This window comes from Lithobates pipiens, unplaced genomic scaffold, assembly GCF_037356315.1.
Source record: "Lithobates pipiens isolate NorthernLeopardFrog02 unplaced genomic scaffold, aLitPip1_a1.2 Scaffold_1, whole genome shotgun sequence".
NCBI lineage: Eukaryota > Metazoa > Chordata > Amphibia > Anura > Ranidae > Lithobates > Lithobates pipiens.
The window spans coordinates 115,254,382-115,531,257 of record NW_027507685.1 but is presented as its reverse complement, the minus strand read 5'-3'; the positions used below and the strand labels follow the sequence as shown (position 1 = coordinate 115,531,257).

At 46.7% G+C, this 276,876-nt stretch overlaps 1 protein-coding gene across 4 annotated transcripts; it reads right to left on the bottom strand.

The window, feature by feature from the left end:
• Window positions 1-68,176: 68,176 nt before the first annotated feature.
• On the bottom strand, window positions 68,177-244,385 carry NLGN3 (neuroligin 3). 4 transcript variants are annotated; one of them, XM_077474368.1, is made up of 8 exons: window positions 244,253-244,385; window positions 157,541-158,157; window positions 134,432-134,491; window positions 82,781-82,840; window positions 81,012-81,161; window positions 79,873-80,058; window positions 76,343-77,132; window positions 68,177-72,190 (listed from the first exon to the last, which is right to left on the bottom strand). In XM_077474368.1, exons 2-8 carry the CDS (start codon window positions 157,977-157,979, stop codon window positions 71,347-71,349), a joined length of 2,529 nt encoding a protein of 842 aa, XP_077330494.1. In that variant the 5' UTR covers window positions 157,980-158,157; window positions 244,253-244,385; the 3' UTR covers window positions 68,177-71,346. The 4 variants fall into 4 exon arrangements, with proteins under 4 accessions (XP_077330494.1, XP_077330495.1, XP_077330496.1 ...); XM_077474369.1 differs by lacking the exon at window positions 244,253-244,385 and adding an exon at window positions 173,601-173,713; XM_077474370.1 differs by lacking the exon at window positions 134,432-134,491.
• Between the last annotated feature and the right edge of the window lie 32,491 nt (window positions 244,386-276,876).

Sequence of the window (276,876 nt, the reverse complement as noted above, 5' to 3'; positions counted from 1 at the left end):
TTTAAAAAGGACCGCAACTCCGCTGCAGGGCTCAGCCGCAAGAGACCAAAAGGAGGGACCGCATTTCCACTCCCTTTTTGCTAGATGGACATCGGCCAAAGTATTGAGCCAGGTCTCTTGCAAAAATAAAATCTCAGCATCAAACTCGCTGAGCAAAAATAAGGCAATAGCACAAGCTCTTGCAGATTTAATGCTGGCGACATTAATGGTCGCCACCTTTATCGGAGTGGGAACTGCCATCAGGATGATTAGGGTAGTCGTTTCTTAACCTTTACCACACTCTCATCACCAGAAACAGCTCTCTTCAAACTATGTGACTCCCCCTCATCCATGGATGATAAAGAGAAGGATATATCAGATATATCATCACCTGACAAAACTGAAAAAGTATTACCAAGAGGAACCCCTCCTGGGCCCGACTCTGAGGAAGAAATAGCCACTTTATTTGTCTTCCTCTTCTTCTTTTTCTTCCTCCTAAACTTCTCCCACCCCTCATCATCCGAATCCCCCTCAACAGAGGGTGAGACATGGGATATGGACACCCTTCCATCAGCCCCACCCCCATCCAGCACCCCCACATTCCCCTGACCACGTTTGCGCTGCTGAGGGACAGGGACTGGAGGCTGAGTGGGAAGATCCGCTAAACCTGCCCCCCATCAGCTTCTGCTAGTCTGGAGGATCTACGTACAGCAGGACCAGGGACCACCAAAGGAGGGACAGACTTAGGGACCACATTACTAGAGGAAACAGAATCTGAAACAGATGTAAGAGACACAGGAGGGACAGACTCAGGGACCACATTACTAGGGGAAACAGAATCCAAAACAACAGATATAACAGACACAGGGGGGACAACAACAGTTTCAGCTGCCTCATCCTTCTTATCTAGCCTCTGCAGCTCAGCCTCCAATCCTGGCAAGTTATGTAATGCCTCCGGGCACTGACTATAAGGATGACCGAGCTTTTGGCACAAATTGCACCGAATTTTGGTACAATCTTTAGCCAAATGGTCCAGATCCTGGCAAAGTGAACACTTCTTACGGGTACAGCTAGATGCAAAATTTCCTTTTTTACCACATTTATTACAGACTTTAGGCTGACCCTGGTAGAATATTGTCAGCCGATCTCTCCCCAGAAAGGCTGAACAGGGCAGATGTTGAACTACATTTCCCAGCATCCCCAATTTTAGTGACACTGCCCAGGCCCCTGTCCATATCTCATGTTCATCCAGGACCTTCCGCAGTGGAGTGCCAGGACAGAACTTTCTGCAGAGGATAGTGCAGGCCGCACTGACACATCCATGGCTTCCACTGCACACGGTGCAGTATGCTGACCCCCTCCCCCACCAGCATCAATCAGCTCTGCTGGAACACAGAGAAGCTCAGGTGAGGCAATCTCATTGCAGGTGTCAGCCATACTGTGTGAAACTGCAGCAAACTTGGTAGAGGCACTACAGGTCTCAGCAAATGCAGGTGTGGTAACATCCCTGTTCAGGGGGTTTGGTGCAGGTCCATCTTCATTCCCTGGTTGATTTTTCTGCTCATCCTCAGGGACCTCTGATGGAACATCAGAAATGGGAAACTTGTCTCCTCTCAGGGGTGACTCCATCCGCTGGATGAAGGTCAAGGTGCCATGCTCACTCTCAACCCCCTGGCTGGTTGCCGCTGGTGATTCCAATGCCTTACATGGGGGGAGAGGAGCAGAGGCAGATGGGCGCGGGTCATCCATTATCTGAGGCTGATCCATGGAACCTGCTGAGGACTGGCTGACAAATCTCCTTTCATTGTCAAATCTTTCTTTAAATACTCCACTTTTTTCTTTCAACTTCTCCAACAATAAAGTTTGCTGCTTTACCTTTTCCTCCAAATCCTGTAACTCAGGCTTAATGGCTGTGCGATTTTTACTCCAGGCCTGGAAGTATTTGGCTTTGAAGTTTTTATGCTCAGCTTTCAAAACTTTAAGCTTCTCCTCCGCTCTCCCAATTGCCTTAAAGCGATTGGCAACCTTCTGGCTGAAAACACTGGCATCCACACCAGGGCCCAGACTTACAGGCAGATCCTCCACCTCCTCCTCACTGGGCCCAGTGTCATCAGGGGGATCCCTCCCAGGGCCTCCCCCAGGATCAGGCATTATTCCTGGGCCAATCTAGCAGGCAAGGTCCAGGCTTGAAAAAAGGGTGGTTTTCACAGAGAGCTCTTTGGGTGTGTGCTCCTCCTCCTTCCCACTGACCACCAATGTAAGGAACATTCTTTTTTTTTTTTTTTTGCAAATATGGTTTTATTGATTTTATCAGTATATACAACAGAAAGAAAACAGTCTGGCTTCCATAACAGATAGGTAAAAGAAAATGGCGACACCCGGTGCGCAGTACAGGTGGAAAACAAAATCCAGCATATAGTAAACATTAACCACTTCCCGACCAGCGCACGACGATGTACGTCGACAGAATGGCACGGGCAGGCATATTGGCGTACATGTACATCCAATATTCGTTGCCGCCGTGCCATCGGGAGCGCGCCGCCGGCGGCGCGCTCCCGTGCTGGTCGGGACCCCGTGAGTCTGGTCGCGGGACCCGCGGACTCGATCGCCGCGGTCATCCCCGCGATCGTCTCACGGAGCGGCCGAATGGAGGAAATGCTGTATAAACAACATTTTTCCATTCTGCCTAGCAACTAGTGACGCTGATCTCTGCTCCATGTGATTGGAGCAGAGATCAGTGTACACTAAATGAAAGCCCAACCCCCCCACAGTTAGTAACACACCCCTAGGAACACTTAAACTCTACACTGCCACCCACTGGTTAACCCTTTCACTGCCAGTGTCATTTACACAGGAATCACTGCATTTATATAGCAGTGATTACTGTATAAATGACAATGGTCCCAAAAATGTGTCAAAAATGTCCGATGGGTCCCCCACAATGTCGCAGTCACAATAAAAATCGCAGATCGCCGCCATTACTAGTAAAAAAAAAAATAATAAAAAATTATTAATAAAAATGCTATAAAACTATCCCTATTTTGTAAACGCTATAACTTTTGCGCAAACCAATCAATAATCGCTTATTGCGATTTTTTTTACCAAAAATATGTAGAAGAATACATATCGGCCTAAACTGAGGGAAAAAAATGTTTTTTTATATATTTTTGGGGGATATTTATTATTACAAAAAGTAAAAAATAATGCGTTTTTTTCAAAATTATCGCTCTATTTTTGTTTATAGCGCAAAAAATAAAAACCGCAGGGGTGATCAAATACCACCAAAAGAAAGCTCTATTTGTGGGAAAAAAAGGACGTTAATTTTGTTTGGGAGCCACGTCGCACGACCGCGCAATTGTCAGTTAAATCGACGCAGTGCCGAATCGCAAAAAGTGGTCTGGTCTTTGACCAGCAAATTGGTCCGGTCTGAAAGTGGTTAATGAGTGCCTGTGAGTTCAGGGTAATTCACATATGCATAGTAAAAGTAGCTGCTGTGGCAATCATCATCTGTACACATAAAAGCTACCCCAGCCGTATATCACCACTGTGTAGCATCAAATGGGTAATCAGGAATCACCAGAGAACAAAGAGAAGAGATAGTCAGAAAAGAGAGAAGGAAAAGTAATAGGTAGAGAGAGGGATTGGGGGAAGGGGGAGGGGGGAGGGGGGTGGGCGGCAGGTAGATATGCCGTTAGCAGTATGTCATAGGCTCTCTTAGGGTTATTAGTAAAACCACCGGATATTATACACTATCAGGTATGCAGGTGTCAAATAAGGATCTCCCCTCGGCAGAGTATTTAAATATGTTCCAACGGGTCCAGGTCTGAAGATATGTCTCATGTCTGTCTGCTGCTGTCAGAATCAAATCTTCCATTTTATTTATTTCTTCAACTTTTCTCAACCACAATGCCATCGTAGGTGGGTTTTGCTGTTTCCACAAGAGGGGAATGTAGGCCTTGGCTGAGTTCACTAGGTGTCACAGCATAGATTTTTTATAGGTTTTGATAGACATGGTAGAGATATGTAGCAGGGTCATCAGGGATCACGAACTCCGTGAAATCCTGAGATATAGTGCGTACAGAGTTTCAAAATGTTAAGAGCTTGGGGCAGGCCCAAAAAAATATGTAGAATTGTCCCCTTATCCGTGCCACATCGCCAGCACCTATCTGAGGCCTCCAGGAACATAGCACGGAGTCTGCTGGGGGTTAAGTACCATCTCATCAAAACCTTGTAGTTAGTTTCCTGTGTTTTTGTACAAATGGAAGACTTGAGCGACAGGTGGATCATCTTTTGTGTCTGTTCTGCATCAAAGTCACGGTGGAGATCTTCACCCCATTTCTTTATGGATGTCAGTTCAGGGAGGACTGAGGGGGTATTTAGAAGGGTATATGCCTCAGAGAGGGTCCGAGTCATTGGCTCCCTACCCGAGCAATAGTCCTTAAATGTAGTGAGGGGTCTGCAGTATTGATGTGGCCCATGTAAGGAGTGGAGGAAGTGATGCAGTTGTGCTGCCGGCCAGAAAGACATGCGGAAGGGACCTTCTGAGTCTGTCAGTTCTGTAATGGATGGCTATCTTTGTCCTACGGCAAAATTGGATGCGGTGACAATATCAGACTCCTGTAGGGTCTGGAAGTTTATGGGCGTCATGCCCGGGGGGAATTTAGGGTTGCCTAGAATTGGTGTTAGGGGTGAGGTCGTGGATGTCTGATGTACATTCAGCACTGCCTGCCTACATTTTCTCAGTGAGTTCCCTATTAAAGGGTGTGATTTTAAGGATTGCGGCAAATCTTCCCAGCACCATAGTGCCCTATTTAAAGGGATAGGGGATTGTTCCTGCTCCATCTGCACCCACAGTTTTAGATTACTATGGCGCTGCCAGTTGAAAGAACACCGTCGGTATGTTGACTGGCAGCGCCTGGAATAAATAGAGATATTTCGTAAGGCTGCACATCTTTAACAAGTTGCACCTCCCAAACCAGGAGTGCAAGTTCGTTTGCCATTTGCTCAATAAAATCTTAGTTTCCGTAAGTAAAGGGGGGAAATTTCATTCGTATATGTGGGATAGATCAGGTGATAGTTTTGTGCCCAAATAGGTTAACGCTGTTGATGTCCACTTAAAGTGGAAGTTTGCTTGGAGCGTTTGTATTGTGTTAGATGGGATGGCTATACCCATTGCTTCCGACTTCAGGAAGTTAACCTTCAAGTTAGATAGGAGTCCAAAGAGCTCAAATTGTTTAAGTAGATTAGGGAGAGATATCGCCGGATTTAACAGAGAGAAGAGGAGGTCATCCGCGTATGCGGAGATCTTATGTTGTGTCTTCCCGACCTGTATACCCTGTATATCCTGGTTAAGTCTAATAGTCGCCAGGAAGGGCTCTAGGGAGAGAGCAAATAACAGGGGGGATAAGGGGCAGCCCTGTCTTGTGCCATTTCTAATTGGGAAGGGGTCAGAGAGCACTCCATTTGCCTTCACCCTCGCAGTTGGGTTCGAGTATATGTTAGTTACTCTGTTGATCATCACCTCCCCTAGGCCTATATGCCTAAGGACGGAGATCATAAATTCCCAATTTACCCTGTCGAACGCCTTTTCTGCGTCAGTGTTCAAGAACACGCAGGGGATGTCTCCGGCTTGTACTACGTGGAGCAGGTTCAGGACTTTAGATGTGCTGTCCCTGGCTTCCCTCGTGGGAATAAATCCCACTTGGTCCAGGTGGACCACATTCTGGATATGTCGGGCTAGACAGGGAGCCAAGATCTTCGTGTAGATTTTCAGGTCTGTGTTTAACAGCGATATCGGCCTGTAGCTGCCACAGGCAGTCGGGTCCTTTCCTTCCTTATGTATCACCGTTATATGGGCTGCAAGGGTCTCGCTAGCCAGAGGTGTCCCTGCATCTATGGCATGGAATAATTTAAGCAAACGGGGGCCTTTGAGTGGGAATAGCGTCTTGTAATACTGAAGAGTAAGCCCGTCTGGGCCTGGTGCTTTCCCCGGTTTCATGGCACTCAATGCTGTCTGTATTTCCAGCAGAGTGATCGGGGTTTCTAGCTCAGCACAGTGGTCTGGGTAGAGTGAGTTCATGCATGAATCGTTGATGTAAGTTGTCATGTCAGCCGGTGAGGCAGGGGAGTTCGGTAAATTGTACAGTCGCGCATAGAAATCTCTAAATTCATGTGCGATCTGTATGGGTAGAGTCGAGGTTTGTCCGTCACTGTTAATCACCTTGGGGATGTAGGAGGAAAGTCTGTTTCCTAACTTGTTTCGCCAATAGCTTCCCACATTTATTCCCCGACTCGTAACTCACTCTGCGGCAGAATTGCAGTGCCGCTTTAGCTTTATACGTAAGCAGGTCCCTGACCTGTCGTCTTACTGTCGTCAACTCTAATTCGGAGTTACGAGAGGGGGCATGCTTATGTGTGGATTCCAGAGACGCCAGTTTTTGTAATAGTTTGGTAAGCTGTCTTTGTCTTTCCCTTTTTATCCGGGCTCCGTGTTTGATGAGGATTCATCTAATTCAAGGCTTATGCGCCTCCCAGATCGCAGTCTCCCCCGTCATTAGTTTGGAAATACAGCTCCAGTTCCCTGGACACGTCTGCAAAGAATTCAGGGTTCTGCAGCAGGCTTTCGTTAAGGTGCCAGAAACGATGTCTGGGCGTCGTATGATCAGAGATGGCATAGTGCCAGGGCCGGATTAACATAGGGGCTATTGGAGCTGCAGCTCCAGGCCTCTTTCTCAAGATAGGCCCATTTTCCCCAAAAATAAATAAAAATAAAAAAAAGTTTGACTTCGAGGATTGTAGCTCGGCAATCAGGAGTAACGGAGACCCCACATTGGGGGGTAGGTAGCTAAAGACCCACTCCAGCACTGGTTAAAATATGGGGCAGCTATCATCTATGGTTCCGGAGATACAGGGCTCCTTGCGCAGCCTGTCAGAAGCTACGTACAGAGCGGCCAGTTTAAATACAAGCTGGAACACTCTGCAGCAGACTGAGAGGATGAACTCACAGTGCTTATAATAAGGATTTGTATATTACTTATGATAATTAACCCCTTGCCACCCAGGCCCATTTTGAGACTTATCTCCTACATGTAAAAATCTTTTTTTTAATGCTAGAAAATTACTCAGAACCCTCAAGCAATATATATTGTTTTAGCAGACACCCTATGGAATACAATTTTGGTCTTTGCAACTTTTTATGTTACACGATATTTGCGCAGCAATTTTTCAAACTTTTTTTGGAAAGAAACTGTTTCATTCGTAAAAAAAAACATTAAAGTTAGCATGATTTTTTGTTGTGTGCTAAGCGATGCTTTACATTTTTTTACAGGTTACATGTTTAGAGTTACAGAGGAGTTCTAGTGCTAGAATTAGTGCCCTCGCTCTAACGATCGTGGCGTATGTAACCTGTGTGTATCTGCCTCTGACACTAACCAGTGCCTACCCAGGGACTGACTAGTATCTCTCCCCAGCCTGTCCCCACACACCCTCTGACCTGCTGAACTGTGAATGGGGCAATCACTCCCGCAGTGTTATTGTGTTCTGCCAGTGAATACAATGATTAGTGTTGCTAACTATAGATGGCAGCACTGATTGTTTTGGGGAAAACCTGACAGGCTGGTTGTACTCAAGTCGGTTAATAGGTTGACTTGTGTAAAACCAGCTAGCCCATACATAGATCGACTATGGCTGGTCTCTGCTTAATTGATGTAATTTCAACCCATGTATGGCCCGTTTAACCACTACATGGCCCCTCATAAACCTTTAAAATTTTCCTTCCCAGATTACTTCATCCTCCTCTCCTATACATAGTGCCCACTGTCATACTCTCCACGCTTCTCTCCTGTGCATACTGCTCACTGTCATACCCTCCACACTTCTCTCCTTTACATAGTGCCCACTGTCATACTCTCCACACTTCTCTCCTATACATAGTGCCCACTGTCATACTCTCCACACTTCTCTCCTATACATAACGCCCACTGTCATATCCTACACACTCCTCTCCTGCACATAGTGCCCACTGTCGTACCCTCCACACTCCTCTCCTATACATAGTGCCCACCGTCATACCCTCCACACTCCTCTCCTGTACATACCACTCGCTGTCATACCCTCCACACTCCTCTCCTATAAATAGTGCCCACTGTCATACCTCCAACACTTCTCTCCTATACATAGTGCCCACTGTCATACCCTCCACACTCCTCTCCTGTACATACTACTCACTGTCATACCCTCCATACTCCTCTCCTATACATAGTGCCCACTGTCATACCCTCCTTACTTCTCTCCTATACATAGTGCCCACTGTCATACCCTCCACACTTCTCTCCTATACATAGTGCCCACTGTCATACCCTCCACACTCCTCTCCTGTACGTACTACTCACTGTCATACCCTCCATACTCCTCTCCTATACATAGTGCTCACCGTCATACCCTCCCTCCACACTCCTCTCCTGTAATTACTGCTTACTGTCCTACTCTCCACACTTCTCTCCTGTACATAGTGCCCACTGTCATACCCTCCACACTCCTGTACATATTGCTCACTGTCATACCCTCCACACTCTTCTCTTATACATAGTGCCCACTGTCATACCCTCTACACTCCTCTGCTGTACATACTGCCCACTGTCATACCCTTCACACTCCTCTCCTGTACATAGTGCCTTCTGCCATACCCTCTGCACTCCTCTCATGTACATAGCGCCCACTGTTAGACATTCCACATTCCTCTCCCTCACCTGCACATACTTCCTGCTTTTATACCATCCATACTCCTCCCCTATGCCTCTTACCCACAAAAACTGTTCTTTAAAATTATACTGAATGTCTTCAATGTTACCAGCTCTAGAATGGGCACTTTTGTTAGTTCAACTAAAGGAAATCTCACAGTCCTCATATTTGTTCTGCCCCGTTATTAGTACTCATTTAATTTTGTAATTACTATTGTGATGTATAGAGGAACATAGGGGATGTCAGCTACTCTAAATATAGCACTTGTAAAAAAAGCGTCCCTGAAAATATTTTTGAAATGTTGACAACTATGCACTTAGGCACTCCCCAAGGGCCACAGGGTCAGTAGGGGGCCCCATGAGAGGCTCCTGTGATATTAAAGCGGTAGTAACCTTTTATAACATTACTACTTTTTAGAGGCCCTGGGGTAGGTTATGCCATAATGTACAAGTATGCACAGCATATTAGCACATTAGGGTACACTTACATTTTCAGACTGAGCCCTCCGGTGCTGTGCTGTGACCGGGCCCGGGCACTTCCATCTTCACCCGGTCTTCCTTCTGGGTTCTGTGCCTTCAGTCTCTTTCCTTGGCCAGGCTGCGTTGATGTCATTCCCACACATGCTCATGTGCATCCTCTTTCTCTCATCCCCCCCTTTCTCTCTCATCCTCCCTCCCTTACCCTTCTCAACTCTTTCATCTCCTTTCTCTCTCTCTCTCTCTCATCCTCCCTCTCTCTCTCTTTAATTTAATTTGTTATAACAAAATATAGTTTGCATTTTTATTTATTTATTGTTTATAAAAGGCCCCACCAAAATCCTTAGCACCAGGCCCATGATGTTCTTAATCTGGCCCTGCATAGTGCAGGAAGATGGGCACGTGGTCAGACCAAGTGATATTGCCAATTGACGTCTCTCGGACATTATGCAGTTGACCATGTGGTATCAGAAAGAAGTCAATTCTTGAGTAGATCTTATGGGAGGTAGAATAGAACGTATAGTGTTGGAGCCTCCAAACGTCAATCAACTGAGCCTTGTGGAAAGTTTTAGCTATACGTTGTAGCTGACCCGGGGGAATAGATGATCTGCCTGTCGAGGTATCGCTTGGTGGAATCGGGGGGACGTTAAAGTCCCCCCCCCAAAATCAGGTAGCCCTGGGAGAAGTTTTGAAGCTTACCTAACACCCGTTCCAGGAATATTGCCTGGTTCTCGTTGGGGGCGTAAACGGTTGCTAGCGTCAACTGGATGTCGCCTACCTGACCTTTAAGGAACACAAAGGGTGTCCTGCGTTTGCCAGGGGATTGTGTTAGAGATTAGGATGGATGTTCCTCTAGATTTCGCTGTCGGATTGGTGGAATGGAAAGCTACAAGGAAGTGTTTGTTCTGCAAGTAGTGTAGTTTGTCGCTTCTAAAGTGGCTCTCCTGGATGAAGGCGATATCTGTGGAGGTTTTTCTAAGGTCTTGTAGTAGCATCTGTCGTTTTTCAAGCGTATTAAGCCCCTTGACACTCAAAGAGAACACTCTGAGATTGTCAAGCATCATTATGTTGGGGGGGGGGGGGGGTAGAGGGGGAGGGGTGGGGAAGGGCGGTTTAGGGCACGGGGAGTAGGTGAGATAAAAGGACAGTAGATGATAGAGAGGAGAGAGAGAAGAGAGAAACAGAAGAAGAAAAGATTAGGAAATGACAAGTAAGTCAAGTAAGTATAAAGTGTGTAATACAAACAGAAATACTAGTTCACGGTCAAAGGACCGTGATCCATGAAATTACACGGTATGCGCATATAATACGCCGGAGGGGTGAACCACCCCTCAGGCGAATATGCGGGCCTAGGTGGGGGAAGATGGAAGGACACCTCCCGATAGGTGAGCCCCCGGCCACCCCCCCCCCAACCGCTCAAAATAGAATAGAACTGTCAATAGACGAAGAATTTTAACCACAAGAAGAACATAGCTTGTAAATTTTAACATCAGCTAGAAGTACATTACCAACTAAAAATTAAATCCATACATCCCCATGTTGTAACCACACACACGTCCCTTCCCCTCACTCCCTTCCCAGGACCATCTGGTGGCGGGAGAGAGTGTCCATACCGAGCTCTAAATAGGGAGCTCCATCGCTGCACATTGCAACTCCGCTAATTGTTCTCCACCTCCACTAAATAAGACCCCCAGTCCGTAAAAAGGTGATAGGTGGGCTCAAGTCCAGGAATCCATAGGGAGCGGCCTTACCGCTCCTGTCAGCTAAAGGGGAGTCAGGTATAGGCATTTACCCTGAAGAGTGGAGGACTTCGGAGCTAGGCATCCCCAGGGCCCCTAGAAACAGGTCCCCCCACTCCTGCCAGGTGGTAGGGTAAATGTGTTCAGGGCCCCCTTCATGGCTCAGCAGTGCGTGGTTACATCGGGGGGTTGTCCCCGCACGCACCTCCAAACAAAACTCGTCTCTGATGCCCCAGAAGAGCTGTCTATTATTGGGGGGTACTATCGCCACCTCCTAAACAGCATCCTGAGCCCCCAAAGTAGAAGTTCCTTAGGTCAGAGTATACTCCATTTGCCAGAAGTAGCGGGGGAGCGACATCTCTCCAGGCTAGGGAATGGGTAGGGGCAAGGCAATACTTAAAACCCTGGGCACCAAAGGGGGCAGGTGGGATGTATGGCACAGTCTCAACATGGAATGTACTCACGCTTCAGGGCATCTCTCTGGGAGCCTCCTCTAAGGGTGCTCTGGTAAGTCGACGGCTCCCTCTGCGTCTGGGTAGGGATCTCTCTCTTCGGAGCGGTTGTTGGTCTTGGCGTGTATTGTAGCGGGGCAAAAACTCCAGCCTATTAGGGATGGCCATTGGTTCTACTCTGAGGAAATAAAACAGTGCTGGGAGCGATGCAGGTCTCCTGAGGGTGAAGGAACCTTGGTCCTTGCGGAAAGTCACTGATAGAGGGTATCCCCATCTGTAGGTAACGCCGTGTCATCGGGCCAAATCCAAAAGGGGTTTAAGCATTGCTCTGCAGCGCAGCATAGCCCGGGAGAGGTCTGGGAGGATTTTAACATTGGCGCCATCGAATTCCATGTCACCCGACTCCCAGGCTTTGCAGATGACCAAATCTTTGTGTGTGTAGCGATGGAATCTACATATCACGTCTCTGGGTCTCTCTGGGTCTGGCGATCTAGGGCCCAGGGCTCTGTGGATGCGATCTAGGGTCACCCTTTCGGGGAGCTCACCTCCGGTGATGTGGCAGAAGATGGTGAGTGCTGTATTGGTCAGGTCCACTGCGCCCGTTGCCTCTGGGAGACCCCGGATTCGGATATTATTTCTCTGGCTGCAGTCCTCCATTTCTTCCTGTTGCATTTGTTGGTCTTTGATCGCCTCCATATGTAGTACAAGGCCCTCCTCCAGAGATCCCAAACGGAGGTCTAATGCTGCGGTAGATGATTCCCCTGCAGTCACCTTAGCTGTTAGCTCCTGTACCTCTGCTCTGACTGCCGATATCTCCTTCTTGTGCGCCGCTTCCACAGTGCTTATGAGGGCCACTATGTCAGCCCTTGTCAGTAGCGCCTGTAGTAGCGAGCGAAGCTCCGGATCAGGCAGGTAGGAGTGTGTGATCGGGTGTGGGGAACAACTAGGCTCAGCTTGCAGCTCCGGAGGGGTGTCTGCAAAGGGATCTGTCTCCTCAGCCCCCACCGAAAGCCTGGAGGAATCACTCTGGGTCCCCGCGCTCGTCTCACGTGCGGCCGCCATATTGGATTCCGAGGTGAGCTGGTAAGAGCGGCGAAACAAGCGCTCAATCTCGCCTGATGCAGGGGTCTGAGGGGCTGATTTAAATGCCCGGAGTTTCCGCTGTGCCTTCTTCTTCCTTGCGGTGTGCATACTTTGCTGCCGTTAAGCAGAGCGGTCGGGGATAGCGGGAGACGGCCGGGAGCTCAGAGCAAGCATGTCTCTATCCGAGCATGTCGAAGCCACGCCTCCCGTAAGGAACATTCTTCCCACTGATCACCAATGTAAGGGACATTCTTCTCACTGATCACCAATGTAAGGAACATTCTTCCCAATTTTTCTTTATTAACCACTTGCTTACTGGGCACTTAAACCCCCCTCAGTCCCAGACCAATTTTCAGCTTTCAGTGCTCTCACATTTTGAATGACAATTACTCAGTCATGCAACACTAACCAAATGATTTTTTTGTCCTTTTCTTCATACCAATAGAGCTTTCTTTTGGTGGTATTTGATCACCTCTCGGTTTTTTATTTTCTGCGCTATAAATGAAAAAAGACCGAAAATTTAAAAAAAAAATGAATTTTTCTTCGTTTCTGTGACAAAATTTAGCAAATTAGCAATTTTTCTTCATAAATTTTGGCCACAATTTATACTACTACACATCTTTGGTAAAAATAACCCAAGTTTTTGCATATTATATGATCTGTGTGAAATTTATAGAGTCTACAAGCTATGGTGCAAATCATAAAGATTTGCAAAAAAAGATCACATCTGATGTACTAAGGCCTATCTCCATTCTTGAGACCCTAACAAGCCAGGAAAGTACAAATGCCCCCCAAATGACCCCTTTTTGGAAAGTAGACATTCCAATGTATTTAGTAAGAGGCATGGTTAGTTATTTTAAGTTGTCATTTTTTCCCATAATTCTTTGCAAAATTACGATTTTTTTTATTTTTTTTCACAAAATTTTCATTGTAATAGCTTATTTCTCCCACACGGAATGTGCATACCACAAATAACACCCCAAAATACATTCTGCTACTCCTCCTGAGTATAACGATACCACGTGTGAGACTTTTACACAGCCTGACCACATACAGAGGCCTAATTTTGAAGTAGCACCTTCAGGCATTCTAGGAGCATAAATTACACATTTCATTTCTCAACCACCTATTACAGTTTTGAAGGCCCTGGAACACCAGGGCAATGGAAACGTCCAGAAAATGACCCCATTTTGGAAAGCTAACACCCCAACGTATAATCTATGAGGCATAATGAGTCTTTTCAATGGTTCATTTTTTTCCAGAAGTTTTCGGAAAATGTGGAAAAAAATGAAAACGCATTTTTTTTTACACAAAGTTGTCCGTTTATAAGATATTTCCAACGCATAGCATTTACACAGCAAAAATAACACCCCAAAATACGTTCTACTACTCCTCCTGAATATAACGATACCAAATGTGTGAGACTTTTACACAGCCTGACCACATACAGAGGCCTAATTTTGAAGTAGCACCTTCAGGCATTCTAAGAGCATAAATTACACATTTCATTTCTCAATCACCTATTACAGTTTTGAAGGCCCTGGAACACCAGGGCAATGGAAACGTCCAGAAAATGACCCCATTTTGGAAAGCTAACACCCCAACGTATAATCTATGAGGCATAATGAGTCTTTTCAATGGTTCATTTTTTTCCAGAAGTTTTCGGAAAATGTGGAAAAAAATGAAAACGCATTTTTTTTTACACAAAGTTGTCCGTTTATAAGATATTTCCAATGCATAGCATTTACATAGCAAAAATAACACCCCAAAATACGTTCTACTACTCCTCCTGAGTATAACGATACCAAATGTGTGAGACTTTTACACAGCCTGACCACATACAGAGGCCTAATTTTGAAGTAGCACCTTCAGGCATTCTAAGAGCATAAATTACACATTTCATTTCTCAATCACCTATTACAGTTTTGAAGGCCCTGGAACACCAGGGCAATGGAAACGTCCAGAAAATGACCCCATTTTGGAAAGCTAACACCCCAACGTATAATCTATGAGGCATAATGAGTCTTTTCAATGGTTCATTTTTTTCCAGAAGTTTTCGGAAAATGTGGAAAAAAATGAAAACGCATTTTTTTTTTACACAAAGTTGTCCGTTTATAAGATATTTCCAACGCATAGCATTTACATAGCAAAAATAACACCCCAAAATACGTTCTACTACTCCTCCTGAGTATAACGATACCAAATGTGTGAGACTTTTACACAGCCTGACCACATACAGAGGCCTAATTTTGAAGTAGCACCTTCAGGCATTCTAGGAGCATAAATTACACATTTCATTTCTCAACCACCTATTACAGTTTTGAAGGCCCTGGAACACCAGGGCAATGGAAACGTCCAGAAAATGACCCCATTTTGGAAAGCTAACACCCCAACGTATAATCTATGAGGCATAATGAGTCTTTTCAATGGTTCATTTTTTTCCAGAAGTTTTCGGAAAATGTGGAAAAAAATGAAAACGCATTTTTTTTTACACAAAGTTGTCCGTTTATAAGATATTTCCAACGCATAGCATTTACATAGCAAAAATAACACCCCAAAATACGTTCTACTACTCCTCCTGAGTATAACGATACCACATGTGTGAGACTTTTACACAGCCTGACCAAATACAGAGGCGCAACATGCAAGAAACACCGTCGGCGTTCCAGGGACACATAGCCTGCACATACCAATAATTACACCCCCAAATACATTATGCTGAGCAAAGGGTAAAGAAAAGATTACCTGTGGTTTTAGAAGCGCAGTTGTCCACAGGAGGATATCACTGGTCCAGGCAGCAGGCAGGGACTTGGTCAGCAACAGCGAACACAGTTTTTCAGGCAGCAGGCAGGGATACTGTCCATATTACAGTCCAGGGTTAGTGCAGAGATGTCAGCAGTGCCAAAAATATTGGTCCTGGTAGTAGGCAGGTCCTTGTGGTGTGGTCAGTGCGGCATGATGGCAGTAAGTCCTACAGGCAGCAGACAGAAGTAGAGCCTCGTTCAGGACAGAATGGGGATAGGGGTAGAGGCTTCTCCCTCCCAAATCTCTTTGAAGCCTCCGAGTCTCCAGACCCCAATCTAGGAATAAGAAAACAAAGAAAATTGTTTTCTTCTTCCAGAAAAACTATACTGGAGCCCCTCACATATGTGAGACCCCGTGTTGAATCCCACTAGTCCAGTTGCAGAATACAAGATCAGTCCAAGAGGCAGGCAAATATCATGGTCAAACAGTCCAAGGTCAGTTCCAGATCAGGCAGAGATATATACAGAATCGTTAGACAGAAGCATGGTCGAATAACAGTCCAGGGTCAGTTCCAGATCAGGCAGAGGTATGTACAGAATCGTTAGGCAGAAGCGTGGTCGAATAACAGTCCAGGGTCAGTTCCAGATCAGGCAGCGGTATGTACAGAATCGGCAGGCATAAGAGTGGTCAAATAACAAGCCAGGGTCAGTTACAAAGCAGGCAGTGGCATAAGGGGTGTGAAGGTGTATGAAGGCAGGAACTGAGGATTATGTTTACCATACTTCACTAAAAATTTATTGAAGTATGGTAACACCGAAAACAGTCGCCTATGCAGAGGCCTGGTTGGGAAGGACATTGTGCACAATAATAAGATGTGTCTCTTCTGACTCCTGCTTTGGTACACACCTTACATCTTTTTTGGCGTCTTTTGCCTGTTGGTGTGGGGGGAATTTTATCCGGAAAGTGGCGCTCGGAGAGTCGACTAACAACGTCTGATCTGATATTTTCTGGTGGGCCGTTTGGGAAAATAAGGGCTGTGAAAACTTCCTCCTGGTAGCATAAGAAACGTTTGGGGTTTTGGGTGGCGTTGCTGTAAATTACATATGAATTGTAAATGGCCAATTGAAAAAAATAAATTACTACTTTTTTGTACCAATGATATGTCCGTCTTGAGACCAGATATGGTTCCATCATTTGGTCGTTGAAGTCGACTCCTCCCATGAACAAATTATACTCGGAAATACATTTGGGTTTCTTTACGGGGCCATTCCTTCTGGGGATTTCTACGAAGGTATCGTTGTGGATAGAAGACAACATATACACATCCCTTCTGTCCCTCCACTTCACTGCCAGAACCTCCTTGTTTCTTAGACTTGCGGTTTCTCCTTTCCGCAGCTTCTTGTTCACCAGACTTTGAGGAAAGCCCTTCCGGTTCTTTTTTACAGTGCCACATGCTGGCGTCTTCTTCCGGTGAAGGTTGTGGAACAGGGGCAGAGATGTGTAGAAGTTGTCTACATACAGGTGGTAGCCTTTATCCAGTAGGGGGTATATGAGGTCCCAAACAATTTTTCCGCTGGATCCCAAATAGTCCGGACAATTAGGGGGCTGTAGCTGGGTGTCCTTCCCTTCGTACACCTTGAAGGAATAAGTGTACCCTGTGGCTCGGTCACATAATTTGTAGACCTTCACCCCATAGCGGGCCCTTTTGCTGGGCATAAATTGCTTCATCCTAAGCCTGCCACTAAATTTAATAAGGGACTCATCCACACATATGTGTTGGTCCGGGGTAAACAATTTGGGGAATATTTCAGAAAAATAATTTAGTATTGGTCGAATTTTGTAAAGGCGGTCATAATTTGGATCATTTCGTGGAAGGCATTGGGAATTGTCACTGAAATGTAAGAACCTCAGGATCATCTGATATCTGGTTCTGGGCATTACCGCGGAGAAGAGCGGTGAGTGGTGGAGGGGGTGGGTTGACCAGTAGGTACGTAATTGTTTTTTTTTGTTGAGTCCCATATTAAATGTGAGGCCTAAAAAAAGCTTGAACTCCTCCACCGTTAGGTCTCTCCATTCGTAGGGACGGGCATAATAGGAAGTCGGATTTTGAAAAATAAATTGTTGTGCATACAGGTTGCACTGGGCCACAATTGACGCCAACATGTCCTCCGTAAAAATTAAATTAAAAAAATTGATGGGGCTAAAATTCTCCGTGTCCACCTGGACTCCTGGCTGGGCGGTGAAAGGGGGAACATTGGCCTCTCCTGAATTAGGAGGAAGCCACAAGGGGTTCTGAAGGGCATAGGGAAGGCCAGCATGGCTCCTAACCCTTTGGGGCTGAGATGACACCCCACTGGTGCTTGGCCTTTCTTGCTGGGGCACTGCGGTGCTGGTGGACGGCATTGCGGTGCTGGTGGACGGCACTGCGGTGCTGGTGGACGGCACTGCCTCACTAGAACGCCTTCGCTTAATGGGCCGGATATCTTCCTCCTCGGATTCATCAGTCAGTGTTTCACTGCTGAGGACTGGCTCATAAGTTACGTCTTCAGAATCCGAATCCGAAAAGGAATCGGAAGAGGAGAGCTCCCCGTTGCTCTCGTCGGCCGCGGAAATAATTTGGTATGCCTCCTCAGCGGAAAAGACGCGTTTAGCCATTGTAGCACTGATGGGCACTGATGAGGTGGCACAGATGGGCGCTTTTGAGGTGGCACAAATGGACACTGATGGGTCGGCACAGATGTGCACTGATTTATTGCACAGATGTGCAGATTTGTTGCACGGATGTGCACTGCTGAGGCGGCAGATGGGCACTGCTGAGGCGGCACAGATGGGCACTGCTCAGGCGGCACAGATGGGCACTGCTGAGGCGGCACAGATGGGCACTGCTGAGGCGGCAGATGGGCACTGATGGGTCGGCACAGATGTGCACTGATTTATTGCACGGATGTGCACTGATGAGGCAGCAGATGGGCACTGCTGAGGCGGCAGATGGGCACTGCTGAGGCGGCAGATGGGCACTGCTGAGGTGGCAGAGATGGGCACTGCTGAGGCGGCAGAGATGGGCACTGCTGAGTCGGCAGATGGGCACTGATAGGTCGGCACAGATGTGCACTGATTTATTGCACGGATGTGCACTGATAAGGCAGCAGATGGGCACAGATGGGCACTGCTGAGGCGGCACAGATGGGCACTGCTGAGGCGGCACAGATGGGCACTGCTGAGGTGGCACAGATGGGCACTGCTTAGGCGGCACAGATGGGCACTGCTGAGGCACAGATGGGCACCGATTGGTACAGATGGGCACCGATTGGCACTGGCGGGCACTGGCGGGCACTGGCGGGCACTGGCGGTGCACAGATGGGCACTGGCGGGCACTGGTGGTGCACAGATGGAGCACTGGCGGTGCACAGGTGGGCACTGGCGGTGCACAGGTGGGCACAGGTGGCCACAGGTGGGCACAGATGGGCACAGGCGGGGTAGATCTGGGCACTGGCAGGGTAGATCTGGGCACTGGCAGGGTTTAGAAGTATTGCTGGCACTTTTTTTTTTTACTGATAATGCAGAGAAGCTCACTCACAGTTTGCTGTCTCCTCACACGCTATCGCTGTCTGAGGAGACACATTTGGCAATGGGTGATGATCTCATTTGTTTACATTTGAGATCATCACCCATTGGAGGAGGCGATCACGCTGTAAACGGCCGCTGTGATTGGCCGTTTACAGCGATCTGTGATTGGCTGTGTCCAGCGGACACGGCCAACACAGATTTTCCCCGATGCGCGCTCCCGGGAGCGCGCGGGGAACTCTTAAAGGGGACGACGTCAATAGACGTAGTCCCGGAAATTGAGATCCGCGCTGTAGACGTCATTTTACTATAGCGTGGATCTCAAGTGGTTAAAAGTCTTGCAATCAATAAGCATAAAATCACTATATATAAATATACATAAATATATACATATTTACATACATGAAAATAAATATAGCAAATCTGCTCTCAAACAAAAAAAGACTTTACAGCAAAAACATAAATCCTATTACGACTCACACCATTACACCAGACATCAAAATTGTGAGGTTAAGAAACAAACCCGCACCCATTATGCATGCAGCCCTTCTTCGAAAAGAAGATACTAACCAACAAAAGCTAAGGGAGTGAAAGAAACAAAAAAAGAAAAGAGCTCCTCACCCAGAGATGGACAGTTCACCAAAGGCAGGTCTGATATTCCTCCAAGCCCTTATCCAGACTGCCCGAAGCTCGCTGCCCTTCTCAAAACCCTGAATTTTCCCAACCTCGCCCAGAATATCGTGCACCACCACCTCAACAGAGAGGACTTTCTTCCTCAGGGTAATCTGGCACTGTGCATTCCATGTGAAGTAACAGACAACTATACTAACTAAAAAAAAGTGTATCCAAATCAAAATCCCAGTGAGTCGGGAATGCCCCATACACCCACTCCGCATAACTCATGCGATAGAAAAAGGGGATGCCTAGAGCCCTCCCCACCCTTTTATACACCTCTATGTTAAAGGGACACTGGAGCAAAAAGTGGTCCATAGACTCCACTTTACCAACACACTCCGCTCTAAGACAATCCCGATCATCCACAGGGCGATGCTTCAAGTTCCCTCTCACATAGAGCCTTCCATGGAAAGCGAGCCAGGGCTTGATCCCTAAACTTCAAAGGGATTCTTTCTAAAATGATTAAACGCAACCCCTCCCTCATTACAGAGCCTGTGCAATCCCTTAAGGCCAGTGACACACTGAAAGCAGAGCCCAAAATCCTCTTCTCCAGAAGCTTCCTGGGGAGGGACTTGATATCCTCCACTGTCACCTGCCACTGCCGAAGTATTTTCAGACACGGGCAACATAAGACGGGGGCTTGCCATGTCAGACTCTCAGACTTTTCACTGGCCCGCCATCTTCCCAGCATCGCAGAAAAGGCCTAAAACAAGATTGAAAAATTCCCACCCATCCCGGCGGGTTCTCTGCTAGCATGTTACCAAGATTGTACTTTAAAAACAGCAGAGAAAAGAAAACTATTGGGTTGACCATTCCTAGGCCATCCTCCCGCCTAGACAGGTAAGTTACATTGCTTTTGATCAGGTTCAGCCTACTTCCCCATAACAGAAAAAACAGCTGTACACCCTTGCATAGAGAGATAATGGCAAGATACAGACGAAGCTGACATATAAAAAAAAAATTGGGACCAGGTACGTTTTGATCAAGTCAACCCTCTCCCTCAATGAAAGCTTCCATTTCTTCCAGCTTGCTACTTTGGCATTGGCACACACCAACCTGCTTTCCCAATTTCGATGACCATAGTAACCAGGACCAAATTTGATGCCCAACACTTTAATTTCCTGCTGGGGCCCTGGAAAGGCATCCGGAAGTTCGAAGCTTTCACCTTCCTCACCCATCCAGAAAACTTCACTCTTTTCATGGTTGACTTTAGAACCAGAAGCCTCCGTGTACTGATCATAAAGACCACCTCCTGCGCCTCCTCTGTTCCAGAGACAATAACAGACACATCATCGGCATAGGCCCTGACCTTCAAAGGCGGCACACCAGCAATGCCCAAAGGCACCCCGCACAAAGATCCACTCTCTAGCCTTTTTATGAAGGGGTCGATTGCGAATACATATAACAGGGGGCTCAGAGGACATCCCTGGCGCACACCAGAGCCAACCTCAAAAGGCTATCCAACACAACCATTAACCAGTGGGAAGCTCTCAGCCCCTTTATATAATGTCTTCAGCCAATCTATAAACCTCCCCTGCAGGCCGTATCTACCAAGTAGCAAATACAGGTACTCGTGATTGACTCTATCAAAGGCCTTCGCCTGATCCAATGCCAGCAAGTACTTTCTCCATCCAGCAGCTCTGCATCGTTCCAAAGCCTCCCGGACAGCTAAAACCGCTGAAAAGGTACTTCTACCTTGGACCGAACAGTACTGATGACTGGACAACAAATCGCCTGCCACTGACGACAAGCGCCAAAAAAGAATCTTCACCAAGATCTTTCTATCAACATTGAGAAGACTGATGGGGCGCCAGTTCTCAATCATTGAGGGGTCTTTACCTTTTGACAGAAGAATCACAGCAGATTGCCTCATGGAGGGAGGGAGCGAACCCTCTTCTAGACAGCTGTTATAAACCTCTGCTAAAAAGGGAGCTAGAATGGACTTAAAACACTTGTAGAATTCAGCTGTCAACCCATCTGGCCCAGGCGATTTTTTGGTAGCCAGCTTCTCTATAGCATGAACTACCTCATCCACTGAAATTGGTTCTGTCAAATCCATCAAAGGCAATGTACCATTTCCAAATCCTGGAGTAGAATCCAGAAAGCTTTCCATCTTGTCCTGACAAAGGTCCTTTCTTCCTAGAAGATCTGCATAATATGATCTGAAGATCTCCAGGATCCCTGATCTGGACTTTACCAGGGAACCTGTACTATCCTTCAGGCCTATGACTGTCTTAACTGCTATGCCTTGCTTACAGTTCTGATAAGGATGAGGCGAGTGATATTTTCCATAATCCCTCTCCAGAACCAAGGAGGCATGCCGGTCGTATTGACACTTTCTAAGAAACTTCACCTCAGAGATCTCCTCTGGATCTCCTCTATACGAGACAAGACGATCAAGCTTCCTCCGCAAATGCTGGTAGGCAATGTACATACCAAGCTGCTTCTTATTACTTATGGCCTTGAAAAGTCCAATCGTCCTTTGTTTCACAAGCTCCCACCACTCTGACTTACTGCTACAAAAGTCCATAATAGAAACCTGTGCCTGAAAAAAATCCTCAAAGGACTGTCTTACCTCTACATCTTCCAGGAGAGCCGAATTCAGTTTCCAGGTACCCCTTCCCCTGGGTGGAGTGTCCGAGGCATTCAGAGTCACAGACAGCATACAGAGGTCAGAGAACTCCACCGCCCTCAACTCAGGAGCCGAGAAATTAGAGTTCTCCTTTAAAAAAAACCTATCTATCCTACTCTGAAATTCCCTCTCTGAAATGTGAATCCCGTGTTGCCAGGGCAGTGCTTAATATGCACATCTCCCAGGCCTGCTTGTCTCACCATATCTCTAAGAAAAATGCTATCGTAACCCAGCCTGTCTATGGAGCCTCTCCTGTCTTCAGGCCTAATTATCGGAGTGGGAACTGCCATCAGGATATTGGGGTAGTCGTTTCTTAACCTTTACCACACTCTCATCACCAGAAACAGCTCTCTTCAAACTATGTGACTCCTCCTCATCCATGGATGATAAAGAGAAGGATATATCAGACATCCCATCACCTGACAAAACTGAAAAAGTATTACCAAGAGGAACCCCTCCTGGGTCCGACTCTGAGGAAGAAATAACCAATTTACTTGTCTTCCCCTTCTTTTTCTTTTTCTTCCTCCTAAACGTCTCCCACCCCTCATCATTCGAATCCCCCTCAACAGAGGGTGAGACATGGGATATGGACACCCTTCCATCAGCCCCACCCCCATCCAGCACCCCCACATTCCCCTGACCACGTTTGCGCTGCTGAGGGACAGGGACTGGAGGCAGAGTGGGAAGATCCACTAAACCTGCCCCCCCAGCAGCTTCCGCTAGTCTGGAGGATCTACGTACAGCAGGACCAGGGACCACCAAAGGAGGGACAGACTCCAGAACCACATTACCAGGGGAAACAGAACCTGAAACAGATGTAACAGACACAGGAGGGGCAGGCTCAGGGGCCACATTACTGGGGGAAACAGAATCCAAAGTGACAGATGGAACAGACACAGGAGGGACAACAACAGTTTCAGCGCCTCATCCTCCTTATCTAGCCTCTGCAGCTCAGCCTCCAATCCTGGCAAGTTATGTAAAGCCTCCGGGCACTTACTATAAGGATGACCGAGCTTTTGGCACAAATTGCACCGAATTTGGGTACAATCCTTTGCCAAATGGTCCAGATCCTGGCATAGCGAACACTTTTTACGGGTGCAGTTAGATGCAAAATGGCCCTTTTCACCACATTTATTACAAACTTTGGGCTGACCCTGGAAGAATATAGTCAGCCGATCTCTTCCCAGAAAAGCTGAACAGGGCAGATGTTGGACTACATTTCCCAGCATCCCCAATTTTAGTGACATTGTCCAGGCCCCTGTCCATATCCCATGTTCGTCCAGGACCTTCCACAGTGGAGTGAGGACCTCACCATATCTGCGTAGCCATACTATTAAATCAGCCTCTGGTATGGATTCATTGCGCACCGGGATCGTCACCGATTTTATCAGAGGCTGCCTGGAAATCACCTTTGGCCCCAAACCACTCCACTGCGGAAGGCCCTGGCACCTCCTATATCACTCCCAGAATAAATCCAGACCATCAGGCTTTACAAAGGATAAATCAAACTCATAACTCCCCACTGGGCAAATCAAAGTAAATATATCCAAGGCTTTAAACCCCATTTCCAAAACCAGCTCAGCCACCCTCCCCCTCACTGGTGGGGTCCCCTCCCCCTCCCACTTCAACTGAACCACATTTCTCCTCCTGTACCCACCAACCATCCCACCACCAAACCTCCCCAAATTGTGACCACTAATATTTACAACATTCCCCCCACCCTCCCCAAAACCGATGCATAACTCCCCATATTCCTCCCAGCAGAAAAAACATTTGTGTGTTTTGAGCCTTCTGACACATTTCTAGCAGATATCGATTGTACAGATTTGGTCTGCACAATTGATGAGTTTTTCCTCTGCTGAGAAGAGGGAGGAATGTAATTTTTATTTTGCCCAGCAATATTAACCCCTTCACCACCACCACCCACCACATTCACTGCCTTATCAATATTATTTCTGTCATTTTCTGGCACATTCATAGTTCCTGCCATGTCCACAGTCACTGCTGTCCCCATACACACTTCACCTCCCGGCAGACTCTTCTCCTCCATCAGGACAGAACTATCAGCTGAGCCGAGTGAATGTTGTTCTAATACAACAGGTGAATCACTGCAGGAGACTTCCATGGCTGTCTCCACTTCACATTCTGCACTGTGCTGAACCCCTCCCCCACCTGCATCAATCAGCCCAGGTGAAGGTGAAACAGGCTCTCTGGAGCTGGCAGCCATTTTGCTTGTGGAACTACAGGTCCCAGCAGTGTCAGCAAAATCCAGGCGTGGGGTGTAGGGTGCCCACGTGTCCCGGATTGCCCGGGATTGTCCCTTAATTGATACCTGTGTCCCGTGTCCCGGGCACCTTCATTCCGGGACAATACAGTGTCCCGGAATGAAGTAAAGACACACAGCCGCGGCAATAAACATTGCCTAACTGGTTGCTAGGGCCGCCCCGTCTCACGTCTAGCAACAGCGCTCTGAGTCCACCCACCTCCGCCCCCAGCCACAGCAGCAGGGAGAGAGAGAGAGCAGCCAGAGAGCGTCTTCTGTATCTCCTCCTCCTGAGTCCTGAGGGCGGTTTTTTACTGTTGCTGGCCCGCCCACCACCTGTAGCACAGAGCCTTGGAGAACTTCCTTTGGCTACTGTGATAGGTCACGGTCACGCTGGTGGTGGGCGGGGACAGAAGTCCTCCAATGGCCGCTGCCGTTCCATCCTCCGAGGGGAGATCCGCACACTGTTCCATCCAGCATGCCTGCCTGGGCAAGCTTGTGACACTCACCGGGAAGCCGCTGACTGTGAGCCCCCCCCCCCCCCGGACCATCCAAGTGAGTGAGCTGAGCACTGTCGCTAACCAGACCCTGACCCCCCTCTCTGCCCCCTCCCTCCCTCTCCCTGCCCCCCTCCCTCTCCCTCCCCCCTCTGTCTCCCTGTCCCCCCTCTCTCTCCCTGCCCCCTCTGTCTCCCTGTCCCCCTCCCTCTCCCTGCCCCCTCTGTCTCCGTCCCCCCTCCCTCTCCCTGCCCCCTCTGTCTCCCTGTCCCCCCTCTCTCTCCCTGACCCCTCTGTCTCACTGTCCCCCCTCTCTCTCCTTGTCCTCCCTCTCTCTCTCCCTGCCCCCTCCCTCTCCCTGTGCCCCCTCTCTCTCTCCCTGTCCCCCCTCCCTGTCCCTCTCTCTCTCTCCCTGTACCTCCCTGTCCCCATCTCTCTCTCTCCCTGTCCCCCATCTCTCTCTCTCCCTGTCCCCCCTCTCTCTCTCTCCCTGTCCCCCCTCTCTCCCTCCCTGTCCCCCCTCCCTCTCCCTGTCCCCCTCCCTCTCCCTGTCCCTTCTCCCTCTCCCTGTCCCTCCTCCCTGTCCCCCCTTTCCCTGCCCCCTCTCTCTCCCTGCCCCCTCTCTCTCCCTGTCCCCTCTCTCTCCCCTCCCTCTCTCTCTCTCCCCTCTCTCTCTCCCCTCCCTCTCTCTCTCTCTCTCTCCCCTCCCTCTCTCTCTCCCTGTCCTCTCTCTCTCTCTCTCTCTCTCTCTGTCCCCTCTCTCTTTCTCTCTCTGTCCCCTCTTTCTCTCTCCCTGTCCCCTCTCTCTCTCTCCCTGTCCCCTCTCTCTCTCTCTGCCCTCCCTCTCCCCCTCCCCTGTCCCCCTTCATCTCCCTGTCCCCACTCTGTCTCCCCCTCTCTCTCTCTCCCCTCCCTCTCTCTGCCCTCCCTCTCTCTGCCCTCCCTCTCTCTCTCTCTCTCCCCCCTGTCTCCCCCTCTCTCTCTGTCCCCCCTCTCCCTCCCCTCCCTCTCCCTGTTACCCTTCCCTCTCCCTGTTACCCTTCCCTCTCCCTGTTCCCCTCTCCCTCTCCCTGTTCCCCTCTCTCTCTCCCTGTTCCCCCCTCCGTCTCACTGTCCCCCCTCTGTCTCCCTGAGCTCCCTCTCTCTCCCCTCCCTCTCTCTCTCCCCTCCCTCTCTCTCTCCCTGCCCCCTCCCTCTTCCTGTCCCCCTCCCTCTCCCTGTCCCCCCTCTCTCTCCCTGCCCCCTCCCTCTCTCTCCCCTGCCCACTCCCTCTCCCTGTCCCCCCTCTCTCTCCCTGTCCCCTCTCCCTGTCCCCCCTCTGTCTCCCTGTCCCCCCTCTGTCTCACTCTCCCCCTTCCCTCTCCCTGTCCCCTGTCCCCCCTCCCTCTCCCTGTCCCCTCTCCCCCCTCCCTCTCCCCTCTCCCTGTCCCCCCTCTGTCTCCCTCTCCCTGTCTCCCTCTCCCTGTCTCCCTCTCCCAGTCTCCCTCTCCCAGTCTCCCTGTCCCCTCTCCCTGTCCCCTCTCCCCTGTCCCCTCTCCCCTGTCCCCTCTCCCTGTCCCCCCTCTGTCTCCCTGTCCCCCTCTCTCTCCCTGTCCCCCCTCTCTTTCCCTGCCCTCTCTCTGGCAGCAGGTGACAAGTGACTCGCATCATCTGGTGGCAGGAGACAGTGGCAAGTGACATCTGGTGGCAGGAGACAGTGGCAAGTGACAAGCAGCATCTGGTGGCAAATGACAAGCTCAGGGTTCCCTCAGCGTTATGGTGAGTTGAACTATTTCATTTTATACTACAATGTAGTAATAGAAATAATGTGATTTGATCATCCTGACACCATACTAAGCATGGTGTCAGAATAATTTCAGTACTAGCACCAGCCATTTACCCAACAAATCCCCGCCACTTCTGAATCCGCCGTCAATCTTGAGACTACATTTGCGCCCCCCCCGGTCCTTGGCAAAATTGTCCCTGAATGCCAGTTTGGAAATGTGGTCACCCTAGTGGGGTGTATGATGTAGATCCATCCACATTCGTCTGGTGGGTTGATGACACCTCTGCCAGGGGTTTTCCCTCCATGTCTGCAGAAGGTTTCCCTGTAGCAGGCAGCTGTTTGCAGATCTCCTTCCCTCTCCGTTCCTCAGCCGGGACACCATCCACTACAGCAGGTGGGGCATACATGTTGGATGGAGGCAGTACAGTTCACTGGGATCCCTCCACCAGTGCTAGCTCTGCCGGTCTGTAATCCCTCCGCTCATCCTCAGGGATCTCCGATGGCTCACCAACAGACCTGTCTGCCCTTAGGGGTGACTCCATCTGTTGGATGAACTGCAGGGTACCACGTTCATTCTCAACCCCCTGGCTGGTTGCCGCTGGCGATTCCCCAGCCTGACATGGGGGGAGAGGTGCAGAGACAGATGAAGCAGGGTTGTCTGTTACCTGCGGCTGCTGATCCACATAATTCAGCGATGTCTGGCTGGAAAATCTCTCGTTTTTAAATTTTTCTGAAAAAGCTCCACTTCTGTCTTTCAATTTCTCCAAAAATAAAGATTGCTTCTTTACCTTCTCCTCCAGCTGCTGTAACTCTGGCTTCATGGCCAAACGGTTCTTACTCCAGGCCTGGAAATACTTGGTCTTGAAGTTTTTATGTTCAGCTTTTAAACATTTAAAGCGGGGTTCCACCCTAAAGTGGAACTTCCGCTGATCGGAATCCTCCCCCCCTCCGGTGTCACAATTGGCACCTTTCAGGGGGGAAGGGGGTGCAGATACCTGTCAAAGACAGGTATTTACACCCACTTCTGGGCATAGACTCCCACGAGAGTCTATGCCTCTTCCTGTCCCTGCGCGCTGTCTGCTGGGACACACATGGGTCTCAGAGACAGCGCGGACAATTCCTATTAGTAGGGAACCGGGAAGTGAAGCCGCAATGCTTCACTTCCTGATTCACTCACCTAGAATGGTGACAGCAGCAGCCGAGAGCCGAGCGATCGATCGGCCTCAGCTGCCGGCATAGCTGGACCCCGGGACAGGTGAGTGTCCATTTATTAAAAGTCAGCAGCTGCAGTATTTGTAGCTGCTGGCTTTTAATATTTTTTTCCCCAGTGCAATCCCGCTTTAAGCTTCTCCTCAGCCCTTCCGATTGCCTGAAAACGGTCAACAATCTTCTGTCTGTAGGCATCCACATTCTCAGCAGGGCCTGGACCCACAGTCAGATCCTCCACCTCCTCCTCCTCACTAGGCCCTGTATCATCAGGGGAATCTCTCCCAGGGCCTCCCCCAAGATCAGGCATTATTCCTGGGACGAGCTAGCAGGCAAGGCCCAGGCTTGAAAAAAGGGTGGTTCTTAGAGATCTCTTTGGGTGTGTCCTCCTCCTCCTTCCCACTGATCACCAATGTAAGGGACATTCTTCCCACTGATCACCAATCTTTGGAACATCCTTCCCACCGGCCACCAATGTAAAGAACATTCTTCTCACTGATCACCAATGTAAGGATCATTCTTCCCACTGATCACCAATGTAAGGAACATTTTTCTCACTGACCTCCAATGAATTTGTTTCAGCAAGGGTTCCCCTGTGACCTGGAAATTATTTCAGGGGTTCCCCTGGGGTGAAACGTTTTAGAAAGGCCACCTTAATCGGTTAAGGATGTAGGTTTTCATCTCTAGCACCGTCACCAGTTATGGACCTTGGTCAGTTCCGGTATCCTCTGGTCAGTAGAGCTGAGTCATTGGACCATTTGGACTGAAGGAACAAATTTCCATTGGTGGAAGATAGGCGGGTTTGGCAGCTAACTGCAACTTTTTAATTTTTTAATTACATTTTTACTGTTCTTACTATTTTTTGTGTTTTCTTTCATTTCATTTGCTAGTTTTCTTGTTGTGTTAAGATTAGGAAAATGCAATTAGAAAAAAACAAAAACAAAAAAAAAAGTAATTTCAATTAAAAAGTAGGTCTGCCATGCTGTGCACTAGGAATGTTAATTTAGTGCAAAATAACTGACACAAAGTACAGAATAAAACATTTTCTCTATAGTAATACTGTAGCACGGTTATTTTAAAGTGATTGCTGGTGAAACTGGAAAAAAAATGTATATTTTTAATTTTTAAACTTCTTTAGCTGTCTTTTAAATGGATGGAAAATTAAAAAAAATTTTGAAGACAAAGAAAAGACCATTCACAGAAGTCTGCATTAAGATACAAATCAGAGTTTGGGCATCCCCTGCAACAAAAATGTCCTTTTTGGCGAAACACTCCCAAAGGGAAATCACATCTAAAATCTTTCCTCATTAGAGCCCTGCAGGTACAGCAGCTTATTGATATTGATAAAGTAGCTCCCATTCACATGGACACAGAGAAACAAACAGCTATTTCTTTAGAATAAAAAGAGGGAGGAATCTGCATCAAAGTTTGTTACAATCCCTGCAATGTACATAGATTGCCCAGAGGGGATTTTTTTTTCTCAACAAAAGTGGAGTTACACTTTAAATCTGGTAAGAATTGGTACTTATATTATAGACTGGATTTGGCCTATTTATTTTTTTTTTTTAAAGGCAGCTCTGGCTGCAATGCTTGTTTCAATCCAGAGCTGTCCCTTGCAGTTCCTCTTCTTCACCACAAGACGTTCTCAGCCTTCTGGATTTAATGACTGTCCAGAAGACTGAGGAAAGTCTGTGAGTGCGGGGAGTCATGACCACAACCCCCTGAGCACAGCGCTGCACTCATACCTCAGCTGTGATGTCATCACGTCACATCATGCAATCCGGAGCTGTTCCTTGCAGTACCTCTTCTTCACCACAAGACGTCCTCAGTCTTCTGGATTTAATGATGGCCCACAAGACGTCCTCAGTCTTCTGGATTTAATGATGGCCCAGAAGACTGAGGAAAGAATGTGAGTGCAGGGAGTCATGGCCACACCCCCTGCACTCACACCTCAGCTGTGATGTCATCACACCATATCATTCAATCCGGAGCTGACCTCTTCTTCACCACAAGACGTCCTCATTCTTCTGGATTTAATGATGGCCCAGAAGACTGAGGAAAGACTGAGGAATGCGGGGAGTCATGGCCACACCCCCCGAGCTGTGATGTCATCACATCATCATGTCACATTGCTGCTGGGGGAGGGGAAAGCTGAAGAGTGGGAGGGGAAGCTTGGAGCCCAGATTTAGGCTTGAACTTTTGATCGATCCAAAGCAGCGATCTGATATTTCTATCAGTAAAATATGTTTTGATGCTCATGCGGCTGTATTTGAATGCACTTTTCTGTTAAACAATTTGTATGTTTTTATTATTATAAATGCATGACATTTTCCCGGAATAAATTCAAGAATTCCAGCCGCCCCCCCCCCCCGGCCTGGGTCTTGTCACTAACAGATACAATATGTGCTTTGTCCCCGGGGCCCCCGGTGCAGCTCATTGTCATCATATGTTATGATACAATACTCCCTCCTTAAGGCTGAATAATGAGTAGAGTCTCGAGCGCGCGGCGGCCTGGCCGCAGATTTTTTTCCTCGCATTAATTTCATACACGGTTAAGAAGGATTGCCTGTAGTTACACAAAAGAACACACCATTAACCATCCACCATTATGCCTGACAGCCGTCGTACAGATTACTACCAGCGTTCCCCTCCATAGATAATTGAATCTACAACTGGCAGCCGACGCCGGGGTATAAAACTTTCCTAAACGCCAAATGAAGTCTTTTTTATACTTTTTATATTTCATTTTTATCCTTTTTTTATCTGACGGTAAAACAGGAAGAAATGAGCCAACAAATCGACAAGTAATAATCTCTGAAGGAAAACCTGAGCTGTTCTATTTAATAAAGACTACCCAGAGCTGCTGATCCATAGGGGGGGCGGGGGTGCTGGCCCCCTAGTTTGCATGCTGGGGCACCGGACTCACAGGTTTCTATGTCTAGGGCCTGAGGCTCAAATTGGCCTGAAAAAGGTTGGGCTCGGGGCGCAGTGCCCACTTGTGACACTATTCCATATTGTCTCCCCTCTTCTCCTCCCAGCCAATCTGGACAGGAAGCAGATCGGGTTGGCCCGGGAGGAGAAGCCGAAGAGGGGCTGAGTGTGGGGTGGTGGGAGGGGGACCGTGGAGGGCTGAGTGCGGACCTGGAGGGAGGGTTGTTTGTTTGCCAAAAAGTCTGTGAAAGTCTGTGAACCCCAAAACTTCACACCTGTATGAGCTTGTTGGCCATACTGTTCCCACACCATGGCCATTAGTATGGGGAGGGGAGTTGTCCTCCCCGCCCATGGCCAATAATATGACAGACATTGTCATTATTATGGAGGCAACCACTAGACTGCTAATATAGGGTTGTTCCCCTCCCATGGCCAATAATATGGAGCCCCCCCCCCCAATTGTCATTGTTAAAGAGTTGCCCTCCATAACCATTAATATGAAGCTGCCACTGATCATGACTCATAATGTGGGGTTGTCCCCTCCCCCCATGGCCAATAGTATGGAGTTTTTAAACTCCACCCATTGTCAATATTATGGAGTTAATCATTAATATGGAGTTGCCCCTGATCATGGCCATTAATATGAAGTCCCCTCCCCTCATTGTCATTCTTATGGAGTTGCCTTCCATCACCATTAATATGAAGCTGCCACTGATCATGACTAATAATGTGGGGTTGTCCCCTCCCCCCATGGCTAGAAGTATGGAGTTGTTAACTCCCCATTATCAATAGCATGGAGTTGCCCCCCCCCATGATCATTAATATGGAGTTGCCCCTGTTCATGATGAGCATTAATATTGGGGTTGTCCTCTCCCCTCATGGCCAATAATATGGAGTGCCCTCCCCATTGTCGTTATGGAATTGCCCCCATCATAGACATATATATGGAGTTTTCCTACCCATGGCCATCAATATGGAGTCCCCCCCCATGTCCATTAATAGGGAGTTATAGGGTTTCCCTCCCCCCCCATGTCTTTATGGAGCTAGTTCAAACTGGTCAACCCATGTCTTTATTGAACTGATCTAAACTGATCAACCCATGTCTTTATGGAACTAGCCCAAACTGATCAACCCAGGTCTTTATGGAGCTGGTCCTAACTAGTCAACACATGTCTTTATGTAACTAGTCCAAACTGGTCAACCCAGGTCTTTATGGAACTGATTTAGACTGGTCAACTTATGTTTTTATGGAACTAGTCCAAACTAGTCAACCCAGGTCTTTATGCAACTTGTCCAAACTGATCAACCCAGGTCTTTATGGAGCTGGTCCTAACTAGTCAACTCATGTCTTTATGTAACTAGTCCAAACTGGTCAACCCAGGTCTTTATGGAACTGAGCTAGACTGATCATTTTATGTATGTAAAGAACTAGTCCAGACTAGTCAAAACAGGTCTTTATGCAACTGGTCCAAACTGGTCAACCCAGGTCTTTATGCAACTGGTCCAAACTAGTCAATCCAGGTCATTATGCAACTGGTCCAAACTGATCAACCCAGGTCTTTATGGAGCTGGTCCTAACTAGTCAACTCACGTCTTTATGTAACTAGTCCAAACCGGTCAACCCAGGTCTTTATGCAACTGGTCAACCCAGGTCTTTATGGAACTAGTCCAAACTGGTCAACAAAGGTCTTTATGCAAATAGTCCTTACTGATCAACCCAGGCCTTAATGGAGCTGGCTTTGTACATAGGGGGAGCACAGTCATGCTGAAACAGAAAAGGGTCTTCCCCAAACTGTTATCACAAGGTTGGAAGAGCACAATTGTCTACAATGTCTTTGTATGATGGAGGATAACCTGGACCCTTCACTGGAGGCACTGGAACTCTTTTAGGGTGTGTATACGCTTGGCTGTATAGGTAGGTGTGATTCATGGATGTCTGCATACATTAAGCCATGTGTAACTAACACAATGAATACATGTCCCAGACAGGGGATTGTGGATTATGATTGGATGAAGGCAACCAAGTTTCCCATGCAGATATAGGTACTGGGGTAAGTTTTTGACACTCATTAGGACCAAGGAAAACACTGGGATGAACTGTGAAACATCATCAACATTACAGAACAAGTCCAGGTGACTGTGATTGCCACTAGCTGTGGATAAATGAGGACCTCCCCAGACCAAATCCCGGCATATATCAAATATTATAGGAATACAGAGCGGCATTGCAGTATGCAGAAGCTATCAGCGTGTTCAGTGAATGGCCTAATAGAAGTCAGTTCAGCAATTCAGATTACAATCTGGCCTCCAGGATATACAATACATTGCACTGCAATTATTATCTAGGATGTAATATTACTATGTGACCACTGGATGGCAGCCTGGTATAGAGAAAACCACTCTGGTTTGCAGGTTATTTTGTAGCCCAATAATTCCTTCCTACCACAGAAGGACTTCACATGTCTCATCCCATCTCATATCCTAAAAATAAGAGGACCCTTCCCCACACATGGGTCATGACCACACTCGGGTCTCAGGGTGAAATGGCAAACTTGCGCAGTGATGGCTCATTCTTTGTGTTGGAGAAATGGGACCAGATTGGGAAAACTGTATTGTTTCATTGCAAACATTTTTATTCAGTAGTTCATTATCTCTGTCTTCTTCCAGAAGGTGACAAAGGTTGTTGTAGTCTTATTGTTTTGCAGTTATAGACTGAGCCAGAAAATATCAGAATAAACTATATTGGGCAAGGTGGAGATCGTGACATCATTGAGAAAAATACAAGGCATACTCTTAGGCCGCGTACACACGCGGGGACTGTTCGCTCAACTTTGTCCGTCAAACAGTTTCAGCGGACAGTCCGCTCAAAATTAGCATGGACGGACTTGCCCACACACGACGAACGAACAGTCCGCTGAAACCGTGCGCGATGACGTGAACGGCACGTACGACGGGACTAGAAAACGACGTCCTATACACTGCAATGCAACCTTCGGCGTGTAAATTCTTTCTGAGCATGCGCGAGACTTAGTTTGACGAACAAGCCTACACACGGGCAGACTGTCTGCTCAAACCAAGTTTCAGCGGACAGTTTTTCGGAATTTCCGAAAAACTTTGTTCGTCAGACTGTCCGCTGAAACTGTCCGCTGAAAGCCCACACACGAGCGGACTGTCCGCCGAAACACTGTTCAGCGGACAAAGTTGAGCGAACAGTCCCCGCGTGTGTACGCGGCCTTAGGGTTACCCCTAGGGTTAGTACTAGGGTTACCATTAGAGTTAATGCTAGGGTTACCATTGGGGTTAGTGCCAGGGTTACCATTAGCGTTAGGGTTACCATTAGGGTTAGTGCTAGGGTTATCATTAGGGTTAGTGCTAGTCATACTATTAGGGTTAGTGCTAGGGTTAATGTTAGGATTATCATTAGGGTTAGTGCTAGGGTTACCATTAGGGTTAGTGCTAGGGTTATCATTGGGGTAATATTAGGATTACCATTAGGGTTAGTGCTAGGGTTATCGTTAGGGTTAGTGCTAAGGTTATCCTTGGGGTTAGTGCTAGGGTTATCATTGTGGCTAGTGTTAGGGTTATCATTAGGGTTAGTGCTAGGGATATCATTAGGGTTAGTACTAGGATTATCCATTAGGGTTAGCGCTAGGTTTATCATTAGGGTTAGTGCTAGAATTTTCCATTAGGGTTATTGCCAGGGTTATCATTAGGGTTAGTGCTAGGGTTATCATTAGGGTTAGTGCTAGGGTTATCATTGGGGTTAGTTCTAGGATTATCGTTAGGGTTAAGGTTACCATTAGGGTTAGTGCAAGGGTTACCATTACAGTTCTAGGGTTTTCATTGGGGTTAGTGCTAGGGTTACCATTAGTGTTAGGGTTACATTAGGGTTAGTGCCAGGGTTATCATTAGGGGTAGTGCTAAGGTTATCCTTGGGGTTAGTGCTAGGGTTATCATTAGGGCTAGTGTTAGGGTTACCATTTGGGTTATCATTAGGGTTAGTATTAGGGTTATTATTAGGGTCATTGTTAGGGTTATCATTAGGGTTAGTGCTAAGGTTATCCTTGGGGTTAGTGCTAGGTTTATCATTGGGGCTAGTGCTAGGGTTATCATTTGGTTAGTGTTAGCCCTTGTACACACGGTCGGACATTCCGACGGAAAATGTCCGATCGGACCATGTTGTCGGATAATCCAACCATGTGTAGGATCCATCGGACTGTTTCCATTGGAATATCGAGCTGGGCTATAAAATTTTCCGACAACATGATCCGATCAGACTTTGTCCGACCGTTTGTAGAGAATTCTGATCGGACAAAGTGCCACGCATGCTCAGATCAAATTCCTAGACCAAAGCTATTGGCTACTAGCCTGAACATAGTCCCGTTGTAACTAAAAAACGTCATCGCGTTCAGAACGATCAGATTTTCCGACAACTTTGTCCGACCGTGTGTATGCAACACTGGTTTTGGACAAAATCTGTTGGATTTTGTTGTCGGAATGTCCGACCGTGTGTACAAGGGCTTAGGGTTATCATTAGGGTTAGTGCTAGAATTATAATTAGGGTTACTACTAGGATTTTCAATTAGGATTAGTGCTAGGGTTATCATTAGGGTTAGTATATGGTGGTATTTCACATATGATGAGCTGAACCAGATTTCAGGGCATATACTAAATTACAGTGAAATTGTAAATTGATGACGGCAATCCCTTAATGTCCAAAGTAGCATGTTCTTTAAAATGAATGGAATCAAAATGGGAAGATGCTGCTAAACGTTCACCTTCCTAATGCTGCTTTAGTTCTGTTCTACATAAACCTTCATATTTGTTATGGTTTTCTTTCCTTAAAGAGGAAGTAAACCCTGATGGGGTTACTTCCTCTTTGATTCCCTGCAAAGGTAAAGCATAATGGACTACTATGCATCGCATAGTTGCCCTGTGCATCTGTTTAGTAGGTCACATCTGGTGTTTGCACAAGTCCTGTACATTGTAGGCCTCTCATTGGTTTCACATGACTATTGCTGTGTGTTTGTTTGTTTTTTGTTTTTTTTGTTTTTTATTTGATAAACCGCTTTATGTGCTTTTACTCCAAATCCATTATGTGAAACTTTTTTTCCTTTTTAAAAGTCACTTATGAATATGTGCCTTAAACTGAACACTTTGATCATTCACTGCATACTATCCATGCACTATTTAGCTGATCTTTTAAGGCTGCTTGCATGAGGTCTTCTCTTCTACCCCCACCCCCCCCCCCCCCCCCCCGCTTTATTTTTTTTATTTTATTCTGTTGCATAGTTCCCTGTACTTGTGAAGGGTTTTAGTTTCTTGACTGGCCATTACTCAGTGATACAGACACTGTACCGACAACTGTATCTGCGTTTAAGTTTTAGTAACTTTATCTTATTGCTTTTTCTAATGTCTACTGAATTTATGGTGGAAAGTAGCTGGGGCAGTTTGAAATGTAAGTATTCTAGGTTTACCGAAGAAAACTGCAAAATGCCTTTTAGCAGACTATAGGGTTTGTTTACTGGAGGCAAATCCACTTTGCACTGATCTGTAATGAGGGGAAGTTCTGCTGATTTTTTTTTTTCCTCCAATCGTGTGTAAGCTAAAATACTGTTTTATTGTCCTTGCATGTCCCCTCAGATCTACAGCGACTGCACTTGTAGTGAAAAGTGGATTTGCCTTTAGTAAATATCCTCCCTGTCCAAGACTAGAAAACTTGGATAACAATGAGCTTACTGATGCTTTTCCAGCCCATTTTATAAGTGGTGAATTGTAAATTGCATCTAGGTGACTCAAGTTGACCCTGATTTTGGCATTTTCAAGATTGCACAATTTTTTTTTTTCATTATTTATAAAGACCAGTATTTTATGAGTAACATTAAACTGTACACCATACTCTATAGCTTTCCTAATCAGTCGTCTGGTGTAGAGGAACAGTGACAGAGTGTATGTAACATAAGTTCTTCTTGAACTTGAAATTAAACTTTTGATAGCCAAAAAACAGAGACAAAGAAAGGATCTTTCAGTTGTAAGATGAGATTGCCTTCTGTGAATGTTTGCAGAGATGTTTAACTCAACCCCTAGTATCTTCAAACTAGAAGTGCCTTGTTTGATGTATACAAATGCATTTTTGTTTTGTTTGTTTTTTTTTCTCCTCTGCATGCTGGTGTTTTAAGAAGAAAATTTTGTACACATCATTGGGGGGGGGATAGAAATATGCACTTTATAATCACGAGTGGAAAACATAGATTTGTATTTTTTTATTTATTTTTTTAGAATTTGAAATTATGTTTTTAAAACTAAATGTAATAAAGGTGAAGCAAAAAAAAAATTTATTAGGGTTGGTGTTAGGGTTAGTGCTAGGGTTATCATTAGGGTTAGTGTTAGGGTTATCGTTAGGGTTAGTGTTAGGGTTATCATTAGGGTTAGTGTTAGGGTTATTGTTAGGCTTAGTGTTAGGGTTATCATTTGTGTTAGTATTAGGGTTACCATTTGGGTTATCATTAGGTCTAGTATTAGGGTTATCATTTGTGTTAGTATTAGGGTTACCATTTGGGTTATCATTAGGGCTAGTATTAGGGTTATCATTTGTGTTAGTATTAGGGTTACCATTAGGGTTATCATTAGGATTAGTATTAGGGTTATCATTAGTGTTAGGGTTACCTTTAGGGTTAGTGCTAGGGTTACCATTCATTGGGTTTAGTGTTAAGGTTACCATTAGGGTTAGAGCTAGGGTTTTCATTGGGTTTAGTGTTAAGGTTACCATTAGGGTTAGAGCTAGGGTTTTCATTGGGTTTAGTGTTAAGTTTACCGTTACGGTTAGTTCGAGAGTTTTCATTGGGGTTAGTGTTATCATTGGGATTAGTGCTAAGGTTATCATTGAGGTTACCATTAGGGTTAGTGCTAGGGTTATCATTGGAGTTAGTGCTAAGGTTATCACTAGGGTTACCATTAGGCTTAGTGCTAGGGCTATCATTGGGGTTAGTGCTAGGTTTATCACTAGGGTTACCATTAAGCTTAGTGCCCAAGAACAAGACCAGGATAGTTGATAGAGCTTCTTTCACCCTCAGAGCCATTTAAACCCAATTGCACCCTCAAAACGATCAGCAATCACCCTAATAATACTTTTTCCGTGACCTCCAATAAATTTTTCTGACTTGTGAAATTTTGTCAAAATTTCCTGATTATTGCCAAAATTTTGGCCAAGAAAAAATGCCCAATGTCACCCTTCCCTATTTGTAGGCCTTTTTTTATTTTGGGATCACTTATAAAGCAGATCACTGCTCCTAGGTTTTTATGGGTGTTTTTCCTTCTGCCGGGTGATAGGGACACTGCGAGATATATTGTTTTTAATTAGGAGCTGTCATCAGAAGTTAATTTTCTTGCAGACAAAAAACACAGCCGCTCATGATTTATCTGGCGCTGAAGCAGTTTTGTAGCTTTTGTGCCACCTCTCACTTACTATGCGCTGCACATAGAGAGGAAAGAGCGTCTGCCTTATCAGAAGTGCTGGAAGATCTGAATGAAAGATAGGCCGGGTGTCACAGGGATATCATCCACACAAAACCTGCTTTATGTGGCTGAAATGTTTTTTTTACCTCTGTATTGATTTGTGCAAATTGAATGTCAGATCAGTAACATTGTATGTTTGTGATTTAATACCGTGTGACTTTAAATGGGCCACATGGTAATGATAATGTCATGACCCCAGTACAGGGAGAGGGGTAATATCTAGGTCAGTTTTTCTTGAAAAATGCATTATATGGACAAAGCTTGTGGGCAACTGACTGTCACACCTATATGAGACATCCCATTCCAAAATCATGGCCATCGATATGGAGTTGCCCCCATCCTCCACTCATCTGGGAAGGCAACCTCAAGATTTGGGAATTTGTGCTAATTTGTGAGGTCAGGTATTATTGTTAATGGATAAGAAGACCTAGCTCATCATCAGCATTTCAATTCACCCCAAAGGTGTTCAGTAGGGTTGGGGTCAGTTGGGAAACATGGGGTTGTTAAACAGTAATGGTGGAGGACATGGTGGTATTAAACTGTAGAAATAGTCAAGGGACTTGATGTTGATTGACAGTGTTGGTGGAGGACACAGTAAAATGGAAGAAGATGTGGGGGACACGGTAAAGTTGAACGGTGATGGTGGAGGGCATGGTGCTACAAAATCATTGAGGAGGCAGGGACACAGTGTGGTTGAGCTTTGATGATGAAGGATATGGTACATCATAGAGTTGGCGGGGGACACTGTGCCATTGAAAGATGATGGTGGAAGACATGGTAATACTAAATTATAGAGGAGGTGGTGGATATGGTGTCGTTGGACTGCCAAGGTGGAGGATATGACACCATTAAATCATCAAGGGGGCGGAGACACAGTGTGGTTGAACAGTGATGGATATGGTGTTATTAAACTGTAGAGGTAGAGGACATACTCTGCATAATAACCAATCAGCTTCCATGTTTCATTGCCAAAGCCTAACTGAACAAGCTGAAGTTTGAAGTTGATTGGTTACTATGCACAGCTGCACCAGATTCTGGGTGCGCCAATTTTTGTAAATCTCCCTCCTGGTGTTGTTGAACAGTGATGGTGGAGGTCATGGCGTTATTACATTTTAGAGAAGGCAGGGCCAGGGGACACAAGGTTATTGGTGATAGTGGAGCATATGATAGTACTGAACAGTAGAGGATGCTGAATGGTGGTGGGGAAGGACACAGTGCTACTGAAGTGTGGTGGTGAAGGACTCAGGGCTAATGAGTGGTGGTGACAAAAGACTCAGGGCTAATGAGTGGTGGTGGTGAAGGACACATGACTACTGAATGGTAGTGGTGAAGGACACAGAGCTACTGAATGGTGGTGGTAAAGAACAAAGGGCTTCTGAATGCTGGTGGTGAAGGACTCAGGGCTACTTTATGGTGGTGGTGAAAGACACAGGGTCACTGGAGGGTGGCAGTGAAGAACACAGGGCTCCTGAATGGTGATGGTGAAGGATGCAGTGTTACTAGACACAGTGGTGGCGAAGAACACAGGGCTCCTGAATGGTGATGGTGAAGGATGCAGTGTTGCTAGACAGTGGTGGTGAAGGACACAGGACTACTGAATGGTGATGATGAAAGAGTCGGACACAGTGCTACTAGACGGTAGTGGTGAAAGACACGGGGCTACTGAATGGTGATGAGGAAGGATGCAGTGCTGCTAGACAGTGGTGGTGAAGGACACAGGACTACTGAATGGTGATGATGAAGGAGTCGGACACAGTGCTACTAGACGGTGGTGGTAGAGTCGGAAACAGTGCTACTAGACGGTAGACGGTACTGAATAATGATGGTGGAGGACAGGACTACTGAACAGTAATGGTTAAAAAGATACAGTGTTACTAGACAGTGATGGTGGGGGGACACAGGAGTACTGAATGGTGATGTGGAGGACACAGGGCTACTTAACAGTGATGGTGAAGGACACAAGACTACTGAATAGTGATGGTGGAGGACACCAGGCAACTGAACAGTTATAGTGAAGGACACAGTGCTACTAGACGCAGGGCCGGATTAACATAGGGACTATTGGAGCTGCAGCTCCAGGCCCCTTTTTCAAGATAGGCCCATTTGCCCAAAAGAAAAAAAAATTGAAGAGACCCCATATTTGGGAGGTAGGTAGCTAAAGACCCACTCCAGCACTGGTTAAAATATGGGACTGCAATCATCTATGGTTCTGGAGATACAGGGCTGCTTGCACAGCCTGTCAGAAGCTACATACAGAGCGGCCAGTATAAATACAAGCTGGAACACTCTGCAGACTGAGAGGATGAACTCACAGTGCTTATAATAATTATTTGTATATTACTTATGATAATTAACCCCTTGGCAACCAGGCCCATTCTGAGACTTCTCTCCTACATGTAAAAATCATTTTTTTTATGCTAGAAAATTACTCAGAACCCTCAAGCATTATATATTGTTTTAGCAGACACCCTATGGAATAAAATGGTGGTCTTTGCAACTTTTTATGTTGGAAAGAAACTGTTTCATTCATTAAAAAAAAAAACACTAAAGTTAGCACGATTTTTTGTTGTGTACTAAGCCATGCTTTACATTTTTTTACAGGTTACATGTTTAGAGTTACAGAGGAGGTCTAGTGCTAGAATTATTGCCCTCGCTCTAACAATCGTGGCGTATGTAACCTGTGTGTATTTGGCTCTGATACTAACCAGTGCCTTCCCAGGGACTGACTAGTATCTCTCCCCAGCCTGTCCCCACACACCCTCTCACCTGCTGACCTGTGAATGGGGCAATCACTCCCACAGTGTTATTGTGTTCTGCCAGTGAATACAATGATTAGTGTTGCTAACTATAGCTGGCAGCACTGATTGTTTTGGGGAAAACCTGACAGGTTGGTTGTACTCAAGTTGGTTAATAGATTGACTTGTGTAAAACCAGCTAGCCCATACATAGATCGACTATGGGTGGTCTCTGCTTAATTGGTGTAATTTCAATCCATGTCTGGCCCGCTTAACCACTATGCAGTCCCTAAACATCCTTCCACAAACCTTTACATTTTTTCTTCCCAGATTACTTCATCCCCCTCTCCTATACATAGTGCCCACTGTCATACTCTCCACACTTCTCTCCTATACATAGTGCCCACTGTCATACTCTCCACACTTCTCTCCTGTACATACTGCTCACTGTCATAACCTCCACACTTCTCTCCAATACATAATGCCCGCTGTCATATCCTACACACTCCTCACCTGTACATAGTGCCCGCTGTCATACACTTCTCTCCTGTACATAGTGTCCACTGTCCTACCCTCCACACTCGGTGGGCGGCACAGTGGTGTAGTGGGTAGCACGCTCACCTAGCAGTAAGAAGGGTCGCTGGTTCAAATCTCAACCACGATACTACCTGCCTGGAGTTTGCATGTTCTCCCTGTGCCTGCGTGGGTTTCCTCCGGGTACTCCGGTTTCCTCCTACAATCCAAAGACATGCAGGTAGGTTAGTTGGCTTCTGTCAAAAATTGGCCCTAGTATATGAATGGGGACCTTGGATTGTGGGCTCCATGAGAAGTAGGGACAGAAATGAGTGTGTACAGGGATAGGGACAATTGTAGACACTCACTCAGGTTGAACTGGATGGACTGGTGTCTTTATTCAACCTAACTAACTATGAAACTCCTCTCCTATACATAGTGTCCACCGCCATACCCTCCATACTCCTCTCCTGTACATACTACTCACTGTCATACCCTCCACACTTCTCTCCTATACATAGTGCCCACTGTCATACCCTCCACACTTCTCTCCTGTACATACTACTCACTCTCATACCCTCCATACTCCTCTCCTATACATAGTGCCCACCGTTATACCCTCCCTCCACACTCCTCTCCTGTAAGAGTGCCCACCGTTATACCCTCCCTCCACACTCCTCTCCTGTAATTACTGCTTACTGTCCTACTATCCGCACTTCTCTCCTGTACATAGTGCCCAATGTCATACCCTCTACACTCCTCTGCTGTGCATAGTGCCTTCTGCCATACCCTCTGCACTCCTCTCATGTACATAGTGCCCACTGTTAGACCCTCCACATTCCTCTCCCTTACCTGCACATACTTCCCACTTTTATACCACCCATACTCCTCCCCTCTTACCCACAAAAACTGTTCTTTAAAATTATACTGAATATCCTCAATGTTACCAGCTCTAGAATGGGCACTTTTGTCAGTTCAACTAAAGGAAATCTCACAGTCCTCATATTTGTTCTGCCCCATTATTAGTACTTATTTAATTTTGTAATTACTATTGTGATGTATAGAGGAACACGGGGGATGTAAGCTACTCTAAATATAGCACTTGTCAAAAAAGCGCCCCTGAAAATATTTTTGAAATGGTGACAACCATGTACTTAGGCACTGCCCAAGGGCCACAGGTCAGTAGGGGCCCCATGAGAGGCTCCGGTGATAGTAAAGCGGTAGTAAACTTTTCTAACATTACTACTTTTTAGAGACCCTGAGGTAGGTTATGAATAGTGATGGTGGTGGACACAGGACTACTGAATGGTGATGGTGGAGGACACAGGGCTAATGGATGGTGGTGGTGAAGGACACAGGACTACTGAATGATGATGGTGAAGGACACAGGACTACTGAATGGTGATGGTGGACACAGGATTACTGAATAGTGATGGTGGAGGGACACAGGGCTACTGAATGATGATGGTGAAGGACACAGGACTACTGAATGATGATGGTGAAGGACACAGGACTACTGAATGATGATGGTGAAGGACACAGGACTACTGAATGATAATGGTGAAGGACACAGTACTACTGAATATTGATGATGAAGGACACAGGACTACTGAATGACGATGGTGGAGGATGCAGAGCTAATGGATGGTGGTGGTGAAAGACACAGGGCTACTGAATGGTGATGATGAAGGACACAGTGCTAATAGACGGTGGTGATGAAGGGCACAGGACTACTGAATTGTGATGGTGAAGGACACAGGGCTACTGAATAGTGATGGTGGAGGGACACAGGACTACTGAATGGTGATGTGGAGGACACAGGGCTACTGAACAGTGGTGGTGAAGGACACAAGACTACTGAATAGTGATGGTGGAGGACACCAGGCAACTGAACAGTTATAGTGAAGGACACAGTGCTACTAGACGGTGGTGATGGTGGACACAGGATTACTGAATAGTGATGGTGGAGGGACACAGGACTACTGAATGATGATGGTGAAGGACACAGGACTACTGAATGATGATGGTGAAGGACACAGTGCTACTGAATATTGATGATGAAGGACACAGGACTACTGAATGACGATGGTGGAGGATGCAGAGCTAATGGATGGGTGTGGTGAAGGACACAGGGCTACTGAATGGTGATGATGAAGGACACAGTGCTAATAGACGGTGGTGATGAAGGGCACAGGACTACTGAATGGTGATGGTGAAGGACACAGGGCTACTGAATAGTGATGGTGGAGGGACACAGGACTACTGAATGATGATGGTGGAGGACACAGGGCAAATGGATGGTGGTGGTGAAGGACACAGGGCTACTGAATGGCAATGATGGACACAGTGCTAATAGATGGTGGGGGTGAAGGGCACAGGACTACTGAATTGTGATGGTGGAGGACACAGGGCTAATAGACGACGGTGGTGAAGGACACAGGACTATTGAAGGGTAATGGTGAAGGACACAGGGCTACTGAACAGTGGAAGAGATTTTCGATCCTGATCACGTATTCACATTCTGCAATCCAATATAAGACAAGATGAAAGTTGTTAATTTAATTGTTTTTCCAAACCAGACCTGCAGATCCTCAGCAGAATTCACAATTATTTTCACACTCAATTCTTACACTATAAACATTTCTCCGTGACGTGATTTTATGGAACATGGACTGTTTTTGAATTGTAAATGTTGCTAACTTGTAAATAATGGATATCTATTTTTATGAATTTCCTTCTGCCCTCCAGCCAGTCGCATTGTAATGAAGAAGTAGCTGACAGGTCCTCTATGGTAATCATTACGCTTACCAGATTTTCTTCCAAAAAAAGTCTGATGTAACGTGTACACCCGGCAAACGCTTTCCAATCGACAGATGCCTCTTCCGTATTCTATTACATTGGATTTCTCTTTTTTTTTGTTTGACCTGTCTCGCTAATCTTCTCCTCCTAATACTCTCTTTTAATGTGGAGATCATGACAGGAGCCCTGGAGGCCAATGCAAATAGCAAATCACCACTTCTTAACATCACAGGCTCACTTCGGAGAGACGCCTATTATAGAAAGTGAAGGTCTGCTGGGCCCGCAACATGCAGCAGCGAAGCATGAAATATGGCGAGCGATGGTTGGGAACTCAAGTCCAACCCCTCTCGCCTTTCTAATTCTCACACGTCTTCCTGTGGAGACTGCCGCTGAAGCCCCCCAGAGAGCTTCCTGTATAAAGTAGGCCAGCCTCAGACCGTTCACCTGAAAAACAATCCACAAATGGAAACCCGAAATAAAAATCAAATAAGAAAATGTAACTTATTATTGGAGATGTTCGCTTTATCTTCCAGAGCTGAATCTTTCTCCTCTTTCTCCTAATTTGAGCTTCTTAAATGGAATTCGCTTGACAAAAATTATACATATTTTTACATCAAAGGCTTTTATTAAATACATTGTTTTAATTTAATGGTGGAAGGTGGGAGGCGGCATACAAACCACCCAACAATTCCCCCCTTCCGTCGGTTGACCCCCAACCCTGGTCGGTCCACCCACCAGCCCTGCACTTTCCCTATCCAGGTCAGCTTCGGATCCTTCCTGCGTCTCCTCCTCGGTGGCTTCACAGGCTTTCCCTGCATCTCCTCCTTCTCTGCAGCCTATACAATCGCTTCTCCTCTCAGCCAATCGGGTCTTAGGACCCGCTTCCTGATTGACTGGGAGGAGAATCAGGAAGACAATAGCAAATATTAGTTCGCTATTGTCACACAAGTGGATGGGCTCGAGTCTACCTGAGTATTGTTGGTGACCATGTCCATCCCTTTATTACTACAGTGTCCCCCATCTTCTGATGGCTCCTTCCAGCAGGATAATGCACCATGTCACAAAGCACCGATCATCTCACCACTGGACAATGAGGTCCCTGTCCTCCAATCATCTTACCACTGGACAATGAGGTCACTGTCCTCCAATCATCTCACCACTGGACAATGAGGTCACTGTCCTCCAATCATCTTACCACTGGACAATGAGGTCACTGTCCTCCAATCATCTCACCACTGGACAATGAGGTCACTGTCCTCCAATCATCTCACCACTGGACAATGAGGTCACTGTCCTCCAATCATCTCACCACTGGACAATGAGGTCACTGTCCTCCAATCATCTCACCACTGGACAATGAGGTCACTGTCCTCCAATCATCTCACCACTGGACAATGAGGTCACTGCCCTCCAATGGCCTCCAAACTCACCACATCTCATCCAATAGAGCACCTTTGGGATGTGGTGGAACAAATCTGACAAATCTGCAGCAACTGTGTGATGTTATCATGTCACTATGGAGCAAAATCTCAGAGGAATGTTTCCAACACCTTGTTGTGCCTATGCCACCAAAGGGGGTCCAACCAGCTACTAGCAAGGGAGGACCTAATAAAGGAGGTCTAACCCGCTACTAGCAAGGAGGACCTAATAAAAGGGGACCTAATAAAGGGGGTCCAACCCGCTACAAGCAAGGGGGACCTAATAAAGGGGGTCCAACCCGCTACTAACAAGGGGGACCTAATAAAGGGGGTCCAACCCGCTACTAACAAGGGGGACCTAATAAAGGGGGTCCAACCCACTACTAGCAAGGAAGACCTTATAAAAGGGAGTCCAATCTACTACTAGCAAGGGGGACCTAATAAAGGGGGTCCAACCCGCTACTAGCAAGGGGGACCTAATAAATGGGGTCCAACGCGCTACTAGCAAGGGGGACCTAATAAAGGGGGTCCAACCTGCTACTAGCAAGGAGGACCTAATAAAGTTGGTCCAACCCGCTACTACCAAGGGGAACCTAATAAAGTGGGTCCAACCCGATACTAGCAAGGGGGGCCTAATAAAGGGGGTACAACCCGCTACTAGCAAGGGGGGCCTAATAAAGAGGGTCCAATCCGCTACTAGCAAGGTGGGCCTAATAATGGGGGTCCAACCCGCTACAAGCAAGGGGGACCTAATAAATGGGGTCCAACCCGCTACTATCAAGGGGGACCTGATAAAGGGGGTCCAACCCGCTACTAGCAAGGAGGACCTAATAAAACGGGGTCCAACTCGCTACTAGCAAGGGGGACCTAATAAAGTTGGTCCAACCCGCTACTACCAAGGGGAACCTAATAAAGTGGGTCCTACCCGGTACTAGCAAGGGGGACCTAATAAAGGGGGTACAACCCGCTACTAGCAAGGGGGGCCTAATAAAGTGGGGTCCAATCTGCTACTAGCAAGGTGGGCCTAATAAAGGGGGTCCAACCCGCTACTAGCAAGTTGGACCTAATAAAGGGTGTCCAACCTGCTACTAGCAAGGGGGACCTAATAAAGAGGCCGGTGAGTGTTCACTAACGCTATTGACCTCATGGCTGTAAAATACTGAAGGATTTGCTTCTTCAGACAAATTACATGAATATGATCCCTTCTATCGAGGGGGGTCTACTGAGCTTCACATTGGTTCAGTTGAGCATTTTTGGCTCCATTTGGCCCACCTCACCATATCTCCCCAGGTCTCACCTCATTGTTCCGCAAACCATACTCCATAGAATCCATCATTTTCCGGGTGCAGGATTGATGATGGTCAAGAAGCCCAAGGTATCCACTTCCAGTTTGGCTGTATCGTGATATAATGGGCCCTTCTGGATGCATAGTTGCCCCCCCCCCCCGCCAGGGCATAAAGGAATAATTTGCATGGTTCCATCCACTACTCTGCCCAAAAATGGACACTCAATCCAACACCAAGAGAGCAGCAATACAGGAACTCATGAAGAAGAGTCACCTGCTGAATTTCTCAGTGGCAGCTGGTGTTTTTTTGTTTGGGGGGGGGGGGGTGCAAAAACAACCACTCCCCCCCCACAGTACCTCAATGCCCCCCACCCACCCACTGTCTGCCACTCCACTGGCACTTAATCAATGGACATATCGGGGATAGGTGGGCACATCAGGGATCGGTGCTCACATTGGGGATTGGTGGGCATATCAGAGATCATTGGCAGGGGGATCAGGCTGCGGTGGGCATCTGGCAGAGTGTCCTGTGTCCTCCTCCCTCTTGAGATCACAGCGGCTGCCGCTGTGCATCTCATCCCCTCCTCCTAGGTGTCCAATAGGATCACCGACCTTTCAGACAATCGGGAAACAGGTAACAGACCCGCGCTTCCTGATTGAAATATTAATTTTCTTTTCTAACACATCTGGGTGGGCCCTGCGCTCCGAGTCCACCCAATTTTGATGCCTATTAGAGCCTATGGCTCCAATCAGGTGCTTCAAAAATACACCCCCCCACCACCGTAATTCATGAGATTCATGCAACTCATGCGATTCATGTAATTCATGCGCCCTTCGTCCTGAATAGGGGTGGCTGCAGTGGCCATGCATAGATTCATGCTATGCTATTAACTAAATAGAGGGGTGGGGAGGATAGAGGGGGCAGCGCCCATGCACCCTTAATGGACGGGTCACCCCTGGTATTGCCGCTCTCTTGGTGTTGGATTGAGTGCTGTTTTTGGGAATAAAAATCAAGCGATTCATCAGATAACCGTTTGAGCGGAGGGGGGTGGGGGTCCTGGAGCTCCTTGTGTTTCCTCTGCCCGCTGGGTCAGGGATCCCCTGCAGCAAAGGCTCATTTCTGTGCATAGGAGCCTAACTAGACATGCAAGGACTAGAATGCGCATGCGTGTGACCACTGGTGCGTATGTGCGTGTGTATGGACATGACATCCACATGATGAGAGGAGTGCTATGAGGAGAGGAGTGCTATTAGTAGAGGGGTGCTATTAGTAGAGGGGTGCTATGAGGAGAGGGTGCTATTAGGAGAGGGGTGCTATGAAGAGAGGGGTGCTATGAGGAGAGGAGTGCTATTAGGAGAGGGGTGCTATGAGGAGAGGGGCGCTGTGAGAGGAGGGTGCTATTAGGAGAGGTGTGCTATGAGGAGAGGGTGCTATTAGGAGAGGAGTGCTATTAGGAGAGGGGTGCTATGAGGAGAGGGGTGCTATTAGGAATAGAGTGCTATGAGGAGAGGGGTGCTATGAGGAGAGGAGTGCTATTAGTAGAAGCGTGATATTAGGAGAGGAGTGCTATTAGTAGAGGGGTGCTATTAGGAGATGAGTGTTATGAGGAGAGGGGTGCTATGGTGAGGGGTGCTATGAGGAGAGGAGTGCTATTGGTAGAGGGGTGCTATGAGGAGAGGAGTGCTATTAGGAGAGGAGTGCTATTAGTAGAGGCGTGCTATGAGGAGAAGGGTGCTATTAGGAGAGGGGTGCTATGAGGAGAGCAGTGCTATTAGTAGAGGGGAGCTATGAGGAGAGGGGTGCTATTAGTAGAGGGGTGCTATGAGGAGAGGGGTTCTATGAGGAGAGGAGTGCTATTAGGAGAGGAGTGCTGTTAGTAGAAGGGTGCTATTAGGAGAGGAGTGCTATTAGTAGATGGGTGCTATTAGGAGAGGAGTGCTATTAGTAGAGGGGTGCTATTAGGAGAGGAGTGCTATGAGGGGAGGGGTGCTATGATGAGAGGGGTGTTATTAGGAGAGGGGTGCTATTAGGAGAGGAATGCTATTAGTAGAGGGGTGCTATTAGGAGAGGAGTGCTATTAGTAGAGGGGTGCTATTAGGAGAAGAGTGCTATTAGTAGAAGGGTGCTATTAGGAGAGGAGTGCTATGAGGAGAGGGGTGCTATTAGGAGAGGAGTGCTATGAGGAGAGGAGTGCAATTAGTAGAGGGGTGCTATGAGGAGAGGAGTGTTATTAGGGGAGGGGTGCTATGAGGAGAGGAGCGCTATTAGGAGAGGAGCGCTATTAGTAGAAGGCTGCTATTAGGAGAGGAGTCCTATTAGGAGAGGAGTGCTATGAGGAGAGGAGTGCAATTAGTAGAGGGGTGCTATGAGGAGAGAAGTGCTATTAGTAGAGGGGTGCTATTAGTAGAGGAATGCTATTAGGAGAGGAGTGCTATTAGTAGAGGAGTGCTATGAGGAGATGGGTGCTATTAGTAGAGGAGTGCTATTAGGAGAGGAGTGCTATGAGTAGAAGGGTGCTATGAGTAGAGGGTGCTATTAGTAGAGGGGTTCTATGAGTAGAGGGATGCTATGATGAGAGGGGTGCTATTAGGAGAGGGGTGCTATGATGAAAGGGGTGCTATGAGGAGAGGGGTGCTATTAGGAGATGAGTGCTATTAGTAGAGGAGTGCTATTAGTAGAGGGTGTTATTAGGAGAGGGGTGTTATTAGGGGAGGGGTGCTATGAGGAGAGGAGCGCTATTAGGAGAGGAGCGCTATTAGTAGAAGGCTGCTATTAGGAGAGGAGTCCTATTAGTAGAGGGGTGCTATTAGTAGTGGAGTGCTATTAGGAGAGGAGTGCTATGAGTAGAGGGGTGCTATGAGTAGAGGGGTGCTATTAGTAGAGGGGTTCTATGAGTAGAGGGATGCTATGATGAGAGGGGTGCTATGAGGAGAGGAGTGCTATTAGTAGAGGAGTGCTATTAGTAGAGGGGTGTTATTAGGAGAGGGGTGCTATGAGTAGAGGGGTGCTATGAGTAGAGGGGTGCTATTGGGAGAGGGGTGCTATGATGAGAGGGGTGCTATTAGAAGATGAGTGCTATTAGTAGAGTAGTGCTATTAGTAGAGGGGTGCTATTAGTAGTGGAGTGCTATTTGGAGAGGAGTGCTATGAGTAGAGGGGTCCTATTAGTAGAGGGGTGCTATTAGTAGAGGGGTGCTATGAGTAGAGGGATGCTATGATGAGAGGGGTGCTATGAGGAGAGGGGTGCTATTAGTAGAGGAGTGCTATTAGTAGAGGGGTGTTATTAGGAGAGGAGTGCTATTAGTAGAGGGGTGTTAATAGGGGAGGGGTGCTATTAGTGGAGGGGTGCTATAAGGGGAGGGTTGTTGAGGAGAGGAGCGCTATTAGGAGAGGAGCGCTATTAGAAGAAGGGTGTTATTAGGAGAGGAGTGCTATTAGTAGAGGGGTGTTATTAGGGGAGGGGTGCTATTAGTGGAGGGGTGCTATAAGGGGAGGGTTGTTGAGGAGAGGAGCGCTATTAGGAGAGGAGCGCTATTAGAAGAAGGCTGCTATTAGGAGAGGAGTCATATTAGGAGAGGAGTGCTATGAGGAGAGGAGTGCAATTAGTAGAGGGGTGCTATGAGGAGAGAAGTGCTATTAGTAGAGGGGTGCTATTAGTAGAGGAATGCTATTAGGAGAGGAGTGCTATTAGTAGAGGAGTGCTATGAGGAGATGGGTGCTATTAGTAGAGGAGTGCTATTAGGAGAGGAGTGCTATGAGTAGAGGGGTGCTATGAGTAGAGGGTGCTATTAGTAGAGGGGTTCTATGAGTAGAGGGATGCTATGATGAGAGGGGTGCTATTAGGAGAGGGGTGCTATGATGAGAGGGGTGCTATGAGGAGAGGGGTGCTATTAGGAGATGAGTGCTATTAGTAGAGGAGTGCTATTAGTAGAGGGTGTTATTAGGAGAGGGGTGTTATTAGGGGAGGGGTGCTATGAGGAGAGGAGCGTTATTAGTAGAAGGCTGCTATTAGGAGAGGAGTCCTATTAGTAGAGGGGTGCTATTAGTAGTGGAGTGCTATTAGGAGAGGAGTGCTATGAGTAGAGGGGTGCTATGAGTAGAGGGGTGCTATTAGTAGAGGGGTTCTATGAGTAGAGGGATGCTATGATGAGAGGGGTGCTATGAGGAGAGGAGTGCTATTAGTAGAGGAGTGCTATTAGTAGAGGGGTGTTATTAGGAGAGGGGTGCTATGAGTAGAGGGGTGCTATGAGTAGAGGGGTGCTATTGGGAGAGGGGTGCTATGATGAGAGGGGTGCTATTAGAAGATGAGTGCTATTAGTAGAGTAGTGCTATTAGTAGAGGGGTGCTATTAGTAGTGGAGTGCTATTTGGAGAGGAGTGCTATGAGTAGAGGGGTCCTATTAGTAGAGGGGTGCTATTAGTAGAGGGGTGCTATGAGTAGAGGGATGCTATGATGAGAGGGGTGCTATGAGGAGAGGGGTGCTATTAGTAGAGGAGTGCTATTAGTAGAGGAGTGCTATTAGTAGAGGGGTGTTATTAGGAGAGGAGTGCTATTAGTAGAGGGGTGTTATTAGGGGAGGGGTGCTATTAGTGGAGGGGTGCTATAAGGGGAGGGTTGTTGAGGAGAGGAGCGCTATTAGGAGAGGAGCGCTATTAGAAGGGTGCTATTAGCAGAGGAGTGCTATTAGTTTCAGGGCGGCACAGTGGTGTAGTCCGGGTACTCCGGTTTCCTCCCACACTCATGCAGGTAGGTTAATTGGCTTCTGTCCCAAATTGGCCCTAGGATATGAATGGGGACCTTGGATTGTGGGCTCCTTGAGGGTAGGGACCAATGTGAGTGTGTAATGTACAGGGATAGGGACAATTGTAGACACTCACTCAGGATGGACTGGTTTCTTTATTCAACCTTACTAACTATGTAGTAGAAGGGTGCTATTAGTAGAGGGATGCTGCTCACCTTCATTCATCCCATCTCCACGTTCATATAAAGAGGAGCTCCGAGGACAGATAACACAATCATGAGGCTCTCATTATATCTGACCCAGTATCACCCTTATGCAGTCCCTGTACAGCAGAGCTCAGACTGGGGGAGTGAGAAACAGCATGAGAAGCCAATCAGGTGTGCTGCAGAGCAAGGGACACGCTGATTGGAGGGAAGAGCAGAGAAATGGGCTGCTTCACTGTCCTACCACAGTCTTGGGCGGGGACACAACCTGTAAGTTTTACTGAATCGCAAAGGGAGACAAATGAGGTGTCCCACCCTGGCAGTCAGGACAGTGCTGTGTAGATCTCAGGACTGGATGGACAGAGATATATAACAATGAGATGTTCTGTATTCAGGATTTATGGGGATTTTCTGTAACAATGTTTTGGGTAGAAGTGTCGGGGGGGGGGTCAGTGTCAGGGGAGGGGGGGTCGGATACTTTGTAACAAATACATTTCATATCCCCATTAATTGGTGCAGCAGGAACATCTTACATCGACTTAATGACCCCCCACCCCCCCCCCGGGGTCAATCACACCGGGGGGGGGGGGGGATTGCCGGGTCTAATTGCTCATTAATCACACCGGGGGGGATCTCCAGCTTGTTGCTGCAATACTGGGATGATGTCACCCCCCTCCGCTCCTCCGGCCATCGAATAAATGTCATCTACAATAGAATGGAGATGTCGGAGGGGCCCTGCTGGGTCCCGCCTCTCTCTAATTGCATTCAGCTTCCGGGACTCCTCATTTGTCATTCCAGCCCTTCTGAGCATGAGCAGCGCTGATGTTGTGCCCACCAAACCCCAACGAGCCATTCTACTGATACAAATCCCAAATTCCAGGATTTATTTGTCTTCAATGAGATGTACCTACGCGTTTCAGGGCTACATGGATTCCCCCTTCATCAGGACTGGACTGAGGAATCCAGGAAGGTAACAGGCGCTGAAGACCTCTAAGCTCCCCGAGGCTTAGTTTGCATTTGCAGCAGGGGGTGGGGCAAAATGGTCATTATTTTTTATGGCTGTCCACCCACGTGCGTGCCTTTGGACACTGCTGATCACAGAAAAGAGCCTTATCATTCTTCTCTTTACACACTGTGTGAAGAAAGGAGAGCGGATTACTGACAAGCTGACAGGGTGCAGTGAGTACATAGTTTACATTGATAATGGGCCTCATCAGTGCAGCCTTATCAGTGCAACCTCATCAGCACACATCAGTGCCGCCTCATCAGTGCAACCCCATCAGCGCACATCATTGCAGCCTCATCAGTGCCCATTAGTGCAGCCTTATCAGTGCTACCCCATCACCACACATCAGTGCCGCCTTATCAGTGCCCATTAGTGAAGCCTTATCAGCACACGTCAGTGCCGCCTGATCAGCGCAGCCTTATCAGTGCACATCAGTGCAGCCTTATCAGTGCAACCCCATCAGCGCAAATCAGTGCCACCTCATCAGTTCAGCCTTATCAGCACACATCAGTGCCGCCTTATCAGTGCACATCAGTGCAGCCTTATCAGTGCAACCCCATCAGTGCATATCAGTGCAGCCTCACCAGTGCCCATTAGTGCAGCCTTATCAGTGCAACCCCATCAGTGCCCATTAGTGCAGCCTTATCAGTGTCACCTCATCAGCGCACCTCAGTGCAGCCTCAACAGTGCCACCCCATCAGTGCAGCCTTATCAGTGCACATCAGTGCAGTCTCATCAGTGCTGCCTCATCAACACAGCCTCATCAGTGCAACCTTATTAGTGCCCATCAGTGCAGCCTCATCAGTGCCCATTTGTGCAGCCTTATCAGTGCAAACTCATCAGCGCACATCAGTGCAGCCTCATCAGCCTGAAAGCTAAAAATCTGCTTGGGCAGGAAAGGGGTGAAAGTGTCCGGTATTGAAGTGGATAATATCTAGATATAGATCTATTGTATTATCTACATTATAATATTAATATGTAAAGACAATAGTGCTGATCTCCCGCAGTCTCTTTGCAGCCACTTCCTGTCTGGCTGCCTGGATGACATTTCTGGGGGGGGGGGGGGGTTGGTGACACCAGCGGACCATGTTTGTGTAATGTGGGTTCCCAGGGATTGTGTTGGTAGCCGCTGGACCAGATCCTTGGGAAAAGGTGGAGGTCATGACTCCAAATTAACAAGCTGCACTCTTTTACCTGGAGTGTCCTCCAGGGACCCAAGATTAGTTAAGTGAATGTAGAAAGGATGAGAGTGCTTCAGCACTAATTAAAGTCCAGCCAATTTTTATTGTATATTAATGTAACCCAACGAGTTTCAGGGGCCCAAGGCTCCCGTACAGCAAGTAAATTCCAGCAACAACGGAGGATACAACCGGACAGGAAATACTAGGAATACAATTTGGGTCTGTAATGGGTCACGGGCAGCCAGGCTGGCAAACAAAACCCATAGCTCGGCACCAAACTTGCTCCTTTCAATCAACCCGGGCGACCCGGTGCTGGTTACCGCAGCCCATCTCCACTCCTAAACAAAATGTAAGCCACACTGCAAAACTTGGCTCTTCTTTCTTTTTAACTAGTCAAAAGATGAAAACTGCATAAACATCTTCACCCGAAAACACCTTCTTCGACGCGCTTCCCCACTACTTGCTTGCTCACAAGGGCAGGGGAAGGTAGCCAGTACAACAAGCCAGTTGTTGTGAAATGCGTCAGTGAAGGTGGTTTCAAGTGGAGACTTCTATACAGTTTTCACCTTATGATGAATTAAATAGAATGAAGAGCTATGTTTTGGAGTGAGGCTTACATTTACTTCAGACTAGTGACCAGTTACAGCCTTGAAACGCGTTGCCTTATTCTTATATACAATAAAAATTGACTGGACTTTAACTGGTGCTATGGAGCGCTCATCCTCTCTACATACCCAGCACTTGAATTTCGCAGTGGGCCTCATCCTTAGCCACCCCCCACTGTTCTGGGCCAACTCTACTATTCTACCATTACAGCCCTGATGAAGGGGGAGGCACGTCACCGAAATGTGTTGGATTTACCTTTGACCTATGAACTTCAATAAACTTTGCATCCACCATTACAGCCCTGATAAAAGTGGGGGGGGGGGGGTATTTCACGGAAACATATTGGATTTACCTTTGACCTGTGAACTTCAATAACCTTTGCATCCACCATTACAGCTCTGATGAAGGGGGAGACATTTTGCCGAAACACATTTAGTTTATCTGTGGCCTGTGAACTTCACTAAACTTTGCATCCACCATTACAGCCCTGATGAAGGGAAGGCATTTTTTCTGAAAGGTGTAGGATTTACCTTTGACCTGCAAACTTCAATAACCTTTACATTGCTGATAAAGCCCTGATGAAGGTGGAGGCACTTTGCCGAAACATGTTGGATTTACCTTTGACCTGTGAACTTGAATAAACTTTGCATCCATCATTATAGCCCTGATGAAGGGAGGTATTTTTACGAAACGTGTTAGATTTACCTTTGACCTGTGAACTTCAATTAACTTTGCATCCACCATTACGACCCTGATAAAAGGGGGGGGGGATTTCACAGAAACATATTGGATTTACCTTTGACCTGTGAACTTCAATAACCTTTGCATCCACCATTACAGCCCTGATGAAGGGGGAGACATTTTTCCGAAACACTTTGGGTTTATTTATGACCTGTGAACTTCAATAAGCTTTGCATCCACTGTGATAGCCCTGATGAAGGTGGAGGCACTTTACCAAAACACGTTGGATTTACCTTTGACCTGTAAACTTCAATAAACTTTGCATCCACCATTATAGCCCTGATGAAGGGGGAGGCATTTTTATGAAACATTTTAGATTTAGCTTTTACCTGTGAATTTCAGTAAACTTTTCATCCACCATTGTAGCCCTGATGAAGGGGAAGGCATTTTTAAGAAATATGTTAGATTTACCTTTGACCTGTGAACTTCAATTAACTTTGCATCCACCATTACAGCCCTGATAAAAGGGGGGGCATTTCACAGAAACATATTGGATTTACCTTTGACCTGTGAACTTCAATAACCTTTGCATCCACCATTACAGCCCTGATGAAGGGGGAGACATTTTGCCGAAACACGTTGGGTTTATCTGTGACCTTCAATAAACTTTGCATCCACTGTGATAGACCTGATGAAGATGGAGGCATTTTGCCGAAACACGGTGGATTTACCTTTGACCTGTGAACTTCAATAAGCTTTGCATCCACCATTATAACCCCGATGAAGAGGGAGGCATTTTTAGGAAACATGTTAGATTTACCTTTGACCTGTGAACTTCAATAAACTTTTCATCCACCATTATAGCCCCGATGAAGGGGGAGACATTTTGCCGAAACACGTTGGGTTAATCTGTGACCTTCAATAAACTTTGCATCCACTGTGATAGACCTGATGAAGATGGAGGCACTTTGCCGAAACACGGTGGATTTACCTTTGACCTGTGAACTTCAATAAGCTTTGCATCCACCATTATAGCCCTGATGAAGAGGGAGGCATTTTTAGGAAACATGTTAGATTTACCTTTGACCTGTGAACTTCAATAAGCTTTGCATCCACCATTATAGCCCTGATGAAGGGGGAGGCATTTTTACAAAACATGTTAGATTTACCTTTGACCCGTGAACTTCAATTAACTTTGCATCCACCATTACAGCCCTGATAAAAGGGGGGCATTTCACGGAAACATATTGGATTTACCTTTGACCTGTGAACTTCAATAACCTTTGCATCCACCATTAAAGCCCTGATGAAGGGGGAGAAATTTTGCTGAAACACGTTGGGTTTATCTGTGACCTGTGAACTTCAATAACCTTTGCATCCACCATTACAGCCCTGATGAAGGGGAGGCATTTTTCTGAAACACGTTGGGTTAACTTTTGACTTGTAAATTTTAATAACCTTTGCATCCACTATTACAGCCCTGACGAAGCGTGAGGCATTTCGTTGAAACACGTTGGGTTTACCTATGACCTGTGAATGTCAATAAAATTAGCATCCATTATTACAGCCCTGATAAAGGGGGAGGTATTTTTCTGAGATGCGTTGGATTTACCTTTGACCTGTGAACTTCAATACATTTTGGATCCACCATTACAGCCCTGATGAAGGGGGAGGCATTTTGTCGAAACACGTTGGGTTTACTTTTGACTTGTGAACTTCAATAAAACATTATTAATATACCCTCGTGTGATGTGTGTTGGAACGGCCACTCGTAGTCATCAGCAGAAGCCCCTGTGATGGGGTGACAACTCAGGAACATAACTAGGCAACAGGGGCATTGTCACCCTACCAGAAAGTGACCTTGGTGGCAGGATCATCAAGGATTGTTTGAATGAAAGCTGCAGATTTAAAAAAAGATTAAAGAAATATAACATTTTGAGTTAAGATGAAGACAGTAAAGCTCTTTAGTGAGCGGGTTTCCACCTCCTTTAAGAAAGGTAAATCTTCCCCAGCCCCCGCCCCCCCCAGGCCACACAGAAACCAACCAGCATATAAAAATATGAGTTTTTTATTTATTTGGAATACGTTTTCTACTCTCCTGTGATACAGTATAAATACATTCTATAAATACTGACCCCAGGTGTCCCTCTGTGTCACAAAACTTCACTCGAACCCGTGGCGTCCCTTTTTTTTTTTCTCGTGTCACAAAACCCACGTTCAAAATTCATGGCAAATGGTAAAAAAAGCTGAAAAGTTATCGGGCCCCGGCTGGAGGAAGAAGTGGGAGGGGGGAGGAGCAACACATCTATGTGAGTATTCATATGTACAACAGCTTAGAAAAACTGCCCCTGTGACCGGCTCTGTATATATATATATATATATATATATATATATATATATATATATATATATATATATATATATATGTGTGTGTGTGTGTGTGTGTGTGTGAGGGCACATATATACACGCACATGTGCACAGGCTGAGGCCCATACTGGTACCCACATACATGCACAAAGACTTCCATCTTCATCCAAACACAGACTCACCCGAGGAGGCAGAGGGAATTCTTCCTACAGAGAGATTTCTCTTTGTAAAATAAAAAAAAATAAAAAAAGCTTTACCATCGTTGTGAATAGTGATGGCCGAACGGTTCGCCCGGCGGTCGTTTCGCGGCGAATTTCCGACTTTCGCCGTCCGCGGGTTCGAACGCCTTTTTCCGTCGTTCGCCCCGGCGGACTTACGTGTTTAATGTATACAAGAACTTTAACCTTTCGTGACACGTTTATCATGTGTTACAGGACAACCAATTGAGACATGACAGCTCATGGACACTTGGACATTCCCCCTAACCTATAAATACACCCGATCCGGTGGCCATTTTACATTCTTTCTTCTGTCACTGTAGGGAAAGGATCCTGTGTGGAGTAGGGACAGAGAAAACGCTAGCTATTTGGTACACAAAAGTTCTTTTCAGGACTGGTATAGGTGTTAGGTCAGCAGCCTGAGTTTCTTTTGTCAGTTTAGATAAAGGGACAGAGCGCTGTATGCTGCTATTTTAGGGACAGCTCAGCCAGATTAGTCTTTCTTCATCATCATCATCATCATCATCATTAGCTGTTACTATCAGGTCCACAAAAGAGCTGTTCCAGCTAATCGTTCCAGCCTACTCTTTTTTGCCAATTTGTATAGGGACAGGCAGGAAGCAGTGTGTCAGGCAGTGAGGATAATTTTAAAGACTTGCTGTTACTATTAGTTCCACAAAGGTTCTTTTCAGGACTGGTATCAGTGGTACGGTAATAGGCTTGTACACGTATAATATTCTTTCTTCCAAATATAGAAAGAATATTATACTTGACTGCTGCCCTTCTGCTGCAGTCTGCTAATCATTCACAACTCACTTGTTCCACAAAGCTCTTTATCAGGACTGGTAACTTGGTCTGTCTAGGGTGCTACGGTACATAGGCTTGGGTGCGGTACAGTCTGCTGTTCTGTAAGGACCGCTATCGGTCCACAATACATAGGGTTGCCGTGCACTACTGCTGACCGCTGCCCTATACTGCAGCAGTCCTTCATTGGTATAGGGACTGACGTACAGTCTGCTAATCACTAACACACAACCTGCTTGGTCCACAAAAGTTCTTATAAGGACTGGTAACTTGGTATAGGGTGCTACGGTACATAGGCCTGAGTGCGTTACAGTCTGCTGTTCTGTAAGGACCGCTATCGGTCCACAATACATAGGGTTGCCGTGCACTACTGCTGACCGCTGCCCTATACTGCAGCAGTCCTTCAGCGGTATAGGGACTGACGCACAGTCTGCTAAACACTAACACACAACCTGCTTGGTCCACAAAAGTTTTTATAAGGACTGGTAACTTGGTATAGGGTGCTACGGTACATAGGCCTGAGTGCAGTACAGTCTGCTGTTCTGTAAGGACCGCTATCGGTCCACAATACATAGGGTTGCCGTGCACTACTGCTGACCGCTGCCCTATACTGCAGCAGTCCTTCATTGGTATAGGGACTGACGTACAGTCTGCTAATCACTAACACACAACCTGCTTGGTCCACAAAAGTTCTTATAAGGACTGGTAACTTGGTATAGGGTGCTACGGTACATAGGCCTGAGTGCGTTACAGTCTGCTGTTCTGTAAGGACCGCTATCGGTCCACAATACATAGGGTTGCCGTGCACTACTGCTGACCGCTGCCCTATACTGCAGCAGTCCTTCATTGGTATAGGGACTGACGTACAGTCTGCTAATCACTAACACACAACCTGCTTGTTCCACAAAAGTTCTTATAAGGACTGGTAACTTGGTATAGGGTGCTACGGTACATAGGCCTGAGTGCGTTACAGTCTGCTGTTCTGTAAGGACCGCTATCGGTCCACAATACATAGGGTTGCCGTGCACTACTGCTGACCGCTGCCCTATACTGCAGCAGTCCTTCATTGGTATAGGGACTGACGTACAGTCTGCTAATCACTAACACACAACCTGCTTGGTCCACAAAAGTTCTTATAAGGACTGGTAACTTGGTATAGGGTGCTACGGTACATAGGCCTGAGTGCGTTACAGTCTGCTGTTCTGTAAGGACCGCTATCGGTCCACAATACATAGGGTTGCCGTGCACTACTGCTGACCGCTGCCCTATACTGCAGCAGTCCTTCAGCGGTATAGGGACTGACGCACAGTCTGCTAAACACTAACACACAACCTGCTTGGTCCACAAAAGTTTTTATAAGGACTGGTAACTTGGTATAGGGTGCTACGGTACATAGGCCTGAGTGCGTTACAGTCTGCTGTTCTGTAAGGACCGCTATCGGTCCACAATACATAGGGTTGCCGTGCACTACTGCTGACCGCTGCCCTATACTGCAGCAGTCCTTCATTGGTATAGGGACTGACGTACAGTCTGCTAATCACTAACACACAACCTGCTTGGTCCACAAAAGTTCTTATAAGGACTGGTAACTTGGTATAGGGTGCTACGGTACATAGGCCTGAGTGCGTTACAGTCTGCTGTTCTGTAAGGACCGCTATCGGTCCACAATACATAGGGTTGCCGTGCACTACTGCTGACCGCTGCCCTATACTGCAGCAGTCCTTCAGCGGTATAGGGACTGACGCACAGTCTGCTAAACACTAACACACAACCTGCTTGGTCCACAAAAGTTCTTATAAGGACTGGTAACTTGGTATAGGGTGCTACGGTACATAGGCCTGAGTGCAGTACAGTCTGCTGTTCTGTAAGGACCGCTATCGGTCCACAATACATAGGGTTGCCGTGCACTACTGCTGACCGCTGCCCTATACTGCAGCAGTCCTTCATTGGTATAGGGACTGACGTACAGTCTGCTAATCACTAACACACAACCTGCTTGGTCCACAAAAGTTCTTATAAGGACTGGTAACTTGGTATAGGGTGCTACGGTACATAGGCCTGAGTGCGTTACAGTCTGCTGTTCTGTAAGGACCGCTATCGGTCCACAATACATAGGGTTGCCGTGCACTACTGCTGACCGCTGCCCTATACTGCAGCAGTCCTTCATTGGTATAGGGACTGACGTACAGTCTGCTAATCACTAACACACAACCTGCTTGTTCCACAAAAGTTCTTATAAGGACTGGTAACTTGGTATAGGGTGCTACGGTACATAGGCCTGAGTGCGTTACAGTCTGCTGTTCTGTAAGGACCGCTATCGGTCCACAATACATAGGGTTGCCGTGCACTACTGCTGACCGCTGCCCTATACTGCAGCAGTCCTTCATTGGTATAGGGACTGACGTACAGTCTGCTAATCACTAACACACAACCTGCTTGTTCCACAAAAGTTCTTATAAGGACTGGTAACTTGGTATAGGGTGCTACGGTACATAGGCTTGAGTGCGGTACAGTCTGCTGTTCTGTAAGGACCGCTATCGGTCCACAATAGATAGGGTTGACGTGCACCACTGCTGACCGCTGCCCTATACTGCAGCAGTCCTTCAGCGGTATAGGGACTGACGTACAGTCTGCTAAACACTAATACACAACCTGCTTGGTCCACAAAAGTTCTTATAAGGACTGGTAACTTGGTATAGGGTGCTACGGTACATAGGCTTGAGTGCGGTACAGTCTGCTGTTCTGTAAGGACCGCTATCGGTCCACAATAGATAGGGTTGACGTGCACCACTGCTGACCGCTGCCCTATACTGCAGCAGTCCTTCAGCGGTATAGGGACTGACGCACAGTCTGCTAAACACTAACACACAACCTGCTTGGTCCACAAAAGTTTTTATAAGGACTGGTAACTTGGTATAGGGTGCTACGGTACATAGGCCTGAGTGCGTTACAGTCTGCTGTTCTGTAAGGACCGCTATCGGTCCACAATACATAGGGTTGCCGTGCACTACTGCTGACCGCTGCCCTATACTGCAGCAGTCCTTCATTGGTATAGGGACTGACGTACAGTCTGCTAATCACTAACACACAACCTGCTTGGTCCACAAAAGTTCTTATAAGGACTGGTAACTTGGTATAGGGTGCTACGGTACATAGGCCTGAGTGCGTTACAGTCTGCTGTTCTGTAAGGACCGCTATCGGTCCACAATACATAGGGTTGCCGTGCACTACTGCTGACCGCTGCCCTATACTGCAGCAGTCCTTCAGCGGTATAGGGACTGACGCACAGTCTGCTAAACACTAACACACAACCTGCTTGGTCCACAAAAGTTTTTATAAGGACTGGTAACTTGGTATAGGGTGCTACGGTACATAGGCCTGAGTGCAGTACAGTCTGCTGTTCTGTAAGGACCGCTATCGGTCCACAATACATAGGGTTGCCGTGCACTACTGCTGACCGCTGCCCTATACTGCAGCAGTCCTTCATTGGTATAGGGACTGACGTACAGTCTGCTAATCACTAACACACAACCTGCTTGTTCCACAAAAGTTCTTATAAGGACTGGTAACTTGGTATAGGGTGCTACGGTACATAGGCTTGAGTGCGGTACAGTCTGCTGTTCTGTAAGGACCGCTATCGGTCCACAATAGATAGGGTTGACGTGCACCACTGCTGACCGCTGCCCTATACTGCAGCAGTCCTTCAGCGGTATAGGGACTGACGTACAGTCTGCTAAACACTAATACACAACCTGCTTGGTCCACAAAAGTTCTTATAAGGACTGGTAACTTGGTATAGGGTGCTACGGTACATAGGCTTGAGTGCGGTACAGTCTGCTGTTCTGTAAGGACCGCTATCGGTCCACAATAGATAGGGTTGACGTGCACCACTGCTGACCGCTGCCCTATACTGCAGCAGTCCTTCAGCGGTATAGGGACTGACGCACAGTCTGCTAAACACTAACACACAACCTGCTTGGTCCACAAAAGTTTTTATAAGGACTGGTAACTTGGTATAGGGTGCTACGGTACATAGGCCTGAGTGCGTTACAGTCTGCTGTTCTGTAAGGACCGCTATCGGTCCACAATACATAGGGTTGCCGTGCACTACTGCTGACCGCTGCCCTATACTGCAGCAGTCCTTCATTGGTATAGGGACTGACGTACAGTCTGCTAATCACTAACACACAACCTGCTTGGTCCACAAAAGTTCTTATAAGGACTGGTAACTTGGTATAGGGTGCTACGGTACATAGGCCTGAGTGCGTTACAGTCTGCTGTTCTGTAAGGACCGCTATCGGTCCACAATACATAGGGTTGCCGTGCACTACTGCTGACCGCTGCCCTATACTGCAGCAGTCCTTCAGCGGTATAGGGACTGACGCACAGTCTGCTAAACACTAACACACAACCTGCTTGGTCCACAAAAGTTCTTATAAGGACTGGTAACTTGGTATAGGGTGCTACGGTACATAGGCTTGAGTGCGGTACAGTCTGCTGTTCTGTAAGGACCGCTATCGGTCCACAATAGATAGGGTTGACGTGCACCACTGCTGACCGCTGCCCTATACTGCAGCAGTCCTTCAGCGGTATAGGGACTGACGTACAGTCTGCTAAACACTAATACACAACCTGCTTGGTCCACAAAAGTTCTTATAAGGACTGGTAACTTGGTATAGGGTGCTACGGTACATAGGCTTGAGTGCGGTACAGTCTGCTGTTCTGTAAGGACCGCTATAGGTCCACAATAGATAGGGTTGACGTGCACCACTGCTGACCGCTCACCTATACTGCAGCAGTCCTTCAGCGGTATAGGGACTAAGAGTTTTGTCACAGGGTCATTTAAAAAATGACATGCAGAGGAAGAGGCAGGCCCTTCCGCAGGGGTGGTAGGGGTAGGGCAGGAGCAACAGGCTTGAGCCAAAGTGGGAAGTTGCAGAAGGTGCGTTCAATTACTTTAAAGGATGCACCAGACTTGGTTGAGTGGCTCGCTCAGCCTTACTCTTCTGCACCCTCCTCATCCTCTCGATCTGCACCCTCTTCTTCACTCTCTGCTATGTGCACCCCCAAAGACACTACCACCAACAACACGACCACCACCACCACCACCACATACCTTCCGCTTGAGTCACTGGAATTATTTTCCGATCCATATCAAGAGGACATTTCTGATGCGCAGCCACTCTTGGTATTGGATCAGGAAGAGGAGGTAGCAACAAGCGCTACTCAGCAGTCTGACGCCAGTACCCAGATCAGCCCAAGGAGGAGGTTGGTCCCCGGTGTTGCTGCCTACTCTACTTATAGCGGTGGGGAAGGTGACGTTGATGATGACGTGTCTAGTGATGTCACGTGGGTGCCCACAAGAGAGGAAGAGGAGGGGAGTTCAGAGGGAGATATGGACCAGCAGATAGGGAGGAGAAGCAGCAATGACTTACATTGCACAGCAGGGACAAAGCAGACTGCAAATGTATCAGGAGCGAGTCATCGACCATGTACGGTCACATCTGGCGCTCCCAGGACACCGGCACATGGCTCCGCAGTGTGGGCTTTTTTTAACGTGTCCGCTGCTGACAATAGCGTTGCCATCTGCAATCTTTGCAGTCAACGCGTTAGTCGCGGTAAGCCCAATACTCACCTAGGGACGACCGCCTTAAGAAGGCACATGAGCAGCCATCACCGAGCCCAGTGGGAGCAACGGAACACACAAAGCCACACTGCAGGCTCTCACCGTCCAGCCTCGTCTTCTACTTCTCCTTCTCCTCTCTCCTCACAATTGTCCTCCACTCCACCTTCCATCACGCCAAGCTCACATTTTTCTGCAAAAAGGCAGGCTTCCGTGGGCCTAATGTTTGAGCGTAAAAAAATGATGACGCCGGATAACCCTCTTGCCCAACGGTTGGCGGCTGGCTTGTCAGAACTCATAGCCCGCCAACTACTGCCATATAAACTGGTGGACTCGGAGGCCTTTCGCAAATTTGTGGCCATTGGAACACCACAATGGAAGGTCCCAGGAAGGAAGTATTTCTCAGAGAAGGGCATCCCAGAGCTATATGGCCATGTTCAGCGGCAAGTGAATGTATCTCTGGCACACAGTGTCGGTGCCAAGATACATCTGACCACAGACACGTGGTCTAGCAAACACGGGCAGGGAAGGTATATCAGTTTTACTGCCCACTGGGTGAACCTTCTGACGGCCGTCAAGCATGTAACCCGTGGCACCCGTGTAGATTTGGTTTTACCGCCACGGATTGCATGCAGGCCTGACTCTTCTTCTCCTCCTCCTACTCCATCCTCCTCCCTCTCCTCCTCAGCTGCCTCCTCCTTTTCCGCTGCTAGCGTCTCTTCCACTGCACCGCCCAAGCTCCCCAGAACCTATTCCACATGCCAGGTGAGACGTTGCCATGCCGTGCTGCGTCTGTTGTGCCTGGAAGCAAAGAGCCACACTGGCCCGGCACTCCTTTCAGCTTTGCGTTCACAGGCAGATGAGTGGCTAACACCGCTCAATTTGACAGTTGGTAAAGTGGTGTGTGACAACGGTGCCAATCTGCTTAGCGCATTGAAACAGGGCAAAATCACGCACGTGCCGTGCATGGCACACGTCTTAAACTTGGTCGTGCAGCGATTCCTTGTCAAATACCCTGGGGTCCAGGACATCTTGCGGCAGGCAAGGAAAATCTCGGCCCATTTCAGAAGATCTTACACGGCCATGGCTCGCCTTGCTGACATTCAGCGGCGACACCATCTGCCGGTCAGACGTCTTATTTGCGATTGCCCGACGCGATGGAACTCAACCTTCTATATGCTTGATAGGCTGCTCCAGCAGAAACGTGCAGTTAACGTCTACCTGTATGAACTCTGCGAAAGAAACGGTTCTGGGGAGCTGGGTTTTTTTTCACCGCGCCAGTGGCTGCTCATGCGCGACACATGCAGACTTCTGCGGCCATTTGAGGAGATCACCAAACTGGTCAGTCGCAGCCATGGCGCCATCAGTGACATGGTACCTTATGCCTTCTTTCTGGAGCGTGCATTGCGTCGTGTCATTGATCAGGCTGTGGAGGAGCAGGAGCGGGAAGATGAGGAAGTCGCAATGCTGGATGAATTCCCAGGGGGGGCTACTCTATCTGAGACAAGTCAACAACAGGAGTCTGATGAGGAGTCAGAGGAGGATGGTGCCGGGGCGGATGAGCAGGAGCAAGAAGAGCATGCTTTAAACCTTTCTGGGATCCCTGTTGTGCGAGGATGGGGAGAGGAGAATGAAGAGGACGACATTATCCTGGATGATGAGCAGGAGCCAGGCCACCACACCGCTTCCACTTTAGTGCAAATGGGGGCCTTCATGCTCCAGTGTTTTAATAGGGACCCCCGTATAAAAAGCATGAGGGTCAAGGACCAGTACTGGGTGGCAACGTACTTAGACCCCCGGTACAAACACAAAATGGCGGAAATGTTACCGCCGTCGCAGAGGGCTGTCAGAATGCAGCACTTCCAGGCCTTGCTTCGAGAAATGCTGCATTCTGCTTTTGCGTGCGCTGGCAGAGGAGCAATTCCCACTCCCAGAGAAGGATTTGCGGGTACCAATCCAACAGCGCCTGCAAGAAGAGGCCGGTTTGAAGATGTGTTGGTGACTTCGGATATGAGGTCATTCTTTCAGCCGACCCATCGACAGGTGTCATCCGGATCCAGCATCAGGGAACGCCTAGACCGTCAGGTGTCCGACTACATTGGGTTAACGGCCGATGTGGACGCTCTGAGGAGTGATGAACCCCTAGACTACTGGGTGGGCAGGCTTGACCTCTGGCCAGAGCTTGCCCAATTTGCAATCGAACTGTTGGCTTGCCCCTCATCCAGTGTCCTGTCCGAAAGGACGTTCAGCGCAGCAGGGGGGATTGTGACCGATAAGCGTACTCGCCTAGCTCACCACAGTGTTAACTACCTCACATTTCTAAAAATGAATGAGGCATGGATCTCGGAGGAATTCAACACATGTGATCAGTAGACCATGTATATGTCTATAAACAATTTTTGGAATCAAGCACACAGACCTTCTTAATTCATTTGGCTCACTTCCCTGACCCAAAAAAGCACACCGTACTATATGCCCCTACCCTCCTCTTTGAAGAGGTTGAGCGGTGTCATATTTCTACTGGGGCTGCTTATTATGAGGGGTTCCCACCATCCCTGTGCTGTGCTGACTTCCTCCTGGGTGTTCTTATTATGAGGGGCTCCCACCATCCCTGTGCTGTGCTGACTTCCTCCTGGGGGTTCTTATTATGAGGGGATCACACCATCCCTGTGCTGTGCTGACTTCCTCCTGGGGCTGCTTACGGTGCTGCTGTCAGCGCTGTATGTCACGGAGCTGCTGTCAGCGCTGTATGTCACGGAGCTGCTGTCAGCGCTGTATGTCACGGAGCTGCTGTCAGCGCTGTATGTCACGGAGCTGCTGTCAGCGCTGTATGTCACGGAGCTGCTGTCAGCGCTGTATGTCACGGAGCTGCTGTCAGCGCTGTATGTCACGGAGCTGCTGTCAGCGCTGTATGTCACGGAGCTGCTGTCAGCGCTGTATGTCACGGAGCTGCTGTCAGCGCTGTATGTCACGGAGCTGCTGTCAGCGCTGTATGTCACGGTGCTGCTGTCAGCGCTGTATGTCACGGAGCTGCTGTCAGCGCTGTATGTCACGGAGCTGCTGTCAGTGCTGTATGTCACGGAGCTGCTGTCAGCGCTGTATGTCACGGAGCTGCTGTCAGCGCTGTATGTCACGGAGCTGCTGTCAGCGCTGTATGTCACGGTGCTGCTGTCAGCGCTGTATGTCACGGAGCTGCTGTCAGCGCTGTATGTCACGGAGCTGCTGTCAGCGCTGTATGTCACGGAGCTGCTGTCAGCGCTGTATGTCACGGAGCTGCTGTCAGCGCTGTATGTCACGGAGCTGCTGTCAGCGCTGTATGTCACGGTGCTGATGTCAGTGCTCTGTATTACGGTGCTGCTGTCAGTGCTCTGTATCTCCTGCACCCTCTTGTTTGCCTACCCTGGTCCCTGACCTTCCCTCTCCTCCATTGCCTTCATTAGCTCCATAGTCCTGAATTGTCAGAACAATTTCCCAAATAAAAAAAAAATGCTTGTAGTTATCGATCCCAAATTCACCTCATACATGTATTATGCTATTGTCCAGGTGGTGGGACTACGTGCTACCCCCTAATAATTACCCCGTGGCCGCAAATTCGACCTAAAGGTTTGCGAAATTCGCCTCCCATTGAAGTCAATGGAGCCCGCGGCGAACGGTCGTTTTCGCGAACGTTTGTGTCCGTTCGCGTTTCGCGTTCGCGAAACGTCCCGTCGGAAGTTCGTCCATCACTAGTTGTGAACACCATATAAGAAAACCCCCACCGTATCATCTGAGAGTATATATATATATACGTCTCCTATTATATATATATTTATATACTGTATATCTCAAAGCTTGAGAGAAGCGCGTCACCTGTCCATGTTCCATTCACGTTTGGATTTTATACTGAACCCCCGTGTCGTGGATATCTCTGTAAACATCGGACATAATATACATTGAAACCTAGAGCCTTGCCTGCACACTCACCAATCACTGGCGGGTCACACCAACTAATTCAGCCAACCAGACCGACTTTACTAGTCTTCTTCCTGTGACCAAGTTGGGAGTTCCCATGTTGGAGATAGTCTGACGAAGCTGGAAATTTTCATGTTGGAGATCATCTGTCGAGAATTGGCCTCCCATCCTCTAAAACAGGTGTCTCCAAACTGCGGCCCTTTGCTAGCCTTTATGCGGCCCTTGGGCACAACTCCTTCCACCGATATGAGATACTATTCCTCTCACTGACACCAACGATACCTTGGGGCACAACTCCTTCCACTGATATGAGGCACTATTCCTCTCACTGACACCAACAATAATATCTTCCACCGATACCAATGATGGAATACTATTCCTTCTACTAATAGGGGGAATACTCCTCCTATTGACCACCAATGCTGAGGCCATATTTATACTCACTGATGCTGGGCCCATGATATTTCTGCCCTTGCTGGCCACAATGGCCCTCCTAAAGTCTGAAGGACAATAAAGTGGCCCTTTGAAAAGTTTGGAGACCCCTGCTCTAAAAAGAACCTAGGTGACAGGCCCCAGGGTTCTCGTACAGACCACTTTGGCTTCTCGAAATTACCATTATCCTGTGCACCCAGAATCTCCCAAACACAGACATTCAGATGGCTTAAAACTCAACCCACAATGCAATGTGAGTGCGCTAACCTACTTATTGCACTTTGGGTTGTGAAGGAAATGATGGAACTTTGCAGTGACACTAAATACAAGTTCTTCTGGGACGCACAGGTAACAGATTTTGACAAGTCAGTGGTATTTACCAAAACCTTGTGGATCTTTCCATCATCCCTATTGTGTCCATCTGCTTTATCACCAATAGTTGGTCCCATTCAATTGTTCTGTAATGTTCAAGATGTTTTACTGCTTATCAAAAAGATCCTCCTTATTTCTAAATGGAAGAAGACACTTGAGATATCTTCAACATTACAGAACAAGTCTATGAATGTGGCCAACTACCGCTAGATAAACCACGACCTGCATACACAAGAACCTTCCCAGACATCTGTTTTATCCTTTGTAGTGCCAGCTTCTGTTTAAGTGGAAGTCAGTGTGTTTTTTCAAACTCAACAGTAGGCAATCTTTAACCTAAACATGATATTGGACTACCGGTTCTAACAAGCTATTAGCTGGAAGTACACCATGTGGTCAAAAGCCTGTGGACACCTCACCTACATGAACTTGCTGGATAGCCCATTCCAGAATGATGGGATTGATATGGAGTTGTCTCACCCTTCTGGGAAGACTTCCTACAAGATTTTGGAGGGCGTCTGAGGTAATTTGTGCCCATTTGTTGGGTCAGATACTGATGTTGGATGAAAATCCTGGCTCACATGTTGGTGCACACGTTGGGCACCAGAAAAAGCCCTGGCTCACCGTCTGCATTCCAATTCATCCCACAGGTGTTCAGTAGGGTTGTGGTTGAGGCTCTGTGCAGAACACTCAAGTTCCTCCATGATCTCAAACCTACTGAATGCCTTTAGGGATACGAAGACCTCATCCCAAAGGTGTTCCATAGGGTTAAGGGCAGGAACTGATGTTGAATGAGAAGACATGGCTCCCCATCGGTGTTCCAATACATCCCAAAGGTGATCATTAGGGATGAGGTCAGGGCTCTGTGCAGGACACTCAAGTTCCTCAATGATCTCAAATCTACTGATAACCTTTGGGATGAGAAGACCTCATCCCAAAGGTGTTCCATAGATTTAAGGGCATTCGTTGATTTTGGATGAAAAGACCTTATATCAAAAGTCTTCCAAAAGTAGGGATGAGGTCAGGGCTCTGTGTAGGACACTGGAGTTCCTCCACACAAAACTGGTCCCACCATCTCTTTATGGAGCTGGCTTTGTACACTGTGGGGCACAGTCAATCGTGGAACAGAAAAGGGTCTTCCCCAAGCTGTTACCACAAGGTTCGAAAACCACAATTGTCTACAATGTCTTTATATGATGGAGTATTACTAGGACCCTTCATTGGAGGCACCTGAACTCAACCATTGGGAGGGAGGCCAATATACTTTTGTCATAATAGATAGGTGTGGTGGTCAGGTGTTCAAAAATTTTGGCCACATAGTTATTTACTGGGCCATGTTTTTCAAAAATAACTAATGCCGCATACCTTTTACCTATGTAACCTTCTTTCTAAGATGGCTGGCTTCATATATTTGGCACTGGGAAGATTAAGGTAGTTTCGAAACTAGGACTGTGTTCAGCCCCATTTCTTAGCTGGTGAATGAATTTGGCACACATTTGGGATAGAGCGGAGTAGGCTAGGTGACTGGGATCAAATGTATCTTGATTTTCAGCCCCTCTGTCCCGTGACCTTCTTCTGTCTTCCAATAAAAATCTTGTCATGTTTCTAAAAACATTTTTTTTTTTTTTTTGAGAAATATGATCTCTATCAGAGCCTAACACCCATCCCCCAGTCCTATACTAATAAAGTAGACATTTTGTCATCTGTTCCTCATCAGATCTGGTTCTCCACATGTACAGACAGTGAGGGTTTACAGTAACTGGAAAGTCAGAATGGTGAACGTTGATGGAAAGCCATGTGGAAAAGAAAAGGGACAATACATTGGGTTTGGTCCCCTCCTGCCTCTTCTCCAATGGCGTTCTTCTTAGTCGCAGGCCGTTATCTGCAAATCAAGGTTTCCCTCACCCCAAGCTGCCCTCACTCTAGGTGCCTCCACAAAGGTAAAAGCACTTTAAGAAACAAGAGCACACCACAAGTGTGTCCTTGCTGGGTCAGGACCGAATCGACCCTTTCCGTATTAGAAGCAAAGCCCCACACCCGTCCCCCTTCTTCTTTGGGGGTATGGAATGTGTCATTTCGCCTCTTCCTTGTCTCTGACACCTTCAGGTAGACTTGGTGTCGGGGCAAGGAGGAAGTGCAGCATGGTGGGGTGCTATACTCTGGTTGTGGAGTGTGAGTGGGGGAGACCGGTGCTGTTGAAGCCTGCAGAAAAGGTGTTGTAGGGGTGAAGGCTTTGAAGTCCCACCAGAGAATTGGGGATCATGGTGATGGTGTTAGGTGTCATGAGTGGAATGTCGTCAGGGGAACGACGTAATGTAAGGGTGTAGTCAGAAAGCGTGGCGAGACGCAGGTTGTCGTGGCCGGAGACTCCTCCTCCTTCACAATCGGGGTGTCCGGCATTTATTTGCAGTGAATTGAGCTCCTCAGGAGGTACGGGGCTGTGTGCCGGATCCCGCGTGGCCGAGGATCGCTGCGGACTCGGCTGGCGTTGAGTGTCCTGTCGCCGCTTATCATTTCGATAATACAGAGCAGCAAAAGCCAGCACATTGAGGAACAAAAGAGAAGCTCCCACGGCAATGGTAACACTCAGCTCCGTGGAATAGTCCCTGGGATCCTGGATGACAACTGGGTCCACCTGGTCGATATCAGGGTTCCACTTGCCTGGTCCATTCAGCGTGGGCGAGACACCCGGACGCTTAGTCTCCCAAACCTTGGGCCTGCGAGTTATATGTGAATTCTGAGTTGTGTCAGAAGGTGGCACCTTGGTGGTAGTAGACGTGTAGTGGAACATGTCATGTAGGTTATAAAGGTGCGGCACCAGATGTTTCCAGAATGCCACCTTGGTGGCCCGGTAGTGATCGCGCACACGTGGCTTCAGGCCGATGTGAAGATACAGCTGATCCCGCGGGTTGTACTTAGACCAAGCCACCTCCTCGAAACGGTTCGCCTTGGTATGGATGAACTTTGTATCCTGGGGGACAGGTTTGTTGGGGTCACTACAAGATAAACAAAAAGATGAGATCATTCAAAATGAAAAGTATCAGTAAAAAACTGTTCTAAAAACAGTTAATTCAAAAACTTAACAGATTTCTTTTCACTTCCTGAGAAAGAGTCCCGAGAAACGTCATGAAATGATGGGAAATCTCCACAAAGTGTGGGAAATCCCCCTCTTATGCAGTTGTCACCAGAACAGGTGTCCTCATTGGAAGATGTTCCTCTATTTCTAGTCTGTAGCCCTCTAACCAAGATGGTTTTCATGGCCTGTATTATAGCGATAGTAAACGCTGCATTTTTATCTTTACCTACAGGCAAGCCAATAATATATACAATATTGTCAAAAGTATTGGGACACCTGCCTTTACACACACATGAACTTTAATGACATCCCAGTCTTAGTCCGTAGGGTTCAATATTGCGTTGGCCGCCCTTTGCAGCTATAACAGCTTCAACTCTTCTGGGAAGGCCGTTCACAAGGTTTAGGAGTGTGTCTATGGAAATGTTTGACCGTTCTTCCAGAAGCGCATTTGTGAGGACAGGCACTTGTGTTGGATGAGAAGGCCTGGCTCGCAGTCTCTGCTCTAATTCCTCCCAAAGGTTTTCTATGGGGGTTGAGGTCAGGACTCTGTGCAGGCCACTCAAGTTCCTTCACCCCAAACTCGCTCATTCATGTCTTTATGGATCTTGCTTTGTGCACTGGTCCCAACCATTTGGTGGAGGGGGGATTATGGTGTGGGGTTATTTTTCAGGGGTTGGGCTTGGCTCATCAGGCGTTGGGCTTGGCTCCTCTGGGGTTGGGCGTAGCCCCTTAGTTCCAGTGAAGGGAACTCTTAAGGCTTCAGAATACGGAGACATTTCGGACAATTTCATGCTCCCAACTTTGTGGGAACAGTTTGGGGATGGCCCCTTCCTGCTCCAACATGACTGCGCACCAGTGCACAAAGCAAGGTCCATAAAGACATGGAGGAGCGAGTTTAGGGTGGAAGAACTTGAATCAACATGCATGTAATGGTAAGGCACCCCAATATTTTTGGTAATATAGTGTATCTTACCCGTAGGTAAAATGAATATCTCCTAAACATGAACCATTTAGGGGATATTCTAGCGAGCAGAAGCTGATGACGTCACCGACACATGCACTCTGAAGGACTGGCATACCTGTACCGTTCCTTCAGAGCTGTGTCGTGCATGGACGGGAGTGACGTCATCGTGGCTCGGCCATTCAAGCCGCCCCCCCCCCACAGCCCAAGAAACTAGAAGTAATAATACTGGGTGAAGATGGAAGCCTCTGAGGTAACAGCATGCCACTGGAGGGATGCGTTTCATAGCATGTGGTGCACCTTGCAGGAAGAAGAAACTTTTCCCTTTTTTTTTGTTCCAAGAGGTTACTACTGCTTTAAATATGAATGGTGTAAAATGATATGGTTTTTCTTTAAAACTGTATAGAAATACAAGAGTTGAATAAAAAGTAACCACTTCCATATCTTGCCAGCAGGTGGCAGCACTGACACACTGTGCGGGTTGTGTAGGTTCTACTCTATCGCCTCAGTGGTCACCAGGTCATTAGACCTCCTGCTCACAGGACATTATTTCTCCTCCTCTGAAGGTCTTTGAATGAAAAAAAAAAGCAGCTGGAAAAAAAACATGCCTGAAGCCGTTTTATCCCTGAATCTCACCACCCTACAACATCAATCCCTGAATCTCACCACCCTACAACATCCATTCCTGAATCTCACCACCCTACAATATCCATCCCTGAATCTCATCACCCTACAACACCCATGCCTAAATCTCACCGCCCTACAACATCCATCCCTGAATTTTACCACCCTACAATATCTATCCCTAAATCTCACCACCCTACAACACCCATCCCTGAATCTCATCACCCTACAACATCCATCCCTGAATCTCACCACCCTACAACAGCCATCCCTGAATCTCACCACCCTACAACACCCATCCCTGAATCTCGCCACCCTACAATATCTATCCCTGAATCTCACCACCTTACAACACCCATCCCCGAATCTCACCACCCTACAACACCCATCCCTGAATATCATCACCCTACAACATCCATCCCTGAACCTCACCACCCTACAACATCCATCCCTGAATCTCACCACCCTACAACACCCATGCCTAAATCTCACCACCCTACAACACCCATCCCTGAATCTCACAACCCTACAACATCCATCCCTGAATCTCACCACCCTACAACACCCATCCCTAAATCTCCCCACCCTACAACATCAATCCCTGAATCTCACCACCCTACAACATGCATTCTTGAATCTCACCACCCTACAACACCCATCCCTAAATCTCACCACCCTACAACAACCATCCCTGAATCTCACCACCCTACAATATCCGCCCATGAATCTCACCACCCTACAACTCCCATCCCTAAATCTCACCACCCTACAATATCCATCCCTGAATCTCACCACCCTACAATACCCATCCCTAAATCTCACCACTCTACAATATCCATCCCTGAATCCCATTACCCTGTAACATCCATCCCTGAATATCACCACCCTACAACATCTATTCCTGAATCTCATCACCCTACAACATCCATCCCTGAATCTCATCACCCTATAACATCCATCCCTGAATCTCATCACTCTACAACACCCATCCCTGAATCTCACTACCCTACAACATCCATCCCTAAATCTCACCACCCTACAATATCCATCCCTGAATCTCACCACCCTACAACATTCAGCCCTGAATATCACCACCCTACAACATCTATCCCTGAATCTCATCACCCTACAACACCCATACCTGAATCTCACCACCCTACAACATCTATCCCTGAATCTCACCACCCTACAACATCCATCCCTGAATCTCACGACCCTACATCTATCTCTGAATCTCATCACCCTACAACATCCATCCTTGAATCTCACCACCCTACAACACCCATCCCTGAATCTCACCACCCTACAACATCTATCATAAAGCACAACCTTGGCACCCTAGACATCACTACACCACTACTATCCAAGAGATGAAGGACTCGGTTGCAGGAGCGGTGTGGACTTTACAGGTAGGGTTTGGATGAACACCCAGCTCCCCTGACTAAGCAAATAGAAAATAATTACCCAGCAGCGTTTAAAATAAAACACAGCTTTGGCTGCAATACTCACCTACTATCCTCAGCTCCCCCCGTATAGGGTTCTTTCTGTCTTGCTGCAGCTGCTGGTCTCCTGGGTTCAATGACGCCAGTCAGCCAACCTTCTTCCTGAGAGCCCATTGCATCAAAGAGTGCACCATCACCATGACCTGGGCTCATAGTACGCTGCTTACATGTCAATAAATGAGGGACCCCCACCCCCAGTGAAAAGACGACTGCACAGCACATGGTCAAGGAGAAGACAACTGGAAACCAGGTACTGTATGAACATTTTTTTTTAAAAAGGCTAAAGGGGGGGCGGGTGGGGGCTCTTGTTGAATAGGATATTTCAAGAATTCTTTCTATTTTTCATTTATTACACTCTTTCCAGCCAGTCACAAGCTTGTGTTGGAGACTAAATGGATTGGTCACTGGTCCTGGGTGGGTATTTGTGTGGGCAAAAAGGAAGGAATGCCTTAGAGTGGATAGTGTCCAGTGATTGATGGTAGCGATGGGCCACCATCAGGGATTGGGCTGCTGCTTTTTCTGTGCGACCTTATGGTAGTTTTAGCATTTCGACTTGGGTAAAAAAGGAAGGGGTGCCCAGTTCAAAGAAAACATCCTGGTTTCTGAAATTTTGATCTAACATAATCATTCATGGGAATTGTTACCATCAAACAGTGCGCAGCAACAGCCCTGAGGAAGGGGAAGTCCATTCCCCGAGACGGGTTGGCTTGATGTACCTGTTGCTACTTTTTAATAAATGTCTATAAACCATATTTTACATTTTGCAATTTTCTGGACACCAGACGCTCCTTCCTTTTTATCATCCAGTTACAAGTAATTCATGGAGCATTTAGTTCTCAATCAACCTTCACAGATTGCCAATCATCTACATTCTTGTTAGAAGTGGTTTTATGAATGAAAATATAATCACTCACAAACCTCAGCCAAGCCCCAGTTGCTCCAAGAGTTCATTTTATGCCACACGTTACCTGTTATAGTTACATACCCCGTTTTAGCAAAGTTGGTCCAGTAGGTCATGACTACGGCACTCAACATGACGTCATTCTTGGAGAAATTGCAGGGGAATAAATCTGTAGGACCCACCATCGGGACACCGAAGACGTAGGGTAACTCGTCACCATGGGCAGCGTCAGACCAGGCCGGTTTCATCAAACTCTGACAGTGATGGTAAAACGCATAAAAATAAGTTGGGGAGCCATAACGAGCATGTAAGTCAGCGGTCACCACTGATGGCTCCACCCACTGATGGTCAGTGAATAAAGCCACCAAAGTTTTGCGCCTAGTCTCAGGGTTGTCTCGGTCAGCCCAATCAGTGTACATGAACTTGATGGTCTCACGGAGCGTGTCTTTGCCTTCCGGGTACCCGTACAGGTTGTCCACAAAATTAGACACCGAGTAGTCAAAGTCACTTCCGGAGACGCCGTCTTCTGCATCCACAACGTTTTCCACAAACTTGAGTCCTTCCCCTTGGTTGACCCCCAGCATTATGTCGTAGTTGAGGAATTCTCCTTGCTCCATGAGGATCTCCGGGTCATCTGGGATGACGTCTCCATCGATGACGGGCCCAAAGGCGACGTGATACCGTGCAGGCTGGATGTCTTGCTCCACCAACTCCTTGGCAATCTTCTGACGCAAGCAATCCACCATGTCGACGGTGTCCAGCACATTGCAGCCTACTTTCTCCGCGAGCAGCCGGGTGTATTTCACAGGTTGGTAATTGACGGCCCAGCTGGACAAGGCTGATCCGCTTTGTATGATGGCTCTCTGGAACAGACCTGCCACAAAAGACCAGATTTACTCATCTACACCGAGCATGACATATCTCCCCATCCACACATTTCTATTTCACACCGGGACCTGCTGTATCAATGTTTTATTAATCCCGTCTGATCAGTACAACATTTACGGTGGTGCCTTTGAAGTGGGAGTTTCTGCTGTTTTTTTATGAACTCCCCCGGCATCAGACACTGCGAGACAGAAAGACAGACGGAGATCGCGAAATCCACAACTCCACTTCCTGCCCAGCTGGTCTCAGTGTGTGCCAGGGAAGAAACCAAGCACAAGAGGACCATTCTACAGACGGGAGGGGTTGGAGAAAAATGAATGGAACTAGAGGAGAGGAGAAGAGAGAGAAAACAAAGAGTACAAAGACTGGGAAATTAAGTGTGAGAAATAGGTAACCGAGGATCTCGGGGGATCACGGGGAACTACTACTGTAACGACACCATTATATAAAATGTCAACCAACCATCAGACCATTATAACGTCACAGACCGGGGGAGGGAAGAGAGAGAGAAAACAGAAATAATGGATAGAAAACAAAGTACGTAAAAATTTAAGAGGGAACAGACTAAAGCCGGCCTCATACTTCTTATATTTCCCTCAGGTTCCATCTGCTAGATCAGCCATGATCAACATACAAGGTTTAGGTGACCTCAACTGTGGCCCTTGACATCACCATAGGGCCAAGCATGCTAATATGCTAATGCAAATAATTACTATACCTATAACTCAAGGTAGATGTGTGATGGCCAATAGGAAGAATGCTCCTTACATTGGTGGTCAGTGGGAAGAATGTTCCTTACATTGGTGGCCAGTGGGAAGAACGTCCCTTACATTGGTGATCAGTAGGAAGAATGTTCCTTACATTGGTGACCAGTGGAAAGAATGCTCCTTACATTGGTGATCAATGGGAAGAATGTCCCTTACATTGGTGATCAGTGGGAAGAATGTTCCTTACATTGGTGATCAGTTGGAAGAATGTCCCTTACATTGGTGGTCAGCGGGAAGAATGTTCCTTACATTGGTGATCAGTGAGAAGAATGTTCCTTACATTGGTAATCAGTAGGAAGAACGTTCCTTACATTGGTGATCAGTGGGGAGAATGTTCCTTACATTGGTGGTCAGTGAGAAGAATGCTCCTTACACTAGTGGCCAGTTGGTGAAAAAATGCCCCTTACATTGGTGGTCAGTGGGAAGATTGGTGGTCAGTGGGAAAAAAATTTCTTACATTTGTGGTCGGTGGGAAGAATACCCCTTACATTGGAGTAAGATAGTCAGAGACTGAGAACATTCTACAGCTAATGGTCAGATACTGAGAACATCCTAAAGGACATGGTTGGGGAGTGAAAACATCCTACAGAAGATGGTTGGAGACTATGGACACCGTACAGGAGATGGTTGGAGACTATGGACATCGTACAGGAGATGGTTGGAGACTATGGACACTGTACAGGAGATGGTTGGAGACTATGGACATCGTACAGGAGATGGTTGGAGACTATGGACATCCTACAGGAGATGGTTGGAGACTATGGATATCATACAGGAGATGGTTGGAGACTATGGACATCCTAAAGGAGATGGTTGGAGACTATGGACATCCTACAGGAGATGGTTGGAGACTATGGACATCCTACAGGAGATGGTTGGAGAGTATGGATGTCTTACACGAGATGGTTGGAGACTATGGACATCATACAGGAGATGGTTGGAGACTAAGGACATTGTACAGGAGATGGTTGGAGACGATGGACAGCCTACAGGAAATGGATGGATATTGATATCCTACGGGAGTTGGTTGGATACTATGGACATCCTACAGGAGATGATTGGAGACTATGGACAAGATTGTCCGATGCTGAGGACATGCTGTGTATTTGGATGCTGAAACATGCATCCAGAGCCTGCCACCCACTGCTCTAGAAATAAAAACTTGACTGGGTTTTAATTAGTCTGTACACTAGTTGAAAACAGAAAGAAATACATACACTTTAAAGAGATATATAGTAAAAGAGATTTAACTGACCACATACCTGTAAATAAGTAGCTGAACTTACCTCTCCTGCCACCCAATGCTGCTCGGTTGAAGAGAACTGGTCCCCTGAAGAAACTTCTGGGGTGTTGATCTGCTGGGTCCCCCATGAGTGTCATTGGTTCCCTCTTCTGACCTCTATGCCCTATAATAAGTTGAGGTCAGAGAATGACCTCTGTCAGAGCTGTAGGTGGCCCAGGAGGTGGAAACTCCCAGCTAGGAAAGGTAAGTATCAGTTTCCGCTTTACAGGTATGACCTTTGATGGAACTGTTTTATTATATGACAGGTTCTCTTAGGTTGTTTAATAAAGTTTGCTGATCTAGCAGATAAAATCTGAGAGGTGAGACCCTGGAAGAATCATGGAAGGGAATGGTTCGGGGGAAAGGAAAGGTTCTCTTTGTATTGAATATACTTTGTACCTTCAGAGCGGCCGACATACAGACACCTGATGATGCAATCATGGAATAATGTCAGATGGTCCATATACCTTCCATGTGATGGGACAGACACACAGACAAACAGTCATGAAAACGCGTCGTTAGATGATGGGGGTGATGGTGTCATCAGATGATGGGGGTGATGGTGTCATTAGATGATCTGCAGAGGTATTGAACATCAACATATCCGGAATTTTCAGGGATTATTGGAGATATTTCACAGTAATAAATTAATAGAACACATGACCGCAAATCTGCAATACCTTCTGAGTGATGGGACAGCGTGAGAAGACTGACACAGGACGCTCCTATGCCCGAGCCAAAAACTGTTATCCTATGAGGGTCTCCACCAAAAAATGCCACATTCTCACTGACCCAACGCAGGGCCTGGATCTGATCGAGGAGCCCATAATTGCCTTTAGCTGCCTGGTCTCCAGTACTCAAGAACCCTGCAAAGAAAAAAAATAAAATGGATATATTGTTTAATCTGCCAAAGAATATTTAAATCTGTCCATCCAGTCCTGGGATTTACATAGCTCTGCCAAAAAGCGCAAACAGGCAGGTGACACCACCTACAGTTAAGGGCATAGTCCAACTTTTGCAAAAATAAATAAATAAGTGCACCCATATTAATGAATAACACAATGCGTGTTTATTGATTTGTTTTGCCATGGAGCCTGCAAAGCATTGCGACCACGATTAGTGGATGGCAGGTGCAATGATCTGGTTTCTGCAGACCATTCCTCCAGCCTTGTAGGAGCAATGCTCCAGCAGACTAATACTCCAGCCTTGTAGGAGCAATATTGAGCTTTGAACACCTTTTCTTGTGATGTGATGGGATGTATTTAGCCAATTTAAACTAAAAATTCAGTTGGATCCATAATGTAGCATTTGCACATTTAATGAGGTAGAACCATTTGTTGTACTTTAGCTGTTTCTATCCGGTAACGATCCGTCTAATCATTTTGCTTGGAGGATTGGTTGATAATTTTCATCCTACACTCCCTACACCTGATCACATTTTATATTTGCAGCGGGGGTCTGCCTTATTATCACAGTTTAATAACTATTAACAATATATCCCATATAAGAGAATCCAGAGGAAAAACCCATGACAAACCCTATAGGGAGACATTAATGAAAAGCCCCCCCCCCCCCCCCCCCCCACCAGCCATCACCAATTTTAATACGAAATGCTTCAGGGGGCTCATTATCTTTGCAAGGACCCCGAGGACAATAAAGAAAAAGCCATATTAATTACGGAAATTTCCATTCAATGATTACGGAGAAACGCAGAGCCGGTGGCATGATTGGAAGTGAGGTAAATAAACAGTCAAGTCACAGGAAAGCGATAAATAAGGAACAGAAGGGATAGAAGATAGGAAGAACATGTGTCACTCACCCAGAACGCCCACTCGATAGTTCAAGGTGATAACGATGACGTTGCCGTAGCTGGCGAGCACGCTTCCATCAATCATGTTCCCGCTGCCCTCCATGTACGAGCCTCCGTGGATGTACACCATGACCGGTTTAGCTCCTGTGTCTCGGATATCTACGGGGAGGTGAAATGAAAAGGTAACACGGCCTTAGCAAGAGATAACCAACTTTCGAGAGCCTCTTGACACCAACCACTTGACTTCATTCATACGGAAGAACACAAAGGCGAACAATGTACATCTTGACGGAACACGCGTGGCCAAACGCGGTCTTAACTTACAAGTCAGACCAAAGAGTAGAGTAAGGCGCTACCACTTCCCCAACACAAAAGCCCCTTCCACTCTGGAAGCCCTTCCCACCACAGAGAACACACCAGCTAGCCAAGCATGCAGCTCATGCCACAGAAATATATTAAAAAAAAAAAAAACAGTAAAACTGACCCCTTCTCAGGACTTGACCATTATGATACCACAAACGGGTGCAGTCCTGTGAAGGAGCGCTACAGCAAGGAGATGAAATGGATTTTCCCTTAACAATCATGTGGGGTGGTTGCCCGGCTCACATGAGAAGGGTCCATCAATACGAGAGATGAACTACTCAAGCTCTAGCAGGCAGGGAGATGAGTAGAAGGCGGACAGAGGACAACTAAGCCAAACGCCTGGAGATAAATGTATACAGCAATAACAAAAAAATAGTGCTAAATAATGCAATGGCACGGGAAAAATATCTGCCACAAGACAATGACTGTGTTCCTCACATGGAGAGCTAGCACTTAAATAACATATTAGGATCAAAAAAAGATACTCATTATAGAGGAGATAAAGGTGTGACGGGAACAACAAGAAAAGGGGCTCATGGCCCATGCTCATACCATGGCCTGTCCTATGAATGACCACCTCAATGGCATCTACACAGAATGACCTTCTCAATGGCATCTACACAGAATGACCACCTCAATGGCATCTACATAGAATGACCACCTCAATGGCATCTACACAGAATGACCACCTCAATGGTATCTACATAGACTGACCACCTCAATGCATCTACATAGAATGACCACCTCAATGGCATCTACACAGAATGACCACCTCAATGGCATCTACATAGAATGACCACCTCAGTGGTATCTACATAGAATGGCCACCTCAATGGCATCTACATAGAATGACCACCTCAATGCATCTACATAGAATGGCCACCTCAATGGCATCTACATAGAATGACCACCTCAATGGCATCTACACAGAACGACCACCTCAATGGCATCTACATAGAATGACCATCTCAATGGCATCTACATAGAATGGCCACCTCAATGGCATCTACATAGAATGGCCACCTCAATGGCCTTCCACCACCCACATTGACCACCTCAGTGGCTTTCCACCACCTACATTGACCACCTCAGTGGCCTTCCACCTACATTGATCCCCCTACTAAACACGACCCTTCACAAGCCTCTCAAGCACCTTACTCCTTATTCTTACTCTTACCCTCATTTGCTACAGCTACATTAGAAAACCCAAACCTGACTCTAACCGAGGAACCAACCAGGGTAGGAGGATGAGTTGTGGATGTTCAAGGATTAAAGATGAGAAGTGCACAATGAAAAGGGAGATAACCCTCTAAGATTTCTAATACACGTGAGAAGGAGGAGAGGAGGGAAATAGGCAGAAGGAAAAAAGGTATGATGATAATGGGTTCCATGCATCAGCCTCAGCCAGCAAGTACCTCCTTCCTCGTCTTCGTCATTATCCGATATCTCTTCCCCCTGTTTCTTAGCGCTGGGTCCTGGAGACCGAGCCGAGCAAACGGAAACAAACAAGAGAATTCAAGAGATAACAGGTCTCGAAGGTACAGGACATTGAGTTCTCACCCTGGGGTTGGAGGGTAGGTTCTCAAACTGAGGGGTTCATTGCATAAAAATATCAGAGCTTTATGTGGCTACACCTGCTGGAGTTTGTTGGCGGTATAAACACAATGTATAAGGGGGTAAAGCATTAGGAATATGAGTAGTTCTAAAATAAACCTAGAGGGTATCATTGATTTAATGAAGGGCCATTTGTGGCCTTCTCAATCTGTACATGAAAGTTAGTATACTGACCTCTATGTATCAATACAGTGCAACGAGCAATCAAATAAACAATGCATAACAACCCGTCTGGAAGAAGCTGAATTTCTAAACTGCTAAAAGCTAAAGTGTATCTAAAGCCAACACTTTTTTAGTATGGGGATGGAGGTGGGAAAGATTAGAACCCGTGCTCGGTTTTTATTGCTGTGGGTGTAGGGTACATAAGTTCTATTCATATTCCCAGATAATATATATTTTTGAAACTGACAATTTTTATTAAGATAGATTTTTGTAGAAAAGATCACAAGATATCCAGCAAGCATGAATATACAGTATCTGACAAAAGTAAGTACACCCCTCAGTGACATTTCCTCCCTCTTTTCATGTGACAACACTGAACAAATGACACTTATCTACAATGTAAAGTAGTGAGTGTACAGCTTGTATAACAGTGTAAATTTGCTGTCCCCTCAAAATAACTCAACACACAGCCATTAATGTCTAAACCGCTGGCAACAAAAGTCGGTACACCCCTAAGTGAAAATGTCCAAATTGGGCTCAATTAGCCATTTTCTCTCCCCCGGTGTCATGTGACTCGTTAGTGTTACAAGGTCTCAGGTGTGAATGGGGAGCAGGTGTGTTAAATTTGGTGTTATCGCTCTCACTCTCTCATACTGGTCATGGCACCTCATGGCAAAGAACTCTCTGAGTATCTGAGAAACAGAATTGTTGCTCTGCATAAAGATGGCCTAGGCTATAAAAAGATTGACCCTGAAACTGAGCTGCATCACGGTGGCCAAGACCATACAGCAGTATAACAGGACAGGCTACACTCAGAACAGACCTGGCCATGGTCCACCAAAGAAGTTGAGGTCAAGTGCTCAGCGTCATGTCCAGAGGTTGTTTCATAGTTTCATAGTTTCAATGGGAAATAGCTGTATGAGTGCTGCCAGCAATGCTGCAGAGGTTGTAGGGGTGGAGGGTCAGCCTGTCAGTGCTCAGACCATACGCTGCACACTGCATCAAATTGGTCTCCATGGCTGTCATCCCAGATGGAAGCCTCTTCTAAAGATGATGTACAAGAGAGACCACAAACAGTTTGCTGAAGACAAGCAGACTAAGGACATGGATTACTGGAACCATGTCCTGTGGTCTGATGAGACCAAGATAAACTTATTGTGTGGTGGCAACCAGGTGAGGAGGACAAAGACAAGTGTGTCTTGTCTACAGTCAAGCATGGTGGCGGGAGTGTCATGGTCTTGGGTTGTATGAATGCTGCCGCCACTGGGGAGCTACAGATCATTGAGGGGACCATGAATGGCAACATGTACTGTGACATACTGAAGCAGAGCATGATCCCCTCTCTTCAGAGACTGGGCCGCAGGGCAGTATTCCAACATGATAACCACCCCAAACACACCTCCAAACCACCACTGCCTTGCTAAAGAAGCTGAGGGTAAAGGTGATGGACTGGCCAAGCATGTCTCCAGACCTAAAACCCTATTGATCATCTGTGAGGCATCCTCAAATGGAAGGTGAAGGAGCACAAGGTCTCCAACATCCACCAGCTCCGTGATGTCATCATGGGGGAGGGGAAGAGGACTCTAGTGACAACCTGTGAAGCTCTGGTGACCTCCATGCCCAAGAGGGTTAAGGCAATGCTGGAAAATAATGGTGGCCACACGAAATATTGACACTTTGAGCCCAATTTGGAGATTTCCACTTAGGGGTGTACTGACTTTTGTTGCCAGCGGTTTAGACATTAATGACTGTATGTTGAGTTATTTTAAGGGGACAGCAAATTTACACTGTTATACAAGCTGTACACTCAATACTTTACATTGTAGACAAGTGTCATTTCTTCAGTGTTGTCAATTGAAAAGACAGAGGAAAAGATTTACACACATGTGAATGAAGGGTGTACTTACCTTTGTGAGATACTGTAGAATCATTCAAGTGTCCAGATAATATTTTATTTAAATTTAGCAGGAAAAGCTAATGCATCCTGGGGGGTACCAAGTGTCCCGCTCCATCAGGGCTATGCAAAACTTTAGGCATGATCTACAACAATATTATAGAAATATTCAGTAGAAGTTAACATAAAAAATAAAATACTATTATTATTATTATTATTTTTTAAATACTGAAAGTATTTTATTTTATTTTAGTATTTTTAAGAAAAAGATAAAATTTAACAGAAATTTGATTTTCTAAATGTAGTTTTGGTTTTTAGGGTTTCTTTTAGCTTAAAAAAAAAAAAAAAAAAAATATATATATATATATATATATATATATATATATATATATATATATATATATATATATATATATAGCAAAAAAAAGTTTTTTATTTTATTTTGGCTTTTTCCTTTAGGATTTTCCTTTTGGTATTTTATAAATGTATACATAACTCTAGTCACCATCCTTTTAGCTGTTAAAAAAAATATATATGTAAATAGCAAAAATAGTTTTTTTTAATGTTATTTTAGCTTTTTCCTTTTGGATTTTCCTTTTGGTAATTTATAAATGTATATGTAGCTCTAGTCACCAGTACATATTACTATACAACTGCTGTAGAACAGTCACCAATTTATATCATAGCCCCGAAGAAGGGGGACCCTTGCAACCCCTGAAACTCGACAGCTTTTCCTGATGAATTTAAATAAAAACGTATTCTGGACTTTATAGGTTGAGTGGTGCTTCTATTCTCTATCTCATCTTCATGATTCTATAGGAGACAATTTATAAGAGCCCTATGTTGTATTTGGAGACAATTTATAAGAGCCCTATCTTCTATTTAGAGACCATTTATAAGAGAGAGGGAACTCCTATACAACTCCTCCTCCTCCTATTCAAAAACCATGGTCCATAGTCGAGGTCCTTGCTGAGATGATGGCCACTCTCGATTTGTCCTGGTCACCATTGTCATTGAGAAAGAAAGGGACGGGCAATCCAAAATCCTTTTTGAGATGTCTCCAAAATAGAAGAGAAATCTTCCAATGGAAAGTTCCATTACTAAGAAGATTTCCTCTTTGTTGACTTGAAGGAAAAATCCTTTAAATTCCCCTTGTGTCAATATGACAGGAAGCGAGGAGGAACCTCTCCTTTAGGACAATGAGGTTAATAAATACTCAACAGGGTTTTACCCTTTCCCTTCTTGACACAAAATTACCAAAATGTTTGCCTTTAGATACACTTAATAGCCGCTTGCTTTCTACGGAAGCTCTATAAAAACGAGGCGGTGAGAAGTGCAGTAAATCTTGGCTTCCAATCACATTTCACCTTAACGATAGTAAGCCCAATGGATCCTTTTGATTACTGCATTTTGAATGACCCTTAACTGCATTGTGTATTAACCCAATAAATCTTTTGACTGTGGCTTGTAATTCTACGTAGTGTCTATAGCAGTGATGGCGAACCTTGGCACCCCAGATGTTTTGGAACTACATTTCTCAACTCAATGCTCAACTACAATGCAGAGTGCATGAGCATCATGGGAAATGTAGTTCCAAAACATCTGGGGTGCCGAGGTTCGCCATCACTGGTCTATAGTCTATGAAGATGGAATATACAGCATCTACATGGAAGAGTATCTGTATCTCAGTGTTCGAAGGATGGAGCAAAACTCACCATGAAAGGAATTAGGATTTCTATCCCTGTAATGGCCCCTAACAGAGTTGACAACGGCATATCTTGCATCATCTACAGTAGGTTGTATGGGTTGGTTCTGTGACATCTGCCAAATTTAAAGATGTAAAGAATGTATATAAATGGGGTATTTTGTATGTGGTGCAAATTAGGTATGCCCAGGGGGGTTCATAATTACATAGTAACTTCAGTGTGTCTTGTTTTGTACAGTTCAGTTTCTGTTCCCCTTGACCATCACACCCATGTGATCTTTTTGGACATTCCATTCAAAAATCATTGCCATTAAAATGAAGTTACCCCATCCACCATGGCCTTTACTATGAAGTTCTGAATACGGTGAATGGAAAAAATTGACCCAATGGCAGTGTAATGTAGAAAAAATTATCCGCACTCCGGTTGTTGCTCTTCATTTCTTCATTTTATTGAATAGCCACAGTGAAAAAAACGCTGATTAAATCAGATGATGCCGGAGTGCGGATAATTTTTTCTACATTACTCTAATCAGCCAGCGACTGTGGATGGAGCACCTGGGAGCTCTGCTATCTAGGTGGCGTATGGGTAGTAGCACTGACTTTTCTGCTGTTTATACCAATGGCAGTGTAGCCATTAGGGATTTTCCCTGATCCATGCGGCTATGGTTGCGGACATCTAACTTTAAAAATTGTGACAGTATTGTTTTTATATGTGATTTCACATTTCGTAATATGTTATAAATAAAATGTGTTTATTTTGTTATGAGTGGTGCCTATAAAGTAAATTTTTCCATTCACCATATTCAGGTTGTTCCATGATTAGGATGTGGTACTTAATTACCTTCTGTACACCCACAGCACCATCCTGTGTTGGCGTAAATAGTCTTTCAGATTTACTATGCAGTTGTCCACCACCATGGCCATTAATCATTAATACAACGTTGTCCGCTTTTTGTGGATATAACAGCCTCTGTTATATCCACAAAAAGCGGACAACGTTGTATTAATGCGTCTGCGCAAAGCTGTACCCATTTGTGAAGTAAGGAACTGATGTTGGATAGAAGACCTGGCTTGAATGTTGGGCCCCACGTCGAGCAACAAATAAAAAAGACCCGGCTCACCATCAGAGTTCCAATTCATCCCAAAGGTATTCAATAGGGTTGAGGATGGGGCTCTGTGCAGGACACTCTGTGTACATTGGTGCCTATTCCACCAAAAGAGCATTTTTGTTGAGGTCAGGTGCTGATGGTGAATGAGAAAACAATGCTCACAATTGGCTTTCCAATTCATTCCAAATGTTTTCAGTAGGGTTGAGCTTAGATGCTCATGTTGTATGAGAAGACCTGGCTCAAAATTAAAATTCCACTTCACAACAAAGGGCCCTGTACAGGTCGCTGAAGTTACTCCATGCCAAACTGGTCACTCCATGCTTTTATGGAGCTGGCTTTGTGCACGGAGGGGGGTGGGGGGGGTGGCAACAGTCATGCTGGAACAGGAGAGGGTCTTCACCTACCACAAGGCTGGAAGGGCACAATTGTCTACAATGTCTTTGTATGATGGTGTTATAACAGGAGGACCTGCTCATGATCGGCATTCCGTTTCACCCCAAAGGTGGTCAGTAGGGTTGAGGTCAGGGCTCTGTACAGGACACAAGTTCCTCCATGACCTCAAACCTACTGAACACCTTTCGGGTAAGATGACCTCTTCCCAAAAGTGTTCTGTAAGGTTAGCGGAGGGTACTGATGTTGGACGAGAAGACCTTATACCAAAGTCTTCTAAAAGTCGGGTTGAGGTCAGGACTCTCTGTACAGGGCACTCAAGTTTCTCCACATCAAACTAGTCACATCATGTCTTTATGAAGCTGGCTTTGTACATGGGGGGGGGGGGGGGGGGGTGCACAGTAATGTCTTTATGGAGCTGGCTTTGTACACAGGGAGGGGGCAAAGTCATGTCTTTATGGAGCTGGATTTGTACATGGGGGGAGGGGCACAGTCATGTCTTTATGGAGCTGCCTTTGTACATGGGGGGGAGGGCATAGTTATGTTTTTATGGAGCTAGCTTTGCACACGAGGGGGCATAGTCATGTCTTTATGGAGCTGGCTTTGTACATGGCGGGGGGGGGGCACAGTCATGTCTTTATGGAGCTTGATTTGTACCCGGGGGGGCATAGTCATGTTTTTATGGAGCTGGCTTTGTACCCGGCGGGGGGCATAGTCATGTCTTTATGGAGCTGGCTTTGTACATGGGGGGGGGGGCACAGTCATGTCTTTATGGAGCTGGCTTTGTAAATGGGGGGGGGGCACAGTCATGTCTTTATGGAGCTGGCTTTGTAAACAGAGGAGTCACGGTCATGTCTTTATGGAGCTGGCTTTGTACACGGGGGGCACAGTCATGTCTTTATGGAGCTTGCTTTGTACCCGGGGGGGGGGCACAGTCATGTTTTTATGGCGCTGGCTGTGTACACAAGGGGGGCACAGTCATGTCTTTATGTAGCTGGCTTTGTACACGGGGGGGGGGGGCACAGTCATGTCTTTATGGAGCTGGCTTTGTACATGGGGGGGGCATAGTCATGTCTTTATGGAGATGGCTTTGTACACGGCGGGGCACATTCATGTCTTTATGGAGCTGGCTTTGTACACGGGGGGGGGGGGGGGGGCACAGTCATGTCTTTATGGAGCTGGCTTTGTACACTGGGGATAGGGAGGGCACAGTCATATCATTATGGAGCTGGCTTTGTACACAGGGGTGACAGAGTCACACTGGAACAGAAATAGGTCTTCACCAATCTTACCACAAGGTTGGAAGAGCACAATTGTCTACAATGTCTTTGTATGATGGAGGATTACCAGGACCCTTCACTGGAGATGAACTCCATCATTTGGGGGTTCACATACTTTTAGCCATATAGTTAGGTGTGAAGATAAGGTGTCCCCCAAACTTTGGTTAGAGAGTTATTTCTCAAAAATAGATAATTTAGATGCGGGTCCACAGTGTATCTTTTACATAACGTTTTTCAGGATACTTGCAAAAGGTTTGACGTGTATAGCTCGGTCATTATTATATGAAGCTGTACAAACATGGTCAAATACCTTACAGGTTAGGTCAACCAAAATCAGGTTTAGTACCAAATTCTATATGACCGAAATGCATACTACGGATTATGCCTCTCAGTGGTCTCACACCACATCCACCCTATACTGTAAATAAAAGCCAACAAAGTTGATTTTAAGAAAGAAATAATACTGACCCTGGACCGCGGCTTCCAGGCGACTTCTGTAGGCACCTTTCACATGACTTTGCCTCAACGCTGTCCCCTGGGGGAGTTGAGTATTAAAAAGCCCATAAGAAAGCACAGTGCAGGTGAGTATTCATTTTTCTTCAAATTGTTTACTTTTTAGCATTTTTCATTACTTGGGGGCTCACAGACAATGCAAAGACATTGTCAAAGTACTAATACACAAAGCAAAACACCTGTGTGCCCTCCATTATGCCACATGTTATTGATGGGAAAACCCCACCTATTAAGTTGTTGCACAGGCGCTAGCATGTGGAACAAGGCAAGATTTTACAAGTCACACAATTGTCCTTTTTTGTAACACAACCTAAGGCCGCGTACACACGGGCGGACTGTCTGTCCAACTTAGTCCGCTGAAGCGTGTTTCAGCGGACAGTCCGCTCGTGTGTGGGCTTAAGCGGACTTTTTCAGGGGACAGTCTGGCGGACTAAGTCTTTCGGAATTTCCGTAATATTGTCCGTCCAACTTTGGTTTCAGCGGACAGTCCGCTCGTGAGTAGGCTAGTTGGACGGACTAAGTATGGCGCATGCTCAGAAAGGATTTACACGGCCGAAGGTTGCATTGCAGTGTATTGGACGTCGTATTTCTAGTCCCGTCGTACGTGCTGTACACGTCATCGCGCAAGCTTTCAGCGGACTGTCTGTTCATCGTGTGTGGTCAAGTCCGTTCATTCAAAAGTAGGACGGACTGTCTGTCAGATTGTCTGACGGACTTAGTTGGCCAGACAGTCCGCCCGTGTGTACGCGGCCTAAGACTTTTTCCTATCCTTTGTTCATGAATGTTTGTAAACATGAGGGGACATAAAATTGAAGCCCAGGCTCAATACAAAGCAAATAAACATACGCTATATGGCCCATAGAGTATGGCTCTCCATCCAAATGAGTTCAAGACTTTCCATTATTGGGTCCTGTAAAACTCCATCATACAAAGGCAATGTAGACAATTGCGCTCTTCCAACCTTGTGTTAACAGTTTAAGGAAGATGCTTTTCTGTTCCCCCATAACTGTGCCCCTCCCCGTGTACAAAGCCAGCTTCATAATGACATGATGTTACCAGTTAGGTGTGGAGAAACTCCAGTGTCCTGCACAGAGCCCTGACCTCAACCCTACTGAACACGTTTGGGATGTAATGAAACACCAAAGGTGAGTCAGGTCTTTTATTTTTTGTGCCCAACATGAGGCCCAACATGTGAGCCAGGTCTTCACACCCAACATCAGGACCTGACCTTTACAAATGGCCACAAATTCCCCCAAACACCTTCCAAAAGAGTGGAGCCAACTCCATAAAGACATGGAATGACTAGTATGGTGTGGAGGAACTCAAGTGTCCTGCACAGAGCCCCAACTCCAGGCCTACTGAACACCTTTGGCATTGACTGGAACACCGACTGTGGGCCTGGTCTTTTTTTTGGTGCCCAGTGTGGGGCTCAACATTACAGCCAGGTCTTTTCATCCAACAACAGCACCCGACCTCACAAATGGGCACTAATTACAACAGACGTCCTCCTCTTGTGGAAAGTCTTCCCAGAAAGAGTGCAGCATGTTATAGGAGGGATAACTCCATATCAATGGCCATGCTTTTGTAATGGTATTTCCAACAAGCTCATATAGGTGTGATTGTATATGTAAAATGTTTTCTTGACAAAATAAATCTCTTTCTGCTCAGGCTGTGCTGTAATCAAGGCACCACTGTCAGACAACAAAGACAGGTCTGTGACCTTAATCTTCTCTACCGCATTTAAGCAATACAGCATGGTCAAGGTCACAACCTTACCCTGCTGGCTGTACAATGAAGAAATAGCAAGTCGATGACGTTGTTTCTGTGTTCTACATATAACATTTTTAGCTGAGAACTGGATGAGATGGAGATTATATGTGCCTGGATTTTGGCTTAAAGCAAATCAGTTATTGGTAACCTAATTAAATGTTCATACTAAAAAAATGATTTTAGGTCTGGACAGGACCTGCTTAATGTCTTCTGATCACATCAACAGCAGAAGGATTAAGCAAGGGGGGGTTAAGGGGGGTCAACTGTAGGCCAGAAGGAGGACAGCTGTAGGTTAAATGAAGGCCAACTGCAGATCAGAAGGATACCAACAGCAGGTCAGATGCAAATCAGAAGGAGATCATCTATCTGTATGTCAGATCAAGATCAACTGCATGTCAAAAGGAGGTCAACGGTAGGCCAGGAGGAGGTCAACTTTAAGTCAGGAAAAGGTCAACTGTAGGTTAAATGAAGGCCAACTGCAGATCAGAAGGATGTCAACTGCAGGTCAAAGGTGATCTGATGCAAATCAGAAGGAGATCAGCTGTAGGTCAGATCAAGGTCAACTGCACGTTAGGAGGTCAACGGTAGGCCAGGAGGAGGTCAACTGTAGGTTAAATGAAGACCAACTGCAGGTCAAAGGTGATCAGATGAAAGTCAGAAGGAGATCATCCGTAGGTCAGATCAAGGTCAACTGCAGGTCAGAAGGAGGTCAACGGTAGGCCAGGAGGAGGTCAACTTTAAGTCAGGAGAAGGTCAACTGTAGGTTAAATGAAGGCCAACTGCAGATCAGAAGGATGTCAACTGCAGGTCAAAGGTGTTCAGATGTAAATCAGAAGGAGGTCACCTGTAGGTCAGATCAAGGTCAACTGCAGGTGAGAAGGAGGGCAAATGCAGGTCAGAAGGTGGTCAACTGCAGGTCCAATAATCTCAGAAGTGTCTCAAACTGATTGCAAATGCAAGAATAATGCACCTGTCGGCGTGATGCATTTGTTCCTCGGGGGCATGTAGCAATGGTAAATATCGGTAGGCGGAGAGAAAGGTTTAAAGAGAACCTTTACTTTTTTTGAATGGGCAAATTGACAGATACTCCCTAAAGTGTATATATACCCAAAATTTTAACTTAGGTCAAGCAGGATTCTTTTTTAGGCTGATAGAACCCAATGCTTTAAACTGTTGCTGTTGGTATGTTATAAAATGTACCTGGTAATCCTACAAGTTAAATCTGACTTCATTTTGGAGGGTGACAACACTAAATCACTGGCTCCCAATGCAGTGGTAGCGTTGTCGCCCTCGTGTTTCCATTCCCCCATTGGAAGTAAAGGCAGCTCACTGTCACCCCATTCCTGCAATCCATGCCCAGCAGTGCCTACGTGACAGCAGCAGGATGGATAATGTGGACCCTGAGGATTTCGGTGTATGACCGGGGGCGACAACCCACTGCAGCTTCTGCCTGTGCACAGCCCTGACCCTGCAGAGGCCTAGAGCTGAATAAGGGGGTCACGTGACAGTCAACTAAAACCAGAATAAAAGGTGCCGTCAGCTTTGTTTAATGCTAACAAGTCACAATGTGCTTGGTTTTCTTCCATGCAGTGCACCCTGATTGCTTTCTATGAGCCGGGTTCACATACACTTTGAACGGCTTGTGTAGGCAGAAGATGAAAACCTTCTCAGGAGGCTTCTGAAAGGTAAAATTATTACAGCCGGGACACGCTTAAAAAAATGTGGATTGTATTTTTACACTATGTACACATCTCTCTTCACCTGTCAATCACGGGGTTCATATCCTTAGATTTTTGCCCGCAGCTATGAGAGAGATGGAATTCATTATGAAGCGCAATGATTCACCATCAACTGTCTCCAGTGAATGTCAGTGCGGGAAATGTAACGTTGGCCCGTTTATAAACGAGGGTGAGCATTACAGCCCGGCACCTTTTCCATCAAGGGAATGTCATTGTCACCGCCAATAATTGGGGCAAATGTTGCTCAGTGGATGTTGGGAGAATGTTATATTTGTAAAGGAACTCCCTCATAAATAAACCCATAAGAAGCGTGAAACGTCATCTCCCCAAAGCATGTTAACGAGTCAAATATAAGCTGGGGCGACTTATGTGTGCTGCTGGGCATAACGTGCAGTGGCACGATGAAGCAGCCCACGTGTTACTGATATCCATGTTGACAATACAGAAAGTAATTTGCTGTCATAAAACATTAAGTAATTCACACTTTATCATACATTAGCTGAAATTCTTGAAGGCTTTTCCTTTTCATGCGTTCTATGCCAGCATTGGGCTCGGTATATAAAAACTTTGGGTTGTCCAGGTGTCACAGCAATATATTGGTCTCCAAATCTCTTCTGGACTGATAGACTCCATCCTAAACCGAAGAGACTTGACCCTGCAGATGTCATCAGATGCTAGGAAGTCATTATCTCCTATTGTAGAGACATCTACATCACGTAGAAGTCATACCTGAAGTCCAAATGTGATTGGCTTTGAAGAGTTTTACCTGCTTCAAGTCTTATAGCGAGTCTTGCAGTCAGCAGCAACTAGCTCCTGTAGTGTATCATCACCCCCTCTGCCCATCCAAAACTGCTGGGCCTAGGAAAAAAACTAAAAAAATATTACCAAGGAAAAAAAAAATCTAATTTACACTAGAGTTTTGGAACTCCTGACTGTCACACCTACTGGATGTCCCAATGTGTGAGGACCCTCCTCCCAATGATGGAGTTCAGTTTGGGTGTCTCCAGTCTAGTATGTGGATTGTGGACCCACGTCTAAATTATTTACTTTTGGGAAACATGTTTCTTTAACCATGTGGCCAAAGTTCGGGACACCTTATCACACCTATGTGGCCAAAAGTATGTGAACCCGCCACCAGTAAAGGGTCCTGGTAACACTTCATCATACAAAGACATTGTAGACAATTGTGCTCTTCCAACCTTGTGGTAACAGTTTGGTGAAGACCCTTTTCTGTTTCACCATGAATGTGCCCCCCTGTGTACAAAGCCAGCTCCATAATAGCTCCCTCTCCGTACTAAAGCAAGAACGCAGAAGAGCGGAAAGAACATGGAGAAGAAATCCCACCGAGGAAAACCTATTTAACTACAAAGGTCTGACAGAGAATTATCGGAAAGCAATCTTCAAAGCCAAAAAGGACCACTTCTCATATACAATCTCAACGGCCGCAAACCAACCACGGGAACTGTTTAAACTGGTTAATCAATCAATGAATCCGGTGTGCCTAGAACCCCCAGAAAGCGAATCCCAGGATTACTGTGACAAACTGTCGGATTTTTTCATCGATAAAGTCAAAACCATCAGGGAAACAATTTGTCAGAAGAAAACATCCAACCTCAGCCAGCAAATACATAAAGAGGATGTCCGCACCAACATACCGCAACCGCCAAAATTTTCACTATCCCCAATTACCGTAGACACCGCAAAAAACATCATTAGTAAACTGCGTGACAGTACCTCACCTATTGACATCATCCCCACAAAACTACTGAAAGAATGCTCCGACATCGTGGCTCCAACCATAACCCACCTCATAAACCGATCATTCCACGAAGGGATTGTTCCCAGCATCCTCAAACAAGGCATTGTCAAACCTCTACTCAAGAAACCAAACCTGGACCCTCAGGATCCAAACAACCGTAGGCCGATTACAAGCCTCAACACCATTTCTAAGATCATGGAGAAAGCTGTAGTACATCAGCTACAACTTCACCTGGATACTCACAAACTCCTGGACCCGCTGCAATCAGGCTTCCGCCCGGGTCATGGAACAGAAACAGCTCTCCTCAAGATTTGGGATGATGCCCGCGAAGCAGCAGATGACGGAGAGCCGTGTCTCCTCGTACTGCTAGACCTAAGTGCAGCGTTTGATACAGTAGATCACAATACTCTACTCGTCCGCCTCACAGAAGTAGCCGGAGTCCAAGACATAGATCTCCATTGGTTCGCGTCCTTCCTAGGAAATCGGTCACAGACAGTGAAACTAGGAAAATTCCTCTCCGAAACTCGGGCAGTCACCTGCGGAGTCCCTCAAGGCTCTCCATTGTCACCCGTTCTCTTCAACATTTACATTCGCCCACTCCTTCAAATCATCAGATGCTCAGATCTCTGCTTCCACTCTTACGCTGACGACACGCAACTTTATTTCCGGATCAATGGAAAAAAAGATCACCAACAACTTGAAAACTGCCTCAAATCAATAGAGGACTGGATGACCACCAACTCCCTCCAGCTGAACCAATCAAAGACAGAGCTTCTTATCTTACACCCAAATCATAAGCCCGCAACCAAAACCTCCTGGTCTCCACCAACCGTCTTTGGGCAGACTATCTCCCCAAAGACCAAAGCGAAGAGTCTCGGGGTTATTTTAGACGCACAAATGTCAATGGATGCGCAAATAGGATCTGTAGTCAGTCGATCTCACCATCTACTGCGCATGCTTTGCAGACTCATCCCTTTTATCCCAAAGAATGACAAAGCAGTGGTAGTTGGAACAATCATTAATTCAGGACTGGACTACGCAAACTCGCTTTACATAGGATTACCACAATATCAACTTGCGTGATTACAACTGATCCAAAACACGGCGGCAAGGCTGATAACAGGAAAAAAACCCTGGGAATCCATTTCTCCTTCACTGAGGAGCTTACATTGGCTAACCGTAAAAAATCGGATCACGTTCAAGACCCTTTGCCTCACCCACAAATGCGTGCATAGAGAAGCTCCGCAATACCTAATGGAGAAAATAAATCATTACACACCAAACCGCAGTCTTCGATCAGCCAACAAAAACCTCCTCCTCGTGCCCAAAGCCCGGTATAAATCCAAGGGTGATCGGAGATTCGCTGTCCAAGGGCCTCTGCTATGGAATGCTCTACCAATCAACATCCGCCTGGAAGAAAATCACCTGGCTTTTAGGAAAAAACTCAAGACCTTCCTCTTTTAGCAGATGATCAAGGCTCGCCACAGCGCCTAGAGGCGATTCAGTTCGCATTGTGCGCTATATAAGTATTTCATTCATTCATTCATTCATAAAAACATGGTATGACCAGTTTGGTGTGGAGGAACTCGAGTGTTCTGTACAGAGCCCTTACCTCAACCCTACTTTTGGAAGACCTTTTGGAGCGAGTCTTCATCAAACATCAGTACCTACCCTTAACCCTACAGAACACTTTTGGGATCAGATCTTCTCATTCCAAAGGTCTTCAGTAGGTTTGAGGTTATGTAGGAAATTGAGTGTTCTGCAGCTCCATAAAAACATGGGGTGACCAGTTTGGTGTGGAGGAACTCGAGTGTCCTGTACAGAGCCCTTACCCCAACCCTACTTTTGGAAGACCTTTTGGATCGAGTCTTCATCCAACCTCAGTACCTACCCTTAACCCTACAGAACACTTTTGGGATCAGATCTTCTCATTCCAAAGGTCTTCAGTAGGTTTGAGGTCATGTAGGGAATTGAGTGTCCTGCACAGAGCCCTGACCTCAACCCTACTAATACCTTTGAGATGAATTGAAACACAGATGGTGAGCCCAGTCTTCTTATCCAACATCGGTACCTGACCTCAAAAATGGGGACAAATTCCCAAACACACTCCAAGATCTTGTGGAAAGTCTTCCCAGAAAAGTGGAGAATGTTTTAGCCACAAAAGGGGGGTCAGCACTATATTAATGTGAAAAACTAAAACTCAAAAGTGACACTGCACTATCCAAATATAGCAGCTAACACACTAAAATTGATATTTTAGCTCAAATAGTATAAACAGCGTGTAAAGTGTAGTGCTAACAAAAAAAACAAAAAAAATGATAGTGCATAAATCTGTGCAATAATTTTGCCCATACATGAAAAACCACATGGCTATTGTTGGTCTAAACAGTAAAGAAATTTACATCTCCAACAATCAATAAATGCTTGTGCACATTATTGTACATACATCAATGAATAAATAAACCTTGTGTATAACATAAATAGCACAAAGAAAATTATGTGAAAAAATTAGAAAGTCCTTTATAAAAGTGAAGTCCCAAATGTGAGATTGGATATCAGATGAACCGTCCGATTATATAGCTCAACCGTACAGCCACCCGTGTGACGATACCACCACCTTAATAGATGTAAGCTTACCAAATGGTGTTGCGTACCAAGCCTCGATGTCTTAGCCATATACAGCACTGGCTAAGACATCGAGGCTTGGTACGCAAGCCGAGATGGGATCTGCATAATACCCGGAAGTGACGTGACATATATAGCACTGGCTAAGACATTGAGGCTTGGTACGCAAGCTGAGATGGGATCTGGATAATACCCGGAAGTGACGCCATGAGCTTCTCCGTGTCACTTCCGAGTTCTGTGTTTGCGAATACAAAGCTATGGGCGCACATAGAGTACTTGAGAGCTCACTACTCCCCGTTCGGTCTACATCTAGTAGTGCCCTGATGGGCCATACCACTGGTTTAAGGAGATATTTTTCATAGATTCCAGGTGGAACGCAGGGTTGTGTTTTGCAAGGGAGGCATGGAACGCATGCCCAGCGGCCATTTTGGCTGCAAACCGGAAGTGATGCGTGGTAACACAGGGGGATGGAATCTGGCTCATTTGCACTTGGTATCTTATATACCGTATTTATCGGCGTATAACACGCGCCGGCGTATAACACGCACACCAAGTTTAGGAGGGAATTTTAAGGAAAAAAACTTTTAGGAGGGAAGTTTAAGGGGAAAAAAAAACTTACATTTATATGCCCATCAGTGTCATCTGCAGCCTTGTCCACCATTGCAGTCTTATGCAGCCTTGTCCACCATTGAAGCCTTATGCAGCCTTGTCCACCAGTGCAGTCTTGTCCCCCATTGTACTCTTATGCAGTCTTGTCCCCCATTGCAGTCTTGTCCCCCATTGCAGCCGTGTCCCTCATTGCAGCCGTGTCCCCCATTGCAGCCGTGTCTATTTTTTTTTTTTTTAAATGCCGCCGCCGAGATACACATCCGGCTCTGTGCGGTAGTTCTCTGCGGGCCTCCGGCCGCCTTCGGGTCTTCTTGGGCAGCTTTCGGCCGTTCTCGGAAGCTTTCGGCCGCCGAGAAGAGCCGAAGGCGGCCGGAAGCTTCCGGCCGCCGAGAAGAGCCGCTCTCGGAAGCTTTCGGCCGCCTTCAGGTCTTGAAGGCGGCGAAAGCTTCCGCCGCCTTCGGCTCTTGAAGGCGGCCGAAAGCTTCCGAGAATGGCCGAAGGCGGGCGAAAGCTGCCAAGAAGAGCCGAAGGCAGCCGAAAGTCGTCTTGAAGAGCCGAAGGCGGCTGAAAGCCGCCCAGAGGCTCAGAATTTCTGGGGATCGGCGTATAACATGCACCCACGATTTTCCCCTGCTTTTAAGGGGAAAAAGTGCGTGTTATACGCCGATAAATACGGTAAGTAAGTTTGGCAGGAGTGGTAGTATACCCCAAATGATGTCCATGAGGACGAAATGCATCGGGAGGACTCCACTACTGCCTATTTTATATTGATAAGAGCTTCAGTAACTGCATAAATGTAAGTCTGTTACTTTTTTTAATAAATACAATTTTAAACGGAATTATGGTATATGGCCCTATCCTTCTGTCCTATATGCATTTCGGTTGATGTTGGACGTTTCTGTTAATTGGAGAAAATCTGTTCATATCCATATGTTGGGGGAAAGCATCTTCTACATTGAATTCGATAATCCTAGGACCTGGGAAGTCCAGTCTCCACAACCATTATATTGAGCATGTATGACCCTTAGAATATATTTTCGTTTGGGTCAACACCATTTGGTAAGCTTACATCTATTAAGGTGGTGGTATCGTCACACGGGTGGCTGCACGGTTGAGCTATACAATCGGACGGTTCATCTGATATCCAATCTCACATTTGGGACTTCACTTTTATAAAGGACTTTCTATTTTTTTCACATAATTTTCTTTGTGTTAGTTATGTTTTACACAAGGTTTATTTATTCATTGATGTATGTACAATAATGTGCACAAGCATGTATTGATTGTTGGAGATGTAAATTTCTTTATTGTTTAGACCAACAATAGCCATGTGATTTTTCACGTATGGACAAAATTATTGCACAGATTTATGCACTATTATTTCTTTTTTTTTTCTTTAGCATTACACTTTGCATACTGTTAGCACTATATTAATGGCCATGGTTTTAGGTTGGGGCGCCCAAATCGAGTGTCCTCCACAGAGCCCAGACCTTATTCTTACTGAACACCTTTTTGGAATGAATCAAAACACAGATTGAGAGCCAGGTCTTTTTTTTTGGTGCCCAATGTGGGGCCTGATGTGTAAGTCGGGTCTTTTCATCCAACATCAATAGCTGACCTCAAAAATGGGCACAAATGCCCACAGACAACCTCCAAAATCTTGTGGAAAGCCTTTCCAGTATGGTTGAGATAGTATAGCCACAAAGGGGGTCCATTAAAGTGGTTGTAAACCCTTACAACACACTTTGACCTACAGGTAAGCCTAGATTAAGGCTTACCTGTAGGTCCAAGAAATATCTCCTAAACCTACACGGTTTAGGAGATATTTGCCGAAAGACAGGCACCGCTGTCTACGGCACATGCGCCGTAGACAGCGGCGTGCAGGCGCACGAGCCGTGCCCGTCAACGACAAAGATGCCACAAGTGTCGGCTCCCGTGCGCATGCGCGGGAGTGACATCATCGCGGCTTCGCAGAATGACAGCGGCGGAGCAGAGAGACCCCACGAGAAGATGGATGCGTCGGACTACAGGGGACAGCGGTGACATTGCTGGCTCCTATGTCAGGTAAGTGACACATAATGGACTACTATGCATCCATTATGCTTTGCCTTTGCAGGGAATGAATGAGGAAGTAAACTCATCAGGGTTTACTTCCTCTTTAAGTCCATATTAATGACCAAGGCTTTAGGATGGGGTGTCCAAATCAAGCGGCCTGGACATCAGTCTTACTAAACACCTTTGGGATAATTTGGAATGCTAGGTATTTTTATTGGGGCATCCAGTATGGGGCTCCTTGTGCTTCTCATCCAACATCAGTACTTGGCCTTACAATTGGGCACAAAGTCCAACAGATACCATCCAAAATCATGTAGAAAGTCCCAGAAAAGTGGAGCCACAAAGGGGGCAACTCCATATTAATGGCCTTGGAGGGGGGAAGAGGCAACTCCATATTAATGGACATGGTTTTGAAATTGAATGCCCAACAAGCTCTTATAGGTGTGATGGGTGGAGGAACTTGGGTGTCCTGCACAGAGCCCTGACATCAACCCTACTGAAAACCTTTGCCATTAATTTGAAAATCTTGTGGAAAGTCTTCTCAGCAGAGTGAAGGTTTTTTTTACTCATGAAGGGGGGCAACTCCATACTAATGCCCATGATTTTGGAATAGGATAGCCAACGAGCTCCGAGACCTGACCTTAACCCCAGTGAACACCTTTGGGATGAATTGAAACACCAATTGTGATCCAGGTCTTCTCATCCAACATCGGTACCTGGCCTTTAGAAATGGCACAATTTCCCACAGATACCCTCCAAAATCTTGAGGAAAGCCTTCCCAGAACAGTGGAGGGTGTTATTTCCAGAAAGGGGGGCAACTCAGTATTTACTGCCCATAGTAAGACGAACAGGGAAACTTTATATTATTGACCATGGTAGAGATGGCAACTATATTTGGGGATGAAATGCCCAACTTGAGTGTACTGCACAGAGACCTGACCATGGTCCTCCTGTACACCTTTGGGGTGAATTCAAACACCGGGTCTTTTTTTTTTGGTGCCCAACGTGGGGCCTGATTTGCAACCCAGGTCTAGTAATAAAATGTCAGTACCTGACCTCACAAATGGGCACAAGTTCCTACAGACACCCTCCAATATCGTGTGGAAAGTCTTCCTAGTAGAGTTGAATATGTTATAGCCACAAAGGGGGCGTCTCCATATTATTAGCAATGGGGGGGGGGGGGGGGGTCAGGGCAACTTTATATCTTTATATATATATGGTAATGTTGGGCAACTCCACATTAATGGTCATGGGTGGCAACTCCATATTAAAAGCCATCTTCATATTAATAGACATGGTTTTGGAAAGGTATATCCAACAAACTCATGTAGGTGTGATGGTCTGGAGCCCTTTGGTCACACAGTGTGCATTTCACCTCACCGAAGGATGGGGGCTTACTATGTAAGAGTTAGTAGCTTTGCACTGCAGGGTCTCTCATTAATGTGGAAGAACGAAGACAGCAGATACTAACACTACAATGTTAAACAGACAACCTAAACACATAAGCAGGTAAAAAAGAACACAAACAGCTCTGCAAAATTATATTATACGCAATATACAGCAAATTATCAATGGTGGTTGCTTGATCCCTATTTTATTATAATTGGAGGTTGCTTGATCCCTATTTTATTATAATTGGAGGTTGCTTGATCCCTATTTTGTTATAATTGGAGGTTGCTTGATCCCTATTTTATTATAATTGGAGGTTGCTTGATCCCTATTTTATTATAATTGGAGGTTGCTTGGTCCCTATTTTGTTATAATTGGAGGTTGCTTGGTCCGTATTTTATTAAAATTGTAGGTTGCTTGGTCCCTATTTTATTATAATTGGAGGTTGCTTGGTCCATATTTTATTCAGAGACCAACTGTCCCTCTCTGCTTCCTATAATTATGAAAAAAATGTGAAAAATAATTCTGAAAAAATTATGAAAAATAATTATGAAAAAATTAGGATGTCCTACGAATATGTGACATTTCCCCCACTTGGGTTGTGTCTTCTTTAACACATAACATTAACAGCACTCAGGACTGCCTGAGGACTAAGAACAGGCTCTAAGGACTAAGGACAGCCTGAGGACTAAGGACAGCCCATGAACTAAGGAACAGGCTCTGAGGACTAAGGACGGCCTAAGGACTAAGGAAAGGCCCTAAGGACTGAGGACAGTCTGAGGAATAAGGACAGCCCATGGACTAAGGAACAGGCTCTAAGGACAGCCAAAGGACTAAGGACAGGCCCTAAGGATGGGCCCTAAGGACAGCTGAGGACTAAGGACAGGTCCTAAAGAGGAAGTAAACCCTTCCAAACAACTTGGACCTATAGGTAAGCCTAGATTAAGGCTTACCTGTAGGTCCAAGCAATATCTCCTAAACCTATATGGTTTAGGAGATATTTGCCCGGAAATGGGCACCGCTGTCTACGGCGCATGCGCCGTAGACAGCGGCGCGCAGGCGCACTAAATGCGGCAAATCCAAGAATGGATTTGCCAAATTTGTCGACTCCCGTGCGCATGCGCGGGAGTGACGTCATCGCGGCTTCGCCGTATGACAGCGGCGGAGCTGCGAGGCGCGACTCCCGTGCGCATGCGCGGGAGTGACGTCATTGCGGTTGCGCCGCTGTGATTCGTCGGAGCTGCGAGACGCCACAAGCAACATGGATGCGGCGGACTACAGGGGACAGCGGCGACTTCGCTGGCTCCTGTGTCAGGTAAGTGACACATAATGGGCTACTATGCGATGCATAGTAGTCCATTATGCTTTACCTTTGCAGGGAAAAAAAGAGGAAGTAAACCCATCAGGGTTTACTTCCTCTTAAGGACTAAGGACAGCCTAAGGACAGCCCATGAAGTAGGAACAGGCCATAAGGACTAAGGACAACCTAAGGACAAGCCCTAAGGACAGCCGAGGACTAAGGACAGGTCCTAAGGACTAAGGACAGCCTAAGGACTAAGGACAGGCCCTAAGGACTAAGGACAGCCTAAGGACTAAGGACAGGCCCTAAGTACAGCTGAAGACTAAGGACAGGCCCTAAGGACTAAGGACAGCCTAAGGATAGCCCACGGAGTAGAAAAAGGCCATAATGACTAAGGACAGCCTAAGGACTAAGGACAGGCCCAAAGGACTAAGGACGGGCCCTAATGACAGCTGATGACTAAGGACAGGCCCTAAGGACTAAGGACAGCCTAAGGACTAAGAACAGGCCCTAAGGACTAAGGAAAGCCTAAGGACTAAGAACAGGCCCTAATGACTAAGGACAGCCAAAAACTAAGGACAGGCCATAAGGACAGCTGAGGACTAAGGACAGGCCCTAAGGACAGCTGAGGACTAAGAACAGGCCCTAAGGACTAAGGACAGCCTAAGGACAGCCAAAGGACTAAGGACAGGCCCTAAGGACTAAGGACAGGCCCTAAGGACAGCTGAGGACTAAGGACAGGTCCTAAGGACTAAGGACAGCCTAAGGACTAAGGACAGCCTATGGACTAAGAACAGGCCCTAAGGACTAAGGACAGCCTAAGGACTAAGGACAGGCCCTAAGGACTAAGGACAGGCCCTAAGGACAGCTGAAGACTAAGGACAGGCCCTAAGGACTAAGGACAGCCTAAGGACAGCCCACGGAGTAGAAAAAGGCCATAATGACTAAGGACAGCCTAAGGACTAAGGACAGGCCCAAAGGACTAAGGACGGGCCCTAAGGACAGCTGATGACTAAGGACAGGCCCTAAGGACTAAGGACAGCCTAAGGACTAAGAACAGGCCCTAAGGACTAAGGACAGCCTAAGGACTTAGAACAGGCCCTAATGACTAAGGACAGCCAAAGACTAAGGACAGGCCCTAAGGACAGCTGAGGAGTAAGGACAGGCCCTAGGGACAGCTGAGGACTAAGAACAGGCCCTAAGGACTAAGGACAGCCTAAGGACTAAGGACATGCTGAGGACTAAGGACAGGCCCCAAGGACTAAGGACAGGCTGAGGACTAAGGACAGGCCTTAAGGACTAAAGACAGGCTGAGGACTAAGGACAGGCCCTAAGGACAGCCAAAAATCACACAAAACACATATAAATATAGTCACATGTAAGATCGTAAATATATATATTTCATACATCTATACATACCCTTTCCTATGTATACAGGATATATCCATCCTAAGCCATCCTGCCAACACATTAGCGGCACACCACTGTCAACAGACAGATAAACTGTTTGTGGCTGCTAACAATTAGGATCTGGTAGGAGGATTCTGGCAGGGGGGGCTTAAGACAGGGATTTCCAAAAAGGGAAATTTATGGGGCTGTTAGGTGTAAATGATCACCATTAGTTAGAAGCTGACACCTAACACGATTCAAAGAAACACCTCCCTCTTCGTCAGGACTTCAATATACAGGAGAGTGGCTGACTTGGCAGTGCAGTTGCTACAGATGTCTATGATCCTGTTCTTAAAATCTCGATTTAGTGAGACGACAAGAAGATTCATGTAAACTCCACACGACCATCTACTACTGGAGCTGCTTCTATGCAATTCCTCTTACTGAAAGGAATACTTTCTGTTTGCCAAGGTAAAACCTTCACGGCTCAAGAGTAGCCTCTCATCTACAGCAAGAACATAAAAAGTTCACAATATGGACCCCTTATGTATTTATACATGGAGATCATATCCCCCCTTATGTATTTATACATGGAGACCATATCCCCCCCTTATGTATTCATACATGGAGATCATATCCCCCCTTATGTATTTATACATGGAGATCATACCCCCCCTTATGTATTTATACATGGAGATCACATCCCCCCTTATGTATTCATACATGGAGATCAGATCCCCCCCCTTATGTATTTATACATGGAGATCATACCCCCCCTTATGTATTTATACATGGAGATCATATCCCCCCTTATGTATTTATACATGGAGATCATATCCCCCCCTTATGTATTTATACATGGAGATCAGATCCCCCCCCCTTATGTATTTATACATGGAGATCATATCCCCCTTATGTATTTATACATGGCGATCATATCCTCCCCCCTTATGTATTTATAAATGGAGATCATATCCCTCCTTATGTATTTTTTTTTAAAATCAGAAAACAACTTTTATTTCTGGGTCTGCGCAATAACAACAAATAAACATAGGATACAGCAACATGTACATACATTGTGTGCGATTCAATTCTTATAGCATTTGCATTCAGCAGATCTATATTAAAGTTTAGACTGTACAGGGATTATAAAAATACAGCTTTACATGAGGTATATCTCCTTGCCAGAAGGCATAAGTATTGTACCGAGGCAGATGACCACTGTGGTCTCAATACCTTTAAGACCGGGTATTGCGTTGATACCGATGTATATGCTTATGGGGATGTAAATCATTCGTTCCATGCCCTCATGCCCCTCGGTCTAGTCCGTCGCCGTCAGCAGGGACTCCAACCAACGACCCCAGATTTTTTTGTACTTGGCTGGGCAACCCCTCTGTTTGTATATGATACTCTTCTAGGGTAAGACCTGGTTGACCGCAGACATCCACTCCTGGAGTGTCGGCACCTCCGCCTGCATCCATTTGCTAGCCAACAGCAGTCTAGCTATAAACAGGGACAACTGCATAAATATGTGGAGTGATCTATATTGATCTCAGGGAGGATCCCTAGCATGCACTGTTTGGGGCATAGGGTCAGGGGGAGCCCATCTCGTCGTGCAGGAATTTGACCACCTGTTCCCAGTATGCTTGAGTGGCCGGGCAAACCCATAATAGGTGGTAGAAGGATCTGTTATGATCTCCACATCTAGGACACTCAGGCCTACATTGCGGGTTGTATTTTGCTACCTGGACAAGGGTCAAATAAGCTCTGTGTAGCATATATAGATGCGTGGGCCTATTCGATAGCCTAGGGGAAGCCAGCCTGCCCACCTCTAATGCATCTGTCCATTCATCCTCCTCCAATCTCCCAACATCCTGCTCCCACCTCTCCTTTAGGGTACCATTCATCTCCGCAGCCACGGGCAACGTCAGAGTCCTATAGCAGGTTGATATTCGTTTTTTGGGATCCCCCCAGTCAGCACATCCACCAGGTGCACCGACTGAAGACCGACCCCAGTATTCACAAATTAGGCCTGCAGAGCGTGCCAGAGCTGGAGGAAACGAAAAAACATGAAGAGTGATGAAGTTAGGCCCCATCCCGTACCTACGCAGACATTCCCACAAGTACTCCCACTCTACGGAGTCAAATGCCTTGGCAGCATTGAGATCTCACCGAGTCATGTGTGGCCCTTAAATTTAGAAACAGGTGCCGTAAGTTAAATGCCATATTCTTGTTTGGCATAAAGCCTATTTCATCTGGGTGAAGCAATGAAATGGGGCGGTAGGACTCTGGCAAGGAGGGGTCTTTACCAGGTTTTGGCATTAGGACTATCAGGGCTTCCCTCATAGACTGCGGGAGGGTGGAGGTGTCAAAGATATGTTGGAACAGGTCCCGTAGTCTGGGTATCACTACTTCCCCAAACTGGGAGTAGAATTCTAATGGGAGACCATCTGTTCCCGGAGCCTTGGCTGTGGCCAGGTTCGAGATGGCCTCCTGTATGTCCTCCGTGGTTATGGGAGCCTCATGCAGAGCGACTTGGGCTTGTGACAGCAGGGGGAAACGCAAGTCCTGCCACATGTCCTTCAGTTCCTCAGGGGTATAGTCAGCCTGCGAAGAATACAAGTTAGCGAAAAATGTATGAAATTCCCCTGCCACTAGTGTAGAATCTGTAATTTGATCTCCTGTAGAGCTCACCAGGGACCCCACGACCAGGGGCCTGTGTTTCAGATGCGCAAGGTAGGCCAGGATTCTACCCGCCAGCTCCCCGTGCTCGAAGACCCTTTGCCTGCAAAAAAAGATTTTCCGCTTGGCTCTCTCGAAGTGAAGTATCCTGGACTGTGCTCCGACCATACGTGCATTGTCTGGGGAGGGGTCTACCCTGAACCTCTGTTCAACCACGTCTAGCTGTGCCTCCGCCTGACGTAGGGCACTCGCAGAGGATCGCTTCTTATGTATTTATACATGGAGATCATATCCCCCCTTATGTATTTATACATGGAGATCATATCCCCCCTTATGTATTTATACATGGAGATCATATTCCCCCCTTATGTGTTTATACATGGAGATCATAGCCCTCCTTATGTATTTATACATGGTGATCATATAATATCCCCCCTTATTATTTAAACATGGAGATCAAATCCCCCCCTTATGTATTTATACATGGAGAGCATATCCCCCCCCCCCCTTATGTATTTGTACATGGAGATCATATCCCTCCTTATGTATTTATACATGCAGATCATATCCCCCCTTATGTATTTATACATGGTGATCATATCATATCCCCCCTTATGTATTTATAAATGGAGATCATATCCCCCCTTATGTATTTATACATGGTAATCATATCATATCCCCCTTATGTATTTATACATGGAGATCATATCCCCCTTATGTATTTATACATGGAGATCATATCCCCCCTTATGTATTTATACATGGAGATCATATCCCCACCTTATGTATTTATACATGGAGATCATATCCCCCCTTATGTATTTTGTACATGGTGATCATATCCCCCTTATGTATTTATACATGGAGATCATATTCCCCCTTATGTATTTATACATGAAGATCATATCCCCCTTATGTATTTATACATGGAGATCATATCCCCCTTATGTATTTATACACAGAGATCATATCCCCCCGTATCTATTTATACATGGTGATCATATCCCCCCCCCTTATGCATTTATACATGGAGATCATATCCCCCCCCCCCCTTATGTATTTATACATGGTGATCATATCCCCCATTATGTATTTATACATGGTAATCATATCATATCCCCCTTATGTATTTATACATGGAGATCATATCCCCCATTATGTATTTATACATAGAGATCATATCCCCCCTTATGTATTTATACATGGAGATCATATCCCCACCTTATGTATTTATACATGGAGATCATATCCCCCCTTATGTATTTTGTACATGGTGATCATATCCCCCTTATGTATTTATACATGGAGATCATATTCCCCCTTATGTATTTATACATGAAGATCATATCCCCCTTATGTATTTATACATGGAGATCATATCCCCCTTATGTATTTATACACAGAGATCATATCCCCCCCCGTATCTATTTATACATGGTGATCATATCCCCCCCCTTATGCATTTATACATGGAGATCATATCCCCCCCCCCTTATGTATTTATACATGGTGATCATATCCCCCTTATGTATTTATACACAGAGATCATATCCCCCCCCGTATCTATTTATACATGGTGATCATATCCCCCCCCTTATGCATTTATACATGGAGATCATATCCCCCCCCCCCTTATGTATTTATACATGGTGATCATATCCCCCATTATGTATTTATACATGGAGATCATATTCCCCCTTATGTATTTATACATGGAGATCATATCCCCCCCCTTATGTATTTATACATGTGATCATATCCCCCCTTATGTATTTATACATGGATATCATATCCCCCCCTTATGTATTTATACATGGTGATCATATCCCCCCTTATGTATTTATACATGGTAATCATATCATATCCCCCTTATGTATTTATACATGGAGATCATATCCCCCATTATGTATTTATACATGGAGATCATATCCCCCTTATGTATTTATACATGGAGATCATATCCCCACCTTATGTATTTATACATGGAGATCATATCCCCCCTTATGTATTTTGTACATGGTGATCATATCCCCCTTATGTATTTATACATGGAGATCATATTCCCCCTTATGTATTTATACATGAAGATCATATCCCCCTTATGTATTTATACATGGAGATCATATCCCCCTTATGTATTTATACACAGAGATCATATCCCCCCCGTATCAATTTATACATGGTGATCATATCCCCCTCCCTTATGCATTTATACATGGAGATCATATCCCCCCCCCCCCTTATGTATTTATACATGGTGATCATATCCCCCATTATGTATTTATACATGGAGATCATATTCCCCCTTATGTATTTATACATGGAGATCATATCCCCCCCTTATGTATTTATACATGTGATCATATCCCCCCTTATGTATTTATACATGGATATCATATCCCCCCTTATGTATTTATACATGGTGATCATATCCACCCTTATGTATTTATACATGGAGATCATATCCCTCCTTATGTGTTTATACATGGAGGTCATACCCCCCCTTATGTATTTATACATGGTGATCATATCATATCCCCCCCTTATGTATTTATACATGGAGATCATATCCCCCCTTTATGTATTTATACATGGAGATCATATCCCCCTTATGTATTTATACATAGAGATCATATCCCCCTTATGTATTTATACATGGAGATCATATCCCCCCCTTATATATTTATACATGGTGATCATATTCCTCCTTATATATTAATACATGGAGATCATATCCCCCCTTATATATTTATACATGGTGACAGGGCCGTCTTTAATATTGATTGGACCCTGGGCAAAACTTTTCTTGGGCCCACCCCCTCCCCCCATGTAGTTTCGCTCTCCACCTGCTCTGAGACATATAATAAATAGCACCTAGACTCAAAATAATACTGAATCAGATCAGGCAGCTATTGCGATTGGTTGCCAGAGGTTACAGTGTATCATTACCACTCACTGACTGGTTTCTAGAGATTACAGCACACATTACAGCTCACTGATTAGTTGCTAGAGGTTAGAGCACATGATTTCTGCTTGTTGTTTGGTTGCTAGAGATTACGGTACTGTGGATATGACCTCAGGGGGGCATGATATACATATCAATGCCGCCGGCTGCCGCTATTTACATATGAATGCTGGTAATTTACATGTAAACACAGGGTCTGCAGGTGAGTCATCTGTACACAACAATAGGGCAGAGCTGGGCAGCACTAGTAGCAGCACTTCACACTGAGATATCAGGACACAGCACAGGACTAAAACCTCAAGGGACAAAGGAATTTAAATCAGGATATTTGGCAAGTATGAGGCAGCTGCTTTGGGCCCCACAACAATGACAGGGCCCAGGGCAGCTGTCCCTGTTGCCCTGCCTTAAAAACGGCCCTGCATGGTGATCATATCCTCTTATGTATTTATACATGGAGATCATATCCCCTTTTTGTATTTAAACATGGAGATCATATCCCCCCTTATGTATTTATACATGGAGATCATATCCCCCTTATGTATTTATACATGGAGATTATATCCCTCCTTATGTATTTTGTACATGGAGATCATATCCCCCTTATGTATTTATACATGGAGATAATATCCCCCCTTACGTATTTATACATGGTGATCATATCCCCCTTACGTATTTATACATGGAGATCATATCCCCCCTTATGTATTTAAACATGGTGATCATATCCCCCCCTTATGTATTTATACATGGAGATCATATCCTCCCTTATGTATTTATACATGGAGATCATGTCCCCCTTATGTATTTATACGTGGAGATCATATACCCCCTTATGTATTTATACATGGAGATCAAATCCCCCCTTATGTATTTATACATGGAGATCATATCCCCCTTATGTATTTATACATGGAGATCATATCCCCGCTTACGTATTTATACATGGAGATCATATCCCCCCTTACGTATTGTGGCAGCAGGCAGGTAAAATCACCTGGTTGTATCCAGGATGGAAAATATGTATGCCCTAGATTCAGGCTTTATGCGGACTTGTACAACTAGAGGGGAGTGCTGGGAGTCTTATAGGGGAAGAGTTAATGAGCCCAGCTGAAGTAAGTGGGCTCATTAAGACCTCTACAAAAAACCCCAGCATGCTTAGGGAGATGCTCCATCCTGGAACCAGTTTTGTGTTTGTATAGACTGGGGAGTGTGACACCTGTTCTGTGCGGTGAGTTAACGCCTGTGTGGCAAACCTCTACAACAGAGACAGAGACAGGGACTGGTGCAGCACAAGGCTGCACTCAGTTGTTAGACAGGGAATCTATGTGTGTAATTAGAGGTCAAGCTGACCAGGATTTATTTTCATGTTTTTTTTTTTTTTTGGCTGTTATATTTTTCACTGCATGTAGCATAAATAAACCGCACCTTTTGTTTTTTCCACCTACAACGCTGTCTGCTGTGCCCGATTTTGTGTTGTGAACCCATCCAGGGGGGTCACATACACCTTCTGCCGAGCTAACCCCTCACAGTTGGTGGAGAATGCGGGCAGTTTTTTTTTTTTAAGGCCAGCATGGAGGAGATACTGAGACAGCTGGTTCTAGCAAATGCAAATCAGCAGCAAACAAATGCGGGTTTACAAAAGAGCCTTGCAGCCCAGCAGCAGACAAATGCAACTTTGCAGCAGAGTCTGGAAGCTCAGCAACAAGGCCAGCAGCAATCTGAAGCCCGCTTCATAGACCTGTTGCAGAAGCAAGAGCAGAGTTTTCAACAGCAAATAGAGACATTAATACAGCAACGTCCGCAGACCAATGAGGCAAGTGGTTACACTAATACCGCATCCTTTGGTGTGAGCCGTTTACTGACAAAAATGACTGGAGAGGATGATCCGGAGGTGTTTTTGACCACATTTGAAAGGACTGCTGAAAGGGAAAAGTGGTCTAAGGAGCAGTGGGCTGGACTGGTGGCCCCCCTGTTAACTGGGGAATCGCAGAAAGCTTATTATGACCTAGAGCCTGACCAAGCAAAAGACTATGTGGTGCTAAAAAAAGAAATATTGGCACGGCTGGGTGTCACCCTGGCCGTCCGGGCTCAGCGTGTGCATAATTGGACTTTTCAGGTTGGAAAACCCCCCAGGTCTCAAATGTATGATCTCATTCACCTGAGCAGGAAGTGGCTGCAGCCAGAGACTTTGACCGCACCAAACATTGTGGAACGCGTTGTTATGGATCGTTTCCTGAGAGCTCTTCCTACTGCCATCCAAAAATGGATAAGCCATGGAGACCCAGAAAATGCAGATAAACTTGTGGATCTGGTTGAGAGGTACTTGGCTACAGAGAACCTGACCACCTCTTCCAGGGACTCACAGACTTTCCACCCTAAGACCAGATCTTCCCCAGTGGCGGGTAAGATGACTCCAAGGGGTGAGGGTGGAGAGAGTGAGAGGGTGGGAGTTCTACCTAAGGTCTGGCGGGAGCAGCCCGGGAAGCCCAGGCTGCAAGAGGCAGCGAAAAAGATTATTTGCTACCGCTGCCGGCAAGAGGGACATATTGCAGCCAATTGCCCAGTTGTGGATGAGCCTATGCAATGTGACTTTGTAAGGGAGAGACGTCAGTCGCTGTTTGCGACAGTTGCATGCACTGCCATTCGGGGACCTGAGAAACATTTATGTAAAATGTGTATTAATGGTAGAAATGTTGATGTGTTGCTGGATTCAGGTAGCCTGGTAACATTGGTAAAAGCTGAATTAGTTACTACAGAGGTCTCTGGGAAGAACAAGCTGTTATTTGTGTGCATGGGGACACCCAAGAGTATCCTGTAACTACAGTGTTTTTTGAGACCCCCAAAGGTAACCTCTCTCACCAGGTGGGGTTAGTGTCTCACTTACCACATGATGCTATTGTGGGAAGGGATTTTCCAAAGTTCTGGGAACTCTGGGATTGTCCTGAGCCCCCACTGGTGCCCCTATAGACCAGGAAGTTGACCAGAATTCCTCTGGGAGTGGTGAGGACTCTCCTGAATTTCCCTTGTCGGTATTGGCGGGGGAAACTCGAGAAACTGGGGAGGAGCCAACATCCTCAGATGAAAACATGCCGTCTGTGGAGTTTTCGAATCTTGAGGTTCACAGGGAAAATTTTGCCACAGAACAGTTAAAAGACCCCACCCTAATAAAGGCACGGGAAAATGTGGTGAAAATAGATGGCGAGTTAGTGAACCCAGATAAGACTTGCACTTACCCGTACTTCACTATGGAAAGGGACCTGCTGTATCGAGTGGCTCAAAGGGCAGAAGAAACCATCGAGCAACTTGTGGTGCCCAAACCTTACAGGAAGTTGGTGTTAGAATTGGCCCATGGGCACATTCTAGGAGGTCATCTGGGGACCGAGAAAACCAGAGAGAGGGTATTGCAGAGATTCTATTGGCCTGGGGTCATGAAGGAAACAGAAAATTATTGTTCCTCCTGCCCTGTGTGTCAGAAGTCGGCACCTATGCCACATTTCCGTGACCTGCTGGTACCTCTTCCTATCATTGAGGTCCCCTTTGAGAGGATCGCAATGGATTTAGTAGGTCCGATAATGAAGTCCGCTAGGGGGCATCAGTACATTTTGGTTATATTGGACTATGCCACCTGTTATCCGGAAGCAATTCCTCTTCGAAATACCTTGGCCAAAACCATAGCCAAAGAGCTATCTCTTGTTTTTAGCCACGTGGGTATTTGTAAGGAACTGCTTACGGACCAAGGTACACCCTTTATGTCCCGGGTTATGAAAGAACTATGCAAGTTGTTCAAAGTGACACAATTGCGTACATCTGTGTATCACCCCCAAACAGATGGGTTGGTTGAAAGATTCAACAAAACCCTAAAACAAATGTTAAAGAAGGTGGTGGATAGAGATGGAAAGAATTGGGACTGTCTAATACCCTATCTGATGTTTGCCATTAGGGAGTTACCCCAATCCTCTACGGGTTTCTCACCCTTCGAGTTGCTCTATGGGAGACACCCAAGAGGGCTGCTGGATATCGTCAAGGAAACTTGGGAAAATTAGAGTTCTCCTCACAGGAGTGTGATTGAGCATGTCGCCCTGATGCAAGATAGAATTGCACACATTTGACCCTAGCGCAGTTAGCACAGCAGAGAGTGTACAACTGTGGGGCCAAGACCCGTACTTTTTCCCCGGGGGATAGGGTCTTGGTGCTAGTCCCTACGGTTGAAAGCAAATTTCTGGCCAAATGGCAAGGTCCATACGAAGTAATTGAAAAAATTTGTGAGGTGAACTACAGGGTTAGACAGCCAGGAAGGCGAAAGCCGGAACAGATCTATCACGTCAATCTGCTGAAAGCCTGGAGGGATAGGGAATCCCTAGTCGCAGAGACTTTGTCACAAGCCCAGTCTGATTCCTTAGTTCCTGAGGTTGGAATAGCAGTCACCTTATCGAAACCCCAACAACAGGAGGTTAAAGAGTTTGTACTTCGTAACAAAGAGATTTTCTCTGAGCTGCCGGGACAAACATCTGGCATAGCGCATGACATTATCACCCCGCCAGGAGAAAGGGCAAAACTAAAACCTTATAGAATACCAGAGGCCTGACAGGAAGCAATACGTGGGGAGGTTCAAAGGATGCTGGAATTAGGAGTGATAGAGGAGTCCCAGAGTGACTGGTCCAGTTCTATCGCACTAGTGCCCAAACCTGATGGGAGCTGGCGGTTTTGTAACGATTTTCGACAATTGAATAAAGTTACAAAATTTGACACCTACCCCATGCGGCGTATAGATGAGTTGATTGACCGGCTGGGAACAGCCCGATATATGACAACTCTTGATCTCACCAAAGGGTATTGGCAAATTCCCCTGGCCAAGTCGGCCAAGGAGAAAACTGCGTTTGTAACCCCAGATGGGGCATTCCAATATAAGAGAATGCCATTTGGGTTACAGAATGCACCGGCAACATTCCAGCGGAAAATGGATGAGATTCTGAGGCCCCATCAGAAATATGCTGCAGCTTACCTGGATGATGTGATTATCCATAGCACAGACTGGGTCTCACATTTGCCAAAAGTACAAGCAGTCCTAGACTCTATCTGGGAAGCTGGGTTTACGGCCAATCCAAAGAAGTGTACCATTGGACAGGAGAAGGCCAAATATCTTGGGTACACTATTGGGAGGGGGGTGATAGAACCCCAAGTCAATAAAGTCGAGGCCATACAGAGTTGGCCACGTCCCAACAGCAAGAAACAGGTACGAGCCTTTCTGGGAATCGCTGGCTATTATCGACGATTCATTCCCCATTTTGCTTCTCAGGCTGTGCCCCTCACCAACCTGACGAAAGGGAAAGAGTCTGTCATGGTTAAATGGTCCCCAGAGGCTGAAGAAGCATTCAGTCCTTAAAAACAGCCTTATGTAGCCAGCCAGTGTTGTACTCACCAGACTTCTCTAAGGACTTCGTTGTACAAACTGATGCATCAGACGTTGGGTTAGGAGCAGTGTTATCCCAGGTCTGGAACGGGGAAGAGCACCCAGTCATTTACCTCAGCAGGAAGTTGAAGTCCCATGAGGTAAATTACGCCACGATTGAGAAGGAATGTTTAGCAGTGAAGTGGGCATTAGATTCCCTTCGGTACTATCTGCTAGGTAGGCACTTTGACCTGGTGACTGATTACGCTCCTTTAAAGTGGATGGGTCAAAACAAGGAGACCAATAGAAGGGTAAATAGGTGGTTCCTGGCCCTACAGGAATTTAACTTTACAGTTAAGCATCGTCCTGGTGTTAAAATGGGGAATGTGGATGCTTTGTCTCGGATACATGCGTGTCTGACTGCTTGTGTTAGAACCCCAAGGTTGAAACAAGAGGGGGGGGTATGTGGCAGCAGGCAGGTAAAATCACCTGGTTGTATCCAGGATGGAAAATATGTATGCCCTAGATTCAGGCTTTATGCAGACTTGTACAACTAGAGGGGAGTGCTGGGATTCCTATAGGGGAAGAGTTAATGAGCCCAGCTGAAGTAAGTGGGCTCATTAAGACCTCTACAAAAAACCCCAGCATGCTTAGGGAGATGCTCCATCCTGGAACCAGTTTTGTGTTTGTATAGACTGGGGAGTGTGACACCTGTTCTGTGCGAAGAGTTAACGCCTGTGTGGCAAACCTCTACAACAGAGACAGAGACAGAGACAGGGACTGGTGCAGCACAAGGCTGCACTCAGTTGTTAGACAGGGAATCTATGTGTGTAATTAGAGTTCAAGCTGACCAGGATTTATTTTCATGTTTTTTTTTGTTTGGCTGTTATATTTTCACTGCATGTAGCATAAATAAACAGCACCTTTTGTTTTTTTCCACCTACAGCGCTGTCTGCTGTGCCTGATTTTGTGTTGTGAACCCATCCAGGGGGTCACACACACCCGCTGCCGAGCTAACCCCTCACAGTATTTATACATGGAGATCATATCCCCCCTTATGTATTTAGACATGGTGATCATATCCCCGCTTATGTATTTATACATGGATATCATAACCCCCCTTTTATATTTATACATGGAGATCATATCCCTCCTTATGTATTTTGTACATGGAGATCATATCCCCCTTATGTATTTATACATGGAGATCATATCCCTCCTTATGTATTTATACATGGTGATCATATTACCCCTTATGTATTTATACATGGAGATCATATCCCCATTATGTATTTATACATGGTGATCATATCCCCCCTTATGTATTTATACATGGAGATCATATGCCCCCTTAGATATTTATGTATATACCGTATATACTCGAGTATAAGCCGAGATTTTCAGCCTCTTTTTTGAGGCTGAAAGTGCCCCCCTCGGCTTATACTCGAGTCATCGCTGTCTGCCTGCTCGATCAGCGTGTCGAGCAGACAGACAGCGGCCATTCTATAATTCAAAAGCCGCGCCTCCGGCTCCGCCTTCGCCTGTGATAGGCGGAACACTGAATTTCCCAGCAGCCTGTGTTCCGCCTATCACCGACATCGTCTCATCCTCGTACTACGGACGAGGATGAGACGATGTCCGTGATAGGCGGAACACAGGCTGCTGGGAAATTGTGTTCCGCCTATCACAGACAGGGAGGCGCGGCATTTGAACAGGGGAATGGGCGCCGACGAAGAGCGGTGATCCTGGGACGGGACCGGACGGAGGCTCGGCTCGGGACGGGACGGGACCAGACGGAGTCTCGGGACGGGACGGGACGGGACCGGACGGAGGCTCGGGACGGGACGGGACCGGACGGAGGCTCGGGACGGGACGGGACCGGACGGAGGCTCGGGACCGGACGGAGGCTCAGGACACAGGTAGGCTGGACACACAAGGCCACACACACACACACACACACACACACACACACACACACACACACACACACGGATGGACACACACACACACAGGGATGGATGGATGGATGGACACACACACAGGGATGGATGGATGGATGGACACACACACACACAGGGATGGATGGATGGATGGACACACACACAGGGATGGATGGATGGATGGATGGACACACACACACAGGGATGGATGGACACACACACACACAGGGATGGATGGATGGATGGACACACACACAGGGATGGATGGATGGATGGATGGACACACACACAGGGATGGACAGGCATATCTCACCCTCGGCTTATACACGAGTCAATAGGTTTCCCAGTTTTTTGGGGGTAAATTGGGGGCCTCGGCTTATACTCGGGTCGGCCTATACTCGAGTATATACGGTACTATATTTCTCCAATATTTCTCCAATGTAGAAGAGCTAACATTCTCAGACAATGCTTTGTGTTGTGAATAATAAAACATTTCCTGGTAATATAGCAGATAATTCCCAGTATTTGTTCGGTTGAATAATCGGTTGATGTGGCGTTGTCGGTAGCGCCCAGCGTGCGTCTGACAGGTGCGGAGGGATGCCCACCTCGCCGACGCAGGTGCTCCCCTCCCCCCCACACATCTGTTGTGATGCTGTTTTAGGTAATAAAGCTTTGCGTTGATATGGCGGCCGTTCTCCCGGGAGCGATCGCCTTTTTTATTGATTGCAGCCACCCTTGTGTGTCGGATTCTCCGGGGGACGTTGTGTGTATGTGGGATAAAGGCTGCAATCTATTAACCCCTCACCACCCACGTAATGCATTATGTGTGACAGCAAAGAGGGCGGGCTCTAACACCCCCCCTCCCCCATATACATCCCCGGGCCTGACAAAAAAAGAGGGCGGACTCTAACACCCCCCTCCCCCTATACACATCCCCGAGCGTGACAAAAAAGAGGGCGGCCTCTAACACCCCCCTCCCCAATACACATCCCCAGGCGTGACAAAAAAAGAGGGTGGGCTCTAACACCCCTTCCCCCCCCATACACATCCCCGGGAGTGACAAAAAAGATGGCGGGCTCTAACACCCCCCAATATACATCCCTGGGCGTGACAGAAAAAGAGGGTGGGCTCTAACACCCCCCAATATACATCCCTGGGCGTGACAGAAAAAGAGGGTGGGCTCTAACACCCCCCATCCCCTAATATACATCCCTGGGCATGACAAAAAAAGAGGGTGGGCTCTAACACCCCCCTCCACCCATATAAATCCCCAGGCGTGACAAAAAAAGGGGGGGCTCTAACACCTCCCTCCCCCCATACACATCCCCAGGCATGACAAAAAAGAGGACGGGCTCTAACACCCCCCTCCCCCCATATAAATCCCCAGGCGTGACAAAAAAAGGGGGCGGGCTCTAACACCTACCTCCCCCCATACACATCCCCTGGCGTGACAAAAAAAGAGGGCGGGCTCTAACATTATCCCTCCCCCATACACATCCCAGAGCGTGACAAAAAAGAAGGCGGGCTCTAACATCCCCCCTCCCCCATACACATCCCCAGGCATGACAAAAAAGAGGAGGGGCTCTAACATCCCCCTCATACACATCCCCGGGCGTAGCAAAAAAAGAGGGCGGACTCAAACACCCCCCTCCCCATATACATCCCTGGGCGTGACAAAAAAAAGGGCAGGCTCTAACATCCCCCCCTCCATACACATCCCCGGGCGTGACAAAAATAGAGGACGGGCTCTAACACCCCCCGTATACATCCCCGGACATTAAAAAAAAGAGGGTTGGCTCTAACACCCCCCATCCCCTATATACATCCCCAGGCATGACAAAAAAAGAGGGTGGGCTCTAACACCCCCCCTTCCCACATATACATCCCTGGGCATGACAAAAAAAAGAGGGCGGCTATAACAACCCCCCTCCCCCAATATACATCCCCGGGCGTGACAAAAAAGAGAGCAGGCTCTAACATCCCCCCTCCCCAATACACATCCCCAGGCGTGACAAAAAAGAGGGCGAGCTCTAACACCCCCCTCCCCCATACACATCCCCGGGAGTGACAACAAAGATGGCGGGCTCTAACATCACCCCTCCCCCAATATACATCCCTGGGCATGACAAAAATAGAGGGTGGGCTCTAACATCCCCCCATACACATCCCCGGGCGTAACAAAAAAGAGGGCAGGCTCTAACACCCCCCTCCCCATATACATCCCCGGGCGTGACAAAAAAAAGAGGGTGGGCTCTAACACCCCCCTCCCCCATATACATCCCCGGGCATGGGAAAAAAAGATGGCGGGCTCCAACATCCCCCTCCCCCCATACACATCCCCGGCGTGACAAAAAAGAGGGCAGGCTCTAACATCCCCCCATACACATCCCCAGGCGTAACAAAAAAAGAGGGCGGCTCTAACACCCCCCCTAAAAAAAATCCCTGGGCCTGACAAAAGAGGACAGGCTCTAATATCCCCCCTCCCCCATACACATCCCCGGGCGTGACAAAAATAGAGGATGGGCTCTAACACCCCCTTCCCCTGTACACATCCCCAGGCGTGACAAAAAAGAGGGCAGCTCTAACACCCCCTCCCCCCCATATACATCCCCGGGCATAACAAAAAAAGAGGGTGGGCTCTAACACCCCTTATCCCCCATATACATCCCCAGGCATGGCAAAAAAAGAGGGTGGGCTCTAACACCCCCCTCCCCCCATATACATCCCCGGGCATGACAAAAAAAGAGGGGGGGGGCTAACAACCCCCTCCCCCAATATACATCCCCGGGCGTGACAAAAAAAGAGGGCAGGCTCTAACATCACCCCTCCCCCATACACATCCCCGGGTGTGGCAAAAAAGAGGGTGGGCTCTAACATCCCCCCTCCCCCATACACATCCGCGGGCGTGACAAAAATAGAGGGCGAGCTCTAACACCCCCCCCCCCATACACATCCCCGGGCGTAACAAGAAAAGAGGGCAGGCTCTAACACCCCCCTCCCCCTATATACATCCCCGGATGTGACAAAAAAAGAGGACGGGCTTTAACATCCCCCCTCCACCCGTACACATCCCTGGGCGTGACAATAAAAGAGGGTGGGCTCTAACACCCCCTCCCCCCATATACATCCCCGGTCCTGACAAAAAAAGAGGGCGGACTCTAACACCCCCTCCCCCCATACACATCCCCGGGCGTGACAAAAAAGAGGACGGGCTCTAAAACCCCCCTCCCCAATACACATCCCCAGGCGTGACAAAAAAAGAGGGCGGGCTTTAACATCCCCCCTCCACCCGTACACATCCCTGGGCATGACAATAAAAGAGGGTGGGCTCTAACATCCCCTTCCCCCCATACACATCCCCGGCATAAAAAAAAGGGTGTGCTCTAACACCCCCTCCCCCCATATACATCCCCGGGCCTGACAAAAAAAGAGGGCGGACTCTAACACCCCCCTCCCCATACACATTCCCGGGCGTGACAAAAAAGAGGGCGGGCTCTAACACCCCCCTCCCCAATACACATCCCCAGGCGTGACAAAAAAAGAGGGTGGGCTCAAACACCCCCTCCCCCCATACACATCCCCGGGAGTGACAAAAAAGATGGCGGGCTCTAACACCCCCCAATATACATCCCTGGGCGTGACAGAAAAAGAGGGTGGGCTCTAACACCCCTCATCCCCCAATATACATCCCTGGGCATGACAAAAAAAGAGGGTGGGCTCTAACACCCCCTCCCCCCATATACATCCCCAGGCATGACAAAAAAAGAGGTCGGGCTCTAACACCCCCCTCCCCCATACACATTCCCAGGCGTGAAAAAAAAGAGGGCGGGCTCTAACATCACCCCTCCCCATACACATCCCCGGGCATGACAAAAAAAGAGGGTGGGCTCTAACATCCCCCCCACACACATCCCCAGGCATGACAAAAAAAGAGGGCGGGCTCTAACATCCCCCCATACACATCCCCGGGCGCAACAAAAAAAGAGGGTGGGTTCTAACACCCCCCTCCCCATATACATCCCTGGGCGTGACAAAAAAAGGGCAGGCTCTAACATCCCCCTTCCCCCCCCATACACATCCCCGGGCGTGACAAAAATAGAGGATGGGCTCTAACACCCCCCGTATACATCCCCGGACATTAAAAAAAAAACAGAGTTGGCTCTAACTCCCCCATCCCCCATATACATCCCCAGGCATGACAAAAAAAGAGGGTGGGCTCTAACACCCCCCTCCCCCCATATACATCCCTGGGCATGACAAAAAAGAGGGCGGGCTCTAACAACCCCCCTCTCCCAATTTATACATCCCCGGGCGTGACAAAAAAGAGGGCAGGCTCTAACACCACCCCTCCCCCCTTACACATCCCTGGACGTGGCAAAAAAAGAGGGCGGACTCTAACATCCCCCCTCCCCCATACACATCCCAGGGCATGACAAAACTAGAGGGCGAGCTCTAACATCCCCCCCATACACATCCCCGGGCGTAACAAAAAAAGAGGGCAGGCTCTAACACCCCCTCCCCCATATACATCCCCGGGCGTGACAAAAAAGAGGGCGAGCTCTAACACCCCCCTCCCCAATACACATCCCCAGGCGTGACAAAAAAAGAGGGTGGGCTCAAACACCCCTTCCCCCCATACACATCCCCGGGAGTGACAAAAAAGATGGCGGGCTCTAACACCCCCCAATATACATCCCCCCTCCCCCATATATATCCCTGGGCATGACAAAAAAAGAGGGCGGGCTCTAACAACCCCCCTCCCCCAATATACATCCCCGGGCGTGACAAAAAAGAGGGCAGGCTCTAACACCACCCCTCCCCCCATACACATCCCTGGACGTGGCAAAAAAAGAGGGCGGACTCTAACATCCCCCTCCCCCATACACATCCCCGGGCGTGACAAAAATAGAGGGCGAGATCTAACATCCCCGCATACACATCCCTGGGCGTAACAAAAAAAGAGGGCAGGCTCTAACACCCCCTCCCCCATACACATCCCCGGGCATGACAAAAAAAGAGGGCAGGCTCTAACATCCCCCCTGCCCCCATACACATCCCCGGGCGTGAAAAAAAAAGAGGGCGGCTCTAACATCCCCCCTCCCCGATACACATCCCCGGGCGTGACAAAAAAAGAGGGCGGGCTCTAACATTCCCCCATACACATCCCCGGGCATAAAAAAAGGGCGGGCTCTAACACCCCCCTCCCCCATATACATCCCCGGGCGTGAGAAAAAAAGAGGGCGGGCTCCAACACCCCCCTCCCCCCATACACATCCCCGGCGTGACAAAAAAGGGGGCGGGCTCTAACATCCCCCCATACACATCCCCAGGCGTAACAAAAAAAGAGGGTGGGCTCTAACACCCCCTCCCCCCTAAAAAAACATCCCTGGGCCTGACAAAAAAAAAGGGCGGGCTCTAATATCCCCCTCCCCCATACACATCCCCGGGCGTGACAAAAATAGAGGATGGGCGCTAATGCCCCCCTCCCCCGTACACATCCCCAGGCGTGACAAAAAAAGAGGGCGGCTCTAACACCCCCCTCCCCCCATATACTTCCCCGGGCATAACAAAAAAAAGAGGGTGGGCTCTAACACCCCCCTCCCCCCATACACATCCCTGGACGTGGCAAAAAAAGAGGGCGGACTCTAACATCCCCCCTCCCCCATACACATCCCTGGGCGTGACAAAAATAGAGGGCGAGCTCTAACATCCCCCCCATACACATCCCCGGGCGTAACAAAAAAAAGAGGGCAGGCTCTAACACCCCCTCCCCATATACATCCCCGGGCATGACAAAAAAAGAGGGCGGGCTCTAACATCCCTCCTGCCCCTGTACACATCCCTGGGCGTGACAAAAAAGAGGGCGGGCTCTAACATCCCCCTCCCCCCATACACATCCCCGGGCGTGACAAAAAAAGAGGGCGGCTCTAACATCCCCCCTCCCCGATACACATCCCCGGGCGTGACAAAAAAAGAGGGCGGGCTCTAACATTCCCCCCATACACATCCCTGGGCATAAAAAAAGGGTGGGCTCTAACACCCCCCTCCCCCATATACATCCCTGTGCGTGAGAAAAAAAGAGGGCAGGCTCCAACACCCCCCTCCCCCCATACACATCCCCGGCGTGACAAAAAAGGGGGCGGGCTCTAACATCCCCCCATACACATCTCCAGGCGTAACAAAAAAAGAGGGCGGGCTCTAACACCCCCCTCCCCCCTAAAAAAACATCCCTGGGCCTGACAAAAAAAGAGGGTGGGCTCTAACGTCCCCCTCCCCTGTACACATCCCCAGGCGTGACAAAAAAGAGGGCGGCTCTAACACCCCCCTCCCCCCATATACTTCCCCGGGCATAACAAAAAAAAGAAGGTGGGCTCTAACACCCCCCTCCCCCCATACACATCCCCGGGCGTGACAAAAATAGAGGATGGGCTCTAACGCCCCCCTCCCCCATATACATCCCCGGGCGTGACAAAAAAAGAGGATGGGCTCTAACATCACCTCTCCCCCCATACACATCCCCGGGTGTGGCAAAAGAGGGTGGGCTCTAACATCCCCCCATACACATCCCCGGGCGTAACAAAAAAAGAGGGCAGGCTCTAACACCCCCTCCCCCATATACATCCCCGGATGTGACAAAAAAAGAGAACGGGCTTTAACATCCCCCCTCCACATCCCTGGGCGTGACAAAAAAAGAGGGTGGGCTCTAACATCCCCTTCCCCATACACATCCCCGGCGTAAAAAAAAGGGCGGGCTCTAACACCCCCCTCCCCCCATATACATCCCCGGGCGTGAGAAAAAAAGAGAGCGGGCTCTAACATCCCCCTCCCCCCATACACATCCCCGGGCGTGACAAAAAAAAGAGGACGGACTCTAACATCCCCCCTCCCCCCATACACATCCCTAGGCATTACAAAAAAGAGGGAGGGCTCTAACACCCCTCTCCCCCCATATACATCCCTGGGCCTGACAAAAAAAAAAGAGTGTGGATTCTAACACCCCCCATATACATCTCCAGGCATGACAAAAAAAGAGGGTGGGCTCTAACACCCCCCCTCCCCCATATACATCCTGGGCGTGACAAAAAAAGAGGACGGGCTCTAACAACCCCCTCCCCCCATATACACCCCCAGGCGAGACAAAAAAAGAGGGCAGACTCTAACACCCCCCGTATACATCCTCAGGCGTGACAAAAAAAGAGGACAGGCTCTAACAATCCCCCATATACATCCCCGGGCGAGACAGCAAAGACGTTGAGCTCTAAGACCCCCCTCCCCCCATATACATTCCCAGCCCTGAAAAAAAAGAGGATGGGCTCTAACACCCCCCTCACCCCATATACATCCCTGGGTGTGACCAAAAAAGAGGGCGGGCTATAACATCCCCCCTCCCCCATACACATCCGCGGGCGTGACAAAAATAGAGGGCGAGCTCTAACATCCCCCCATACACATCCCCGGGCGTAACAAAAAAAGAGAGCAGGCTCTAACACGCCCCTCCCCCCATATACATCCCCGGATGTGACAAAAAAAGGACGGGCTTTAACATCCCCCCTCCACCCGTACACATCCCTGGACGTGACAAAAAAAGAGGGTGGGCTTTAACATCCCCCTCCCCATACACATCCCCGGCGTAAAAAAAAGGGAGGGCTCTAACACCCCCCTCCCCCATAAACATCCCTGGGCCTGACAAAAAAAGAGGGCGGGCTCTAACGTCCCCCTCCCCCATACACATCCCCAGGCGTGACAAAAAAAGAGGGCGGCTCTAACACCCCCCTCCCCCCATATACTTCCCCGGGCATAACAAAAAAAGAGGGTGGGCTCTAACACCCCCCTCCCCCCATACACATCCCCGGGCGTGACAAAAATAGAGGATGGGCTCTAACGCCCCCCTCCCCCATATACATCCCCGGGCGTGACAAAAAAAGAGGATGGGCTCTAACATCACCTCTCCCCCATACACATCCCCGGGTGTGGCAAAAGAGGGCGGGCTCTAACATCCCCCCATACACATCCCCGGGCGTAACAAAAAAAGAGGGCAGGCTCTAACACCCCCCTCCCCCCATATACATCCCCGGATGTGACAAAAAAAGAGAACGGGCTTTAACATCCCCCCTCCACATCCCTGGGCGTGACAAAAAAAGAGGGTGGGCTCTAACATCCCCTTCCCCATACACATCCCCGGCGTAAAAAAAAGGGCGGGCTCTAACACCCCCTCCCCCCATATACATCCCCGGGCGTGAGAAAAAAAGAGAGAGGGCTCTAACATTCCCCTCCCCCCATACACATCCCCGGGCGTGACAAAAAAAAGAGGACGGACTCTAACATCCCCCCATACACATCCCTAGGCATTACAAAAAAGAGGGAGGGCTCTAACACCCCTCTCCCCCCATATACATCCCTGGGCCTGACAAAAAAAAAAGAGTGTGGATTCTAACACCCCCATATACATCTCCAGGCATGACAAAAAAAGAGGGTGGGCTCTAACACCCCCCCTCCCCCCATATACATCCCGGGCGTGACAAAAAAAGAGGGCGGGCTCTAACAACCCCCTCCCCCCATATACACCCCCAGGCGTGACAAAAAAAGAGGGCAGACTCTAACCCCCCCCCCATATACATCCTCAGGCGTGACAAAAAAAAAGGACAGGCTCTAACAATCCCCCATATACATCCCCGGGCGAGACAGCAAAGACGTTGAGCTCTAAGACCCCCCTCCCCCCATATACATTCCCAGCCCTGACAAAAAAGAGGATGGGCTCTAACACCCCCCTCACCCCATATACATCCCTGGGTGTGACCAAAAAAGAGGACGGGCTATAACATCCCCCCTCCCCCATACACATCCGCGGGCGTGACAAAAATAGAGGACGAGCTCTAACATCCCCCCATACACATCCCCGGGCGTAACAAAAAAAGAGAGCAGGCTCTAACACCCCCCTCCCCCATATACATCCCCGGATGTGACAAAAAAAGAGGACGGGCTTTAACATCCCCCCTCCACCCGTACACATCCCTGGGCGTGACAAAAAAAGAGGGTGGGCTTTAACATCCCCCTCCCCATACACATCCCCGGCGTAAAAAAAAGGGAGGGCTCTAACACCCCCCCTCCCCCATATACATCCCCGGGCGTGAGAAAAAAAGAGAGCGGGCTCTAACATCCCCCTCCCCCCCATACACATCCCCGGGCGTGCCAAAAAAAAGAGGACAGGCTCCAACATCCCCCCTCCCCCCATACACATCCCTAGGCATAACAAAAAAGAGGGAGGGCTCTAACACCCCTCTCCCCCCATATACATCCCTGAGCCTGACAAAAAAAAAGTGTGGGTTCTAACACCCCCCATATACATCTCCAGGCATGACAAAAAAAGAGGGTGGGCTCTAACACCCCCCCTCCCCCCATATACATCCCGGGCGTGACAAAAAAAGAGGGCGGGCTCTAACACCCCCCTCCCCCCATATACATCCCCGGATGTGACAAAAAAAGAGAACGGGCTTTAACATCCCCCCTCCACATCCCTGGGCGTGACAAAAAAAGAGGGTGGGCTCTAACATCCCCTTCCCCATACACATCCCCGGCGTAAAAAAAAGGGCGGCCTCTAACACCCCCCTCCCCCCATATACATCCCCGGGCGTGAGAAAAAAAGAGAGCGGGCTCTAACATCCCCCTCCCCCCATACAAATCCCCGGGCGTGACAAAAAAAAGAGGACGGACTCTAATATCCCCCCTCCCCCCATACACATCCCTAGGCATAACAAAAAAGAGGGAGGGCTCTAACACCCCTCTCCCCCCATATACATCCCTGGGCCTGACAAAAAAAAAAGAGTGTGGGTTCTAACACCCCCCATATACATCTCCAGGCATGACAAAAAAAGAGGGTGGGCTCTAACACCCCCCCTCCCCCCATATACATCCCGGGCGTGACAAAAAAAGAGGTGCGGGCTCTAACAACCCCCCTCCCCATATACATCTCTCGAGTATGACAAAAAAAGAGGGTGGGCTCTAACACCCTCCCACCCCTCATATACATCCCTGAGCGTGACAAAAAAAGAGGGCGGGCTCTAACAACCCCCCCCATATACATCCCCAGGCGTGACAAAAAAAGAGGGCAGCTCTAACCCCCCCCAAATAAATTCCCGGGTATGACAAAAAAAGAGGGAAGCTCTAACACCCCCCCCCCCATATAAATTCCCGGGTGTGACAAAAAAAGAGGGTGGCTCTAAGACCCCCCCTCCCCCCATATACATCCCCGGCCGTGACAGATCCCAATACAGAGATTGAGCTGTCAAAGACAGCTCCTGCTTTCTAGTATTGGTTGGGAGCCAATGAGACTGGCTCCTGATCATGTGACCACTGCCACAGCCAATCACAGTGGTCACATTATGGGGCAGGTCATCCTGCCCAATATTTGCCCAAGAAAGTTACAGTGCAGAGAGTTACCCTAAACATGCGTCTGACCCACATGAGCATGGAGAAGAGGAGGAGAAGGCATTCCTTATGAAGAATCCATAAAGAGTACCTGTCTCTTCATAAGTACTATAAGTACGATCACATATAAAAGAAACAATAAATAAAAATGTAATAAAAAATTGATCTAACTGAAAATGTGTAGCCAATCAATTGCTCAGATAGAGAGCGAGTTAGAACACAGCGCTGCTCTCTATGCCATGGGGGCTCAACCTGTAGCCCTCCAGCTGTTGCGAGACTACAAGTCACATGAGGCATTGCAAGGCTGACAGTTACAAGCATGACTCCCAAAGGCAGAGGCATGATGGGACTTGTAGTTTCCTAACAGCAGGAGAGCCACAGGTTGAGTACCCATGCAAGTCTATGTCCTCACTGAATTGACATGCTGGATCTAGCAACACTGTTGAGCCCCAACCCACCAACAGGTGAGCAGACAAGCCAAAGAGCTCCATAGACTTATATACTGGCTGCACTGTACTGTGGGAGAATGGGAGCCATGCTGTGAATCCTATGGACCATTCAACTACAGTACCCACACGGAGACAGTGAGAGGGAGAAGAAAAGGAGTTATTTCCTGGTCTATAGACCAAGGAGCTTCCTCTTTGTGGCGGGGAGACCAGAGTGAGCACATTTCTCTACCTGGGTGTGCGCTCCCACCTGACAAGCCTGTGTGTGCGCTCCCACCTGACACAAGCCTGTGACCTGAGCCAGAGGTCAGGATCCTACTGGGTCCAGAGAGAGAGCAGTTCTGTGTAGCTGGGTGTGCGCTCCCACCTGACACAAGCCTGTGACCTGATCTAGAGGTTAGGATCCTACTGGGTCCAGAGAGAGCAGTTCTGTCTACCTGGGTGTGCGCTCCCACCTGACACAAGCATGTGACCTGAGCCAGAGGTCAGGATTCTACTGGGTCCAGAGAGAGAGAGCAGTTCTGTGTAGCTGGGTGTGCGCTCCCACCTGACACAAGCCTGTGACCTGAGCCAGAGGTCAGGATCCTACTGGGTCCAGAGAGAGAGCAGTTCTGTGTAGCTGGGTGTGCGCTCCCACCTGACACAAGCCTGTGACCTGAGCCAGAGGTCAGGATCCTACTGGGTCCAGAGAGAGAGCAGTTCTGTGTAGCTGGGTGTGCGCTCCCACCTGACACAAGCCTGTGACCTGATCTAGAGGTTAGGATCCTACTGGGTCCAGAGAGAGCAGTTCTGTCTACCTGGGTGTGCGCTCCCACCTGACACAAGCATGTGACATGAGCCAGAGATCAGGATTCTACTGGATCCAGAGAGAGCGGTTCTCTCTGCCTGGGTGTGCGCTCCCACCTCACACAAGCCTGTGACCTGAGCCAGAGGTCAGGATTCTACTGGGTCCAGGGAGAGTGCGGTTCTGTCTACCTAGGTGTGCGCTCCCACCTGACACAAGCCCATGACCTGAGCCAGAGGTCAGGATCCTGTGTACTGAGGTCCTTAGAGAGTGGATATGAGTGGACTAAGCTATTTGTGGGACACAGACACTTGCCGCAGAGAAACCAGAGCACTGTAGCCCTGTGGGCTGAGGACCAGAGCCACTTCAGGCATATCCAGAAGATGTTTGGATAGCAGGACTGTTACGGCTGTATTGCTGGGACTGGTGAGAGGGAATTGCAGCCACTGACCTGTTGCTGCTAGTAGGGACAGAGCACTTAGGAACTGGACATCTAACGGCCTTCACCATTACATGTGGACTTTACTGGGACTAAACTTATGTGCACCACCATAAAGAATAGAACCCAATGCTAGCCGGCTGAAGAACTAGGGCAGAGGACTGTCATTTTAGCTGCTCTAAAAGGACTTCATCCACTGCCTATAGTAACTGGTAGCACTGCAGCAGACCTGGGCTCTAGCACAGTCATTCCTAGAGTGTACTGAACAATACAGTACACTGGTTGCAGGAAAGTTATTACAATCCTGTACATCATGCAGTTAATGTTAGCCATGCCTTTACTGTATTCTGATTAGTAGGTTATCAGGTATAGATTCAGTCAACTATATTGCATTCCAGACCAAATTGCTACAAGCTTGTGATCTTGCTGTCAAGTGAGTTGTGGTGGATCTGTTTCTTGATTGGCTCATTTGCGAACCTACTGATATTTTCTATAATCCACATGAATATATCAAGTTCTGTGTCTATCTACTGATACAGAAGTATTGTTGTGTGCAGAAAGTTTGTCATTAACCTCTCAGCAGCATCAGAAACTCTTATCTGATTAACCTGGCGTGTCAGAGGGGCCGAGGTTGTCTACAGAGTGGAGGGTAAGCACAGAGAATCCAAACTATTAAGGGGGTAGCGCTACAAATAGCTTTACAGAAGACCCTACAAGGACCTGCCACTGGCACAGATGGACATACCTTGTCACCTACTGTGAGGCACATATTACCCAACCCCATACAAACAAGAGGTAGAAGAATTTTCGGATCCTCATTAAGGTTTAGCTCTACTTTTTATAAAATTGTTGTTCGTGAAGACTAGACAACACATACACCGGACAATACTCTTTTTTTTAAACAGATATGGACAATACCTTTAAATTCTAAACAGTAACAGACAGGACATGTAAAACTGTTGTTTTAGGACTTTATTGGATCGGGGCCAAGTGTTAAGTGAAACATCTGAGGGTCCTTTACTGACATAAGTGCACAGCTGCAAATGTGCAATACATAATAGAAACTACTAGTAGCAGCTTTTAGTCTGACAACCTCTGATACAATGCAGATATTAGGCAACTCACCCAATATCATACTAATAGTTCTAACTTGACCTAATGATCCATCATAAACTGCTAAGATTCTTTACGGGTAAGGCATACACCATATGGCCAAAAGTATGTGAACACCTGACCATCATACTTACAATATGGCCAGAAATATGTTAATACCAAATCATACAAAGCCTTGTGGTAACAGTTTGGTGAAGACCCCTTTCTGTTCCAGTACAACTATGCCCCTCTTATGTACAAAACCAGCTCCATTAAGACATGGTATGGCCAGTATGGTGTGAAGGAACTTCAGAGTCCTGCACACAGCCCTGACCTCAACCCTACTTCTGGAAGACCTTTGGTATAAGATCTTCTCATCCAACATCAGTACCTGCCCATAACCATATGGAATACCCTTGGGAAGAGGTAAATTTACCCAAAGGCATTCAGTAGGTTAGAGGTCATGGAGGAACTCCAGTGTCTTGTACAGATCCCTGACCCTACTGATCACCTTTGGGGTGGATTGGAATGCTGATCGTGAGATATGTCGTCTCCTTTAACATCAGTACCTGATGTTCCATCATACAAGGACATTGGAGGCAATTGTGCTCCAACCTTGTGGTAGCAGTTTGGTGAAGACCCTTTTCTGTTCCAGCATGACTGTGCCCCCCCCCCCCCCCCTGTGTACAAAGCCAGCTCCATGAAGACATGGTGTGACCAGTTTGGTGTGGGGGAACTCAAGTGTCCTGTACGGAGCCTCAACCCTACTGATTATCTTTGGAATGAATTGGAATGCCGATGGTGAGCCAGGTGTTCTGATTCAACATCAGTACCTGATTTCAGAAATAGACACAAATTCCCACAGACACCCTCCAATATTTTGTGGAAAGCCTTCCCAAGAAGAGTGAAGGATGTTATAGTCTCAAAGCAAGCAACTCCATATTAATAGCCATGATTTTGGAAAGGAATATACAACAAACTTGTATAGCTGAAGCAACTTGTCTGTCTTGCACAGAGCCCTGACCTCAACTCCACTGAACACCCTTGGGATGAATTGGAACACTAATTCTGAGCCAGGACTTTCCACCCAGCATCAGAACTTGATCTCACAAACGGGCGCAAATTTCCACAGACACCCTCCAAAATCTTGTGGAAAGCCTTCCCAGAAGACTGGAGGATGTTATAGCAGAAAGTGGGGCCAATTCCATAATAATGGCCATGATCATGGAATGGGATATCCAACAAGTTCAGAGCCCTGACTTCAACCCTACTGAAAACCTTTGGGATGACTTGGAAGGACGGCTGTGAGTCAGGTCTTTTTATTGGTGCCCAACATGGGGCTTGATGTGTGAGCTAGGTTTTCTCATCTAACATCAGTACCTGACCTCCAAACTGGGTAAAAACTCCAACAGATAACCTCCAAAATCTTGTGTGAAAACCTTGCCAATAGAGTGAAAGCTGTTACAGCCACAAAGAGGAGCAACTCCATATTAATAGTCATGGTTTTGGAATTGGATGTCCAACTAGATTATATAGGCGTGATGGTCAGGTGTCCACCAACTTTTGGCCATATAGTATAAAATGTTGGCCTGTATGTGTGTCCATCTTCTGGTAGCAAAAACAGTTTAACATATTAAAGAACAAGTCATTTGACATGTGCTCTGAACAGATCTTGCGGTTTGAACTGATCGGCTTTATAGTGAAAAAAAAATGACGAACCATGGTCTTGATATCAATGGAAGCAAACAGGTTATTGAATTCTAAGGCTTGAAGCACACAGGCATTTAAAGGGTGCTCATAGCAGGGTGCTCATAGAATACATTGATGCAATGTTATTAAAACACTAGTGCCCATTGAAGTATTGCCATGTACAGTATTGTTCTGTGGAGGATCATGAGAAGGATTGCTTGCAGAACATGAACCTGCCAGGACAGCAATACAGGACTGTGGCCTGGGGTCTCCTGCGCCCCATACCTGTTTGTATAAGATCCAAACTTTGGGGCAGATTTTAGTGAGTTTTTTTTTTATATTTGACATCAGCTGTGACATCACAAAAACCCTAAGGGACAAGATCTACAGCATACGCGCTATACATAGGGTTTGACATGACTTGGTAACACTTGAAATTCATCCCTACAACAGCCAAGCGACACAAATAAAATCCTATGTGATGAGGACAGACTTTGTGTGTGGCGGTTTATGGGGAGAAAATGCTGAAATCTGCTGATCTTTACCAAAATGTATGATTCCTATCATAAAGTAGACAATTCGGTGAGTTCATATCTTGGTGTATGTGCACTGCATTAAAGACATGGTGTTTACGATGACTTCAGGTTGTATTCTTTTTACTATATATAGTAGTAGTTAGTCTCATTTTATTGGACTTCTTCTGTAATGATGAAGAATTTTTGCTGCATATCCAATGAACTTCCCCAGCTCCCTTAGATAAGAGGACAAGCATCTTCACCATGACAAGCCCAGATGAATGTGACTCCCTACTACTAGGTACACCACGAGAACCTTTACAATCCATTTTAGTTAAAGTGTGCACTGTTCCTCAAACAAGGTTCTCCCAAAATCCCCCCAAAACATTAAAGAGTAAAATCAGGTTAGATCAGAACAGTGCTCACCATGATATAGACAGAAGGAAACGTTGTTACATGCTGTAGGCAGTAAGTTGTTACAATGTATCCTTCCTTATCAATCAACTTGATTGGTTGGTGAGCACGGTTCCTAAAATGTATCTACGGTAAGAATGTAAAATTCTATCTTCACCCCCACATTGTATTCTGATTATTTCCAGCCTCCTCCTATTACTCTGAACCATCTTGAACCTTGTGAAGACCCCACACATTTACCTTCTGGAATTCTGGGACAGGGAATCAATAGGTCCTGTGAGTAGGCAGTGATGTGTCACACATGTCACAGAGCCGCCCTACTGATGGGAGGAGTTTCAAGAGGCAGAATCAGTACAGGCAGCAAGGTACCATGGGGTAGGTAGTCCTTAGAATTGGAGGAGAAGCTGCAAAAGTATACTGGGAATTCAGGAGGTTGTGGAAAGAGTCACACCATGAAAGGATCTTTTCCAGTAATCCTATAAGGGATTGTCAGTCATAACTAGTGTTTGTATGGTTATTACAAAGCTGATTTTATAAAATAAAAGTGTATGCTGGGACCCGAGATATCCTTTACCCCCCTGATTTTACTCTTTATTGTATTGGACATGACCTTTTCTTCTTGATTCCCTTTAGAGATAATGGATAGTGTATGTCCTAATCAAGCCCTTTAATTCCAGCTTGTGTAAGGCCTTCGATATGCCTCCTACATGTACGGTGTTATGTTCTCTTTCTAAGTTCTTCATATCCAGTTGGGAGCATCTACCATTTTGAAGGTCATTTTGATGCTTCTGTATCAGTCCTTCACTTCCTGTCAGGTGTCAGGTCTAATTCCTGCCTTTTCGGAAGCTACAACAGTAAAACTCTTCACCTTGTCTAGTAAGCAGAATAATTTTGCACCCACTTTCATCTGGGGGAACAATGGTCCCATCCCCTTTGACTTTTAATTGGGTGAATGGTCTTGCCACACACCTTGGAATTACATACCTCCTTTCCTACATATTTTCTTGTTGGGTTTTCGGACACACTCCTTGGAAATCCGTTTTACTGTAAAATGAATAAAAGACTCCAAAATAACAGGAGGTTCTACCTTGGGAGTCATGCAAGCCTAGGTGGCTGTGCTTTCCCTCTAAACTCCGAAAAGGAGGGTGTATAACTTCTCAAGTGTGAGGTGACCCTAATGGGTCCCCGCCCCATGCAGCTTTTTTCCCAACTTAGGAAAGGAAATTTAATAAAATAATGAAGATTACAATGTAGACAATAGGCCACCGAGCATCTCTCTGTTCCTTAATAAACAGCTGAGAGATGATACGTGGCTCCCAATCTTGTAAGTTCCCCTTAAATTATAACATACAGAAAACCCACATAAGACTGCCTATCAAGGACTTTCCAAGAAAAAAAAAGTGTTTGAAGCCGGGGTGGGGTCGGGGTGGGGGATAATGCAGGTCAACTTTTAAACAGATCTATCAAAGGAACTAAAGACGGGGCACAATATCAATAGGGGAAGACAAAAAGTGAATCAAAAACTTGGCATAGGTGAGGGGTGTGAAGCAGCCTGAGGACGAGCAGAGATGGTAGGTGGACATACAACCAGGAAGGAATACAGCCAAGATGAGAAGAATGAAGAGCCGTGATTTGGGGTTGGCAGCAAGATAAAACATAAAACAATAATCAGATTTTCTTATTGAAATAGAGGAAGGTAAGTCAAGGGGAAGGAGGCTTAGAAGCCACATAATGAAAGCTCAGATCATTAAAATGTGAATAGTGGTAGAGGGATGAAGAGGGTCACCAAACCAATGGAGCAAATAATAGAAATCTATTGAAGATGTCAATGAGACTGGTCAGCAGTGGAAGCAGAATAACATGTAGGAGTAGATAGTGGTCCACACTTTGATCAGTAGGATGGCCAGCAGAAGTTCACAAAGCCGTATGCATGCACACAAAATAAACTTAAAGCTGATGGCAAAACCAAGAACCAATGCAGACTTGTATTTGATGGATGCAGACTGGTATTTGATGGATGCAGACTGGTATTTGATGGATCTACAAGGCAATAAAGACAGAGGAGGTTGTGAAGAACACAAGATAGCCAGGTGAGGAAAACATGAAGCATAAGACAGGTTCATGACCACGGTGGAAGCGTGGTGGTTTGCGGTGACCTTAGCCAAACCTCAATCTACCTTTCCGTTAATGATTTCCTCAAGATGGGAACTCATTCATGTGTATAGAACTCTGACTGCACCAGAATCGCGTATTGACATGTTCATGGTGCCTTTCCATCCCTTAAATGTACCACATGGCATCCACACTGCTACGCAAGTGGGAGCAAACCGCTAAAGTGAAAAGTAGATTAATATACTAATCTTTATAGCAATGTACAAGCAACTGGAAAAATTAAATAAAATGAATGCATACAATACACTTGAATACCAACAATTAATGCATGCATAAAAAACAAAGAGATAGCCGCTGACATTTTAGAAGGATGTGGGCACTGATACCCTGCATAATAAAGAGGAAGTATCAACTCATACCATTTCTTCACCACAAATGCTTTTAGAATTAGTTATTCGTTTTGGAATATCATATGAGAATATAGTAAAAGGATAATGCAGGTTAACTTTTAAACAGATCTATCAAAGGAACTAAAGACGAGGCACAATATCAATAGGGGAAGACAGAAAGTGAATCAGAAACTTGGCATAGGTGAGGAGTGTGAAGCAGCCTGAGGACAAGCAGAGATGGTAGGTGGACATACAACCAGGAGGAAATACAGCCAAGATGAGATGAATGAAGAGCCGTGATTTGGGGTTGGCAGCATGATAAAACAAAAAATAATAATCAGATTTTCTTATTGAAATAGAGGAAGGTAAGTCAAGGGGAAGGAGGCTTAGAAGCCACATAATGAAAGCTCAGATCATTAAAATGTGAATAGTGGTAGAGGGATGAAGAGGGTCACCAAACCAATGGAGAAAATAATAGAAATCTATTGAAGATGTCAATGAGACTGGTCAGCAGTGGAAGCAGAATAACATATAGGAGTAGATAGTGGTCCACACTTTGATCAGTAGGATGGCCAGCAGAAGTTTATGAAGCCGTATGCATGCACACAAAATAAACTTAAAGCTGATGGCAAAACCAAGAACCAATGCAGACTGGTATTTGATGGATGCAGACTGGTATTTGATGGATGCAGACTGGTATTTGATGGATCTACAAGGCAATAAAGACAGAGGAGGTTGTGTAGAACACAAGATAGCCGGGTGAGGAAAACATGAAGGATAAGACAGGTTTATGACCACGGTGGAAGTGTGGTGGTTTGCGGTGACCTTAGCCAAACCTCAATCTACCTCTTCGTTAAACATTTCCTCAAGATGGGAACTCATGACTGCACCAGAATCGCATATTGACATGTTCATGGTGCCTTTCCATCCCTTAAATGTACCACATGGCATCCACACTGCAACGCAAGTGGGAGCAAACCGCTAAAGTGAAAAGTAGATTAATATACTAATCTTTATAGCAATGTACAAGCAACTGGAAAAAATAAATAAAATGAATGCATACTATACACTTAAATACCAACAATTAATGCATGCATAAAAAACAAAGAGATAGCCGCTGACATTTTAGAAGGATGTGGGCACTGATACCCTGCGTAACAAAGAGGAAGTATCATCTCATACCATTTCTTCACCACAAATGCTTTTAGAATTAGTTATTCATTTTGGAATATCATATGAGAATATAGTAAAAGGAATTACACCACATGGGGGTGAAGGTGGGCGGGGGGGGAGGGGTGACAATGGAATACTTTTGTTGTTTATTTGTCAAACACATCCCCAGATATCTCTGCAGTGACTGGAGGATGAATGGCTTGATCTTGGTGGCTCAACCTGCTCCATTCTGCTTCTTGGCGGCATAAAGCCAATGATTGCAATACTTCCCTTTAATAACAGGACAAACAGCAAAGAGAAATAAAATGGATGAAACACAGCAAATAGGAAATTAATGACAGCCGTGGATTGACCCACGAATGGTAATAAATTAGACTTAGCAACTTTACACAACTTTCAAGGAGAATTCCAGAAATGGATATTTTATATAGTTACATTGTTTCCTCTTGGACTATAGCTGTGGGATCCCTCTAGAATGGTGTTTCTCACCCGGGGTGCCGTGGCACCCGGGGGCGCAGTGAGGAGTCCTCAGGGGTGATCTGAACGGTCTTCTCTTAGCTCCTGTATACAGAGGAGCAGAGAGCGGGGGGAGGAGCAGACTGAACGCTCTGCCTCTTTCCGTACACAGGAGCGAACAGAGGATTGCTCAGATTCAAATGTTCAGGAAGGAGAGGAGCTTTGGGAAGGTGAGAGACGAGAGCGCACCCCCCTCCTGGCTCTCTCTCCTCCTCTCTGCTGCTGTCGCTACTGTAGGGTCCGGATTTGTGCTAAGAGGAGGGGGGATTTTGGGGGGGTTGCGCTAGGTGGGGGATATAGGAGCGGGTGTGAGGTTTGTGCTAGGAAGGGGGATTTTGAGAAGGTCTGACATGGGAGTGTGATTTGGGGGGGGGGGGGGTTGTACTAGGAGGGAATTTGTTTTCCCGTACTACACAAAAAAATACGATGAGTGGGAACTCGCACAAAAGTGTGTGCCCTGGGATGCACCTCCAGGTGTGAACGAGTCCTCAGACTGGTCTACCCCGGGATTGTGCGCAATTCTAAATTCTGGTGCAATTCTGGTGCCTTGACGCTGCTCTAGAGGCTGGAAATCGCTGTATGGGCATCGCTACTGTAGCCATCTCCACTAGCTTCTGAGTACTGTGCAAAGTTTTCTCTGATGGAACGAGGTGGAGAGTGTGATATCATCGCCTGCCTCATCACCTCGTCCAAACAGAGAAGGCTTTGCATTCATTGAGAAAATGTAAATCATTCTCTGAATGGCACCTGTTCCAAGCAGACGACCTCCTGTGTTTGGAAAGCAGCATGGCAGCTTGACTTGGGACCAGGAAGCTAGTGAAGATCACTGTAGTAGCTGTGTCTCTCACAGCTTACTTTCCAGCTTCTAAAGCAGGGTTTCTCAACCAGGGTTCCTCCAGAGATTGGTAGGGGTTCCATGGTCAATGATCATTTTCTGCCTCTCAGATAAGTTCCCACTGACACCATTCAGCGTTTTAGCTATCTGTAAAGGGGAGATTCTTCCCAATGACCACAAGTTTAAGGAGCATTCTTCCCAATGACCACAAGCGTAATGAGCATTCTTCCCATTGACCACAAGCGTAATGAGCATTCTTCCCATTGACCATCACATTAATGTATCATGAGTTGTAGATATAGTCATTTTTAGCAGAGGTTCCCCTGAGAACGGAAATTTATCTTAAAGGGTTCCTCTGTATTGAAAAGGTTGAGAAAGTCAGTTCTAGAGGGATCCCACATGTATTTAATAGGTATATACATAGTTACATTGGCCTAAGGTGGAACAATGTAACTATGAAAAAATGAAAAAATATCCATACCTGCAATTCTTATATAAAATAAAGGCTTGTAAACAGTAGCAAGACCAAGCAATTTGTGATACACTTTATGGCCAAACATCTGTGGACACCTGACCATCATGCCTACAATATATGAGTTTGCTGGACATCCCATTCCAAAACTATAGCTATTAATGAGGCCCCCTTTTTTATGGCTACAACACCCTTCACTCTTCTGGGAAGGCTTTCCACAAGATTTTGGGGTGTGTCTGTGGGAATTTTAGCCCATTTGTGAGGTCAGGTATTTATGCTGAATGAGAAGACCTGGCTCACACTTGGTGCTCCAATTTATCCTAAAGGTGTCTAGCAGGGTTGATGCTAGGGCTCTGTGCAGGACACTCAAGTTGAGCACCTCATTCTAAAACCCTGGTCCCCTTTTGTTGCTATAACATTCTCCACTCTTCTGGGAACGTTCTCCACAAGATTTTGGAGGGTGTTTATGGGAATGTGTGCCTATTCATAAGGTCAGGTACTGATATTGGATGAAAAGACTTGGCTTTCATGTTGGGCACCAAAAAAAAAAAAAAGGCTGGCTCACAGTTGGTGTTCCAACACATCCCAAAGGTGTTCAGTAGGGTTGAGATCGGGGCTTTGTGCAGGACACTCAAGTTCCTCCACAACAAACTGGTCAAACCATGTCTTCGTGGAGCTGGCTCCACTCTTCTGGGAAGGCTTCCCACAAGGTCTTGGAGGATGACTGTGGAAATTTGTGCCCATTTCTGAAGTCAAGTAGTGATGTTGGATTGGAAGACCTGGCTCACATGTTGGGGCCCTATGTTGGATGCCAACAAAAAAAAAGCCCTTGTTGACAATAATCAGGGTTCCAATTCAGTCAGGTTGGGTCAAGGTTTCGAGTTTGTTGAACATCCCCATTCCAAAACCATGGCCTTTAATATGGAGTTGTCCCCTTTGTGGCTATAACGTCCTCCACTCTTCTTGGAAGGTTTTCTCCAAAACTGGTCACACCTAGTTTTTATGAAGCTGGCTGTGTACACAGGAGGGCACAGTCATGCTGGAACAGAAAAGGGTCTTCACCAAACTGTTACCACAAGGCTGGAAGAGCACAAATGTCTACAATGTCTTTGAATGCTGAACGCAATCACTTAGATGGGGGGGGGGGGCGCATACTTTTGGCCATATAATAGCTGTGACAGTCAGGTGCCAACAAACTTTTGTCCACATGGTCCCTTAAATGCATAGAATATGGTAAATAATATAAACACAGTCTATACTTGGGCACAGTGAAGAGTAAAGGTCAGTTATGAAAATGTAAGAATGTGGTTGCATAGTTCAGTTTGTATGCCCTGTAGAGCCCTTTATGAAAGTATGACTATTTTTGATGGTCATAGATCCAATAGCTAAATTTGCATTTTCAGTCAAATATACTATGATGTCAAGGGTCCACAGTGTGTTAAAAAAATGCTGTGTAGCCTTGACATATTGTGCTTCATTTATCCCAGCAGTCAATCTCAGCAGTTCTTTCTGGATTAGCACTTGATAACTGGCTGCTTTACTATTGCCCTCCTCATCTGCTATCTGAGTTTAGTGGATGGCCTTCTCTAAGTCATGGTTGTACTATATTCTTTGCTTTTTTTGTTCATATTGGATTTGAAACTGTACTGTGAAAGTTGTGCCTAAAATAGGACCCCCTCCATGACTTTTCCCTCAAAATCAATGATGCAACCATCAACCCTCCCCTCACACCAGAATGCTAGGTCCTCCACCCCTCTCTGCCATTCCCTCCACTGGCTTCCATTCAGTGTCCTTGACCCCTCTATGCCAGTCCTTCCACTGGTCTCCATTCAGTGTCCTCCACTCCTCTCTGCCAATCCTTCCAATGACCTCCATTCCTTGTCCTCCACCCCTCTCTGCCAATCCCTCCAATGACCTCCATTCAGTGCCCTCCACCCCGCTCTGCCAATCCCTCCACTGATGTCCATTCAATGTTCTCCACCCCTCTCTGCCAGTCCTTCCACTGGCCTCCATTCAGTGTCCTCCACTCCTTTCTGTCAATCCCTCCACTGGCCTCCATTCAGTGTCCTCCACTCCTCTCTGCCAATCCCTCCACTGGCTTTCATTCAGTGTCCTCCACCCCCCTCTGCCAGTCCTTCCACTGGCCTCCACTCAGTGTCCGCCACCCCTCTCTGCCAATCTCTCCTCTGGTTTCCGATCTAGAGAATTAATTTCAAAATACTAACTACAGAATACAAAGCCATTCACAACTCTGCCCCGAGCTGCATTTCCAATCTTGTATCCAAATATCACCCAAACCATCCTCTTCGCTCCTTCCAAGACTTCCTGCTCTAAGGCTCCCTTGTCTCCTCCCGTGCTCGTCTCCAGGACTTCTCTAGAACCTCTCCCATCCTCTGGAAACTCACTACCTCAATCTCTCCGGCTATCTCCTACTCTGGCTGCCTTTAGGTGATCCCAGAAAACTCATGTCTTCAGGAAAGCTTAACAAGCCTCCAACTAATCTTTTATCAATTTCATTAGCCCATCCCCAACAGTTATAACCTTTTGTACCATTTGTCCCAACTTTTTAGATTGTAAGCTCTTATGATCGGGCCCTCTTGCATTTCATTGTATTGTAACTGTACTGTCTCCCTTTTATATTGTAAAGCGCTGTGTAAACTGTTGGCACTACATAAATCCTGTGTAATAGTAATCACTGTGTGATCTACCGGTGGGGAGGGGCACACACACAGTGGCAGGAAGGTATTCCCCCATCAACACTGGCTGTGTTTATGAGGGAATCAAAGAAAATAGCTCAATCTATGGCCGGCTTTCGGCACAATTCAGATTTCTAGATGTTCTCTATAGCAAAGCAAACCTTCAATGTTTGAGTCCAGGGGCATGTTAATAATGCCCAGGGAAGATGTCCAAGGTTTGGAATATTTATAACCCAACCTTGATTGGTCCTCCATAACATTATCCCAGGCCTGTTTGGATTGCTTTTTGATTTTCATGATGCTGTCGGCTTTAGGCGGATTCTATAATGATCTCTGGAGGCTTCCATGTTTACTTTGAGACCATGCACAAAAGGTGGTAGCTGTTTACACTCTGGCTTCTTTAAGGATTTAAAAGGCGGGTGAATACTTCTATAATCCTGTCTTTTTTTGCAGGTTATTTGTAAATATTTTTAAAAATTACGTGTTTTTTGCATTCCAACATTATGGACTAAAGAACTCACGACATGTCATTTTGAGCAGCAGGCCCACATTTTTGCATTTTCATAATGACCTTACTCCACTGAACTATGCGGCAAATAACACAGTTCAAGTAAGATTATAAAAAGCGCATTTCTCTGTAACTACGTACTTCACCAGGAAAAAGGTCAGAGACAAACCACTGAGAGAGAAAAACATGGAAGGAATTCGTATGAGCAATAGCTGACCAAATTGTGGGGAAAAGTGAGAAGTTTGTAAGAACTCCACACAAAGACAGATGATTACTGTAGGAAACCTTGTATGTGAATTCAGCCCTACCGCTGGGATGTGAACTCATTGTGATTTAGGTGTTTACTCACTACCCTCTGACTGACTGATGGGAAATGTGGCAGCTGAAGGGAAGCTAAAAAAAAAAAGCTATAAAAGTACCCCGAAAAGAAAAGCGTCCCTCCCATTTATATTTCATTTGGAAAACCAAGTCTGAGTTCTAAGCAAAGCCTGAGCAGTTCCTTCTTATGTTTGCAGAGTGTGAATATTCTGAAGATGATCCAAATGATGCCCCAGCAATCGAATGCTGCTCCTGTAATCATCAGCTGAGAGCCTTGCTTAGGTTTCTGCGGTGCACACCTACCCTAATCAAGAAAGCTCTAACAGACTGCTGGACATCCAGCCTGTGCCTGATCAACAGGTTAGTTTGTCTTATCATGCCCGGGACAGTGGTATGTCTGATTCTGACATCTGCTTGTTCGTGGCCTGGATTATTCCTGCAAATTATTTGAACAATGTTTGTAGTCAGCTTGTCTGTGCTCAGTGGCAGCCGGTCCATAGAGGGCACACTGGTGCCGCCTCCCCCTATCCATGCCTCCGGCCCCCTGATCTACATATCAGTGGTGCCAGACCATGGATTCCAGTACTGTTTTTTTTTTTTTTAAGCACCTGATTAGAGCCAGAGGCTTCAAAAAAGGGTAAACTTGGCGCGCCCACCCAGTTGTTTGACTATAGCGAATACATTCTCATTATGATCACACTAAAAGTTCCTCACCGCCAATCAGGAGATAGGTCTGTGAAACCTGTTTCCTGATTGGCCAAAGCATCAGGCTCTTCTATTGGATGCCCAGCGCATTGAGCTGGAGGAGCGGACACCGGAGCCACCTCTGCCCGCACTCCAGGAGAGGATACCACAGCCCCGCCACATGAGCGGGTAAATGCCAGGCCAGACCGGGGGTTTGTTTGCTGCCCTCCCCCCAAAGAAGAACCCACCAGCTGCCACTTTCTGTGTTTTTCCTGACCATCAGCCTGCTATCTCAGCTATTGTCAATCTGTGCTCTGTCTACCTATCTCAAATTTGGACTCTGTTTGTGATTAATGGTCAGATTAGATGCCAACAAACCAATCTGCTGATTCTGCAACTGTCTGCTCTGGCCATCTGTCTAAGGACTAAGACCGCTCTACTGTCTGTCTGCTTGTTAGTGGGCAGCCGTTCTCTGTTAACTATTTTATCAGAACTCTATGACACTCTTGCAGCCCAACTCCAACTAAATAAAAAAATCCCCTGCGGTGGGGCCATGCAAACCCCACGTAGGACCCCCCTAGGTAGGTGCTAGAAGAGGGTATAGTTTTTGGGTCTTTCTGCTTACCAGGAAGGCTGCCAGGTAAATTTAGATGCTCTCTGCCTACCAGGGAACAGGGATCCATTGATAGGGTCTGCTCAATGCACTCAGATGCTGCTTAAGTTGTCTGAATGTTTCACACTGGTCCAATAGGATGGGGCATATTGGACAGTGGGGAGGAAACCTGACAAGTGAGAGCATAGGCATAGATACAGCCCTGGCCATTGGCTGAGAAAAGAGCCTGGGTGGCTGTATATATGCCAAGGACATATGTGTTCGGGGGTCTTCGGCTGGAGAGTGAGGCTGCCCCTCCTCTGTACAGGCTGCCATGCGGCCTCAGGTGGTCGACCTGAGGGCCTGAATCGGAGAAAGGAAGCAACCCAGATGTCCTGGAAAGCTGACCAGAAAGGAGACACACTGGGAAGAATCTGTTCCTGCCTACGGTGAGTACAAATCTGTGTCCTTGGGCCTGTCCCGATGACCCTAACCCTGAGGGCCATCCCTTCAGCTAGTAGAGTCAGTGGACGGGTGCCGGTCAAAAGGGGCTGCTAGTGAGTGTCCTGAGGATAAAATAGTTCCAAGAGATCTTCTGCCAGAGCAAGCAAAGGACTTACTTCTCCCATACGAGTGCAGTACGGTACGGCAGAGTCTGCTACCACATTCAACTTGGTTGAACTTGAGGCCAGGTTGAATGTTGTTCAGTTCAGTTGTCCTCATCTGTAAATAGTTCCAGTTGGATTATCCCACTATTCCCTTCTCCCATCCAAGTTCCAACAATAAATACCAAAAGAAAAACCAAACACCCTGGATTAATTATTGGATAACAAGTGGATGAGAGTACGGTTGGTGGTGTGAAAACGCCTAGTCATTGGCAGCAAGAAAATCAGGGGGAGACCCAGGGAAGTCTATGAGGGGCAGTGCTACACCTGCAAGGGTTAATTGCTTGTTTATGTCTAAGGGGAAATATACTTACCCAATCCTCCGGTCCTCCCCACAGTTTGACCGGTCCCTGGAGCTTCTACACCCCCCCTTGCTCTTGCCGTCTACAGTCCTGATGTCCTCAAGACCAGAGCAAGACATGCACTGGACATCATGAGGACACGGAGAGGAGTAGCTCACCAGAAGATTGTGGGTGGAGCGCCAACTGCTAGGGGAGCGGAGGATCGGGTAATTAAAACGGTTTCTTCTCTCTCCCCTGGAGAAAACGGGCTGATAAACCCGGTGGGAGCGGCCCCCACTGCAAGGGGTCGTTTTATTCCTGCCTGGAGTTGGGCTTTAAGACAGGAGCGTTGTTGTCAACTGAAGACAAAGATTTACATAAGGTGTTTTTCTTGCTATCCCTGTGCTTGTTCTTTATTTAGAAATGTTGGTGAATGCTCAATTGCATTTGCATCTTATTATATGTGAACATAACATATGGCACCAATTATATAATTATTGTAAAATTTTAAACATATTTATCCCAACCAAGAGATGCAGAGCTCTTTCTCCCCCCCCCCCCCCCCCTCCCCTCCCAATGATATTGACACTTGCAGGCAACAGAAAGAGAATTTCTAAGAAGTCTCACAATGGTGCTTATTTATAGAGTCCTGAACTTCACATACAAGGTTCACAGATAACCCTCCACATACAGTGAGGGAAAAAAGTGTTTGACCCCCATGCTGATTTTGTAGGTTTGCCCACTGACAAAGAAACTGTCAGTCGCTAATTTTAATGGTTGGTTTATTATAATGCCGCATACACCCGGTCAGACTTTCCGACGGGGAATGTTGGATGTGAGCTTGTTGTCAGGAAAGTCCGACCATGTGTACGCTCCATCAAACATTTGCTGTCGGAATTTCCGGCCACAAATGTTTGAGAGCAGGTTCTTAAATTTTCCGCCAAGGTCACTTGTGGTCGGAAATTCTGATCGTGTGTACATGAGTCCATCGCACAAAAAGCTCACGCATGCTCGGAATCAAGCAGAAGGAGCCACACTGGCTATTGATCTTCCGTTTTCTCGGCTTGTCGTACGTGTTGTACGTCACTGCATTCCCACTTTCGGAATTTCCAACAACATTTGTGTGACCGTGTGTATGCAGGACAAGTTTGAGCCAACTTCCTTCGGAAATAAATCCAGGGTTTTGTTGTTGGAAATTCCGATCTTGTGTACGCGGCAACAACAAAAATATCCAGAAAAACGCATTTCAAAAAAGTTATAAATTAAATTTTAATGAGTGAAATAAGTATTTGATCCCCTATCAATCTGCAAGATTTCTGTCTCCCAGGTATATTCTATACAGGTAACGAGCTGATAGAAAGAGCACTCTCTTAAAGGCAGTGCTCCTAATCTCAGCTTGTTACTTGTATAAACACAGTGGTCCACAGAAGAAATCAATCAGATTTCAATCACTCCACCATGGACAAGACCAAAGAGCTGTTCAAGGATGTCGGTGACAAGATTGTAGACCTAAACAATGATGGAATGGGCTACAAGACCATCGCCAAGCAGCTTGGTGAGAGGGTGACAACAGTTGGTGCGATTATTTGCAAATGGAAGAAACACAAAATAACAATCAATCTCCCTCGGTCTGGGGCTCCATACAAGATCTCACCTCGTGGAGTTTCAATGATCATGAGAACGGTGAGGAATCAGCCCAGAACTACACAGGAGAATCTTGTCAATGATCTCAGCTGGGACCATAGACAGACACCAAGAAAACAATCGGTAACACACTACACTGTGAAGGACTGAAATTCTGCAAGGTCCCCTGCGCAGGGAATCACATGTACAGGTCCGTCTGAAGATTACTAATGAACATCTGAATGATTCAGAGGAGAACTGAGGGAAAGTGTTGTGGTCAGAGGAGACCAAAATCGAGATCTTTGGCGTCAACTCAACTCGCCGTGTTTGGAGGAGAAGGAATGCTGCCTATGACCCCCAAGAACACCATCCCCCACCGTCATACATGGAGGACCTATGACCCCAAGAACACCATCCCCCACCATCATACATGGAGGACCTATGACCCCAAGAGCACCATCCCCCACCGTCATACATGTAGGTGGAAACATTATAATTGGGGGGGGGGGTTTGCTAAGGGGACAGGACAACTTCACCGCATCAAAGGGACGATGGACGGGGCCATGTATCTTCAAATCTTGGGTGAGAACCTCCTTCCCTCAGCCAGGGCATTGAAGGTGGGTCATGGATGGGTCTTCCAGCATGACAATGACCCAAAACACATGGCCAGGGCAACAAAGGAGTGGCTCAAGAAGAAGCACATTAAGGTCCCGGAGTGGCCTAGCCAGTCTCCAGACCTTCATCCCATAGAAAATATGTGGAGGGAGCTGAAGTTTCGAGTTACCAAACGTCAGCCTGGAAACTTTAATGACTTGGAGAGGATCTGCAAAGAGGACAAAATCCCTCCTGAGATGTGTGCAAACCTGGAGGCCAACTCCAAGAAACGTCTGACCTCTGTGATTGCCAGCAAGGGTTTCTCCACCAACTACTAAGTCATGTTTTGTGAAGGGTTCACATACTTATTTCACTCATTAAAATGCAAATTGATTTATAACTTTTTTGAAATTCGTTTTTCTGGATATTTTTGTTGTTATTCTCTCACTGTTATAATAATCCCACCAATAAAATTATAGACTGATCGTTTCTTTGTCAGTGGGTGAATGTACAAAATCAGCAGGGGGGGGGGGTCAAATACTTTTTCCTGTCATTGTAACATGAAATGGTTATTTCCATTGCACGGCCATTAGTGGTCAGGAACTATAGGGACACGCTTTAACTGAGTGGTAATGTAGATCCAAAACTTGTTTGTGGATTTCTTGTCTGGGGTCTATATAAATGGGATAAAAGGAGAATGCAAATAGTACAAGGTTGGTTTGAAATGTAAGAATCCATCAGAATAACGAATAAAAAACAGATAAAGAATGGAATGAGAGGTGATCCATAAATGAATCTGGCGTAAAGCATTAAACAAGGGAGGAGGCTGAAATGGAATGGATGGCTACCAATGCAATCATAATCTTAAAGTAAGCATGCCATACCAGCGAGGGGCAACAAATATATGCACACAAATATATATATATTACGTTTTTCATGGTGATTAGATCTGTGTGTATGGAGGTGACAATAGAAGAATTCACTTCTTCTAAAGGTAAATACCCCATCTTAGGACTTAATGATAGAACTTGCAATTTTTTCAACTCCTGGGCCAATAACTAGTTCCCAGTTTTGCTCAGCTGATGGGTATGAATCAAAAAAAAAAAAAAGCAGGTGAAAATGAATGGGCACATCATACTTTATATGGCCAAAAGTATATAAACACCTGACCAATACATGGTCTACTAAATGACAAAACGTATGTGGACTCCTTGTTAACAAGTTCACAGTCTCCAGTGAAGGGTTCTGGTAAATATTCCACAATACAAAGACATTGTAGACAATTGGGCTCTCCCAACCTTGTGGTAACAGTTTTGGTGAAGACCTTTTTCTGTTCCACCATGACTGTGCCCTCACCCTGTGCACAAAGCCAGCTCCATAAAGACATGGGGTGACCAGTTTGGTGTGGAGGAACTCAAGTGTCCTATACAGAGCCCTGATCTTAACCCTACTGAACACCTTTAGGATGAACTGGAACACCAATGGTGAGTCAGGTGTTGTTTCTTTTTTTCTTTTGGTGCCCAACATAAGAGCCAGGTCTTCTCATCCAACATCAGTACTCAGCCTTAACCCTACAGAACACCTTGAGGATATGGACTTCAGTAGGTTTGAGATTATGGAGGAAGTCGAGTGTCCTGCAGAGCCTTGACCTCATCCCTACTGAACACCCTTGGGATCGATTGGAATGCAGATTTTGAGCCAGGTCTTCTCATCCAACATCAGTCTTGTCCTTCCAGGCTCAAGACTAAGAAACTGTACCATTAATGGTAACTCTTCATGTGACACACACATCCTAGAGCCAAGAAAGGTTCATTCCACTTTAAACTAATACACTGCATGGCCAACCTATGTGGACACCTATTCAGATTATTGAGATCAGGTGTCTCCAGTGAGGGATCCTGGTAAATCTCCATCATACAAAGACATTGTAGACAATTGTGCTCTTCCAGCCTTGTGGTAACAGTTTTTTGAAAACCCCTTTCTGTTCCAGCATGACTGTGGCCACACGGTGTACAAAGCCAGCTCCATAAAGACATGGTGTGACCAGTTTGGTGTGGAGAAACTCGAGTGTCCTGTACAAAGCCCTGACCTTATCCATCCTGAACACCTTTGGGATAAATTGGAATGCTGATAGTGAGCCGGGTCTTCTCATCCAAAATCAGTACCTGACCTCACAAATGGGCACAAATTCCCACCAACACTCCAAAATCTTGTGGAAAGGCTTCTAATGCCGCGTACTTAGTCTGGCGGACTTCCCACCAGACTGTCCGTCGGACTTTCCGAACGGGCTACTTGCCCACACACGGCACTTTTTCAGCGGACTAATACGGCGTACTAAGTCCGCCGTACTATCCGCCCTACTTTTGAAATGAAAGGACTCGCCCACACACGTGGAGGAAAGTCGGCTCATTTCGAGCACGTCTCCAGGTTGGCGGGGCCCGCGAAGGATACGTCGCTGGCCCTGCCGCCTGGTATGGACTTAAAGGGGAACCCCAACGCCGAAAAAAATCGGCGTGGGGGTCCCCCCAGGTCCACATCAGACCCTTGTCCGAGCACGCTACCCGGCTCAGGAGCGCCTCCCCCCTCCTGAGCCGTACCAGGCCGCGTGCCCTCAACGTGGGGGGTGCCTTGGGGAAGGGGGGGCCGCGCGGCCCCCCCACCCCAAAGCACCTTGTCCCCATGTTGATGAGGACAAGGGCCTCTTCCCGACAACCCTGGCCGTTGGTTGTCGGGGTCTGCGGGCGGGGGGCTTATCGGAATCCGGGAGCCCCCTTTAATAAGGGGGCCCCCGGATACCGGCCCCCCACCCTATGTGAATGAGTATGGGGTACAATGTACCCCTACCCATTCACCTGTAAAATAAAGTACAAAAAAAACACAACACACAAGATAAAATAGTTTATTCCACAGCTCCGGGGGTCTTCCATCTTCGGGGGTCTTCTCGCTGGACTCCTCCGCTATCTTCTTGTAGATCTTTTACTAGCGGAGGAGCCCGGCTTTCTTCCTCGCCGCCGGCCTCTTCTTCCGACTTCGGTGGTCTTGTCCCCCTCTTCGGTTCTTCTGCCGGGCCTACGCGCCTTCTTCTAGCTCTTTTACAGGCGGTGGCCCGGTCTTCTGTCGCCACCGCCGCCTTCTGTTCTTCTCTTCTTCTTCTTCTTCTTCAGATGTTGCCTCGCCGAGTCCTCCGCTCACAATGACGGGGACCGGGCACGCGGCGACTTATATAGGGACAAGGGGCGGGGTCTTCGGTTGATGTCACATGGGTTGATGTCACATGGCGACAGTCCCAGCATCCTCCGGGACTGTGACATCGTAAGGCACCCCCCATGTTGAGGGCACGCGGCCTGGTACGGCTCAGGAGGGGGGGGGCGCTCGCTCGTCCCCCCCTTTCCTGGCCGGCCGGGTAGCGTTCTCGGACAAGGGTCTGATGTGGACCTGGGGGGACCCCCACGCCGATTTTTTTCGGCGTTGGGGTTCCCCTTTAAGTCCATACCAGGCGGCTCATTTCAAAAGTACGGCGGACTGGCACACACACGGCCGGATTGTCCACCGAAATGCGAGTGCCGGTGGTAAGATTGGAGTGTAAAACTACATTCTAAGTCCGCCGTACTTTCGGGTCAAAAAAGTATGCCGGAGGCTACACACGGGGGGATTGTCCGGCGGACTTGAGTTTGCTGGACTTTTCCACCCGCTTATTTGATCGTGTGTACGCGGTATTAGAAGGGTGGAGGATGGTATCGCTCCAGGCAGAACAGACACTTTAGAACAACAATATCATATTGGAACAAAGACTGTAATCCCCATGGCTAGCAAATCCAACACTACCAAAGTCCCGAAGAAGGTGCAGCCCAAATTCCTCAAGATGCGTTGGCAATGTCTTAGGTGATACACTAATAAAGTGATCATTGTTCTCCAATGGGTTAGAGTTTCCAAGACTTTCCATTTACATGTGGAGTTCCTCACCTACCACCACAATTTCAAACCTATTGAACACCTTTAGGATGAAGTGAAACGCCAGTTGCGAGTCAAGTCTTCTCATCCAACATCAGTACCTGACCTCACAAATGGACACAAATTCTTCTCAGAAGAGTGGAGGATGTTATAGCCATAAAGGAAGCAACTCTATACTAATGGCCATGGTGGGAGTTCACAACTCCATAATAATGGCCTTGGTTTTGCAGTGGAATGTCCAAAAAAACACCATATTAATGGCCATGGGGGGTTCAATGGCATGTCCAACAATCTCACTGAGGTGTGATGGTCTGGTGTGCACAGATTATTGGATGTATAATGTATCACCAAAGTTTGTAATGGCAATAAGTGATGCCCAAGGAAGCAGATCTAAGCAAACACACACCACAACACTCTGTTAAGTGCTCTGCCATTGGCTGAGAGAGCTGATCGGGAGTCACTCGGCTGTTGGTTCTCCATCATGCCTGTCTCAGCAGAAGGCCAGCTTCTGTCAGACAGGGTGCCGTACACACGGGCCCAATGTTGGACATTTTTTTTTTCACACGGCCGATGTCTCCCAACATTCGGCCCGTGTGTATGGGGCTTTATACTCAAACATTTGAATGGTTTACAGTGAAAATATACTACATACACCCCTCAAGAGGATCCAAGTGGCACATTTGAGCTTCTACAACACTGGCCGAGATACAATAAATACAAATATATGCCAACAAGGGTTCATTAGACAGTAGCAGAACCAGCCTGTCCCAAAGAACCGGAGAGCCCCCATCTGGGGAAATGCATCCTGGTGTACAAAATGTTTCCTTTTAGACATGTGGACTTTTGGGCTCAACAGTACCCATATAAAAAAAAAAATGACCCTATTATTTGAGACCAATCAAAATACGTATATCACTATGTCATTTCCAGAGTCAGTACATCTCCTAACATGTCTGAACTATTTTGCTGTCTGGGATTTTGTCTCGCCCCTAACACCAATGTCTGTAATAAATGCCTGTATCTCATGTTGGCCATCAACGCAGGTTCTACCACTGTCATCCAATTGCTCAGTTTCAGATGGTGTACAAAGGATTACAAATAATTAAATGTACTCTACATAGTCGAGAATTTGTGGACACCTGACCTTCACTCTTAGGTGAGTTTTTTGGACATTCCATTCCATACCAATTATGGAGTTGTGCCCTCCCACCATGGCCATTAGTATAGAGTTGTGTCCTTTATGGCTATAACATCCTCCATTCTTCTGGGAATATTTTAAACAAGATTTTGGAGGACGTGTGTGGAAATTTGTGCCCATTTGTGAGGTCAGGTATTGACGTAGTTTGAGAAGACCTGGCTCATCATCGGCATTCCAATTCACCCCAAAGGTGTTCAGTAGGGTTGAGTTCAGGGTTCTGACAGTATACTCGAGTTCCTCCACACCAAACTGGTCACACCATGTCTTTATGAAGCTGGCTTTGTACACAGGGGGGGCACAGTCATGCTGGAACAGAAAAGGGTCTTCACCAAACTGGTGCAGGACATTCAAATTTGGCACCCCATCCTAAAACCCTGGTCCCCTTTTGTTACTATAACACCCTATACCAGTGATGGCAAACCATGGCACCCAAGATGTTTTGGAACTACATTTCCCATGGTGCTCATGAACTCTGCAGTGTTGTTAAGAATCATGGGAAATGTAGTTCCAAAACATCTGGGGTGCCAAGGTTTGCCATCACTGCTCTATACTCTTCTGGGAAGGTTTTCCACAAAATTTTGAGGGTGTCTGTGGGACTTTGTGTTAATTTGCTGGATGAGAAGACCAGGCTCACATGCCGGGCCCCACGTTAAGTACCAAAAAATGTTGGTGTTCCAGTCAATCCCAAAGGTATTCAGTGGGGTTTAGGTCAAGAATATGTGCAGGACACTGGAGTTCCTACACCCATCATATCGGTGGTGGCCGGTGCGGCCCCCCCCCCCATCCATGTGTCCGGCCCCCTGATCTACATACAGGCGGACCATGGATTCCAATGGGGGCGTGTTTATTTTTGAAGCAAGTAATTTCGAGCCAGAAGCTCTAATAGGCTTCAAAAAAGGGTGGACTTGGGGCGCTGAGCACTCCCAGTTGTGTGACAGTAGTGAATGAATAGCGGCCGACCGGGCACAGGGGGGGTGGTTTGCACCCCCCCCCCCAAAAAAAAACAATAACCACCACTGCATCGTACATATATCAGTTTTTTGGACATCTCATTACAAAGAGCATGGAGCTGCCCACTTTACAGGTAAAACAGCTCTCACTTTTCTTCGAAGACTTTCCACAAGATTTTGGAGGGTGTCTGTAGGAATTGTTTCCCCATTTGTGAGGTTAGGTACTGATGTTGTATGAGATGTCCTGGCTCACATGTTGGGCTTCACGTTGGGCACCAGAAAAAACCTAGCTCCAAATTGGTATTCTAATGCCACGTACACACAATCAAACAATCCGGTGGAAAAGTCCGGCAAACTCAAGTCCGCCGGACAATCCGCCCGTGTGTAGCCTCCGGCTGACTTTTTTTACCCAAAAGTTTGGCGGACTTAGAAAGTAGTTTTGCACTCCATTCTTTCCGCCGGACTCGCATTTCGGCGGACAATCTGGCCGTGTTTGTGCCAGTCCGCCGTACTTTTGAAATGAATGGACTTTTCCCTGTGACATCATAGTGGGTGGGAACATCATCCGGTGATGTCCCTATATAAGTCGCCACGCGCCGCGCGCCGTGTCCTTGCCATTGCGAGCTGAGGAAGCGACGAGGCAACATCTGAAGAGAAAAAGAGAAGAACAGAAGACGGCGACAGCGTCAAGAAGAACCGAAGAGGGGGACAAGACCCCCGAAGAGGGGGACAAGACCCCCGAAGTCGGAAGAAGAGGGCGGCGGCGGCGAAGAAAGCCGGGTTCCTCCGCTAGCAAAAGAGCTAGCAGAAGATAGCGGAGGAGTCCGGCGAGAAGACCCCCGAAGACGGATAGAAGACCCTCAGAGCTGTGCAATAAACTATTTTAACCCTTGTGTGTTGTGTTTTATTTTTACTTTTTTCCACAGGTGAATGGGTAGGGGTACATTGTACCCCATACTCATTCACATAGGGTGTGGGGCCGGTATCCGGGGCCCCCTTATTAAAGGGGGCTCCCGGATTCCGATAAGCCCCTGCCCGCAGACCCCGACAACCAATGGCCAGGGTTGTCGGGAAGAGGCCCTTGTCCTCATCAACATGGGGACAAGGTGCTTTGGGGTGGGGGGGCCGCGCGGCCCCCCCACCCCTAGGCACCCCCCATGTTGAGGGCACACGGCCTGGTACGGCTCAGGAGGGGGGGCGCACGCTCGTCCCCACCTCCTTTCCTGGCCGGCTGGGTAGCGTGCTCGTACAAGGGTCTGATGTGGACCTAGGGGGGGACCCCCATGCCGATTTTTTGGCGTAGGGATTCCCCTTTCACTCCATACCAGGTGACGGGGCCAGCGACGCCTCCTTCGCTGGCCTTGGCTACCTGGATACGCGCTCGAAATGAGCGGACTTTCCTCCGTGTGTGTGGGCGAGTCTGTTCATTTCAAAAGTACGGCGGATAGTCCGGCAGGCTTAGTACGCCGTATTAGTCTGCTGAAAAAGTGCCATATGTGGGCAAGTAGCTCGTTCGGAAAGTCCGGCATACAGTCCGACGGGAAGTCCATCAGACTAAGTCCGCCGGATAGTCGGCTACGTGTGTACGCGGCATAATTCATCCGAAAGGTTTTCAGTAGGGTTGAGGTCAGGGCTCTGTACAGGACACTGGAGTTCCTCCACATCAAACTGGTCACACCATGTCTTTATGGAGCTGGCTTTGTACATGGAGAGGGGGGGGGGATGGTATTGCTGGAACAGAAAAAGGGTCTTCACCAAACTGTTGTCACAGGGTTGGAAGAGCATAATTCTCTACAATGTCTTTGAATGTTGACCATTAACAATACCAGTAGCTGGAAACAGTCTGCTGTCTTAAGACCTTTGGTCATATAGTCTAGCATAAAATCAGTACTTCTATCTAAGGAAAATGTCCTCTTTAGATTTGAACCCATCTTTGAAAGGAGAAATACGGAAACCACGGGCCCCACCAATGCTCTTAGCCTGCTCTGTGTATTTTATGATCATTATACAATTGTTCTGTGGTAAAGCACTACTGATGGTGTCTAAAAATGCCTCCTACCCATTCAACTCTGCGGATTGAACCTATTGTAGGGCTGTACAGGATTTAAGTGTTAGGTGCAGAGTGAAAGATTCTTTAAATGGGGCCCAGCAAAAAAAGTGTTATCATATTTACAAGTCTGGTGATCCTAAATTGGCCAAAAATGCTTTCTGCCCATCGAGTTCTGTGTTCTGAACCTATCACAGAGCTGTAGAAGACTTCATTGTTAGGTGCAGAATGAAAAATAATTTAAAGTGATACTAAAATCTTGTTTTTTGTTATTTAAATATAACAAACATGTCATACTTACTGGCTCTGTGATGGTTTTGCACAGAGCAGAACCAGATCCTCCTCTTCTCTGGTCCCTCTTAGGCACTCCTGGCCTCTCCCTCCTATTGAGTGCCCCCACAGCAAACAGCTTGCTATAGGGGCACCTGAGCCGAGCCACAGCTCCCTGGGTCCATTCAGACACAGAGCCGCAGCTGGTCCCTGTCCACTCTCGCTCCTTATTGACTCACTGATGTTGATTGAAAGCAGTGGGAGCCAATTGGGCTTCACTGCTGTCTCAGCCAATGAGGAGGGAGAGTCCCGGTCAGCCAAGTCTCTCGCGCAACATCGCTGGATCAAGATGGGGCTCGGGTAAGTATTAGGGGGGATGCTAAACACAGAAGGTTTCTTATCTGAATGCATAGATTGCACCATTTGCCTTTACAAATACTTTAAATGTTACCCAGCAAAAGAAGAGAGTTATCACATGAAGATCGTGGAAGATCTTCACCATGTAAAACCCTCCCAGTTGTGTTGGATACCATGTCCCCCTTTACATGCACCCTGGTTCCCCTCGCTAGCCCATAATGTCGCTGTTGTAGGTAGAGCTGTACTGATACAGGTGGAACCACAACACGTGGCAGGGGTCGCAGGCATTGAACACCCCTCAGAAGTTTCAGATTCTGAAGATTCTGTACCTCTTCCAAGAGAGTGAGGATCAGAGTCAATACCTACCAGACTGGTAAGTATTATAGCTCTAATTTTGCTTTATATGACCAAAATCTAGAATAGCCTTCGTCATACTTTTCATTACAGAGATACCCTTGAAATAATGTTTTGGCCTCAGTGGACCCTTCCTAAAAACGACTTAATTTACAGCTCACTGTACATTAGTGTGATGGTCAAGGAGAAGAATGCTCCTCGCACTTGTGGTCATAATAATCCCTTTCTTACAGATAACTAAAAAGATCATTTGTTTCAGTGGGAACTTATCTGGGAGGGCAGAAAGGTGCTCATTGCTCAAGAAACCCCTGACAACAAATAATGAATGGTGTCAGTAGAAACTTATCTGAGAGGCAGAAATTGCTCTTCGCTCAAGGAACCCCTGACAACCTCTGGAGGAACCGTAGAGTTACATGGAACTCTGGTTGAGGAAGAAGGCTCCTAAGACTTGTGGTCGTTGGAAAGAAAAATACCCCCTTACAGATAGTTAAAATAATGAATGGTGTCAGTGGGAACTTGTCTGAGAGGCAGAAATTGCTCTTCATTCAAGGAACCCATGACAACCTCTGGAGGAACCGTAGAGTTCCATGGAACTCCAGTTGAGGAAGAACGCTCCTAAGGCTTGTGGTCGTTGGGAAGAAAAATACCCCCTTACAGATAGTTAAAATAATGAATGGTGTCAGTGGGAACTTGTCTGAGAGGCAGAAATTGCTCTTCACTTATGGAACCCCTAGCAACCTCTGGAGGAACCCTGGTTGAGAAAAGCTGATTTAGGAGGAAAACGCCAAAATCATAATATTTTTTATATATATTATATTTGCTAACTGTTGTCTTTCAAAAGCTGTCTGCAGTTTCGTAGCAATGGTAGCCAAATGAGTGGGGTGACTGACCATACAAAGACTATTTTGACAAGATGAAAATTGAAAGCAAATGAAACACAGGTATTTAATTGAATCCAAAATTGGAGACAGGACTAAACTTGTTGCCGGGAGCCAGTTCCATTGAAATAAGTGTCAAAAATACAGCTGGGGAGGTTTCAGAGGTTGCAATCTGACTGGTAATTGGTAAAAAATATTTAATAGAGATGAAACTTCCAAATGTCTGTGAAGATATAGGAAATCAAATATGTACGAAAGAGGCAAATTAAATGGTGAGGCTGGGAAGAAGGGGTCAACGCTGGCAAGAAATGCTCGGGTTCAAGAAAGTGATGGCTTGGGGAGAAGCATACAAAGAAAACACATTTCCTATGGAGGCCACAGGATGGAAAACACAAGGGAAGTTCTGGCTGGGGGCAGAGAAATACTATGGACTGAGGAACGGGAGGAGAGACAGTGCTGAAGGCATGAATAGCGACCAGCACTCGTTATTGCTGACACACAGCATGCAGCAAGCACACCCCACCCCACCCCACCTCCATGCTGTTTACAAAACACTGGAGGACCAATTACGCAACCCTGCTCAGATCCCAGGTTTGTAGAGGGGATCTTACCGTACCCCTCGCTACTCACCATCCTCTGTAGGAACATAGATGTTAAGATATAGGCAGTCCTCGCTCTGCTCTTGTAGGTATCCGGTCACAGTGTCCAGGTTTGAGGTGAACCAGACCGGCATCATGATATCCGGCACAGCGTTTTGTATGTTCTGTGGGCACACGGGTGAAAAGTGTGTGGCATTCCTTATGCCTGACCAGGAAGGAGGGGGTTCAGGTGGAAGGAAACGCTTCTCTCCCACGGGGGGCGCGGCATAAGGCACCCCCAGGTACTGATCCACAGGGCCCAAGATGTCGTTGGGTAAAGACATCCTCATACCTCGCAGCTTGCCGTAGTGTGTGTTCACAGTCTGAGAGTATACCTGGGCATGGGAGAAGAGTACACGGGCAGCCACACTTAGAACCCACAGGGCCAGACTCAGCTTCCTGGGGACCACACTGAGCCCAACTAAATGCATGGTATGGAAAGTGCGGCTCTAACATCCAGAATGTAAGCACCACCGGGGGAGTAGAAGCAATTCCGGGTCAATTCCGGGTCCCCCCACACAGGACACTTCAGTCACATCCTGTATTCCTAAGTCTAAGGCCACGGCAGATGAGCAGCAAGATGGACAGGACAGAAGGCATCCAAAGGACCTGTTGAAGAAAAAGGAAGGTCAGTGGGAAAAATAAATAATTACAGACATACATGACCACCTGAGCATCACATGGACACCCAACCATCCCACCTAGAAGAGCTTAAAGTGGTTGCAAATCCCAGGATTCCCATGATTAAGTGGAGTGAAATGCGTTGGAGTGTGGCCTGGTTGGAGCCCAGACTGAGGTTGCCACCCACCACTAACCGATGGGATCGATCCGATGTGCGACTACAGGGAGACTTTCTTCTACACTCTGTAAACCCCAATTGCCTTCGATATGAAAGACGAATATATGTTTGAAGTCTGCACCATAAACAAGTAAATCAGCTGTTTTACAGCTGTATTTTACTGCGTATATCTCCCGTTCCGTGGGCGTGTCAATGGCTCGGAGCTCAGGAGGCATAACGCCAATGAACCCCCCTCTAAGCTGTACACGCCCCCAACAAATCCCCTAGTGTTGGAGCCTCCTCTGCCTCCCAGGTGCTCCTGCAAAAGACCAGGCTCCCGGCAGGATGGCGCAATTGCACGTGGCCTGGCCACGCCCCCTCACAGTTCCCATCCAAGTTGTCCTCCGCCCATTGCCATTAATATAGAGTTGCTCTCTGCCCCCCATTGCCATTAACATGGAGTTGTCTTCCTACTTTCATGGCCTTTAATATGAAGTTGTCCTCCTCCCCCCATAGCCATTAGTATGGAGTTGTCCTCCTCCCTCATGGCCATTAATATGGAGATGTCCTCCTCCCCAATTGCCATTAATATGGAGATGTTCTCCTCCCCCTTCCTCATGGCCATTAATATGGAGATGTCCTCCTCCCCAATTGTCATTAATATGGAGATGTCCTCCTCCCCCTCCCTCATGGCCATTAATATGGAGATGTCCTCCTCCCTAATTGCTATTAATATGGAGATGTCCTCCTTCCCCTTCCTCATGGCCATTAATATGGAGATGTCCTCCTCCCCAATTCTCATTAATATGGAGATGTCCTCCTCCTCCTCCCTCATGGCCATTAATATGGAGATGTCCTCCTCCCCAATTGCTATTAATATGGCGATGTCCTCCTCCCCCTTCCTCATGGCCATTAATATGGAGATGTCTTCCTCCCCCATGGCTATTAATATGGAGATGTCTTCCTCCCCCATGGCTATTAATATGGAGATGTCTTCCTCCCCCCATGGCTATTGATATGGACATGTCATCCTCCCCCCATAGCTATCAATATGGAGTTGTCTTCCACCCCCTCTCCCCATGGCTATTAATATGGAGATGTATGCTCCCCCCAGGGCTATTAATATGGAGTTGTCTTCCACCCCCCATGGTTATTAATATGGAGATGTCTTCCTCCCCCCATGGCTATTGATATGGAGTTGTCCTCCTTCCCTTATTGCCATTAATATGAAGACGTCCTCCTCCCCCTCCCCCATGGCCATTAATATGGAGATGTTCTCCTCCCCCTTCCTCATGGCCATTAATATGGAGATGTCCTCCTCCCCAATTGTCATTAATATGGAGATGTCCTCCTCCCCCTCCCTCATGGCCATTAATATGGAGATGTCCTCCTCCCTAATTGCTATTAATATGGCGATGTCCTCCTCCCCCTTCCTCATGGCCATTAATATGGAGATGTCCTCCTCTCCAATTGTCATTAATATGGAGATGTCCTCCTCCTCCTCCCTCATGGCCATTAATATGGAGATGTCCTCCTCCCCAATTGCTATTAATATGGCGATGTCCTCCTCCCCCTTCCTCATGGCCATTAATATGGAGATGTCTTCCTCCCCCATGGCTATTAATATGGAGATGTCTTCCTCCCCCATGGCTATTAATATGGAGATGTCTTCCTCCCCCCATGGCTATTGATATGGACATGTCATCCTCCCCCCATGGCTATCAATATGGAGTTGTCTTCCACCCCCTCTCCCCATGGCTATTAATATGGAGATGTATGCTCCCCCCAGGGCTATTAATATGGAGTTGTCTTCCACCCCCCATGGTTATTAATATGGAGATGTCTTCCTCCCCCCATGGCTATTGATATGGAGTTGTCCTCCTTCCCTTATTGCCATTAATATGAAGATGTCCTCCTCCCCCTCCCCCATGGCCATTAATATGGAGATGTCTTCCTCCCCCCATGGCTATTGATATGGAGTTGTCCTCCTTCCCTCGTTGCCATTAATATGGAGATGTCCTCCTCCCCCTCCCCATGGCCATTAATATGGAGTTGTCTTTCTCCCCGCATGGCTATTAATATGGAGATGTCTTCCTCCCCCCCATGGCTATTGATATGGAGAGGTCTTCCTCCCCTATGTCCATTAATATGAAGATGTCTTCCTTCCCCCATGGCTATTAATATGGAGATGTCTTCCTCCCCCATGGCCATTAATATGGAGATGTCTTCCTTCCCCCATGGCTATCAATATGGAGTTGTCTTCCACCCCCTCTGCCCATGTCTATTAATATGGAGATGTATGCTCCGCCCACAGCTATTAATATGGAGTTGTCTTCCACCCCCCATGGTTATTAATATGGAGATGTCTTCCTCCCCCCATGGCTATTGATATGGAGTTGTCCTCCTTCCCTTGTTGCCATTAATATGAAGACATCCTCCTCCCCCTCCCCCATGGCCATTAATATGGAGATGTCTTCCTCCCCCCATGGCTATTGATATGGAGTTGTCCTCCTTCCCTCGTTGCCATTAATATGGAGATGTCCTCCTCCCCCTCCCCATGGCCATTAATATGGAGTTGTCTTTCTCCCCCCATGGCTATTAATATGGAGATGTCTTCCTCCCCCCATGGCTATTGATATGGAGAGGTCTTCCTCCCCATGTCCATTAATATGGAGATGTCTTCCTTCCCCCATGGCTATTAATATGGAGATGTCTTCCTCCCCCCATGGCCATTAATATGGAGATGTCTTCCTCCCCCCATGGCTATTGATATGGAGATGTCTTCCTCCTCCCATGGTCATTAATATGGAGATGTCTTCCTCCCCCCATGGCTATTGATATGGAGATGTCCTCCTCCCCCCATGGCCATTAATATGGAGTTGTTCTCCTTCCCTCGTTGCCACTAAACTAGACTTGCCCCTCGCCCTCCCTTTCAGCTATAACATCCTCCACTTTTCTGGGAAGGGGTTCCACAGAATTATAGAGGGTATCTGTGAGAATTTATGCCCATCTGTGAGGTTGGGTAAGGATATTGTATATAAAGACCTGACTCACATATCAGGCCCCACATTGAACACAAAAAAAAAAGACCTGGCTGCTCTCCATTGGTGTGCCAAATAATCCCAACAGTGTTCAGTAAGATTGAGGAGTGGGCTTTGTGCAGAACCCTTGAGCTGTACATCCCACCCTTAAGCCCTGCACCCTCTTGCATACCTCAGCTGGAGATTATTTTGCCTTTCCTGGCTCCTCCCCCTCCTGCCCAGTCTGAGCTCTGCTGCACATGGGATACAAGTTCATATCAGGTCACAATTAGTATTTATGTGAAATGTTATTAATAAATGATCAATACACATAACTGTATTCGTTGTTGTTTTATGTTGGCTTCCATTTCAGCTTTAGGATTGAACTTTGTAGCAATAAATAATCAAATCCGAAAAAGAAACAAAAAATAACAATCAGTCGCTGTAAGTGGTGAGAGAAGTTCAGGGTCTGCCTTCCCCAAATGCCCCATGCCTGGCCGCCTTCCCCAAATGCCCCGTGCCTGGCCGCCTTCACCAAATGCCCCGTGCCTGGCCGCCTTCCCCAAATGCCCCATGCCTGGCCGCCTTCCCCAAATGCCCCGTGCCTGGCCCCAAATGCCCCGTGCCTGCTGCCTTCCCCAAATGCCCCGTGCCTGGCCGCCTTCCCCAAATGCCCCGTGCCTGGCCGCCTTCCCCAAATGCTCCGTGCCTGGCCGCCTTCCCCAAATGCCCCGTGCCTGGCCGCCTTCCCCAAATGCTCCGTGCCTGGCCGCCTTCCCCAAATGCTCCGTGCCTGGTCGCCTTCCCCAAATGCTCCGTGCCTGGCCGCCTTCCCCAAATGCCCCGTGCCTGGCCGCCTTCCCCAAATGCCCCGTGCCTGGCCGCCTTCCCCAAATGCTCCGTGCCTGGCCGCCTTCCCCAAATGCCCCGTGCCTGGCCGCCTTCCCCAAATGCTCCGTGCCTGGCCGCCTTCCCCAAATGCTCCGTGCCTGGTCGCCTTCCCCAAATGCTCCGTGCCTGGCCGCCTTCCCCAAATGCCCCGTGCCTGGCCGCCTTCCCCAAATGCCCCGTGCCTGGCCGCCTTCCCCAAATGCTCCGTGCCTGGCCGCCTTCCCCAAATGCTCCGTGCCTGGTCGCCTTCCCCAAATGCTCCGTGCCTGGCCACCTTCCCCAAATGCTCCGTGCCTGGTCGCCTTCCCCAAATGCTCCGTGCCTGGCCGCCTTCCCCAAATGCTCCGTGCCTGGCTGCCTCCAGATTAAACATTGCTGGGTCACTAACCTGATATAAGAATGCAGCCAGTAGAAGCCAAAGTATTTCAAACTTGTGAAGGGCCTATCTGATTGGTGACACCGATCTACCGGAGAGGAGTGTGGAGGGTATGACAGTGGGTGGTATGTACAGGAGAGGAGTGTGGAGGGTATGACAGTGGGCACTATGTATAGGAGAGGAGTGTGGAGGGTATGACAGTGGGCGGTATGTACAGGAGAGGAGTGTGGAGGGTATGACAGTGGGCACTATGTTTAGGAGAGGAGTGTGGAGGGTATGACAGTGGGCGGTATGTACAGGAGAGGAGTGTGGAGGGTATGACAGTGGGTGGTATGTACAGGAGAAGAGTGTGGAGGGTATGACAGTGGGCACTATGTATAGGAGAGGAGTGTGGAGGGTATGAAAGTGGGCACTATGTACAGGAGAGGAGAGATGATTACACATGATGGCTTCTTGCTGTTCCTGGCTGTGGAGGACACGGACGGGTCTCATGGCGGTTATTCTGACTTTCTGCACTTAGACTGGAAATGGCTGCAAAGAGGCTGCAGGAGATCACTGAGATGGGACACAGGAGTAAATGAGCAGGCCATGTTTACATTGAATTTTAACAATCTGGCTGACTCTCCATTCCTAGCAGAACCTCCCATATCTTGTACTGGAGGTGCAGCGGGCTCTCCGCACAGATCCATCACCCGTCCTCCTCCTCTCCTATATTTTCTATATAATAGTCCCGATATTCAGGCCTTGTCCCCCCTCCCCCATGTGATCTCCTCTCCCCGCCCCCCCCCCACATCCCGTCCTTCCACGCAGACAATGTGACATTTGCAGAGGTGACAACCCTGCGTGTCTTGTATTAAACAGGCTTCTAATGGATTTGGCTCCCTCCGCGCACGCCCCACGCGGTTAACAACCCCCTCTCATTAGGAGCACTGTCACTTTAAGGCCGTGACAGAAGAGACACGACAGCAGAATGTAAATGGGAAGGGAGGGAGAGGGAAGGGCAAGGAGAGCCGGGCAAGGGGAGCCGGGCAGGGAGAGCCGGGCAAGGAGAGCCGGGCAGGGCAACATATGGAGACCGGGCGCTGGGGAAGGGCAAGAATTAGGGGGGCAAGAAGTGCGGGCCCCCTGAGGCCAGCAGATGGAGGAAGAGAGGAGGACAGTAGGATATGAGAAATGAAGAGAAGAGAGAGGTGGGAGCCAATCAGAGACAGCAGTGGAGGCAAGGATGGCGAGGAATGGAGGATGAGGGCACCGATGTCTGTGGGAGGAGAGGAGTATAGAAGAGCAGCACACAGATATAGGAGGGCGAGAAGAACATGAGAGACACAGGCCGGACAGAAAGTCACAAATCACATGGAGACGGGAATAAAGGACATCCCCGGATATAATATCAGAACCATTCCATATGAAGAACAACAGACATATGAAGAACTATGTGCATTGTATCCATGTTATATGAAGAACTATGTACAATGTATCTGTGTTATATGAAGGAACTATGTACATTGTATCCATGTTACATGAAGGAACTATGTACATTGTATCCGTGTTATGTGAAGAACTATGTACATTGTATCCATGTTATATGAGGAACTATGTACAATGTATCCGTGTTATATGAAGAACTATGTACATTGTATATGTGTTATATGAGGAACTATGCACAATGTATCCGTGTTATATGAGGAACTATGTACATTGTATCCGTGTTATATGAGGAACTATGCACAATGTATCTGTGTTACATGAAGGAACTATGTACAATGTATCCATGTTACATGAAGAACAACAGACATATGAAGAACTATGTACATTGTATCCATGTTATATGAAGAACTATGTACAATGTATCTGTGTTATATGAAGGAACTATGTACATTGTATCCATGTTACATGAAGGAACTATGTACATTGTATCCGTGTTATGTGAAGAACTATGTACATTGTATCCATGTTATATGAAGAACTATGTACATTGTATCCATGTTATATGAAGAACTATGTACATTGTATCCGTGTTATATGAGGAACTATGTACAATGTATCCGTGTTATATGAAGAAATATGTACATTGTATCTGTGTTATATGAAGAACTATGTACATTGTATCCGTGTTATGTGAAGAACTATGTACATTGTATCCATGTTATATGAAGAACTATGTACAATGTATCTGTGTTATATGAAGGAACTATGTACATTGTATCCATGTTACATGAAGGAACTATGTACATTGTATCCGTGTTATGTGAAGAACTATGTACATTGTATCCATGTTATATGAGGAGCTATGTACATTGTATCTGTGTTATGTGAAGAACTATGTACATTGTATCCGTGTTATATGAAGAAACTATGTAAATTGTATCCATGTTATTGAGGAACTATGTACAATATATCCGTGTTATATGAAGAACTATGTACATTGTATCTGTGTTATATGAGGAACTATGTACATTGTATCCGTGTTATATGAAGAAATATATACATTGTATCCATGTTATATGAAGAAATATGTACATTGTATCCATGTTATATGAAGAACTATGTACATTGTATCCGTGTTATATGAGGAACTATGTACAATGTATCCGTGTTATATGAAGAAATATGTACATTGTATCCGTGTTATATGAAGAAATATGTACATTGTATCTGTGTTATATGAAGAACTATGTACATTGTATCCGTGTTATATGAGGAACTATGTACAATGTATCCGTGTTATATGAAGAAATATGTACATTGTATCTGTGTTATATGAGGAACTATGTGCATTGTATCCGTGTTATATGAGGAACAATATACATTGTATCCGTGTTATATGAGGAACTAGATACAATGTATTCGTGTTATATGAGGAGCTATGTACAATGTATCCATGTTATATGAGGAACTATGTACAATGTACCCGTGTTATATAGGGAACTATGTAAAATGTATCCGTGTTACATGAAGGAACTATGTACAATGTATCCGTGTTATATGAAGAACTATGTACATTGTATCCATGTTATATGAAGAACTATGTACAATGTATCCGTGTTATATGAAGAACTATGTACATTGTATCCATGTTATATGAAGAACTATGTACATTGTATCCGTGTTATATGAAGGAACTATGTACATTGTATCTGTGTTATATGAAGAACTATATACATAGTTCCTTCATATAACATGGATACAATGTACATTGTATCCCTGTTATATGAAGAAATATGTACATTGTATCCTTGTTATATGAGGAACTATGTACAATGTATCCGTGTTATATGAGGAACTATGTACAATGTATCCATGTTATATGAGGAACTATGTACATTGTATCCGTGTTATATGAAGAAATATGTACATTTTATCCGTATTACATGAAGAAATATGTACATTTTATCCGTATTACATGAAGAAATACGTACATTGTATCCGTGTTATATGAGGAACTATGTACAATGTATCCGTGTTATATGAGGAACTATGTACATTGTATCCGTGTTATATGAAGAAATATGTACATTGTATCCGTGTTATATGAGGAACTATATTCAGTATCTCACAGAAGTAAGTACACCCCTCCAATTTTTGTAAATATTTTATTCTATCTTTTCCCCTTTCACACTGGTTTCGATCTGTGCTAGTGGTAATTCGCCGCTGGTTTTAGCGGCGCTTTACCGTCATTTTAGTGGCTCTTTTGGGTCGCTAGCAGGGCACTTTTAACCCCCACTAGTCGCTAAAGAAAGGGTTAAATGTGCCCTCAAAACACCTCTGACAAAGCGATTTGCAGGCACTTCCGCTGCGGTGCCCATTCATTTCAATAGACAGGAGCGGTGGGGGAGGGGTGTATTCACCGCTCCAAAACTACTCCAAAGATGCAACTTGCAGGAGTTTTTCTAACGTCCTGCAAGTGCCCCACTCAAGTGTGAAAACCCTCAGACTCTCCCACTGGGGCAGCAGGGGAGGTGGTTTTCAGGCACTATTTTTAACCCTTTAGTGCCTGAAAAACGCCTCCAGTGTGAAAGTGGTCTAAAGGAAATGACACTTGTCTACAATGTAAAGTAGTGAGTGTACAGCTTGTATAACAGTGTAAATTTTCCGTCCACTCAAAATAACTCAACACACAGCCATTAATGACTAAACCACTGGCAACAAAAGTCAGTACACCCCTAAGTGAAAATCTCCAAATTGGGCCCAATTAGCCATTTTCCCTCCCCGGTGTCATGTGACTCGTTAGTGTTACTAGGTTCTCAGGTGTGAATGGGGAGCAGGTGTGTAAAATTTGCTGTTATCGCTCTCACTCTCTCATACTGGTCACTGGAAGTACAACATGGCACCTCATGGCAAAGAACTCTCTGAGGATCTGAAATAAAGAATTGTTGCTCGACATAAAGATGGCCTAGGCTATAAGAAGATTGCCAAGACCCTGAAACTGAGCTGCAGCATGGTGGCTAAGACCATACAGCGGTATAACAGGACAGATTCCACTCAGAACAGGCCTCACCATGGTCCACCAAAGAAATTGAGGTCATGTACTCAGCGTCATATCCAGAGGTTGTCTTTGGGAAATAGACGTATGAGTGCTGCCAGCATTTCTGCAGAGGTTGTAGGGGGGTGGGGGGGTCAGCCTGTCAGTGCTCAGACCATACGCCGCACACTGCATCAAATTGGTCTGCATGGCTGTCGTCCCAGAAGGAAGCCTCTTCTAAAGATGATGCACAAGAAAGACCACAAACAGTTTGCTGAAGACAAGCAGACTAAGGACATTGATTACTGGAACCATGTCCTGTGGTCTGATGAGACCAAGATAAACGTATTTGGTTCAGATGGTGACAAGTGTGTGTGGGGGGCAACCAGGTGAGGAGGACAAAGACAAGTGTGTCTTGTCTACAGTCAGGCATGGTGGTGGGAGTGTCATGGTCTGGGGCTGCATGAGTGCTGCCGGCACTGGGGGGCTACAGATCATTGAGGGGACCATGAATGCCAACATGTACTGTGACATACTGAAGCAGAGCATGATCCCCTCCCTTCAGAGGCTGGACCACAGGGCAGTATTCCAACATGATAACCACCCCAAACACACCCCCAAGACCACCACTGCCTTGCTAAAGAAGCTGAGGGTAAAGGTGATGGACTGGCCAAGCATGTCTCCAGACCTAAACTCTATTGATCATCTGTGGGGCATCCTCAGACGGAAGGTGGAGGAGGGCAAGGTCTCCAACATCCACCAGCTCCTTGATGTCATCATGGAGGAGGGGAAGAGGACTCCAGTGTTGACCTGTGAAGATCTGGTGACCTCCATGCCAAAATATTGACACTTTGGGCCCAATTTGGAGATTTTCAATTAGGGGTGTACTGACTTTTGTTGCCAGCGGTTTAGACATTAATGGCTGTGTGTTGAGTTATTTTGAGGGGACAGCAAATTTACACTGTTATACAAGCTGTACACTCACTACTTTACATTGTAGACAAGTGTCATTACTTTTGTCACATACTGTATATATTGTATCCATTCCATAGGAAGAATAACATACATTCTATCTATTCTATATGAAGAGTATGGTACATTGTATCCATACTATATAAAGAACAACCCGCACTGTGTCATGGAAATGCTGTATGAAGAGCAATATATATTATACAATAGAAATACTATATAAAGGGTCATGTACATGAGGTGTCCAACTATGTACATTCTATCCATTCTATATGAAGAATAGTGTACCATGTATCAAAGCCAAGTTATATGATGAATTTCATACATTGTATCCATGTTATATAACAGGGATCCTCAAACTACGGCCCTCCAGCTAATAACATACATTGTATCCATACAATATAAAGAACAACCCACACTGTGTTATAGAAATGCTATATAAAGAATAATGTATACTTTCTCCATGGTATATGAAGAGAAATATACATTGTATAATAGAAGGTCATATACATTGTATAATAGAAGGCCATATACATTGTATCCATGCTCTATGAAATGTAATATACATAGTATAATAGAAATGCTCTAGGAAGGGTCATTGTACATATAGCATGGATACATTGTATGCTTGATATATGAAGAATTATATACATTGTATCCATAGGTGGGCACCCCAAAGCTCAAACACACCCGCCTTTCTCTGCAGCATCAGCTATACTGGACAGGGAATGAATAGGAAGTGCTCTGTGCTGAGCGGCTTCCTATTCATTCACCAACTGAAGCATAGTAAACAATGGATGTGAATGGACACAGTGAGCAAGTGTGTTCATTTAGAAAAGGAAGGGGCCGGTAAATTACATATTTACTAGCCCCTTCCCCCACTCTCCATCCTGAAACATTCCCCACAGCAGCTGGGGGAATAAGAGAGGAGGGAAGGCAGCAGCACCGGGGGGTCAACAAGGGAGGGGGAGCCTGGGCAGTAGAAGAGGTCAGCATCACATATCGTGATTTAGGGTGTGCCCAGGCACACCTGGCACATCCCCTGTGCACGCCTATGATTGTATCTATGTTATATGAAGAATTATTTACATTGAATCATAAAAATACTATATAAAGAATAATGTACATTTTCTCCATGCTATATGAAGCGTAATATACATAGTATAATAGAAGAGCCATAAACATTGTATCCATGGTATATGAAGAGTAATATACATTGTATAATAGAAAGGTCATATACATTGTATCCATACTATATAAAGAACAACCCACACATTGTCACAAAAATGCTATATACATTGTATCCATGCTATATGAAGAATGATGTACACTTTCTTCAAGCTATATGAAGAGTAATGTATGTTGCCATATGAAGAGTATGGTACATTGTATCCATGTTATATGAGGAATAACATACATTATATCCATACTATATAAAGAACAACTCACACTGTGTCATAGAAATGCTATATAAAGAGCAATATACATGGTAGGAAAGTCATTCTATATGAGAAGTAATGTATATTAAAGTCATGCTATATGAAGAGTAATATATACTTTCTCCATGCTATATGAAGCGTAAAATATACTGTATCATAGAAGCACTATATAAAGAATAATCAAAAGAGAGGGTATGACAGGGTCACGGAAATTTGTTGTGCCACATCCTAAAACATCACAACAAAGAAAAGGGGGTCCCCTGGGGGTGGACTTTTAAGGCACGTACAAATTATAATAGTATACAAATTATTTTATTACATAAAACCAAACAAAAGGTAATTGAATATACAGTATATATTAAAAAGTACACCAACAGGTATATATACAACCAGTATTGATGCTATGTCGTATCATTCATTTGAACAGAAAACACCCTACGCGTTTCGGAACTTGGAAAAGCGTGTCCTTCTTCAGGGGTGTGTGGATACAATGTTTCTGTAGAATCTAATAGATGGCAGGGAACAGGGTAGCACAGTTATATAGTATCTAAACAGGTGGTGACACACGGGTACAAAAAATAGATAGACACAATTTCAAAATACTTACAATACTGTTAACATATATGACAATAGCCGCTGGGCACCATTTGATAAAAGAACAAACAATTGTACAGGACCATATGGGTATATTTGACTCCGCCAATGCTCGAGGTATATGCCCCAGTCTCCAGTCTATCTCTATTCAATAAAGTGTTGTAGAGATCCTGCAGGAGTGGTGTGAAAACAGGTCTGCAGTCCCCTGTTGGGGAAGAAGATTTTTTTCATATGAACTGGGACTTTTATAGTTGTTTTACCCAGAATAACACCTGGATAGAAAAAATGAGAAATAAAAAGTAATGATAGTAATTTGAATGGGGTAAGAATAAATATATATAAAGACTGAAAGTTAAACATTAAACAATGCAAAAAAAATAAAAAAATAAAAATAAATTATGAAATAATAAAAATAAAAATAAATAAATAAAATAAAAATAAAAAGTAAAAGGTTTGACCCCCCCGGGGTGTGGGCGGTGCAAGTGGGGAAACACTGGGGCTGACAATTACAGTGCAGGGCAGAAACTAGCACGTCATTTAAAAAGTACAAATAAATTTTTTTATTAAAGTATAGGTTGCATCTGAGTAAATTAAAAGATGACAGCCAGCAATGTAGTAACAAAAGATTCGGCACTGACAGTGCTGTAAAAGGGGCCTCCCTATATATTATGTGTATCAGACAAATCTGCTTATTATGGGATATCAGATATCATCTGTGTAAATAAACAAATATACACTGAATAGCACAAGCAAAATTCCTTAGAAGTATAGAACAGGGAAAAACTATACCTGCTGTGATCAATATTACATAGGAGTAAAAAACGCAGGGTGGACCGCACTTTGATAACTTACTTCCCCATATGGAGTTATGGGAGAGGATGAGAAGTCCGTCCAGCCGGCGTCCTGCAAATAAGGTCTGCAGACACCGGTCAGGGCGGCTCTGATAATAAAGGCCCCTTTAACTATCAACAGCTGATGCTGATTGCAGTGCATCAGCTATTGGTGAGCACGTATCTCCCTGCTACAGGTCAGCCCCAACAGGGGATTGCAGACCTGTTTTCACACCACTCCTGCAGGATCTCTACAACACTTTATTGAATAGTAGACATGTGCATTCGTTTTCGTCCGAATGCATTTTCGTCCGAATTTCAGGTATTTTCGTTTTCGTTTTGACAAACGATAACGAAAGTGCAGATTCCGAAAAACGAAAGATCCGACATAAATAAATGCTTTTTTTCGTTTTCGTTGTTACAACAGTTCGATATAGAATAGGAGATTCGACGTGACTCCATATGTCTATTGAACCTGTGGTCGAATGTGCCTAAGTTTCGTTTACCTCTATTAGTCCTATTATATAGAAAAGCTTCGACAGAGAGTAAATATTCGACATAGAGAGAACAGAATCGACAGAGAGAAACGATACTGGAATTGGGTGGGGAAGTAAATAAAAAAAAAATAATGATAATATTCGACGGGATCGTTGCACGTTTATAATAATATTCGACGGGATCGTTGCACGTTTATAATAATATTCGACGGGATCGTTGCACGTTTATAATAATATTCGACGGGATCGTCGCAACTATACGACACTGCAATCGTACATTTCGGCAATCGAATGCTCCGCCTATAGGCTATATAGTTTAGCAGCTCCATCGAATCTTCTTTATCCATTCGACAGATACCATAAGCCTTCCAAGACAGATTCGACCGTAATTCATGTGGATTTTCGGACGAATGCAATTTTTGCACGAAAAACGAAATAAATAAAAACGAATTTCGGGAGTAACTAAATAAATAAAATTTACGGACGAAAACGAAAAAACGAAACGAAATATTCTAGTCTGCACATGTCTATTGAATAGAGATAGACTGGGGCATATACCTTGAGCATTGGCGGAGTCAAATATACCCATATGGTCCTGTACAATTGTTTGTTCTTTTATCAAATGGTGCCCAGCGGCTATTGTCATATATGTTAACAGTATTGTAAGTGTTTTGAAATTGTGTCTATCTATTTTTTGTACCCGTGTGTCACCACCTGTTTAGATACTATATAACTGTGCTACCCTGTTCCTTGCCATCTATTAGATTCTACAGAAACATTGTATCCACGCACCCCTGAAGAAGTACACGCTTTTCCAAGCTCCGAAGCGCGTAGGGTGTTTTCTGTTCAAATGAATGATACGACATAGCATCAATACTGGTTGTATATATACCTGTTGGTGTACTTTTTAATATATACTGTATATTCAATTACCTTTTGTTTGGTTTTATGTAATAAAATAATTTGTATACTATTATAATTTGTACGTGCCTTAAAAGTCCACCCCCAGGGGACCCCCTTTTCTTTGTTGTGATGTTTTAGGATGTGGCACAACAAATTTCCGTGACCCTGTCATACCCTCTCTTTTGATTATTCTTTATATAGTGCTTCTATGATACAGTATATTTTACGCTTCATATAGCATGGAGAAAGTATGTAATAAAATAATTTGTATACTATTATAATTTGTACGTGCCTTAAAAGTCCACCCCCAGGGGACCCCCTTTTCTTTGTTATAAAGAATAATGTACAGTTTCTCCATGGTATATGAAGAGTAATATACATAGTATAATAGAAGGGTCATGTACATTGTATGCATGCTATATGAAGAGTAATATACATAGTATAACAGAAGGGTCATCTACATGGTCTCCATGCTATATGAAAAATATTATAAGTTGCTATATAAAGAATAATATAAGTTGCTATATGAAGAGTAATATACATAGTATAATAGAAGGTCATATACATTGTATCCATGCTATATGAAGAATGATGTACACTTTCTTCATGCTATATGAAGAGTAATATACCTTGTATAATAGAAACGATGTATATTATACCCATGCTATATGAAGCGTAATATATACTGTATCATAGAAATACTATATAAAAAATAATATACACTTTCTCCATGGTATATGAAGAGTAATATACATAGTATAATAGTAGGGTCATGTACATTGTCTCCATGCTATATGAAGAATAATATAAGTTGCTATATGAAAAGTAATATAAGTTGCTATATGAAGAATAATATAAGTTGCTATATTAAGAGTAATATACATTGTATAATAGAAGGGTCATGTACATTGTATCCATGCTATATGAAGAGTAATATACATTGTATAATAGAAGGGTCATGTACATTGTATCCATGCTATATAAAGAACAATATAAGTTGCTATATGAAGAGTAGACTGAATTCTGCATCTGGCTTCCTAATTCCCTAAAAGCCAGGGAGCCAATCATAAAGCAGCTGATAGAGAGAGAGGAGAGGAGGGCTGGGAGATGGAGTAGGAGAGGAGGATGTGGAGAAATGGAAGCACTATAGGAAAAGAGCGAAGAGGAATAAAAGGCGATAAGAGATGGAAAGGTAAAGAAATGGAGAAAATATGGAAGGCATCCCTCCCCACCACCATAAGAGCACCTATGTTGCCCCCTCCCCCTTCCAACACAGGAGCGCCCCCTCCCCACCTCCTCTCTCCTGCAGTGAGGGTCTGCGGCTCATTTTCATGTTCACTCATTCACGCCGTTGCCAAGGAAACTGCAGCCTGTCGCGCGCCTCTATTCAGCTCTCCTTCCCTCACCCCAACCTTTTCGGTAACACTTTCATGCCTGCAATGTTCTGCAGCAACAGGCAGAGGAGCCCAATGCAGGTGGCGCGCTCTGCATCAACAGGCTTTCCATGTGAATGTCGGGACTCAGATGAAACGACACAACGGAAAAACAGAGGTGGGGGGGGGGGGGGGGGGGGACACCGGGGTACTGCAGGATGAAAGAACCCCCCCGCCACAGACAGAGGAATCTAATATTAGTCTAAAGTCTCAGGCGGACTCATAGATACATCAAACGGGAAAATTGTCAAGAATATAAATTATGTCTCGTTATACTGGAGATCACCTGGATAAAAATCCACCCTCCCCCCACGAGAGGCTGAAAAAAGCTGTCCTAATGGGCTCTTCCTCAGCCTTGCCTTCATGCGCAATATTTATGTAAATGAGCTGCTTGGCCAACTGCACGCTGCCTGTACGAGAGCGTCTCTGGACTGAGCAGAACATCGGGCGTCCCCTGGCTTATGGATAACCAAAAGTTTCTGGAGACCTACCCATCACACCTATATGAGCTTATTGGACTTCCCATTCCAGAACCATTGCCAACAATATGGAATTGCCTAACCCCCCCTCCCCCACCTCCATCTAATGCCTATCAATTTTCATTAATATGGTGTCCCCCCTCCCCACATAACCAGTTTGCAGTTGCTCCCTTTGTAGCTATAATAACATCTACTCTTCTGGGAAGACTTTCAACAAGATTTCGGAGGGTGTCTGTGGGAATATGTGCCCATTTGTGAGGTCAGGTACTGGCGTTGGTCCTCACGTTGGGCACCAGAAAAAGACCTGCCTCACCATCGATGTTCCGATTCATCCCAAAGGTGTTCAGTAAGGTTGAAGTCAGGTCTCTGTGCAGGGCATTCCAGTTCCTCCATGATCTAATGTGGAATTGCCCCCCCCCCCTTTTCACCCCAATGCCATCAATATAAATTTGCCCCACCCCCCATCAATTTTAACTAATATGGAGTCCCCCCTTCCCAACATAACCATTAATTTGAAGTTGCCCCTTTCGTGGCTATAACATCCTTCATTCTTTTGTTGGAAGACTTTCTACAAGATTTTGGAGGGCATCTGTGGGAATTTTTGCCCATTTGTGAGGTCAGGTACTGATGTATAATGTGCAGACCTGGCTCACATGTTAATCCTCACATTGGGCACCAGAAAAAGACCTGATTAACCAACCATGTTCCAGTTCATCCCAAAGGTGTTCAGTAGGGTTGAGGTCAGGTCTCTGTACAGGACATTCAAGTTCCTCCATGATTTCAAACCTACTGAACACCTTTGAGAAGACCTCGTCCTAAAGGTGTTTTGTAGTGTTAAGGTCAGGTACTGATGTTGGATGAGAAGACCTTATACCAAAGATCTTTCAAAAGAAGGGTTGAGGTCTGGGCTCTTGTGCAGGACACTTGAGTTCCTCCACACCAAACTGGTCACACCATGTCTTTATGGAGTTGCGCCTACCCTTTGTGGCAATAACATCCTCCACTCTTCTGGTAAGGCTTTCCACAAGGTTTTGAAGGGTGTCTGTGGGGCCTTTTGCTCCTTTGTGAGGCTAGGTACTGATGTTGGATGAGAAGACCTGATCCCAAAGGTCTTCCAAAAAATAGGGTTGAGGTCAGGGCTCTGTGCAGGATAGTCAAGTTTCTCCACACCATATTGGTCACCCAATGTCTTTATGGAGCTGGTTTTGTACATGGGAGGGGGGCACAGTCATGCTGGAACAGAAAAGGATGTTCAGTAGGGTAGAAGTCCAAAGGTGTCCAGCAGCAGGGCTCTTTACAGGACATTTGAGTTCCTCCACACTAAACTGGTCACACCATGTCTTTATGGAGCTGGCTTTGTACACAGGGGGACGCAGTCATGCTGGAACAGAAAAGGGTCTCCACCAAACTGTTACCAAAAGGTTGGAAGGTACAATTTTCTCCAATGTCTTTGTATGATGGAGGATTACCAGGACCCTTCACCTGAACTCATTCTTTTGAAAGGGGGGGGGGGGGGGATTTCTGCCATATACACTAGGTAGGTATAATGGTACTGTCATAACAACATATGTTGGGTTCATATCCGTGTTGGAGCTGGAAACTCATCCTACATGTAATGCGTGACATCCCTTAAATAAATATTGATACATTTGTTACAAAACATTATAACCAAACTGTTACCACAAGGTTGGAAAAGCACAATTGTCTACAATTTCTTTGTATGATGGAGGATTACCGGGGCCCTTCACTGGAGACCCCTGAACTCATTCGGAAGGGGAAGCACATACTTTTGGCCATAAAATAGGTGCGATGATCCAGAATAGTCTTACAAAATATCTTTCCCGACAGGCTCCATGGCAGCATATGTGTGGGTTAGCCCCACCTCCATAACTACCCAATAGGACCCCTCTCCCATAAATCTTTGCTCCAGGCTGTTATCCGTGTTGTTTTTGGTCCTCCTCCGTAGAACAGGTGTTCTCCTACCTGAAGATATCTTCACTACGATCAAAATCGGCTGATTTTCAAGCTATGTTCCTCCAATAGGCCCTGTCTGTTAAGCATGGGTATGGAGTGTATGGCAGAGTTGCGCTGAAGGCTCGGATTGGATGATATATAAGTGCGCACGGCTTGTTACCTTTGATGTAAGGTGGCCATTATCTGCCAGGATGACCGGTGGTGTGTGCTTGGATATCTCTCGGCCAGGTGATCGTTGGTGGAGTGGTGAGCTGTTCATGCTGCCATTAAAAAAATTCATTTTTTCATGGCAGCAGTGTTTATGTTTCTGCTTTTTTCCTGTGTGTTCCCAGCTGGTTCAATTGCATAGGCACTGACGCTCTGCGTTCCAGCAGCCTTTCTCTGTTTGTTTCCGGGTCCAGCGCTGCGTTCTGCGCATGAGCAGACCCAATCTAAAGCGAGGCTTGGTTCTCGCGCATGCTCGCAGATGACGTCACGGACGCCACATTTAAAATTCAGTGAGAGCTGTCATAGCTCCTGGAATGATTGCAGGAGATTCAGCGACTTCCTGGGGCTATTGTCTGGACAGTGCAAGGTAGGATTATGGTCTGCTCTTTACATTTGGCTTTTCTCTTATATAAGATAGCTGCTTATGGGGGTTTATTATTGTTACAGTCAGCGATCAGTAGCCATGGATGCCTCACTGCCCCCTAGTGACCAGCCCGCTTGTAACAGGTATGTACATAGCTGGTTTGCTGTCTATATTTGGAGATGTATTTTTAGTATTTGATATCAGCTGGTCTTTTTCTTTCTGTCTCTTTCTTGTATATTTCCTTATAGCCCTTCTAGATCCGATCCGCAGTATAGTGCTCATAGTCGCAGTGGATCGTCAACATCGCACCACCATAAGTCATCCGCAAAATCTAGTCAGCATAGATCTTCCAGATCTGAACAGCGCAGTAGAGATTATTCGCACCCCCTTCTGCTCACTCTAGTAAGAAGCCAGAAAAATCATGTTGGGGTTGCAGGATGCCTGTTCCATCAGACAAGTCGCTCTGCGATCACTGTTTTTGTAAAGCCGCAGATGAGAGAGATGGTGCAGATCAACGTCTGGAGTCAATGGTGAGATGGGTAGTAAAGGAGTTCTTGCAAGAAAGGGAAGTTCAACAAACTATTGAGTCCCCTTCAGACCCATTATGTCCCTCAGAGGGGGAAGGATTATTGCATGAGTCTTGGGAAGCCTCCCAACCAAGTCACCACTCTGTCCCCGTTTCAGACAGCGATTCAGAACTGGAAGATCCAGGTTTGGGGTTTTATTATGCATTAGTGCCTGCATTAGTCAAGGCGGTGAGAGATGCCCTGAAGTGGGAGGATCCTATTACTCCCCCCCCCCCAACAGAGGACATTTTTTAAGCAACTCAAGAAGGAGCAGCAATATTTTCCTTTATCTGAATTGGGGAAAAAAAATGCTGATGAGTGGAGCAAGAAGGACAAGAAAAGTTCCATGCAGTCAAAAATATTTAAACTGTGTCCTTCAAAGAGGATGATGTAAAGCATCTCGAATACACTCCTTTGGTGGATGCAGCGCTTATGCGTTTAGTTAAATATGTAACTCTTCCCTTGGAGGACACGGTTTCCTTTAAAGATTCATTGGGAAGGAGAATTGATTCAGATTTGAAGAAAGTTTATTTGACTTCTGGGATGGCGTTCAAACCAATACTGGCATTGGCAGCAGTGTCAAAGGCTATTGAATCCTGAGCGAATAATGTGGAAGAATTCTTAAGAGGAATTTCTATGGATACGGCTAAAGATTCTCCTATTCAGGAGATCAGAATGGCTTCCGCTTTTCTTGGGGAGGCATCTATTGATGTCATCCGCCTGCTGGCCCGGACTATGTTGGCAGCAGTCTCGGCATGCCGTGCTTTATGGCTCCGCCCATGGTTTGCGGATCCAGCATCTAAGCAGGCTTGGTGCCGGATCCCCTTTGAGGGGGCCTCTTTATTTGGTAATAAACTGGATAGTGCCATATCCTGGGCCACAAGTGGGAAATCTGGTTAACTCCCTCAAGATAGACGTCTTCAGAACCAGAAACGTCCTTTTCTAAGAAGACAGAAATCGGATCGCACTAGGGATGCGCGCAGTTATAGACCCGGCCGGGAATTTTCTAGATCATGGAGGTCTAGACAGTCTTCCTTCAAAAAGACCTCAAAAGGGGGTTCTTCTGGGAATCAAGATTCTGCTAAATCTTTTTAAATTGGGCCCCGCTCAAACATGTCAGGTGGGGGCTCGCCTTCTCTATTTCTGGCACGTTTGGGCGGTCTCAATTTAGGATTATTGGACCGTAAGAAGACAGTGTCCTCCGGTCACAAGTGGGTCTTCGTCAACAGCCCAAGATTAAGGTTTGTCCCCACAGCAGTTCCAGGCTCAGAGGAGAAGAAACAGGTCCTATTGACCTACGTCAATTGTTTATTAGATCAAGGTGCAGTGGTTCCCGTGCCAGGCGACGAATGTGACGAAGGCATGTACTCCCCTCTGTTTATGATACAGAAGAAGAACGGCACATGGAGGCCAGTGATAGATTTGACCCACCTCAATTCCTTTATTCACAAGGAAAGATTCAAGATGGAATCTCTGCTTACCATTATGCAGTCAGTGCATTTGGGAGATTGGTTAATATTAATCGATTTAAAGGACGAATATTTCCACGTGCCAGTAGCAAAAGATTTTCTGCAATATCTCCGATTCGCAGTAGGCGAACCACACCTACAGTTTACATGTCTCCCTTTCGGGTTAAGAACTTCACCTCGGGTCTTCTCCAGTCCTTTTGGCCATAGTAGCTCTTCTCAGAATCAAAGGTGTTCGTCTCCACCATTATCTGGACGATTTGCTCCTATTGTCGCAGAACAGAGATCAGATCTTGAGTCACAAGTGTTTAGTCATCTCCATCTCCAACTGCAAAAGTTTGGGTGGCTCCTGAATCTAGAAAAGAGCCACTTGGAGCCGACACAAGCTCTCGTGTTTCTAGGGTCCCATTTCGATACGTTAACACAACGCATATTCCTCAGTCCAGCAATGAGGACGTCCCTCCTCTGGTGGCTTCAAGGGAAGAATCTACGCAACCATCATTCAATAGTTCCTATTTTGTGGGTTACAGTAACATCAGACGCCAGCAACCGAGGATGGGCCGCTCATTGCCTTTCAGACATGGCTCAGGGCAGGTGGACATTCCTGTCACAAGGGGTTGTCTCCAACATCCTAGAATTAAGAGCAGCCTTTCAGGCACTTCTAGCATTTTGCCATCTGGTGGCGGGGTCGTCAGTATTGCTAAGGTTGGACAACACAACCGCGGTGGCATATATAAGGAAACAAGGGGGGACTCGCAGTTGGTCCCTATTATGGGAAGTAGAACCGATAATGACTTAGGCTCAGAGGAATGTATCCAACATTTCTGCTGTTTACATCCCAGGGATCCAGAACTCTCAAGCAGATGTTTTGTCACGTGTCAGAATGGACAACAACGAATGGTCCCTCCATAGGGAAGTTTTCGATTGGCTTCTGACCCTGGCAGTATCTCCAGAGGTTGATCTGTTCGCTTCGCCGTGCAATCGCAAGATGCTCAAATACTACTCGATGTTCAGGGACCCTCAGGCATTCGGGACAGATGCTCTCACGGATTGTTGGAAGTTTCGGAGAGCCTACACCTTCCCTCCAGTCCCTGTGATTCTGCAATTCCTTCGGAGGCTCAGAATAGAGAAGGTGGAGATCCCATTCTGGCCCAACAGGCCGTGGTTTCCCCCGATACTTCTCCTCAGCGAGATCCAGTTCCCGTTCCTCTCAGGCCAGACCTACTATCCCAGGGCACGTTGTTTCACCCGTGCCCGTCCTGTCTACACCTCAGGTTTGTGTTTTTTGAGAGGGGAAGGCTAGAAGCTCTAGGTTGTCTGGAAGAAGCGATTCCAACCCTTCTTAGTGCTAGACGGAAGAGCACGAATAGAGTATACAAACGTATATGGTCCAGGTTCGTGATCCACATGTCTTCCAGATCAAATTCATGTAATTCTCCGGCAGTTCAAGACATATTGTCTTTCATTCAAGCAGGCCTGGACTTATCTCTGGCAGTTAGCTATTTGAGAGTACAAGTATCAGCCATTTCAACCTTCACGGGAGTTTCGTGGGCAAATCATGCTTTAGTACGACAATTCTTTAAGGGAGCCATCAGGCTTAGGCCTCAGAGAAGACCCAGGTTCCCCAAATGAGACCTTCCTTTAGTGCTGGACTTTCTTTCTAATCTTGGGGGAGATCCAAACGATCCTTTGTCTTTAGGAGATCTCACTCTCAAGACTGTCTTCTTGGTGGCGATAACTTCGGCCAAAAGGGTAGATTAGGAGTCTTGGGTCAGTGGAACCGTTTCTGACCTTTTTTTCCCAGACAGAGTAGTTCTGATTCCTATGTTAGGACCAAATCCGAAAGTTACGTCAATATTTCATGAAAATCAGGAAATTGTTCTACCTACGTTTAAGATGTCGGACAACCAAGAAGTTCAACCTTTGGATGTTGGTCACACGTTGAAACAATATCTGGAAGCTATGGCTTCGTTCAGACGAACAGATTTTCTTTTTGTACTTCTACACGGCAAGAACAAAGGGATGGGAGCCTCAATTAGATCAATCTCATCTTGGATCATTAAAACTATTCAAAGGGCTTACAAGGCAAAGGGCTTGGTTTCTCCTGAGGCAGTGACGGCTCATTCGACTTGGGGGCTCTCGACCTCATGGGCAGCATCTCGGCATGTCGCACCAGAAATGATCTGTAAAGCAGCCTCCTGGTCATCGATTAATACTTTTGTTTTCCATTATTGTGTTGAACCAGCTGCTCTTTCTTCCGTTAATTTTGGTTTACAAGTATTGTTGGGGGACAATATGAAATAGAGTTTTGGTTTCTTCGTTCAGCATTTTAGCCCACCCGGGTGTGTTTGGCGAGTTATTTCCCACAGGTATGCTGCCTTGGAGCCTGTCAGGAAAATGGAAAATTTATATCAAATATTTACCGTAATTTTCCTTTCCTGATAGGCTCCATGGCAGCAGGAGTTCCCTCCCAAATGTTTGGAGTAGACTAGTTACGGAACACAGATAGCAGCCTGGAGCAAAGATTTATGGGAGAGGGGTCCAACCACACACATACAATCACACAGTATACACAGACATATTTCTATTGGCTACTGGAAGGTACTGGAGAGGTGAGGCAGCTATAATCTCAGGATTTTTAGACCAAAAGTATGTCGATAAGGGACATTTTTAGAGACAGATGTAAAAAAAACACAGATTTTTACATATTGTCCCTGGTTTTACTGAGGCTGGCAACTCTGATGGGCCCCCTAGTGGCTTGGGGCCCTCGGGCAGTGCCCAAGTGGCCCAATGGTCAGTCCACCCCTGTGTCCAGGTTTAAGATACCCCTGCTCTCTCTAAGAAGAACTCTGCCCTAAAAAACAAAAAGGTTAGTGATGTCAGTGATGAGTTCTTACTCTTTTCCACTGGTGGTGGCTGTGATTGATCCCTTCTCCCATACTACAAGGCAATCACACCATGTGAGTTATATTTTTTTGCAGTAGTATTCCAAAACTGGCTTTATGCCCTAGGGCAGTGGTCTCCAAACTGTGGACCTTTGATTGCCTTTATACACCAACTGACACCAATGATGTGGCACCATTCCCCCAACTGACACCTCCAATTGGGCACTATTCTTCCCATTAAAACCAATGACGGGGCAGGGATGCTGTGGCATTTTCTGCTCCCATTGATCACAGTCTGCCCATAGACCATAAACTGTTACTTTACCTAGAAAGTTTTGAGACCCTTGCCCCAGGGGGTGTATCCATGACATCCTGGGCTCAGAGGAAGTGGGATGAATGAAATAAACCGCCATTCAACCCAGAAGGCTGAGGAAATCTGGTGGCGGAAAGGAATTATTGTTAGCACTACAAGCAAAAACCCCTTGGACCTGTGCCCACGAAATGATGTCCAGGATCAACACAATACTCAAGCTTATGGGGGGGGAAAAAACGATCTATGGAAAATGCTGAGCACGAGGTGCACCCTAAACTTTGCTATAAGCTTACTGTATGTTCGTGCAGCAACCAGCAAAGTACTCACGACTAGTATCAACAACTGCGACCACCACCGATATCGACAGTCTCTAGAGGAAGCTGCTACTCACTATGCACATGAAGGCATGAGAGGGCATAATGCTACAGGCTCACGGATACAGCAGGCTCCCATCCAATGTATACTCACAAGGTGCCAAGTGGCAAAATCTGCCCAGGTTTGAGAAGATTATGCTGGCAACCCATTCTGACATCCAAAGTCTGTGCCAATCACAGCCAATGTTTACTACAGATATACCGCAGATCACACAGGACGTAACCTTGTTGTCCCCAGTGATGCCAGATTATAGAAAAGAGAAATGAAAGTGTTTTCAGACACTGGATGTTCCATCTGCAGCCCAAAGAAGAGACCTCTCTGTTCTCCAAGATACAAGAAAATAAGTCAGCAGAGTTTGTAGGAAATAAAATACCATTATAGTCTGAGTGACGCTCCTAGACCTGGCCACAAGGACCACACACCTAGGAAGCTGAATACTAATACAGTGGCAGAAAAAAGTATTCATACCCCTTGAAATTCCCCACATCTTGTCATATTACAACCAAAACCATAAATGTATTTTATTGGGATTTTATGTGATGGACCAACACAAAGTGTCACATAATTGTGAAGTGGAAGGAAAATGATAAAAGATACAAATAAATATGTGAAAAGTGTGGGGGAGGGGCATTTGTATGCCCCCCCCCCCCCCGGAGTCAAGTCTTGCCACAGATTTTCAATGGGATTTAGGTCTGGACTGTGATTGGGCCATTCTAACACATGAATATGCTTTGATCTAAACCATTCCATTGTAGCTCTGGCTGTATGTTTCGGGTCGCTGTCCTGCTGGAAGGTGAACCTCCGCCCCAGTCTCAAGTCTTTTGCAGACTCTAACAGGTTTTCATCAAAGATTGTCTTGTATTTGTCTCCATCCATCTTCTCATCAACTCTGACCAGCTTCCCTGTCCCTGCTGAAGAAAAGCATCCCCACCACATGATGCTGCCACCACCATGTCTCACAGTGGGGATGGTGTGTTCAGGGAGATGGGCAGTGTTAGTTTTCCCCACACATAGTGTTTTGCTTTTAGGCCAAAAAGTTGAATTTTGGTCTCCTATGACCAGATCACCTTCTTCCACATGTTTGCTGTGTCCCCCATATGGCTTCTCACAAACTACAAACAGGACTTCTTATGACTTTCTTTCACCAATGTCTTTCTTCTTGTCACTCTTCCATAAAGGGCAGATTTGTGGAGAGCACGACTAACAGTTGTCCTGTGGACAAATTCTCCCACCTGAGCTGTGGATCTCTGCAGCTCCTCCAGAGTTACCATGGACCTCTTGGCTCTTCTCTGATGAATGCTCCTCTTGCCCGGTCAGTTTAGGTGGACGGTCATGTCTTGGTAGGTTTGCAGTTGTGCCATACTCTTTCCATTTTCCGATGATGGATTGAACAGAGCTCCGTGAGATGGTCAAAGCTTGGGAGATTTTTTTATAACCTAACCCTGCGTTATACTTCTCCACAACTTTATCCCTGACCTGTCCGGTGTGTTCCTTGGCCTTTGTAAAAAAAAAAATGAAAACCATTTATCATTTTCCTTCCACTTCACAATTATGTGCCACTTTGTGTTGGTCTACCATATAAAATCCCATTAAAATACATTTACATTTTTGATTGTAACATGACAAAATGTGGAAAATTCCAAGGGGTATGAATACTTTTTCAAGGCACTGTATACATAAAAGTGTTTTCAAATACTAGAGATTACATCTGCAGCACCCAGAAGAGGCCTATATTTAGATACAAGAGAAAAGTCAGTAGAGATCCTGGGAAATAAAATGCTCCTGAACCTGGCCCACAAGGACTACTCACCTAGAGGGCTGAATACTGATATACATACAACAAAAAGTGTATTCAGATATTTGAGATTAGATTTGAAGCCCATAGAAGAGACCTCTATTCTCCAAGATACAACAAGAAAATAAGTCAGCAGAGTTCCAGTGAAATAAAATACCATTATGTTCCTGGGCCTGGCCACATGGGCTACCCACCTAGGAGGCTGAATACTAATATACATGCAATTAATCTGTATTAAGATACTGGAGATTAGATCTGCAGCCAATAGAGGAGGCCTCTATCATCCAAGATACAAGAAAATAAGTCAGCAGAGATCCTGGGAAATAAAATATCATTACAGTCTGAGGGATGCTCCTGGACTTGGCCACAGGGGCTACTCTGACAGGGGGCTGAATACTAATATACATACAATGAAAGTGTTTTCAAATAGTATAGATTAGACCTGCAGCCCATAGAAGAGACCTCTATTCTCCAAGAAAGGAAGTCAGCAAAGTTCCAGCGAGATAAAGAACCATTACAGTCTGAGGAATGTTCCTGGATCTGACCACAGGGGCCACCCACCTAGGGGGCTGAATACTAATATACATACAATGAAAGTGTTTTTTCAAATACTAGAGATTAGATCTGCAGAACATAGAAGAGGCCTCTATCATCCAAGATACAACAAGAAAATAAGTCAGCAGCGATCCTGGGAAATAAAATACCATTACAGTCTGAGGAATGCTCCTGGACCTGGCCGCAGAGGCCACCCACCTAAGGGGCTGAATACTAATATACATACAATGAAAATATTTTCAAATACTTGAGATTAGATCTGCAGAACATAGAAGAGGCCTCTATTCTCAAAGATACAAAAAGAAAGGAAGTCAGCAAAGTTCCGGGGAGATAAAGAACCATTACAGTGTGAGGGATGCTCCTGGATCTGGCCACAGGGGCCACCCACCTAGGGGGCTGAATACTAATATACATACAATGAATACAATGCTACACAACTAGGGACTACAGAACACCTATTTTAGAGAGAAGAGGTAAAGGAGAGGTGTTCTGTAGTCCTGACACACTTCCTGTCCTAGGATGGTAACATTGCATGGCAACAGTCTGAAGTGCGCTAGGAAGGGAAGGTGTTCTGTAGTCCCATCACCGTTTCTGTCTTAGGAGGACATCACTGCTTCTCCAAGGTAAGATCTGGATTTGGTACTCACAGAGTGGATTCATATCCTTTGTACCTAGTGAGGAATTTATTTGTATATCGAAAGTTTTTTTTGTTGTGCCCGGAGTTCAGCTTTAACAAATATAAATAAATGGTGCCATTAAATGGTAATAAAAACACATAAATGTGAAAGAAAAAAACAAAGCTAAACAAAAAATGAAGTATCTGAGGAGATGGGGACCCCGGGGAATGCTGAAGATTAAAGTGAAAGCGTTTGGGTCTGAGTGGAGAGGAAATTTGCGAGGTGCGAGGCTGCTGGTGGCTGATAAATCGCTGCCTTTCATGTGTCGGGAGTCATTCCTAATCAGGAGTCACAGCAGCACCTCCAATCACGGGTCTGATCAGTATCATCAGTTCCAATCTGCTGACCAGGCCAAGTGAGGGCAAGCGTTATTGATTAGCATTAAGAGGGCCCCCGCTGGAGTGATGAATCCACCCAACTGCGGCCGAGGGGGGGGGGGGTTTGTCACGGCAGATCGCGGCACATTTCAGCGCTGTTAGTGTTAAGAATCCGAATATGGTGATAATACCGTACCACCGAGCGTGGCAATTCTTCCCACCTATTAATGACATTAGCATGCTATAAATGTATATCCTCTCAGCTTGCCTCATTTATTCCACAAGAATTGAATGAGCCCCCCAGGCCGCTCTTCACCCCCCCCCCCCCGACATCGCTTTACAGCGCCGCACTTCTGCAAATCTTTCTGGCCCCTTTCTCTGAAAAAATTTTGTCACTTACAATTATTACCAAGTGCTATTGTTTTTTCCTGAATTTAAATAGATGTGGCCCTCAGGAAACTTCCTATAGCCCTCAGGAGACATCATGTGGTCCTCAGGAGATATCATGTGGTCCAAAGGAGACATCATGTGGCCCTCAGGAGACATCACGTGGTCCTCAGGAGACATCATGTGGTCATCAGGAGACATCACGTGGTCCTCTGGAGACATCATGTGGTCCTCAGGAGACATCACATGGTCCTCACGAGACATCATGTGGTCCTCAGGAGACATTACGTGGTCCAAAGGAGACATCATGCGGTCCAAAGGAGACATCACGTGGTCCAAAGGAGACATCATGTGGTCCTCAGGAGACATCAGGTGGTCCTAAGGAGACATCACGTGGTCCTCAGATGACATCACGTGGTCCTCAGGAGACATCACATGGTCCAAAAGAGACATCATGTGGTCCTCAGGAGACATCATGTGGTCTTCAGGAGACATCACGTGGTCCTCCAGAGACATCACGTGTTCCCCAGGAGAAATCAGGTGGTCCTCAGGAGACATCACATGGTCCTCAGGAAACATCACGTGGTCCTCCGGAGACATCACGTTTTCCTCAGGAGACATCATGTGGTCCTCAGGAGACATCATGTGGTCCAAAGGAGACATCACGTGGTCCAAGGGAGACATGATGTGGTTTGTTTCACTCCATCTCACCCACTGGAAGTTTTATGTTTATTATACTGTACATGACCAAAGTTTATGAACGCCCCTCCTACCCGCCCCTACCTATGATGGAGTTCAGGTGTCTCCAGTGAAGGGTTCCGGTAATCCTTCATCATACAAAGACATTGTAGACAATTTTCTCTGATCAAGCTGATCAAAAAAGCAATACACCTGAAAGACGGGCAGAGTTTGTCCATCAGCACAAGCCAACATACAGTGTACCTTAAATAAACCTTTATTAACGTTTTAAACCCAGAGAAACCCTTGAAATAGTTTTCAGGTCTCAGGGAGCCCCTAGTAAGAAGAGTACATTAGGGCCATTAGGAAAATTCCTCCTACACTGATGGCCATTCAGAAGAATGCCCTTCTTACATGCAGCTTAAAAAGGTCATTAGGGCATGCTGCTGGCTCTGTCAATTGGTGATGAGCCTGAAACTATGAAAGTACCATCAGATGAGAGGTCAATCAGCCACAGCTCAAAGAACTCCTAGCCACTTCTGGAGGAACACTAGGGTTCCACAAAACCCTGGTTGAGAATAGCTTCCTTACAAATCACTCTTCACTGCAGGTAAGCCTATAAGGCTTGCCTGTACGTACCGTGGATACCTCCTAAAACTGCATGGTTTAGGAGTTATCCACTGTATCAGCATGTGGCCACGTCATTGGCACATGCGCACTGAAAAAACGGCTTGTTCGTGGCGTTGCTTCAGCTGTCGTGCCGTGCTTGGCGGCTCCCGCGCGCATGTGCGGGAGTGGCTTCATCGCGGCTCCAGCCAATCACAGCGCACAAACCCGGAAGTAACGTTCCGGAGACATGTCGCCGGTCACAGCGGTGTAGGAGGACCACTGCACCAGCTTCGGTCTAAGGTAAGTATTTCATAATGGGCTAGTAAACTAGCTTCCAGAGATCTCACCACCGTGGTGTCCCTTTTACCCCGATATATCTGACCACCAATACACCATGACCAGTCAGGAGTCACTTTAGAACCACTATGGTGGATTCCAGTATGGAGTACGAGAGGAATATCCTCCATGAATGGTGGATTGGTCACTGAAAACAGCCGAAAAATTTCAGACATTTCGTAGAGAATGAAAAAGGCGTGAAAAAGATTGATATCTAAAAGAGAGCGCCAAACAAAACAGCCAGAATGGCAGAAAATATTCGGTGTGAACTCCATCTCGGCCACTCCGACGCCTTGTCTTTAGCCATTGCCGTCGTGCAGTAGAAGTATTATTTCATAGCGTTCGTTCTCCTGGAGGAACTCCTAAATCCTTTCACAGATACTTGCTTGCCCTTTATTTTATGTGCTCACCGCTACCAGTCTGGTATAATTATTTTTCTTGCACGCTGCTAAAGAAGTGATAGCTGCACACTCAGCACAATGTGGATAATATTTTTATTCCATTGGCTTCAAATAATATATAAAGTAAAATTCATGGTCCCTACAGGAGGTTCGGCTTCAACGTGCACGTAAACCCAAAACTGGATGGCATTTCATCTATTAAATCACTGCGTATCAGGAGCAGAATTTTATCCCTTCTTGGTCCCACCTCAGTGCTGTGGATCTCCTGCAGCCTCTTTGCAGTCACTCCCTGCCTACATGCACTCTATAGCTGCATGGCACTTCTCAGGGAGGGCTTTTTGATGGCACCCCCAGATCTGGACAGCACCCCTCCGTACACATTGCAGACATTTTTGGGGTGGAATCTAATGCTCTACACAGGCTACACGGAACCTCATTGTGATGTCACTCCCATAGGTGTGCACAGTAGTGGCGGCTGGAGCTCCATTTTTTTTGTGGGGGGGTTTGGTCGGTTGATCGGTCAAACCCCCCTTTCTGTGTGTCCTCCTCAGCAGCTTCCTCCTCGGCGGCTTCACCCTGTGTCTCCTCCTCAGTGGCTTCACCCTGTGTCTTCTCCTCCTCGGCGTCTTCACCCTGTGTCTCCTCCTCCTCAGCGGCTTCACCCTGTGTCTCCTCCTCGGCGGCTTCCCCGTGTCTCCTCCTCCTTGGTGGCTTCACCCTCTGCCTCCTCCTCCTCGGCGGCTTCTCCCTGTGTCTCCTCCTCCTCAGTGGCTTCACCCTGTGTCTCCTCCTCAGCGTCTTCACCCTGTGCCTCCTCCTTGGCAGCTTCACCCTGTGTCTCCTCCTCCTCGACATCTTCACCTTGTGTCTCCTCCTCCTCGGCGGCTTCACCCTGTGTCTCCTCCTCCTTGGCGGCTTCACCCTGTGTCTCCTCCTCCTTGGCAGCTTCACCCTGTGTCTCCTCCTCCTTGGAGGCTTCACCCAGTGTCTCCTTCTCCTCGGCGGCCTCACCCTGTGTCTCCTCCTCCTCAGCAGCTTCACCGTGTCTCTCCTCCTCCTCGGCGGCTTCACCCTGTGTCTCCTCCTCCTCGGTGGCTTCGCCCTGTGTCTCTTTCTTGGCTTCCTCACCCTGTGTCTCCTCCTCCTCGGCGGCTTCACCCTGTGTCTCCTCCACCTCGGTGGCTTCACCCTTTGTGTCCCCTTCCACGGCGGCTTCACCCTCTGTCTCCTCCTCCTCGGCGGCTTCACCCTGTGTCTCCTCCTCCTCGGGCCTGTGTCTCCTCCTCCTCAGCTGCTTCACTCTGTGTCTCCTCCTCCTCAGCGGCTTCACCCTGTGTCTCCTCCTCCTCGGCAGCTTCACCTTGTGTCTCCTCCTCCCCGGCAGCTTCACCCTGTGTCTCCTCCTTCTCGGCGGCTTCATCGTGTCTCCTCCTCCTCTGCGGCTTCACCCCGTGTCTCCGCCTCCTCGTGGCTTCACCCTGTGTCTCCTCCTCCTCTTCGGCTTCACCCTGCGTCTCCTCCTCCTTGGCAGCTTCACAGCGGCTTCGCCCTCGTCTCCTCCTCCTCTTGGTCGCTTCTCCCAAGCTTCCTGATTGGCAGGAAGAAGAATCAGGAAGACAATAGCAGATATTAATTTGCTATTGTCACACACATGGGTGGGCTCAGGGCTCAGTGCTCTGTGCCCCGATCCCACCCTCTTTTGAAGCCAATTAGAGCCTCAGGTTCTAATTATGTGCTTGGGGAAAAAAAACCCATTGGAAACCAGGCATCTGGCGCCCCGCATGTAAATCAGAGGCGGAGCGCATGGATCAGGGGGCGGGGCTCATGGATTAGGGGGGCGGCGCCCTTGCACCCCTTATGGACTGGCTGTCACTGGTGCACAGCCTATTGCATTAGGGTGTGCACCCCAAACAGGGCTGCTGTTATAAATGACGGGGGGCCCATACTGCCTACCTGACAGGGCCCCACTCCCTCCCAACCCCCCCCCAAGAAAATATCAACTGCTATTTTCGCTAAAAACCTACCTAAAATATTATTATAGGACATACTTAATGGCCCCTTTCCCAGCTCACCATCCTGAAACATCCCCTTGTGTGCCCACAGCAGCAGCCTATGGGAGAGGAAGGAAACTGACAATGCTGCAGTGAAAAAGGGGCACACAGGGGGAAGCAGGGAGATGGGGTACCCTCCTTTTGAACTGATGGGGCCTGAGCATGGTACAGTAGGACTGGATGTACTGTCTCATCAGCAGCCCTGACTCCAAAGCTCAAACACACATGTAGCCTCAGCTGGGAAGTGCTCTGTGCTGTTCATTCACAAACTGAAGCATAGTAAACACAGTCATGAATGAACACAGTGAGTGATTGGCAGTAAAGGAAGGAACCTGTAAATTACATATTTACTGGCCCCTTCCCTTGCTCTTCATCCTGAAACATCCCCTTTTATGCCTGAAGCAGCAGCCGGCAGGAGAGGAGGGAAGCCAGCAGCTCTGTGGGGGAGGGGGCAGAGCCCAGGCAGCAGGGGGGATCTCCACCACACAGGGTAATTAGGGTGTGCCCAGGCACACCAGGCACACCCTGTGTGCACACACCTATGGTTACTCCTCTGCACTCTCTCACCCAGATATTTGTTACACTTATGCTGGTGCTTTCACTTATTGCAACCTTTAGATGATTGTTACTTTTTTGTACACAGCACAGAATGAATCTCTGTATGTGGTGAGAGTTTGAACCGCACTGTTTTTTAATGTTTTTCTACATTATTTTATTATTTTATTGATGGGGGGGGGGGTCATTATCTGGAGGTTGCAGTAGCTCTCTACTCTAAGCTCCACTTCCTAAAACCTAGAAAATGGCCAGAACTTTTTGTTTTTGTTTTTTACCATTGACTTCAATAGGGTCCAGATTTGGCACCCAAGCTGCATGTTCCTCGAAACGCTGCAGGTCCAAGAAAGATGTATCCAGCAACTCCAGAAACCCAAACCTATTGAAGTCAATGGTAAAAAAATAAAATAAAACAGTTCTGGCCATTTTCTAGGTTAAGGGATTGTCAAATAAATGGCAGGGGGTTGGCTGGGCACAGCCCTGGGGGGACATGTACCAAAGCAAAAACAATCTTTAATAATGCACATCTCTATTAATCTCTTCTTAAAGGTCAAGGTTAAAAAAAACAGCTGACACGTTTTGGCATACAGCCTTGTTCACAGCATGCTTTTAAAAGGGCCTGATGCCGAAATGCAAATAAATATTTTCATGGGATCCTGAAGTTGCCGGCTGCATCTTTCTTGGAGCTGCAGGGTTTCGAGGAATATGAAGCTTGGGTGCCAAATCCCGACCCTATTGAAGTCAATGGTAAAAGAAATAAAAAAAAACAGTTCTGGTCATTTTCTAGGTTAAGGGATTGTCAAACAAATGTCAGGGGGTTGGCTGGGCACTGCCCTGGGGGGACATGTACCAAAGCAAATACAATCTTTAAAAATGCAAATCTCTATTAAATAATATGGCTGGGGGAGGTGCCGTGACCCTGTCTGGAAAGAGGCCCATCTGTATGATGGATACAACCTACTGCGGCAATGCCGGCCATTGATGGTTTGAATCTCAGCTGGATGAGCAGGGACAGCCCAAGATTCGAACCCTGTATGGCCAGATTTTGGCTGCTATAGCCACCAGCAATAATCACGGTGGCTTGCCCAGCGTTGAAAGAAGACAATGGCTGGAGGCCATCTGAGACAGAGTGAAGGACTCCAACCCTTGATCTATGAGGTGCGTTCCTCATTTTGGGCCCTGCCTCTGTGCTTTGCTTTCCTATTTACTTTGATGCCAATGGGATAAGATAACATACAAACTGTGGTGAGTGTGGGACCATTGCTGTGACTTTTATAACTGGGACCCCAGAGTTGAACCTGATGAAATGACGAGAGCAGAAGATGTCAAACATTGAGTGCAGCTCCATCATAGGGTGCGGGGACCGAGTCATTGGGAATTTTAATGGAATTCTCACATCCTCGGGAAGATAGTGAAAGGACTGAATTTATTTGCGTCGGTGACATTGGGTTTTATTTCCCATAACAATATCTGGCACTTCTTCAAATTAGAATATCTATAAATTCCCAAACATTCATCATTCATTGACATTTAAATCCTCAATGTGTAAGACATCAGCTTAGGACTGGCAGCCATAGCGGAGGATGATCAATACGAGGCCGGCATAGAGGAAAATCTCATAATTATAAGTGCTATTGTGCGTTTCTTGTCATCTCGCACGCACACGTGTGTATTATGATTATTAATGCCTTCAGCACATTCTGATTTTCCTGATCTGTCATTCAATTGAATTCTTTACATGACTTGGGGCACTGGCTGCAGAATTCCGATCGATGTGATCTGTCAGAAGTACTATGGATGGGTATCAATATTGTTGTTGAGCGCTGACCGCATGCAACGGAACACGAGGGAAAAAAAATGGCAATATAGCGGAGAGGAAATCAGATCTTCGTTTATTCCATGTTATGTGAGAGTTGGTCTAATCCCCGGAGGCAGGTGGCCGATGCATTTTAAAAAGTGGTTTGTACTGCTGTCACTAAGAACGCGTTTCTTATCTTCCTAAAATACATTTCTGGCTTTTTACAACAGCAGTGGGTCCAAAGTCTTACATTATTCTATTAAAGAGCATTTCTGGACAACAAGGGAAACAGTAACAAGGGAACAGCAAACTGCTAATGTTGTCCAGCCAGCACCGCATACATCCCCTACCAAAGGTGGTCAGCAGAGAAGGGCCAAGCCCCTTACTTTGGTGGTCAGTGAAGACGGGCCCCCTTACATTGCTGGTAAGTAGAGAAGGGCCTCCTTACATTGGTGATAAGTAGAGAAGGGCCTCCTTACTTTGGTGGTCAGTGAAGACGGGCCCCCTTACATTGCTGATAAGTAAAGAAGGGCCTCCTTACATTGGTGGTAAGTAGAGAAGAGCCTTCTTACATTGGTGGTAAGTAGAGAAGGGCCTACTTACATTGGTGGTAAGTAGAGAATGTCCTCCTTACATTGGTGGTCAGTGAAGACGTGCCTCCTTACATTGGTGGTAAGTAGAGAAGGGTTTCCTTACATTGGTGGTAAGTAGAGAAGGGTTTCCTTACATTGGTGGTAAGTAGATAAGGGCCTCCTTACATTGTAGGTAAGTAGAGAAGGGCCTCCTTACATTGTAGGTCAGTGGAGACGTGCCCCCTGATTTTATGCTTATTGATTGCAAGACTTTTAATAAAGAAAAATTGGAGACGTGCCCCCTTACACTGCTGGTCAGTGGAGGAATGCTAGTGAAGGGCCTCCTTACTTTGGTGATCAGTGAAGAAGTACCACCTTAATTTGTTGGTCAATGGAGAAGTGCCTCCTTACCTTGGATGGCCAGTGGAAAGGGACCCCCTTACAATGGTGGTAAGTAGAGAAGGGCCTCCTTACATTGTAGGTCAGTGGAGGCATGCTCCCTTATATTGGTGGTCAGTGAAGGAGTGCTCCCATATACAGGGCCCCCTTACTTTGGTGGTCAGTGGAGAAGTGACTCCTTATCATGGTGACCAGTGGAAAGGGATCCCCTAACATTCGTGGTCAGTGGAAAAGGACCCCCTTAGATTTGTGGTCAGTAACGAAGTACCTCCTCAGTTTGTTGATCAATGGAGAAGTATCTCCTTAAATTGGTGGCCAGTGGAAAGGGACCCCCTTGCAATGATGTTCAGATTAAAATTACCCCTTACATTTGTAGTCAGTGAAGAAGGGCCTCTTATATTAGTGTTAGGGCCTCCTTACTTTGGTGGTCACTAACGTGCTCCCTTTTACATTGGTTACCGAAACATTAGATTGGTGGATTGTGGGAAAGGAACCTACCCTCATTGGTTGTTTACTGAGAAGGACCTGGTGGTCAGGGGGGAAATGCCCCTTTTCGTTGTTTGCCAGTGGAATAAGTACTTCATAACCTTAGCAGTCAGTGGGAGAAGCTCCCTTTTATTATAGTGGATGGTGGGGAAGGGCTCTTCTACATTAGTGGTTAAATGGAATTGTCTGCTTAGATTTTGGATTGGGATGTCCAACAAGACCATGTACAGTACGTGTGGTGGTCAGGTGTTAGCAAACAATCTGGCCATATCATGTATGACTGATAGAGGCAATCAGCACAGATACTCAGATACTGAAGGCTCATAACATGTAGATATATTAGATGGGACTACACATGAGATGTCAGCATGCACTATAGTGCCACTTGTATGACCACGTCTTCTACTCCTGCTGTATGATAGCCAAGCAGATATCTATTGACTTGAAGAGTTGGCAGGAGATAAATATTGAGAAGATTTCTCAAACATCTCTTCAAAGTCTGAAAGATTGCCAACCCACATGGTGGGATGCAGGCCAAGTCCATCCTTTATTCCAAAATACAGAATAAACATACCGATACACATGTATTCTATATATTAAAATAAAAGCAAATACATCTATAAATCTAGATTTCCTATCATTATTTCTGAATATTTAATAAGTACCTTCAACCGATAGCTTGGACTTTAATCGCTTAATATGCTTTACAGTAACTTAATCACACATCCTATAGGCCACCTCTACTAATGACACCTCTTCGAACTCTGAAAAATCATGACCATAAATACTCAGCACCCACCAACCCTTATCTCAGGCTATTCATTCTTCCATCCATATCTCCAGAACAGCACCATGGAAGAAGTCACCTATTGTGTAAAACCTCAAGGTGAGCAAGGCTCCAGTCCTAACACTCTCTGTCTCTTTACTTGTGCATTAAGTGTGGCATTCGAAAAAGTCATGGCAGGTGGCTCTTCCATTCTAGACTTCCATGGTGCCCACTATTCTGCTGCATTCTCATACAATCTCCAAACTGAGCCTGCAAGCTGCACCCATTGATGTCCCCATTAGAAATCACGCCCTGAGAAATGCCATGCAGCCATCGCTGGAAAAGCTTGTGGACAGGAAGTGACTGCAAAGGAACTGAAGGAGATTAGCAGCACTGAGATGTAATAAATAATTATAAAAATCAATTATAAGTATTTTAACATTAATAAATGGCAATTGTTTGATAACAATGCTTATTCAGGCAAAGTAGAGCAAGTAGCTGGTTGAGCAGTGCAAGGCCAAAGGTCAAACAAAAAAGTAATTGTAATAAAAGCCAGGATCAGAACCACATCAAAAATGTTACCAGATCTATAAACATCAAAGCCAAAACACGAACTGGAATTGGAGTTGGAGGACATGGGGTCAAGGCAGATGTGGTTCGGCTATGGTTAAACGGAGCTGGTTCAGCAACCAGCTGTACCGGGGGATTGCAGACAGACTGGCACAGCCTTCAATCTTTAATCTGCTGCCTTTTTAACCCAGTCCGTACGTTAACATCCTCCATTGAGGGTTTGCCATCACCCCTTCTCCACATGCACAGCACAGCTAAGAGCATAGACTGGGCACCAGTGCAGCTAAAAAAGCATCAACAGGTGAGAAGAGGAACCCAAGGAAAGCAATGAATGACCCAAGCAAGGCAAAAGGGAACCCAAGGAAGGCAAAGAGGAGCCCTAGGAAGGCAAAAAGGAACACAAAGAAGGCAAAGAGGAAACCAAAGCAGGCAAACAGGATCTCAGGGAAGGCAAAGAAGATCCCAAGAAAGGCAAAGAAGAACCCAAGAAAGGCAAAGAGGATCCCTAGAAAGGCAAAACAGAACCCAAAGAAGACAAAGAGGAGCCCAAGGAAGGCAAACAGGAATCCAAAGAAGACAAAAGGGAACCCAAGGAAGGCAAAAAAGAATGTAAGAAAGGCAAAGAAGAACCCAAACAAGGCAAACCAGAACCCAAGAAAGGAAAACAGGCACCCAAGGAAAGGAAAGAGGAACCACAGGAAGCCAAAAAGCAACCCAAGAAAGGCAAAGAACAACGTGAGGAAGGCAAAGAAGGACCCAAGCAAGGCAAACAGGAACTCAAGGAAGGTAAAATATAATGCAAGGAAGGCAGACGGGAACCCAAGGAAGGTACAGAAGAACCCAAGGAAGGCAAAGAAGAAACCAAGGAAGACAAACAATAACCCAAAGTGGGTAGCAGAGAAAGTAGCAAAAGGCTCAACAGGAGAAAGCAATAAATATACCACGGCCAACTGCAAGTGGCCAACCATGACATGGACAGGTGATCAAATTGATGACAGCCTTTTATTTTTTAACCACACAAACCAAAAGCAGATTTCTAAAATATGCACTACACCCATTTTTACAACTCAAATTAAGTCACAAAAATAAATGTTAATTTAGATACACATTGTACTAACGACCACTATTTCCATAGATGCGCCTACACTCTCCTGCTACAGCATTTGCTCTGGTCTAAATATGACTATGTAGTCCAATGAGCACCAGAGATGGACCACACTATCAGTATGCTCCCCTTCTCTCCAATGCAAGTCTGTGCGAAGGACTAATAATGAGGGATGTGGCTGGTACTCAGCCCTGCCAGTACAGAGCACTGCAGTGTGAGGGCAGGAAGAAGCAGTTTCACTGAAAGAAAAGGGAATTTCAAAGCATTTCTAAGTCAAATACAATTAAAAATCATAACATATGACACTACAGGGTCAATAAAAATAAAATAAAAGGTGTGAGGCTTCAATTCAAATTTTAAAGCACAACTTCAGGAATTGCAAAAAAAAATACCTTTGGCCTGCACTGCAAATGTTAAAATTCTTGTAGAGGATGAGGAATAAGGTGAAATACTTACCTTAATCCTTGCTCCTCCACTCTGTGTTGTGGGTGGTCTCTCACCATCCCATGTACAATGCAGGACGACTGGCCCTTCATAATATTTGAAGACATCATTGTGTGCCTGCGGCCCAGTGTGCATTATAGAGGAGGCTCCAATGGATCGCTTGCACAGAAAAGAGAAGCCTGTTGGAGCAAATGATCAGGTATTACACCTTATTCCTCATCCTCTGGAGTTACTGTAACAAGCATTTAACCCTTGCAGTGAACTGGGGCTCCCGCTGCCAGGGTGGTTTTTTGTCATTTTTGGAGTTGAGCTTTAAGTGAATGCGATGTAACGTCTTGAAATAAACAAGGTATGATGTGCACAAAGAAAACATCACAATACAATCAAGTCCCTTTGAACCTGGCAGTGAAGCGCCTAAGGCGGTGTTAAATGCCGCATAAAAATGGGTCAAGTAGAGTCTTTTTTTTAACAGGAATAGCGTTGATAGTTGTGAATTTACAGCTTTGAATCTTATTGATTTGAAATCATAACGACTTCAAAGAAGATATTGCGTAGCCCTGCAATAAAAGAGCTACTTGGTGGCTAGCTGAAAATAAAACCTTGGTGGCCGACCCACACGTAGACTTACAGTTGACATCAAATCCGGTCACATGACAAAGTGCTGATGACTTCCGTAGGAGCATCCCTGCTCCCCTCCGGCATTCTCCCAACATTGCCATTGAGCACAGTACCAAATCACCCACTGCCTAAAGAAAACATTTCCTCTGTCCATGAAGGGCAAAAAACAGGGTCACTTAGCTACCCATACCACAACAGCATCTACTCACGACTAAGTGCTGATGACTTCCGGAGGAGCATCCCTGCTCCCCTCCGGCATTCTCCCAACATTGCCATTCAGCACAGTACCAAATCACCCACTGCCTAAAGAAAACGTTTCCTCTGTCCATGAAGGGCAAAAAAACAGGGTCACTTAGCTACCCATACCTCAACAGCATCTACTCACCCTTCCTGCACTTCATTTGGCCAATGGGACCAAGAAACGTCCGTCCAATATGGGCTCAAAACCAGCTTGGCAAAGCTGAAATTGGGACTTCCATCTCAACGCATTACATGCTTACCAATACCCAGAAATCACTTTGTTACCATGTTTTACCTTTACTCCTTTTATATGGCCAAACATATATGGACCCCTCTTCCAAAGCATGGCATTCAGGCATCTTCAGTGAAGGGTCCTGGTAATCCTCCATCATACAAAGACATTGTAGACAATTGTGCACCTCCAACCTTGTGGTAATTATGGGGGGGGGGGGATTTACTAAGACTGGTGCACACAGAATCTGATGCAGCTGTGCATGGTAGCCAATCAGCTTCTAGTTTTTATTGTCAAAAGCTTAATTGAACAAACTGAAGTTAGAAGCTGATTAGTTAATATGCACAGCTGCACCAGATTCAGTGTGCTCCAGTCTTGGTAAATCTCTCCCAGTTTGAAGAAGACCCTTTTCTGTTCCAGCATGACTGTGCCCCTTTGTACAAAGCCAGCTCCATACAGGCATGGTGTGACCAGTTTGGTGTGGAGGAACTCAAGTATCCTGCATAGAGCCCTGACCTCAACCAAACTGAATAGCTTTGGGATGGATTTTAAAGCTGATGGTGCGACAGGTCATCTCATCCAACATCAGTACCTGACCTCACAAATGGGAAAAAATTCCCACATACACCCTCCAAAATCTTGTGTCTTCCCAGAAGAGTTGTTATTCGTTATATATATATATATATATAAAATGTTATAGTTACACAATTGAGGGAGGAGGGTCAACTCAATATTAGTGGCCATGGTTTTTGAATGGGATGGCCAACAAAGTCGTAAACCCTGTCCTCAGCCCTTCTAAACACTTTTGGGATGAATTGGAACCCCGATTGTGACAAAGGGCTTTTTTTGGTGCCCAACGTTGAGCCCAATATGTGAGAGAGGTCTTCTCACCCAACAGCTGTACCTGGCCTCATAAATGTGTACAAATATACTCTTGGGGGGTTTGGAGACACTCTCCAAAAGCTTAAAATTTGGAGACACTCTTCAAAATCTCGTAAATAGCCTTCCCAGAAGAGTGGAGGATATTATAGCCACAAAGGGGTCAACTCTATATTAAAGGCCATGGTTTTGGAATGGGATGTTCAATAAATGTGAAACCTTGAGCCAACCTTACTGAATTGGAACCCCGATTATTCTGACTACGGCTTTTTTTTGGCATCCAACACCGAGCCCAACATATGAGCCAGGTCTTCCCATCCAACATCACTACTTGACTTCAGAAATGGGCACAAACTTCCACAGGCATCCTCCAAAATTTTGTGGGAAGCTTTCCCAGAAGAGTGGAGTCAGCTCCATAAAGACATGGTTTGACCAGTTTGGTGTGGAGGAACTCCAGTGTCCTGCACAGAGCTCTGATCTCATCCCTACTGAACACCTCTGGGATGAATACGAAAGGTGATTGTGCACCGGGACTTTTCATCCAACACCAGTACCTGAAGGGTACGGTTAATACTGCATCATACATGCAACCTTACTGTACAACTTTGAAATTAGCTAACGGATTGCAAGCCAAGTCTTTTGGCACCCAACGTGAGGATTAACATGCAAGCCAGGTCTTCCAATCCAACATCAGTACCTAATACTGCATCATACATACAACCTTACTGTACACCTTCGAAATGAGCTCACGGATTGCAAGCCAAGTCTTTTGGCACCCAACGTGAGGATTAACATGCAAGCCAGGTCTTCCCATCCAACATCAGTACCTGACTTCGCAAATTCCCACAGACACCCTCCAAAATCTTGTGGAAAGTCTTGTGGAAGTGTGGAGGATGTAATAACCATAAAGAGGGAAACGCCATATTAATGACCTAGAAGAGGGATTAGGGGACTCTATATTAATGGCCATGAAGGCAACTGAGTAACTCCATATTTAAGGTCATGAGGAAAGCGGGGGGGGGGGGAAATGCCATATTAATGGCCATGGAAGGAGGGGAATAACTCCATATTGATGGGCATGGAGGGAGGGGTGTAACTCCATATTAATAGCCATAGTTTTGGTATGGGATTTCCAACAAGCTCATATAGGTATGATGTTGTCTACAAATGTTTGGCCACATAGTGCAGTTGCGTTGTATTCAAGTGGTGAATTTCGGTGTGAACATCTGAAGACCTTCTGCTGCTCTAACTGGTTGGAAGAGTCATATTTTTCCACAACCAGAATCCCTTAGTGATAGAAGACAGAACACACTGCTGTTTTTTTTTATCTCAAAAGGTACAACGCAACATGGTCACAACATACCAAATATCCATAGGCAATCAAGCAGCCAAAACAGAACAAGACACTGTATATGATAATGAACCCCGTGCTGTTTATAAAGACATCATGATTTATTATGTAGTTCAGTGATCACATTAATGTACGAGGCTGCAGAAATAATGCGTCTGCAAAGGTCACAGAATTCTGAGAAGTACACAAAAAATTAAAGCTGAACTCCAGACCTCTTTAAATAAAAGCCACGTTTACAGACATCAGCCAGTAAGTGAAAAATAGGTGGAAATAAAGTATTTCCAGCTGACCTGCAGTCTGAGAACAAAACTTTCTGCAATTTTATGGTCTCTGAGAAAGAGGTCCCTGTGCTATTAATCTTATAGAGGTGAACACGTTCCTCTAAACTGCTCTCCATGGTTGATGAGCAGCTACTGCAGAGTAAAGAGGGGGCTGGTCCGGGATGTGACGAAACACGTGGGACCCTTGGGAGCTTATATCTCCCTACAGTCCGTATTAATGCCATTCATCAATAGGCCAAGATCGGGAGAGCTGGACATGTGCTGCCAGCCCCGTTTATACACTGCAGATCAGTGGACTGTGAGATGCATGCTAGTTTTCGACTAAAGGACAATTGGGGTTATTTACTAAAGCTGGAGCATGCAAAATCTGGTGCAACTCTGCAAAGAAACCAATCAGCTTCCAGGTTTTATTGCCAAAGCTTAATTGAATAAGCTGAAGTTTGAAGCTGATTGGCTGCAGCAGGTTCTGAGTGCACCAGATTTAGTAAATCTACCACAATGACACATAGTATATGCCAGTGATGGCGAACCTTGGCACTCCAGATGTTTTGGAACTACAATTCCCAGGATACTCATCTACACTGCAGAGTGCATGATCATCATGGGAAATGTAGTTCCAAAACATCTGGGGTGCCAAGGTTCGCCATCACTGGTATATGCAGACATCTTTATAGATGTTTATATCCCAACACATCCCATTCCACACCTAAAAGAGTTATACTACATTATATTGTCAAAAGTATTGGGACGCCGGCCTTTACATACATGAAAAAAAAAGGGGGGGAAAGAAACTGCACTATAACACTCAGACAAACCCGTTCCTCCTGAGCGCTCGTCTACAAACACAAGGTGACGTCAGCACGTTGTTCTACGTCACCTCGTGTTTGTAGATGAATGCTCAGGAGGAACGGGTTTGTCCGAGTGTGTATCGGCCGATGCACCAGACTTGAGGCTCTTTTTGAACTTATGCTTGTAAAGCCCCGTACACACGAGCGGACTTTTCAACATCCAAAGTCCGACGGACTGATTCCGTCAGACTATTCGATCGTGTGTGGGCTGCAACGGACTTTTGACTTGCCAAAGTCCGAAGGACTTTAGAATATGGAACATGATTCAAATTTTTCCAAAGGAACTCCACCGGACCCGGTCCCTTCGAAAAATTCGCTCGTGTGTATGCTATTCCGACGGACTAAAACCGACGCTAGGGCAGCTATTGGCTACTGGCTATGAACTTCCTTTTTCGAATCCAGTCGTACGTCATCACGTTCGAATCCGTCGGAGTTTAGTGTGATTGTGTGTGGCCAAGTCCGCTCAGCCGAAAAGTCCATCAGAACTCCGTCGGAACTCCGGCAGAACTCCGACGGAACTCCTTCGGAAGTCTGTCGGACATAAGTCCTCTCGTGTGTACGGGGCTTTAGTGTTACTCTTTTTTTATACAATAAACACGTGGGTTTTACACTATCGGAGCTCTTTTGTTTTTTATGTTGCAACATCAATGTCCGTTCAGACCAACGATTGTTTGACCGGAGAGCACCGAAGGGTTGTCCACTGTTTGGAGGCTGTACATCATAAGGGAACTACAGGATTGTGCAGGGATCTGGGAGATCCACTATTGTTGCAGGCTTTCTATGACCTTCTGTAACGGGGGGGGGGGGGGGGGGGGGGGGGTCATAGACATCTGGTAAGCAGCCAATCTTTAAGTTTTTGGTGGTGGATCGGTCACAGCAACTATATATAAATATTCGTTTACGGATGGACTTCATTTAATTTACAACATATTTTACCTCTTTTCACTGTGTTTTATACACATATTGTTTATATGGACTTGATACATTATGTATTCGTTTATACCATTTCCATATGGGCATGGATTAATAATAATTTTTTTTCTTTCTTTACATACATGAACTTTCATGGCATCCCAGTCTTAGTCCGTAGGGTTCAATATTCAGTTTGCAGCTATGACAGCTTCAACTCTTCTGGGAAGGATGTCCACAAGGTTTAGGAGTGTGTCTATGGGAATGTTTGACCATTCTTCCAGAAGTGCATTGGACAAGAAGGCCTGGCTCGCAGTCTCCTTTCTTATTTATCCCAAAGGTGTTCTATTGGGTTGAGGTCAGGACTCTGTGCAGACCAGTCAAGTTCCCCCCCCCCCCCCAAACTCTCTCCTCCATGTCTTTATGGACCTTGCATTGTGCACTGGTGCGCACTCATGTGGGAATAGGAAGGGGCCGTCCCCAAACTGTTCCCACAAAATTGGGAGTATAAAATTGTCCAAAATGTCTACGGTATGCTGATGCCTTAAGAGTTCCCTTCACTGGAACTAAGGGGCCAAGCCCAACCCCTGAGGAACAACCCCCCACCATAATCTCCCCTCCACTCACACCATAATCCCCCTCCACCAAATAAATGGACCAGTGCACAAAGCAAGGTCCATAAAGACATGGGTGAGCCAGTTTGGGGTGGAGGAACTTGAGTGGCCTGCACAGTCTGTGAATCAGGCCTACTTGTCCAACATCAGTGCCTGACCTCACAAATGCTCTTCTGGAATAATGGTCAAACATTCCCATAGACACCCTCCTAAACCTTGTGGATGGCCTTCCCAGAAGCCAATTCAGTACTGAACCCTCCGGACTAAGACTGGGATGTCATTAAAGTTCATGTGTAAAGGCAGGTGTCCCAATACTTTTGGTAATGTAGTGTATGTGCACTATAAAGATGACTGCCCATCTACAGTTAGAGCCGATGTACATGGACTTTTCTCTATGTCAGAACTTCTTTTTTCTTCTATACAGATCAATAGGAAAACAAAATCAGCTTAGAAGGTCAACTGCAGTTCAGAAGCATTTCCCAAACTGATCTAAAAGTCGAATACACCTAAACGATGGGCCAAATGTGTCCATCAGCACATGCCCGTACTGTTACAACTTACCTTAGGTGCAGACCAGGGGTCGGCAAGCCATTGGTCGTGACCCACCAGTCAACCACGGGCTGGCAGGTAGGAAGTGCTACCTACAGAGGGCTGTATGTATGGGGGGGGGATGATGTAAAGGGGACAGATGAGACAATGGGGGGTACAGAGGGCACTGCTATTAGGGGGGGGGGGACAGAGGACACTACTGTGGGGGGTGATGTGAAGGGGAGCAGAGGACAATATGTTGGGGGTACAGAACACCACTGTGGTTGGATGGGGCAGAGGACACTGCTATGGAGGGAAGAGGACCCTACAGTGGAAGGGGAATGAAGGGGACAGAGGGCAATGCAGGGGGGGGGGGGGCAGAGGGACAGAGGACACTACTGTGGGGGAAGTCATGTGAAGGGAGGAAAATATGTTGGGGGGTGCAGAACACTATTGTGGGTGGGGGGGAGAGGACACTGCTATGGGGGCTGAGAACCCTACAGTGGAAGAGTGATATGAAGGGGACAGAGGGCACTGCTATTGGGGGGCAGAGGACACTACTGTGGGGGGGGTGATGTGAAGGGGACAGAGGGCACTGCTATTGGGGGGCAGAGGATACTACTGTGGGGGGGTGATGTAAAGGGGACAGAGGGCACTGCTATTGGGGGGCAGAGGACACTACTGTGGGGGGGGGTGATGTGAAGGGGACAGAGGGCACTGCTATTGGGGGGGGGGGGCAGAGGACACTACTGTGGGGGGTGATGTGAAGGGGAGCAGTTGGGGGGTACCGAACAACACTGCGGGTGGGGCAGAGGACACTGCTATGGAGGGCTGAGGACCCTACAGTGGAAGGGTGATCTGAAGGGGACAGAGGGTACTGCTATTGGGGGGGGGCAGAGGGACAGAGGACACAACTGTGGGGGAGGTCATGTGAAGGGAGCAGAGGACAATATGTTGGGGGATACAGAACACTACTGTGGGTTCGACAGAGGACACTGCTATGGGGGGCTGAGGACCCTACCGTAAAAAGGTGATGTGAGAGGGACAGAGGGCACTGCTATTGGGGGGGGGCAGAGGACACTACTATGGGGGGTGATGTGAAGGGGAGCAGAGGAAAATATGTTGGGGGGTACAGAACACTGTGGTTGGGTGGGGCAGAGGACACTGCTATGGAGGGCTCAGGACCCTACAGTGGAAGGGTGATGTGAAGGGGACAGAAGGCACTGCTATTGGGGGCCAGAGGACACTACTGTGGGGGGTGAAGTGAAGGGGGGCAGAGGACACTACTGTGATACACTGTGTTCTTCATAACGTCTTTGTATTGGGAGCTTGAGATCTTAAATTTTTTTTAAGGACACTGTCTAGTACCCCCTTTGCTTTCCACCATGTTGTCCAGGTAGATCTCTACGTCTGAAAGGTCGTCTACCTCTGATGTAAACACAATATGGCCAAACGTATGGGACTTCCTTCCAAATGACTATCATGGTCTATACTGATATATGGACACCTGACATCACACCTATTATATGGCCAAAAGTACACGGACCCCCCCCCCCCCCCCCAATTACAAATGATGGAGTTCAAACCCTGTGCAACCAGAGTATTCCTGCCTATAAAATGGTCCAATGGACAATGTGAGATGGTCAGATGGCACACGTCCACTGATGTCTACACTTAGTACATCTGGTGTTCAGGCTGTATAACCCACACATGGTGGTGTCAGAACAGACTTACCGATATCATTTATAGAAAATGTCACAGGCACTGAATAATGGGGGTGTATACCATGAATAATATATGTATATATAGGTGAAAGCTGCCTATTACTCATGTGCTACAAATTTAGTCTAATGTATCACCTTCCTATAGGGTAGGAATTAATATGCCATTATTATTTACAGGAAATGTCACCGGCACTTCATACGAGGGGGTATGATAGGAAGAATAACTTTTATGCGTGTACAATCCAGCTTCTATTCATTTGCTACAAATTTATTTTAATTTGCCACCTTCCTGCAGGGAGGGAATTGTTATATTATTATTAAACCTTCATTTTTAGAATTGTTACTGATGTTGGTAACAGTGGAGGTCCTCCAAAGAGGTTTTGTTAAGCCTACACTAAAAAATAATATTCCATGCTTTAGACAGAAGACCTAACCGGTCCCATCATAAAACATTTTCACTAAATGGCCAGGTGTTTGTGGACAGCTGACCATCACATCTATAGGAGCTTGTCGGACCTTCCATTCTACAATCATGTTGCCCTCCCCTACATGGCCATTAATATGGAGTTGTCCCCCCACAGTGACCATTATTATGGAGTTGTCCCCCACAATGGACATTAATATAGACTTGTCCCCCATCATGACTGTTTATATGGAGTTGTCACCCCACCGTGATTGTTAATATGGAGTTGTTCCCCACTATGGTCATTAATATGGAGTTTTCTCCACAGTGGTCATTAATATGGAGTTGTCCCCCGACCATGACCATTAATATGGAGTTTTCCCTCACTACGGCCTTTAATATGCAGTTGTCCACTCGACCACAGCCATAAATACTGAGCCCCCTTTTTGTGGGCTATAACACCCTGTACTCTTCTTGGAAAGCTTTCACAAGATTCTGGAGAGTGTTTTGAGGAACGTGTACCCATTTGTGAGGCCAGGTAGTGATGTTGGATAAGAAAACCTGGGCACCAAAAAAAAAAAAACCTGGCTCAAAATCTGTGATCCAATTAATTCCAAAGGTGTTCAGTAGGGTTGAGGTCAGGGCAGCGTACAGGACATTCGAGTTCCTCCACGATCTCACATGTACTGAAGGCCTTATCCCAAAGGTGTTCCGTAGGGTTAAGGGCAGGGTTTTTGGAATACCTTATACCAAAGGTCTTCCAAAAGTAGGGTTGAGGTCAGGGCAGCGAGCAGGACAGTCGAGTTCCTCCATGATCTCAAACCTACTGAAGGCCTTATCCCAAAGGTGTTCCATAGGGTTAAGGGCAGGGTTTTTGGAAGACCTTATAACAAAGGTCTTCCAAAAGTAGGGCTGAGGTCAGGGCTCTGTGCAAGATACTCAAGTTCCTCCACAGAAAACTGGTCACACCATGTCTTTATGGAACTGGCTTTGTACACATGGGGGGGGGGGGGATACAGTCATGCTAGAACAGAAAAGGGCCTTCACCAAAATGTTACCACAAGGTTGGAAGAGCACAATTGTCTACAATGTCTTTGTATGATGGAGGATTACCAGAACCCTTCACTGGAGGCCCCTGAACTCCATCATTTGCGGGGGGGGGGGGGGGCATTTTATTTCTGTCGTTTCTACCATATAGGTAGGTGTAATGGTAATGTCTCAACAACATATGTTGGGTTCATATCAGTGTTGGAGATGGAAGCTCATCCTGCATATTTATGTGTGACAACCTCTAAATAAACCCTGATACATTTGTTACAAAACATTTTCCTTAATTTGCTTGTAACTGCAAGCAAAGTCTTGAAATCCTCCACCATGTAGCAGACAGATGGAAAGCTAACAGACAGAACTAATGGCAGCCCGGGTCTTACACACTCACACATTTCCATGTGAAAGACTCATGTGGGTAAAATGTAGAAATCACAGTATCAGAAAGCTACCTGATGAGTTTAGGTTAATGGTTCAAACTTATAGCACAGCAGTTGCTTTCCGTACAATGCAACCCACCTGCTGATAATGGGAAAAGCAGCACAAACAATGATGCCCGGCCTGTGTGATTACTGAACACCTGAAGCTTTGATGGGAACTGAATATTAACTGCTGCCAGGATCCTGGACAGCAAACAGCGGCTTGTCTGGACGGAAAGTCGGCACTGGTTTCTGCATTGTGCATTAAATGCAGTAAATCAGGGAAAACACTTTGATGTTATGTTCTACTTTGGACACTAAAAAATGGCAAAGAACTTGAGTTCCTGATGTACAATAAATTCTACTTTCCACGTATCGCTCAGGCCACGTTTTCTTCATGCTTTAAGTGGAACGGCTATCATGGTCCCCAGGAGCATCTGTCATAATGCACAGGTAAGCGTGGCACATTATGGCAAACTTACCTGTGTTTGCTCAACCCCTCCCATCATGGAAGGTCCACACCCTCTATTACCACCATTGCCATATTCTGAAGCTCCAACGGCCAAAGGAAGAGGCTCCTCCAGACCAGAATTTTCTTCCTTCAGCTGCTAATCATGTAATTCCTGTAGACAGTGGCTCCTTGAGGGTGTATTTCCCCCACATACTCAATATGCCATTCGTGCATGGAGCTTTTGTTGCCCTCCAGCCGTACTCACAACAGAGTGTGGTGGCATGTGGAAGCGTGGGGCATAGAGTCATGTGCTGGCTCCCTACATCATTGCCCATGCTGATCTCGCCAAAGTGAAGTTCTTTCCACTTTGGAGAGGTGTCCTCTAATTCCAAGTCATGTCTCCAGGACAATAAGTAAAAGAGAATCTCCCAATCAGGACATAGGCTGCAAAAAATAACCTCCTTGTGTTTTAACCCTTTACTACTCTATCTAAAACCAAAAAAAAAAAAAAGGACTTTTTTTATCAAACACTTAGCATAATAGGCTTGGGACCTGCTCCCCCTGAGCAATCATAGAACCTCCTACCAATAAAGAAGTCTCAACCAGCTGGCCCCTGTTAGCCAGTCGATACACTAGGAGCGGGAAATGTGCTGCCTTGGAGATAAGACAGGAAAGGCAAAATCAAAGGAAGGATTTGATTCCATTTTCCTAAATATATTATGGCAGCATATAAATGAGAAAAAAAAAACAGCCAAAAAACAGTTCCAGCCGAGTGAGACTTCAATTTATTGGGATGAGTTCCTATAGGCACTCGGGGGTAGGGCTTAACCCCATGTCCGTTCTACCATGAGGGATAACTCAGGAAGGGTAAAATTTGATAACAATTTTTCACTTTGCTGACTATCTCATAGCAGCCTACGCATAGAAAAAATAACTAGCAAGAAATGGGGCAAGCTGAGTTAGACTTCAATGTATTGGGATGAGCTACTATAAAACCTCGATGGTGGAGCCTAACCTATTTCTAGTATTTGAGAACAACTGTCCATTTTTCTGACTATCTCATGGCAAATACCTAACAGGAAATGGGGCAAGCTGAGTGGGACTTTTATTCATTAGAATGAGGTACTTGCGATAAGACCTCAGGGGTGGAGCCTAACTCATTTTTTATTCTGCCATGGGGACAAGTCAGGAACGGTAAAAACTACGGTATTTGATAACAATTCTCTATTTTGCTATCTCATGGTAGCATACACATGAGAAATAACTTGCCGAAAAATGGGGCCAGTTGGATAAGACTTCAGTTTATTGGGATGAGGTCCTATAGGTGCTTGGGGGCAGGGCTAAACTCCATGCCTATAATACCGTGAAGATAAGTCAGGAAGGTAATTATCTCATGGCAGTATATACATGTGAAATAACCAGCCAAACAACAGGGTCAGCCGGGTGGCACCTCAATTTATTGGGATGAGGTCTTATAGTAGCTTGGGGGCGGAACATACCCCCATGTCTATTCTTCCATTGAGATAAGTCACAAAGGGTAAAATTAGGATATTTGAGAAACAATTTTCCATTTTCCTGACTATCTCATGGCAAATAATTAGCAAGAAATGGGGTAAGCTGAGTGGGACTTCCATTCATTAGAATGAGGTACTTACTATAAGACCTCAGGGGTGGAGCCTAACCTATTTTTATTCTACCATGAGGATAAGTCAGGAAAGGTTAAATCAATGTATTCGATAACAATTTTCCATTTTCCTAAACCATGGCAGAATACACATGAGAAATAGCTAACCGAAAAATGGGGCCAGCTGGATGGGACTTTTCTTGGGATGAGGTCGTATAGGCGCTCGGGGGAGGAGCATACCCACATGTCTATTCTATCATGGGGAGAAATAAGGAAGGTAAGCATCTCATGGCAGCATATACATGTTAAAAGAAAACAGCTGAAAAGCAGAGTCAGCTGAGTGGGACTTTAATTTATTGGAATCAGGTCTTATAGGAGCTTGGGGGCAGAGAATAACCCAATGTCTATTCTTCCATGGTTTTAAGTCACAAAGGGTAAAATTAGGATAAGTATTTCATAACAATTTTCCATTTTGCTGACTATCTCGTGGCAGCATACACATGGAAAATAACTAGCAAGAAATGGGGCCACCTGGATGGCACTTCAATTTATTGGGATGAGGTACTAAAAGACCTCAGGGGCAGAGCTTAACTCATTTCTATTCTGCCATGGGGTTCCATCAGGAAAGGTAAAATCAGGGTAAGTATTTGATAACACTTTTCAATTTTTCTGACTATCTCATGGTGGCATACACATGGCAAATAACTCGCAAGAAATGGGGCAAGCTGAGTGGAACTTCAATTTATTGGTATAAGGTACTATAAGACCTCATTTCTGTTCTGCTATGGTGAGAAGTCAGGAAAGGTAAAATCACGGTAATCACGGTAAGTATTTAAAAACAATTTTCCATTTTCCTATCTCATGGCAGCATACACATGAGAAATAGCTAGCTGAAAAATGGGGCCACCTGGATGGGACTTCAATTTATTGGGATGAAGCCCTACAGGCGTTCAGGGGTGGAGCATACCCCCATGTTTATTCTACCATGGGGGATAAGTCAGGATGGGTAAAATTAGGGTAAGTACTTAATAACAATTTTCCATTGTTATTTCTATCTCATGGCAACATACACATGGAAAATAATTAGCAAAAAATGGGACCAGCTGGGTTTAACTTCAACTTATAAGAATGAGGTCATATAAGACCTCGGGGGTGGAGCCTAACCCCTTTTTATTCTGCCATGGGGATAAGTCAGGAAAGGTAAAATCATGGTAAGCATTTGATTTAAAAAAATTCCATTTTCCTGATTATTTCATGGCAGGATACACGTGGGAATAAACTAGCCGCAAAATGGGTCAGCCAGCTGGGTGAGCCTTCATTTTTTTGGGGGTGAGGTCCTATAGGAGAATGGGGGCGGGGCGTAAGCCATGCATATGCTGCCAAGAGATAGTGGGGGGGGAGGTGCGACCTGAAATGAAATTTAACCTTTCTAACTATATAGAGTGTCCCCCCCCCGTTCTACTTATGCTGTCCCAATAGCCTCACAGGTGGTCTAACACCTCTCTTATCATACCGGCCATGACTTCATGTTCTGACAAACTGGTCAACAACAGACAAAGACAAGTCCTCTAGAGGAAAAAAAAGAAAAAAAGGAACAAGTGGAAATATGAATAAAAGCCAAGGCTGGTGAAAAGCTGCCAAACATCCAAGAACTGCGGCTTCCATGGCCTTGAAGGTATAACACGGCGAGGCACCCCTCATACTATAGAACATGTCCCTGACTCCCCTTCATATATTCTCATACAGAAAGTCGTACATTGTTCCGCATTAATTGTATTGCTGTTTTATTATTATTCATTACGCCACACCAAATCAAACGGCTTTTTCTGACCATTTATGCCTTTTGTTTTCCCCATAATGTGTATGCTGATCTGTGTAATAAACACACAACACGATGAAAAAAAATAAAAAAAGACACGAGCGTGTACACTGCCGGTACATGGAAGCACCCGTATGATATCATCCGCCACCGTCATGTCCGTCTTCTGAAACTACGATTTATTTATTTATTTTTTTTGGCAGAGAAGATTGTTACTGTCTATGTGACAATTTGTTGCAGAAAGGGTGTACAGGAAGTCTGGCAGGCACTACTGTCTTGTATCTAGGACAGTGCTTCCAAACCTTTTTTCCAGTCAAGGCACCCTTTAAAAATGATGGAGGTTCTTGCGCAGCACCCCATTCTAAAATGTAAAAACTATTCTAATGCCCTGTACACACGACCGGACTTTCCGTCAGAAATGGTCAGACGGAATCATTCCGTCGGACATTCTGATCATGTGTGGGCTTCATTGGACTTTTTCTTTCTAAAATTCTGTTGGACCTAGAAATAGAACATTTCAAAACTTTCCGCCGAAACCAGTTCCTATCGTTCCTCTGTATGCTGTTCCAATGGACCAAAAACCATGCAAGGGCAGCTATTGGCTACTGAACTTCCTTTTTCTAGTCCCGTCATACATCACCCCGTTCTAAATGATCGGACTTTGGTGTGATTGTGTGTATTCAAGTGCGTTTCGGCGGAACTCTCTCGAAAAGCCCTTCCGGAGTTCAGTCCGAGAAGTCCGGTCGTGTGTACGGCATAATAGTTTTACATAATTGCAGCAAAATCCACACAAAAATTTAGGACACCCAATATTGATTTGGCCCACCCTTTGCAGCTAAAACATGTTTAAACTCCTCTGTGAAAGGCCGTCCACAAGGTTTAAGAGGGTGTCTATGGAAATGTTTGATCATTCTTCCAGAAGAGCATATGTGAGGTCAGGCATTGATGTTTGTCTGGCTTGCAGTCTCCGCTCTAATTCATCCCAAAGGTGTTCTATTGGGTTGAGGTCAGGACTCTGTGAAGGCCACTCAAGTTCCTCCACCCCAAACTCGCTCATCCATTTCTTTATGGACCTTGCTTTCTGCACTGGTCCAAATCATCTGGTGGAAGGGTGGAGTTGTTTTTCAGGGGTTGGACTTGGCCCCTTAGTTCCAGTGAAGGGAATTCTTAAAGCATCAGCATACATTTTGGACAATTTCATGCTCCTAACTTTGTGGGAACAGTTTGGGGACGGCCCCTTCCTGTTCCAACATGACAGCGCACCAGTGCACAAAGCAACGTCCATAAAGACACGGATGAGCGAGTTTGGGGTGGAGGAACTTGACCGGCCTTAAGAGAGTCCTGACCTCAAGCCGATAGAACACCTTTGGGATAAATTAGAAAGGAGACTGCGAGCCAGACCTTCTTGTCCAATGCGCTTCTGCAAGAATGGTCAAACGTTCCCATAGACACCCTCCTAAACCTTGTGGACAGTCTTCCTAGAAGAGTTGAAGCTGTTATAGCTGCAAAGGGTGGTCCAACTCAATATTGAACCCTACGGACTAAGACTGGGGTGTCATTAAAGTTCATGTATGTGTAAAGGGTGGTGTCCCAATACTTTTAGTAATATAGTGTAACTAAGGCACTGCTGCTTCTGACTGATAGTTTTGCCAGATTCGGGATGAGATTTGCTAATTAGAAAAGTATAGATTTGCTATGTTTTAGGGAACACCCAAAAATGTTAATTGTGTCTCAGCAGCACCCTAAAAAAGTACCTTTCCTCCTGATCAATAACAACATACTTCCTGTACCTAGGCTCTCCTGATATCAGTACACTTCCTAGGTATACCTCTTCTGTATATCTGCAGTGTGAGGTCATCTTATGCCGCGTACACACGATCTGAATTTTGGTCGGAAAAAGCTCTGATGGTTTTTCCGACAGAATTCCGACGGGATTCCGCTCAAGCTGTCTTGCCTATACACGGTCACACAAAAGTTCTCTGAACTTTCGACCATCAAGAACGCGGTGACGTACAACACTACGATGAGCCGAGAAAATTAAGTTCAATGCTTCCGAGCATGCGTCAAATTGTTTCCGAGCATGCGTAGGAATTTTTTGTGTCGGCATTTGTACAGAGGAATTTTTTCCGACCGAAAATTTGAGAACATGCTCTCAATCTTTTGCTGGCCGAAATTCCACCAGCAAAAGTCCGATGGAGCGTACACATTTTCCGACCAAAAGCTCTCACCAGTCTTTTGCTGGCTGAATTTCCGATCGTGTGTATGGGGCATAACTCTCAAAAGATTTGGGGTGAGCTTCGGTGAAGGCACAACTGTGCTGCTCACTATTCTCCTTGCTGGAGAGGAAACTGTACCTGAGGACCTGCAGTGCAAGGCTCTCCCTGCTTCATCTATTCTGTGGATCTGTGCTCCTTCCACCAGGCCCAGCACAGGTCTTTTTTAGGAAGTGCTGGGTTTATTACAGGGGACTATCACACAATCACAATCTACCCCTAGGATAAGGGTACTTTCACCATTCAGATTGGAATAATTTTAATGCTTACTAAGCCCTGCTAAAGAGGGTACCCTGGGAGCCCCAAAACTTTTTGGGATTTATACTGAATGCTTGAACAGATAAAGAACTCTTTCTGGACACAACCAATTTGTCTAAGACTTTATTCTTAATATCTCCCAGCCTATGTTTCAAGATGAATAGGATCTCTTCTGCATATCGCAGCATATGCACCAACCTTGCTTTATGGGAACACCAACAAAACACCAATACCAAAATCCCACCTGAACAAGATACATTCTATTTTTTTCAAAGTGATCTTGATGAAAGACCCTGCATTTAGAATATTTAAGTGTCATGCTTAATTGATTCCAGGGCCAACAAGTACCATGGGACAACATCTTCACAGAATATCTTTGGCAGAAAAACATTTGAACAAGGGGTTACCCCCTCCGCTTTAGTGATTTCCAATAGGACATCAGAATTGTCGTAATACTGGATTCCCCCCAAACTTTCTACTATTTATAATCAAGACCAAGTACACTGCATGGCCAAAAGTATGTGAACCCCCTCCAGTTGATGAAGGTCAGTTGTCTCCCACCCCCCCGTGTACAAAGCATCTCAGTAAAGACAATGGGTAATCAGTTTGGTGTGGAGAAACCAGAGTGTCTTGCAGAGAGCCCTGACCTCAACCCTACTCCTGACCTCAACCCTACTTTTGGAACGCCTTTGGGATGAGGTCCTCTCATTCCAAAGGTGTTCAGTTGGTTTGAGATCATGGAGGAGCTCAAGTGTCCTGCACAGAGCCCTGACCTCATCTCTTCTGATCGCCTTTGGGATGGATTGGAATGTTGACTGCAAGCCAGGTCTTTTTTTGGTTGCCCAACATGAGGCCCAACACATGAACCAGGTCTTCTCTGCCAAAATCCGTACCTGACCTCACCAATGAGACAAATTTCCTCAGACACCCTCCAAAATCTTGTGGAAAGTCTTCCCAGAAGAGTGGAGGATGGCACAGCCACAAAGAGAGGCAACTCTATAAAGACATGGTGTGACCAGTTTGGTGTGGAGGAACTTGAGTATTCTGCACAGAGCCCTGACCTCAACCCTACTGAACACCTTTGGGATGAATTGGAATACCGATGGTGAGCCAGGTCTTCTCATCCATCAGTATCTGACCTCACAAATGGACACAAATTCCACAGACACCGTCCAAAATCTTGTAGAAAGTCTTCCCAGAAGAGTGGAGGATGGTATAGCCTCAAACGTGGCAACTCTATATTAATGGCCATGGGGAACTCCATATAGAATGACTATGGTTTTGGAATGAAATGTCCAGTTCCATAAAGACCATGGGGTGACCAGTTTGGTGTGGAGGAATTCCAGAGTCCTGCCCAGAGCCCCGACCGACCTTAACCCTACTGTACATTTGGGATGAATTGGAATGTTGATAATGAATCAGGACCTTTTTTGGCATCCAACATGTGAGCCAAGTCTTCACAAATGGGCAAAAATCCCCATGGACCCTCTAAAATCTTGAGAAAAGTCTTCCCAGTTCCCAGAAGAGTGAAGTATGTTAAAGCCACAAAGGGACAATTCCACATAAATGGCCATGGGGTGGGCATGGGTAGGGGCAACTTCATATTAATGGCCATGGTTCTAGAATGGGATATCCAACAAAATGATATAAGTGTGATGGTGAGATGTATAAAAAGTGTTGGCCATACTGAATAGTTCTATGGATTATATCTCATAACCTGAACTCAAGAAACGTTTTATGACTTTCTATGTTTGTCACGCATCAGCCAACTTCAGGCAAACCCATGTCCTAGAAAGATCTTTTCGCTTTTACCGGAAATTCCTCCAGGAAATGTATTCATGTTCAGCATCTACTGCATTGTCAATGAGCATAAATCAGAGGAGGGGGGGCACAGACTTTATCCGGGTTCACGTGGTGGGCTAATTATGAATGTCTCTCCTATTAGAAGGAAAGTACTGCAGGTTAGCACTGCCCACAGATATTGGCACTCTATACCGTCAAACGCTTTATTGCCATCTTGCGACAACAGTGCTCTTTGGCCCATATTGTCAGCTTGCGTTTGCATGTTAAGCAATAACCTCAGGAGATTCACAGCAGTGGATTTGTGAGGCATAAAGCCTGCTTGTTCAGAATGTATAATATCCCTTCTGGTCGAGGGTTTTTGGCTTGCTTCAGACCCTTTTCCATCGAACATTACATAGGGACGCTAAGTCATTACATTGTCCAATACCCACCTCATACACATCACAGCAGAAGCTGCCCACATATCTCTTTATTGCAGGCTAAACGGACTATACAGTGGGGGAAACAAGTATTTGATCGGCTGCTGATTTTGTACGTTCGCCCACTGACAAAGAAACGATCAGTCTATAATTTTAACGGTCGGTTTATTACAACAGTGACAGACGGAATAACAACAAAAATATCCAGAAAAACACATTTCAAATAAGTTATAAATTGAATTTTAATGAGTGAAACAACTATTTGATCCCCGATCATTCAGCAAGATTTCTGTCTCCCAGGTGTCTTCTATACAGCTAACGAGCTGAGATTAGGAGCACTTTCTTAAATGGGAGTTCTCCTAGTCTCAGCTTGTTACCTGTATAAAAGACACCTGTCCACAGAAGCAATCAACCAGATTCCAATCTCTCCAGCATGGCCAAGACCAAAGAGCTGTCCAAGGATGTCAGGGACAAGATTGTAGACCTACACAAGGCTGGAATGGGCTACAAAACCATCGCCAAGCAGCTTGGTGAGAGGGTGACAACAGTTGGTGGGATTATTCACAAATGGAAGAAACACAAAATAACGGTCGATCTCCCTCGGTCTGGGGCTCCATACAAGATCTTACCTCGTAGAGGTGCAATGATCATGAGAACGGTGAGGAATCAGCCCAGAACTACATGGGGGAATCTTCTCAATGATCTCAGCTAGGACCATAGTCACCAAGAAAACAATCAGTAAAAAACTACACCGTGAAGGACTGAAATCCTGCAGCGGCTGCAAGGTCCACCTGCGCAGGGAATCACATGTACAGGTCAATCTGAAGATTATTAATGAACATCTGAATGATTCAGAGGAGAACTGGGGGAAAGTGTTGTGGTCAGATGAGACCAAAATCGAGCTCTTTGGCATCAACTCAACTCGCCTTGTTTGGAGGAGCAGGAAAGCTGCCTATGACCCCCAAGAACACCATCCCCCACCGTCATACATGGAGGTGGAAACATTATGATTTGGGGGTGTTTTTCTCAAAGGGGACAGGACAACTTCACTGCATCAAAGAGACAATGGGCAGGGCCATGTACCGTCAAATCTTGGATGAGAACCTCTTTCCCTCAGCCAGGGCATTAAAAATGGGTCATGGATGGGTCTTCCAGCATTACAATGACCCAAAGCACACAGCCATGGCAACAAAGGAGTGGCTCAAGACGAAGCACATGAAGGTCCTGGAGTGGCCTAGCCAGTCTCCAGACCTTAATACCATAGAAAATATGTGGAGGCAGCTGAAGGTTCGAGTTGCCAAACGTCAGCCTGGAAACCTTAATGACTTGGAAAGGATCAGCAAAGAGGACAAAATCCCTCCTGAGATGTGTGCAAACCTGGAGGCCAACTCCAAGAAACATCTGACCTCTGTGATCGCCAACAAGGGTTTTTCCACCAACTACTAAGTCATGTTTTGCGAAGGGGTCAAATACTTATTTCACTCATTAGAATGCAAATCAATTTATAACTTTTTGGAAATGTGTTTTTCTGGATATTTTTGTTGTTATTCTGTCTCTCACTATTATAATAAACCAACCAATAAAGTTAAAGACTGATCATTTCTTTGTCAGTGGGCAAACATATAAAATCAGCCACCGATCAAATACCTTTTCCCCTCACTGTAGCTCAAGCCTGGAAGACCCAACGTGTAGACTTCCAGGGGGTGAAGACATGTATGACCGCTATGGTGCTTCAGAAATGAATGTCCAATATTGTGAATGACTCACATGCCAAATTTCCCAAGGTTTGGGAACCGTGGATCTCTTATGAGTTCCCCTCACTCCACTCGCCTTGTTTGGGCCTTGCCTGATTTCTCCCTTTGGAGCTCCCGAGTCTGAGTTATCCCCTTCCACCCTCCCCTTCTCTCTTACCTACGAACCCTGTCTTCCTGCTTTTCTGCTCTCCTCACCTTCTCTCTAGCTCTTTACTATTCCTGTTCACGCTATAGACACCTACAAGGAGGGGGGGGGGGGGGGGCATTGCAGGAGAAGAGCCTTCACTCTGGGGACAGCATGTCGATTTTGGGGACATGGCAGTGTTTATTTCTCAGTACCATCCCCTAATTTTGTAATTATGACCTTTTATTGGTGATGTTCACCCATTTCCTAGCCCCTGTGTGGGGGCGATTAACAAGCTTGCGTCTGTAATCTCTTGTTTATTTCTAAAACCCAATAAACATATTGAAACAGAATGTACAATTGGGACCTTGCTTTGTGCACTGGTGGGCAGTCATGTTGGAACAGGAAGGGGTCATCCCCAAACTGTTCCCATAAAGTTGGGAGCATGAAATTATCCAAAATGTCTTGGTATGCTCATGTCTTAAGGGACTTTTCTTCACTGGAACTAACCCCTGAAAAACAACCCCACTCCATAATCACCCCTTCACCAAATGCAAGGTCCATAAAGACATGGATGAGCGAGTCTGGGGCGGAGGAACTTGACTGGCCTGTCCTGGCATCAACCCGATAGAACACCATTGGGATAAATTAGAATGGTGACTGCGAGCCAGGCCTTCTGATCCAACATCACAAATCCTCTTCTGGAAGAATGGTCAAACATTCCCATAGACACACGCCTAAACCTTGTGGACAGCTTTCCCAGAAGAGGTGAAGCTGTTATAGCTGCAAAGAGCGACAACTCAATATTGAACCCTACAGACCAAGACTGGGATGTCATTAAAGTTCATGTGCATGTGAAGGCCGGCACCCCAATACTTTTGGTAATATAGTTTATGTAACTATGTACTTTGTGTATTTTTTATCTGCCTGATGTTTAGCATTAAATCGACATTCTGCATTTCTTTGGCTGTTGAGGAAGGATCTCTGTGGGACGTTTGTCTCATTTATCTACACTGAGTCAGCTGCTCTGTCGTCATGCTCAGACTAGTCTTTGTCTTGCAGCATCCAGTTTCTGTCTCACCGCTTTGCATCCCGCTACTTTCCCGCTGTGCCTAGCCTTTACTTCTGCCCCTAGGACTCCATGGCCGGTCCACCACCCGGGGACCGATGAAGACATCGCTCCACTCTCAATGGCCACAAGACCCCGGCCGCACATTTATGGTCCATGTGCCCTCCTGAGAGCAGCATGGTTTCCTTCTCCTCCCAGAGGATGGATTCTGCGTTCTTCCATCTCAGCAACACCAAGCACAGCCAACAGGAAGACGCACAATGCTATATCTATTTCCACTTTATTATTATCTCTCTTAGAGGAACATGAAGTGCTCATATCATTTGTGACAAGCCATGTACTTCCAAGATTATGGAAGGTGAATGGGATCTTTAACGTTTGGCTTTGGTTGTCTGAACTGAAAAATAGGCTAAAATTATGCCGGGGGATGGGAGGCCAAGTGGCCTTTTAACATTTCCTTTGTGTGGCCAAAGCAAAGGGTCACTTCAGTTTAGAAATATATCTAGACCACCTCCACAACAAACTGATAACATTGACTCAATGATACTTGGCACATGGTCTGCTAGGATGTCAAAATCTGACTGACACAGTTTCAGTGATTTACCTACAACTAGGTAAGTATGAAAAGTTTCCTCTAGTCTAAAATAAAAATGAATCCACAGGCTGCAAACAACTGCCCAGTACCTCCTAGGTACCTCAACATCCCATATACAGGTGTTATTGTAATGAACAAGCCGCCCTTCCTCCAATTGCTTTTATAAATCAGTGGCCTCCAAACTGCCTGAAGTGGCCCTTTGCCTGTCTTTATCCTGCCCTTGGGACAGCATTCCTCCCACTGATATGAGACACTATTCTTCACACTGACATCAAGGATGGGGTACCATTTATCCCACTGACACCAAGGATGGGGCACCATTTCTCCAACAGACACCAAAGATGGGGCACCATTTCTCCAAAAGACACCAAGGATGGGGCACCATTTCTCCAACTGACACCAAGGATGGGGCACCATTTCTCCAACAGACACCAAGGATGGGGCACCATTTCTCCAACATACACCAAGGATGGGGCACCATTTCTCCCACTGACACCAAGGATGGGGCACCATTTCTCCAACAGACCCCAAAGATGGGGCAACATTTCTCCAACAGACACCAAGGATGGGGCACCATTTCTCCCACTGACACCAAGGATGGGACAAATGCAAGGTCCATAAAGACATGGATGAGCGAGTCTGGGGCGGAGGAACTTGACTGGCCTGTCCTGGCATCAACCCGATAGAACACCTTTGGGATAAATTAGAATGGTGACTGCGAGCCAGGCCTTCTGATCCAACATCACAAATCCTCTTCTGGAAGAATGGTCAAACATTCCCATAGACACACGCCTAAACCTTGTGGACATCCTTCCCAGAAGAGGTGAAGCTGTTATAGCTGCAAAGGGCGACAACTCAATATTGAACCCTACAGACCAAGACTGGGATGTCATTAAAGTTCATGTGCATGTGAAGGCCGGCACCCCAATACTTTTAGTAATATAGTTTATGTAACTATGTACTTTGTGTATTTTTTATCTGCCTGATGTTTAGCATTAAATCGACATTCTGCATTTCTTTGGCTGTTGAGGAAGGATCTCTGTGGGACGTTTGTCTCATTTATCTACACTGAGTCAGCTGCTCTGTCGTCATGCTCAGACTAGTCTTTGTCTTGCAGCATCCAGTTTCTGTCTCATCGCTCTGCATCCCGCTACTTTCCCGCTGTGCCTAGCCTTTACTTCTGTCCCTAGGACTCCATGGCCGGTCCACCACCCGGGGACCGATGAAGACATCGCTCCACTCTCAATGGCCACAAGACCCCGGCCGCACATTTATGGTCCATGTGCCCTCCTGAGAGCAGCATGGTTTCATTCTCCTCCCAGAGGATGGATTCTGCGTTCTTCCATCTCAGCAACACCAAGCACAGCCAACAGGAAGACGCACAACGCTATATCTATTTCCACTTTATTATTATCTCTCTTAGAGGAACATGAAGTGCTCATATCATTTGTGACAAGCCATGTACTTCCAAGATTATGGAAGGTGAATGGGATCTTTAACGTTTGGCTTTGGTTGTCTGAACTGAAAAATAGGCTAAAATTATGCCGGGGGATGGGAGGCCAAGTGGCCTTTTAACATTTCCTTTGTGTGGCCAAAGCAAAGGGTCACTTCAGTTTAGAAATATATCTAGACCACCTCCACAACAAACTGATAACATTGACTCAATGATACGTGGCACATGGTCTGCTAGGATGTCAAAATCTGACTGACACAGTTTCAGTGATTTACCTACAACTAGGTAAGTATGAAAAGTTTCCGCTAGTCTAAAATAAAAATGAATCCACAGGCTGCAAACAACTGCCCAGTACCTCCTAGGTACCTCAACATCCCATATACAGGTGTTATTGTAATGAACAAGCCGCCCTTCCTCCAATTGCTTTTATAAATCAGTGGCCTCCAAACTGCCTGAAGTGGCCCTTTGCCTGTCTTTATCCTGCCCTTGGGACAGCATTCCTCCCACTGATATGAGACACTATTCTTCACACTGACATCAAGGATGGGGTACCATTTATCCCACTGACACCAAGGATGGGGCACCATTTCTCCAACAGACACCAAAGATGGGGCACCATTTCTCCAACAGACACCAAAGATGGGGCACCATTTCTCCAAAAGACACCAAGGATGGGGCACCATTTCTCCAACTGACACCAAGGATGGGGCACCATTTCTCCAACAGACACCAAGGATGGGGCATTATTTCTCCAACATACACCAAGGATGGGGCACCATTTCTCCCACTGACACCAAGGATGGGGCACCATTTCTCCAACAGACCCCAAAGATGGGGCAACATTTCTCCAACAGACACCAAGGATGGGGCGCCATTTCTCCCACTGACACCAAGGATGGGACAACATTTCTCCCACTGACACCAAGGATGGTGCACCATTTCTCCAACAGACACCAAGGATGGGGCACCATTTCTCCCACTGACACAATGGATGGGGCACCATTTCTCCCACTGACACCAAGGATGGGACAACATTTCTCCCACTGACACCAAGGATGGGATACCATTTCTCCAACAGACACCAAGGATGGGGCACCATTTCTCCCACTGACACCAAGGATGGGGCACCATTTCTCCAACAGACACTAAAGATGGAGCACCATTTCTCCAACAGACACCAAGGATGTGGCACCATTTCTCCCACTGACACCAAGGATGGGGCACCATTTCTCCAACAGACACCAAGGGTGGGGCACCATTTCTCCAAGAGACACCAAGGATGGTGCACCATTTCTCCAACAAATACCAAGGATGGGGCTCCATTTCTCCCACTGACGCCAAGAATGGGGCACCATTTCTCCAACAGACACCAAGGATGGTGCACCATTCCCCCAACAGACACCAAGGATGGGGCACCATTTCTCCCACTGACACCAAGGATGGGGCACCATTCCTTCAAATGATGCCAGATATGGAGATGTTTATGCCCAATGATGCCAGGAAAATTTCTACTGCTGCTGGCCACCGTTTAGCCCCTAAAGTCTGAAGGACAAAAAACTGGCCCCTTACTTAGAAAGTTTGGAGACCCCTGTTATTGATAACTTATTGACCCTCTTATGTCGTCTTTGCTGCCTCCCACAATAAATGAGGACAGCAAATGGATCAGAACCAAGACATTTTGTATAGCAACCAAGTTCAAGTTTCAATGTTACTGTTTATGGTGGGAAGCTCAAAGAGAGAATATAATGCCTTGTACACACAATCGGACTTTCCGACAACAAAACAGTGGATTTTTATTTGAAGGATGTTGGCTCCAACTTGTCTCGCATACAGACGGTCAAACAAATGTTGGCCAACAATTACGAACGTGGTGACGTACAAGATATCTCTATTCCGCCAACAAATGTTTAATGGTGCATACACACGGTCGGACTTTCAGCCAACAAGCTTGCATCCAACATTTCCCGTTGGAACATCTGACCGTGTGTACGCAGCATTACACAGAAAAGACTCTACAGTGGCGTTTTTCCTACCAGGATTCCATATAACTATAGGGTTCGTTCATAGGTTCCAATGAGCAACTTCTGCCTCTTTGATAAGTTACCACTAAAAACAATCATCCTTTCAATTGTCTGTAAATGTGGTCAGTTTACACTGACCACAAATGTAAAGAACATTCTTCTCACTGATCACCAATGTAAGGAACATTCTTCCCACAGATCACCAATGTAAGGGGCATTCTTCTCACTGACCACCAATGTAAGGAACATTCCTCTCACTGATCACCAATGTAAGGAACATTCTTCTCACTGATCACCAATGTAAGGGACATTCTCCCCACTAATCACCAATGTAAGGAACATTCTCCCCACTAATCACCAATGTAAGGAACATTCTCCCCACTAATCACCAATGTAAGGAACATTCTTCTCACTGACCACCAATGTAAGGAACATTCTTCCCACTGATCACCAATGTAAAAAACATTCTTCTCACTGATCACCAATGTAATGGACATTCTTCCCACTGATCACCAATGTAAGGAACATTCCTCTCACTGATCACCAATGTAAGGAACATTCCTCTCACTGATCGCCAATGTAAGGAACATTCTTCTCACTGATCGCCAATGTAAGGGACATTCTTCTCACTGATCGCCAATGTAAGGGACATTCTTCTCACTGATCGCCAATGTAAGGAACATTCTTCTCACTGATCGCCAATGTAAGGAACATTCTTCTCACTGATCGCCAATGTAAGGGACATTCTTCTCACTGATCGCCAATGTAAGGGACATTCTTCTCACTGATCGCCAATGTAAGGAACATTCTTCTCACTGATCACCAATGTAAGGAACATTCTTCTCACTGATCGCCAATGTAAGGAACATTCTTCTCACTGATCGCCAATGTAAGGGACATTCTTCTCACTGACCACCAATGTAAGGAACATTCTTCCCACTGATCACCAATGTAAAAAACATTCTTCTCACTGATCACCAATGTAATGGACATTCTTCCCACTGATCACCAATGTAAGGAACATTCCTCTCACTGATCACCAATGTAAGGAACATTCCTCTCACTGATCGCCAATGTAAGGAACATTCTTCTCACTGATCGCCAATGTAAGGGACATTCTTCTCACTGATCGCCAATGTAAGGGACATTCTTCTCACTGATCGCCAATGTAAGGAACATTCTTCTCACTGATCGCCAATGTAAGGGACATTCTTCTCACTGATCGCCAATGTAAGGAACATTCTTCTCACTGATCACCAATGTAAGGAACATTCTTCTCACTGATCGCCAATGTAAGGAACATTCTTCTCACTGATCGCCAATGTAAGGGACATTCTTCTCACTGACCACCAATGTAATGGACATTGTTCTCACTGATCACCAATGTAAGGGAAATTCTAGCCACTGACTTCTTACATACCTTTTCTTTAATTTCCTTGTACCGGTATATCATGTTGGTAGATGGTGAAAACCCGGTACAAGCAAAGTCTTACTACATCCTCCATCACATAGGAGACAGATGGAAAGCTACCAGACAGAACGCACAGCAGTCCGGTCTTACACACTCACACATTTCCGTGACTCATGCAGGTAAATCAGAGAAATCACAGTATCGGAAATCTACCTAATGAGTTTGGGTAAATGGCTGAAAGTTATAGCACAGCAGCTGCTTTTACATACAATGAAACACACTCGCTAATAATGGGAAAAGCAATACGAACAATGATGCCCAGCCTGTGGGATTACCGATCACCTGAAGCTTTGGTGGGAACTGAATATTAACTGCTGCCAGGATCCTGGAATGTGTGCCAATTTGTGAGGTCAGATACTGATGTTGGATGAGAAGACCTGGCTCCCCATTGGTGTTCCAATTCATTCCAAAAGTAATCAGTAGGGAAGATGTCAGGTATCTGTGCAAGACACTTGAATTCCTCCAAAATCTTGAACCTGCTGAACACCTTTGGGATGAGAAGACCTCATCGCAAAAGATGTTCCTTAGGGTTAAGGGCAGGAACTGATGCTGGATGGGAAGACCTTATACCAAAGGTAATCCGTAAGGTTAAAGGCAGGAACTGATGTTGGATGGGAAGACCTTATACCAAAGGTATTCCTTAGGGTTAAGGGCAGGTACTGATATTGGATGGGAAGACCTTATACCAAAGGTGTTCCTTAGGGTTAAGGGTAGGTAGTGATGTTGGATTGGAAGACCTTATACCAAAGGTGTTCCCGTAGGATTAAAGGCAGGAACTGATGTTGGATGGGAAGACCTTATTCCAAAGTTGTTCTTTAGGGTTAAGGGCAGGTACAGATGTTGGATGGGAAGGCCTTATACCAAAGGTGTTCCTTAGGGTTAAGGGCAGGTACTGATGTTGGATGGGAAGACTTTATACCAAAGGTGTTCCTTAGGGTTAAGGGCAGGAACTGATGTTGGATGGGAAGACCTTATACCAAGGGTGTTCCATAGAGTTAAGAGCAGGTACTGATGTTGGATGGGAAGACCTTATACCAAGGGTGTTCCATAGGGTTAAGAGCAGGTACTGATGTTGGATGGGAAGACCTTAAACCAAAGGTGTTCCTTAGGGTTAAGGGCAGGAACTGATGTTGGATGGGAAGACCTTAAACCAAAGGTGTTCCTTAGGGTTAAGAGCAGTAACTGATGTTGGATGGGAAGACCTTATACCAATGGTGTTTCGTAGGGTCAAGGGCAGGTACTGATGTTGGATGAGAAGACCATATACTAAAGGTCTTTCAAAAGTAAGGATGAGGCCAGGGCTCTGTGCAGGACACTCGAGTTTCTCCACACCTAACTGGTCAGACCAAGTCTTTATGGAGCTGGCTCTATTCTTCGGAGAAGGCTTCCCACAAGATTTTGGGCTGCATCTGTGGGAATTTGTGCCCGTTTAGCCAAAAGAGCATTTGTGGGGTCAGGTATGGATGTTGGGTTAGAAAACCTGGCCCACAACCCATTTCATTCCAAAGTGATCAGTAGGGTTGAGGTCAGGGCTCTGTGCAGGATACTGGAGTTCCTTCACCCGAAACTGGTCACACCATGGCTTTATGAAGCTGGCAATCTACAGAAGGGCCAGGGCTGTCACAAGAGATGGGCAGGAGCAGAGGCTGCCCTGGACACTGTGGTATCATGTGAGGTAGGGGGCGCCCCAAGGAGAGTGGGGGGAGGAGATTTGTGATGGAATTTGGGGGGCTTCAGGAGGTACGTATTGATCCAGGAGTAGAATTTTGAAGGAAGGGTGCTAAAATGATGATTTGGGGGGATTTGTGTTAGGTGGGGGGATTTGGTGGGAATTTGTGCTGGTAGGGGGGAATTTGAAAGGAGGTGGAGAAGATGTGTACTAGTAGGGAAAAGTTTAGGGGTAGAAGAATTTATTTTTGGGGGCGGGGGGCATTTGAGCTGGGGGGATTTGGGGGATGGGGGAGTGGCAAAGATTTGTGCTGATATGGGGGATTTCAGCAGGGGGAGCGGATTTGTACTGGGAGGGGGAATTTTATTCTTAGGGGGTAAGCATGCAGATTGCCAATCAACGCATGTGTTTATACAGCTGGTCCAAACTGGTCAACCCATGTCTTTATGGAGCTGCCTTTGTACATGGGGGGGGGGGGGGGGATAGTCACGGTGAAACAGAAAAGAACCTTCACCAAACTGTTACCACAAGGGTGGAAGGGCACAAGTGTCCACATTAAAAGCAACAGATTTTATTTAATGTCCCAGCCCACTTGAGGATCACCTACTTACTTTCCATTCCATTCAACACCAAGAACTGAAGGAAATACCCTGGACCTCCAAGTATGGAGGAACATGCAGCCCACTCCATGTGACAATGCTGGGGCAATCAGCACTGTCACATGGTGAGGTCATTGCCCCAACTCTGGGGGTCCATAGTTCATATAGGACTTTTCTTCACACTCAGCAGCTGAATGGATTGAAGTCAACCAGTTGCTTTGCCTTGCATGAGCAAAGGATGATTTTACTTTAAAAATTCCGGTATATTTATCCAACAATTTTTATAACTAACCTGCACAACTGCACCAACATTGGAAAATGAGCAAAATATGACGTATGTGCAAACTTGTAACAGAAGCGTCTCCACAGCCAATGTCCAACCCATCAATTGTACACAAAGGGTTGACCCAGCTCACCATTGAAAAATAGAACTTTCCGAAAAAAATAAAAGTTTAAACCGAAATTCTAATAGTGTACCGCCAGCTTTACATCAGCCAAGAAATCCTTAGCATCTGAAGTCTCCGGATGTGCCAGATGCCTGGTCCCCGAATGCCTGGTCCCCCCCAAATGCCTGGACCCCGAAAGCCTAGTCTCCGAAATGCCTGGTTTCCCCCAAATGCCTGGTCCCCGAATGCCTGGTCTTCTAATGCCTAGTCCCCAAATGCCTGGTCCCCGAATGCCTGATCTTCTAATGCCTAGTCCCCAAATGCCTGGACCCCAGATGCCTGGTCCCCCCAAATACCTGGTCCCTGAATGCCTGGTCCCCAAATGCCTGGTCTCCAAATGCCTGGTCCCCAAATGCCTGGAACCCGAATGCCTGTCCCCAAATGCCTGGTCCCCCCAAATGCCTGGCCCCCGAATGCCTGGTCCCCCCAAATGCCTAGTGTCTGAATGCCTGGTCTCCAAATGCCTGGTCTCCGGATGCCTGTCCCCAAATGCCTGGACACCGAATACCTGTCCCCAAATGTCTGATCCCCCCAAATGCCTGGACCCCGAATGCCTGGTCCCCCCAAATGCCTGGACCCTGAATGCCTCATCTCTGAATGCCTGGTCACCAAATGCCTGGTCCCCCCAAAAGCCTGGTCCCCAATTGCCTGGTCCCCCCAAATGCCTGGACCCCGAATGCCTGGTCTCGGAATGCTTGCTTCCTGGATGCCAAGTCCCCCAGAATGCCTGGTCTCCAAATGCATGGTTCCTGAATGCCTGGCCCTCGAATGCCTGGCCCTCGAATGCCTGGTCCTCGAATGCCTGGTCCCCCAGAATGCCTGGTCCCCAAATGCCTGGTCCCCAGATGTCTGGTCATTCCCCCTAATGAACAGCCAACATGCAACATCTGTAAGATCCTTTAGAGCTCCTGAACCTTTAAATTGTATGTTGGGGCAAAAGGTAAAAAAACATTAGCAGTACGTCTCTGCAATACACACAAATCTCCCTGTGTTTTATCCCTTAACACAAGGGTAGGCAACCTGGGGTCACCCAGCTGTTGTGGAACTACATTTTCCATGAGGCATTGCAAGGCTGGCAGTTACAATTACTCCAAGAGGCATGATGGGACTTGTAGTTCTGCAACAGCTGGAGGGCCCCAGGTTGCCTACCCCTGCCTTAAAAGACCCTACAAGTACAGACAAATACCAGCAAGAAACGCACTCCTAAAATCTCTGCTGTGGGCTGACCACACACACAATTTTTGTATACTGTGTGGTGTCAGCCCTGCCCAGTTGTCTTTTGCTAAACTACTTACATCCACCCACTCTCCTATCTCTACAACATACACACAGATTGTTCCGTAGGAAGTGGGAGAGCCGATTAGAGTTGGGGGATTACAGGAATTATGTACAGAACACAAGATGGGTCGGAATTTCTGATCAACAGGTATTTTTTTTAATTTTCTTTTTGCACTGACCAATCAGATGTAAGAAAATGCTTTCAACCAAATATTAAAGCTGAACTCTGGGCACAAAATAATATTAATTACATTTCTCAGTCGCCACAAAGGATATAAATCCATTATGTGAGCACCAAATGCCTTTGGAAACCCAGATATTACCCTATAAACGTAGTGGTGACATCACCACTGTGCTGTATATGGCCTCTGCTGGAGAGCAGATCTGTGGGAGGGGCCAAGCAGGCTCCACCCACTACAGGCTGCCTGCAGAAAACCACAGGAGGGGGCGGAGACAAGAACAGTCACCCTGTGCAATGACAGAGAGCAGAGCTGTGGGAGGGGCCCAGCAGACCACACCCACTGCAGGCTGCCTGCAGAAAATTACAGGAGGGGCGGAGACAAGAGCAGTCCCCCTGTTAAAGGAAAGTTGTGAGAGGGGTCCAGCAGGCTCCACCCACTACAGGCTGCCTGCAGAAAATGACAGGAGGGGCTGAGACAAGAGCAGTCACCCTGTTAAAGTCATCCTGCACAAGGAGAGATCAGAGCTGTGGGAGTGGCCCAGCAGGCTCCACCCACTTTATAAAACTATAGGCGGGGGTGGAGACAAGACCAGCCCGCTGCAAAAGGAGAGAGTGCAGAGATGTGGGAGGGACTCGGCAGGCTCCACCCACTACAGAAAACTACAGGAGGGGGCGGAGACAAGACCAATCTCCCTGCACAATGATAGAGCAGAGATGTGGGAGTGACTCGGCAGGCTCCACCTACTGCAGAAAACTACAGGAGGGGGTGGAGACAAGACCAATCCCTGTGCACATGGAGAGACAGCAGAGCCATGGGAGGGGCCCAGCAGGCTCCATCCATGAAAGACAACTACAGAAGTGGGCAGAGACAAGACCAATCTCCCTGCACAAGGAGAAAGTGCAGAGATGTAGGAGGGACTTGGCAGGCTTAACCCACTACAAAAAAATACAGGAGGGGGGCAGAGAGAAGACCAGTCTCCCTGCCCAAGGAGAGAGAGCAGAGCTGTGGGAGGGGCCCAGTAGGCTCCACCTACTATAGGAGGGGACAGAGACAAGACCAGTCTCCCTGAACAAGGAGAGAGAGCATGGCTGTGGGAGGGGCCAGCAGGTTCCACCCACTACAGGAGGGGACAGAGACAAGAACAGTCACCCTGTGCAATGACAGAGAGCAGAGCTGTGGGAGGGGCCCAGCAGACCACACCCACTGCAGGCTGCCTGCAGAAAATTACAGGAGGGGCGGAGACAAGAGCAGTCCCCCTGTTAAAGGAAAGTTGTGAGAGGGGTCCAGCAGGCTCCACCCATTACAGGCTGCCTGCAGAAAATGACAGGAGGGGCTGAGACAAGAGCAGTCACCCTGTTAAAGTCATCCTGCACTAGGAGAGATCAGAGCTGTGGGAGTGGCCCAGCAGGCTCCACCCACTTTATAAAACTATAGGCGGGGGTGGAGACAAGACCAGCCCGCTGCAAAAGGAGAGAGTGCAGAGATGTGGGAGGGACTCGGCAGGCTCCACCCACTACAGAAAACTACAGGAGGGGGCGGAGACAAGACCAATCTCTCTGCACAATGATAGAGCAGAGATGTGGGAGTGACTCGGCAGGCTCCACCTACTGCAGAAAACTACAGGAGGGGGCGGAGACAAGACCAATCCCTGTGCACATGGAGAGACAGCAGAGCCATGGGAGGGGCCCAGCAGGCTCCATCCATGAAAGACAACTACAGAAGTGGGCAGAGACAAGACCAATCTCCCTGCACAAGGAGAAAGTGCAGAGATGTAGGAGGGACTTGGCAGGCTTAACCCACTACAAAAAAATACAGGAGGGGGGCAGAGAGAAGACCAGTCTCCCTGCCCAAGGAGAGAGAGCAGAGCTGTGGGAGGGGCCCAGTAGGCTCCACCTACTATAGGAGGGGACAGAGACAAGACCAGTCTCCCTGAACAAGGAGAGAGAGCATGGCTGTGGGAGGGGCCAGCAGGTTCCACCCACTACAGGAGGGGACAGAGACAAGACCAGTCACCCTGCACAAGGAGAGGGCAGCAGTGGACGGTCTTCATTACAGGAAGTCTTGCACCTGATTACTGCACAGATCTGGGAGAAGATTCCAGAAGAAGTCACATGAGCGATGGGTTTAAACAATATCTTCTGATCCCGGAGTTCAGACCAAACAAAAGATGTTCATTGTCCTGGTTCACATACACTTTATATTCACCATAGCAATGAGGTGAATGTAGCGCTCACGGCCTCGTACTCTTCATCAATATGTATGGCCCCCTCACCAACCAACACCAACATCCTTCAGATCTGAGAGATTATGTCTGGAATTCAGATTATAGATTTATTGTCTGCTGGTAGATCATGACGAATGGAAATATAAAATGTGGTGACATCCATGAGCCGACCATAGATGATGGGTTGCAGGAAACAAAATCGCTCAAATCCCCCATACTGTGTTGGTGGGGGAATCCCTCCCGTGGATCCATTGTGTCCTGGATGGGGGGGGGGGCATCCCTACCAAGAGAACACTGTGATTCCTGCTATTGCCTCTGGCAACAATCACATTTAAAAACCTGGCATGCTGGTTGTACCCAAGTTTATTGATGGGTCAATGTGGGTACAATTATCCTGCCCATAGATGGTACGAATCTCACCTGATGAGCCCCAAAAGATTCAGACCATCTATGGCCGGCTTAAGGAATCAAATCCTAGAGACAAGGAGGGACCAGTTATCGTGCCCACCAAAATCAAACTCTGACCGGTGAAGGTTCCTCTGCAGGCCAGAAGGGAAACAATGTCCTCTCCACCAAATGATACCAAACTGAGTGTTCGGTGTATCCCATGGGGACTCAGGATATCTGTAGACCTGAAGGAAGGAGCGTTCCTTTAATTCCATTAATCTTTGGGGACACATGGGGGTCAGCAAGCTGTGAATCTCGTGAACACGGTTCTGCCACCCGCTCCCACCTTCCACCCAGCACTATGCTGCCTCCCGTTCCCACCTTCCACCCAGCACTATGCTGCCTCCCACCCCCACCTTCCACCCAGCACTATGCTGCCTCCCGCTCCCGCCTTCCACCCACCACTTTCCTGCCTCCCGCCTTCCACCCAGTACTATGCTTCATCCCGCTCCCCCCCTTCCACCCAGCACTATGATGCCACCCGCTCCCACCTTCCACCCAGCACTATGCTGCCTCCTGCTCCCACCTTCCACCCAGCACTATGCTGCCTCTCGTTCCCACCTTCCACCCAGCACTATGCGCCTTCCCACCTTCCACTCAGCACTATGCTGCCTCCCACTCCCGCCTTCCACCCAGCACTATGCTGCCACCCGCCTTCCACCCAGCACTATGCTGCCACCCACTTCCACCTTCCACCCAGCACTATGCTGCCTCCCGCTCCCACCTTCCACCCAGCACTATGCTGCCTCCTGCCTTCCACCCAGAAATATGCTGCCTCCCGCTCCCACCTTCCACCCAGCACTATGCTGCCTCCCGCCTTCCACCCAGCACTATGCTGCCTCCCGTTCCCACCTTCCACCCAGCACTATGCTGCCTCACGCTCTCACCTTCCACCCAGCACTATGCTGCCTCCCGCTCCCACCTTCCACCCAGCACTATGCTACCTCCCGCTCCCACCTTCCACCCAGCACTATGCTGCCTCCCGCTCCCACCCAGCACTTTGCTTCCTCCCGCTCCCCCCCTTCCACCCAGCACTATGCTGCCTCCCACTCCCACCTTCCACCCAGCACTATGCTGCCTCCTGCCTTCCACCCAGAAATATGCTGCCTCCCGCACCCACCTTCCACCCAGCACTATGCTGCCTCCCGCCTTCCACCCAGAACTATGCTGCCTCCCGCTCCCACCTTCCACCCAGCACTATGCTGCCTCCCGCTCCCACCTTCCACCCAGCACTATGCTGCGTCCCGCTCCCGCCTTCCACCCAGCACTATGCTGCCTCCCGCTCCCACCTTCCACCCAGCACTATGCTTCCTCCCGCTCCCACCTTCCGCTCAGCACTTGGCTTCCTCCCGCTCCCACCTTCCACCCAGCTCTATGCTGCTTCCCGCTCCTGCCTTCCACCCAGCACTATGCTGCCTCCCGCTCCCACCTTCCACCCAGCAGTATGCTTCCTCCCGCTCCCACCTTCCGCCCAGCACTTAGCTTCCTCCCGCTCCCATCTTCCACCCAGCACTATGCTTCCTCCCGCCTTCCACCCAGCACTATGATGCCTCCCGCTCCCACCTTCCACATAGCACTATGCTGCCTCCCGCTCCCACCTTCCACCCAGCACTATGCTGCGTCCCGCTCCCGCCTTCCACCCAGCACTATGCTGCCTCCCGCTCCCACCTTCCACCCAGCACTATGCTTCCTCCCGCTCCCACCTTCCGCTCAGCACTTGGCTTCCTCCCGCTCCCACCTTCCACCCAGCACTATGCTGCCTCCCGCTCCTGCCTTCCACCCAGCACTATGCTGCCTCCCGCTCCCACCTTCCACCCAGCAGTATGCTTCCTCCCGCTCCCACCTTCCGCCCAGCACTTAGCTTCCTCCCGCTCCTGCCTTCCACCCAGCACTATGCTGCCTCCCGCCTTCCACCCAGAAATATGCTGCCTCCCGCTCCCACCTTCCACCCAGCACTATGCTTCCTCCCGCCTTCCACCCAGCACTATGATGCCTCCCGCTCCCGCCTTCCACCTAGCACTATGCTGCCTCCCGCTCCCGCCTTCCACCCAGCACTATGCTGCCTCCTGCTCCCGCCTTCCACCCAGCACTATGCTGCCTCCCGCTCCCACCTTCCACCCAGCACTATGCTGCCTCCCGCTCCTGCCTTCCACCCAGCACTATGCTGCCTCCCGCTTTCCACCCAGAAATATGCTGCCTCCCGCTCCCACCTTCCACCCAGCACTATGCTGCCTCCCGCCTTCCACCCAGCACTATGCTGCCTCCCGTTCCCACCTTCCACCCAGCACTATGCTGCCTCACGCTCTCACCTTCCACCCAGCACTATGCTGCCTCCCGCTCCCACCTTCCACCCAGCACTATGCTACCTCCCGCTCCCACCTTCCACCCAGCACTATGCTGCCTCCCGCTCCCACCCAGCACTTTGCTTCCTCCCGCTCCCCCCCTTCCACCCAGCACTATGCTGCCTCCCACTCCCACCTTCCACCCAGCACTATGCTGCCTCCTGCCTTCCACCCAGAAATATGCTGCCTCCCGCACCCACCTTCCACCCAGCACTATGCTGCCTCCCGCCTTCCACCCAGAACTATGCTGCCTCCCGCTCCCACCTTCCACCCAGCACTATGCTGCCTCTCGCTCCCACCTTCCACCCAGCACTATGCTGCGTCCCGCTCCCGCCTTCCACCCAGCACTATGCTGCCTCCCGCTCCCACCTTCCACCCAGCACTATGCTTCCTCCCGCTCCCACCTTCCGCCCAGCACTTGGCTTCCTCCCGCTCCCACCTTCCACCCAGCACTATGCTTCCTCCCGCCTTCCACCAAGCACTATGATGCCTCCCGCTCCCGCCTTCCACCTAGCATTATGCTGCCTCCCGCTCCCGCCTTCCACCCAGCACTATGCTGCCTCCTGCTCCCACCTTCCACCCAGCACTATGCTGCCTCCCGCTCCCACCTTCCACCCAGCACTATGCTGCCTCCCGCTCCTGCCTTCCACCCAGCACTATGCTGCCTCCCGCTCCCACCTTCCACCCAGCAGTATGCTTCCTCCCGCTCCCACCTTCCGCCCAGCACTTAGCTTCCTCCCGCTCCCATCTTCCACCCAGCACTATGCTTCCTCCCGCCTTCCACCCAGCACTATGATGCCTCCCGCTCCCGCCTTCCACCTAGCACTATGCTGCCTCCCGCTCCCGCCTTCCACCCAGCACTATGCTGCCTCCTGCTCCCGCCTTCCACCCAGCACTATGCTGCCTCCCGCTCCCACCTTCCACCCAGCACTATGCTGCCTCCCGCTCCTGCCTTCCACCCAGCACTATGCTGCCTCCCGCCTTCCACCCAGCACTATGCTGCCTCCCGTTCCCACCTTCCACCCAGCACTATGCTGCCTCACGCTCTCACCTTCCACCCAGCACTATGCTGCCTCCCGCTCCCACCTTCCACCCAGCACTATGCTACCTCCCGCTCCCACCTTCCACCCAGCACTATGCTGCCTCCCGCTCCCACCCAGCACTTTGCTTCCTCCCGCTCCCCCCCTTCCACCCAGCACTATGCTGCCTCCCACTCCCACCTTCCACCCAGCACTATGCTGCCTCCTGCCTTCCACCCAGAAATATGCTGCCTCCCGCACCCACCTTCCACCCAGCACTATGCTGCCTCCCGCCTTCCACCCAGAACTATGCTGCCTCCCGCTCCCACCTTCCACCCAGCACTATGCTGCCTCTCGCTCCCACCTTCCACCCAGCACTATGCTGCGTCCCGCTCCCGCCTTCCACCCAGCACTATGCTGCCTCCCGCTCCCACCTTCCACCCAGCACTATGCTTCCTCCCGCTCCCACCTTCCGCCCAGCACTTGGCTTCCTCCCGCTCCCACCTTCCACCCAGCACTATGCTTCCTCCCGCCTTCCACCAAGCACTATGATGCCTCCCGCTCCCGCCTTCCACCTAGCATTATGCTGCCTCCCGCTCCCGCCTTCCACCCAGCACTATGCTGCCTCCTGCTCCCACCTTCCACCCAGCACTATGCTGCCTCCCGCTCCCACCTTCCACCCAGCACTATGCTGCCTCCCGCTCCTGCCTTCCACCCAGCACTATGCTGCCTCCCGCTCCCACCTTCCACCCAGCAGTATGCTTCCTCCCGCTCCCACCTTCCGCCCAGCACTTAGCTTCCTCCCGCTCCCATCTTCCACCCAGCACTATGCTTCCTCCCGCCTTCCACCCAGCACTATGATGCCTCCCGCTCCCGCCTTCCACCTAGCACTATGCTGCCTCCCGCTCCCGCCTTCCACCCAGCACTATGCTGCCTCCTGCTCCCGCCTTCCACCCAGCACTATGCTGCCTCCCGCTCCCACCTTCCACCCAGCACTATGCTGCCTCCCGCTCCTGCCTTCCACCCAGCACTATGCTGCCTCACGCTCCCACCTTCCACCCAGCACTATGCTGCCTCCTGCTCCCACCTTCCACCCAGCACTATGCTGCCTCCCGCTCCCACCTTCCACCCAGCACTATGCTGCCTCCCGCTCCTGCCTTCCACCCAGCACTATGCTGCCTCCCGCTCCCACCTTCCACCCAGCAGTATGCTTCCTCCCGCTCCCACCTTCCGCCCAGCACTTAGCTTTCTCCCGCTCCCACCTTCCACCCAGCACTATGCTTCCTCCCGCCTTCCACCCAGCACTATGATGCCTCCCGCTCCCGCCTTCCACCTAGCACTATGCTGCCTCCCGCTCCCGCCTTCCACCCAGCACTATGCTGCCTCCTGCTCCCGCCTTCCACCCAGCACTATGCTGCCTCCTGCTCCCGCCTTCCACCCAGCACTATGCTGCCTCCCGCTCCCACCTTCCACCCAGCACTATGCTGCCTCCCGCTCCTGCCTTCCACCCAGCACTATGCTGCCTCCCACTCCCACCTTCCACCCAGCACTTTGCTGCCTCCCGCTCCCACCTTCCACCCAGCACTATGCTGCCTCCCGCTCCCACCTTCCACCCAGCACTATGCTGCCTCCCGCCTTCCACCCAGAAATATGCTGCCTCCCGCTCCCACCTTCCACCCAGCACTATGCTGCCTCCCGCCTTCCACCCAGCACTATGCTGCCTCCCGCCTTCCACAGAGAAATATGCTGCCTCCTGCTCCCACCTTCCACCCAGCACTATGCTGCCTCCCACCTTCCACCCAGCACTATGTTGCCTCCCACTCCCGCCTTCCACCCAGCACTATGCTGCGTCCCGCTCCTGCCTTCCACCCAGCACTATGCTCCCTCTCACTCTCCCCCTTCCGCCCAGCACTATGCGCCCTCCCGCTCCCGCCTTCCACCCAGCACTATGCTGCCTCCCGCTCCCATCTCCCACCCAGCACTATGCTGCCTCCCACTCCCACCCAGCACTATTCTGCCTCCCGTTCCCACCTTCCACCCAGCACTATGCTACCTCCAGCTCTCACCTTCCACCCAGCACTATGCTGCCTCCCGCTCCCACCTTCCACCCAGCAGTATGCTTCCTCCCGCTCCCACCTTCCGCCCAGCACTTAGCTTCCTCCCGCTCCCATCTTCCACCCAGCACTATGCTTCCTCCTGCCTTCCACCCAGCACTATGATGCCTCCCGCTCCCGCCTTCCACCTAGCACTATGCTGCCTCCCGCTCCCGCCTTCCACCCAGCACTATGCTGCCTCCCGCTCCCACCTTCAACCCAGCACTATGCTGCCTCCCGCTCCCACCTTCCGCCCAGCACTTAGCTTCCTCCCGCTCCCATCTTCCACCCAGCACTATGCTTCCTCCTGCCTTCCACCCAGCACTATGATGCCTCCCGCTCCCGCCTTCCACCTAGCACTATGCTGCCTCCCGCTCCCGCCTTCCACCCAGCACTATGCTGCCTCCCGCTCCCACCTTCCACCCAGCACTATGCTGCCTCCCGCTCCCACCTTCCGCCCACCACTATGCTGCCTCCCGCTCCCACCTTCCGCCCAGCACTTAGCTTCCTCCCGCTCCCACCTTCCACCCAGCACTGGAAGGTGAGAGCGGGAGGCAGCATATTTCTGGGTGGAAGGGGGGAGGCAGCATAGTACTTGGTGGAAGGTGGGAGAGGAAGGCACTATGCTGCTTCCTGCTCCCGCCTTCCACCCAGCACTATGCTGCCTCCCGCTCCCACCTTCCACCCAGCACTATGCTGCCTCCCGCTCCCACCTTCCACCCAGCACTATGCTGCCTCCCGCTCCCGCCTTCCATCCAGCACTATGCTTCCTCCCACTCCCACCTTCCGCCCTACACTTAGCTTCCTCCCGTTCCCACCTTCCACCCAGCACTATGCTTCCTCCCGCCTTCCACCCAGCACTATGATGCCTCCCCTCCCGCCTTCCACCTAGCACTATGCTGCCTCCCGCTCCCACCTTCCACCCAGCACTATGCTGCGTCCCGCTCCCGCCTTCCACCCAGCACTATGCTTCCTCCCGCTCCCACCTTCCACCCAGCAGCACTATGCTTCCTCCCGCCTTCCACCCAGCACTATGATGCCTCCCGCTCCCACCTTCCACCTAGCACTATGCTGCCTCCCGCTCCCGCCTTCCACCCAGCACTATGCTGCCTCCCGCTCCTGCCTTCCACCCAGCACTATGCTGCGTCCCGCTCCCGCCTTCCACCCAGCACTATGATGCCTCCCGCTCCCACCTTCCACCCAGCACTATGCTGCCTCCCGCTCCCACCTTCCATCCAGCACTATGCTGCCTCCCGCTCCCACCTTCCACCCAGCACTATGCTGCGTCCCGCTCCCGCCTTCCACCCAGCACTATGCTGCCTCCCGCTCCCTCCTTCCGCCCAGCACTTAGCTTCCTCCCGCTCCCACCTTCCACCCAGCAGCACTATGCTTCCTCCCGCCTTCCACCCAGCACTATGATGCCTCCCGCTCCCACCTTCCACCTAGCACTATGCTGCCTCCCACTCCCGCCTTCCACCCAGCACTATGCTGCTTCCTGCTCCTGCCTTCCACCCAGCACTATGCTGCCTCCCGCTCCCACCTTCCACCCAGCACTATGCTGCCTCCCGCTCCCACCTTCCACCCAGCACTATGCTGCCTCCCGCTCCCGCCTTCCATCCAGCACTATGCTTCCTCCCACTCCCACCTTCCGCCCTACACTTAGCTTCCTCCCGTTCCCACCTTCCACCCAGCACTATGCTTCCTCCCGCCTTCCACCCAGCACTATGATGCCTCCCCTCCCGCCTTCCACCTAGCACTATGCTGCCTCCCGCTCCCGTCTTCCACCCAGCACTATGCTGCCTCCTGCTCCCACCTTCCACCCAGCACTATGCTGCCTCCCGCTCCCACCTTCCACCCAGCACTATGCTGCCTCCCGCTCCTGCCTTCCACCCAGCACTATGCTGCCTCCCGCTCCCACCTTCCACCCAGCACTATGATGCCTCCCGCTCCCACCTTCCACCCAGCACTATGCTGCCTCCCGCTCCCACCTTCCACCCAGCACTATGCTTCCCCCACTACCACCCAGCACTATGCTGCCTCCCGCTCCCACCTTCCACCCAGCACTATGCTGCCTCCCGCTCCCCCCTTCCACCCAGCACTATGCTGCCTCCTGCCTTTCACCATATAGGACATAGGACACTGCATTGGGAGATGGAGAGAAAGAGGACACTGCTTTCATGGGGCAGAGGATACTCTGTGGGGGGCAAAAGACACCACAGCAGGGGGGGAGGGTAGGTGGTCATGTGAATAGGGGGCAGAGGACACTGCAGCGGGGGGGTGGGTGGTGATGAGAATAGGGGGCAGAGGACACTACCGCAGGGGGGTAGGTGGTCATGTGAATTGGGGGCAGAGGACATCCTAATGAATCAACACAAATAACAACTTTCGGTCTCAGAAATATACAATAATCACTATGCTGCCTCCCGCTCCCGCCTTCCACCCAGCACTATGCTGCCTCCCGCCTTTCACCATATAGGACACAGGACACTGCATTGGGAGATGGAGAGAAAGAGGGCACTGCTTTCAGGGGGCAGAGGATACTTTGTGGGGGGGCAAAAGACACTACAGTGGGGGGGAGGGTAGGTGGTCATGTGAATAGGGGGCAGAGGACACTGCCACGGGGGGGTGGGTGCTCATTTGAATAGGGGGCAGAGGACACTACAGCGCGGGGGAGGGGTAGGTGGTGATGAGAATAGGGGGCAGAGGACATTGGGCTGACTCTCAGTGCCCAGCAATATCCTAATGAATCAACACCAATACCAACTTTCGGTCTTAGAAATATACAATAATCACAGAGATTAAAAAAAAAGATCAGAGCTGAACTAATGAGACAAAAAAAGTAAAACAAATAAAAACAAAAATACTAATAAATAATAATATAAATATCCACAAATATAAATACAAATAAAATATAAATAAATCCAAATATAAATATGAATAAAAAATATAAATCAATAAAAATAAAATATACATAAACACAAATATAAATATAAATAAATCCATAAATAAATATGAATAAATAAAATATAATTCAATACAAATAAAATATAAATAAAAACAAATATAAATATAAATAAATCCATAAATAAATATGAATAAATAAAATATAAATCAATACAAATAAAATATAAATAAACACACATATAAATATAAATAAATACAATAAAAATATGAATAAATATAAATATAAATAAACACAAATATAAATATAAATAAATACAAAAATAAATATGAATAAATAAATATAAATAAATAAAACAATAACTAAATAGATAAATAAATACAAGTATTGTCCTGGGTAGAAGAGAACCCCAGGGGGGGCAGAAAAAGTTAGTCAAAGAAATTGGGAACCAACAAAGTGATGCGGAACACATATTGATCATGGCCGAGCCACTTCACCACAGCCGAGGGCTCTATGTATGTGGAAGACGCCGCTGGGACATGGGGGGCAGTATTTATAAAGAAGGAGCCCAGCGGTCATGGAGAAGCTGGTCCATAGTGGTAACAAGTATCCATATATCGTCCAATTAAAGTCCTATCTTTGGTGGACACAAATACCCCTAGGTCACATTTATATTTTAAATGAATAAATAAAAATCCATTTTGTCATTGTTCCCCACAGATTGGGAGACTGGGATCAGGAAATAATCTCATATAATCACAAGATAAAGAGACAAGACATGCTGGTCCAGAAGGACCTTTGTGTATACTAAATATAATAAATAGTAAATATGGTACAACAAAAAAAGGTGAGTGCCTTACTCCGATCCAGAGCGGCATAGCCGTATTAAAGAAAACATTGATGAACGATCATTTAATTGCTGTGTTTGTAGACACGCAGGTGGATTTACTAAAACCGGAGAGCCCAAAATCTGGTGCAGCTGTGCATGGGAGCCAATCAGCTTCCAGGTTTTATTACCAAAGCTTCACTGAAGAAGCTGAAGTTAGAAGCTGATTGGCTCCTGTGCAGAGCCGCACCAGATTTTTCACTCTCTAGTTTTAGTAAGAGCCCTTTCACACTCACAGTGCCCGGGCGCTGGCGGTAAAGTGCCGCTATTTTTAGTGCCGCTTTACCGTTGTTTTTTCGGCCACTAGCTGGGCGCATGAAACAACCGCTAGTGTCCAAAAAAGGGTTAAAAGCGCTGGGCTTTCATATTGGATTAACAGGAGAGGCGCTTTACAGGCATTATTTTTAGCGATATCGCGCCTGTAAAGCGTCTCGGTGTGAAATTGGTCTAAACCAACCCCAATGTGTTTGGGGGGGTAGGGGGGTTTGGTAAATCCCCTTCATCAGGGCAAAGAAAACAATATCTGAGTCCTAATACAAAGAATGAAGATTGCGATCCTTCTCTGTATTATGGATCCGGCTTAGGTTTTATTGTCCTGATGAAGGTACGCCGCCCCCCTGGAGCATGCTGGCTAAGATTAGGACAGTCACATGATTTCTCTCACACTTCTCCAGATTGGGGAGCAGAACTCGCCTTTGCTGGAACCATTTTTATTGGTTTGGTGGATTCGGATGAATTGGACGGAGGAGATTCCCTCCATGAGATGAATGTATGTAAAGTAGATGGAGGGAGGACTCCGGGGAACACTTCCAGGACAGGAAGGTCATTTCAATTATCTTTATTAGTACTGAGACAATCGGTCTTATTCTCTAAGGACTTCTTTTCCTTAAGCACTAATTGTTAAGTACAGTAACCCATAGCAACCAATCACAAGTCGGATTGGATGAATTATAATAATAGATTACTAAAGTTTAAGAACTGGAGCTTGCAGTGGATCCACCACCAGATATAATGTTTGATTTTCTGTGCAATGTGCTGAGCAATGTATCAATATATCAATGTATCACTTCCACTTTCAGGTATTATTATCTTCCACAAAAACCTGAGACCCAGGAAGTGACTTTCCTTTGACTTGCTACAAAGTTACAATGTACAGTCTGATCACTGGGGGAAGGGAGACTGAGGAAATGACTCCTCCCCTTCTACAAAGTTACAATGTACAGTCTGATCACTGGGGGAAGGGAGACTGAGGAAATGACTCCTCCTCCTTCTATAAAGGTACAATGTACAGTCTGATCACTGGGGGAGGGGAGACTGAGGAAATGACTCCCCCCCTTCTACAAAGTTACAGTCTACAGTCCGATCACTGGGGGAGGGGAGACTTAGGAAATGACTCCTCCTCCTTCTATAAAGTTACAATGTACAGTCTGATCACTGGGGGAGTGGAGACTGAGGAAATGACTCCTCCCCCTTCTACAAAGTTACAATGTACAGTCTGATCACTGGGGGAGGGGAGACTGAGGAAATGACTCCTCCTGCTTCTACAAAGTTACAATGTACAGTCTGATCACTGGGGGAGGAGACTGAGGAAATGACCCCTCCCCCTTCTACATTGAGCTTTTCTGATACACTGCACTTCTGCTGTATAGTGTGACATGTCGCGATGATTTGGGCACTTATAATGTTACTGACAGGTATGCTTTAAAGCTACGATCTCTGAATGTCACAGAATAAAACACACAGGAGAGGATACAGCAAAGATATGACTAATATAGACACACACCTTCCAATAGTATGAAAGAGGAAAACTAACACCATCCAACGAACATCAAACCATCCACCAAACAAACACCAAACCTTCCACTGAATACCAAACCATCCACCAAACCATCCACTGAACACCAAACCATCCACTGAATACCAAACCATCCACCAAACCATCCACTGAATACCAAACCATCCACCAAACCATCCACTGAACACCAAACCATCCACTGAACACCAAAACATCCACCATACACCAAACCATACTCCTTCCACCAAACCATCCACTGAACACCAAACCTTCCACCAAACCATCCACTGAACACCAAACCATCCACCAAACACCAAACCATCCACTGAACACCAAACCATCCACCGAACACCAAACCATCCACTGAACACCAAACCATCCACCAAACGCCAAACCATCCACTGAAAACCAAACCATCCACCGAACACCAAACCATCCACTGAACACCAAACCATCCACCAAACACCAAAACATCCACTAAAAACCCAAACCATCCACTGAACACCAAACCATCCACTGAACACCAAACCATCCACCATACACCAAACCATACTCCTTCCACCAAACCATCCACTGAACACCAAACCTTCCACCAAACCATCCACTGAACACCAAACCATCCACCAAACACCAAACCATCCACTGAACACCAAACCATCCACCGAACACCAAACCATCCACTGAACACCAAACCATCCACCAAACGCCAAACCATCCACTGAAAACCAAACCATCCACCGAACACCAAACCATCCACTGAACACCAAACCATCCACCAAACACCAAAACATCCACTAAAAACCCAAACCATCCACTGAACACCAAACCATCCACTGAACACCAAACCATCCACCATACACCAAACCATCCACTGAACACCAAACCATCCACTGAACGCCAAACCATCCACTGAACACCAAACCATCCACCAAACCATCCACTGAACACCACACCATCCATTGAACACCACACCATCCACCAAACCATCCACTGAACACCAAACCATTCACCAAACACCGAACCATCCACCGAACACCAAACCATCCACTGAACAACAAACTATCCACTGAACACCAAACCATCCACCAAACCATCCGCTGAACACCAAACGCCATATACTATAACATGAATAGTCTCTGTATAGAACAATATGAACGCTCTCCGTACAAAACACCATAGAGGGGTAAATCACTGATCCCGACACTAAACCTGAAAAATAAATGAACACCCCCCCCCCAATATAAAGTTGTGGAGGAAATGGAAGGAGTGATAAAAACTCTTCATATTATTTGTACCAGAAATCTCATATTATGTATGTGAGGGGTGTGAGTGTTCTGTGTGTATATGTGGTGTGTCCCTGTATATGGTGTGTATGTTGTGTGTGCCCCTGTATATGGTATGTTGTGTGTGTCCCTCTATATGGTATGTATGCTGTGTGTGTCCCTGTATATCATGTGTTGTGTGTGTCCCTGTATATGGTATGCTGTGTGTGTCCATGTATGTTGTGTATATGTGGTGTGTCCCTGTATATGGCGTGTATGTTGTGTGTGTTCATGTATATGGTGTGTATGTCCATGTATTTTCTGTATATGTGTTATGTAGGCTGTGCGTGTCTATGTGTGTGTCCATGTATGTGATGTGTATATGGTGTGTATGTTGTGTGTGTTATGTATGTGATGTGTATACGGTGTGTATGTGATTTGTATATGTTGTGTGTGTTATGTACGTGATGTGTATATGGTGTGTATGTTGTATATGTCCATGCGTGTGATGTGTATATGGTGTGTATGTTGTGTGTGTTATGTATGTGATGTGTATACGATGTGTAGGAGCAGGGAGCCCCACATATCAGGAAAACAGAAATACCCCGACATACACCCAGATGGTTGGATGTACACATGGATGGAGGGATGGATAGTCAGAGGCAGATGGCCGGTGGGACTGTCGGGATCCAGGCCGGTCAGACGTGCTCCTCATCCATCCCGTCCCCCTCCTCATTCTCATCTCCATCATGGTGTGTTGGGGGATGGAGGGATGGAATGGTTACTTTGTATCAGATGATGTCATCCATGGAGAGAGAATGGATACAATGATGGTCCAGGTGTGAGGATGGAGGATGATGATGGAGGATGGAGGGAGGATGATGATGGAGGGTCTCCTCCTCCTCGGTGCTCCATGGTGGGAGGATGAAGATGAGGATGATGCATCTATCTCAGTATATATATATATATATATATATATATATATATATAGGGTTATAGATAAGGAATTCTCACCCTGCCGCCTCCGGGTGTGTCCCGGCCTCTCCGGTTCCGCTGGTCTCCCGCCGCCCGCAGCAGCAGCAGCATCAGCCCCGGGAGCGCGCACACATCGACCACGGGGGCGAGCAGGGGAGCTGCATGGCTCTATCCCGGCGCGCTCCCGCTCCGACCTCACAGGGCGCGTGCGCAAAATATTCCGACAAATGATGGGGGGGCAGCAAGACAGGAGAAATCACCCACTACAACTGCCCCCCCATATAGTAGAACTTACCCCCCCTATAGGAGAACGGCCCCCATCCCTCCCCCATCCTTCTGTATAGGATTCCCTATATATCTGGGAGCAGAATACCCCGACAAATGATGGGGGGGAAGGGTGGCAGCAATACAGGAGAAGTCACCCAACTACAACTGCCCCCCCATATAGGAGAATTGCACCCCCTTCCATATAGGAGAACTACCCCCATCCCTATAGGATTCCGTCATCTATATATATCTGGGAGCAGAAAACCCCGACAAATGATGGGGGGGGCAACAAGACAGGAGAAGTCACCCCACTACAACTGAATCCCGATATAGAAGAACTCCCCACCCCCATAGCTCTGTATAGAATTCCATTATCTATATATCTGGGAGCAGAAAAACCCCGACAAATGATGGGGGGGGGGGCAACAAGACAGCAGAAGTCACCCCACTACAACTGAATCCCGATATAGAATAACTGCCCCCCCACCCCCATATAGGAGAAACTGCCCCCATCCTTCTGCATAGGATTCCATCATCTATATATCTGGGAGCAAAATATTACCGACAAATGATGGGGGGGGGGGGCAGGAGAAGTCATCCCACTACAACTGCCCCCCTCCCATATAGGAGAACTGCCCCCCATCCACCATCCTTCTGTATAGAATTCCATTATCTATAAATTCTAGGGGCAGAAATCACACAGATGGGTCCCCCCAGAATATCCCCAGGCTGGGCTGGGGGAAGGGGGGGCATAAACTATTCTCATTTATTTATATCAAATCTTTGTTTTAACCTCAAATTCATCATTTGTTACATCTCATGGCCGCTGATCTCCTGCAGGCCCTTTGTAGACACTTCATGTCTCCATATACTCCAGCAATGGCTGCCTGGCATTTCTTGGGGGTCCGCAGGAAGGTTGGGGGGCTTCCTGGTGGTTAGAACAGTGTCAGTAGGCCATGTCTGTGTGTTACTTACCCCTCTATGTTACCCCCATGGGTCCCCCATGCACACATTGGGCTCACCAGCATTTAGAGGCAGAAATCTGAAGCCAAAATCCCATTCAGGAGAGGAGTGTGTGTGCAGAAAAAACGCCTGACGCGATGAAACACGCCCAAACACGTCTGAACACTGGGCATGTTTAGCGACTGAGCATTTGATTCATTTCAATAGCCAGAAAACATTAATATTCTGGCCAATGAAATGAATGAACGCCCAGACGCTTGACACACCTGAAGATGTCTGAAAAACGCAGCTTTAGGCGCATTTTTAATGCAACTTTCCTCCTGTCAGGAGGATGGCATTCAGAAGAGCCCAGTGTGCATGAGGCCTTCATAGGAATCCCAAGTGATGGGGTGACAACACAGGGGCACAACTGGGAGACAGGCAGAGCGTTGTCACCCGATATCAGGAAGTGCCTGAACAAGAGCCTTCATAGCGGGATCGCCCTGAATTATTCAAAGTCATTGATTTAAAAATAATAAAAATAACATTTGAAATGATGCGAACGAATGTTACGGATTCTCTGAGATAGGGTTTATGTCAGCTTTAATTATGAACTCACAACATAGGTGGGCAAAAAAAAAACATGGCAGTTGGGTGAAATGCCCCACATGCTTTACAAATTTTACCATATTCCATCAGATAATATAATATAAAATAAAGTAAACTAATATAATATAACATAACATAATATACAATAACAGATTTACTACATAATATACAGTAATATAATATAATATTACATAACATAATATACAGTAAAATAATATAACATAATATACAGTAACAGATTTATTACATAATATACAGTAATATAATATAACATAATATGAAATAATATAATATGACATAATATAATATAACATAATATAATATGATATAATATTATTATATTATTTTATTATTATACAGGATTTATATAGCACCAACAGTTTATAATATAAAATATATAAAATAACATAATATAACATAACATAACATGATATAACATAACATAATATAATATAAAATAACATAATATAAAATAATATAATATAAAATAATATATTATAATATAACATAACATAATATAACATAACAATATATAATATAATACAACATAACATAATATAATATAATATAATATAATATAATATAATATAATATAATATAATACAACATAACATAATATATCATAACATAATAAAAAATAATCTAATATAATCTACTATAATATAACATCAAATAAAATAACATAATATAAAATAATACAATATAACATAACATAATATAATATATATTAATACAATATAGCATAACATAACATATTATAATATAATATTAGTAACATAATATAAAATAATATAATATAACATAATATAACCTTGGTCAAATAAACCTCTGAGATTTAAAACTTGATTAAACTATATAGATTAATCGATCCATGTCCTTCCAATTTCATGCCCCATCCATACATTGTCCCTATGATCCGGGTATCTGGTGGTCTATATCTCTAGTATTAAATTATCCTCATGTTTTTTTTTTTTTATATATATATTAGTATTAATATATCTGTTTCGAGATTATTATGATTGCATTAAAATATGACTCGCATTTATATTATTGCACATTGTAATATTGCCTAATGTCAAAACTCATATCCGTATTCAATGCGCTTTATGTTAATATTACCTACCTGTCACCTTTGTTATTACTTATTTTCATTAATAAAACTATTGTGAAAAAAACCCATAATATAATATAATTTAATATAACGTAAAAAAAAAAATAATATAATCTAACGTAAAATAATATAACATAATATAACATAAAATAAAATAATGATGGACCCTCATTTACGCAGAGCTGTATTTGTACACATGGATATATATTACTGTTACTTTGCCCTCCTCTGTAACTATGTTCGCCTTTCTGGTATAGATGTTATTATGTTTATGTTATAACATTCCCTGTTACTGTAAAATAATAATGGAGGATGGTATAATACTATAGAGGGAGGAGGAAATGGTTGTTTGTAAATAAAATATTTTCCACAAATAAATAGTAAAGTCATAAGAACACGTCCCCGATATTTGTAATCATCTGCAGACCTCCAATCTCTATTATTGTTTTATTTGTAAATATTACAAATCTCCACAAATGACACTCCCCCCCGCAGACCTATATTTGCTGCTTCTGTTCTGCTCTGTTCCCGTCCTCATCAATGGTGCCATTAACACAGCGATATTATCATACAATTCTTCAGAGAATCAGACAATAATGTCATATCCAGCAATTATTGGAAGGGAATGCGTTTCACTATTCACCGATCTCCATGTAAACTGATTAATCGCATCGAATTTATATCTATACATTGAAGACCCAGCCCTTTTTTGCCACTTTTTTTTAGTAACAATCAGTAGCAGTGGCGGCCCATCCATATAGGGTGCCCCACCCCCCCAATCCATTCGTCCAACCCCCTAATCTATATGCAGGGCGCAGGGCATGGATTTCTTAGGGCCCACCCACTTGTGTGACAATAACCAATTAATTAATATTCGCCATTGTCTTCCTGATTGGCTTGGGGGGAGGGGGTGGCACCCTCACATCCATCTCCAATGTGGGGGGTGGCATTGGTTTGTTCCCCCTCCCCCCCTAAATATTGAGCACCATCCCACACAGGACCCTAGAGTTCCAATTTTTATGATAAATATTTGCACGGCGGTCTTTCAAATGCATTTTATTTTTAAATACACTTTTTGGAATTTTAATGCAAAAAAAAACCCCCCACAATAAAATACTATTTTTTTTTAAAATTACATTTTGTGGTGGTGGTGGTTGATGGTTGGTAGTGGGTGAAAATACAATTTATTTAGTAAAACATAAATGCTGAAGTTACACCAAGTAAATAAATACCTAACGCATCACGCTTTAAAATTGAGCACGCCTGTGCAATGGCGACAAAAAAAAACAATACTTAAAAATAGGCAACACATTAAAAATGTCTACAGGTTACCAGTTTGGAGCTACAGAGGAGGTCTAGTGCTAGAATTATTTATCTCACTATAACGTTCGTGGGGATACCTCACATGTGTGTTGCGAACACTGTTTACACATGCGTGTGCGACTTACGTGTACGTTCACTTCTGCGCAGAGGGATGGGGCACTTTACTTTTTTTTTTTACACTGTCCCTTTATTTTTATTTTTTTGGGTCACTTTTATTCCAATTACAAGAAATGTAAACATCCCACGTAATCAGGGCAGGTGGTGCCACTAGGCAAACTAGGCAGCTGCCTAGGGCGCCCGGCCACTGGTGTTCCTACACTTTTCCCTCTGCAGCAAGCAACTAAGCCTCAGCAGGTGGAGGACCATGTCTGTGTCCCGACTCCTGAATAAATAAGAAACAAGCAAATCTTCATTGATGGGTACTGGTGAGGCTGCATTAATGGCCGCTGGTGAGGCTGCATTGATGGATTCTGGTAAGGCTGCGTTGATGAGCACTGGTGAGGCTGCATTGAGGGGCACTGGTGAGGCTGCATTGAGGGGCACTGGTGAGGCTGCGTTGATGGATTCTGGTAAGGCTGCATTGAGGGGCACTGATGAGGCTGCATTGATGGATTCTGGTAAGGCTGCATTGAGGGGCACTGGTGAGGCTGCATTGAGGGGCACTGGTGAGGCTGCATTGAGGGGCATTGGTGAGGCTGCATTTGATGAGCACCGGTGAAGCTGAATTTTATGGGCGCTGGTGAGGCTGCATTTTATGGGCACCGGTGAGGCTGCATTTGATGGGCGCTGGTGAGGCTGCATTTGATGGGCACCAGTGAGGCTGCATTTGATGGGTGCTGGTGAGGCTGCATTCGATGGGCACCAGTGAGGCTGCATTTTGTGGGTGCTGGTGAGGCTGCATTTGATGGGCACTGGTGAGGCTGCATTTGATGGGCGCCGGTGACGCTCCATATGATGGGTGCTGGTGAGGCTGCATTTAAATGGAACCGATGAGGTTGCTTTGATGGGCACTGGTGAGGCTGAATTTGATGGGTATTGGTAGTCTGCATTTGATGGAATCTGGTGAGGCTGCATTGAGGAGAGCTGGTGAGGCTGCATTGAGGGGTGCTGGTGACTGCATTCATTCAAAAGGTGGGGTTTACATGGCAGGGAAAAGGGGGTTGGGCTGGGGGGGGTGGCAAAATGAAGTTTCGCCTAGGGTGTTAAAAATCCTTGCACCAGCCCGGCACATAATAGTCAAAAAAATGTGGGAAATTACTGCGCTAAACCACAAATATGTGAAAAAGCTGCTAACATTCAAAGTCCAAACAGAATAAAGAAAATACAGTGTAGCGGTAAAAACTGAAACGGTTATATGCTTAATATGTAACCAACGTGTTGATCAAACACAAATCCAATGTTCACTGTGGGGATCTAGTGAGAAAAAAAGTTCAAAGTTCAACAAAAAGTGTCCAACAAACACACCGTGGCGAATCTTCAATCAAAGTAATGGTGTAAACAACATGCAATTAGCAGTGAAGCTGTAAAGATGAAACAGATCCTCTGTCATAAGGAAATAGGTGGGTCCTCTTACCGGATACGGTGGATCCACTTACCAGTGGTAGTGGATCAATCAAGCTTATGTGGGCCGCTATGGATTTAGACAGAAGAGTGATCACTCCAAGCAGGAGATGACCACGCTTCAATGGTGATAATTCAGGTGAGGATCCTGAATCCTTGTGATTGGGTGCCCTAAGCAGGGCCGCTGTTAGAAATCATGGGGCCCCGTACAGCCTACCCGATGGGGCCCCTTTTAAACCCACCCTTGACCCCTCCCCAGGCTCCTTCCCTGACCCAACCTCTGCAGATTTGTCACTGTTTACATATGCATGTATACTGTGTCCCAGGAACTAGATGTTGCTGCTCACATCTTTAATGGGACCCCTGTTGGCACGGGAGAGCCCAATAAAGGTGATGGAGGGACAGTGGTGGAACCCCCTTCCACTGCCTGTAAAAGTAATCCAGGGGCTTCTTAGCCACTAGGATTACTTTTACTTTGTGCAGACTCGTCGTGGCTAAAAAATTATATCTTGATCATTGCTGCAGCGATGACAAAGATATCACCCTTCCAATCCAGCAATGTACCAGTATGTTGCTGGACAGGAAGCGGTTAAAGGGGGTGATTGGGGGGGCACATGTTTACTGCCCCCCTCCCAAATGCAAGTGTAAAGTAACATCACACTGCGTCCTATGATTATCACACATTATGAAAAATGCGCAGGTAGCACAGTCAGCATGTGCTCTGTCATGGATCTCACAGTGTCATCTGGCTTTTGGGTGCTGACTTTGTTAACTTATGGCTGTACCGTGTGTACAGTAACTATAACCCAATACAGCCATAACAAAGTAAGCACCAAACAGCAATAGGACACACTGTAACAGATCCATGACAGAATACATGCTGACTGTGCTGCCTGCGTGAGTGTCATAATGCTGATAATCATGACTAGCTATGCTGTACCTAAGTGAGACGCAGTGAAGGATTCAACTTCTGTGCTCCACTCACTGTGTGCAGTGCATGTGTCCTCCAGGTTCTTGCTCCCATCATTGCAGCCTATCTCTTTCATCCACTGAGCCGCCTTTCGCCTTGCCTGAGTATCAGCAGTCAGCAAAGGAAAATGAGAGGCGGAGCCTCGTGGTATCACTCCGCCAGGGAAGGTAGTGGGCAGCGGCAGCCGGGACTAATTAGCTAACAGAACAATGTGCGGGGCGGCTTCATGTACATGCGCCCGAAAAAGGAAAAATAGTCTGAATGCTGCGCTCATCTCCTAGGCCTATCTGTAGACCAGATAGGGCCCAGGAAAATGTAATTAGAAACCCCCTTCGCTCAGCAAGTAATAGCGGGGGAATGGTTTTGAAATTTTAATTTGCATAAATTAACTGTAAATTTGCCCGGGCCCCCCCGTGGAGCTGATGGGGGCTGGGCCCAGTACAACAGGGCTGGCTGTACTGCCCTATCAGCGGCCCTGGCCCTAAGGGGACCCTTGGATGGTCAGAGTGTATTCGAAGAGGCTCAGCAGAAATTGGAGAAAAAAGGAAAAGGCTCCATATGGTGCAGGTCAAAACCGGAGAGGTTTATTTAAAATTGCAGTACATCAAATTCAATGAGTACATAAAAATGGTGGCCACGAGTAAGAAATTAAAATAGAACAATAAGGAAAGCAAGTGCAGCGAGTCTGATGCGTTTCATCCAAAACAGACTTCAACTGGGGCATAGCATTGCTCCCCCACATTGCTCACTCATATAAAATAACATCACATAAAATAAATCTGGGAACAGTTCTTCCAAATCAGGGACAGTTGGGAACTATGTGGAAGGATTTCCTCTCCCTTCCTGTTTTGGCTGTGGGACAGGAAGTGAAGAGAAATCTCCCCAATTGGATCCTTTTCCTTACTTTATACAGGACCCTTCCTCCTGGTGGATGAGGAGTCCCTACCCCAGATCCATAGGTGGCAGCTGAGTTCACACTGCTACGGGATTCTGCTATTCTGTCTCCAGCAGGATATTAAGTTGTTTTGCCTGTAATATCAGATTTGACCACAAGATGGAGGCGATGGTAAATTTACAGTTTTTTTCAGAAACTAGAAACTGTTCCCCTTTAACAAAAGTTCCCATCATTCTTCAGTCTAAGGAAGAGAAATGGGTGCATTCTGGGAACTCAGACTCCGGCTTAGAGACTGAAAGAAGGAAGCAGCTATCAGTGCACAGGCTGGACTAAAACGCAGCATCATTGGTGAGAATTGCCACCTACAGCCTTTCCTTATTCATTGTATTTCTGTATATTTTGTGTAATGATTATATGTATTTGTTTTGTTGTTTTCTCAATAGAGTAAAGTCAGTCTGGCTTATTGCAGGGTAGGAGGGTATATCTGCATGTTGAGCTGCACACAAGGAAAGGTGCAGCAGGGACAGAACAATTCCAGTTAGACTATCACTGGCTTTAGTGGTTAGTGCCTCTGAGTAGCAGTCCTGTCCGGGCAGAGGCCACACCATTTAGCGGCCTTAGTGGACTCCTCTCCTATACTGTAAACCATGTGTCACTAAGTGGAGGACCAAGGTCCGGACATGGACCGAGTAACAATCCTGACCACGGGCGCACCATTTAGCAACCTTAGTGGACTCCTCTCCTATACTGTAAGCCAGATGTCACCAAGTGAAGGACCATGGTCCGGACATGGACTGAGTGATAGTCCGGACCACCGCTGCACCATTTAGTAACCTTAGTGGACTCCTCTCCTATACTGTAAACCAGGTGTCACTAAGTGGAGGACCGTGGTCCAGACACGGACCGAGTAACAGTCCGGACCACGGGCGCACCATTTAGCAACCTTAGTGGACTCCTCTCCTATACTGTAAGCCAGGTGTCACCAAGTGGAGGTAAGTGGTCCGGACACGGACCGAGTGATAGTCCAGACCACGGCCGGCACCATTTAGCAACCTTAGTGGACTCCTCTCCTATACTGTAAAACAGATGTCACTAGGTGGAGGACTGTGGTCTGGACAAGGACCGAGTGACAATCCGGACCACGGGTGCACCATTTAGCAACCTCTCCTATACTGTAAACCAGGTGTCACCAAGTGGATGACCGTGTTCCGGACACAGACTGAGTGACAGTCAGGACCGTGGCTGCACTATTTAGCAACCTTAGTGGACTCCTCTCCTGCTGCCACCACTGCTAGAACTCCCAGCAGGGCATAGGGCAGGAGTCACAGCAGGCTGGATTCCCCACACCACCACAACTGTTAAACTTCCAGCGGGGAAGGGGCGGGAGATAGAGAAGGTCAGCGATAGGTTGGGCAGCTTCTGCTCCTCCTGTAGACTTGCTATATCTTCCCCGCTGTGAGTTCATCAATGGTGGCGGGAGGAGAGGAGTCCACTAAAGTTGCTAAATGGTACGGCCGCGGTCCGGACTGTCACCCGGTCTGTGTCCGGTCCACGGTCTAAATGATGCGGTCGCACTTAAGACTGTCACTTGGTCCATATCCGGACCACGGTCCTCCACTTAGTGACGCCTGGTTTACAGTATACCTGGAATACATTTCTATGTTCAGAACTAGTCATTTGAATGCCAGTTATGTAGCGTGCCGGGCTGTGGGTGGCGCTGAGTCTCTTTCCCTGACATCACCACCCAACTGACAACACTCATGCTGGGGCAGAAGGCGGGGTCACCAGGCGGCCATGCATTGCTGCCAGGACAAAGGTGACAACGCTCTTTGACTCTCGCTAGGACCTTTACAGCATTGTCACCCTACAATCTATCATAATCCCAATTTTTATTACCATGATTTCTCTAATTAATGATTTAATACCTTTGTATTTTATTATATAAATCATGTGTTATAAGATAAGAACATTTTATAAAAATTTTCGGATGTTATATATTAGCCCTGATGAAGGGGGTGGAGTTAATACCCCTGAAATGCATTGACTTTGCATATAATCATTTTTCTAATTATTGATTTAATACCTTTGTATTTTTATTCTATCAATCATGTGGTATAAGTATTAATAAGTATGAATATTTAAAAAATTTCGGGGATTTTGCATATTAGCCCTGATGAAAGGGGTGGAGTTACAGCACCCGAAAAACGTTGGCTTTACATACAAGAATTTCTCAAGTTATTGATTCAATACCTTTGTATTTTTATTTTATTAATTGTGTGTTATAAATATTTCTATAGTAAAAACTTTTTATTATATTTTTGGATGTTACATTTAAGCCCTGCCAAATGGGGTGGAGTTACAACCCCTGAAACACGTTGGCTTTGCATACAATCATTTCTCTAATTAGTGATTTAATCCCTTTGTAATTTGATTTTTTTTTTAATCGTGTGTTATAAGTATATATATATATATATATATATATACCGTATATACTCGAGTATAGGCCGACCCGAATATAAGCCGAGGCCCCCAATTTACCCCCAAAAAAACTGGCAAACTTATTGACTCGTGTATAAGCCGAGGGTGAGACATGCCTGTCCATCCCTGTGTGTGTGTCCGTCCATCCCTGTGTGTCCGTCCATCCCTGTGTGTCCGTCCATCCCTGTGTGTCCGTCCATCCCTGTGTGTCCGTCCATCCATCCCTGTGTGTGTGTGTGTCCATCCATCCATCCATCCCTGTGTGTGTGTGTCTCCATCCATCCATCCATCCATCCCTGTGTGTGTGTGTCTCCATCCATCCATCCATCCATCCATCCCTGTGTGTGTGTGTCTCCATCCATCCATCCATCCATCCATCCCTGTGTGTGTCTCCATCCGTGTGTGTGTGTGTGTGTGTGTGTGTGTGTGTGTGTGTGTGTGTGTGTGTGTGTGTGTGTGTGTGTGTGTGTGTGTGTCCAGCCTACCTTTGTCCCGAGCCTCCGTCCCGTGCCTTGCCTCCTTGCCTCCGTCCCGTGCCGTGCCTTGCCTCCTTGCATCCGTCCCGTGTCGTGCCTTGCCTTGCCCCCGTCCCGTCCCGTCCCGTGCCGTGCCGTCCCGTGCCCTCTTCGTCGGCGGCCATTGTAAAGTTCAAAAGCTGCGCCGCCGCCTTCGCCTGTGATAGGCGGAACACTGAATTTCCCAGCAGCCTGTGTTCCGCCTATCACAGACGTCGTATCATCCTCGTCCGTAGTACGAGGATGATACGACGTCCGTGATAGGCGGAACACAGGCTGCTGGGAAATTCAGTGTTCCGCCTATCACAGGCGAAGGCGGAGCCGGAGGCGCGGCTTTTGAATAGAATGGCCGCTGTCTGTCTGCTCGACACGCTGATCGAGCGGGCAGACAGCGATGACTCGAGTATAAGCCGAGGGGGGCACTTTCAGCCTCAAAAAAGAGGCTGAAAATCTCGGCTTATACTCGAGTATATACGGTATATATATATATATATATATATTGTGGCAGCACGCAGGTAAAGTCACCTGGTTGTATCCAGGATGGGAAATATGTGTGCCCTAGATTCAGGCTTTATGCAGACTTGTATAATTAGAGGGGAAGAGTTAATGAGCCCAGCTGAAGTAAGTGGGCTCATTAAGACCTCTACAAAAAACCCCAGCATGCTTAGGGAGATGCTCCATCCTGGAACCAGTTTTGTGTTGTATAGACTGGGGAGTGTGACACTTGTTCTGTGCGGTGAGTTAACGCCTGTGTGGCAAACCTCTACAACAGAGACAGGGACTGGTGCTGCACAAGGCTGCACTCAGTTGTTAGATAGGGAATCTAAGTGTGTAATTAGAGGTCAAGCTGACCAAGGATTTATTTTCATGTTTTATTTTTGTTTGGCTGTTATATGTTTCACTGCATGTAGCATGAATAAACCGCATCTTTTGTTTGTTTGCACCTACAACGCTGTCTGCTGTGCCTGATTTTGTGTTGTGAACCCATCCAGGGGGTCACACACACCCGCTGCCGAGCTAACCCCTCACAGTTGGTGGAGAATTTTGGCAGTTTTTTTTTTAATTTTTTTAAAGGCCAGCATGGAGGAGATACTGAGACAGCTGGCTCTAGCAAATGCAAATCAGCAGCAAACAAATGCGGGTTTACAAAGGAGCCTTGCAGCTCACCAGCAGAGTCTGGAAGCTCAGCAGAAAGCTCACCTGCAGAGTTTGGAAGCTCAGCAACAAGCCCAGCAGCGATTTGAAGCCCGCTTCATAGACCTGTTGCAGAAGCAAGAGCAGAGTTTTCAACAGCAAATAGAGACATTGATACAGCAACGTCCGCAGACCAATGAAGCAAGTGGTTACAATAATACCGCATCCTTTGGTGTGAGCCGTTTACTGACAAAAATGACTGGAGAGGATGATCCGGAGGTGTTTTTGACCACATTTGAAAGGACTGCTGAAAGGGAAAAGTGGCCTAAGGAGCAATGGGCCGGACTGGTGGCCCCTCTGTTAACTGGGGAATCGCAGAAAGCTTATTATGACCTAGAGCCTGACCAAGCAAAAGACTATGTGGTACTAAAAACAGAAATATTGGCACGGCTGGGTGTCACCCTGGCCGTCCGGGCTCAGCGTGTGCATAATTGGACTTTTCACGTTGGAAAACCCCCCAGATCTCAAATGTATGATCTCATTCACCTGAGCAGGAAGTGGCTGCAGCCAGAGATTTTGACTGCACCAAACATTGTGGAACGTGTGGTTATGGATCGTTTCCTGAGAGCTCTTCCTACTGCCATCCAAAAATGGGTAAGCCATGGAGACCCAGAAAATGCAGATAAACTTGTGGATCTGGTTGAGAGGTACTTGGCTACAGAGAACTTGACCACCTCTTCCAGGGACTCACGGACTTTCCATCCTAAGACCAGATCATCCCCAGTGGCGGGTAAGATGACTCCAAGGGGTGAGGGTGGAGAGAGTGAGAGGATGGGAGTTCTACCTAAGGTCTGGCGGGAGCAGCCCGGGAAGCCCAGGCTGCAAGAGGCAGCGAAAAAGATTATTTGCTACCGTTGCCGGCAAGAGGGACATATTGCAGCCAATTGCCCAGTTGTAGATGAGCCTATGCAATGTGACTTTATAAGGGAGAGACGTCAGTCGCTGTTTGCGACAGTTGCATGCACTGCCATTCGGGGACCTGAGAAACATTTATGTAAAATGTGTATTAATGGTAGAAATGTTGATGTGTTGCTGGATTCAGGTAGCCTGGTAACATTGATAATGAATTAGTTACTACAGAGGTCTCTGGGAAGAACAAGGTGGCTGTTATTTGTGTGCATGGGGACACCCGAGAGTATCCTGTAACTTCAGTGTTTTTTGAGACCCCCAAAGGTAACCTCTCTCATCAGGTGGGGTTAGTGTCTCACTTACCACATGATGCTATTGTGGGAAGGGATTTTCCAAAATTCTGGGAACTCTGGGATTGTCCTGAGCCCCCCACTGGTGCCCCTATAAACCAGGAAGATGACCAGAATTCCTCTGGGAGTGGTGAGGACTCTCCTGAATTTCCCTTGTCGGTATTGGCGGGGGAAACTCGAGAAACTGGGGAGGAGTCAACATCCTCAGATGAAAACATGCCGTCTGTGGAGTTTTCAGATCTTGAGGTTCACAGGGAAAATTTTGCCACAGAACAGTTAAAAGATCCCACCCTAATAAAGGCACGGAAAAATGTGGTGAAAATAGATGGCGAGTTAGTGAACCCAGATAAGACTTGCACTTATCCGTACTTCACTATGGAAAGGGACCTGCTGTATCGAGTGGCTCAAAGGGCAGAAGAAACCATTGAGCAACTTGTGGTGCCCAAACCTTACAGGAAGTTGGTGTTAGAATTGGCTCATGGGCACATTCTGGGAGGTCATCTGGGGACCGAGAAAACCAGAGAGAGGGTACTGCAGAGATTCTATTGGCCTGGGGTCATGAAGGAAACAGAAAATTATTGTTCCTCCTGCCCTGTGTGTCAGAGGTCGGCACCTATGCCACATTTCCGTAACCCGCTGGTACCTCTTCCTATCATTGAGGTCCCCTTTGAGAGGATCGCAATGGATTTGGTAGGTCCGATAATGAAGTCTGCTAGGGGGCATCAGTACATTTTGGTGATATTGGACTATGCTACCCGTTATCCGGAAGCAATTCCTCTTCGAAATACCTCGGCCAAAACCATAGCCAAAGAGCTATCTCTTGTTTTTAGCCACGTGGGTATTTGTAAGGAACTGCTTACGGACCAAGGTACACCCTTTATGTCCAGGGTTATGAAAGAACTATGCAAGTTGTACAAAGTGACACAATTGCGTACATCTGTGTATCACCCCCAAACAGATGGGTTGGTTGAAAGATTCAACAAAACCCTAAAACAAATGTTAAAGAAGGTGGTGGATAGAGATGGAAAGAATTGGGACTGTCTAATACCCTATCTGATGTTTGCCATTAGGGAGGTACCCCAATCCTCTACGGGTTTCTCACCCTTCGAGTTGCTCTATGGGAGACACCCAAGAGGGCTGCTGGATATCGCCAAGGAAACTTGGGAAAATGAGAGTTCTCCTCACAGGAGCGTGATTGAGCATGTCGCCCTGATGCAAGATAGAATTGCACAGGTAATGCCAATCGTAAAGGAACATTTGACCCAAGCGCAGTTAGCACAGCAGAGAGTGTACAACCGTGGGGCCAAGACCCGTACTTTTTCCCCGGGGGATAGGGTCTTGGTGCTAGTCCCTACGGTTGAAAGCAAATTTCTGGCCAAATGGCAAGGTCCATACCAAGTAATTGAAAAAATTAGTGAGGTGAACTACAGGGTTAGACAGCCAGGAAGGCGAAAGCCGGAGCAGATATATCACGTCAATCTGCTGAAAGCCTGGAGGGATAGGGAATCCTTAGTCACAGAGACTTTGTCACAAGCACAGCCTGATTGCTTAGTTCCTGAGGTTGGAATAGCAGACACCTTATCGAAAGCCCAACAACAGGAGGTTAAAGAGTTTGTACTTCGTAACAAAGAGATTTTCTCTGAGCTGCCGGGACAAACATCTGGCGTAGAGCATGACATTATCACCCCGCCAGGAGAAAGGGTAAAACTAAAACCTTATTGAATACCAGAGGCCCGATGGGAGGCAATACGTGGGGAGGTTCAAAGGATGCTGGAATTGGGTGTGATAGAGGAGTCCCAGAGTGACTGGTCCAGTCCTATCGTACTAGTGCCCAAACCTGATGGGAGCTGGCGGTTTTGTAACGATTTTCAACAATTGAATAAAGTTACAAAATTTGACACCTACCCCATGCCGTGTATAGATGAGTTGATTGACCGGCTGGGAACAGCCCGATATATGACAACTCTTGATCTCACCAAAGGGTATTGGCAAATTCCCCTGGCCGAGTCGGCCAAGGAGAAAACTGCGTTTGTAACCCCAGATGGGGCATTCCAATATAAGAGAATGCCATTTGGGTTACAGAATGCACCGGCAACGTTCCAGCGGAAAATGGATAAGATTCTGAGGCCCCATCAGAAATATGCTGCAGCTTACCTGGATGATGTGATTATCCATAGCACAGACTGGGTCTCACATTTGCCAAAAGTACAAGCAGTCCTAGACTCTATCCGGGAAGCTGGGTTTACGGCCAATCCAAAGAAGTATACCATTGGACAGGAGGAGGCCAAATATCTTGGGTACACTATTGGGAGGGGGGTGATAAAACCCCAAGTCAATAAAGTCGAGGCCATACAGAGTTGGCCACGTCCCAACAGCAAGAAACAGGTACGAGCCTTTCTGGGAATCGCTGGCTATTATCGACGATTCATTCCCCATTTTGCTTCTCAGGCTGTGCCCCTCACCAACCTGACAAAAGGGAAAGAGTCGGTCATGGTTAAATGGTCCCCAGAGGCTGAAGAAGCATTTCAGTCCTTAAAAACAGCCTTATGTAGCCAGCCAGTGTTGTACTCACCAGACTTCTCTAAGGGCTTCGTGGTACAAACTGATGCATCAGACGTTGGGTTAGGAGCAGTGTTATCCCAGGTCTGGAACGGGGAAGAGCACCCAGTCATTTACCTCAGCAGGAAGTTGAAGTCCCATGAGGTAAATTACGCCACGATTGAGAAGGAATGTTTAGCAGTGAAATGGGCTCTAGATTCCCTTCGGTACTATCTGCTAGGTAGGCACTTTGACCTGGTGACTGATCACGCTCCTTTAAAGTGGATGGCTCAAAACAAGGAGACCAATAGAAGGGTAAATAGGTGGTTCCTGGCCCTACAAGAATTTAACTTTACAGTTAAGCATCGCCCTGGTGTTAAAATGGGGAATGTGGATGCTTTGTCTCGGATACATGCATGTCTGACTGCTTGTGTTACAACCCCAAGGTTGAAACAAGAGGTGGGGGGGGGGGGGTATGTGGCAGCACGCAGGTAAAGTCACCTGGTTGTATCCAGGATGGGAAATATGTGTGCCCTAGATTCAGGCTTTATGCAGACTTGTATAATTAGAGGGGAAGAGTTAATGAGCCCAGCTGAAGTAAGTGGGCTCATTAAGACCTCTACAAAAAACCCCAGCATGCTTAGGGAGATGCTCCATCCTGGAACCAGTTTTGTGTTGTATAGACTGGGGAGTGTGACACTTGTTCTGTGCGGTGAGTTAACGCCTGTGTGGCAAACCTCTACAACAGAGACAGGGACTGGTGCTGCACAAGGCTGCACTCAGTTGTTAGATAGGGAATCTAAGTGTGTAATTAGAGGTCAAGCTGACCAAGGATTTATTTTCATGTTTTATTTTTGTTTGGCTGTTATATGTTTCACTGCATGTAGCATGAATAAACCGCATCTTTTGTTTGTTTGCACCTACAACGCTGTCTGCTGTGCCTGATTTTGTGTTGTGAACCCATCCAGGGGGTCACACACACCCGCTGCCGAGCTAACCCCTCACAATATATATATATATATATATATATATATATATATATATATATATAAAATATGTAAAATTATTTTAAATATAATTACATATAAAAACATTTTTTTTGGATGTTACATATTAGCCCTGATGAGGGGGGGGGGGGGGGAGTTACAGCCCCTGAAACACGTTGGCATTGTATACAATCATTGCTCAAATTATTGATTCAATACCTTTGTATTTTATTAATTGTGTGTTATAAATATTTCTATAGGAAAAACTTTTTATTACATTTTTGGATGTTACATATAAGCCCTGCCAAAGGGGGTGGAGTTACAACCCCTGAAATGCATTGGGTTACATACAATCATTTCTCTAATTGTTTATTTAATACCTTTTTATTTTTATTTATTTTTTAAATCGTGTGTTGTAAGTATATATAAAATATGTAAAACTATTTTATATATAATTATATATAAAAACTTTTTTTTTTTGGATGTTACATCTTAGCCCTGATGAAGGGGTGGAGTTACAGCCCCTGAAACGCATTGGCTTTGTATACAATCATTGAATTATACTCTTGTTTGGATGCGAATATTCCGGCGTGGCGCTTCGCTGTTATATTCCCTGAATACAGCGGAGGCTGATAATATCCATAAAGAGGTCCATTCAGCGCTTCCCTGAGGGCGCGGCCTCGATGGGCCACCTTGTATTTCAGGAAAATCTCCGCACATGGCACAGCCTTCAATGGTGTGGTCGTTGAAGGAAGATCTGGCACTAATTGAAGTTTACAGGAGCACAATATCTGCTTTGGCACACGTAGGAGAGTGCAAAGCGATTTGATGAAATTGGATTATAGGGCTCCTGGCCAAACAAGAATCCAGGGGAAAAAAAAAAGAACAAAGAGGATATAATGGGGACGCCGGCGAGCTGCGAATCGCATGACTGGATAACAGATGGTCCTCCAGTCTGTCATCATGATAGGTGCTTCACTAGAGCAGCGTTCGGCAGTAAACCTTACACACGGCGCTCTGAAAGGGGATTGTTACATAATTGCCGCACAGGTCTGGACAAGAAAAGGAACAAATGCGTTAAAGGAGGTTATAATAAACCCAGCTGGGCGTGAGAGCAAGGCTATTTATAAAATCCCAAGATGGTTAGCAGGTCTTGTATATCGATTGTCTGATGGAGGGACGTCTTCTGTCACCGCGGGAGAACAAAACTTTTGATCTGGTTGGTTGCTCTTTGGTGATATGGACAGTTCTTCAAAGTAGACTGGGGAATAGAAAGAATCCGGGCACAAATCAGAGGCCGCCATCAGGTTCTGCGAGGTATCAGCTCCCTGGTAGGTGACATGGACTCACCTGAGGCCCAAAGTCATAGTGGCAGTTGGTTTGGGAGCTCCTGACGGTGGAGACAGGCTGGGAACTCTAGTGGTACTACACCAGGTCAAGGCCCTCAGGATCACCAAACAAAGAGGTTACAATAGTAGTCAGGTCCAGGCAGAGATTGAGGTAGGCAGCAGTATAGGGAGTAGTCAGGTCAGAGCAGAGATCGAAGTAGGCAGCAGGCTAGAGGGTAGTCAAGTCCAAGCATAGGTCGAGGTAGGCAGCAGACTAGAGAGCAGTCAGGTCAGAGTAGAGATCAAGGTAGGCAGCAGACTAGAGAGTAGTCAGAGCAGAGATCGAGCTAGGCAGCAGGCGATGGAGGGGCCAGGTCCAAACAGACATCAAGGTAGGCAGCAGACTAGAGAGTAGACAGGATGGAGCAGAGATCGAGGTAGGCAGCAGGTGATGGAGGGGTCAGGTCCAAGCAGACATCAAGGTAGGCAGCAGGCTAAAAAGTAGTCAGATTCAAGCATAGGTGTGAGGTAGGCAGCAGTATAAAGTCAGATCAGGAAGAGATTGAAGTAGGCAGCAGGCTAGAGAGTAGTCAAGTCCAAGTGTAGGTCGAGGTAGGCAGCAGACTATAGAGTAGTCAGGTCCAAGCATAGGTGCGAGGTAGGCAGCAGTATAGAGAGTAGTCAGGTCAGAGCAGAGATTGAAGTAGGCAGCAGGCTAGAGAGTAGTTAAGTCCAAGCATAGGTCGAGGTAGGCAGCAGACTAGAGAGCAGTCAGGTCAGAGCAGAGATCAAGGTAGGCAGCAGGCTAGAAGGTAGTGAAGTCCAAGCATAGGTCGAGGTAGGCAGCATTATAGAGAGTAGTCAGGTCAGAGCAGAGATCAAGGTAGACAGAAGGCTAGTCCAAGCATAGGTCAAGGTAGGCAGCAGACTAGAGAGTATTCAGAGCAGAGATCAAGCTAGGCCGCAGGTGATGGAGGGGTCAGGTCCAAGCAGACATCAGGGTTGGCAGCAGGCCAGAGAGTAGACAGGATGGAGCAGAAATCAAGGTAGGCAGCAGCAGCAGGTTATAGAGTAGTCTGAAAATAGGTCAAGGAAGGCAGCATGCTAGAGAGTAGTCAGACCAGCACAGAGGTCCAGGCAGTCAGCAGGTGAGAGAGTAGTAAGGTTCAGACAGAGATGGGGCGTGGCCAGCGACTGGGATGTGAGGACGTGTTCACCCTGAGCTCCGTCCGCACCACACACATCCTGCCGCCATCCTGATTACCCAGCCGTCTGTTCCAAGTCTCATCTACCTCCACAGTATCTGGGGAGTGCGGTGCCCACTGGGAGATGGTTAAATACCGACCACCATTGGAGATTGCCCCCCGGGAATCTGTGCCGCCAGTGCTGACAGGGGGGCCGAAGCAAGATGGTGCCGGCCAGTGTTGGGAGAACACACAGTGCCAGCCTGCCTCCTCATCAGTGCCATGGAACCAGATCGTAGGGAGGGGTGAGTTATTAAGACCCCCCCCACCCTGAGCCCAGAAGACCCTTTGATATTCTCCCAGGAGGAGGACTTTAACCCTGCAACACCCAGAGTAAGCAACACTGATGTAGGCCCTGCACAGCCATCCCTAGCTCAGATCATGGAAGCCATCCAACACAGAAATGCGTCTCTCACCTCGCAAATGGACACCATTAAAATTGAGTTATCCTTCCTTAAACATGATGTCCACACTATCCGCCATAGAGTAACAAACGTTGAAAAACGCATTGGTGATTTAGAGGATGAGACCCGCCCTTTACAGGGATCGATGAGGGAGCTGAAACAGGCCCAGGGTTATACCACTGATAAGCTTACTGACATGGAGGACCGTTTAAGAAGGAGCAACCTACGCTTCTTGGGGTTCCCAGAGGGGGTGAGGGCAAAACGCCGGAGACATTCATGGAGCAATGGCTGACCAATATGTTTGGCGCCAACAGATTTTCACCAGTATTCGCCATTGAAAGGGCGCACAGAGTCCCCATGCAACCCTTGCCACCCGGGGCCCCACCACGTGCCACGACTATTAAATTACTTCACTTCAGAGATAGGGAAGCCATCCTTAATGCAGCTCGGGAGAAAGGCAAAGTCTCCTTTAATGGTAATGGAATTACCATATTTCCAGACTTTTCAGCAGCAACGCAAAAGCAAAGAGCCACATTTCTAGCCATGAAACACAGGTTACGGGAGCTCCGTATACCATACGGCATGCTCTATCCTGCACGCTTGAGAATCGTCTACCAGGGCAAGGCCTACTGATCCTAAAGATGCGTTCCACTGGGTTGACACCCTGGGACAACCAAATGGCCGAAACCAAAATAGGAGATCTCCTCCTCATTAAGTCTCCTCTTATATATCAAGTGGGACCCCAGGAACTCAGAACGTGGGAGGGGGGACCACCTTCTGCAGAAAGAATACACTAAGGTAAGTGGGGAGGGTTACTAATATAAGGGGGAACCCTTTATCAGTGCCCCTTACATTATCGTATTCACTCCCCCTTACATCAGTGACCCCCCCCCCCCCCCCCCGACTGGCCTGGCGGCGCTGTCACTGACCTCCTCTCAGGTGCACTGTGCAGGGCTCAGTCAGTCGGTTCCAGCTCAATGGCTCTGGTTTTATACTATAGTCTCCTCTCCACAGTCCACACAAGTCTGACTTCTCCCATGACCCCCATCCCAGCAGCGCACCCCCTCTTGACTCCTCTCCAGACTCCCTCAGAGACTGCAGACATGATACAGGAGATGGTCAGAGACTGCAGACTTGATGCAAGAGCTCAATGCAGCCTCACCCATGCCCATCAATGCAGCCTCACTGTCCCCATCAATGCAGTCTCACTGTTCCCATCATTGCACTGTGCCCATCAAATGCAGCTTTACTGTGCCGTGAATACAGTCTCACTGTGCCCATCATTGCAGCCCCTCCTGTGACCCATTCCGGTGGGGTGTGGAGAGTGCTGGAGGGGAGCCAAAAAGAATAGGTGTGGAGAGCACGGGGGGGGGGGGGGTTAAAGAGCACTGGGGGGGTTGGAGAGCGATGGGTGGAGCTTGAGAGCACCAGGGGGCCAGAAAGAACAGGGGTGGGGAGAATGGGGGGCTGGAGAGCACTGGGGTGGGGGCTGGAGAGTGATGGGGAGAGCTGGAGAGCATTGGGGGAGAGAAAGAACATGGGGGGAGAGCACTGGGGGGAGTGGAGAGCACAGGGGAAAGAACAGGGGGGAGAGCACTGGGGGGGCAAAGAACAGGGGGGGAGATAGCACTGGGGGGATATAACAGGGGGGAGAACTGGGGGGAGTGAAGAGCATGGGGGGGAAGAACAGGGGGGCACGGGGGGAAAGAACGGAGGGGAGAGCACTGGGGGGAGTGGAGAGCACTGGGGGGAAAAGAACAGGGGGAGCATTGAGAGGGGGGAGCATGAACAGGGGGTGAGCACTGGGGGGAGAACAGGGGGGAGAGCACTGGGGGGAGTGGAGAGCGGGGGGAAGAACAGGGTGGAAAGAGTACTGGGGGAGTGGAGAGCACCGGGGGTGGAAAGAATGGGGGGGCACTGGGGGGGAGAGCATGAACAGGAGGGGGAGCACTGGTGGGAGTGGAGAGCACTGGGATGGTGCAGGGGGGGGCAGAAAGAACAGGGGTGGAGAGAATTGTGGGGGGGGGGCAGGAGAGTGTGGTGGGGGAGGAGAGCACTGGGGGGGGGGGGGGCAGGGAGCACAAGGTGAACTTGGGGGCAGTAAAATAAGTTGGATAGGAGAATCAGCAGGGGGCTGCTGCATATAGAGGAAATGAGCTTTCTCTATTCCTCCATGCAGCTGCTGAATACTTGATTCTCTTCCTCTCCCTCCTGCAAGCATTCAGTGGCTGCATGGAGGAATATAAAAAGCTCATTTCCTCTATATGCCCATCCTCCTATCCAGGCTCTGTGGCACACGCGGCAGGCTGTATGGGTGGCATCTCATCCTATGGATCACAGCGTTGGCTGGCTCTGTGTTCGGTGGCCGCGCTGTAACACAGTCCCGCTGACCCCCCCCCCCCCCAGACCGGCTCGTGTGATAAGCGGAAAGTTGATTCTCTCTACTTTCACAGGAGCCGGTCTGCGGGGGGTGGGACTGTGTTACAGTGCGGCCGCCAAAAACAGAGCCAGCCAGCGCTGTGATCCATAGGAAGAGAGAGCAGAGCAATGTAGCCGCTACTAAAAGTGGCCCCAGGGCAGGCTGCCTACCGGGAAATCTCCCGGTATCCCGGTAGGCCAGTCCGGCCCTGCTTGTCGGACTCCCAGTCTTCAGTCCCAATCCTGCTGGAGATTATCAAGAGGTTTGGCCACTTCTCTGGGTTCCAGGTTAACTGGGATAAGTCCCTTCTATTTATGATAGATCAAGATTCGACAGTGTCACTTCCCCCACTCCTGCTTGCTACAGATAGTTACCTCCTACTGTTACTTGGGTGTTATGATCCAACACCCAATCTCTTCTTACATAAAAATTAATCTGGACCCTCTTATAAGCAGAATGAAGAACACATTAAAGACAGGGACTAACCCCCCCCTGACACTGTTTGGCAGGATTAACATATTTAAAATGATCTTCTTACCGCGATTTCTATATATCTTGAATAACTCACCAGTCTATGTAACAAAAAATTAAGTTTAATCCTTATCATGTTTGTCTGGAAGGGGGGAGCAGTTAGGATTGCTAAAAATACTTTACAATTACCAGTGCTGGAGGGTGGGCTGGCACTACCCTGCCTACAAACCTATTATATTGCCTCACAATTGACCCATGCGCATTGGTGGTTTCACCCAGAGGCCAACAATGCGGCCACGGCCCTGGGGGCAGCTATACTCACCTTATATGAGTCCCTCAAGAATCTCATCCACCGTATATCACTTAGAGGAAGGGAGGGCATGTCGATCCTTGCAATGACCCTACGGATCTTTAAACTGACTAAAATGTTGCCATCAACTCAACATAAAACCTATTCGCCAAATACCCCATTATGGGGGAACCCGAATCTGCAGGAATTCTGAAGAACGGATGGGGGATACTGGTCCAAAAAAGGGGTGAAAACGATCCTACATCTGTTTGTGGACAACAGGTTCCAATCCTTTGAAGAATTTCGCCAAGACTATCAGTTACCGTGCACAGCATATTTTCTTTATCTACAGATACGCCACACAGCATCCACCCAGTTTGGCCTGCGTAACATAAAGGTTCAACCTTCTCCGTTAGAACAAATGCTAACAGATTCTTACTGATTCTTACTAAATACTAAACTAGTCTCCACATACTACAGGTCTTTACTGCACTCTACTACTTGTAGACTTAGTAACAGGGCCAGCAAATAGAAAACTGATATCCCTGAATTAACGGAGGACATCTGGCAGGAAATTTTACCCCTCCAGGTTCTCTTGGTCATATCCTCCTGTGATAAAGTTATACAGACCAAACTGTTATATAGATCTTATTTCAGGCCATTATTACTGTTTAAACTTAATAAGCTACCCTTGGCATTATGTTCCAGATGCACTATGGCTGATGGCACATTTTTCCATTTAATGTGGGAATGTAATCAGATTAGGAAATTTTGGTCAGAGGTTACGGCCTTTCTTACCGCTTTAACTAAAATACCTAACATATGCAATCCTTTTAGATGTCTGTTGGGTTATATTGATGACGAGGGTTTATCTAAATATGTGCAAACGTTCCTGCAAATAGGATTGTTTTACGCTAAAAAAAAATCACTATTCATTGGAAATCTCAGGCCTCACCAACCATAGCCTTTTGGCTCACTATCATTAATCAGTGTATTCCACACCACTATATAAGCCGACATACGAATCCAGGGGATGCCCGGAAAAATTTCTGAAGGTATGGAACGCATGGGTTAGCTCTGAACATACTATTGCACCTATTATATAAGAAACACCGGAAAATGATGATTATTAAAAGATTTTTATTATAATAGAAGGAAGATACAGGGGCAAGTCTATGTATATCCACCAAATGTATACCAGTCTGCTGTATGTGTTATTAGTTTGGGCGACGTTCGCTCTATATACATGTATGTATTGTTGATGTTTCTTTGTTATGTACCAAAAAAGAATAAAAATTTACCTTAAAAAAAAAAAAAGGTTCGGGCAGAGGTTGAGGAAGATAGCAAGCAAGAAAACAGTTAGGTCAATCTGGGTCACAAACAAACATGCAACTGAGAGGTAAGTAGTAGCTCTTTAGCGCTCAGGCACCCCATGATAAGACACAGCACCACCAATTTCAAAGGCTGGAGAATCAATATCCTTATTGTTAGAAGACATGCCCATTTTCGATACTGAGAACTCTGGAAGTCCTAGAGATAGCGGACATCCAAGAAAACATGCTGTACACGTGTTCTTCCACAGGGGTGTAGCTTGCATGTTTCAAGGGCTGAACCCTCTTCTTCAGAGCTCACAAGACACTACTGATGTCTTCTTCTGAAAATGTTATCTCTCTGGCTCTCATGACCATTCATTGGCTTCAGTACTTCCTGAGTTGCTAAGTCACCAGCAGTAATGTTCTATGGGTGGATTCCAGCTGAGGTGGCTGTTTTTGCTGGGAGTTGAGTAATACTCTAATTTTACCATGCCCAGTCTTACCGAACAACATGGAGACCACAGTATATATGTGGAAACTCCTGCCTCAGTGCCCCCCCCCCCCATATCAGCTGCCTGAGGCAGCCAGCGTAACATGTCTGATGATAGGAATGCCCTCTGCCTGCTAATAGATCAGGAGCTCTGACTTCACCCTGACTCTACATGATTCCTATGGTTCACTGCTCGAGGGTCAGAGACAGCCAGGGAACATGAAGCAGCCAGGAAAGTTGGCGCAACCTGGGAATGTGGAGCAACCTGGGACTATGGAGCAACCAGGGAGCATGGAGCAACCAGGGAACATGGAGCAGCCAGGGAACAGAGCAACCAGGGAAAATGAAGCAACCGGGAAAGCCGGAGCAACCAGGGAACATGAAACAACCAGGGAACGTGGAGCAACCAGGGAACGTGGAGCAACCAGGTAACATGAAGCAACCAGGGAATGTGGAGCAACCAGGGAACGTGGAGCAACCAGGGAACATGAAGCAACCAGGGAACATGAAGCAACCAGGGAACATGGTTTGGTCTACAGGTCTACAGGTTTGGAAACATCAGTTTGTAGATGGATAGAAAACTGGCTAAAAGACAGAATTCAGAGAGTAGTGGTTAATGATTCTTACTCTGAATGGTCTAAGGTTATCAGTGGTGTACCCCAAGGTTCAGTGCTGGGACCCTTGCTTTTTAATACCTTTATAAATGATATTGGGTCTGGGATCAAAAGTAACATTTCCATCTTTGCAGATGACACCAAGCTATGCAGTGCAATAACGTCCTTACAGGATGTCTCCAATTTACAAGCCGACCTCAATGCTCTGTCTAATTTGGCGACTATGTGGCAGATGAGGTTTAATGTTGATAAATGTAAAGTTATGCACTTGGGGGCTAAGAATATGCATGCATCATACACGCTAGGGGGAGTTCAACTGGGGGAATCCATAGTGGAGAAGGATCTGGGGGTTTTGGTAGATCATAAGCTCAATAATAGCATGCAATGCCAAGCTGCGGTTTCCAAAGCGAGCAAAGTCCTTTCCTGTATTAAGAGAGGTATGGACTCCAGAGAGAGAGATATCATTTTGCCCCTGTTCAAATCATTAGTAAGACCTCATCTGGAATATGCCGTTCAGTTTTGGGCACCAGTTCTCAAAAAGGATATCGGGGAACTGGAGAAAGTGCAGAGACGGGCAACCAAACTGATAAGAGGCATGGAGGAACTCAGCTATGAGGAAAGATTAGAGGAACTGAATTTATTCACTCTTGAGAAGAGGAGATTAAGGGGGATTTGATCAACATGTACAAATATATAAGGGGTCCATATAGGGAACTTGGTGTCGAGTTATTCACTTTACAGTCAACAAAGAGGACAAGGGGGCATTCTTTACGTCTAGAGGAAAAGAGATTTCATCTCCAAATAAGGAAAGGTTTCTTCACAGTAAGAGCTGTGAAAATGTGGAATAGACTCCCTGCAGAGGTGGTTCTGGCCAGCTCAGTGGATTGCTTTAAGAAAGGCCTGGATTATTTCCTAAGTGTACGTAATCTAACTGGGTACTAAAATTTATAGGTAAAGTTGATCCGGGGAAAATCCGATTGCCTCTCGAGGGATCAGGAAGGAATTTTTTCCCCTGCTTTAGCAAATTGAATCATGCTCTGCTGGGGTTTTTTGCCTTCCTCTGGATCAACTGTGGGTATAGAATTGGGTATATGGGCTGGTATGATATTTATTATATATAATTTTTTTTTTTTTGGTTGAACTGGATGGTCTTTTTTCAACCTGACTAACTATGTAACTATGTAACCATGGAACATGGAGCAACCAGGAAAGTTGGAGCAACCAGGTAATGTAGCGCAAACTGGGAATGTAGCGCAAACTGGGAATCTACAGCAACCAGGGTACAAGAAGCAACCAGGAAACATGGAGTGACCAGGGAACGTGGAGCTCCCAGGGAACGTGGAGCGGCCAGGGAATAGAGATGGCCTTGCGGTTCGCCCGGGCGGTCGGTTCACAGCAAATTTTGCTTGTTCGCGATTCGCCAAACCGGCGGACTTCTGGCGCTGTTCTCGGTGGCCATATTTGTTTACATTGTGAAGAACTTTGACCCATGACACATCCATCATGGGGTACAGGACAGCCAATTGAGACATTTCAGCACATGGACATACCCCTACCTTATAAATAGACCTGATCTGGCGGCCATTTTACATTCTGTCTTTTGTCAGTGTAGGGAAAGGACGCTGTGTGGAGCAGGGACAGTCAGTTTAATCACTGGCTATTACTATTAGCTCCACAAAAGTCCTTTTAAGGACTGGTATAGGTGTACAGTATATAGGGTTGTAATACACCTATAATATACTTTCTTTCAAATATACAAAGTATATTATGGTGCACTGCTGACTGCTGTGCTGCAGAGTGCTGCTGATCGATTCTGCAGCTGTCTATTATCAGTGTAGGGAGGACAGTTTGTTGTTTGGAGCAGGGACAGTCTGCAAATCACTAGCTACTAGGTCCACAAAGGTCCTTTTAAGGACTGGTATAGGTGTACAGTATATAGGGTTGTACACGTATAATATACTTTCTTTCAAATATAGAAAGCATATTATACTTGACTGCTGTGCTGAGTGCTGACCGATTGTGCAGCTGTCTTTTATCAGTGTAGGGACTGAGGGACAGTTTGGTGTTTGGAGCAGGGACAGCCTGCAAATCACTAGCTACTAGGTCCACAAAGGTCCTTTAAAGGACTGGTTTAGGTGTACAGTATATAGGGTTGTACACGTATAATATACTTTCTTTCAAATATAGAAAGCATATTATACTTGACTGCTGTGCTACTAAGCTGATTGCTGACCGATTCTGCAGCTGTCTTTTATCAGTGTAGGGACTGAGGGACAGTTTGGTGTTTGGAGCAGGGACAGTCTTCAAATCATTAGCTACTAGGTCCACAAAGGTCCTTTTAAGTACTGGTTTAGGTGTACAGTATATAGGGTTGTACACGTATAATATACTTTCTTTCAAATATAGAAAGCATATTATACTTGACTGCTGAGCTGAGTGCTGACTGATTGTGCAGCTGTCTTTTATCAGTGTAGGGACTTAGGGACAGTTTGGTGTTTGGAGCAGGGACAGTCTGCAAATCACTAGCTACTAGGTCCACAAAGGTCCTTTTAAGGACTGGTTTAGGTGTACAGTATATAGGGTTGTACACGTATAATATACTTTCTTTCAAATATAGAAAGCATATTATACTTGACTGCTGTGCTACTAAGCTGATTGCTGACCGATTCTGCAGCTGTCTTTTATCAGTGTAGGGACTGAGGGACAGTTTGGTGTTTGGAGCAGGGACAGTCTGCAAATCACTAGCTACTAGGTCCACAAAGGTCCTTTTAAGTACTGGTTTAGGTGTACAGTATATAGGGTTGTACACGTATAATATACTTTCTTTCAAATATAGAAAGCATATTATACTTGACTGCTGTGCTGCTGGGCTGAGTGCTGACCGATTCTGCAGCTGTCTTTTATCAGTGTAGGGACTGAGGGACAGTTTGGTGTTTGGAGCAGGGACAGTCTGCAAATCACTAGCTACTAGGTACACAAAGGTCCCTTTAAGGACTGGTATAGGTGTACAGTATATAGGGTTGTACACATATAATATACTTTCTTTAAAATATAGAAAGCATATTATACCTGACTGCTGTGGTGCTGAGCTGCAAATCACTAGCTTTTTTTTTATAGGTTTACAGTATATAGGGTTGTACACGTATAATATACTTTCTTTCAAATATAGAAAGCATATTATACTTGACTGCTGTGCTGAGTGCTGACCGATTGTGCAGCTGTCTTTTATCAGTGTAGGGACTGAGGGACAGTTTGGTGTTTGGAGCAGGGACAGTCTGCAAATCACTAGCTACTAGGTCCACAAAGGTCCTTTTAAGTACTGGTTTAGGGCCGGTTCACACTGCGGGCGATGCGAGGCGACACCGACTTGCCTCGCCGCGACCTGCCGCGACCTCAGCGGCGACTTGCAAATGACTTCTGTATAGAAGTCAATGCAAGTCGCCCCGAGGTCGCCCAAAAGTAGTACAGGAACCTTTTTTCTGAGTCGGAGCGACTCGAGCCCCCCCTTTTCAGAACGGTTCCATTGTACAGAACGGGGGCGACTTGTCAGATCGCGGCGAGGCAAGTCGTGTCGCCTCACATCGCCCGCAGTGTGAACCGGCCTTTAGGTGTACAGTATATAGGGTTGTACATGTATAATATACTTTCTTTCAAATATAGAAAGCATATTATACTTGACTGCTGTGCTACTAAGCTGATTGCTGACCGATTCTGCAGCTGTCTTTTATCAGTGTAGGGACTGAGGGACAGTTTGGTGTTTGGAGCAGGGACAGTCTTCAAATCACTAGCTACTAGGTCCACAAAGGTCCTTTTAAGGACTGGTATAGGTGTACAGTATATAGGGTTGTACACATATAATATACTTTCTTTCAAATATAGAAAGCATATTATACTTGACTGCTGTGCTGCTGGGCTGAGTGCTGACCGATTCTGCAGCTGTCTTTTATCAGTGTAGGGACTTAGGGACAGTTTGGTGTTTGGAGCAGGGACAGCCTGCAAATCACTAGCTACTAGGTCCACAAAGGTCCTTTAAAGGACTGGTTTAGGTGTACAGTATATAGGGTTGTACACGTATAATATACTTTCTTTCAAATGTAGAAAGCATATTATACTTGACTGCTGTGCTGCTGGGCTGAGTGCTGACCGATTCTGCAGCTGTCTTTTATCAGTGTAGGGACTTAGGGACAGTTTGGTGTTTGGAGCAGGGACAGCCTGCAAATCACTAGCTACTAGGTCCACAAAGGTCCTTTAAAGGACTGGTTTAGGTGTACAGTATATAGGGTTGTACACGTATAATATACTTTCTTTCAAATGTAGAAAGCATATTATACTTGACTGCTGTGCTACTAAGCTGATTGCTGACCGATACTGCAGCTGTCTTTTATCAGTGTAGGGACTGAGGGACAGTTTGGTGTTTGGAGCAGGGACAGTCTTCAAATCACTAGCTACTAGGTCCACAAAGGTCCTTTTAAGTACTGGTTTAGGTGTACAGTATATAGGGTTGTACACGTATAATATACTTTCTTTCAAATATAGAAAGCATATTATACTTGACTGCTGAGCTGAGTGCTGACTGATTGTGCAGCTGTCTTTTATCAGTGTAGGGACTTAGGGACAGTTTGGTGTTTGGAGGAGGGACAGTCTGCAAATCACTAGCTACTAGGTCCACAAAGGTCCTTTTAAGGACTGGTTTAGGTGTACAGTATATAGGGTTGTACACGTATAATATACTTTCTTTCAAATATAGAAAGCATATTATACTTGACTGCTGTGCTACTAAGCTGATTGCTGACCGATTCTGCAGCTGTCTTTTATCAGTGTAGGGACTGAGGGACAGTTTGGTGTTTGGAGCAGGGACAGTCTGCAAATCACTAGCTACTAGGTCCACAAAGGTCCCTTTAAGGACTGGTATAGGTGTACAGTATATAGGGTTGTACACATATAATATACTTTCTTTAAAATATAGAAAGCATATTATACCTGACTGCTGTGGTGCTGAGCTGCAAATCACTAGCTTTTTTTTTTATAGGTTTACAGTATATAGGGTTGTACACGTATAATATACTCTCTTTCAAATATAGAAAGCATATTATAGTGCACTGCATGCAGTGCTGCTGACCGATTCTGCAGCTGTCATTTCTCAGTGTAGGGAGGGACAGTTTGGTTTTTGGAGCAGGGACAGTCTGCAATTCACTAGCTACTAGCTAACTACTATTAGGTCCACAAAGGTCCTTTTAAGGACTGGTATAAGTGTACTATTTGTGCAGTATATAGGGGTGTAATACACGTATAAAATACTTGCACATATAGAAAGCATAGGATAGTGCATTTTCACTGTGCAGCATTGTGACTGCTGAGCGGTTCTGCAGCGATACTACAAAGAGTGACAAACGCAGTTAGAAAAAAGTATTATAACTGGTGTGATAGACCAGTGGCCCCCCAAAACGACAGATTGAAGCGGGATGTTATATACCCTCTTCCACATACATACTGCACTTCTCTAGAGACTTTTGTCACAGGGTCATTTAAAAAATGACAGACGGAGGAAGAGGCAGGCCCTTCCGCAGGGGTGGTAGGGGTAGGGCAGGAGCAACAGGCTTGAGCCAAACTGGCAAATTGCAGAAGGTGCGTTCGATTACGTCAAAGGATGCACCAGACTTGGTTGAGTGGCTCACTCATCCTTACTCTTCTGAACCCTCCTCATCCTCTCGATCTGCACCCTCTTCTTCACTCTCTGCTGTGTGCATCCCCAAAGACACTACCACCAACACCACCACCATATACCCTCCTCTTGAGTCATAGGAATTATTTTCCGATCCATCACAAGACATTGCCGATGCGCAGCCACTCTTGGCATTGGATCAGGAAGAGGAGGTAACAACAACCGCCACTCAGCAGTCTGACAACAGTACCCAGATCAGCCCAAGGAGGAGGTTGGTCCCCGGTGTTGCTGCCTACTCCGAGATCTCTAATTATAGAGGTGGGGAAGGTGAAGTCGATGATGACGTGTCTAGTGATGTCACGTGGGTGCCCACATGAGAGGAAGAGGAGGGGAGTTCAGAGGGAGATATGGACCAGCAGATAGGGAGGAGAAGCAGGTGGAACTTAGATTGCACAGGGGGGACAGACCAGACTGCTAATGTATCAGAAGCGAGGCATCAACCATGTATGGTCACATCTGGTGCTCCCAGGACGCCGGCACATGGCTCTGCAGTGTGGGCTTTTTTTAACATGTCCGCTGCTGACAATAGTGTTGCCATCTGAAGCCTTTGCAGTCAATGCATAAGTCGCGGTAAGCCCAACACTCACCTAGGGATGACCGCCTTAAGAAGGCACATGAGCTGCCATCATGAGCCCAGTGGGAGTAACGGAACTCACAAAGCCACACTCCAGGCTCTCACCGTCCAGCCTTGTCTTCTACTTCTCCTTCTCTCTCCTCACAATTGTCCTCCACTCCACCTTCCATCATGCCGTCCTTACGTTTTTCTGGAAAAAGGCAGGCTTCCATGGGCCAAATGTTCGAGCGTAAAAAAAATGATGACGCCGGATAACCCTCTTGCCCCACGGTTGACCGTTAGCTTGTCAGAACTGATAGCCCGCCAACTACTGCCATATAAACTGGTGGACTCAGAGGCCTTTCGAAAATTTGTGGCCATTGGAACACCACAATGGAAGGTCCCAGGAAGGACGTATTTCTCACAGAAGGGCATCCCAGAGCTATATGGCCATGTTCAGCGGCAAGTGAATGTATCTCTGGCACAAAGTGTCCATGCCAAGATACATCTGACCACAGACACGTGGTCTAGCAAACACGGGCAGGGAAGGTATATAACTTTTACTGCCCAGTGGGTGAACCTTCTGACGGCCGTCAAGCATGTAACCCATAGCACCTGTGTAGGTTTGGTTTTACTGCCACGGATTGCATGCAGCCCTGGCTCTTCTTCTCCTCCTCCTACTCCATCCTCCTCCCCACTCCTCCTCGGCTGACTCCTCCTTTTCCGCTGCTAGCGTCTCTTCCGCTGTGCCGCCCAAGATCCCCAGAACCTATTTGACATGCCAGGTGAGACGTTGCCATGCTGTGCTGCGTCTGTTGTGCCTGGAAGCCAAGAGCCACACTAGCCCTGCACTCCTTTCAGCTTTGCGTTCACAGGCAGATCAGTGGCTAACACCGCTCAATTTGGCAGTTGGTAAAGTGGTGTGTGACAACGGTGCCAATCTGCTTAGCGCATTGAAACAGGGCAAAATTACACACGTGCCATGCATGGCTCACATCTTAAACTTGGTCGTGCAGCGATTCGTTGTCAAATACCCTGGGGTCCAGAACATCTTGCGGCAGGCAAGGAAAATCGTATCCCTTTTAAGAAGATCTTACACGGCCATGGCTCGCCTTGCTGACATTCAGCGGTGACACAATTTACCGTTCAGACGTCTTATTTGCGATTGCCTGACGCGATGGAACTCAACCTTCTATATGCTTGATAGGCTGCTCCAGTAGAAACGTGCT

Bases quoted from the DNA above. Each gene is read 5' to 3' on its own strand.
- NLGN3 (XM_077474368.1), bottom strand. From the start codon at position 157,979: ATGCATTTAGTTGGGCTCAGTGTGGTCCCCAGGAAGCTGAGTCTGGCC. The intron at 134,492-157,540 runs GTGAGTAGCGAG...TTCATTTTACAG, and splicing joins CTATGTTCCTACAGAGGATG to TAAAACGGATTTCCAAGGAG. The intron at 80,059-81,011 runs GTGAGTGACACA...TTTTCTTTGCAG, and splicing joins CTATCGAGTGGGCGTTCTGG to GGTTCTTGAGTACTGGAGAC.